Source organism: Rattus rattus, chromosome 2 (genome assembly GCF_011064425.1).
Source record: "Rattus rattus isolate New Zealand chromosome 2, Rrattus_CSIRO_v1, whole genome shotgun sequence".
Lineage (NCBI taxonomy): Eukaryota > Metazoa > Chordata > Mammalia > Rodentia > Muridae > Rattus > Rattus rattus.
This window is the reverse complement of record NC_046155.1, coordinates 218352672-218641029: the sequence shown is the minus strand read 5'-3', so window position 1 is coordinate 218641029 and position 288358 is coordinate 218352672. Positions and strand designations below refer to the sequence as shown.

Here is a 288358-nt window from a genome sequence, read left to right as displayed (position 1 = left end):
GTCACATCCTTTTCTACATATGGAGGACTTGGAGGTATAGCCCTTAAGTGACTGATGGCCACAAATCTAAGGGGAGCTGTGACTAGTGAGAGGGGCCTGTTGCCCGGGAGCAGGGGAAACTCCTACTGTCCCTTCACGGTCTCCGGGGCTTCTAGCCTGAGCTCAACTGGGAGCCTTTCAGGGTTCCACAGGAATGAGCATGTGTGAAATACTCACTGCTCTATGCCAGTGCTGTTTTGGCCATCGAGGATACATCAGTGACCAGAACAAAAATGTCTGCTCTAAGAGAGATGTATTTGTAGAAGTGTTAACATTTTTTGTTTCTTTTGAGACAGGGTTTCTCTATGTAGCCCTGACTGCCCTGGGTAGAAAAAAGATTTTTTTAACTAAGGAACATACGGTGTCTAAGACAGTGGTTCTCACCGTGGATTACAACCCCTTTGGGTAGTGGAACCAGGGTAGAATATCAGATATCCTGCATCCTTTGTATGAGGTATTATGACTCATTACATACATGAAGTAGCTACAGAAACAATGTTACGATTAGGAGCCAGCACAGCATTAGTATTCAATGGTGGTAGCATCAGGAAGGTTGAGAACCACTGGGCTGAGAGGAAATGTGGGGTAGCATAGATGAAACCCAGCAAAGGAGGACGACAGATGCAGCCTTTGGGGGGAATGAGACAAGCTGGGCAAGCCAGGCTAAGAGGAGAAGAGGAGACAACAAGCTGTGAAAATAAGAGGAGGAGAGAGCATTGGAGAGCAGGAGGAGAGAGGAGAGAGAGAGAGAGAGAGAGAGAGAGAGAGAGAGAGAGAGAGAGAGAAAGGAAGAATAGGGTGGTCCTGGTGTGGCTGAGAGCCATGAGGGCGTATGGGGGGGATGTCTACAGCTGGGTTGGCCTGAGCCTACTTTGAAGTCCGCCGAGGTCTAAGACTTCAGCCTTAGAGTGCTCAATAGCATAGGTACAAGGCATCACTGTAAACTAACTTCCCTCCTCCTGCCTCTCTTTTATAACCCAGGCTGGCCTTGAAACCCTGCTGGGATTATAGGTCTGAGCTGCCCCATCCTGCTTCATTATAAACTTTCTACATACATTTAGTCATTAATGTCCTCAGCTGTCTCACAGAGGCATTGATATCTAGACTCATAGATAAGAAAACTGAGTAACAGACAGGGTAACTTGCTCTAGAGCGATTAACTGTGTGTTGACTGAAACCTACAGAGTCCAGCCCACTCTTAGGGACTGGATTAACGACTCTTGCATTTGTTCTCTCAGGGGCGCTCCCCTAACGTCTGACATCTTCCCACCTCTGCGGGCTGGGCTATAGGTCACCTACTGTCTTAGGCTATTGTTATCACACAGAATTTGGAATCTGGGAGGAGCTCGGGATGGGAGGCGCCCCTGTTCCCAGGCTCCTCCGCTTCCCCTCCCCCACAGCGGTTTCACAGGGGCAGGTTGCGCAGGTCTATGCAAATTCCTCAGCTGAAGAGCTGGAACTATTTCATAAGGGTATTCGTTTTACTTTATCTCGCTGTATCACGTTTTACTTCATCTTGTCTCTCAAAAGAGAAGGAAGGCAAATGGGGTGGTAGACCCCGATGAGACAGTCCCATTGGAGCACTTTCTCCTGTCAAGAGGAGACTGGCTAGACGCCTCCGGAGCCAGCAAGATGACTCAGACGGTAAAGAACCCAGAACAGAAATGGCGGAAGAGAGACCTGACTCCCACATGCACACTGTGGTAAATGCACTTCCTCCTCGTTTGCTAAACACACACATACATACATACATACATACATGTAAATAATTCAAAGTGCCTTGATCATTCGCTTTCGAGGAAACTTTATTCTGAGTCTCCTAGTAGTCTCAGTGGAACTTCGAACCTAGGGCCTTTTAATCCGATAGTTTTCTTCTGGTAACTGTGGGGGTTCCCTGCCCCTTACTATGTAAATTACATTTCTATCATAAATTGTATGTATGTATGCTTGTTTCTTTGTTTTGTTTTGTTTTGTTTTTTTTAACCTGGTTGGTTCCTTATTGCTTTTTGAGAGGATCTCCTGTATCCCAGGCTTATCTAGAACTTGCTGTGTGGCCTAGGGTGACCTTGATCCTTCTACCACTGTCACCTTCATGCTGGGACTTTCAGGCCTGAACTACCGTGCTCCAGATATGCGGAGCTGAAGATTGAGCCCTGGGCTCCCTGCGTGTTAAAGAAGCGGCCCTCATGGGAGCTACATCCCAGCTTTCTGAGCTTCCAAATTAGACTCTCCTGACCATATCCACTCCATATGCATTTGTGGCTAAAGGAAGAATTTTAAATGGCCCTTTTAGATTTCTCGAAGAGCAAAGCCCTGCTTATATCCAAGTGCAGTTGAACAGCACAGCAGCTGGTTCAGACGTGCTCAGAGCTGAACGGTTAAAACAAGGAGCAGATCGTGTTCCTGGGGTGCGCTATTGCACATAACGGAGGCTTTGCTCCATTTCTCCTTCAAACACCCGAGAAACTTGGGCTCCGCAGAGGAGAGTAGGCGCTGTAGCTCGAGTAGAAGGACATTTGTTTGATTGTCTCGTTCATTTGATTTTTAGGTCAGATCTCACAGACACTAAGTAACTAAGTGAATATAAAAAATGTGCTTGTTTAATTAATTAATTAATTAACTAATTTATTAATTAATTAAAAGAGTATCTGGCTGACCTTGAACTCAGAGGTCGGTGTACTTCCGCTTCCAAAGTGCTGGGATTAAAGGCATGAACTGCTTTTGCCTGGCCTTGAGTATTTTTTTAACCATTGTACAAAATACATTTTCAAAGACACAGCATATGGGCACCAGGCAGTAGACTAGCTGCCCCTGGGAAGTGTGGCTTTCTATTTGACAACACTGGTTACCAAATGAAGGACTCCTGATCTGAGGGCGTGGCCCGTACATAGTGTTGCTCTTTACCATCTCGAGGTCACAGTGTAGAGGAGAAGAGCTCCTCCTTATAAGACATATTCTTGCATGTAATAACAGCTTTGAATGGAGATATTTAATATCTATAGTTTTTTCCAATAGAATAAAAATTTAAATGTTCCTATGTGTAGAAATGTTAAAAAATGGCAAAAAAAAAATAAAATAAAATTGTAGTTGCTTGCTGACTATTGGAAAGGGCATTTTTTTTTTTTTTTTTTTTTTTTTTTTTCGGAGCTGGGGACCGAACCCAGGGCCTTGCGCTTCCTAGGCAAGCGCTCTACCACCGAGCTAAATCCCCAACCCCTGGAAAGGACATTTTTTGACTGCATACTTTAACCTAGGCTTTTACTATCTCCCCTGATGCCTAACAATGTCTCGTCAAAACATTATTGGATTAAAAAGCTTGCAGTTCCTAATGGCCCCCGAGCTACATATGTTATTAAAGGGCTTTAGACATCATTTAGCTTTGGATCTGTTAGCCCTTCTCATTTGAGTTCATACTCCTGCCTCTTGCCTTTTTATGTAACCTTTTCTCAGCCAGAATAGTCTAGCCTTTCCCCATCCTTCCCACCTCATGTCCCACATCTTCCTCATCCCTCTCCTCACTCTACTCCCACGTAACTTACTAGGACTAGAATAATTCCACTCTTTCCTTGAAGCCTTCCCTGACATCCCCAACTGCAGTCACATCAAACTCCACTGAATTATCATGGACTATTCTTTAATAAAGTTCTTTTAAAAGATGAATTTTAAGTATATATTTGTATATATAAATGCCCATATAATTTCTTTATCTCACTGAACTTCTCAAAAAGTATGTGTGTTTGGTGTCTGAGCATGTATGTATGTATATACATGTGTTCATGTGGAGACCTGAGGAAAGAGCTGAAGTTACAGATGTTTGCTGTGGTGCTAGGATCTGAACTCTTGCCGTCACGGTTGCTCAGCAAGTGCTTTTAATCACTGAGGCATCTCTGTAGCTGTTCCTTAACTTCTACATGTAATATGCAATGTAAAGGCCCTGCCATGTGGTCCGTTTGGCTGCCCTAACAAAAACTCTACAGATAGCTAAACATTTCTCATGGCTCTGGAGGCTACGAAGTCCAAGATCAGGGCCCTGGGAGATTCATGTGTCATCGAGGTAAGAGCCCCCTCCTCCCCTCCCTCCAGAGTCATGAAAGTCATCACCAAGATGTTTCTTCATATGGACAAAGCCAGGGGACTCTCTGTGCTTTCTTTAACCTTAAAACCTCCCACAGACCCTTCCGTCAGATACCTTCAGAACATGAATGAATCTGGGAGAGATACATAAACATCCAGTTTCCGGGAGCCACTAGAGAAGTCCATTTCTATTTTTCCCGTTTTGTTTTGTTTCAAGACAGGGTTTCTCCGTGTAGCACTGGGCTGGCCTGGAACTCACTTTATGCACAAGGCTGTCCTCCAACTCGGAGATCTTCCTGCCTCTGCCTCCTGAGTGCTGGATTAAAGGTGAGAGCCACCAACCGGGTAACAAGAAGTCCATTTCTTGTTCTCCAAATTCTGTGAATAATTAGTTTACACGGTAAGTGGAAGTTTGCCGATCAAGTTAAAGTTGATCATCAGCTTGTGTTTGCTTTGTATTTGAATGACGTGGAGTCTTACCAGGCAGATCAGGATACCCTTCCACTAGGTAGCCAAGACTGACCTTGAATTCAGTGTGTAGTCAAGATTGCACTTAAATCTCTTTTGATCCTCTTGCCTCTGCCTCCTACAGGTGTGAACCTCAAACCCCAGCAGCTAAACAGATATTTTAATGGAGGAAGATAGGTCTGGGCATGATACTGCACGTCTGTAACAATGGCGTTTGGGAGGTAGAGGTATCAGGAAGACCGCCTGGGCTGTTGGCTGAGCTGTGGTGGGGGTTGGGGAGTCAGAGGACCAGACGTTTGCTACAAGGTTGTGTCTTCTATATACATCGTGAAGCAGCACCCACGAAATCTCGGCAGTGTCTTTGCTCAGGCAGACATGAAAACTGATACCACCAGTTAACATACCGTTGTGGACTCAGAAGGTTGTATTTATAAATAGTACATATGTAACAGCAGTAATTAAAGAATAAGAGGCCATGGATTTGAGAGGGAGTGGGGAGGAATTAGGGGGAGAAAAGGGAAGTGAGGAATAAGATATATGTACTCATCTGGAATTCTAAAAAGAATGTCACGGATGTGAGAGGTTTGCAGAAGAGAAGGCTTGCTGGTGCGTGGGTTAACAGATGAAGAATAATCAAATGGTTATATACATCTATGAAATCGTCAAAGAACAAAATTAATAAAAATAATAGACAAGATGAGAACAACTAGGGGCGGGAGAATGTAGGGAATGCTGCCTGATTCCTGTGGGCCCAGTAAAACATGGGTTCCTTAAAAGTATAGGGGACAAGGCTGAGCAGGATAGTACACACCTTTAATCCCAGCACTGGCAAGGCAGAGGCAGGCAGAGCTCTGTAAATGCAAGGCCAGGTTGATGTGCACAGTGGGTTCCAGGACAGCCAGAGCTACAGAGTGAGAAAAAAACAAAGCAGGGTGGGCAACAGAGCTGAAAAGATATAAAGATCCAGCAAGGAGAAGACTCAGTCTGACACTTGGTGAGCCTGTCCCTAGCATAGAGGATATGGGTGATTTCTCAGTCTTCAGATGGAAGGAAACACATCCTTTGCCTCAGACCTTGAGAAGGTATACATGCCTGCTGACACCTTGACTTTATTTAGCCCTTTGAGGTTCATTTAGACCCTTGTTTCCCCGAACAGTAATGGCATTGTGTAGACCACCAAACCTTCAGCTGCTGTTACGGCCTCAATAGCAAACTAATCTACTGTGACGATGTAGTTATCTTTAAGGTATCTTGACCCTGCTAAACATAAAACAAACAAAATAATCTGATTGGCAACTTTAATCTGCAAACTTAATTCCACTTATCATGTAACCTAACATAGTCACAGATTTCGAAGAACAAGAAATGGGCTGCATCCTGTATTCATATAGAGAAAGATTTTGACATTTTTGAGGTGGACACAGTGCTTCTAATAAACCTTTATAAGCCAATGTTGTAACAATGTGTCGAGCATAGAAAACGTATTTTACTTTAAAAAACTCGAGGAGAGGGAAGAGTTAACTCAGTAAAAAAGGTTGTGTATGGACATGCATATTGACTGCTAGATCCACCTGCCCCACTTCTTTCCAGAAGGCACTCTTAGCTTCAGCCGTTCTGATAGGAGCCAAATGTCTATAGCCCATCCTGTCATCTACTCGATACAAACTGATGACCAGGGTTTCAGGATGCTTTCTTGTTGTTTTTTCGTCGTCGTCGTTAGTGTAGTTTCATTGGGGCTCTGATATTTCAAACCAAGAGTTAGTGTAGTTTCATTGGGGCTCTGATATTTCAAACCAAGAGTTAGCATTGACAACACGCCTATTCAAGTATGTGAATGCTTTGTACATATTAGTCTTGCATACAACCCTACAATAGATCATAAAATTGTCTCAAGCCAGAAGAGCCTGGGACAGAGAAAGAAGGCTGCCTTTATGACCAGATGTCATAAAGCAATGGAATGGGACCCAACTTGTATCCCTTTATTCAAGGCAATCCCCAGAATGTCAGCCTTTGAGCTTATCATGTTTGATCCCGGGGTTTGTCACAGCTCATTCACACTGCAGGCCTGTGGTGTGTATTGAAAAGACGTTCGCCCTTCAGTCATTCTTTCTACCTCTTTGCAGCTTGTGTTTCCTGATCAGATTTTAGAAAATGTTTCTAAGGGCAGGAAGATCATTCCAAGCTCCGGGCCATGTAGGGCTGTGTAGCAAGACCTCGTCCCACAAAAGCACTCCCTCATGAAGATTTGGATTAGAACTTGAAACCGGCATTTGTATTCTCAAAGAACATGGACTGTTTCGGTGCATGCATGCGTGTGTGTGTGTGTGTGTGTGTGTGTGTATTCATGCATGTGTCTGTGTGTATTCATGCATGTGTAAGTGTATGTTCAGTGTTGCCGACTAAGCCAGGAACTTGCAACATGCTAGGGGGACACTCTGTCCTAAAGCTACATTCCTGGTCTTATTCTGCCTTTAAACATCAGGTTTTCGTCCATATAAAACACATTAAAGAATATACAGTGAGCGTGTCTGGTTGGTGGGTTTTTTGCATGATTTTTTAATACTTTGACTTTGTTTTCGAAGTTTTTTTTTAAGAATGTAATGCTTTTATTATTTAAAAAATGCTCTTTTTTTCCATGTTGAATCACAAAATGGCTTAGGGCCCGGCCCATACATCTTATTTGTGCTTTTCACCTTGCTAAATGTAAAATACGTCCGCAGACTTGTGCTGATTCTCCACTGACAGCACTCCATTATGGACGGTGAATGTTTTTTATTCGCTGTATCCAGTCACTCTCTCCTCTCCTCTTCACCTGCTGTCCATGGGACAGTAACCGTCCTTGGAGCTGAGCCTCCGTGTGCTCTCATGGCTTCCTTAAGGTGCACTTCTAGACAGGGCAAGGCTGCCAAGGACTCGCAGGTTCAGAGCACACGTCTTGTGGCATTCTGTGCACGTGCCAAATTCCCCTCGCAGAAACGTCTCCCTTACCACATCCCCCCCAAGCGGTATTGCTTGAGAAGTTAGACTTTTCCCTCCTTGAACAATATTGGCTGTTTACTCTGCAGTAACTGTGGGTTTAAACATTTCCTTCTTGCTTATTAGTGAAAAGAGTCAATGAAAGCCTTCTTTCACTGATTGGCTGCTTTAGAGTTTTGTCCATTTGACAATATTTGTTGTTTTCCTTATAAAATGGGAAACTTTGTATATTAAAATTTGTTAAGATTTTGCCTTATTTTTCCAAAAATTTTCTCCTTGAAATTTGGTTATTTGGGGGTTTTATTTGCTTGTTTGTTTGTTTACATGACCTTAAATCACATGGGTGAGCCATATTTCTTGGTGCGTCATAACTACTTTTTCATATTTCATTTTTGCATTATCCTTAGATTCCATATATGATATCATACATTCTTGAATATATATATACATGTATATGTATATATATAGTGGTATTTTATGTGTGCCAATGTTTTGAGTGCACAGTAATTATAGACAATGATCTTGCTTGCATTTATTTTTTTTTTATTCAGCGTTACAGTTTTAAGGTGAATTATATTTTAGTACATACACTCCATGATATAAAGTGTAGAGGGCCGCAATAACATTCGCCACCACTAGATGGCGCTGGCTTCCACTGCGCCCCACGTGGAAGGCCAGGTCAGTCAAGATGGCGCTGGCCTTTACCGCGCAAGCCGGCTCCCTATGGGGAGATTAACTGTGTGCGCATGTGCAAGAGTGCCTTCATGCCAGGTCTTTGCCCATTTCCGGGGCATACCTGATGAGGTCATGAGTAAGCAACCAATCAGGTGGGTGCGTACACAGGGGATAAATAGGGTGCGCCTGATTGGCAAGCGGGCTTCCACCATGAGAGAGGAATAGACAGGAATAAAGTCACTCATAGTAAGAATTTCTATGTCTCGCGTGCTTCTTGCCGGCGGGAAGTCGTGCGTGGGACAATAAAGCAGTAGCATTTATCTTTATCTATTCTTGTTTCTTTTCTTTTCTTTTCTTAAGACAGGATTTCTCTCTTTAGTCCTGGAACTCAGGCCGTGGACCAGATGGTTGCCCTCACATTCACAGAGTGAATGCCTCCTGGTGCTGAAATGAAAGGTGTGTGTCACCATATCAGGCTGTTAAAAACAAAACAAACACAAGAAAACTGGAGCAGCGAGGGGTTTTCCCTGACTCTGTTGCCTGCCTGTGGATAATGTTTCCCTAACTGAGCCTTCTTGTCTGCCCTCAGTGAGAGAGGATGTACCTAGACCTGCAGTGCCAGGGGGTGGAGGAGGAGTGGGAGTGATATGGGAAGGGTGTTCCCTTTTCAGAGGAGAAGGGGAGGGAGAATGTGGGGAGGAGCTGTGTTGAAGGGCGGACTGGGAGGAGGGGAGCTGATATTGGGATGTAAAGTGAATAAATTAATTTTTAAAAAGCAACAAAACAAACAAACCAGGACGTTACTATGTAACTCATTGCAGCATAGAACTGTCTATCCTTGGCTCAGAACCAGGACGTTACTGTGTAACTCTTCATAGCATGGAACTATCTGTCCTCCCACTCTCCTTTATGTTGCTGGCATTGGAGGTATGTGCCATCATACTGGCTTTAACCATGGATCTGTATAGGTCAAAGCTCTCTGACTGCCATCCCAGTGAGTCATATTTAGATTACTCAGAATGATGCCACCTTCTGATGTCTAATAGTTCAGAATCCTACCATGTCTGCTGATAGTCAGTGTCCAGTCAAGGTACCGTCTCTCCACTACATAGAGGAGATGTGTCACTGGCTTTCTCGGTGCCACTTTATTGTTTTAAAGACATCATCCCCCACTCCATTGAGTTTGAGGCCAGCCTGGGCTTACCAGAGTCCCTGTCTCAGTGTTTTTTCTTCTTCAGCAAGAACAAAAGGACTGCTGTTGTTGACAAAAGATCCCTAAACATTGTTAGAGTCCAAAACACAGAGTTGAATGACCCCCCACACACACACCAGATGCCAGGATAACCCTTGTCACAGAAAGACAGGGTGGTTTTTTTTTTTAAGATTTTTTTTTTCTTTTCTTTTTTCAGAGCTGGGGACCGAACCCAGGGCCTTGCACTTGCTAGGCAAGTGCTCTACCACTGAGCTAAATCCCCAACCCCTTTTTTTTTTAAGATTTAAGACTCTGTGTTCCATTCCCTTTGCAGGTTTGCTAGACTTCAGATTACTGAAAATCTGCTTTTATTTTTCCAGCATGTTTGACTCAATAGCTAGAAATTTAAGGGTAGTTTTATAATCATTTCCCATCTTTTTCCTCATTTTTTTTTTTTTTTTTTTTTTTTTTTTGGTTTTTTTTTTTTCGGAGCTGGGGACCGAACCCAGGGCCTTGCGCTTCCTAGGTAAGCGCTCTACCGCTGAGCTAAATCCCCAGCCCCTCCTCATTTTTTTCAATCAATATATAATTTATGTACACAAAGTTAACATCAAAAATATAGAGCTGAAGCTGGGTGTCCAGTGTGTGTGTGTGTGTGTGTGTGTGTGCGTGTACATATATACCCTTGTATTTATGTATATATAACTATGGTCTTATATTGTAACATTTCTGGCAATCCAGAAGGCTTTTCATGCCTCCTAGTAAACCTCTCCCACCACCATAGCACAGTTGTTAGGATACACATATGTAAAGTCATTATCCCCCTTAGTGATCTATAGTTCTTGTTTGCTTGTTTTTTGTTTCATTTTGTTTTGCTTTTTTAGGACAGGATCTATAGCCCAGGCTTGTTTTGAATTTGTAGTCATCCTCCTATTTCAACCATCCCTGCCTTAGACTTCCGAGCGCCTGTCGTACAGGTGAAGACCACCATACCAGGCCCCAATTATAGTTGTAATATGCACATCTGTGATCAGTGTGTTGTTTAATTTTGACCATCAACTTTATTGGATGTGAGACATCTAGTAGATTAGTAATGTACAATTCTGGGCATTTCCAGAGATGACTGGCATGTGAGACGGCATCTGAGGCGTAGGAAAAGTTGAGGACCTGGCCTACTATGTAGAGTGCCCTCCAGCTTGTTGGAGGGTAGATAGAAAACACTAGAGGAAGGAGATCAGTCATCCTGAGCATGCTGCCTTCTTCCTAATGAGTTTGTCCATTGCCACATGACCTTCCGTGGACATCAGATCCCAGCTTCTTAGACTTGTCAACAAGGACTGAGACCAGCAATGCTCCAGAGCCCTTCTAGGCCTTGTGCCTTGATGGTAAGTGGCTCTCCTTGTTCAGTATCCAGCTCAACTACAGAGGCACAGTGAAGGAGGAGGCTGAAAACCGGAGCACTGGGGGGGGGGGCAGTAAAAGTGTTAGCAGGTTTGAGTCACTTTCGGGAGTGAAAGACATAGGAAACAGTAGGTGGGGGAGCTCAGGAAAAGTAAGGGAGCTTTGAAAAAGCAAAAGACGTAAACAAAAGAAGAAAATAGAGAAGAAACAAGAAAAAGGGGACAGGGAAATAGGCGCTTGCTTTTTGTGCGCATGCTCAGAGATAGCATAGAGTACAGGGAGGTAAGAATAGCCAGCAGCAGTTGCTTAAGTTTTTAGATTTTGTAGAGAAGTTTGTCTTTGGTTTCCTGAGGAAGGTACAGTAAATTTAGCAACCTGGAAAAAGATTGGGGAAAGACCTCAAGATTATTATGATGTGCATGGACCAGGTAAAGTGCCTGTAGGTACTTTTAATCTTTGAACCTTGCTTAGGGATAGGCGAGAAGTCGGTTTTTTGGAGAAGCAGCACTCCCCCTATCTGGGTAAGCTTCCCAAAAGGGAGAGAAAGTGACAGTCATTCAGGAGCCATTCACAGTGCACCCCTGAGGTAGAGGGGACCACTTCCTGGCACTGGATGATCACCAGTCAGGGAGTGGTTCCCTGCTGGCCCCATTCCTGCCCCACACTTGCTGCTAGGATGCCTGCTGACCCCCCCAACCGCCCCCCAGGGGCAGGGACAGCCAGTGGGATGCGAGGTATGAGGCTTGGATGGAGGAACTGGTACTGAGCAGAACAGTGTGTACAGAGCTGAACGCTGCCTCTGGAGCAGCAGGCAGCCCAAGTTTGCTCCCGCCCCTCCCTCCTCCCTCCTCGGACAGCTACCCAGAGGCGGCCCCACACCACAGACTCTTGAGCTTGGCACAGGCAAATGGTTAGGATTCCTTGCTTCCGTGCAGGCAGTCCCAAATTTAAATTATATAAACTGACATATATCGTTCAAGTTTGAAATTATATACATTGAAACACACACACACATATGTATGTATATATATATATATATAAAATAGCTACATGCATTCACACATGCATATATATATTATGCACATTAACTATAAATTATACATTAAATATAAATTATACAAGTTAAATATAAATTATATTCATCATATATGATTTATAGACATTTATATTACATACAGTAAATTGAAATGATACATTAAATATTAATTGTACACTTTAAAACTATGTGTTAAAATATAAATTATATAAAAATATAAATTAAATATGAGTTAAATCTATAAAATATAAGTTATACATATAAAATACATAATTTTGCATGTCCTCAAGGACAAGGAATTATGGAACAAGCCTATGGGACTCTGAAAAAATCAGTTACAAAGAATAAAGAGGGAGTCGTATACTCCTTCACTGCAAAATTTTATTTTAGATTTTTTTTGACCTTCAATGCCAATGGACTCTCTGCTGCTGCACATGTACCTCACCCTATGACCCGGTGTACTTATGCCCAGGTGAAATGGAAGGATCTGCTCATGGTATATGGCATAGTCCCAATCTGGTATTAGTAGGGGGAAGAGGGCATGCTTGGTTTTTTTCACAGGATGTTGATGCTGGGGCAGAAAGTGATGCTGCCTATGATCTTCATCTTTTTTTTTTTTTTTTTTACTTTTTTTCGGACCTGGGGACCAAACCCAGGGCCTTGCGCTTGCTAGGCAAGCGCTCTACCACTGAGCTAAATCCCCAACCCCGCTGCCTATGATCTTATTGAATGCCCTGATGAGGTCGACAAGTAAGCTGTATTGGGCATAAGTTCTTGACTTATCTTTGTGACATCCTTCTGTATGGTCAAGGCCAGAAGGACTTGTGACCTCTAATAATATTGAGTTGTTTGGATTTCCTTGGTCCGTTCCAAATTGGTGAATTACACCAATAGCATCAGGGCCTACCCATTTGTTTTACTAGAAATAGCCCAAGTGCTAGATGTGTTTCTGTGCACCCTCAGACTTGGAAGAAGAATTTGACTAATCCTGTAGTGCAAAGCATTAAAACAGGAAAGCCCATGTCTAGGACTGGATGAGCTGCCCTGCCTCAGGCTTTTAGACCTTGTGGGGCAGAGAACACAGAGATTGTGGAACTTGCCTTTGGAAAAAAAAATCAATCAAATGGAGAAGCTGTTACAATGACCCTCCTCAATCCTTCAATGTGACTGGTTATTCCAGCTCAATCATGGACTGGTCTGGAAATCAACCCAATGCTGGCCAAAAGGAAATGAGAGTGGGCCTTTGGAGGGCTGGTTCCGGACATTTTCAGAGACATACTTGGAAATTGGCAGCTGCTGGTATGATATGTTTGCTGTGGATAAAAATGGAACAGGTTCTTTGGTTAAGGTAAATGTGACATCCTGCGTTACCCTACCTAATCTTTTACTAATTGGCAATGTTGCCTTTGTTGTTGGCTCTGATAATAAGGTCAATGTTTCTTGTTTTAATTGTCTTTTGTCCAGTTGTGTTTCTGCATTTTGTGATGGTCAGTCTTGTAGGTTAGTACATCAACCAGCTTTTCTTGTGATTCCTGCAAATTGATCTGAACCCTGGTATTTGTTGGAAGGATTAGATCTTGCTCTACCAAGGAGTAAACTCATGGTCGGGCTTGTCATTACCAGCATTGTTGCTCTCATAACACTCACAGCCAGTGCTACTACTTCTGTATCAGCTTTAGCACAAGAGGTACAGACAGCCACTTTTGTTAGTCATCCTGCAGAAAATGTAACCAATGCCCTGAGCACGCAAGAGGATTTGGATAGATGGCTAAAACCAAGAACTGAGGCATTATATGATATATTGCATGGGAGACGAGGTACAAGGAATGGAAGTCAGAAGCCATTTGGAATTGTCATGCTAGATATCTGTGGGTTTGTATAACTCCAAAAATGTATAGTGAGAGTCAGCATAATTGGACCAGAGTGTAAAAACACCTTCAAGGTATATGGCATATTAACACTTCTTTAGATTTATTAGCCCTGTGTAAGGAGGTTATAAGTTTAAGAAATACAAAGCTTTTGTCTTTTGATGCTGCTGGCATTGCAGATCATATTCTGAAAAAGTTACAGGCCATTTTCCCTTCATGGTCCTCATTTACTTCTCTCTTATTGGGCACAGCAGGGCTTGGCTTTATGAACCTTTTTATGGCATGTCTCTTACCTGCTGTTTTGAGAGGAACCATCAGAGCTTTTACAGAAGTCAAAGCAAAGTTACATAAATTTAAGCTCCAGTGTCTTCCCTGGCAGAAGTCGGTAGTCAATGACGGGTAAGATTGTCTTGAAAACCTTCTCAACCTAAGACAGGCCATGAATACAAGATTATTTGTGTGCCAATGACGGGTAAGAACTGTGTTTTCCTATGACAGGCACAACTTTCTGCTCCATGACTGATAAAGTGCTGGACTCTTATAGATAAAAAAGACGGGTAAGATTCTCTCAGAGGTGGATCAACCTAAGACAGGGCATGAATGCTAGGATTCATGTACCAATGACGGGTAAGGTTCATATTTCTTAAGGGGATGCCTAAGACAGGCGCCATCTCTGCACCAATAGCTGAGACAGCCTTGGCTTGTATAGATTTTTTTAAAAAAAAGGGGGGGGGAGATGTGTGGAGCACATCTGGAGCTAACTTTGACTGACTTCTTGCTTGTGATTAATCGTGAATGAGTCTGCTGACATCTTTGTTTTCAGTTAAGACATGTGTTATATCCTGCCAAGTTCCTCTGCATACACGTGTGTCCTTGAGAGACTGTCCAAGCCTGAAGGAGATGGGCTTAGTCAAATATAGATAATGGGGTCAAATATAGATACTGGCCCCAGGCCCCTGGAATAAAGACTCTAGGACTCAAACATGCGAGAGACTGTTTTCCTGAAGCAGACACATGAAAGGATGCTTGAAGGAGTGTACTATGACCACACAGGCAGTGAGAGATGAGCACTGAGCATTGGTTTGTCTTGCTCTGTTTCTCTATCCTTCTCTAACAGCATGAATGTATTGGTTCCTCTTACATAGCATCATTGAGCTCCACTTGTGGTAATGCTGTTGAAACTCCCCCCAAGAACTGCTTGTGAGGTTTCTGTGGCAGGTTGCTGCTTCTGCGGCTTTGACTTAGGCCAGTGGTGTCTGCTTGCTGAAAGGACTGGACTGTAGTTGCTGGTTTGTGCCTGGTGTCTGCCTGCCTAGAGGACTGGTCTGTGGCTGCTGAGTCGTATTTGGTGTTTGCTACGGGACTGAACCACTGCCAAAGAAGATCAAGCTCATGCCCCAAGAACTATTGCTGAACAGGTCCACTTCCCCCCTATTCTAATAACTTTTCTCTTCTGCTACCTCTACTGGGTGGTGGCTAGAGGAGAGGTTGAACCCTTATTAAAAGTAGGTTGCAAAAAACTTATGCCTACAGGGCAGTTTACAGAAACAAGGGATTTACATGTGAAATAGTCTAAAAATAGTCTTATTTCATCCTAGCCCATCCCACGTTTAGCGATACCTAGGAACCAAGAGTCTCCAGTTAGAGATGCTGTCGATACACCTCAGGTTAGAAGTAAGGATGACCTGGAAGCTTTATAGGAAAGGGACAGAGACAAAATGTAGCAAGGCAGTGGGGCATCTGGGCGGTCTCAGAATCTTCCCCAAATACAATAAAATAAACCCCAAGCCATGAATGAGACCTTTTATGACCTAACACAGCAAATAAAAGCTTCAGTGCCCGGGGAAGGCCCACAAAACCTCCTCATGTCAGCTGCTTAGCATAATAAATGCCTTGTGGCTTTAAGCTTGGACTAAAGAGCAATTGCCAGCATTCCAACTCTGCTTAGCCTATTAAGATCATTAATAATCTCGTGGGGTGCTGCCCTTACAGTTTTTAAAATACACTTATTGTGGGTTGACGGCGAAGGCATATCTGTTCTGTGGTGGGCAAGTACAGGTTAGAGAACTACAACAGGAGTTGGTTTCACCATATGCACTCTTGAGCTTGAACTCAGGTCATCAAACTTGGCAGTGAGCACCCTCACCTGCTGAGCTGTCATGGACCCCTATGGTTGCACCTTTAAGAGACAGATGAAAGCCATGACATCAGCTTACGCATTCTAACCACTTTCCAACATCCCAGGAGAGATTTTTACCTGTTAGCCAGGGGATGCAGAGGCTGTACTGCTGAGAAACATTCTTTATTCACTAAGGTACGTGTTGAAAAAACAGTGTGCTGTACGCTGATAGATCCGATTTAGCATTGGAAAATGTTGTGGTTTGCCCTGAAGTTATCTGTATTTTGATGCTAATTCCACTGCCCCAAGGACAGCTGCCTAATCAGGAACTGAGGAATCATGTGACTTCACCGAACCACCTCCCCATTGAATTTGTAAAGTATAGGTGAGGGGCAGGTACAGGATAGAAGGAGGCCTGTCATTGGAGGAGAAGGAAGGATGGGCGGGAGAGAAGTTTGAAGGAAGAGGAGGAGACTGGAACAGAGAGGAGAAGAGACAGGAAGAGGAGAGAGTGAGAAGCCATGGCAGGTGGCGTTAAGATTCTGCTCTGTGCCCCAGCTCCGAAAAAAAAAAAAAAAGAAAAAAAAAAAAAAAAAAGATTCTGCTCTGTGTATTTACAGGTTGTTATTAATGTTCCTAAGGGATGGATGGTACCGGGCTTTGTATGTTTGAGTGGGCAATTATATCTTATCAATTGGGTCAAAGATTATTGTGTTGTGTGTTCTTTAATGTGTAGATTTAAGTTATGTAATGGTGTGTGGGGTGACTGGTCTGGGCCGCTGCAGAGTTGGGATGTGTTTCCGCCAAGATATCTAGCAGATATCTTGGGACACCGCGGTGCAGACCTAGTGGGTAAAAGACAATATACTTTTTTGTTTTTATATTTTTACAACAACAGGAAAATACAATAGGAAACCCTAAAAGGGCCATTATTTAGAATCATAAAAGAAAACCCAAAAAGCTTCTATGTAGACTACTATAAAGACTTCACTTTTTTTTTTTTTTTGATAATTTTTTAAAAAACACAGCAAAAGAGGCACTTCTCATATATACCCAACCTACAGGATGCAGTAGAGTCTGGGAGTCCAAGGAAACTTCCAGAAAAGAACTTAACATCTGTCCCAGTCTGCCAAGACCCCAAGAGCATTGAGACCACAGAGACCAATAGCTCCTACTTGGTATCCTGTGCCCAGGACTATTGGAACCTGTAGAGCCAGAGAAGTCTGAGAACATCACCTTTCAACTCAGTACAGTGGTGTCAGAGTTAGTGCTGCTCTCAACATTAGCCAGAGGGGCTTCTTCTGCAGTGGGCAACAGTTCGTGCAGACAACTCTTAATTAGTTCTGAGCATAAGTGGCATCTGGGTGCCCATCCCTAATTAATTAATTCACCCAAGGCTCAGGGGTGTATCATAGAAGATGTGAAAGACTGCGGTGGCCCTGAGGATGGGAAAGAGTGCTAAGAAATTCTGTCTACTGAATGGGACAATGACCACTGCATTCATGAATGTATGGTCATTATAGAGACCTGCACAAGATCAAACTAACGAGATTTGTCACTAGTCCACCAGCAGATATCACTAACAGGTTCAAGAAAAAAATGAAGGTGAGAAGGAGACATGTTGGGAGTGTCAGGAGGAAGTGTGAAGAGAGATGTATACAGCTTCCATTGTGTATACGTGTGAAACTGTCAAAGGAGAAATAAATGATTTAAAAATAATTTAAGGGGGTTGGGGACTTAGCTCAGTGGTAGAACGCTTGCCTAGCAAGCGCAAGGCCCTGGGTTCGGTCCCCAGCTCTGAAAAAAAGGAAAAAAAAACAGGCCTAAAAATAATTTAAAATTATACGTCATTGTTACAATGTATAAAAATAAGCACTTTAGCATAGCTGTTGGGTTTGTTTTAATTTTTCAAAAGCCTCTGAAGACAGTGATCTTGTCTTTAGGTCATAACAGTCCCGAGGTCGAAATAAGGCCATGGATTGCAGAAGTAGGAGCTTAAAAAGTCGAAATGAAAACATGCAGTCCTTTCAGAATGTCTTTAAAATTTATTTCCTTTAAAACCTGTTGGAAAGGAAATGCTTCTTGTTTATGTAGCTTACGACATCTACCATTGCTTTAACATTTCGCCACTGGCGGTAATTTCACACATGTGATGTTTTGGTTCAGTTGGTAAGTGGTGTGCATACGGGAAGTCATTTTGATCCTGTGACATTGGTCACAAGGCCTGATGGCAGGAATCGCTGCTGCCTTCCTTAACAATGTCTTGTTTCTTCGTATGCTTGAACATTTTACATTAAAGATTGTGCGTCCATCCAACAGGGAGCCACAGTATTTAAACTGACCAGCCAAATATTACAACTACTTTGATTGAGGTAGCCAAAATGTGAACTAAAAGACGTAATTAAAACAGTGCAATTTTGTATACCTTAGCATCTGTAGTTTGGTAAATTTACATTAACATGGGGGGGGATCTTAAATAAATCTTAAATAAAAACCCCTTAGGACTAGGGATGTAGATCATTTTGCAGTGTTTGCCTGGCATTTATACAAGCTCTAAGCTCAGGTCCCATCCCCCATACTGCATACCCCAAGCTCATGCCTCTTGAACCACCCTTTGTGAGATAGAAGCAGGAGGAATAGAAGTTCAGGGTCATCTTCAGCACTATAGAGTGAGCTTGAGGCTGGCACAGGTCAAGAACCTCTCAAAACAAAAACCCAAACAACTTAGATTCTAACGCAACTGTGGAGTGAGTTCAAATCAAAAAATAACACAGTAGCAGATGCTTCATTTACTGAAATCAAATTTTTTTTGCTCCCAGTATGGACACAGCTGACCTGCTGCAGGTCCTTTGGGAGTTATGCCTGATTTTGTGTCCTTCATGTGCAGTATGTACTGTCTAATGAATCATTACCTCATCTCTGGAGCCTGTTACAAAACCTCTAGCCCATAGAGTTCCTTGTGACATTTAGTCTGCTCTAAAACAAAGAATATAGTTGTGCTTGTCATTCAAATTATGCTGATAGCAGATTAAGGTCCTCTTGTATTAAATGACTCAAGCCCAAGTCTTTGGTCTATGAGGATGTATTCAACTATAAGTAGAAAAAGAGGCTTTGTGCTTGTAAGGAAAAAAAAAGAATTCTATAGTGATGACTATCAATTTGCTGTCAGGACATGCCAACTCTCAGTAGTGTGATAAACAACGCTCTGATGTGCTAGACAGTGTTCAACGGCAGCCTGTTTCTCTGCTTTCCGTTATTCGGCCCTTGTCTCATCATTCTGCAACAGTGTGGTTAATTACACCTATTTTGTGTGTTACTTATACATGAGTGTGCAAATGCATGAGCCTACGTATGTACATTCAGAGTCCAAAGCAAGTCAGGTATCTTCCTCTATAACTTTATGCTTTATTGTCTTGAGACAAGATCTCTTACAGAACTGAGGGCTCCCATTTTTGTCTAGGCTGGTCAGCCAGAGAATCCTTAGGATCCACCCAACTGTATTTCCCTAGGATTACTAGCATGCATATTTATGCATAGCCTTTTAGATGGTTGTTAGGGATTCAGTTTCTGGTTTGGCACTAGTATTGCAGACCAAGCATTCTCAATGCCACTCGCTCAAGACTTCTGTTGGAAATTTTAAACAAGCCAGGCAGAGCTGGTCCTCGGGAGGCAGAAGCAGGCAGCTCTCTGAGTTTGAGGCCAGCCTGGTCTACAGAGAGAGTTTCAGAACAGCCAGGGCTATGCAGAGAAACGGTGCTTCATACCCCACCCCCAGCCCCAATAGCAAAACAACAAAAAACTCAAAAATTTTAAACTAAACTTGACATAGTGGTTCAGGCCTGGAACCCTGGATAACATGGAGAGTGAGGCGGGAATATAAAACCTCAAGGTCCGTCTAGGTTGTAGAGCTAATTCAATGTCAGCTTGTGTACCCTGGTCAACACTGAGCCTCAAAACTAAAGAAAGAAAAAAGGGAAAGGAGTGAGGATGTAGCTTGACACACACAGTTCTTAGGTTGACTCCTTAACACTTAAGTGGGTAGGTAGTAAGTGCATAGAGATGGACGGATGGATAGATGGATGGATGGACAGACAGATACATAGGTGATTGATAAATATGCAGAACTTTTTGGAATCACTGTGTACAATTATATAAAATCCTTGAAATTACTGTGTGGTATATCACAAACTAGACCTGCTAGTGTGAGCAACTGATATTTAGATTAATAATTAAGCTAATTATTGATCCATTCAAATCATGCTTACAGTTCCCCAAACACTGAGTACCTTGCAGCATGAGTCACTCATTGTTTTGCACCCAGGACTACAGTCATCTGGGTCAGCTCTTCGTCTTGTGATATGTCGTCTCGGCTTGGCTTTAATCTTTGGTCAGATGTCTCTGTGCATCTCATGTGGGCCCAGCTGAAGAGATGGCTGCTAATTGGCACACGCCTTCTTTGGGGTAATGCCTGAGGTTGAACCAAAGACAAGAGGACCTTGAAATCCGTTTCGAGTATCATAATGTCCTGTGAGTCAACATCATCAGAGTGGGAAACGTACCACACTGCCCTAGTGTGTTCGATTTATGTGGCTGAAGGAGGAAGAGAATAATTGTGCACACTAATTCAGTCTAGTCCACATGGTCACTTTATAGGAACTCTGTCTCTGCACCTGCAGCCCTCTTGTATTGCTAATGTACCCTGAGGGAGGGAGAGTGCCTTCTATAACCACTAAGATTCTCAGAGGAACACAACAGCTGCCATGTAGCTTGACAACCATAAATCTAGAAGCCGGTGTGGCTGGTTTTCCACTTTGGCACAGCTCTGGCTTCTTTATTGGTTTACTTTTAGTATAAAATTATTATTTTATGTATTAGGACCCTCCCATAATGCTAGAGGCCCAACGTAGGGTTTTTGGATTCTGAACAAGCGCTCTACTGTGAGTTACAGCGTCAGCGCTAAGTGAGCTTAAATGAGTTTTGCTTTGGTGTTTTTTGTTTTTGTTTTTGTTTTTGTTTTTTTGTGGTGCTGGGATCAAACTCAGGACGTATACATGCTAGGCAAGTTCTCTACATCTGATTGATGGTTCCAGTCCAATTTTGTTTTGAAATAGTGCATAGACATAATTCTACTACTTGATACTTACACAAATCTATAGCATAAGTGATAATAGATAAAGGCTTCTATTTTTGATACATTTACTTGGCTTACAACATTGCTGAGATATAATAATATGGTCAAGAAATAATTATTAATTAAAGCATATTGTATGTCCTTATTTTCTAATAATTATAACTGATGGAGATGAATAGATTTTTTTTGTAAATATGAAGGCATAATGTTTTGTTTTCATTCCTTTTCTTTTTCTTTTTTGGGTTTTTTTAAAGATTTATTTTATTTATTATATGTGAGCACACTGTAGCTGTCTTCAGACACACCAGAGGGAAGGCATCAGATCCCATTACAGATGGTTGTGAGCCACCATGTGGTTGGGAATTGAACTCAGGACCTCTGGAAGAGCAGTCAGTGCTCTTAACCACTGAGCCATCTCTCCAGCCCCTTTTTGGGTTTTCAAGACAAAGTTTTACTGTGTAGCCTTGATTGTCCTAGAACTCCCTCTGTAGACCACGATGGCCTCAAACTCAGACATATCCATCTGCCTCTGACTTCCACGTGCTGTAGTTAAATGCATGTGCCACCACTTTCGTACTAGTTTAATTTCTTTTGCTTTGATAAAATTACCCTGGCCAAAAACAGCTTAGGAGAGGAAAGGGTTTATTTGGCTTAAAGTTCCAGGTTACAGTTTATCATTGAGGGAAGTCAAGGCCGGAACTGAAAGGAAGAATCTGAAGACAGGTCTGATGGTTATCTCATACGGCATTATTTCTGACCAAGGGATTCACTTCATAGCCAAAGAAGTACCGTAGAACCCATGGAGAATGCTGCTTACCTGCTGGATCCCATCCCAGCTCATACTCAGTTCAGGGCTACCTGCCTAGGAATTGTGCCCTCCACAGTGAGCTAGGCCCTTCTGTATCAATTAACAGTCAAGACAACCCCCTTCCTCCCCCCCACATCTGGCCCCCACAGGCTAGATCTGATCCAGGCAGCTCTTTAACTGAGACCTTCCTCTCAGATTACTCTAGGCTGTGTTAAGTAGACAGTTAAAGCTAGTCAGGGTGTGTGTGCGTGTGTGTGTGTGTGTGTGTGTGTGTGTGTGTGTGTGTGTGTGTGTGCGCACATATGCATATATAGGTTTTTTCCATTAGTATCTTAGTTACACCATTTGTTAGTATTTTACTGTCATGCATCAAACCGTTTTGGAATTTTTGTCCTTTTCAGAGGATAGCTTCTCAAGTTGCCCAGGCTGGCCTCCAAATTGCCGTGTAGCTAAGACAGATAATGAGAGTGTACCACCCTACCTGTCCTGTTTGGTGTGGGTGATAAACAAACTCATCCTTTATATCAGAGTGGAACAATAGTTTGTTGAGTACTCTTTAGAATGCAGTGGGCTACAGTAACTAGAGTAGCTTTTTTTTTTCTTTTGAGACTGGCTTACTTTGTAGCCCAGGCTTGACTCAAACTTGCCAAGTAGCTAAGGCTGGCCTTGAACCCCTGATCCTCCTCAAGTGGATTACTGGCATTTACCATCTCTCCTGGTTTTATGTGGTCTATGAATCAAACACAAGACTTGGCTTGTGCTAGGAAGGCATTCTACCAACTCGGCTACGTCCCCAGCCCTCCCCTTCTCCTTTCCCCTTCCCTTCCCTTTCCTTTCCCTTTCTCCCTTCCCACTTCCTCCCTTCTCCCTCCCTCTTTCCCTCCCTCCCTCCCTTCCCTTCTCTCTAAAATGAGTCTCATTATGAAGCTCTGGCCAGCCTGAAACTCACCACCTTCTAACTGCAGTGGTGTTGCCACCATGCTCTGCTGTGGGAAGTTTGAAGCTTCCCACAGTTTAAATGGAGGGCTGAAGGATGAAATGGGTCTGCTAGACAGCCTGGCAGGGCCCAGGAGATCCATTCATACTTAGTTGTAATGGCTAATCTTTGTGTTATGGTTAATTTTAAAAATGCTACGTGTATGAATATTCTGCCTGCAAGCATACATGCGTACCACAGGCACCCTGTGTTGGTGGACGTTAGAAGACGTAAGCGGATCTCCCTCTTGGAACTGGCACTGCAGACAGTCGTGAGTTGTCCTGTTGTCGCTGGGAACCTAACCCAGGTCCTCTGCGAAGGCAGCACGTGCTTTTAACTGTGGAGGCATTTGTTTCTCCAGCCTGTAGTGGCTAATCTGAATTATCAACTTGACAGAGCTACAATCATCTGGGTGACAAACCTTTGGGAATGTCTCAAGTGCGGCTCTAGATGCTAATTGAAGAGAGAAGACCCACTCTGAATGTGGACAGCCCCATTCCATGGGCCGGTATCTCAGACTCAGTAACAAAGTAGCAGTAAAGAACACCAGCTTTCTTCTAGAACTCTCTGCTTCCTGATGCACTGTGACCAGCCCTGCTTCCTCACCATCATGCACTGTAAGCCCAGGTAATCCCCTCCTCCTCCAAGTTGATTTTTCAAGTATATTTTTACAGCAACCAGAACAGTCCCTCATGCTTCGGTTAAAAGAGAATGTATAAAATGTGCATAATTGCATTATATATGCTATATAATTGGGGGTTTCCCAATAAATGTATGGATTTTTGAATACTGCCTACTCTTCATTCTCATCAACTTTTACATGTTAAAATTCTTTAAAATTGTGATTTAAAAAAAAAAAAGGGTTTGTTTTTTTAAACATGGTCCCACTGTGTATCCTTGGCTGGGCTGGAACTCACTATGTAGTGACCAGAGACTATGTAGAAGACTAGGTTGGGCCTTGATCCTCTTGCGTTTGCTTCCCAAGGGCTGGGCTTGCGGGCATGCTCAAAACTGTAATGTTTTAAGGCTGCATTTACACTTTGTTTTCTCTTCAGACTGGAAGAGTCTTTGTGGGGGTTGGGGGTCAGGGTCTCAAGCAGGCCAGGCTGGCTGGCTTAGTGTTCTAATATTGTGCAGCTAAAAATGAATGACCTTGAATCCCTGACCTCTCTTGTCTCCATCTCTCAACTTCTGAGACCATAGGCGTGTGCCACCACACCCATCCCTTCAATGCTTTTATAGAGGAAATGTTTATTATAACTTAGACACTCACTAATGCCTCATGTGGCAATCATTTTGCCAGAATAACTGAAGACATAAAGAAGAGGACACAAATATCCATGAAATGTCTACCGCATGCACTGAAGATGCTAAAATAAAAGGCTCGTTAAGGCGAGAAAGATTACCATCTCAGAAAAAGAGAAAAGCAGGATCAGAAAACCTAAGCAACGGTTTCTCTTTACTGTAGAGTTAGTTACATTCTTCGAAATGAGCCCAAACCAGAGAAGAGAAGAAAACAAAAGCTGTCCGCTATGGTTGCGGATCAGTAATTGCAGTGTGGTAAAACCATGCTTTATTTAGAGATAAACAAACAACTGTGTGCGTAGGTTTTGCAATGGACGAATCCCGTAGTCTAAAGCCCTGCAGAGGGAATGCCCCAGGTCACAGTAAGACGCCTCAGACCACGGGTTCAGGTTCACAGCCACTGCTAATCCGCATTCAGGCTCGAGGGGAGTTGACAGAGGTCTCTTCCTGTCTGGAATTTGTCCTTGTGGTTGTTCCCAGAGTCTGTGTCACTGACCTTACTCTTGGCCTCTGAAGTCACTTCCCTTATTGATGTCTTTCCTCCTTGGATTACTCCTCCGTGAAGCTGCGAGACTTCGAAATTTCTTGACTTAGAAGAAGCCCCCCAAAACCAGGCACATATGATCTCTTCCATTAAATACATTTCTCAAACAAGAAGTTCTTCTCTGGGTGACAAACAGGATCACAAAGCAAGTGTTTGCTGCTTTTACACCCTACTCCCCCGTGTCCCCACTCGTCCCTGAAACCATCCTCCAAGACATACTTTCTCTGTGTAGCCCCGGCTGTCCTGGAACTTAGACCTGGCTGGCTTCAAACTCATTCACCTGCTTGTGCCTCCCAAGTAAGTGCTGGGATCCAAGGCTTGTGCCCCCACACCCAGCTTACACCCAACTACCAAGCAGCTCACCTTACCCTTAAGGATGTTTTCTGTGGAGAAAACCCAGAGCCACAGATAGGAATAGTCAAGTATTCAAATGCTTTCTAGGGAGAAGGCTAAAGTCCTCAGGCTCTGGGGGAAATAGCAGTAGCTCAGACTTAGGAAATGTGTTGGCCACTGGTCAGTCTAACCTCACTTTCTGGTCAGGGTTAAAGCACACATCAAAGACAGAAGAAACACTTGGGGCCATCCTGGAGGCTCAAGGGCATCGCTGCTCCTTTGAGCTGAGCGATCTTCCCTCTTTGCACAGAACTAGTGCTTGTTTTCTTGGACTGTGACTTCCCCTCACTGGCCTGAGACTATGTGAAAAAACACCCTTGCCTTGCTCTAGGCCCAACAGAAAGGCATTCTTGTGACTTTTACCATGCCTGTCTGCTGTCTAGCATGGTTTCAGGACAAACCTGACTGGGACAGCAATGAGGGGATGAAGGAAAGACAAACATACAAACACACAGAAAAGCTCGGATCTGGTGGAATGGTTTTCTGATGGAGAAAGCATCAAGGAGCTCAGTGTGTTGATTATGCATCATTGAACAGAGAGGTGGGTTTATGCATGCAGCTAAATAATTAGGTGTTGTTATACACAGATAAACAAGAAGTCTGGGTTCATGGTATTCAGCTGGATCAAGAAACTGGGTTTAGCTCATCTCAGTAGGATTAGTCTGTAAGCCATCAGTCTTCAGGATATAAAACGTCTAGGAAAGGAAAGCTATGGTGGACATTTTCCGTATACACTGTCGGCATTGGCAGGTGAGCCAGAGGAAGGCTTGACCATTCCTCTGAGTCTTGGGTGGATGGATGGAGAAGGCTACCATTTTCCCGTGGGTCTGAGGCAATGGCTATGCCTGTGTCAACAGACACTGTGGTAGTTTGAAGAAAAATGGCTCCTATGGATCCATAGGGAGTGGCCCTATGAGGAGGTGTAGCCTTGTTGGAGTAGGCTGACCTTGTTGAAGGAAGTGTGCCTCGTTCTCTTTCTGCTGCCTACAGAAATCAAGATGTAGAGCGCTCAGCTCCTTCTCCAGCACCGTGTCTGCCTGTACACCACCATGCTTCGAGCCATGAGAGTAATAGGCTGAACCTCTGAAACATAAGCAGTTAAATGTTTTCCTTCACAAGAGTTGCCGAGGTCATGGTGTGTCTGCACAGCAATAAAACACTCACTAAGATAGACACGTTCATTTAGGACTTCAGTCCCTCAGGGCTCCCTCTACTACCTCCCCTTGGCTGGAAGAATGAATATCTGGCTCAAACTCTGGTAGGAGAATAACAGATACTCATGTTTTAGCAAAGGTTCTAGGCATACAATGGAGTCAGCTAAGGCTTTAAAAATAAACGGATCCGTGAAGTGTCCCCAGGATGGTTTCTCTAAGTATATCGGGCTTCAGCAAAGCTAACTAAGAGTGGACTTCAGGAAATATCTGATCGTTGTTCTGTTGCCTGGTGAGTAGCTTTCCTTGCTATTTTCCACGCATATGTGTTCACAGGGACAACTGCCTGGAGAGGTTATAGACAACTCCATCTTTAGGAACTCTACGAGTACTCCTGTGAGTGCAGAGGATTGAACTTGGGATATCAAGTTTGGTTAGGCAGGCTTTTATCTGTTGTCTTGAGGGTGTGTGTGTGTGTGTGTGTGTGTGTGTGTGTTTACATAGTCACTTCTTTTTACTTCCTCAGAATAGTGTGAAGTTGCCTCAACTGAAACATTATGGGGTAGTTTCACAGTGGTGTGGAATGGGGCAGGAAATGTGAGGGTATCTCAAGTCTTCTTCTATTTAAATCTTTTCTCCCGAGAGCCTTTGCATGACTCTTGAGGGACCCCGTACCCTAAACTGTACCAATGATGGGCAGCCATGAACCTAGTCCTTAGATGGTAAGCACTCCAGGCAGGCAGGTTCCAAAGCCCTACACTCAACAGGTGGCATCACAGATGGTTGGGAGCCACCATGTAGTTGCCGGGAATTGAACTCAGAACCTCCAGGAAGAACAACCAGTGCTCTTAACCGCTGAGCCATCTCTCCAGGCCTAGATGCTAAGTTTTTAAATCCCAGGTAAGTTTTCATGGTAGCTACAAGCTCTGTTTCCTTTCGAGCAAGTTAATTTAGGTAGCAGGACGTTCCCCTCCAGTTTAAGGTCCAATCTCATGTCACTTTGATTGTAATAATTAGAAAAACCAAGATCTCTCTCAAAGATCAGCATCATCTCAGGGTTGAAGGAAGGAGGAAGCTGCTGACCAAGCCAAGCGATTTTGTATATTTGTTTCTAAGATGTGCTCACATTGTCTCCATCTTTTCCACTCGACCCATGTGCTACTGTCTCACTGCTAATCCTCTTGAGAATATATTTACTTTCTATTTAAAAAAAAAAAAAAAGAAAAGGAATGTCAGATTTGTTTTTTCACAAGGATTAAAATCTGGTCATAAATACAACAAAATATACTTCTCACTGTACATTTGTAAATCGGATTTCTTAGGCAGTCCTCATTGAATTTGACAAAAGAAAAAAAATCTTTTCTTGAACACTTTAGAGTTTCTAGAGAATAAATTACTATTGTCAAAGAACGGTCTGCTTCCCTTTGGTTGCAAATGTGTTTGCCTATAAGCTGCAAGGCAGAAAAGCTACACAAATAAAGAGTTTATTTGACTCAAGCAATATGGTATTGGGGACAAGTTTCCAGAGCTGAGTGGTCACCTAAACCGTATTTTCATGTAGATCCCATGGTTTAAATAGTTGAAAGGTAGCTTTATGCTACCATTATGTTATTGAACCAAAATAAGGGAAAGGAAATACAATGTGCAAACAAAGTTTAGTGCAGTCTGTTTTTCTGTCTGTCTCTCCCATTCCCTTTCTTCCTCCTTCCCTGTCTCTCTCCTTTTCTCTCCCCCTCCTCCTCTCTCCCTCCCCCTCCTGTGTGTTTTGCGGGGGGGGGGGGGGATGCATGCCTAGAGGTCAGGTGTCTGTCTTGGTCACTTTCTACCTTATTTTTTCTTTAATTTTTATTTTTTTAAATGTGTATGGGTGTTTTGTTCACATACATGTCTGCATATCATATGTGTACCCGGTATCTAAGAGACCAGAGGAGAGCATTGGATCCTCTGAAAGGTTGTAATCTGCGTGTAGGTGTTGGGAATCGAAGCCCTAGTCTGCTAAAAGAGTAACGAGTGCCCTTAACCTCTAAGCCCGTGGTTCTAACCTTCCTAATGCTGCGACCCTTAATACAGTTCCTCATGTTCTATTGACCCTTCAACCATAAAATCTTTTTGTTGCTACTTTATGAATTGCGGTGTAAATTTATGATACACAGGGTAATCTGATATGTGAATTTCAGAGGGGTCAAGACCCACAGGTTGAGAACCTCTGCTCTAAAATCTCTTCGTCCCCACCGCCCTATTTTTTGTATAAGACAGGGTTTCATGGAACCTGAACCACATCAATTTGGCTAGATTGGTTGAACTAATTGATTGGCCAGAATCCACCTGTCTTAGCATCCTGAAGCACTAAGGTTTGGACCGCACACTACACCTTGCTTTTATGTGGGTGCTGGGATTTCAATCTCAGGTCGCCATGCATAAGCGACACACTCTTCACTGGCAGAGCCATTGGTCCAGCTCCACCAGAAGAGTATTTTTAGAAGGCTTTCTGGAATCCCTCAGGAGACATTCTGTTTAGGCTTCATTGGCCAGGATAGGTCACATGGGCATCCTCCTTGGTCACATGGGCATCCCTCTTCCGTTCCAGAGTGCATCCCAGACAGCGTCGCTCTCTGGTCTGTCTGCGTACAAAAGAACGCTGATTAGAAAGGTAGGCAAACCCATGCTGACTGAGCTGGCTTTTCATACCTGCCACCACTGACGCGGGCTGCCTCCCGAGGCCTTGTCATGTGCAATTGCTTTAAACAAACACAAAGTTCCAGTTTAAGAATGCAATGTCCCCGCCACTTATTTCCTCTTTTAAATGATAGATTTGGGCTGTCTTGTCTCTAAATAGCCGCATTTATAGCTTATGTTTTGAGAGTTGCACATCTCCAATCAAATGACAAAATGAAGGAAAACAGCTTGTGACCTCTGGGTTTCGGTCATTTGGGATTTTTTTTTTTTTAAACCAAGACAGACAGTTGAGTATTTTGGAACATTCTGGTGTTTATTTATTCAAGACTAAAACAGAACCATTAAGAATGAACATATGACCAAAAAAAAAAAAAAAAAAGAACAAAAAAGTTAAAACATACATTTCTGAAATTCCCTTGAGTTTATCGAACAAGGGCAGTTTCAACTGAAGAACTTTATTTCTTTGGAGGCAAGCATTTTATCGATTTATGTGGGCAGACTTTCATGAGATTTTTTTTTTTAATGAGGACATCTGAGCATTGCTGATCACAGAACTTTGACAGCATATCCTTTAAATTTAGCTACAGGGCAAACTCCAGCCTTAAATTTTTTTCTTTGTTATGTATTTTTTATTGATTCTTTGAGAATTTTATACATGCGTTTAATGTCTTTTTGATAATTTCTCCGCTTAACGTTTCCCAGATCTACATTAAGATCCCCTTACCTCCTAACCCCCACCCAACTTCATCTCCCTTTTTTAAATAACCCACTGGGTCCAATTTGCACTGCCTGTGTGTACTCACGGGTATGCAGCCGTCCATTGGTGTATGGTTGACCCATCAGGGACCACACCCTTAAACAAAACTGACTCTCCATCTCAGAGAGGCTATCCGCTATCAGTAGTAGCTCTTTTGCTAGGGGTGGAGGTTGGTGAGCCCTCTCACCTCCCTCCTCCACTGTCAGCCGGCTTAATCTTGTACAGATCTTGCGAAGGTGGGCACAGCGGCTGTGAGTCCATGAGTGGTCTTATCATACCCAAAAGAGACTATTTCCCTTAGGTTCTCCCTGACCTCTGGTTCTTCGTATCTTTCTGCCTTAGCTCTCACAGTAGATCGTCCCTGAGCCCTGGGGATGGGGCATGACGTAGATGTCCTATTTGTTGGTGGAATACTCCACAGATATAGTCTCTGCACTTGGGCCAGCTGTGGGCTTCTTTGTGAATCACGGTCCACTGAACAGAAAAAAACTCAGATGAAGTGTGGGGGCTTTACCAGTCTATGGGCACGGAGATGTGAATTTAGAGTCAATCTGATACTGTATCCATTTAGCAAAGTAATAATTGTGGGCTCACCCATAGAACCTGTGAGCTCCCCCTCTGCGGGTTATTTACACTACCTGGCGTGTGTTACCTCCTGTGGAGTGGGCTTAAGCTGTATCAACAACTGGTTGCCCCCATAGCATTTGGGAGACTTTTATGCCCTTGGGCATATTTTGCCATTCTGGTTGTGGCACCTAATCTTGTTGTAATTTGTTATGCCATGTTTGGTTGATATCCCTGGGAGGCCTGCTCTTTCTTTGGTAGGCAGTGGGAGGAATGGGGGAGGAGTGTATCTAAGGTGTTTGTGGGTGGTTGAGGAGGTGGGACTGGGAGAAGTGGATGTAGGGGAAACTGCACTCAGGATGTAATGTCTCTCTCTCTCTTTTTTTTTTCTTAAAAAAAAAAAAAGCATAAATAAAAAAAAAAATCAGGGGCTGGAGAGATGGCTCAGGGGTTAAGAGCACTGACTGCTCTTCCAGAGGTCCTGAGTTCAATTCCCAACAACCACATGGTGGCTCACAACCATCTGTCATGGGATCCGACGCCCTCTTCTGGTGTGTCTGAGAACAGCTACAATGTAATTAGACACATGAAATAAATAAATCTTGGAAAAAAAAAGTTTAAAAAAAAATCAGGTTGTAGATAGCTCTGTAAGGCATTTTCTTAACTAGTGATTGATGGTGGAGGGTCCAGCCTGGTCTCTATAAGAAAGCAGGCTGTGCAAGCCATGGGGAGCAAGCCAGTGAGCAGCACCCCTCCATGCCTCCTGTAATATCAGTTCCTGCCTCCGGGTTCCTGCCATGCTTGGGCTCTGTCTGGAGTTCCTTTAATGCTAAACAGGGATGTGGGAGTGTAGGTCAAATAAACACTTTCCACCAACCCCACCATCACCACCACCACCACCTCAACCAACCAAAGAAACACACTCCCCAATTCAGACAAGCTCAAAACTCAAAGCAAGGGCATAGTGGTACACACTATGGAAGTGTTAGTTCTAGCACTTGGGAGACAGACACAGGAAGAGCTCCATAAGAGTGAGTTCCATAAGCGCCCTTGCTACACAGAAAAACCCTATAAAACCAAAAACCAAAAGGAAGGAAACAAAAACAAAAAAAGAAAGAGCTAAAACAAACAAAAAACATGCAGAAAAAAAATACTCATACACATAAGACAAAATAAATCTTTAAGATCTCGTCTGAAAAAAAGATTCAACTTTGATACAAATAATAGAAAACTTACTTGAGCCAGCATAGACAAATAAATTGTAATGTGTTGTGCCTGTAACCACACTGTGGTGAAGGGCCTCAGCCAGCCACGTCTCAAGATACCAGCACATATGGTCAGAACTCTGACAGGCCTCACTGCTGTTCTGTTGTGCTCTTCCCCTGCAGGGCAACTTCTTTAAGAGGCCAACATCTTCTGGTTTAAGTCTTTTATTGAACATATAGTATGCAAATATCTTTATTAAGTCTATAACTTTAGGGGTTCTTTTCTTTTTAACCCTTGTAAACCTTGACTCAGCGTAGAGCACGGGTAGCTCAGCTTATTCTGAGGACTGTACTTCCACTGAGGGAACCACAAGGGAGACAGCCGCGGACCAGGAAAGTGGGTGAGGGTAAGGAACAGTATGGTTCCAGGGCTGAGCTCTCTGGTCTACCCCACTGGTCTGCAAATGGATCATAGCAATGAGACATTCACTGGAACAGGCTGTGTCCAGAACAAGGGTCACACTGCTTTAACATAAAGCACTCCCAGCTCCCAGGGTAGTGCACACAGGCCTAAACGTTCTCATAGCTCACAGCCATATGCTCTGCACAGCTGACGACTGGGTCTTGCTACTCAGTATCCCCACATCAGTTAATGCCATACCATCCAAAGAAGGGACAGCAGACCTCCAGGCAACTTCACATGTCTGTCCTGAGGAAGAGACAGACATCCTCAAGATGTGCTTCCCTAGAGATGGCAGTGTTTCTGGTCCAACCCATCCCGTTTCCCACACCGCGCCGGGAATACTTTTTTCTCTCTTTCCACTCCTCCTCCCTCACTTCCTCATCTTTCACTACCCCTTCTTCCTCTTCCTTTTCCTCCTCTTCCTCTTCTCTTTTCTTCCTTTTCCTGGTTGGTTGGTTTTTGTTTTGACACGATGTTTTAATATAGCCCAGGTCGGCCTCAAATTTGTGATCCTTAGCCTTCACCTCCCGAGTGCTGAGAATTTGAGGCCTCAGCCTCCATGTTTAGCACTAAGCAATGGTTTCTTAAACACAATTCTGCTGCCGCCATGATGCACGAAAAACCAGGCTAAAATAATATTTTAGACTTAATCAGAATTAAACACTCCTTGAGTGGGTTTGGTGTGGCACCTGCGTGTATCTTCATTGTTTGAAAGGCTCAGAAAGTGAGATTAAGGTCACCGTGGGCTGCATAGAGAGAATGTTTGCCTCAAAACAAAAAGACTGAGGAATGTGGCCCCAAGGCCGCGTGCTTGAGTATCATGCCCTAGGATATTTGTAGTGAGAATTTTTGGAATTTTGTGTTTAATAAAAAAAAACAAACAAACCAGAAATATTGTAAAGTATGCTTTCGTTTTAATCCCTGGTGTGGGATATGGGGCTGCTTCAGGTTGTCCACAGCAGCTGACTGTGATTTGCCTCATGCTCTAGCGGGGGTGCAGTTTTGCCAGCTGCAGGTAGTTTCTGCGATATTTGGAATTGTGGGGACTTATCAGAGGTTGTATAAATGCTAGGACCCTGAGAAGGTCGGTCGTTTGTTGGCTGGTTGTTGGTCGTTGCTGGTTGCCGTTGGTCACAGTGTGTTAAGTAGTCATGCACCAAGAAGAAACAAGAGGAAGAAATTAGATACCCTGATGGTGAAGATCAAACTTTCCCAAGGAAGTTGATGACTCTAATCAGCTCAGTCTAATGATAGTGTCACCCCTTTCTGACACCCGACTTTTTCAGGGGTCTCTTTCCTTTGCTCTCTATCGTTTTTTCTCTCTTATCTAGTGTTAGGGAGTTAAAAGGGTAGCAGAAATAGGGTAGAGAAGGGTGAAAGAAATAACCCACCAAGTAGCAAAAGACAGGCCACAGCTCTTTCAAAGCCCAACTCTGCTCTCAAAGATTGTTACCATGAGAAACTTTACAGTTATAATCAATCAATTCCAAGATAACTTTTGTAAACTGTACGTTTTAGTTCTTTCTCTTTGGCTATAACAGAATTTCCCACCAGAGTAATTTCTAAAGACGAACGTCTAAAACTATGAACTAAATAAGTCTATCATCTTTAGAAGGATTGTGGTCTTGACATTTGCTTGGTTTCTGGTAAGAGGCCCATTTAGCTTCAGCTCATGGTAGAAAGAAAAAGGACAGGCTGCAGCGTAGGGAAGAGAATTTCAGGTACAAGAGTGTGAGGGTACAAGAATGCTGGCCTTGCTTGATAACCAGCTCCCTCAAGAGCCATCCTGCCATGAGGGCACAACCTCCATGACCTAATTACCACCCAAAGGGCCAACCTCCCAAGATCTCTTCATTAGCATAAAATCTAAACATGATTCGTCAAGGGGACCAAGCATTTCTGAACCACAGAACAGTGTAGGATGTGCGTGGAAGTTTAAACACTATTATGTGCATATGAATATGCAGTTATTCTAGTACTACCTGTTGGAGAGATGGTTCTTTTTCCATGACTACCTCTACACTTTTGTCAAAGGCTAGTTGTTCATAGATACATGAATCAATTTCTTGTTGCTCTGTTTATTGGTATTCATCAATAACACAGAGACTCGAGTCCCACAGTTACTTGCTAAGTGGTAATTAGGCAGAATTAGCCTTCCAATTTGTTGTATTTTGTTTTTCAAAGTCGTTTTTAGCTGTTAAGGACCTTGGCATCTTCATAACAACTTGTCAGTTACTACCAAAATGACAGCTGAGTTGTTTTTTAATCTTTATTTATTTATTTGCTATGAACAGGGTCTCACTGTGTACCCCAGGCTGATTTTAAAGTTGGGTTTCCGTTACCTTACCCTACCAAGTGCTAAGTTATAGGCACGCACTGACCATATGTCCTGTTTAGAGGGTTTTTTTTTTGTTTGGTTGGTTTTTTGTTTTTGTTTTAATTTAGGTAAAGTAGTTCAGGGGTAGCACAGACCTATGTATAGTCTCTGCACCAAGTACATGAAGAAAGGAGGATTGAGAGATCAAGATCATGATCAACTAGATAATTGAGACCTGTCTCATATGTGTGTGTGTGTGTGTGTGTGTGTGTGTGTGTGTGTGTGTGTATGTGTGTATTAGATAAAGTTAACAGGACAACTAGGTTCAGTGGCATGTACCTATAATCCCATCCACTCAGGAGGCTGAGATGAAACATTATGAAGTTATGATCATCTCAAAAGATTTTCACGGTGTTGGGGATTTAGCTCAGTGGTAGAGCGCTTGCCTAGCAAACGCAAGGCCCTGGGTTCGGTCCCAGCTCCGAAAAAAAGAAAAAAAAAAAGATTTTCACATGATGTATAACTTAACAATTTAATCTTCCTTCCTTCCTTCCTTTTTTCTTTCTTTCTTCTGTTGCATTTAGCTTTTGCTACCCTGCCTTGCTCCAGGAAGAGGCTGTGCTACTAATCCCCACCCAGTTTCCCTTGAGTCCATGGATAAATGACATAGACACACAGTTGTTCAATTTCAACTTGCCTTTGGATACAATTGCTGGGTGCTACTATCTCTCGCTTGGAAAAGTGTGCCCTTAACAATATTCTTATTTCCGCACCTCCCACCTGCCCTAAACTTTAGTTGCTAAGATGCATCTAGTCCCTGCTAAACACCCCTGACTACCCACCAATAGGAGCAGTCACAGACCACCCCTCCTCCCCAGGCCTCACATGCTGCTTGCCTTTTCTCTCTCTCGTCTGTTGAATTCCTCCTTCCTCCCTTGCATCTGTCTCTTTTCCTCCAGGGACCCAGAAGTCTCACCTATTCCTTCTGCCCAGCAATTGGCCCATGGCTTCTTTACTGACAGATCAAGAACCAATTGGGGAACAGGACCTTATCATCAGATCCACTCACCTTTTCTGTCCAATTAAAAAAACTAAAACCTCTTCTCCCAGACATAAATTGAACAAAAGCATAACAATCATGTAAATTACACGGTATGATATACAAATGACACCCATAATATTTGTCAATTAGTAAAGTATTCTACCACCATTTGTAACTTAAAGAATTATGATACTATATCTAGATTATGTTTAGATTTAACCTGTAATGCTATCTGAAAACCATGTCTTCCACTCTATAACCTCTTTCAAAAATGTTAAACAACTTGAGTTTGATTATGAGACTAAAACTAGTCTTCAACCCTTCTGAAATCTGAGAAAAACTTAAACATTACATGGGTATAGAGGAAACACCAAACATAGCTTCTCAAATGTAAACAACTACAGAGACAGCTGACTACTTGGACAACCCCCTAATTCCTTAAAAGGTTGGAGTATTAGCTTTCTGGCCTAGACCTTTGCAAAGCAGAATTATTAATGACTCCTTACCCTGTCTTGGCAGAGACAACAGTTAACTATCCTGCAAAATGTGTCCTTTTCCTGGAAAGTATTTTGTCAGCATATGAAATAGGCAATTTCTGACAAGAAATTTCTGTCAATTTCTTGACATAATAAGCAACCTCATCCTGAGGGGATGATGCCCAATTTCTTCTATGAACCAAGAAGAGGGTGCTGTCAGGAGCAGATATGTCTCTTTGTCAAATGATTAAATAACATTAAATGTCACATTCTGTGGATTTCTGATGTTTTTCAAGACTTTCTCTCTCTCTCTCTCTCTCTCTCTCTCTCTCTCTCTCTATCTATCTATCTATCTATCTATCTATCTATCTATCTCCAAGAGTTTGCTATCTGGCCCTTAACTCATATTGCTTAATCATCTAAAAACAGTTAGTAATAGTAGTTATTAGAAGGACTGGGTCTAAGCTTTGTTTTCTTAAATGAATTGCATAGGCGCAATACCTAATTAAGAGTAACAACATTAATTAATTTCAAAATTTGTATCAACATAAGAAATTCATACCAACGAAAACCTTAAATCTGTGTCAAAATAAATCCCATACCAATGTAAAAAATTATAACTTCAATTTTGCATCAATTAAAAAGATTTCTACCATTTAAGATTATGGCCACACAATCAATTCCACCCATTTCCTCCCTGTTCAAAAATATGAGCATTCCCAAGTTGTCCCTTAAAATGGCAACTTCTATAATTTATAAAATAACCATTACCAGACCTCCAAACCCAGGGAATTGGGCCGATGACTCTCCATAACTTCTTCTTGCTGAACAGGGACAATGAAAAATTCTTTAAAGGTGTGGGGATGGATAGGAGAATTAGAAAATTTGGTTAGACTTGAGAAAGCTAGCTTTAGCATCTGTAATCCAGTTTCTGTATGCTTAGGAAGCCCAGAACTTAACTGAAGTTCTGACTAGATTCATCTGAAAGGTTGAATGAGGCACAATGACCTGGAATCTGTGACAGTCCCCGAAGCTGAAGCTGTTTTGGGCAGCAACCAGAAGCAGGGATCCAAGCAGGTCAGTTCAGCTTGTCTGAGGATGAATCTCACCAAAGCTGTTCACTCTGCAGTATACAAATATCACAATCAAAATTTTAGTACCATTAAGATATCCATATAGAGTGTGCAGGGTGCAGAGATCAGTTAAGGATAAAATTCTGCTTCTTGTTTGAGCAGGTGAAAGACAGCTGTCGTTTTTATAGTTTAATTTTGCTAATAATCAATTATAATAACTCTTCATTCTTGTCATGTGAAAGATAGTACAAAGAATCTCTACCTGTCCTGTTTGATTCTCTTGAATTTTTCTAGTTCTTTACTGGGTCTCCCCTGTCATATCTGATCAATATCACTCTGGAAGGGCTCCAGAGCCTATTTTCCTTTCCTGTCACACAGATGTAGAGTCCTTCTCCCAAAATGGCATGACCTTGGTCCAATAACTGGAAATCATTAAATGTTTAGCTTGACCTTTCTCCCAGATGAATTTCAATATAACTACCAAACTCAAAATCATACTCATTTTGATAATTAAAACAATTCAAAGCAAATAAAGCAATCTAAACAAATAACATCTGTTGAAAAAGTGCTTCTACTGTCCCCTGCCCCAACCTTCATGAGATCAAGTCCTAAATTATTCATTTATATCTGTCTATTTACTGTATGAGCCCATTTCCAGGTTCTCTCTCTATATAATTCTCAAGGTCTAAGTTTCTACTGTATGAGATAGGCTAGGCACCCTATCCCCTGCCTTTGATCTAATTTTTTAAGATTGATTAATATTTTAATATCTATTCTTCTTCTGCTTACTATATAAGCCTATTCTTAAGCTTCTAATCTGTCATACCAGAGTAATCAACCCAGAATTCCTGTGGAGTCCACGTTCAAAGAATTTGAGTATCACCCTGGCATAGACCTTTTTAGATTTGCTTTAAAGCATTATTTCATTCAATATCACTAACTTCTCCTGTCTGAGAGCTTAATATCTCTATATACGTAAGACCATTGAAACTATGACCATTATACTCCTTTCTATCCTTAAAAAGAATTAAAACTTTTAGAATTCTATCCTTTGACTACCTGCTTGCAGGAAGCACACAGCTTTAGCTTTTATTGTCTGGCTGTCTGCCTCAGAGCAGCCATCCTGTCTCTTTTCACAGCAGGAGATCTCAGCATCTGTGACCTGCTCTCCCTGTGTTCCTTTGCCCAAGTTTTCCCACATGCTGGAGCCCCCATGTGACTCACTCTGCTCTGCTCTCTGAGAAACAAATTTTTCCTCTTCCTGGACTTATATTGTATGTGATTTGTTGGAGAATTCCTAAATTAATAGTGGATTCTCACCTTCCACACCTGGCAGTCCTGGAACTCCGTTTACAGACCAAGCTGGCCACAAAAGTCACAATGCTGGAATTGAAAGTGTGTGCTACCATGCCTGGATAATTTAGCTTTTTCTTAAATTCAGTACATTTTACTCACAATGTTGTATTAGCATCAGTATTATTTAATTCAGAGCATTTTTACCCCCTTGCTCCAGAACGTCCATGTGTCCCATCAGCTGTCCCTTCCCAGTAGGCTCCCATCACACTGCATCTGTGAGTTTGTGCATTTGGACCTTTTGTGTAAATGAAATCATAGATCCTGGGAAACTGTCTCAGTGGTTAAGATGCTTGCTGCACAGGCACGACAAATAGAGTTTGTATCCCAACATCCATGCAACAAAACAAGAGTGCTTTATATGCCCTGCACCAAAGTAGGGCAGAGACAGATTGCTGGGGATTGCTCACTTCCACCACACTCAAAAAGTGTGAGCTTCGGGTTCATAGAGAGAGACTGCCTCAAGGATTAAGTGAAGAGTGGTAAAGGAGGCACCCAGTGTCCTCTGTGAGCATGCACCATTTGTACACATATAGCATGCACACACACACACACACACAGACACACACACGCACACAAAGACAGACAAACAGACACATACATATATAAAGACATAGACACAGACACACACAGACATGTACAAAGACATAGACACAGACATAGACATAGACATACACAGACACACACACACACACAAAGACAGACACACACAGACACATACAAAGACATAGACACAGACACACACAGACATAGACATAGACATACACACACACAATGACAGAGACACAGACACACACAGACATAGACATAGACATACACAGACACACACACACACAAAGACAGACAAACACAGACACATACGTACACAAAGACATAGACACATACAAAGACATAGACACATACAAAGACATAGACACAGACACACACAGATATAGACATAGACGTACACGGACACACACACACACACAAAGACAGACACACACAGAGATATACACAGACACACAGACACAGACACAAGACACACACACAATGTAAAGTCAGAATAAAAGAAATGATGTGCTATATGCCTTTAAACTTTTCTTCCAGTGCTTGAGATTAACCTGGGACTTTGTACATTCACAATCACCAAGCTATTCCCCAGGCCTTCTTCCATTTAGCCTAATGTTCTCATGCTTCATACACGTTGTAGCAGGTATCCCCTGGTTGACAACACATTGCTTACATACACCAGTTTGAGGAGAATTGACACTCATGCCCCCGCCACCTTGCTTCTTTGAGACAGCAGTTAGTTGGTGTCAATTCATGATTCTCCTGCCTCCAACCTCAGTGCTGAAATGGTACGTACCACCATGCCTGCTCGAAAATTGAGAACTTAATTACATCGAACGTTCCATCCCAGGGAAAATGTATTTCTTTGTAATTCTTCCTTAGTTTCCTTCAGTAACACTGTATTGTTTTGTTTTTACATATTTTATATTACATAATTATGATTTTACATTAAGCATTACATATTTATTATTCAGCGCATGTGTGCGGTGCATGTATGTGCATGTGTGCACAGGTATGTGGGGCATATGTGCTATGGCATATATTTCGAAATCAGGAGACGACTTGTAGGTATTGGCTTTCTCCTTCCATCAGTGATGAAATCAGGTCCTCAGCCCTGATGTGAAGGCAACTTTACTTGCAGAACCATAACGTGGATGTTTTGAAAATATTTATTCTTCTTTATTGCTAATATATGGAAAGATGTTTTTGTATGTTTATTCCACTGGGCTTTGAGTTTTTAAATTAATTTTTATTTTATATGTGTGGATATTTTGCCTGCATGCATACCTACTTGCAGGCAGTGCCTACAGAGATCAGGGGGATAGGATCTTCTGGAACTGGACGTACAGGCTGTTGTGAGCCACCATGACCCTGGGTGCTAGGATCAAACCTGGGTCCTCTAGAAGAGCAGCCAGTGCTCTTAACTCCAGAGCCATCAACCCAGCCGCTTGGCATTGTTTTGGTTTCTATTTCCTTTCTGATTTTAATTCCTTCCTCTGCTCACTTTGGCTTTAATTTGCTTTCCTTCTTCAAATCCCTTAGTGTAGAAGCTTTTTTTTTTCTCCATTAATTAACTTATATCACTTTACATCCCAACCACTGGCCCCTTCCTCCTAATCTCCCTCTTACACAGCCCTCCCCATCAAAATAGAAGCTTTAACCAAATTACAACATTTTTTTTTCTACTACAGGTCCATATTATTATAATTTCCCTTCCAAATCGTGATTTAGCTTTCATTCAGGTCAAAATACTTTCCAATTTCCCTTTTCGATTTGCCCCCGTCCTGCGTGAGAAGGAGGACTATTTTGTTTCCAAATAGTTGAGGGTTTTTCAGAGAGCTTTCCATTATTGATTTCTAATTTAATTCTACTGTGGTCTACAATTCTGTGTGATTTGAATCCCTTTTCATTTTATTAAGACACTTTGGCTGCCAAGAATAAGCTCTGCTTTCCTCAGTGTTCCACGTATAACTAGAACAAACGTGTATTTTGTAGCTGTTGGCTGAGTGAGGCGTTGTGTAAGCACCAGGCCAAGGTGGTAGTGCTGTTCAGATATTGAACATTTTCCTTGATTTCCTGTCATTATTTCTTGATTAGGGGTGTCGGTGAGGAAGAGTTTTTTTTTAAGACAGGGACTGATATACTGGCCTAGAGTTTTTTTTATATAGTTGAAAATAACCTTGAACTTCGAATCCTCTCCTGCCTATACTTTACGAATGCTAGAAATATAAACAGTATCCCCTCCCTGTCGTATGTAATGTTGCATATTGAATCCAGAGGTTTGTGCATCTTAGGTAAGCACCCTTCCAACTGAGCCACACCCCTATCCTGTAGTAACATCACTGAGAGTGGGACGTGAAAGATGAGGTTGGTGACGGAAGATACTTAAGGAGAGATGTATGTTGGCTTGCAGTTCTAAGGGATGCGTTACATTAGAAGGTGTAACCATACTTTCTGGCTACTCTATTGGTTTTTATATCTACCACCCTTCTCTACCCCAGTCCCTTCCAGCACCCCAACACTAGGTAGGAGAGAAAGAAGGTTAGCGGGAAAAGAGTGCATAGATCTCTTTAGACTACTTACTTCCTGCTGATTAGGTGTTGAATACCCTGGCAAGTCTAGTCTCTGTAGTCAGGATATCCCATTTCTTCTCATACCGTTGCTCATGACCACTTGACAGACTGCAGCAACAGGATCCAGCGGCAGCAGGGGGAGCAGCAGCCCCTGCAGCTCCTGGGGCTCTGGCATTTTTATACCCAGAATTCCAAACGTAAACTATCTTCAGCTAGCAGGATCACGCCCCTGCCAGAGCACGAGACAAATCATAGTCAGCTCCTGTGGGAAATCTGAAGCAGCCCCATGTTCGACCACTGGGATTAAAACCAAATCATGTTCACATAAATTAATTGGAGTTTGAACGAAACCAAATTTGTCATTAAAAGTAGAGATGGGATTCCATTGGAGGGGCATCTGGTCACATTGCATCTTCAGTAGAGAGACAGGGCGTGATGAATAGGACAGGAAGTGGGTTGCACTAAAAAACCTTGAGCCCTGCCTGCAGTGACTCACTGCCTCCAGCAAGGCCCCATAACCAGCACTTTCTATACAGTATATTAAATAAATACCACAAAATATTACACATCGGCTACACTTCTTAACTGAAAAGGATGAGTCCTGGCATGGCCCCCAAGAAAGGTGTTGCTTTAGCCTAACTAAGCCTTCATACTTAGTAGGAAAAGAGGATAGAAGGACATTCCACAGGATTACTTTCTTGGATTGTGGAATGTTACTCAGTGGCAAAATACTTGCCTAGCCTGCCGGAAGTCCCAGGGTTTGGCATCCGGAAGCCCCAGGGTTTGCCATCTCTGCACCACACACAAAAGAAATAAACGATGCTCTCATGCATGAGGCAGCATATACCAACTAGAATTTTAGAAACGGTCCTAATTTACTTTCTGTTGCTATGATAAACACTGTGACAGAAGCAACTTGGGGAGGAAAGAGTCTATTTGCCTTGACCTTGCCAATCAGTCGTTGAGGGAAGCCAAGGCAGATCTCGAGGCACGAACTCAAGCAGCGACCACAGGGGAAATGCCGGTTAGTGACTTGTTCCCCATGACTTGCTCAGCCTGTCTTATAGGGCCCAGGATTACATGCGGAAAGGTTGCCCTGCCCACAGTGGGACGAACCCTCCTACTTCAGTCATTAATCAAGAAAATGTTTCACAGATCTGCTCACACACCAGTTTGACGGAGGCAATTCCTCCACTGAGGCTCCTGTTCCCCAGGTGACCTAAGTCTGGGTCAAGTTGTCAAAAACTAAACAGCCCATTGGCATAATGTTTCCATATCCAGACTCCTGAGTCTGATGGACTACGCTGACACCTAGCCTGTCTGTCCATCACCCTTCCAAATTTGTTTCTTATCTGCACAATGGTGATATTGACAAACCCATAGTCCTGTTTGTAGATACTAAGATAAACCATGTGCAGCCCTTGGCATCTGGCCCAATAGGATGTGTGCCTTAAAAATGTCAGCCATTTTAGAAGAAGGAAGCCACTGACTTATTCCAGGAGGACACTTCCTGTTTTTCAGTTCCTGCCCTTCAGTTTGAGGCCCTTGATGTATATGGAGCCAGGAACACAATTCAAGTACAGACAAGTTTGCAGACAGAGTGTAGTATTTGGTCCCGTGGGCTTGTGGGCAAACTTATCCAGGGCATATGTCGTCTTTGCCGGCTTCCTATACGTGACATGGTATCGCCACCCACAGCTGTTAGGAGCTGGCAGCCATGACAGCTCTGGCAGCCACGTGCTGGATGGTTAAGCGAATCTGGAGCTGATGTCTTTACTCAAAGACATAATTTGGAACCTGCAGATCATGTAAACTAAACCACTACTGTAGAGAGCAGGAATCCAGGGGTAAAATTATAGCTTCTCAGAATTACGCTCCACATTTCTCTTCGGCTGCCTGGTTGGTTCCAAGTATAATTGAGATGTTGACTGTGGGCCACAAAAATGGAGGTGGCTTTGAGTACCAAGCTGTCTCATGAGTTTCTTTTCTCCCTTTGAGGCTTCCTAGCAGCCAAGATTAGCAAACATGGCTGGGTTTCGAATTCCTGGGTTCAAACTACAGAGAAAGTGTTTTTTGAGGATTATAAAATATGCTCTTATTTGACAACGGTCCAAACCTAAAAATTATACTGGACATGTACTTTTTATGGTGTTACCACATTGGTTACTTTTTAGTGTACTTTGTTGTGAAAAGGAAGATAATGGGGTATTAAAAATCCATTAGAGGCAAATCATTTTAAAGGTTGTGTTTTTGACATCTGAATTGTATATTATTACCAAGTTTCTGTAGCTCATCAGATAATATGAATTATGGCTAAATTATTAATGGCAGTTAGAACCTAATTTTTAAAATTGCGGTTGGGCTTATTTGATATTAAAATTACTTTATTCACATTATATTGCCATATTATTTTGATACTAATATTACATTGAAGACTCAAATGAACACACTTTTCTTTTTTTCAGTATTATGCAATTAAAGCAGAGAGTGGGAAGCTGGGGAGGTGGGGCATTCAGTAAAGTACTTGTTGCACAAGCATGAGGACTTGAGTTAGATCCCTAAAGCCCATGGAAAACAGCCTCCTGTGGTGTTAAATTCCTCTAATCCAGGGTTTTCCTCACCCTTCCTAATGCTGTGAACCTTTAATGCAGTTCCTCACGTTTTTTGATGACCCCCAACCAAAAGTTATTTGTTGCTACTTCTTAACTAATTTTTCAACTGTTACGAATCACAAAGTAAATATCCAATATGCAGAATATCTAATATGCATACAGGTTGATAATACTGCTCTAAGCCCAGAGATGGGAAGAAGATCCCTGGAACTTGCTGGCCAGCCAGTATGGTTGAATTGTGGAGCTCCAAATTCAGTGGCCCAAAAAGTAAGGTGGACAATGACAGAGGAACACACCTAACATTTCTTTCTGGCCTCCACATGCATGTGTGCAAACACACACACACACACACACACACACACACACACACACACACACACGTGTATGCACACGCATGGCCACAAAGCAGAGACGGAGTAATAGAAGAACAAGGGAGAGCTGTTTTGTTGATGTTGTAGCATTGTGTTGCTAAATTGCTCTTCAGGTAGATGAGGCCCAGGTCCAGGTTTTATGTAAACAAAAACCTAAGTCAACTTTAGAGCATCTCTTGGGGGAGTACTCCCCAATTCCTTTTTTTTTTTTTTGCAAATTTTGAAAAAAAATGCACAACCTTTTAAAAATATTAGTAAAGGCTTCCTTGCTGGGGCTGAGAAAAAGCAAAGGAGGGGCCCCAAGCCTTCACTTTTATTCACAGTAAGGTCCTGTCCTGATTAATATCACATGGGAATTGGTGATCACTCTCCAATCCCCCAAATTAATGGAAAAAACTCTGGATCTGATACTTGGGGATCGGCAATCATCAACCACCTGCATGAAATTACGAATCATTTTGTTCCTGACAGGGTTCCCTTATCAGGTTTTATTTACATGAGTATGATAATTTAAAGCATTAACATTTTTATAATTTCCCAAAAGAAATAGCCAAAATTATAACTAGCTACTTTCACGTGTTGTGAGAAATGCATTAAAAAGGATCATATGTTTCCCAAAGTCTTTCTCAGTGGAAATTTTTCTCTGAAGACTTAATAAGTGTGAAAATGAGTCCCTCTCTTCATATTTACTATGCTCTTGAAGAATGTTATATGCAAACAGTAGGTTTCACTAGCAGATGAATAAAAACAGAAAAGCAAGGATTCTAAATTTAAAATAAATCCGGTTCACCTGATATACACATTTGAAAGAGGAAGAAGAAGAGGAGGAGGAGGAGGAGGAGGAAAGGAGGAGGAGGAAGGGGAGGAAAAGAGGAGGGGAGGAGGAGGAGGAACAAGAGGGGGGGGAGGGGGAGGAGGAGGGGAGGAAGAGGGGAGGAAAAGAGGAGGGGGAAGAAAAGGAGGGAGGGGGTTGGGGATTTAGCTCAGTGGTAGAGGCTTGCCTAGGAAGCGCAAGGCCCTGGGTTGGTCCCCAGCTCGAAAAAAAAGAACCAAAAAAAAAAAAAAAAAAAAAAAAAAAGGAGGGGAGGAGGAGGGGAGGAGGAGAAGGAGGAAAGGGGAGGAAGGAGGAAGGAAGGGGGGAGGAGGAGGGGAAGGGAGGAAAAGGAGGGGAGGAGGAGGAGGAAAAAGGAGGGGAGGAAAAGGAGGGAGGAGCACACTAAAAAGCATGGTGATGAAAAGGAGGCACTAATAGAGCACACGGCCCACCCAATGCTGTTCTATAAGGAATTTTCTCAGAAACCAACTTTGCCTGGGCTTGGGATGAAACTCAACTCATCTGGTAGAACATTTGTCTTGTATGCAGAAAGCCCTGGGTTCAGTCTCAGAACTGCACACACACACACACACACACACACACACACACACACACACACACACAGCTGACATATAAAGACCACTAGAATTTAATAAAAAAAATTACAATAATTACTTATGAGAGAAAAACCACTTGCTTCTTTTGGACAGCAGCGGTTCTAAAAAAGAACCTCAGTTTAAAAAAGGAATTCCTCTAGCGAAGCCGGAGCGAACAGTGCCTGTACCAAGTAGAGCAATGGCGCTAAGCCTTTTCTCACACTGTCTATTGATAAGCACTGATTTTTCTGGTGATAACTGGGAGACACCTCGGAATGAACTGGATACATTTGGCTAGCAGCTAATTAAAACACAGGCATGAAAATGACGGACAGAAGTCCATGACTCAGCAGCTCCTGGTCCTTCTGACATAGGGAGATGTTTCTGCCCCAGTGCTAGTTCAGAGCTTCGTCCTCTTTCTTTGCAAACTTCATGGTCAGGGGGAACTTTTTGGTCACTCTGTTTGAGATTTTTGTTGTCTTCATTCTTTTTACTTTTTTTTTTTTTAAATAAACAGGTTTATTTAATATATGTGAGTACACTGTAGCTGTCTGATACACAAGAACAGGGCATTGGATCCCATTACAGATGATTGTGAGCCACCATGTAGTTGCTGGGAATTGAACTCAGGACCTCTGGAAGAGCAGTCGGTGCTCTTAACCGCTGAGCCATCTCTCCAGCCCTCTTTTTACTTTATAATCAGCACCCAGAGGTGTAGATATTATTATTTTGGTTCTGTTTTAAAACAGGGCCTTGTTAATATAGCCCACACTGGCACCAATCTTACAATCCCCCTGTTTCAGTGTTTTGAGTGATCCTGGAGTAGATGTACTTTAAGGCCATGTGTGGGGGTTTGGTGAAGGATTGGGGGTTGCGGTTTTCGTGTGTGTGTGTGTGTGTGTGTGTGTGTGTGTGTGTGTGGTGTAGTTTTCATATTGAAATGTCTTTATCAATTGAATATATGGTATGGACTTAAAGAGGGAGGGGAAGATGGAGTGAGTAACAGTTCCTATGAGTGTCCCTTTCTGATGTGTTTATAGCATCTAATTTCTGAAGTTAGGAAAGCAGTACGAGGTAGAGAGGAACACGGCCGAATTCTGGGGACAAAGGACGGAGTGCATGCGACTTGTCAGAACGTTAGAGCCAAGGGTCAGAGCAGATGACAGGTACCAGAGCCACCAGCACAGCCATTTCATAGGAATGTGTGGGGCACCAGGCTGTGAAAGGTACCCTGATTCCTGGTCAAGATAGGTCAAATCCCCGGGGACCCTAAGGGACAGCAGGAGCGTTCCCAGTCTCCTAGGAAATCAGGGTTCCTCTCCTAAGGGCTAAGCCAGCCACACCCCCTGTAGAGAGGTTTAAGACAGAGCGGTCACGGTCACGTAGGGCAACGCCCCAAGCCTCTCTTCCATAGGTGAGGACATGACCACAAGTCTAGTAGGCTCAGGACAGATCGGTCCTGTAGAAGCAGGACCACGCCCCCAAATATGTAGATGAGGTCTTCCCAAACTCCCAGGTCAAACCAATGGGAAGTTCCTGCTGTCAGACCCGACCCATCCCAAAACTGTATTTAAGAATCCTATCCAGAGGTGTGGAAGAATTATTCCATTGTCTGAGAGCTTCTGTCCTAAGAGCTGTAACACCGCCGCTTGGGGAAGAGATCTTCTCTCCTGAAACCACCACCAGAAGCCGCCCTGCACCCCTCGCTCAGCAACAAGCAGCCGCAACAGAAACAGAGGCGGAGGGGTGGAAGCAGTTCCCCCTCCCTGCCTACGTTTTCTCTCCTTTGTCTGAACGGAACTCCTAGTTGGACCAGGGGTCTCCATGGAAGGTCTCCAGCATGTAGGCCAACAGGATGATGGTTGAGAAGGCAGATTGTGGATGGTTTGTGTACTCAAAGGCCTAATGCAGATTGTTCTTGAACAGTAGTTTTCAACCCATGGTTTGTGACATCTTGGTGGGGGGTTGGGGGGGATGGGGGGGTGGGGAGTGGAGGGGTTGGAGGGTAAAATGGCCCTGAGATGGTCAGAAATGTTGGCTATCTACCTTACGGATTCATAACGGTGGAAAAATTGCAGTTATGAAGTAGCAGCAAAATATTTTATGGTTGGGGGTCACCATACCGTGAGAAGATGTATTAAAGGGTCGCAGCATTAGGAAGGCTGAGAAGCACTGCTCTAGAAACTTGAATATAAAGGAAGAGTGGAGAAATGATTATAACTAATTAGGCAACCAAGGACAAAGAAATATTTTAATAGTCTAATGAGGGAGACTTGAATCTAATATATAAAATATATAATACATATATTATATAATATATAATACATATATTATATATATTATATAATATAATACATATATAATATAATATATAATACATATATTATATAATATATTATATAATATACAATACATATATTATATAATATATAATACATATATTATATAATATATTATATAATACATATATTATATATACATATAATATATAACACATATATTATACATACATAATATGCAATACATATATTATATACATATAATATATAATACATATTATATATATATATATAATTTCTGTGTCGTTATAGCCCAGGTTTTTTTTTTTTTTTTTTTTTCTTTTTTTTTTTTTTTTTTCGGAGCTGGGGACCGGGCAGGGCCTTGCGTTTGCTAGGCAAGCGCTCTACCACTGAGCTAAATCCCCAACCCCTAGCCCAGGTTTTCCTTGAATACAAAGTTCTCTTAGCCTCTTGAGGTCTGGGACTACAAGTGTGAGGTACGTCACTCGAGTATATTACTATTTTTAGAAGGCAGGTCCTCATGTGTTGAACCCTCCGTGTCAGTGAGAATGACATTCAACTTCTTATCCTCCTTTCCGTACCTGAGTTCTAGGTATACTCAACCATGTGCCATGTCTGGTTCTGTGTGGTTGTGGAGATTTAATCCGGGTCTTCACACATACTAGGCAGGCACTCCACCAACTGAGCTGGACTCCCAGTCATTGAGTACTCGGTAAGCGTCAACACAGAGACGCTTTGGCTGGGGACATGGCTTAGTGGTTAAGAGTACTTACTGTTCCTTCAGGAGATCTTCTGACTTCTGCGTGCACCACTCATGTGGTACGCGTACGTATATACATACATACATACATACATACATACATACATACATGCGAGCCAAATACTCATGAACATAAAATTATAAAATAGATAAATCTAAAGATTAAGACAAAACAAAAGCCCCTAAAAGCAGCCCCCCAAAAAAACAGACATGGTATGCGGTTGTAAATATTTACAATCCCAGCACCTGAGAGGTAGAGGTAGAAGGATAAAGATGACGTCATCTTTAGCTAACATATCCAGTTTGATGCCATCCTGGGCTACATGGGACTCTGTCTCAAAGAAACAACACAAAAGTATTGGAGACCATTGTCCCTGCTGCATAGCATAGCTGTCAAGCTGAAAGTCACTGTGAGGAAGTCCCCAGGGTCTAGCTAGTGGATCTCTGTTGATTCTGAATCTGCTTCCTGAACTCCACCTGCCCCCCTGCCAGTCTTCCTCCCGCATGGATTCTTCCATTCTTCCCTTACACCTTTCATATCCAAGAGCTCTAACCCTCCTGGGCTTGCTAGTCCCTTGGTGTCGGACATCTGTGTGTGAGTTCTTCGTTAAAGTCTCAGAGTTGAACGAGGTAGTTTGTTTCCTTTCATAATTCAAATACAAATTATTAACCCCCAAATCAGATTTCAAATTCAAGCTCTCCTGTGTTGGTATGATCAGTGTCCTACTGAACACTGCGGTGGCTGGGGACCTCAGGGCTCCTTTTTTCTGATGACTATTTAGTCATCACAGTTAGAGATTCACAGTGTCTGTCATAAGGCAGAAGTTAACCATGTGACCGCATTAAATCAAGGCCTGCCTGGGAGGTTGAGGGCATGTTTTGTCAAGGAAGTGACATGTGGGTTTAAATCCAAAGCGCCAACTGAACAAAGAAGATAAAGGGAAGGGAGGGTGGTCAGAGTAGGAAAAAGAGAGGCTGGGGCTTGTGTCACTCGGTGGAGGAGGTGGGAGAGGAGAAGGAAATGAAGCAGGAAACAGGGCTGACTGCATGGCAGGGGCTTACACCCCTGGGCTCATTGTGGTCCTTAGAGAGAATCCTAAAGATAGTTTTTGAAGAGCCTTGGGGCTTTGAGCTGGGGAGGGTTGCAATTAGATTTACGCCTTAAGCAGATCTCTGGCTAATTGAAGACTGGACCTGATTTCAATCTGCAGGAAAATGGCCCCATCTGTGTGTGGGCAGAAAAGGGTCAGGTTTTCTGGAGTCTCCAGATGGACAAAGGTTACTGTCCTTAGCTGATTCCATTCCTAGGTTACAGTGTCTCGTGAACTGTATCCCAAAGGGCCTTCTGAAGCGTTCTTAACACCAAGATAATTTGTTTCTTTCCCCTCAGTGGATGATGCTTAAAACACACTTGCCGATTAGACTTTTGACACAGAACCAGGATTTTTTTTTTCTTTTTTTTTTTTCTTTTCTTTTTTTCGGAGCTGGGGACCGAACCCAGGCCTTGTGCTTGCTAGGCAAGTGCACTACCACTGAGCTAAATACCCAACCCCCAGTATTTTCTATATATTAAAGAGCTGGAAAATGTATAGCCTATCTGTATTGTGCGCTCACTTTCAGAATGGGTGTTACTCAAGGGTGTACCACATTCACACTTAACGAGTGTGCATGCGCACGTACAGACACACGCACACTCACACACCTACAACTTCCGGGTAGTAATCAGCATCATGGAATTTCCCTTTCTCCTCAGAAGAGTGAGAGAGAGACAGTGAACAGTAGTCTCCATCTGCACATGCGGCGGCTGAGGACCTCAGAGCTCCTTCCTTCAGATGACTGTTCAGTTGAGATCCACAGTGTCATAGGGCAGGACCCAACCACGGCACCACTAGTGACATGTGACATGTGACTAGTGACTAGTGACTAGTGACACTAGTGACAGGGCTGCACAATCGCTTCTCGGCCTTTTGGCTAAGATCAAGTGTAGACAGGGCTGCACATATGGGTACATGGGTGTGGCACACCAGAAGTTGACATCTGATGTCTTCGTTGGTTGCTTTCTTATTTTTATTTATTTATTATTTTAAGACAGGGACTCTCACTGAACCTGGAGTTCATGGCTAAGCTGGCTAGCCAACAAACTGCAGGGGTCCTCCTGTCACCACCTCTCCTGTACTGTGATTTACAGGCTAGGGGATTGAACTCAGGTCCTCATACTTTTTTTTTTTTTAGATTTATTTATTTTAAGTATATGAGTACACTGTAGCTGTCTTCAGACACACCAGAAGAGGGCATCGGATCCCATTATAGATCGTCGTGAGCCACCGTGTGGTTGCTGGGAATTGAACTCAGAACTCAGGATCTGGAAGAGCAGTCAGTGCTCTTAACTGCAGAGTCATCTCTCCAGCTAAGGTCCTCCTCATACTAGTATAGCAAGCACGTGGCTAGCTGAGTCATCTCCTCAGCCCCAAAAAGTTTTGTTTTGTTTTCCAGTGCTGGGGATTGAACCTAGGCCTTAAGTATGCCAGGCAAGTGCTGCCCCACTAAGCTATAGACCTAACCCAACCTGTCAAGTAGAGTTTTTGAGGATTTGTTTAGACAGAGCTGCACCAAAGTACAGCTCTTACCCAACAGAGGGTAAGGGCACTGCCATCTAGTGCTACGTGGAGTGAGAAGGAATACCAAACTGTCCATTCCTTTATTACCATAGCAGAATATCTGAGGCAAGTTAAGTTTATAAAGAAGTACAATTGGGCTTACGGTTTGGAGGGGCAGGCTGAAAGCTGCATCGGAAACCTTTTGGTGTATGCTAGGGATAGAATCTGGGCCTTCGAATTCTAAGCGTGTGCTAAGCCACTGCGTTATAGCCCCATCCCTGGTGAAGACCTTTAAGCTGGTAATATTTAGAGATGCCTGTGGGTATTGCATGGCAAGAGCCAGGAAGGTAGGTGCGTGCGTGCGCATGCGCGCGTGCGTGCGTGCGTGCGTGCGTGCGTGCGTAACACAGTGAATAAAGGCCTGAGGAAAACCGAGGAAGAAGACTTAATTTGGCTCACGGTCCTAGGCCGCTCTGCTGCTTCTAGGCTGTGGCAAGGCACAGACACTGTGGAGGGGGGATGGTGGAGGAGTGGAATCTAGGAAGGAGACAGGAGTGCTAATGCTGAGACATCCCTTTCAAAGCCATGCCCCCCAGGGACCTTTCTCCTGTTGGCCTTTTCTCTTATGCAGTATTCAGTCTTGGGGGCTGTATCCTAGTCCCTATCAACTCTCAGAGGCCTCCCCGTGGTCATATGAATTTGCCGCATCTCCACATCTCAGAATGGGGGACTAAATTTCAACCCTGTGATGCCATGGGGACGCATGAGCCACAGCCAAAAGATTTTCCCATGTCTTTTTTTTTTTTTTCTTAAGATTTATTTATTATATATGAGTACACTGTATCTGTCTTCAGACACACCAGAGAGGGCATCAGGTCTCATTACAGATGGTTGTGAGTCACCATGTGGTTGCTGGGATTTGAACTCAGGACCTCTGGAAGAGCAGTTGGTGCTCTTAACCACTGAGCCATCTCTCCAGCCCTTTCCATGTCTTTTAAGGGCTTTTAGTATATTCTTCCACCAAGCGTGGTTCAGCGTGACTCCCACGTGAGGAAAGTCTAACACACTGTGAAGGCAGGGGAGTATTTTGCTGCGAGGAAATTTCCTCTTTCCACCATGAACTTGTTTTTTTATTATTATTATTATTATTATTATTATTATTATTATTATTATTGCTGCTGCTGCTGCTGATACTACTACTACTACTACTACTACTACTACTACTACTACTACTGCTACTACTACTGCTACTACTACTGCTACTACTACTACTGGATCTTTTGAGTTGGAGGCCAGCCTGCTCTACAGAGCTAGTTCCAGGACAGCCAAGGCTACACAGAGAAACCCTGTCTTGAAAAACAACAGAAGAAAACAAAGTCAATAAAAGAGCACATTTGGAACGTACTGCAGGAAGGGGTAACCTGAGAACATTTAAAACCAGATCCTGAAAAGAAAGTCTCTGTGAGGGTGGAAAAGACTTGAACAGTAAGAGCCTTTGCAGAGTAGAAGAAAGGGAAACCAAGGTTTGGGGTAGAAGAAGCCATTAGAATCGATCCATTGCTTGTGCCAGGTAGTATGACCGGGCACTGCCAGTGAGGGCCCAGAAGTGTTCAGCAAAGTGCACGCCTAAGCAGGTGTGATGTGATTGTAGCAGAGTTAGGTCCCAGCTTTCACTGCTCTCTGACACTCTCCCTACCCTACAGTGTGGCTTGGCTGCCAGCTGGCAGGATTGGGGGGTTGGGGTAAGTGAGGGGGATGGGGGTTGGGGTGGGACTATAGCCCCTGTAATTCTGCTCACAAAGGGCTCCTGCTGGGAATTGGGAAAGGGTCTCATCACAGAAAGCAAGTCTTTCACTCCCTCAGTTTCCTCCAGCTCTTTCTTCGGCAGGGTTCCCCCATGTAGTCTAGGCTGGCCTTGAACTCAAGGACACCTCACTTTCCTGAGTGCAGGGATTTCATTACCGCATCTAGCATCTGAATTAAATTTTTGGATAAAATGACCTCACTGGTTGAGGAGCTGAATTTAAATTCTATACATTTAAATGTTCCCCCTCATGGTCCATTTAAAAAAGCTGCTTAAAGGTCGGGCATAGTGGCCCACATCTTTAATACTAGCCTTTGGGAGGCAGAGGCAGGTGGATCTCTGAGTTCGATGCAAGTGTGGTCTACAAAGAGTTCTAGGACAGCCAGAGCTACACAGAGAAACCCTGTCTCAACACGCACACGTGCAGATGTGCACACGCACTGGCAAGCATGCCAAAAATCTGCTTAGGCTGGGCATGGTGGGTTCATACATGTAATCCTGGCACTTAGGAAGCTAAGGCAGAAGGATTTCTGTGAGTTCAAGGCCTGTATGGACTATAGTCCGAGACCTGTCTCAAAAAACAAACAAACAAACCCCAAACCAAACAACAACAACAAGCAAACCAAAAAGAATGCTGGAGAGATAAGATTGTCCTCTGACCTCCACAGTTACACATTGAAACACCCATGCCTAAGTACTTAGTCAACTCATTAAAATAATTAAAATACAAAAAGAGGGGGTGTAGCTCAGTGGCATGTCTGAGATCCTGAGTTCAAGTCCCTTCATTGATACAAGCTGCTGGGGCTGGATTCTAGCTCAGTGACAGGAAATCGGTTTAGCATGCTGGATGCCCTGGGTTTGACGCTCAGCGTGGAAAAAAAAAAAAAAAAAAAAAGAAGCTGAGATTGCTCCAGGATTACAAGATAGCACAAAAAGTGTCTTTGCTCTATTAATTTATGTGGAAATACAGTTGAACTGTATTTTCAAATCACGGTACAAGACAGTATGTTTAATTAAACTAAATAGCAAGGACTAATTTAGTTTCAGTGGAATTTAGAAAGTAAGTGTTGTATAGAAGGGATTTGAAAAAAAATAAAGACCTGTTACAACTTAATGACGAGGGATAGTCTTCCAATTAAGAAAGGGGTGGAGGCTAGAGATTTGGGTCAGTGATAGAGTACTGGAAAATACTGGGTTCAGTCCCAAGTACCACAGAAACAAAAGGCAAAAACCAGAGCAAAAACCTAACCAGACTTTTCTCCAGCATTACCTTTCTGAAGAGATAAACAAGTGGCCCCATAAGCACAGGAAAAGATGTTGACAGCTCTCAGGGAAATGCAAATCAAGACACATCCAAAAGAATGGCTGTAATTAATAATAATGAGGGGTAATTACAAGTGTTAGTGAACAGGTGGAACTTTCCCGGTCAGTGCAGGTGGGAAGGCCAAATGGTGCCACCACCTGGGAACGCAGCTGATCTCTCCTAAGACTAAACAGAGTTCCTGTATGACCCTCAATTCTATACCTGACAGAAAGGAAAATGTATGTCCACACCAAAGCCTGGATGGGAGTCTTTCTAACATCGCTCATAACAGTCAATAAGCAGAAACCAAATGTAAAGACCACAGGACTAAGTTGCATGTGGCTAGTATGGGGTTGGGGTATAAAGAAAACTGAGGAGTGACTAAATGCTTCAAACAGACCGTGGTGGTGTTTGCATGACCTTCAAAATACTAGAAAGCATGGAATGGTTCACCATAAGCAGAGCGATTATGCTGTACAGATATTTCAATCTGTTTTGGGGCAGTCTCTCAGCGGCAGCTGGCCTCGAATTCCTGATGCCTTTGTCAGATTACAGGTGTTGCCACGGGGCAGGCTGGTTTATGTGGCAGTTTAAAGCGTTATTCATGGTCTCATGAAGTCAGGGAGGAATCTGTGGGAACATCACCTTTTCACTTCAGGACATTTCTTGAGGAAACACAACACCTTTTTGCTGTTTATATGGTGTTTCACAAACGCCAAAGTTTAGAAAAACAGCAACCGTTTCCTTTGCTTACAACCCTGTAGGTGGCCCTACTAGGTGATCTGAGATCATTAATGTCATAGATTGTAAAACAACACCATCAATAACAAAACGGGGGAAGATGGGAAAAAGTCTGTCAACTAAGTTTTCTTTTCTTTTTTTTTTTTTTGGTTCTTTTTTTCTGGAACTGGGGACCTAACCCAGGGCCTTGCGCTTCCTAGGTAAGCGCTCTACCACTGAGCTAAATCCCCAGCCCCTAAGTTTTCTTTTTTTTTTTTTCTTTCTTTCTTTTTTTTTTTTTTTAAAGACAGGGTTGCTTTGTAGCTCTGGCTGTCTTGGAACTCATTCTGTAGACCAGGCTGCCCCCACCTCAGCCTGTCTCTGCTGGGACTAAAGCCTGAGTCTCACTCCTTCCACACTGTGCGTTTACTACTTTTAAGCCTGCTCTGTTCCTGTCCGGCAGAGAGGCAAACTAGCACCACTTTGGAGACTGATTCCAAGGTCAAGAAGCAGTGCTGCAATGTGGGTCAACTCCATGATAGAAACCAAAGAAGATCCTTTCTGAGCAAACACAGCAATGAGGCCAATGAGATTTTTAGCTCCGGGATATTGGACTCAGTCTCCTTAAATTCTTCCTAGCAGAAGGTTTGAGTTAGCTGGGTGTCTCGTGACTATGATCTCAAGGGCGTTTAGTTAAAACATTTTCCAGGCCCTGGACTGGGGTTCTAGGCTCTAGTAACCTAACTCAGCGCTTGAGGGATGGATGGAACAGGATACTATCTCTGAACTGTTCGCACCCGAAGAGCAGGAAATCACTAAGGAGACACTAAGAAAACTCTTCAAGCACTACGATCACTGTGGTCTTCGGAGGTTTTTGTTTTTGTTTCCTCTGGACTCCCAGTTGACTACACAACTCCTGGCCACTGGGTGACTTATTGAGGTCTTCTTCGAGGTCCACAAAAAACGTCCCAGAAGTCTTGGGAGCCTTCCAGGGGGCGAGACCAGGGGCCTCAGACCAGCCGCACGGCGTTCCCTGGGGAGGCAGGACCGAGACTCAGCCGCCACGGCGGCAGCGCAGGTGAGCTGCCGGATTCACCGTTGGCCCCGCAGTCCGGCGCCTCCGCGGCGGCGCCCGCGTAGCGCCCCACTCGGGCCTGGGGTGCGGGCGGGGACTGGGCCCTGGCGCCCGGGGGCTCGGCTGGGGGCGTGGGCGGCGACCCGGGCTTGGGGACTGCGCGGCCGCCCCAGCAGGGTGCGCTGGGGCGCCGGGCGGCCACCGGCCTGGGCGCAGGGCGCGGCGGGCGCGGGAGCCGCAGGTGGTTCCCAGCCGGCCTTTCTCCTCCCCCTTCCCTTTCTCCCGCCGCCCTCCCTCGCGCCCGTGTCGGCGGCACTTCCCCCGCTTCCTCCTCCCTCTCCAATCCGGAGGGAGGGAAGGAGCCGCGGCGCTTTCCTGCCTGCAAACTTCAGCGGGACCCGCCGCGGCCGCCCGGGAGCTGCTCCGGGAACTTCCTCGGCCGCGCTGCCCGGGAGCCCGGGAGGAGGCGCGTAGCCGCGCGGCACCCGGCTAGTGTCTCGGAGCCATCCTCGCACCTCCTCGCCGCCCGGCCTCGTCCCCGCGGCAACTGCCCCGGGACTCTCCTTTGTGTTGAATGCGGACCCGCGCCCATCGTCCTCGGGGCCCGGCGTGAACCCCGTGATCGCCGGTCCGCCAACACCCCGCGTGCCCAGCCATGCCCTTCCACCAGCGGAGCGTGGAGCCCGCACGGCTGCGCCGGCCCGAGGAGGCGGCGGGGGCTCTGGCTGGGGACCCGCCGCTCTTCCGCTCGCTGGAGCAGGTCAGCTCGCACACCCTGGTCTGCTTGCTCGCCCAGCTGGCCGACCTGTCGCGCTGCGCTGGGGACATTTTCGGGGAGCTCGAGGGCCAGGCGGCCGCGCTGGGTCACCGCACCGCCGAGTTGCACCGTCGCCTGGACGCCCTGCACGCCGCCACCGCGCGCCTGGACCACCGGCGAGTGAAAATCCGTGAGTGGCTGGTGGCCCCGGGGAGGGCACCGCGGCACCGAGGCGCTCGGCCAGCTGCTGCCTCCCGCCCCCTGGCGGCTCAGGCTCAGCTTTCTGACCTCCTCCGGAGCCCACGGGCGTCGGAGGCTCGGGTGGGGAGGCAGCCCAGGTAGCAGGGACGTGTGGTGAGCCCCAATTCTGGCTTCCAAGAGCCCCAATTCTGGCTTCCAAGAGATTGCCCTAGAGTGGGAGCGGAGTGTGGCTTTTTGGATGACCCATTCTACTGCTCTGTCTGTGGGAAACTGACAGTAGCCACAGCTATGGCAAAAAGTGATGGTGTCCTGTCGAAGTCATATAGAATGGTTATAGCGCTTCACACTTGAGGATCAGTTTGTGAACAATCTCTGGGGACCGCAGCGAGGATTGCAGCGGCTTGTCACAGCCGCGCATCCCCCTCCCTCCACAAGTATTGTACCTGTGGTATTACCTACCAAAGAAAGCACACTAACTTGAGGTTTTTACTTTTTGCCTTGAGTTTTGTTTCCTCTCCCAGACTGACCATTGGCTGTTATTCAGAGGACCTTGACCTTGAACTGGGGCTCTGTCTTTGTCTGGCCCTCTTCAACTCCCCAAATTAAGACTACATCTTGACATAGTAATCTCCAAGAGCCCATTTCATTTCAGCAGCTTTAACTGGCTCTGATGAATGAAGCGACCGGAATTTCCTGCTGGCCCAAACTAAGAAACCTTCAGTGTGATGCCTGGGTGGTTTCTCCCTTTCCAGTAGGTGAACTTGGTCATAATACTTAGCTCGAAGAGTAAATTGGGGATGGTTGATGGATTGCTGGGTGGGAGGGGAGATACTGGCATGACAGCCCACGCCTAGGTTTCAGCAGCTCTGTATGAAAGATGGCCTCACTTAGAATCACTTCATAAGTGCGTGCGTAATCCGGAGTAGCTTGTTTTCCAGCTGAGAAAACCCAAGTCACATTTAACCATCTCGCAGCTTAGGAGTTCGAATTTTCACAAATCTAAATCGACTACTTATATATGCCTCTGTAACGTGTCTCTCTGGGTTGTGCATTTATCATACTATGGCTTTATAGTTTTTGGACGGCTTGATTAAGAGGCCAACAACACCTCCTTATAAACTGCTTTTAACCCAGGAGAGTGGGCGGGGATGAGAAGGGGCATGGAGTGAGAATGATGTAATAGTTTGTTAGGGACATAGTAAGAACATATTTAGTTCATATGACTGATGACTTCACGAATAGGATATGTTGTCCTAGGGGACCTTCCCTGTAAGCCTGGCAATCCTGTTTGTTTCTGTGCCCTTTTGTGTTGTTGGGGTGTGTGTGTACCTAGGCGAAATGAGAATTTCATCCGTGACATGCAGTGTGGTGACGCAGATCTAACTGCTGGGTGAAGAACTCTAAGGGAAGTAAACAAAACAAAGAGAACACATTCTAGTTACGTGGAGTGGAATGTTGCCCCATTCTGTAATTGCAAAACAAGGCCAGTTACCATTTTTAAACCAACATGTAGAAAAGAAAACAATATTCCTTGATGGTAAAGCTCTTTGGTTTGCCGACTTGAGGGATGGCTCAGAGGTTAAGAGCATTGGCTGTTCTTCCGGAGGACCCTGGTGTTGGGAACAGTACCAACATTGCAGATCATGGCTACCTATAAGTCCAGTTACGGGGGATCCAACACCCCATACAGACATACACTCAGGCAGAACACCAATGCACACAAAATAAAAATAAATCGAAGAAAAAGACCTCTGTTCTTGCTAGTTTTGTTTTGCATTTGAATATATTTCCTCTCCTACCTCCTTCTTTTCCTGCTTCCTCTCCTTTTAGGCGGAGACTCATTGCGGTCCAGACTGGTTTTGAACTTGCTACACAGCTAAGATGGTCCTTGAACCCATATTGTCTTGCCTCCAACTTCCGAGTGCTATTACATGCGCATGATATCACCTCCTGCCCACTCTCCTTTCTTTGAACATGTATATTCCGATAAGCTATACTGTCCAGCAGTCCCGAGTTCTCTCTAACGTTGTTTCTGAAGTGACTGGAATAATTCTCGTCCAAGCCTTCACAGGCATGTCATTTCAAGTAGCTTTACTTTCACACCAGTAATCCTGGTTGATCATTTTCATGCTGCCACGAAAGCTTTTTTTTTTTTTTTTGGTTCTTTTTTTTTGGAGCTGGGGACCGAACCCAGGGCCTTGCGCTTCCTAGGCAAGCGCACTGAGCTAAATCCCCAGCCCCTCACGAAAGTTTTTATCAAAAAGTAATTATTCCTAGACCAGAGGCGTGCATACAGAGGAAAAGATGAGTTATTAAGGACATCATTAGGTTTGGCCCCATCTTTGCACACAACTTTTTTGTGTGTGTGCTAAGAACCTATATGTTCACAATAATAAACTCCCTATTCATGTGTCCTATTTAGCATCTGCGGGATTCTTTGAGAGCAATGCCTTGTCTAACATAGTGGCTCACACCCACAATTCCAGCATGGAGAGGACTCACAGTACTAGGATTAAAGGTACCACTATGCCTGACGTGTTGGTCCTTTATAAGCAGGTCTGCAAAGTTACATCCTTCATGTGTGAACCTTTGTATGGAGAATTGACTGTAAACTGACTGATTTCATGAATGAACTCGTAACCAGGGAAGTAGTCAAGGCCAAAAGACGTAAAGTGATTTGTCCGGGCTGAGGGCTGGAGCACAAACCTTCGATTGACTTCCTTGCTGTCCGCTGCACGTGGAGCGTCCCTTTTACCAGTGTTTGGAAATGAGACGTTCCTCGCACTGTCTCAGGGCTGCCTCTGAACCTTAATTTCGTCCCTCTGGTCAGATACATCTGTTAATGAGTCTCTCACAGAGCAAGTTACAGACAGCAGCAGCACATGCTAGAGGGCCAGGGTCCAGCGCCTTCATGGCTGCCCATGTCTACCACATGTAAGATGTCAGTGGTGCAATCTGAAAAGAAAACAAAACCATTAGATCAGTACTTAGTCCTGTGGGCCAGTCCTATGGGTTTCAAGCCTTGTGAGGAATATTTCTTCAGGTTTGCCGTCTTTCAAACAGCATAGGTAGGAAGGTCCTACAAAACTGGTCTTTTTTTTTTTGTTGTTGTTCTTTTTTTTTTTTTTTTTTTTTTTTCCCGGAGCTGGGGACCGAACCCAGGGCCTTGCGCTTCCTAGGCAAGCGCTCTACCACTGAGCTAAATCCCCAACCCCTACAAAACTGGTCTTAAGTGAGGAAGAGCACACTCTTTTCACCCATGTCCTGTGAGAACTCCTCTGATGCTACATCTGATCCTCCCATGGTGTGGACCGTCGTCCAGGATGGACTTTGTGATGGTTATTCTTGGTTCTCACTTTGTGACATCTGGAATTAAGTTAAACCCAAGCTTCTGGGTACACCTGCAAGAGGATTTTTTTTCTTAAATCATTTGAAGTTGGAAGACCCATTTTTAATCCATATATATGGATTTTTTTTTTTTTTTTGAGGTGGGAAGCTCCACCTTTAATCTGGGCCACACTTTCTGGTGGCAGCTTATGTGAAGGATGAGGATAAAGGAAGCTTGTTCCCTGTGCCTGCTTGCCCTCACTCTCACTGACATTAGAGACGACTCCTTTGAGATTCCAGTGTATCCTGAAGACCAGGTGAGACGGACGGCCTTGTGCACTGAGCAACTGCTGCCTTCCTGGACTTCGTTGGTTCACAGCTGTTGGTGGACCAGCTAGGACACAGCCTATAAGCCATTCTGAGAGATTCCCATACTTCATATATGTGCGTGTGGTGTGTGTGCATATATGAATGGATATGAATATATGTATATATGAATATAAGTATGAAGATGTGTATATGTATATATATGTATAGCTGTATATGAATATATGGATATGTATGTCCGTATATATGTGTATATATGTATACGTGTATATATATGTGTGTGTGTGTTTATATGTATGTATGTATATACATTCATTCTGTCAGTTCTGTTTCTCTAGAGAACCCTGACTAATCTGAACCTTAACACTGCATTTACAGGGACTGAAATTGAATCTTTTACACGTGCTTCCTCCAGCCAGCTACTTGAGGTCAATAACGGCAGCAAATTTGTTTTTATAGAGCTCAGCACGGTGACTGGAATGGGATATTATCACATGTATACCTAAAGATTTTAAAGTAACAGTGCGTGCATGTGTGTGTGTGTGTGTGTGTGCGCGCGTGCGCGCGCGTGTATGTACGCGTGCATGCGCGCTCTCGGGTGGCACATACCATGACACATATGTGGAAGGCAGAGGACTGGAGTGTTTTCTCCTTCCCCCTTGTGGGACCCAGGGATCAAACCCAAGCCGTCAGGGTTGGTAGCAAGTGCCTTTATCCACTGAACCATCCCGCTGGCCCTGTTTCTGGGAAGGTAGAACTTGATTAATTTTGCTGCCGACTAAATAAGGCTACACTGAAAACAGTAACAACAGGCAGGAATGTGAGGTTATGTCTGGGCTCTGTTAACCACCAAGAGACTTCGTTGTGCAGAAATCAACAGTCTCACTGGCGTGGCTGTGTTTTGCTTTTAAGGGCTGTGGAAGTGTGCTCTCTCCCGCTCAGCACTTGGGATTTGACTTAGGGCAGGTTAGGAAGTGCTCTACCACCCATATGTGTCCCCAGACTCCTTTTACTTACTCTTTAAGTCCGAGAGACAGCATTTCTAAAGGTCGCCTATGGCCTTGACCCACGTGATGGCCCAGGCCGCCTTTGAACTCAGCATTCTGCTCTCACCTCCAAGTAGCTAGAATTACAGACCTGTGGCTTGGCCTTAAAATTAATTTTACTGAGACACAATTCCTAGACACAATTCACCCATTTACAGTGTATGGGCCAGTGGCTTCTAGTGTATTCAGACATGTGAAACATGACCACAGTCTAATTAGTGCATGGGCACGGTCCTGAAAGAACCCCACATCCCTGGGAGGCATTCACCCTTTCTTCTTGACTTTCCTGCCTCCGGGCCACTACAAGTATACTTTCTGTCTCTAGATTTCAGTGCTCTGAACATTCCCGACAAGTGGGCTCATGATATCTGTGGGTTTTGTACTTCCTTTACCAAGCAAAAAGTTTCCCGGGTTCACCATTTGCTGCTTTTCATAACTAACAATCACATGTTCCTGTGATGTATGACTGTGTATTGAAAACCTATCGTTCAGATTCATTTAGAATTTCTGATCACTGGTGTTTTGCTTGTATGTATGTCTGTGTGAGGGTGTCAGATCCCCGGGGAACTGGAGTTACAGATAAGTGTGAGCTGCCATGTGGGTCCTGGGAATTGAACTGGGGTTCTCTGGAAGAGGAGCCAATGCTCTTAACCTCTGAGTCAACCCCTCTCCCTTCTTATTTAATTCCCAAACCAGGTGAAATAGAAAGGCTAGGCTGTATTTTTTTTAAGCCCAATTTATAGGTCAAGAAATGAAAGTTCTAGGGCTAGTAAAAGATGTTAATTAATACGATAGATAGACTAAGTCTTTTGATTTCTGCTCTAAACTCTTTTTTTCTTACTTTGTGTATATGATTATTACTGTAGCTGTCTTCAGACACACCAGGAGAAGGCATGGGATCCCATTACAGATGGTTGTGAGCCACCCAAGTGATTGCTGGGAATTGAACTCATGACCTCTGGAAGAACAGTCAGTGCTCCTAACCGCTGAGCCATCTCTCCAGCCCCCACTTTAGACTCTTTTCAGTTTGTTTTAAAAGCACTTATTAGGACTGAGGTTGTAGCTCAGTGGTAGATTGCTTGCCTAGCAGGCATGAGGAAAGAACTGGGTTTAATTCCTCAAACTGAATGCAGTGGATCGTGCCTGAAATCCAGTCCTCGTGGGATAAGAGAGATCATCCCAGGCTACATAGTGATTTGAGGCTAGCCTGGGCTACCTGAGACCTGTCCCGACAACAACAGAGAACTTTCTGAATACATTTGAAACCCTGTTGCCAACAGAGCACAGGAAAAGACAATTTACTAGCACTTTAAAAAATAGTGGTAGAAAGACAGATATCTCCACCCCTTTGGATTCCAGGTCGGTCGGGAGGGCTTTGCTGTGCTAATCTCAGGGACACCTTTTATACTATGGTGTGTGCCCCGCCCATGCACCCATACACCTTGGACCTGGTAAGCTTCATGTAATGTTTAAGGTCAAGGTGAATGCTGTTGTAGGTCGATGGCTGGGTGGGGCAGATCGTGCTTTGGGCACGCACCAGGTTCTTTCTGCCTTTAGCAGTTGACTTCCCTTTGAAAAGGGTGGCTGGTTGGCAGGAAGATTGTATGGGCATTGTCTTCGCGTAAACAGGTCTTGAGAAACTCGGTAGACAGTGTGGGCTAACACTCGGCAGCAGTGTTTTGGGCGGTAGATGCTTACTCTTGAGAGACCGTCATCCTCCGGCCCAATTTGGACTTAAGCAGCCTGTGTGAGATGGACCAGTCTTTTTCTATGCGCCTGACCTTAAGTGTTGCCTGCCTATGCCTGGTATGGTGATGCACACCTTTAATCCCAACATTTGGGAGGCAGAGGCTGGTGGATCCCTGAGTTCAAGGCCAGCCTGGCCTACATAGTGAGGTCCACGGCAGCCAGGACTATTTAGAAAGATCCTGCTTCCCTGCTTCAGAAAGAATGGAAGGAAGGAAGGAAGAGGAGGAAGAGAGAGAGAGAGAGAGAGAGAGAGAGAGAGAGAGAGAGAGAGAGAGGGGAAGGAAGAAAGAATTGCCTGATTAGTGTAGTAATAGACACCTGGTTGGCGGAGTGGGGCATGTAGAAGCTGGAGGATAAGGAATTCAGGGCTGATTGGGCTATATAAGAAGAGAAGGAAGAGGAGGAAGAAGAAGGAAGAAAAAGAACAAGTTGTCCTCTGGATTTTTATGCTAAAGAATTAAGTATTCATGACTAAAAAGACCCCTTTTCTATCAATATTTTATTGCTTAGTCTTTATTTGCATCTTGAGGAAGAAATCGAGGGCCTTCTGAATCACCTTCCTGTGTGTTTACCGGTTACCTTGTGGATGTGTGGACGTCCACATACTGAGAAGTTAGTCACGCCCCAACAGATGAGGCAGCACCTGTTTCATGCTGCGTGTATTCTGCCCACGGTACACGCATGCGTCCTTTCTCCTGTGTAGAACGGGCTGGTGTCGTCATGGAAAGAGACCTGTGTTTGGATGCACTCGCCACACGCTCAGATTCGTAAAACGGGACTTTGTGATTTTTGAACTAGGAGGGTGCATCCTTTGACTGCAGCCTATTCCTGGGACACAATGGCTGGGAAGTATCTAAGGCCTCCCACATGGAGGGAACGAGATAATACGGAGGAAGAAAATCTCACATTGGTTTCATCTGTATGGATGGGGAGTAGTAAATGAAGACATGGTGAGCATTAAGTTTTAAGCGTGTGTGTGTGTGTGTGTGTGTGTGTGTGTGTGTGTGTGTGTGTAGGTGCAAGCGCTCGTGATTGCATCAGCCATAGAGAATGAAGGCGTCAGATACTCAAGCCCAGGCTGTGGCAGCTGTGAGCCACCTGATGGGAAAGCTAAGAACTGAACCTTCTCTTTGCTCCTTGATAAAAATTTGATAAAATGGAAGTGCTGGAGTTCCTTGATATTTTGGAAGATAATTGTAAAGCAGAAAAGTAAGGCACTATATTCGGTTTGCTTTATTTGAGATTCTTTTAGGAAAAAAGGCTTTGTTTTAATTTTTACTCATGTGTATGATGTGTGTGGGTACCTGCAGAGTCCAGAAGAAGGCCTTAGATGCCCTGGAAGAGTTACCTTGTCCTGGCTGGTTTTCTGTGTCAACTTGACACAAGCTGGAGCTGTCACAGAAAGGAGCCTCCCTTGAGGAAATGTCTCCATGAGATCCGGCTGTAAGGCATTTTCTCAATTAGTGGTCAAGAGGGGAGGACCCAGCCCCTTGTGGGTGGTGCCCTCCCTGGGCTGGTGGTCCTGGGTTCTATAAGAAAGCAAACTGAGCAAGGCAGGGGAAGCAAGTCAGTAAGCAGCATCCCTCCATGGCCTCTGCATCAGCTGACTTGCTCGAGTTCCAGTCCTGACTTCCTCTTGTGATGAACAGCAACGTGGAAGTGTAAGCTGAATAAACCCTTTCCTCCCCAACTTGCTACTTGGTCATGATGTTTGTGCAGGAATAGAAGCCCTGACTAAGACATACATGGCTGTGAGCTTCCTTGACATGAGCGTTGGGATTGGAACCTCAGTACTGTGGAAGAACAGCCATTTCTCCAGACTTTAAAGTCCTCAGAGAAAAAAATAAATAAATAAAAAGATCAAACTTTGCTGGATGTGGTGGTGTGCACTCGCAGCCCCAGCACCACAGAGGCTGAGTCCGGGATCTCTGACTAATTCGAGCCAGCCTTGTTACATAATAAAGCTACCTTCCGAATACCGGGGTTCTAGGCCTGTGTTATACGCTGCTTTATTGATACTGGGATTGAACCCAAGGCTTTGTGCGTGCCAGACTAATACTATACCAACTCAGCTACCTTATGACATGCAAAGAAAAAAAAAAAGGTCACATTTTAAGGATGCGTTAAATGGCTTTTCTCTAATTTAGAGGCCCGAGAACTTACTTAATTTTGTTTCTGCTCAAATTGGTTTGTTCCCTGACACGGAGGAATTCTGCAGACACTGAAATTCAAAACGAACAGAGGTGTGCTACTGGCCGTGCCACTTCTGTGTATTGTTTTCAACGGTCGTCCCCCCCCCCCCGCCCCCGCTGTTATTTTCTTGTCAGGGTCCAGAAGTTTAGGCTGGCTTAGACTGTATCATCCTGCCTCCGCTCCCCTCCCCCCATGAGCTGGGATCCCACGCATGCGCCGACCATGCCTGGCTCTTGGCTGTCCGTATTTCTCAGCGTTCACTTCAGCAATGCTTTGGGGGAATGTGGAGCTGGAACCTCTCTTCCCGTGGACTCCAGGGAAAGGGCACGGAGGTCCCAGTCTTTATTCCCTTTCCTTCTGAAATAGTGACATATTCCCACAATAGGAGGAAACAGAGGCCAAAGGGCTTGTGAAAGAAAGAGGACAGCCACATGAAGGTCCCCAGAGAAGGGCTGCTGGGCAGCCTAAGCCCCAGGCTGACCCCATGTGAGACAGAGGAAACCCAGCCCCTGGATGCAGGGTGCATCTCAGGTCGGCCTGCTCCAATATTGCGTGCTACGGTTTCGATACTACCTGAGCCAGTCAGCTGCAATGATGACCTCCTTCCTTCAGAGGAGGAAATGAGAGAGAGAGAGAGAGAGAGGGAGGGAGGGAGGGAGGGAGGGAGGAGGGGAGGGAGGGGAGGAGGGGAGGGAGGGGGGAGAGCCTGAGACCGCATCAGTAGAATGCTTGCACACCCCACACTGCGCACGCGCACGCCCGTCGCTGAGTCATGGTGGGAGGTTATAATTCTAGCACCTGAGAGGTAGAGGCAGAAAGATTTGGAATTCAAGGTTATCTTGGCTACATAAAAGGTTAAAGGCCAGCATGGACTAACCCAGCCTAAAAGAGAGAAGGGCAGAAGTCTGTCATATACCTTGAAGTTTAAAATCACAAAAGTCTGAATAGCTATGGTGGCATAGTCTGAGCAACATGGGAAGAACCTGTCTTTTAAAAAGGCTTTTGGGCTCTTAAAAAAAAGTGTGTGTGTGTGTGTGCAGGTTTGGGTGACAATTACTTTTACTGCTGAGCCATCAGCTCCAGTCAAGTGCTAGCAGATGGGCAGATGTGAGACCAGTAGGCATGGTTCTTAGTGAGAGCTCCGGCACACAGTTGACCCTTATCCCACACTCGCTGCTTTTGCCTCGATGACAGGAACAGCTGAGGTAGCTAGTGCCCACGTGCACATTTTACGTCCCTGTCACCGCCGCCGCCCATGGTTGGTCCAGGAGGCTGGAAGATGAGAGCTGACTAAGTCCAGAGGAGAACTGGTGGGAGAGATAAATGTGAAAACATTAGCGATTGGAAATCAAAACATCCTGCGCAGATTCTGGAAGCGTCTGTAGTCCCTGACAGGAATGGGGGTAGGGCCTTCCTTCTCTGTCCTACACACGGTTGAGCTTGGGGGCCGGGACTGCCAGCCCTTCTCCTGGGACTCTCATGTCGATGTCATTTCTTTTCTTTCTCAGGCCCTTTCTCCTCTTACTTCCTCCTATTGTGGGAACTGGGAAGAACCTCCCCACTCAGAGCCTCGCTGCCTCGGCTCCCCTGGACCTCAGTCCACAGCCTCTGTTCAAACACCGTTCCCTGGATCCACTCAGCACTGACTGCTCAGCGCTCAGCTCTTGTGGGCCTCTTGGAGCCCCAGGACCATTTCATTCATCTCCTTGTTTCCCACACATTCTGAGTCATGAACAATCACCCGGGCTGGGTGAAGGAACGGATTCTCAGACCCCGCCCCTGGAGATTCTGAATCAGAGACTGGGCCGAGGCCAGGAAGAGCCTGGGCCAACGAGGCCCCCAGGTGATTGTGATAAACCAAGTTTTGGAAAGAGCGGGGCTATTGTCCAGGTGGTGGAACGGTTCCCCATTCACCGAGGGCATTGCTTGGCTGGCACTTCTGCTGCCTTCTGGACTCCAAAGAGAATCGCACAGGGAACCTTTTGTTGTTGTTTTCTGTTTTTTTTTTTTTGAGCTGGGATCTGGCTAAGTGATCCAGTCTTTCCCTCCTAGTACCGGTCGGGTGCTGTTTCTTGAAGATCTGTTCTGAATTAGAAATGGCCATTTTTAGGCGACATCTACCTTAAAACAAACGAACAAACAAACAAAAAAACCATCCGTAGGTTCGCGGGATGGTGGCACTCCCCCGAGTACGAAGTTACGGCTTTAATATTTATAGTATATCTTCTAGCAACTATGTTTTTAGAACAATTAGGAGCCGCCTGTGTTCGCACACACCTGTAATGGTTGAATCTGGGAGTTAGAGCCGTAGGATTGGGAGTTCGGGGACATTGGACACCTTTTCTGAAACGAAACAAACCCATCCATGCCGTTTCTCCTAAGACAAATAGGAACTCTCTGGCATGAGACCCCCACCCCCGCCCCTGGGAGTGGTGATTTTTGTTATCATGGCTTTTTGTCATTTACTCTTAATTTCTTTCATAGACATAGAAAGCATTTTTTTTTTTTTTTTTTTTTTTTTTTACTTCCCAAAGGACAGACAACTGTTTTAGATCATTCCCACCCGGAAATCCTTTATTGTACCTCCCCTGGTGGTTATTATACCTCCTGTCAGTGTGTTATCAGTGATAGGTTATTTCTCTGCTGGTGAAATGAGTCAAGTCAAGCCAGATTAGATTATATTAAATGCAGGTTTATTAGGAAGATCCTCTTGGGCAGGTGAGTTCAATGGTCCCAAGGACTGAGGGCCAGGGAAGTCATCATGGGGAGAGAGAAGGGGGGTGGGAAGAGAAAGAGAGAAAAGGGGACACTAGCTAAGGGGGCGGGGGAGAGGCGGAGGGGAGAGAGAGAAGGAGAGAGGGAGATATCAAGCAGATAAAATATCTGGATTATATGAGGAAGAGCCTTTGGGGGAAGGGCAGCCCAGCCCCTGGGCTGGAAAGTTCAGGGTTGGGGGTAGGGTATGTCAGGAAGGGACTGGGGGATGCTGGGAGAACCAGAAGGCTAGGTCTGCTTTGATATGTAAAATATGCACCCCAGTCCCTTGTCCCTAGGGTCCAAAACCAAATAGCAGCACACAAAGGCTTGTGAAGTGATGGGTTTAGGACTTTCTATCTGACCAAGTTGGGTATCTGACAAAAATGCTCCTTGAGCAGAGGCTGAGAAGCTGAGAAAATTGAATTAAGTAGGCTCTGGTATGCGTAACCGGATTACGCCCGATTACACTGAGAATCTCAGTTGAGGTGTTCTCGGCCTCGGCTGATGCTCCCGGCAGGTGAGCTGGCTGCTGGGGCTATGCACAGATGAGGAAACCAGCCAGCATTTCTCAGGAGACCCACTCCAGTTGTACTAATAGTTCAGCTGGTGGACTCTCAGGGCACCGGGCTGCACTCATTACCTCTACGTGAGGGTTGAGGTCAGTGGAGCTCCTGTGCCCTCAGTCATAGCATGAATGTCATTGAGTTTGCTGTGTAGCAGACATATTTACAGTGCCCAGCCAGTATACTTCAGAGGGCATTTGGTGAAAAGTATCTCTTCTGATCATCTGCCTCGTCCTTCCAGCCCTCTGTCGGATCTTCACTTTCATGGCCGTTTCTGAGTCCTGCCAAGGTTTCTTCACACAAACAGAAAAGTGCGAGTGTGTTTTCCCCTCCATTTTCCATGCACAGAATTTCAGGATCCGCCTTCTTGCTTTTCTTCCTCCTCTCTATAGGAGCAAAGTGTCATATTCGTTGTTCTGTAAAGTTTTACGTTGGTTTCTAAAAATGAACTCCATGCGGACCGTATCTGTGAATTCCAGATCAATTGTATTGTTGTTAGAGTAGGAAGTTAAATTGGGGAAAATGAGGAAAAGATTCAGATAAGTCTATTAAATCCTCTGTTCAATCTTTAAAAATCGTTAATATGGTGGGTTTTAGGTATATATTCTAACGTGAACTTAGCCATTGAGTCTTTTCTGCATTAAGGAAAGAAGTGTGTGTGTGTGTGTGTGTGTGTGTGTGTGTGTGTGTGTGAGTGTGTGTGTGTGTGTGTGTGTGTGAGTGTGTGTGTGTGTGTGTGTGTGTGTGTGTGTGTGGTGTGTGTGTGTGTGTGTGTGTGTGTGTATGTGTGTGAATGTGTGTGTGTATGTGTGTGTGTGTGTGTGTGTGTGTGTGTGTGTGTGTGTGTGTGTGTGTGTGTGTCTGTGTGTGTGTATGTGTGTGTGTGTGTGTGTGTGAATGTGTGTGTATGTGTGTGTAAGAGAGAGAGAGAAAGTGTGTGTATGTGAGTGTGAGAGAATGAGTGTGAGTGTGTGTATATGTGTGAATGTGTGTGTAAGAGAGAGTGAGTGTGTGAGCATGTGTGTATGTGAGTGTGAGAAAGTGAGTGTGTGTGTATATGTGTGAATGTGTGTTGTAAGTGTGTGTAGTGTGTGTATGTGTATGTGTGTGTATGTGATGTGTGTGTGTGTATGTGTGTGAATGTGTGTGAGTGTGTGTGTATGTGTGTATGTGTATGTGTATGTGTGTGTGTGTGATGTGTGTGTGTGTATGTGTGTGTATGTATGTATGTGTGTGTATGTGTGTATGTGTGTGTATGTGTGAGTATGTGTGTATGTGTGAGTATGTGTGTATGTGTGAGTGTGTGTGTGTGTGTGTGTGTGTGTGTGTATAACTCTGTTGGTAGAGCTTGCCTAGCGTACCCCTCTGTCTGGATATCCCAATATTGAGTGTGAATTTCTCATGTTGGATGGAGGACAATGCTCTAGGAATACATTTGAGTTAGTTGTGGAGTGTTTGCTCTGACAGAGTGCCCTATAGTTTGGAACATGAATTCAGTGGCTCATGAGGTCCGGTCCGCCCGGTCTATGTAATTTTGCCTGTTGCTTTTTTTAACCACTGGACCGTAGTGTCTTAGGTGGTACTGCAAGGGCGAACAGTGGGAGGCGTCTGAAGGAAGCAACTGTGGTCAGTTGGGATTACTTTTCCCTAGTTGTGAACCTGAGATCAAAGGTTTGCGATGATTTCATGTGAAAGTGGCCAGTTAAGACCTAGGCGTGGAGTGCGGACTCAGAAGCAACCTTGCGTTACATGGTCTACTTTGTATAGTTAAATAGTTCTTTGTGAACCTCTGAATTGGACTCATGAAACAGTACCAGGAGGGAATGTACTGGAAATCTATCAGTAGATGCGTTGCTAAGACGTAGAATTTATGACTGTCTTCTGGGAAAATCAGCCATATTTTATACATAGGGTCATCTACTGAGAACGGTTCTCTGTCTTTACAGCAGATCACCTGGTGGAGACGGTCCCTTCCTTATGGGTCTAGCAGAAGAATGTGTCAATCGGACTAACTGGTTATGATGTCAATTCTTCTGTCTGTTTTTCCTTGCAAAGGAGATTAAATTAAGCCAGGGCTCTCATCGAGTGGGAGGGCGCTGCTGGCTAAACTCCCATAAGGCACTGGGGCAAAACCAAACCAAACAACAACAAAAGGGCTGAAGCAACAGAAGCAAACACCACTCCTCTTCTCCTGTCGCTGAGAACGAGGGGTACAGAGGGACCCGGCGACTGCGAGCCGATGGTAAAGGACGGAGCTGTGTAGATGGGCTGCGAGAGATGACTGTGCATCTCATTAGTACCTCTTACATAATCCGAACGCGCTGCTTATGGACCACAAAGCCCGGCTCTCATAAACTACTGTGTTTAATAATCAATATTTGTAAGGCACCATCTATAACTAATATTGATGGCCTCGCTGTTGTCAATGCTTGTTTTGTTTAGCTTTCGTAACATTTCCTGAGAAGGCCCAATAGTCTCCCTGCCTTTAGTGATGGGGTAATGGTGCCACAGAAATGTGAATTTGTTCCAGGTTACTTGCTTTGTCTGGAGAACCTCCTCCTGTTCCCCCTCCCTCCTCCCTCCCTCCCTCCCTCCCTCCTCCCTCCCTCCCTCCCTCTTGTATGCATGTGCCCATTGGTATCTGTGGGACACTGACTCCCGGCTCCCAACATGTTCCATTCTTATGCACAGAATCGAACATTTCCCTCCAAAACAACTCTCAGTGACTGAACTTTTGATCCTCCTGCCCCTGCCGCCCAAGTACTGGGATCCCAAACCTACCACGCCTGGCATTTTTTTGGTTTGTTTAAACGGGGTCTTACTCTATAGCCTTGAATTTAGTGTGTATCTCTGGCTGGCTTTGAATTCCTGGCAGTCCTCCTGTCTCAGATTCCCAAATGCTGGGGTCCCAGGCACACGCCACCGTGCCCAACTTCTGTTTATTTTACCCACTTTTCAGTTCACCATGATACTACTGAAGAGCATCTGAGTTTAGCCAGGGCCTAGGAAGTGTTCCCTATTCTTCAGTGAGTCTTTAAAATCATTTTGCCGTATAGCATATGGCCCCCAGGGAGAAATCAGTAGCCCACCGACCATGCTGTTTTGAATCTACAGAGAGTGAACCAAGTTCGCCTGGTTCTCTGCTCTGCTCTGGAAGACAGACAGTCTAGCCCCCAAACACAGACTCTTTGTTGGCACTTTCCGTCCTTCTGTCCTCTTTTCTTCTGCCAGACATTCATGGTCAGGGTCAGAAGACAGGAGTCACACGAACAAACTCAATTTCAGACTTGTTTTCGGTGAAGTGATACGCTGAGGTTAGGAATCTCTCCCCACTTCCTCTCTCTCTCCAGATGCACTGCGTTCAAATGCCGTGACCCCGAGGCTGCTTAGTTTTGCTTGGTGGTGAGCTGAGGACCAGAGACATTAATAAAGCTAGCTCTCTAGTGTCCCCACTCCCTCTCCTCTCCTCTCTCCTCTGTTTTGTTTTGTTTTGAGATAGTGTCACCTGTAACCCAGGCTAACCTCAAACTCGCCCTGTAGCCACAACACGCCTGAACTTCTGATCATGACTCTACCTCTGAGGTGCTGGCTTACTGGTTTACTCCACCATACCCAGTGCAGGGGACCAAACCCAGGGCCTCTTGAATGCTTAGGCTAGCACTCTACTAACTGAGCGATATTCTTAACTCTTTCTGTTAGGGATAAAGAAGGCTTAACCACTTGTTGGTTGGTGGTGGCACCAATTAAGAGACTTGTGACCCGTAACCACTCCCTTGAATCAGCTGTTCCCAAGTGTGGCCCTAGAACCAGTGATGTCAGTATCTGCTGGTGGTCTCCTAGACCCCCACCCACCCCCGATACCCTGAGTCTGATCTCGCTGGACTGGACCCTGCGGGCTTACTCTCTGCCCACAGTCATACAAAGGAGATGTGTAAGCATACCCTGGCGTCTGACGACCACTGCCTGTGGATGTAGACTATGGCTGGCCCAAGGCCAGAGGCTGGAATCTGCTTCAGATCTTAGCATCCAGACTGACTGTGCTTGGGACAGGCTGGAGCTACCAATGCTCAATCCCTAGCCATTTCCTTATGGAGCTGCTCCTCGGTGAGCAGGACACAGGCTTGGGAAGGAACAGGGGAGTCATGCTGGACGGTAAGAGGTGCAGCTGGTGTGCCTGTCTGTTTGGGCGTTAGTAACCTGGGCCCTAGGCTCTTTAGTCTGGGAGCTGGGATAATTTCTCTTTTCCCAGGAACTTCAAACAGTGTCTAGGGAACAGGGAGGTGATTCAGCACAACCACAGGGCAGGGATGAGCTTTTGGTCCAAAATCCAGGGAGAGGGAGGGTTACTCTTTTTGAATACTGATTATATGAGGTTGCGTTTTGAGCTGTTAGGCAGAGATGGCTCATTCGAGTATAACTGGGAAAAAGTAAGAGAGACACGGGGGGTTTTCACGTATGGATGAGCCAAACGTGGACAAAGGTGAGACAGCCTGTGAGGGTGAATTAGTGTGGTACTTTATTGCTTATAGTTTCACTTTAACCCGTTATAACTCAACTTTTTAGTTTATTCTATATATTTATATATTATATATTATTATGATATAAAGATATATTATATATATCTTTAATATATTACCTGTAAGTTTTCTTAGTATGGCATAGGTCACTGCAATTTGGGGATCTTAGGGAGAAATACAATAGTCTGGTAAAAGGCAGAAACGACAAACCATTAGCTGGTGATCCTGAGACGATGATTCAGTCTCTGTGTGCCGGGTTTTTCTCCTCTGGAAAACAGCGTCCCGATACTGTAGACCACTGTTTTGGGTACACTATAGCCTTGTAGGGGGTGCCTGGCCTAAATAATAAGAATGTCAATGAATAATATTCACCGATTATTATTTCTGGCTTTACTCTTGTTCCTGTAGTTTTCTTTTTCTCCATTTTCCGAGTGGATTCAGCTGGACATGGTGGGAATGCACGCCTTTAAACCCAACAACGGGGAGGCAGAGGCAGGTGGATCTCTGTGAGTTCTAGGGAAGCCAGGAGAACAGAGAGGGAAACAGACAGACCAACCAACCAACCAAATCTAACTTTAAAGCTAAGGTGTTAGGATGAAGGGAGCGGGCTTAAATTGCTTGACTGTATTTTAATGATAAAGGATTGGTGTTCTGGCTACTGGAATTTTCTAGAGATCTGATGGAGAGGATTGATATTATTTCTGGGTTTGCGGGCTTTTTTTAATTAATTAATTTATTTATTTTGTATATGAGTACACTGTAGCTGTCTTCAGACAAACCAGAAGAGGGCATCGGATCCCATTACAGATGGTTGTGAGCCACCCTGTGGTTGCTGGGATTTGAACTCAGGACCTCTGGAAGAGCAGTCTGTGCTCTTAACCACTGAGCCATTTCTCCAGGCCCCCCCCCTTTTTTTTAAGGTAACATGACAGTTTAGTGACAAGGCATAGGACCTTAGCTTAAGATACTCAGCGTGATCACCACATGGTGCTTTGATGACGTCTCTCACAGGAGTTCGGTTTTATGTTACCTATCCCCTCGTGTTAGGCCGAGATGAGCTAAAAAAAAAAAACAAGTCTGAGGAGGTTTTGTTTGTAGAGGTCCAGCATGTTGAGTTTATTGTATGCAGAAAATGTCTAATTTGGAAACCTGTTAAGTGACAGCATTACATTGTAAGCTGCTTCGGGCTTCTGTGTCCTCCTATAAACCATGAGTATTAGTTTGCCGTCAGTATGACAAAATTCCTGGGGAGGAAGGTTTATTTTGGTCTCGAATTTCAGAGGTCTCAGCCCAGTATCGCACAACCCCACCTCTTTGACCCTGTGGTGACCCCAAGAGTGAGAGCACATGGCAGTGTAAAGCCGCTTACCTCACAGTGGCTGGTTGTAGATGAGAGAGAGGAAGCATCTGGGATCAACTATGCTCTTCCCAAGGTGTCTCGCCATGGCTGGGGAGATCACTCAGTCAGTGAAGTGCGTGCTCTGTGGGCATGAAGGCCTGAGATTGGATCCTAGCACCCACGTGAGAGCTAGATGAGGTGACACATCTGTAATCATAGATCCCTGGAACTCTCTGGCCAGCTGGCCAAACCAATGAGGCCAGCTTCAGCTGGAGACCCTGTCTGTAAAAAATAAGACTGAGAGAAACTTGAAGAAGATACCTGATGTAGATCTCTGGTTTCCACTTGAGTGTATACACACACACACACACACACACACACACACACACACACACACTCACATAAACATACACACACATACACAAACACACACAAACATACATATACATACACATACACACACATACACACACACACACATACACACACACACATACACATACACACACATACACTCACATAAACATACACACACATACACACACACACACACACACACACACACACAGAGTACACACTTGAGTAACTCCAACCTCTGTTGACTCCACCGCCTTTCAGAAAGCACCAGGAGGGTGGACTGAGCTTTCCACAGAGATATCTTTGCAGAGACAGTCTAGATCCAAACTATGGCTGGGGGATGGCACATATCTTTAATCCTAGGCAGTGGCAGGCCAAGTCTCTTAAGTTTGAGGCCAGCTTGGTCAACAGAGTGAGTTCCAGGACAGCCAGGGCTTCACAGAGAAACTATCCTCCCTCCCTCCACCCCCCGACCCTCACAAAAAGAAGAAGCAAACTATGATATCACATTCCGAAACATGCCCAGACCCAGGACAGCCCTGTCCTCACACTCTCCACCCAAGCCTGTTCAACCTTGAGTACAAGTTTGCACTAGGGAGGTTTCAGGATGGCTCAGCAGTAGAGAGCCCTGGCTATTCTTAGAGGACCCTGGTCAGATTCTCAGCACCCACGCTGTGATTCTCGTACCAGGGCATCCCTATGCCCTGTTCTGGTCTCTGTAGTCACTTCACAAACAGGGTGCAAAGGCAGCATCCTCCCCTCCCCGCCCCGCCCTGCCCCGCCCTGCCCCGCCCCCAAGGGGTGTGATCAGGGTCTCATCTATAATACTGTTCATTTGGATCAGACTTCCAGGTTCAACATTAGAGGGTGGTAGGGGATGTATCTGGGTGTTTGCGTGTGGAGGAGGGAGTGCCTTTATGATAGGATAATTATGTGGGGGTACCATCAGCCTTTGGAAGCAGGGATAGGATCCTATCCAGGGTGCTTGAGTGCACGAGACTGAGAACGTAAGCCTTGGGCTCAGGCCAGTCCCATGCTATGTGACAGTGCCAGGGCTGGGTGGAAGGTGTGCGGGCCATAGCAGCTACAGTGTTAGAGCTTCAGTGTGGTACTGGGCAGCTCAACGCAGAACACAGAGAAAGTCTGAATGCTCGCAAGCTAACAGTGGCTGCAGTGACTCCATGGTTTCCGAGAGCTGGGAGATGGCTCAGTGGATGATGGCTCAGTGGGTAAAGGTGTCTGTCACCAGGCCTGACGGCCCGAGTTCGATCCCCAGGACCCACATGGTTGAGGGGAGAACTGACTCCTGAGAGAGTCGTCCTCTGACCCCTACATGAACACCATGGCATTCATGGGCCAGCCCACAGTCAGACACAGTGTGTGTAGACACACTCTGTGTGTGTGTGTGTGTGTGTGTGTGTGTGTGTGTGTGCGCGCGCGCAAACATATATAAATAAATGCAATATAGCCTTAAATAAAACGTCTTTCTTGGGGACTTGAAACAGATGAGAGACTACTATTGCAAAAGCTCACTGAAGCCAGTCATAGTGCATTCCTATGATCTCAGCATTATGGGAGGCTGAGACAGGAGAGTGTCAGTTTTAAGTAATGAGTGTTCCACTTGGGAAAGGAAAAGGGCCTATTTAAATTTTTTGTTGTTGTTGTTGAAAATGGTTATTTCTGTGTTTTTATAGTTTATCTTTACCTCGAGGACCATACCTGATTTATGGTTTACTATCCATACGTTCTAACATCTGTTCGTTTCATATGGGTGTGCCTTTACACTGGATTTTTGTGCCGAGAGTGTGGGGTGCAAAGCATTGAAGAACCCCTCGGCTCCCACTGTGCATTCTTTGTAGAAGGAGCTGAACTGTTTATAGAGTCCGAGGAGCTCTGGTGAAGAACATGTTTTTAAATCATGTCGAGCTTGTTTAAAAGGATCCCTGTCAAGTCTCATGTAGCTTTGCGTGTCAAACAGGACTTGGAAATGTTTTCCCCCCAGTGACTGTCTTAGCAATTTATGTCCGCGAGGGGTTCACTGGGAATGAGTTAAATTTGGGGAGGTCACAGTTTACTTCCAACTTGGCTTCCAAAGTGAAAATGGACTTCTGGTTTTTAAGTCGAAGTTGGAGAAAGTTCTAACAAAGAGCTTTCGAACTGTGCGGCCAACTGCAGGACAGGGAGCGGGGCTTCCCCATCTCTTTGAACTGCGTGGCAGTTGTGTTGAAGGGGCAGGGCTTTCCCATCTCTGCAGCCAGAAATGGAACTTGATAATTCTTACACTTTTCTTTTTCTTGTCGAGAGAGAAAGGGAAGAGAAGGTAAAACGTGCTGAGTTTGGGAAACTGCTCCAGTCACGTAAATCTTAGCTACATAAATGGTCTTTTTATGTTAAAAGGAGGAACGAGGTAAGAGAGTGTTTTGTTTTGTAGTTAAATATTCCCCCACTCGGGATATTACATTGTAAACTTTTCAGATTTACTCATTGAGAACCTACGTTACTAAGAATTAACTTTTTTTTTTGTTGTTCTTTTTTTTTTAGGAGCTGGGGACTGAACCCAGGGCCTTGCGCTTGCTAGGCAAGCGCTCTACCACTGAGCTAAATCCCCAACCCCAAGAATTAACTTTTAAGATAATTTCTGCAGTGCTGTTCAGGTTGGGCAGTTGGATCCTGGGTCTGGAATGCTAAGGGGTCACTCACATCTTCTTGATGATTGAGCTGTGGAGAACAGGGATAGGGATAATCTAAAATTATTTTTTACTATGTTGTCCCTACAGAGGAGTGTAGTTCACTTTGGAGACTCACTCTTTATTTTTATTCTTGTGAGATAGAGTCTCACCGTGAAGTCTAAGACGTCACGGAAGTCACTATGTAGCTTAGGCTGGCCTTGAACTTGTAGTTCTTTTCACCTCAGCTTCATAAGTGCTGGGATTACAGGTGAGAACCAGTGAACTTGGCGGTGTTCTGGGGGCACCGAGATGGAACCCAGAAACTTGTGTCTGCGAGGTAAGCACTCCATCACTGGGCTACGCCCCAGCTCCAGAGCACTTACATTTGAGCCATGGGGTGTAGTCCTTGGACTGTCCTGGATTTCCTATCAATCAGTTTCTCTTTGTTCAGGTGTCTCTGATGTACTTTTAGCAAGTACTAGAACTTTGCTCTGGCACCTGACCACCACCCCCACCGGCCCCCGCCCCCAGAGGTGTTTAGCCAAAATGTCTGAGTCTGTTGTTTTGGGCCTGAGGTAAGGGTGAAGCCTTGTCGTATAAGAACATTGTTCATGTCTTGGCATCTGGTAAAGAGAAGGGAGGAAGCGGGAGGGGGAAAGGATGAGAGGGAGGGGGAGGGGGAGAGGGAGGGGGAGGGGGAGAGGGAGAGGGAGGAGGAGACACCAGAGGCTCTCCTCCCAAATCCCACTTCTTCCAAGTCAGGCCCTGCCCTGCCTCTCTTCAAGTAAGAATCCATCAACGGATTAATCTATTGACTGGGGGACCCATAGCCAACTGTTATCACTGTTTTGGGGACCAGGCTTTTTGAGGGATCCCTGCCCCTGGAAGCTTCCTGGGAAAAGTTAGTCAAAACCGGTTCGCTTGTCTCCCCCTCCTTTAATTAGTGATTTTGCTAAGCTACCCCCCACCCCCCTTGTATTTTGGAGATGTCCTCTGCCAAGCTCTTTAATCTCCTCCTTCCCAGCATTGCTGTTGAGAGCTGCAGACCTTGGCATCTGATCCTTTGAGTAGCTCTCTTTTCTCCTCTAAAAGCTTTTGTGGTCAGCTCTGTGATCCCGGCGTTTTGAAAGATTTCACACTCTTCATCCGTTGGAATGCGTGTGTATTTTAATTGATATTTGCTGGCTACTTGACGGGCTGGGTCTTTTTTAATTCTGAAGAAAGTTACTAAGTTAGTTTTTGAATCCCTTCGTATTTTCCCCACGTCTCCGTCTGCTTGAGAGTGGGGACGTGGGGGGGCTGTTTGGGATGGATGCTGGCCCGCTGGCCCTCTGGATGGGCAGACTGGTGAGGAAGCCTCTTGTTAGTGATGAGCTCATCCAAGGCTGCAGGGATTCTCCAGAAATGACCTCCCTGATCTCTTGGCTATGACAGAGGCCTCGCTGTCAGCTCCCGAGGGGCTCTGAGGAAGGCGGGCTGGAGCCTTGGCATGCCCTGTCCATTCGATCCCCGTATCTCAACTGTGTCCTCACCAGAAGGCCTGTTTTAACATTTTCAGAGGATCAACGTCCACACTTCTGCCAGGATGGGAATTTAGAGTTCAGCGTTTAGTAGAGGCCAAGCTAGCCTCGTGCTTGCTGTGTGCCGATGCTGGCTTGAATTCCTCATCCTCTCACCCTGACTCCAACGGTTATGATGACAGCCCTATGCCACCATGGCTTTGTTGCAGGGTTTTAACCAAGTCTTACTCTGGCTGTTTCCCCTCCACCAGTCCGCTCACTTCTAGCTGCAAACCTTCTCACCAGCACCGATCACCTGACCCCTGCGAATCAGCAGAGTAAATATATGGGTTCACAGTGCCCCCAAGCTGGCCGAGATCGGCCTCATTGAGGGAGTATTCAGTTGGCTACTCAACCTTCGGCTTTCCAGCTTTTAAAAGCATTCTTTCCTTCTCTCCCTCCCTCCCTATCTTCAGAAGACAGCCTCTGCTTCAGTGCTGGCGGGGACTGAATCTAGGCTTGATGCGTGCACGCAGTTTGGCCCCTTGCTAGAACTCTGCAATACTCTTCACTCATGCTTTCTGTCTGCCCCCTCGGGGCTGCGGACGTTCTGCCCACCATCTTAAGGGCCACCATTGAGCCATCTGAAACACGAACATCTCCTTCTTTTCTTTTCCAGGATGTCTGAGTTCGTCTCCTATCTCCCCACCCCCATTTTTTTCTTTTCCTTAAAAAAAAATATTTTGTCTCAACTAAGCCTTGGGACACATACTTATAATCCCGCAACTCCGGAGGCAGGAGGATGACCAGGAGTTTGAGGCCATCACTGGCCTACAGGATGGGTTGTAAGACAACAGGCTACAAGGCAGGGTTTTACTTCAAATGCCCTCACCCTGTTTTTTTTTTTTTCCCCCTTTAATTTAAATCGACAGATGGCGATGAAGTATAATCTGGAGCACGGTGTGATATTTTGATACATGTGGATATTGTGGAAGCATCAGATCAGATTATAAAAATCATTCATTCATTCATTCATTCACTGACTCAGTTCTTCCGTGCACTGCTCTTTTAGCATTCATCCGACCCCTTTAGAATTTTACCTCGAAGGTGACAGTGATCAGTCAGCACTTAATAGGTGTTAGCTTTTCTCAGTTTGGATTAGGAGTTTTTGGACATCCTATTTTGAAACTTCATATTTACTCTTTATAAAAACTTATGCTTCTGCAGAGCTCACTGTTTATCCCGGTGGCGACCAGGCAGGGTCTGCAGCTTCCTTTGCCTTCGTTCATTCGATGCCTAAACATGACTGATTGATTGATTGATTGATTGATATTGATTTGTGTTGTACTGGAGATTTCATCCCAGTGCCTCTTGAATTCTACCACCCTTTAAAAACGCCTTATCTTGTTGGGGCTGGAGAGATGACTCAGTGGTTAAGAGCACTGCCCGTTCTTTCAGAGTCCCTGGGTCCCAGCACCCATAGGGCAGCTCACAAGTAGTGGTAGCTGTCTGAGGAAACTCCTGCCCTTTTCCTGATCTCTGAAGACACTTCAAGGAAGCACTAGAGAGACGTGCATGCCGGCAGAACACCCAAACACACAGAACTACAATAACAAGAAAATAAATCTTTTTTTTAAAGAATTTTTTTAAAGATTTTTTAAACAATGTTTTTTTTAAAGGTTTATTTATTTTATGATTACACTGTAGCTATCTTCATGCACACCAGAAGAGGGCGTCAGATCCCATTACAGATGGTTGTGAGCCACCATGTGGTTGCTGGGAATTGAACTCAGGACCTCTGGAAGAGCAGTCAGTGCTCTTAACTGCTGAGCCATCTCTCCAGCCTCCATAAAACGAATCTTAAAAAATTCCTATTGCAACAGAGTCTTTCTAGGCTTCCTAGGCTACACTGGAGCTGTCAGATGCCTCCTTAGTAGTTGGGATGATAGCCGTGTGCCGGGATGCCTGGCATTTCTTTGTTTTTGAGGCAGTGTCATGCTGTATACCCCAGGTTATTCTCATACTCAGTATATAGCCTAGGCTGTGTTAGCTGACTGAGTACTAAGATTTTAACTATGTGTCACCAAGTCTGGCAAAAAAGTTCTCTTGTTCTCACTTTTTGTCTCTCTCTTCGTTTTCTTTTCTTTCCTTTCTTCCTTCTTTTCTTCCTTCCTTCTCTCTCTCTCTTTTTTTTCTTCTTTTTTGAGACAGGGTTTTTCTGTATAGCCTTGGCTGTTCTGGAACTCACTTTGTAGACCGTGCTGGCCCCTAACTCAGAGATTGCCTGCCTCTGCCTCCTGAGTGCTAGGATTAAAGGAATGTGGCAGCACTGCCCAGATTTCTCTTCTTTATCCATCCATCCATCCATCCACCCACCCACCCACCCACCTACCTACCTACCTACCTATCTATCATCTGTCTAATGTCTATCTTTCTTTTTTTATTTTTACGATTTATTTTTATATGTATGGGTGTTCTGTTTGCATGGATGTTTAATCTTGTACATGCAGTGTCTGCAGAGGCCAGAACAGGTTGTCAGATGTCCTGGAACTGGAGTTACAGACGGTCGTTATCTGCTATGTGGCTACTAGGAACTAAATCCAATCCCTTGGAAAGAGCGGTCAGTGCTTTTGACTGCTGAACCATTTCTGGCCCCTCCTCTGCTCTTAATTTGAAACAGAGTCTCACTGTGTAGCCCAGGCTGGCCTCAAATTACCAGAAACTCTGGTACCTCAGCTCTTGAGAGCTAGGACTAAAGGCCCAGGCTGTCAGATCAGATATAACAGTTTCTTAGTTAGGTTACTATGGTTTATCTTGTCACTCTCAGGACCCCTATGCTCACTCCTCAGTGGCCAGGCAAGCAGGACAAAGTGTGAATAATGACTGGGTTTAGCAGTCCTGTCCTGGTAAGACTAGGCCATACTTACATTAGACACTTGACTTGGTCCAGGTGGAGGGGAAGGAAGCTGGACCTCAGGTTCTCTGATTTATTCTCTCTAGATTATAGGATGTCTTCTGGCTGGAATGCCTGCTCTGCCCTGGGGATGGAGGGAGAGAGCACCCTGAAGGGTCATGGGCATATCCTGAAGTTACCACCATGACTGTATCTTCCAAAGCCTTTTATTTAGTAGTCACATTGCATCAGAAATCTTTGAAGTCTCGCCTTGATCATCCAGTTATCTCAGACTTTGACGCTTCATGAATGATCCCGAGTCTGTCTGTACTGAGAATTTTGGTTTCTTTAAACACAGAAATGTTATAGGAATATGTTTCTGTTTTAATCCCTGGTGTGGGAGATGAGCTGCTTCGTGTTGTTTGCAGCAACTGACTGTGATTTGCCTCGAACTCTGGTAGGGATGTGATTTTATCAGCTGCAGTTATGTGTCTGCAAGCATATGATGTCTGAGAATCTGGTGACTCTCAGGAATTATAAAAATGCTAGAGCCAGAGAGGGGCGGTGGCTGCTGTTTTCCTTGCTGCAGCTCCTGTTTCTGCTGCTGCTGGCTGCTGGCTGCTGGCTGCTGGCTGCTGGCTGCTGGCTGGTGGTTGCTTGCTCTGGTGGCTGGTGGCTGGTGGCTGGCGGCTGGTTGAAGATAACCTGACTACCAAGATCAGCATTGCCTCAAGGAACTAACTAGATGTCCTTAATCAGCAAGAAGTAGTTTAAGGAGATTGAATCCCCCTTTCCCTCTAATCTTTTTCTCCTACCTCGTATTGGAAGGGGTAAGGCTAGAGAAGGGTGGTAGAAAAGGGGAAACTGTAAAGTAGCCAAAAGGCTGGCTACAACCCTCTTGCTGTAAGACCCACACAGTTGGAGAAGCACTTTGTCTGTGAGGTCTGTAGATACAATGTGCAAAGCAGTTTCCAGTCTGATACCTGGGCAGAGGTGAATAGGAGGTTGGTATCTCTCCTTTCTGACAGTCTCTGGGCCTTGTCTCTATCTCACCAGGGTTGTTTGTTCTACTGCAGCATTCAGGACTGGATGGTCAAGTGAGATAAATGCTGTGAAAAATTGTCTCTGCTGAAAGGTGTTTTTTTTATTTTTATTTTTTGTTTGGTTGTTGTTTTTGTTTGTTGTTGTTGTTGAGTCAGGTCTCCTGTAGCCCAGGCTTGCCTCAATCTTGAATAGACAATCGAAGGAAGGGTCTGGAATTCCTTCTTCCAGCAGTTCTCTACTTTGACTACTGGGAATTGGGTGAGTGAATGGAATTGAAGGAGGGCGCTGAGAGCGCTGGTAGAACAGGCACTGACATTGTATCCTTTGTCTCTTTGACTAAAGTCTCAAGCGAGTGAGTTTCCACTCAGCCCCTCCTGAGAGTTATGTCTGCTGATGCTCATGCCAGGCCTCTTAGTTTTTCAAATTACAACTGAACAGAAGTCTCGCTTGTTTAGTATCGACTTAGATTAATGATATAACTTGAAAACCCAGAGTTTTGGTGTAGACTACAAAGCAATTGTTGCTGACAAAACTTGGTTATTTCATGCTTTAAACAGAGTTGCTTCACTAATTTTTTGGGGGGTAGGGCTGGATATGTAGCTCATTTTGTAGAGTGCTTGCCTGGCATGGAATAAGCTTGTTTCAACCTCTAACACGGTGTAAGCCAGGCTTGGATCCACACAGTCTATGCTTTCTGTATCCTGAGGGGAGGGATAGGCGGAGACAGGAGGATCAGAAGTTCAAGGTCATTCTTAACTATGTCAAAGGTTTGAGCCTGGGCTGGACTACATGAGACCTTGCTAAAAATAAAAATAAAAAGTAATTTATCTCCCTTTTCTTTTGCGTTGACCAATTATAGAAGGAATTCGTCTTTAATGTCTTTAAGGTCTTATATGAGGATATGCCATTTCCCAGTTTTCAGGGTTCCCCTCCCACGTTTCCTTTCAGGACTGCCGGTTTCTCACGAGTCTTACAGTCGGCTGTGTTATTCTCCAGCCGGCAGACACGCAGGTCGCTTTGCAATTCTGAGCATTTTCTACTGCAGGGAGCATCCTTGCATGTGCACTCTGTGATACCCACCACTGAGAAGAGAGCTATAAAGATGTCCTTTGGAGTGGGCAGGGTTAATTAATTATGGAGCCTAGAAGATTTCGTGACAGCAAATATGGTGGCTAGCTTTGGCCTACATGTTGAGTTTCTTTTTTATTTTATTTAATGTGTATGAGTATTTTGCCTGCCTGTATGTATTCGTCCAGTGATCATGGACGCCAGAAGAGGGCATCAGCTCCCTTGTCACTGATTGTGAGCCACTATGTGTGTGCTGGGAATCAAACCCAGGTCCTTTGGAAGAATGGCAAGTGCTCTCAACCACTGAGCCACTCCACCCTACAGGATGGGTTTCTAGATTGCTACAGTGAATATCTTCAAACTGCTGTTTTTCTTATTTCCTAAATGAAAAATTTATTTATTTTTCTCTTTTGGTTTTTGTTAGTCTATGTTAATTAGTAATGAATAATGGCCTCATGACATTGTCACACATGTACATAATACAGCTTGACTCTAATTACCCCTTCCCCCATCCTCACTGTCTCCTTCCAGTTCCCACTGGTCCCCTCCCCTTCCTCACCTCAGTGAATCCCTTCTGTTTTCATGCCTTCCCTCCCCTTAATGACCTAGTGAGCTTCAAGAGGGTTGCATACAGGGACAAGAGTAAAGGATGCTTTACAGGGTGTGAGCATCTTACCGGTGGCTACATCGATGAAGAAAATGTCTCTTCTTATCCAGAGGAATGCTCTTTTCCATTTTCCTATGTTATTTTCTGATTCTACATTTGTGTACCTCAGGCTGGCTTCAAATTCTTGATGCACTCCTGTTTTACTTTGAAGTCCTGATTCTCCTGTCTTACGGGCTGGATTACTGATGTGTCCCATCCTACGCACTGTTGATTTGAATGACCTTTGTCTCCATGTATCTGACCCTAGTGTGCACGTGAGATTAGTTTTCTCGATACTTTATAATCAGAGATATATTCTAGAAGTTACATCTTTTGGTGATGTTGGGAGTGGAGTTAAAAGACCTTGTGCGTAGTAAATACGTTCTCTGCTTCCGTGCCGCATTCTCAACTCTCAGATTGGCTTTGGCATCCTGCTTAGAGTTAGAAGATTATTTCTGAACCTATAGTTAGATACCCATGTTTTGATTTGTCTTGATTGATTCTCCTCTGGGTTTCAACCCGGTGAGTGCTACCTCCTCTGTCAGAAGGGTAGCATCTGAGGCAAGACATGAACTATTTTCTGATTCCTTGGTCTTCTCCTTGCTTTCTCATGGCGCTCTTAGAGCGTGTCTGCTGCTCTTAGAGCATCTGTGGGCTTTGCTCTGTTCTTCTCTGTTGTAGGAGCCGTTGTCTTACCTACCCTTTCCTTCCCACCCAGACACTATCATCTGTTGTGGTTTGCCCTGAAGTTATCTGTATTTTGATGCTAATTCCACTGCCCCAAGTACAGCTGCCTAGTCCGGTACTCAGGAATCAGGTGACTTCACCAGAACCTCCCCATTGAATTTGTAAAATACAGGTGAGGGGCTTGTACAAGATAAAAGAAGGCCTGTCATTGGAGGAGAAGGAAGGATGGGTGGGAGAGAAGTTTGGAGGAAGAGGAGACTGGAATGAAAAGGAGGAGAGACCGGAAGGAGAGAGAGAAGCCAGTGCAAGACAGTGGAGGCTAACGTAAAGATCTCGCTCTGTGTATTTACAGGTTGTTATCAATGTTCCTAAGGGATGGATGGTACCGGGCTTTGTATGTTTAAGCGGGCAATTATATCTTACCAATTGGATCTAAGATTATTGTGTTGTGTGATCTTTTATGTGAGGGTTTGAGTGTAAGAACGGTGGCTGGAGACACTGGGCCACCGCGGCAGAGTTGGGATGTGTTTCCGCAGAAATATCTAGCAGATATCTTGTGACACCGTGGTGTGGACCCAGCGAGGTAAAAGACAACAATACATTTTTTTATTTTTATATTTTTACAACAACAGGCATCTGTTAAATACATGGTCAACCACTGTAGTGGGGAGAACTGCAGGGAAGTCTGGGGTTTTTGCCTGGGGAGAAAGAAACAGCACTAGGGAGAAAAATCTAGGCTAAGTTCTACAGAGCAGGGGTTGGGGGTGTGTAACACAGTAGTAGAACACTTGACAAGGATGGCAAGGCCCTGGATTCCATCTTCATCGTGGCCAAAACAAAACGAGTCAGCCAAGAAGTAAAATGTACTGTTAAACGGGGATATCAGTTTTACGTCACAGTCACAAAACACCTGAGATGAGAGATTGTTCAGTGGTAGAGGAATTTACCACACAAGCGTGAGAACCAGAGTTAGGATGCCCCAGAACACATATAAATACCAGGTGGGGCTGCAATTGTAATCCTCATGCTTAGAACAGGAAGACAGAGGATATTTGGAGCATCTGTTATGGTGTGGTCCAGAAGGCAAGGGTTCCTGGAAGCCCTGTTCTCAGAGTATGATCTGGAGTTAGGACATCAGCTATTTGGTCAAAGAAAGGGAGGGTGGAAAAGAGACCAATGAAAATGAAGACTTCGGTAACTCCTAATCTTACTAGGTTTGCTTCTTTTTGGGATGCTAAATACATGGTCCTCAGTTAGTGCAACCGTTTGGGAAGGATTAGTTAGTTGGCGTGGCCTTAGAGGAAGTGTGGCTATATTGGAGGAGGTGTGTCACTTGGGAGTGGTTTTGAATTTTGCTCACCCTTGCCTGCAACTTGTGGATCAGATGTGAACTCTGGAGTACTGCGTATCTGCTTACCTGCCACCATGTTCCTTACCGTGATGCCCACCGACTAACCTGAAACTGTAAGCAAGCTCCCAAGGGAATGTATCCTCCTCTAAGTTGCCTTGGTTATGGTGTTTCATCACAGCCATAGAATAGCAGCTAAGACACATTATCTATCTGTCTGTCTGTCTGTCTGTCTATCTATCATCTGTCTTTATCATCTACCATCTATTATCTCTGTTTAATTCCTTGTCTGTCTGTCATCATGTATCTATGTATTCATCTCTCTTCTATCTGCCCACCAGTCGTTTGTCTGTTCGTTTGTCTGTCTGTGTGACTCCAGCTATATGACGATATACATAGCCTATTGTTTCTCTTACTCTGATGGATCCCACTGTAAACCTTGCCTTTTCTGTTTGCTGAACTTGTTCTTTAGCGTCCAGTTCCATCCTGATTCTCTGAGTTGACAGACTATGTTCTCCCTGTCTAGGAAGTCATCGATTCTGCTCTCTCTCAGCAAGTCTCTGTGCGTTCTGTAATCGTTCCCTCGTGTACTTACTCCCTCCAACCAAGTAGCACTTGTTCCTACTTTCTTTACAGTGAGGTTCCCAGCTTTCTTGGTGTGGGCGGATTTGTCTCTGAGTTTATATTGGCCTGGCTGCCAAGTACGATCTGAGCAGGGAAAGCGAATGGGGAAGCCCTAGAAGAGTTAGGGCTGCAGAGTATGTGTGACCCAAAGCTAGGGAGGACAATCTCAGTGTCTTCTGGTTTAGACCTTGCACTGGATGGCAGATGTGACGTGTCCTAGGATTCAGAACACCTCCAGGAAGCTACAGTTTAAGCCACCGTGAGTCCTTTTTTTTTTTTTTAAACCTTTCAAATATTTATGATTTAATTTCATCCATACAAAGCCAAACTGGGAAATAATTCATAGAGACATTTAAAACCAAACAATGCAAAAGGAAATGCCTGTGAGCTCATCACTTAACACTTTGTTGTGGGTGTTATTTGTGTGGATGTAAACCTTGGTCACAGTATCACTTGTGTAGTTAGCTGTGTATTACACTGTGTGGAGGTATACCTTCGTCACAGTATCACTTCTGTAGTTAGCTGTGTATTACATTGTTTGTGTGGACGTATACCTTGGTCACAGTATCACTTCTGTAGTTAGCTGTGTATCACACTGTGTGGATGTATTCCTTCGTCACAGTATCACTTCTGTAGTTAGCTGTGTATTACATTGTAAAGCAGATTGACTTAGTTTTATTTTATGTATTTATTTTGCCTGCATGGATATAGACACAGCACGTCTACCTAGTGCCTCTTTGAGTCCAGAAGAGGGTTTTTGGGTCCCTTAGAGCTATAGTTACAGAAGGTTATGAGCCACTGTGTGGTTTTGGGGACTTGAACCCAGGTCCTCTGTGGAAGCAGCAAGCACTCTTAACTGCTGAGCCGTCCCCAGCTCCATGTGTGTTATTTTTAACACTCGAGTAGGATTCTACTGGAGAGAAATGACTGGCTTTTGCCTCCTCTCCTTTCCTCCACCCTTCCTTCTTGCTTTCCTTGCTTAATTGCTCTGTCCCTGCATCAGTCCATGTCTTCACAGGACCTTAAACACGCTGGGCAAGCACTCTACCTCCGAGCTACATCCCTAGCCCAGTTTGCTTTTTCTCAGCTCTTGACTGTTCTGCATAAAATCTTGTTCAACCTGTTTAGCTATTAGTGATTCTACCAGGATAAGCTAATAGTCATCATAGACCCATGCTTGTTTGGACAAAAAGCTTAAGCATCTAACATCTGAGTAGCCAGTTTTGCAGCATTTGAGAGTGACTCACTTATTTGCCTGAAATGAGAATATATGGGAGGAGACAAGTCAATCAACTGAGTTTTCTTTAAAGGAGCCATACTGTTGCACATGGAAGTAAGACTGCCCCCGGTCCCGCCTTTCTGCAGATACAGACGGGAGAGCGCAAATTACACCCCATTTATTGTCCTAAGATTCTGAACTATGACAGCTGGCAGAACTGCCTACTGAAACAGTGAATTCCTGAATGGCCAAGTCACAGCCTTTCCTTTTGTAGTTTAGTGTGTCTTCAAGAGGAAATGATTCGATTTTTTTTATTCTCATAGTGATTGTAACTCAGCTGTAGCTGTAATGTCATGTGGTGACGATTCAGGAATTCTTCAAAAGGAAAGAGAGCTGGTGAGAGTCACGGTGTTTATTTCTCCCTTTTCTCTGGAAATCGTTGTTTGTTTTTCCTTTCTCCCCGTTTATACTGTGGATTTCTGGTGTGTGTATATGCCTGTGTGTCACAGTGCACAGAGACACCACTTGCAGGACTCGAGTCTCTCTGTCTAGCCAGTGTATCTTAGGGACTAAGCTTGGCTCCTCAGGTTTTCCCCAAGGAGCCCTCTCTTCAACCCAGGAAGGCCCTTTGTTCCTAAGAGTCACCACTTGACTCTTCAGGTCAACATAGCTTAAGAGTTAACTTAAGGTTTTCTCTTTCTTCTTTTTTTGAAAACTAGGGTTATTCTAGGAATGAATTTGTGTCGTTTTATTTATAGAAGGCACTCTTTTGCCTCTGATTTCCTCCACTTCCCCTGTAGCTCAAGGGACATTTGTAAAATGTAAGATCCGCTGTGACACAGTTAGTGTTAGTGTTTCTTATTTCTGTCTCCTGCTACAAATAAATGGTATGAAAGCACATCCACAAGAAAGAAATGAAGTTCCAATGTTTTCCTGCTCAGCATTTTTTTTTTGTTTTGTCTTGTTTAAATATCACTGCACAGTTTTTGTGATTTTTGAAGATGTGTGGGTCATTTGAAGTAGTTCCTCCATATCAATAAACCAAGGGGTCTTGGGGAACATAAATACTTTGTTTTCTGTGTTGTCATTCAACTTCTTTACTTTTCTCTCCAAGATTCCAGGGGACGACCACTTTTATTATACCCTTTCCCCCAATGTAGTGAAGTTTATAAGGTACCTTGAACATTCAAAAGTGAGAAGAAATGTTAACCTGGAATTTTTGTGCTCCAGATGAGAGATCATTGAAATTGTAGCCATCACAGCCTGGCTTGAGTGATGCTAGAAGAAATGGAAAGAAAGGACTCGCTCATTGGAGGGAGGGCTTCGGCTGCGTTTTGCATTCAGAGAAGTAATCGGAGTATGAGGTGTTACAGGAGGAGAAGGCTGTTTTAGAGAGGGTGTGGTGGAGAAAGTTACTCTCCCTCTTAATTGCTTGACTTGCATTATGGTCAATTAATGTAATAAGTAAAATGTCATAATGTATCTGTTATTGCATGTTTCTAGCTCATGTTTAAATTCCCGTGTTTTCAGTCCTTAGGATCCAGTTGTTACATGCTCTTAATTAATCCTGGCTTTCCTTTCATCCTAGGGAAATATTAATTCTTATTTACAGCTAAGACATTCCAAAATGTCTTAAATTTATTTATCTTTTTGCTAGTAGCTAGACGTCTTAGTTACTTTTTTATTACGGTGATAAAATACTTTGGCAAGCAGCTAAAGGGAATACGAGGTTTATTTTGGTTTGCAGTTCCAAAGGGATGTGGTGGAAGAGAGGACATGGTGGCAGGCAGGGAGGCATGGTGGCAGGGTCAGGTGGCCAGCTGGTCACATTGTATCCATACTCAGGAAGCAGGGAAGTGTAGCTGGGCTACAAAGCCTCAAAGCCCAGGCCCAGTAATTTGCTCCTCTTGCAAGACTCTAGGACCTTAAGATTTTTACAGTGTTTCTGAACAGTATCGCCAGATGTGGACCAAGTAAGTCTCTGGGGGTGCTTTTCACATTTAAACCCCACACCAAGAGAAGTATGAGGGTGTTTTTTCACAAGCTAAGCGTCAGGGCCATCTTCTCAGCATACTCTGCATTTGATGGTCCCTCCACCCTTTGCCAGTCCTTGGGCACATGTTCTGGTCTTCTCTCGTGGGGTGCAGATCAGCTTAGCTGTAGATATAAGAGGCATGGGAAGACAAGGATGGTTAAAACCCAGAGTCCTCCTCTGGAAGGACTTCCTTTAGATTCGATTTTGTCAAATGATTTAAAACTCAAAGTGCTCAGCAGTCTTAGGTGTGGAACCAGATGGTGAGAGGTTAAACCACTCTGTTATCTGCATGCCTGTATTCATTGCAGTGTTTATTTATAGCATGCTCGCGTGCGCGCGCGCACACACACACACACACACACACACACACACACACACACACACACACACACACGAATGAACTTGAAATACCTTATATTAGGTGAAGTCAGCTACCGCGCTAAGTGAAAGGGAGCTACTGCATGGTTATCATATACATATATGGTATGTGGAATTTAAAAAGTCAGCTCTTGAAACCGAGTAGCGTAGTTGTTCCTGGGGACTAGAGGGTGTCAGAAGGTACAGAGTTTCGCGTGTGGAGAGTAGGCGAGGCAGAGGTAATGCTTATGGTGACCATGTGTAATAATGTGTGAAGGGAAGCACTCTGAAGGAGCCAAGTGGTAGACGTGGTGTGTGAATCGGGGTGCTTGCCGTAGTTATTTATCTGTATACGTGCAGTCAGCCATCCTGTTATATATACACCTGTTACGGTTTGGATCTAGAATGTGTTAGAAAGGTTTGGCCGTGCTTAGGGCCCCTTTTCACAGGAGAGGCTTCATGAAAGGACTTCAGTTCTCTGGAGGTTTGCCTTTGAAGGGTGAAAGTGGGACCCTAGCTTCTTCTACCTTTCTCTTTGTTTAGTTTACATGTGCTTGTGCACATTTGTGTGTGTAAGGGTACACATATACATGCACGCATGCACGCGCAGAGGCCAGAGGTCAACATTAGGTGCCCTTTTTCAAGCACCCTCTACCTTATTTCTTGAGACTGGCTCTCTCACTGGATCTGGAGCTCACTGATGAGCCGGGCAGGCTGACTGGTGTGCTCTGACATGTTCCTGCCTCTGCTTCCTTAGAGCTTGGGTTCAGAGGTGCACAGCACCACACCTGCTTTTTACCCGGGTGCTGGTGATCTGAACTCAGGTCTTGCGTTTGCACGGCTCACACTTTTACTAACTGAGCCATCTCCTCAGCTCCCTCCTGGTTTCGGTTCCCTGGTCATGTGATGAGTGGCTTGGCTGTACCCTGCAAACATGTCTTTCTACTCCAGGCCTCAGAGCGACAGGACCAACTGATCCGCATGGAAACCGCTAAAATGCTGAGATAAAACCTTATCTCTTTATAAGTTGACTTGTCTTTGGCGTTTTCTTGTTGCTGTTATGCTAATGGTCAGCTGAAATAGGACTTTTGCCTGTCAGTTACACCTCAGTAAAGGCAGGGGTGGGGTGGGGGTTAGAAGGACTCAGACCGTCTGGCTCTAAGCAGAGTCTTCACCCCCCCACCCCCGAGCTGGGGACCAAACCCAGGGCCTTGCGCTTGCTAGGCAAGTGCTCTACCACTGAGCTAAATCCCCAACCCCTCACTTTTTTATAACTGCAGATTGTATGCTTCTCCCAGGGCAGTTTTCCTGCCTTAAATCAGGAACATGTGTTTAGGAATGTTTTTAAAAGTGTTTTCAGATATTGAATCATTTGTTTCCTCCCCACAATCATTTTCTCATTTTTAGGTTCCTCTTCCTTTTGTTTAGATGATTAGATGATATAGGGATATTCTAGTAGCATCACGTATCCCAGAGATTGAAGATGTGCTTTCACAGAAGTGGGTAGCTTAGCTCTGGTGTTTGTCTGTTTGGTTAACACTTGAGTTGTTCATCTGTGACTGATCGTTCAGTATTCAGAAAGAATTGCCATTGGCTTCAGGGCTGACAGGCAGCTAGGAGACGTGTACCCTCGATGACCGCCCATCAGCCCCTGTGAGATGGGGTAACTCCTCCCATCCCACGTCCCCTTCTTTCCTTTTTTTTTTTCTTTTTATTTATTGATTTATTTTAGAACGGGTCTCAAACTCATGATCTTCCTGCCGCAGCCGCCTGAGTGCTGGGATTGCAGGCCTGAAGCCCCATGCATGGCTGCAAATGAGTCCCTTGGGTATCTTCACTAAAAAAGCATTCTCTGGTCTCCAGTTTCTAATGTCACCCAGGACCGCTATGTGTTTGCTTATAAAACCTTTCAGAACATGTTTTTATTTTCTCTGTCAGGTTCTAGATAATTATAAACATACATTACAAATAATTAAAGCACAAATAAAAGCGCCATTAACGCCAAGAACTCTCTGCCATCTGACTGAACAAACACTGTACTGAGTTCTGTTTCTTGGAGCAGCAGCTCTCCAGTCGAGGCCCTTGCTCTGCCTGTAAGCCATGCAGCCTTCTCAGAGGGGCTCATCTGTGTACGACTGCCTTGGTGTGCATGAGCTTGGTCAGCAGGGAAACCCCGTGTGTTTTCTAGGTGGGAGGACACATTAGAGCAGTACTGAGCCAGTTTTCTTTTTTTTTTTTTTTTTTTTTATTAACTTGAGTATTTCTTATATACATTTGAGTGTGTTATTCCTTTCCCGGTTTCGGCAAACATCCCCCCCCTCCCCTTCCTTATGGGTGTTCCTCCCCACCTCCCCATTGCCGGCCTCTCCCGACAGTCTAGTTCACTGGGGTTCAGTCTTAGCAGGACCCAGGGCTTCCCCTTCCACTGGTGCTCTTACTAGGATATTCATTTACCTATGAGGTCAGAGTCCAGGGTCAGTCCATGTATAGTCTTTGGGTAGTGGCTTAGTCCCTGAAGCTCTGGTTGCTTGGCATTCTGAGCCAGTTTTCAATCTTCTGTAAGTGACCATTGATTGTTACACCTGATTAAAGGAGAAGTACGACATTTCAAACATGGCACGGGAGGAAGCTTGCTTTCCCCACGGTTATCGTCTTAGGAAAAATGGTGGCACTGAGAACCCGCGTGTCTGAGGTTTCTTCATGTTTCCTTAGCTGGCGAATTAGCATGTGCTACTGTTATGATCCAAAGAGTGTTCATTTCCACTAGAGTTGCCGAAGGCAGGGAACCCAAGGTATGTATATTAAAGCCGGGAGCTGGAACACTGTTTTGCTTTAGGAGTGAACGCCAACATCTGTGTGGCGTGGACGTGGATGAATTGTGCGTTCACAGCTTGTGTCTCTTCTCGCTCCTAATGGTTCTATCTCCTTGTCCTTCTCTTTCCTGCGTTGTTCTAGATCCTCTTAGCTCCAAGTCAGTGCTGAGGGTAGCTCACTGTTGGCATCATAGGGAGACCCCTTCTCCTTCCTACTCTGCATTGGGGTAGACAGACAGATGGACAGACAGATGGTGTTCTTTGTTCCTTTCCTTCTTGACATAGAAGTGTGGGTATTTGTGGTCACTAAGCTGGTCATTGCCATCGGTCACCAGGCCAATGTGTGTGTGTGTGTGTGTTGAATTCATGGGCATACATTCAGGTATCACTCCGCAAGCGCCATTTCCCTCTTATTTTCTTGAGTTAGGACCTCGCACTTTCTGGAACTCACCTGGTAGGCTAGAGTGGCTGGCGGGAAGCCTCAGCCATCCTGTGTCCTGTCTTCTCAGCACTGGGATCACAAGTACGGGTAAGTGTGCCTAGCTTTCCTTCCTATAGGCTTTGGGGATTGGGATCCAGTCCTCATGTTAGTTTTCCATCGAACTCTCTCCCCAGATCAACGTCTCCAAGATTTACTCGAGCTGGCCAGAGCAGAGAAGGGAGGGCTTTCTTCTCCTCCCAAGCTTGTCTTTCAAGTGAAATGAGCTCTCTCTGTGACTGCACCATCAGACAGCCACACGACTGCCTCCATCAGATTGGCCAGACCTGTGTATGTTCTTGTGTTTTAACAGCACATGGTGACTATTAAACACAGTTGGTGTTCCGTTAGTGAGAGAGCGAGTGAGCGAGCGGCGTGATCCTGGGGTTGAAAACACAGAGTACGCCTCGGAATGCTATTCTTCTGGTTTTATTTGGTTACAATCCTTCTGAAATAATTGGTCACATAAAACTATAGTGCCTCATCTGGCTTTACTTAATTCTTTTCAGTTTCAGTTATTAAAATGATAAAGAAGGGTATTTATTGTATTAGAGAGGAGAGGCTGGTTGTAATTTCATTTCCAGTGATCGCCGTTGAGTATGTCCCGCTATCTGATGCTTCATCTCAGTGTTACAAGTTAGGTAAAAGCCGTGTTAAGTCAGTTTCACACATGCTTAAAAAATAAAACTAAAAAGCAAAAAGCTAAAACAAAGCCCCGTTGTTCCGCAGAGTCTTCTAGTCAGTGGAGCACGGTCAGTGAGGGCTTCCTGTCTGACCAGATCAGAAGCTGTGAGAGGGACCCCTGAAGTACAAGTTAGATGTGCAACACGGGGCTTTTATTAGGGGATGGTGGCAGAGAGGGAGGTGACAGCGGAGAGGTACACGTGTATCATTATTGTTTAACCTCCATGTTTGTTATTGTGTGTATCAGTTTCAAGATTATGTGTTTGTGTATGATTTATGTTTTTGGTGTTTTTGAGATAGGGTTTCTCTGTGTGACAGCTCTGGCTGTTGTGGAAGCCGCTCTGCAGATTAAACTGGCCTCCAACTCACAGAGACCCACTTGCCTCTGCCTCTCAAGTACCAGTCAAGATTGACTTTTACTTAAGTGTTTATGTCTGTGTGGGTATGGGCAGGTGCCTGCAGAAAGTGCATTACACCTTCTGCTCTGAGCCTCTTGACGTGGGTGCGTGAATCCAGTGGACCCTCACCCTGGGAGTGACCTCCCTCGACCCTTGTTTTTGTTTCTTTAAGACAGGGTCTCCTAAACTCGATGAGTACCTGAAGATGTCCTTGAACTCTTGATCTTCCTGTCTCTACCTCCCAAAAGCTGGGGTGGGAATTATGTGCCGCCATACCCAGTCTTGAACAACATTTTATGAAGTTTAATTAGTACATTCAGGAAAGATCTTGTCACTTTAATGAGGAAGGAAAAAGACGCTTTACTATCCAAGTCACTTAGAAACGTGTCAATGCCTGCATTTCTTTCCCTCTGGATTTGCTTTCTGTGTTTTTAGCGTGGAGACATTTGTGCATGCTAATCCCACACTTCGACACTGATCTGAACCTCCAGACTGTTCCTGCTTTTTAAAAATACCCGTGCCACAGGTACCCCAAAATCCCAGTTCTCAAAATAGCCACTTAGGCTTTGTGAACCCATTCTGGGTTTTGGTTGTCCTAACATAAAATACCAATAATTTAACATAGTTAAATTATTAATACAGGGGCCAGAGAGATGGCTCAGCAGTTAAGAGCACTGACTGCTCTTCCAGAGGTCCTGAGTTCAAATTCCAGCAACCACATGGTGGCTCACAACCATCTGTAATGGGATCCGATGCCCTCTTCCGGTGTGTCTGAAGACAGCTACAGTGTACTCACATACATGAAGTAAATAAATAAAATAAAAAAAATGTATTAATACAGAAAGAACATCTTTAAGAAGTTCATGAAATAGGGTGGGAGTGAAGCTCAATGGTCGAGTACAGCACGTGTGCAGCGCTGGGCTCAGTGCCTACCGCCATTGACCAAAACGCCCAAGCTTTGGATCACGTCAGAGTGACTGATGAGCTCTTATGCTCCTCAGCTCAGTCAGCCCCCGGCACACATGCCCGGAGTGGGGTTGCTTTCTTCTCACATAATTAGAATCATATCATTTGTATTGTTCTGCAGCTGGGATTCCATCCCCAGCCCCACCCCCCAACCTCACCGCCTCAGCACACGGAAATGGTGTTCTGTTTTAGTATAGGGTGGTGCTGCCCTCCTCTGAGGATTTTAATTTTACTTTTACATTGGTCCACTTTGTGTGTGTGTGTGTCTGTGTGCCCGTGTGTCACAGTATACACGTGGAGGTCAGAAGACAGTTATGGGAGCTCCTTTCTTCCACCACGTGAGTCCCAGAGATTGGACTTGGAGGCAAGGGCTAACCACTGGGCGATCCTACTGGCTTTCTTCCAGACTAAATATTGTGTGCGTGCATGTGTGCGTGCGTGCGTGCGTGCGTGGCATATGAAGACATAGCCTTCTAAGTGTCTTTTCACATCTGTTCCAGCAACAGTGAATGCATTAGATCTTTTAAAAAGATTCCTTTTATAGCTATGAAATGTGATTGGGCCACAACTGCTTCCTCTCCTGTGGTCACTTGTGTATGTCCGAGCGTGTTCGTGAACAGAGCGTATATAAATTGGCGGTGAATTGCTGGTGGTTTGTGTGTTTTTTGTTTTGAATCTGTGTGTTTATAAGTTTGCATGTGCCTACTGCATCGTGATGACACACTTGTCTCTGGGCTCCAGTGTGTGTGTGTGTGTGTGTGTGTGTGTGTGTGTGTGTGTGTGTGTTGTATGTAGTATGTGGTGTGTGTGGTATGTGGTGTGCGTGTGTGTGGTGTATGTGTGGTGTATGTGTGGTGTGTGGGTAGGTGTTTGTGTGTGTGTGAGTGCGTGTGTATGTATGTGTGTGTAGGTGTGTGTGTGTGGTGTGTAGTATGTGTGTGGTATATGGTGTGTGTGTAGGTATGTGTGTGTGAGTGTGTATGTGTGTGTGTAAGTGTGTGTGTGTGTGTGTGTGTGAGTGTGTGTGTGTGTGTGTGTGTGTGTGTGTGTGTGTGTGTGTGTGTAGGTGTGAGTGTGTGTGTGTGTGTGTGTACGTGTGTGTGTGGTATGTGTGGTATATGGTGTGTGTGTAGGTGTGTGTGTGTGAGCATGTATGTGTGTGTGGTATATGGTGTGTGTGTAGGTGTGTGTGTGTGAGTGTGTATGTGTGTGTGTGGTATATGGTGTGTGTGTAGGTGTGTGTGTGTGAGTGTGTATGTGTGTGTGGCATGTTGTGTGTGTGAGTGTGTGTGTGTGCACATGAGTGTGAGTATCTGTGTGTGTGTGTGCTCTCACAGAGAATCTTTAACAACTTCTCTACAGCAGTTCATTTCTGCCCTAACAGAAGCAGCATTTAATAATAGCATCTGAAAGCTAAATTGACAGTAGTTTTCAATACTTTGCAAAAGATTAAGGACTAAAGGGCCTTTTAAAAAATTACATTTTATTTACATGTTTATTATCTGTGTACGAATATGGAAGTGTGTGGTACACGGGCCATGGCGTGCGTGTGGAAGTCAGAGGACCATGTCTAAGAGTCCATTCTTCCCTTCTTCATGTGGGTCTCTCTGATCAAACTCAACTCTTCAGGCTTGGTGGCAAGCGCCTTTAACCACTGAGCTATCTCTCCGAACTAAGACCAGTGATCCCGAAGAGATCGTTAAATGCCATGTGACAGATGCCACCCGTTGGACTTGGGGCTGTAACAGGTCAGGAAAGCCCTGTCGTTTTAGCCTTAGAGTGTAAGGTTGGAGGCGTTCTACCCTCTAGAACAGAATTTCACTGAGCAGTCTAATGGTTCTGTGTGCAGAGTTGGGAAAGCAGATGTGGTGGGAACCCTTGAACCTCAGATGTTCCTCCTCAGGGCCGGGCCATGATCATCTGGCAGCAGATGCTGGGAAATCTTAGCTCACCACCATTGTAATGCTGTTCTCCCTTTGCTTAGGAAATTACCTGCTGGTGATTATTATAAATGGTGGTAATTAGACATTTCGGAAAGTGGAACATTCAGTATGTGGGTGTGTAATGATCTGGCGGGGGTTCACGTTTCTAGAATGTGAAGCCTACGGATGAACAATGGCCTTTTTGTTAGGAATCCCCCACCCCTTCCCCACCTATGTCTGTTCCTTTAGAGGTGGGTGTGTGTTCCATCACTTACAGAGTCAGGGCAATGGGATGAATCTCATTTATGATTATTACTGTGTGTACCGTCATACATGTGCAGCGTGTGTGTGCGGCGTGCGTGTGGACATTGGAGGAACGGTTTCAGGAGTTGGTTGTGTCCTTCCACGTCTGTCTGTCTGCCAGCCACATAAAGTGCTGTTCCTAGCTTAATAATGTGCAGCAGGCCTCTGCATTGAGACGTTCCCGTAGTTACATGGAAGGTGCCACAATCCGGATGGAGAGGTCACGTGGACGTAGGGAGACCTTAGTACTGCATAGTGTGAGGAAGCTTGTGCGTCCCGGTCTCCTGGCTGACTTGAGTCAGGGGAAGGCAACCTCCTGTGAATGAAGATACTCCTGTACCAGTGTTCATTTTAATAGCTCCTTGGCAACAGGTGGTAGAAGAGTGCTGGGCAAGGGTGGCCTGAGCTGTTGCTAATCCGACATTAAGTAAACCTGTCGATATATTATATGCAGTTGCATCACGAGGCAAGGAAGGCAGTGCTGTGGCCGTCAGAGACTTGGGTATCACTGGATCTTAGAGTGAACAGTTTTCCACTGTAACTCTGAGGATGTCTTTGGAAGCGTTGTTTGTGTCCCCACACAGAGTGACAACGGTTTAAATCGAAGCTGAAAGAGAAGCGCATGCAAGAAGCACACTGCCTTTGAAATCGGCTGAATGTTTATCCCTTCCTCCCGGAGGGGTCTGTTCCTTTGGTTGTTCCAAGCAGAAAGCCTTGGGAAGTCTCCTTATCCAAATGTTTTCCCTCAAGCACACCGGTTCCCAAATTTGCCTGTAAGCCGCTTTCTTTAAAGAGTGAATGAGCTTAGGAAATGATTATTCCTCAAAGTACACGAAACTCCCGAACAAGCCTTTGTTCTGTAGACAGATCTGATTCATTAAGAGGCATCAAGATAATTGTCACGATTTAAAAATCTAAAAGACTCCGGAGCCTCTGGCTCTAGTGTAAAACTTTCTGCTGCTTTCCTGGCAGAATGCCTCTGGTTGAATATTTTGTGCTGTACGTTTGCTCCATTTTTGGGTTTTGTTTTGTATTTTTCGTCCCCAGGACAGGAAACGGCAGAACAAAATATATTCACTCTGGTAACCAGTGCTGTCCCCGTGGTGACCCCCTCTTTTTAAAGTGATTATTGATGAAAAGAACCCCGACACTTGGAGACCAAGCTCTGATGGGTGCCAGTGACCGGCCAGGGTTTTATTCTCCTGTCTCAAAGACATTGTAAAACCAGGGATCAGTGTTTTGTCACAAGGAGGGCAACATTCACATGACCAGTTGCATACTTTATTTCCTTCAGGAAATACTGAGCTTGGTTTTAATTAAAATTCTCGAAGAGTGCAGTCTTCACTGGGACCCACCCGCCTGCACTCCCTCTTGGGATTAATTCATGACTGTGTAAGAGTAGTTTTATAGAGAAATGTCTTCCCACCAGAGTGTGAGGCAGGCTTCTGCCTCAGAGCGCTGGATTAAAGTTGTGTGGCATCCGCGGTTTTCATTTCTTACCACTGTTTCTTCGCCTCATAGTCCCAGCTCCTTTATATCAAAACTGACTTTGCGATGATATACATTTTTAAACATTCCCTCCCTCCCTCCCTAGGATCTTTCTATTGCTCTACAACTTTGTCTCTCCACCATATAAAGATGTGCGTGTGTGCGTGTGCGTGTGCGCGTGTGCCTCTTTCTCTTGCCCACCTGAATCGTCGTGAATGGAAAACACCAGACAATCTTAATATTCTAAAATCAGCCAGACACCACAATCGCTGGGCTCAGAGTCTATTGTCCTAAACTCATTAGCTATTCTATGTTGGAATTCTTCCGGTGGTGGTGGAGGCTGCCACCGGGTCTAACCTGAGCTAGCTGAGCTACCTGTTGCCTGTGCTCCTTTCTCCTCCGCCTGGCTGAAAAGGCCTTTGTGTATATTGTGCCCTCTCCTTCTCTGGGACCCAGAGAACCAGCCTTCATACCTTTGCCCAAAGATTGGCTTCTGTCGTCTTTATTTAGCCAATCAGACGGTTAAGGAACTAGATTTTAGTCATCAGCTCCTCCCCCTACACTTATATTTCCTTTTTGTCATTTTCCTTGGGCAGCCCATGGCCTTTATCTCCTTGTGCCTAGGTGCTGTCTTAGCCTCCCTCTGAGTCCGTCCACTCACTATGTCCTCTTCTCCCACAGTTCCCTTCTATGCTAGCCAGTCTCAGCCTCTAAGGCACCTTTTAGGTTTTGTTCTGAGAACAGGCTTGATGTATCCCAGGCTAGCCTCAAACATAGACTACCTGTGTGACTAAGAATGACTTGGAAGGTTTGATTCTCCTTTTTCCACTTGCCAAGTCCCAAGGTTATGAGTGTGTACCACCATGCTCAGTGTATCCCATGCAAGGGATTGAACCCAGGGCTTTGGGCAAAGTAGACGAGCACTCTCCCAACTGAGTGTGAAATTTGTTTATATTGCCTCGTTGATGAGAAGTCTGAACCTTTTGCCTACACTTCACATTTCACTGTAATGCAGATACCTTATTTGTTTTCATTTTATTTGCTCACAGTTGCTAAAACATGAAGTGTTTGATGGAGGCAGGAAGGGGAGGGACGGAGGGAGGGAGGAGATGGGAGGAGGAGGAGCAGTGAGAATAGGTTAATATAGATTCTCTCTAGCCTCCTGCACTCTACCTTCCTCTCAGAGGGCCAGGGTGTAACTGAGTTGATAGAGTGCTTGCCTAGCATACTCAAAGCCCTGGGTTCCATTCCTACAGTCACTTAACCTGGACATTGGTGCAAGCCTATAATCCAAGAACTCAGGAGGCAGGGGAAGAAGGGTGAAACGTTCAGGGACATCTTTAGCTACACAGAGAGTCTAAGGTCAACAACCTGGGTGACAGGAAACTCTGATCTATCTATCTATCTATCTATCTATCTATCTATCTATCTATCTATCTATCTATCTATCATCTCTGATATATATATATATATACATATGTACACACACATATATACATATATACACATACATACATATATACATATACATACATACATATATATATACACACACACACATCTATCTATCTATCTATCTATCTATCTATCTATCTATCTATCTATCTATATCTCCTCGTCCAGGCAGCCACTAGTGCCAAGAAATAGTCAGCTGAGGCGGAAGACTGTGCTGCAGCTCATCTGATATGGTCTCTTTGCACTTATGTTTATAGCCACCGTGGGTTGGTGACCGTCCAGCATTTTACAGACCATTTTGCTTGCTCTTGTGTTCCGTTTGTAGAAGGTACTTTTACTAAAAAATAACCTACAGTAACTGAAAATTATATAGTACAAATTAATTAGGTTTTAGAAATATGTTCTCTTTCTCCACCCACCCCCCCTTCAGAGCTAAGGACTAAACGAGCTAAGGGGTTTTGTGCTTGCTGGGCTAAACCATTGAGCTAAGTCCCCAACCCCCAAATACGTTATTTTCAAACAACAAATTGTACACTGTCCTGAGTGAAAAGCCTCATGCCACTCCTTTCTTGTGAATATTTGTGATGCGTGCTATCTTCCTACTAGTCATATTCCTGCCTGGACCATTGGACGGCGTGCTAAGACCTCACTGTTCTTAGGTTAAAGTAACCCTGATAGAGGAGCCTTACTGCTGTGAGTCACCGAGGCCCATTTCACCTTGCCAGTCCTGTATCATCTTACGTCATCCCAAGAACAAGGGCGAGGACAGTGTAATGGGTGTCTGGAAAGCTGGGTGCAGTGCTGTGCACCTGTAGTTCCAGTTACGTGGGAGGCTGAGTGAAGAGGGGACACATCTGGGCCTGGACTGAGCAACGGTGAGAATCCATTCCATTAGGATATTTTTTGAGGTAGTGGAGAGACGGCTCAGTGGTTAGGAGCACTTGTTGGTCTTGTAGAGGACCCAGATTCAGTTCCCAGCGTCCACATGGCAGCTGTAACTTCAGTTCTGGGGGAATCTGATGTCCTGAGGACCTCTGAGGACAGTGTATGCACAGGGTACACATACATACATACATACATACATACATACATACATACATATAAAATTAAAAGTAAATATAAGAAGGTATTTCTGATCTATATAGAGAAGGTACATTCATATACTTTCTACGGGAAGATATTGTTATAATTGCTTTGGTTCCTTAGCTGCTGTTGTACTAGTAGATAAGTCACACCTGATCACAGGTATGTGTATATGGGAAAAACATAGTGTATGTATGATCTGGTGCCTACCATGATTTTAGGTATCCACTGGGGCTACTGGAATCCATCCCTTCTCTTTTCCCTTACTTTTTTTTTCTTTTTTTTCTTTTTTGGTTCTTTTTTTTCGGAGCTGGGGACCAAACCCAGGGCCTTGCGCGGTTCCTAGGCAAGCGCTCTACCACTGAGCTAAATCCCCAACCCCTTCCCTTACTTTTTGCTTCCCCCCTCCATATTTCCCCCTCTGCATCGCACCTCTTCTTAAACATTTTCCATGCTGGTCTTTATCTCACAACCTGCCTGCCCGTCTCTCCAATATTACAGGTGAGTGCCGCCACATGGGCAGAAGGGACAGGGTCTTTAAGCTTAGGTAATTCAGTCTAGTAATACAAGAGCCCATGTGCGCAGAAGGGGCGGGTATCGAGGATGACTTAGTCTTATAAGCCAGTGTTGACTGATGCCTCCCATGTGCTAGGGATGTTGACAGTCGTCGAGCAGATTGAGAAGCACTCAATCATCATGGAAGTTCAGCTGCCCTAGCTTAGCTAAAGACTTCCACGGACCAGCCCCGCCACTTTGTAAAGCCCCTGAGCTTACTCAGCAATGGTGTAACAGGGGGTACCCCGAGCCAGGTGCTGTGAGACAGAAAAAAACTAGTAGGCAACAATGTTACAGGAATGGTAGGACCGGGCTATTCAGAATGGGGGAATGGTCATAAAATTGTGTGGTGTTGCACCAGTTGGCGTGGTAGCACAGAAAGCTCAAAGATGGGGCTGTTGGCACTTCTTCCTGGGACCCTGATCTGTGCACCGCTGTGAGGCTGGCTGGTAAGAAATCAGGAAGGGCTGATGGAAATCTACAGGTATTCAGATGTGATGCAACATTTCAGACACAATGCTGAGTGGCTTAATTTAAAAGTTTGTATGTAAAGTTGTTTATAAGGCTGTAAATCTCTGTCCTCAAGGTTGTCTGCGCTTGTCTTTTAATGGGCTAACGAGTAAAAGTTCTTATGTGAGAGATACATATTCTGTGGTGAGTGAAATACATTGTATTCCCTGCTCTCATTTAGATAGCATATTTTATCTTTCAATAGTTCCTGAGATATTAATAATTGCTCCCAGGTGGAGAAAGGCAATCTGATGTTTTGCAGATGGCCACTAAAGAATAAATACACAGATTTCCTTAGGTTCTTGACTCCCACCCTGAGTTTCGCCGCAGCTCCAGGCGGACCAACCATCCCAAAATGAGTGTTGACTGTGCTTTCATTTAACTTCCCGAAAACGGATGGCACAAAGAGGAAAGGAAGTGTCTCGCCATCCCCTCGAGCAGGACGCAAGCCTGTTTGTCCTCTTGCGGGGCAGTTTGTCTCTGTTTTGGCCTGACTTCTGGGAGCCCAGAACTCTCCAAAAGATGTTTTCTTGAAAATAGTGAGCTCTTTTCTTGACTGTCCTTGTATTCTTGGCCGAGTTTCTTAGACTCTGGCCGCTTTGACTGATTAAAATTCAGCTGTATCCACCGCCGTTGAGAAGGCAGCAAAGGGAAGAAGACGGTGTTGTGGAAGGCCAGCCCAGGCTTCTGAGGAAAGATGCCAGTCGCCTGAGGAAAGGTTGAACCCAGTTCCCTTTGTCCAGTCCGTTGGCTACTTTAAGCTCTCAGCTGACTTATGTAGGTTTTCTGGATCTCCCTTTGTTTTAAAATGTAAATTGGGTGGGACCTTAACTTTTTTTTGCCTCCCTGACAGTCCACGTGCTTTCCTCATGGAAAAGAGAACGGTTGATCAAGGTCAGCATTGCATTTTCTTTTTCTAGCTTAAGCACGTTTATGCAGTTGGTCAGATATTAAACTGTTTTTAAGGATCGCTGTCAGCAATGTGGCCAAAGTAAAATCGGTTATAAAAACGGCACTGGTTACACTGTCAAATGAGTTATTTCCCTTTTTGAGTATCGAAAACACACATCGAGACACTCATCCAAAGAGATAATTATGCCTTTGAAAGATGGCTTTGAAAAGAGTCATCAACATATGCAGTTTAGAATCTCGTGAGAGAAACTTGTTTATTTTGGGAGGAAGAAATCGAGTTCCACTAAAGAGAACTGGGAAAATGCACAATTGAAGAGTGTTCGTTCTTTCCTGCTGTGGTATGTTGTGAAGCCTGGTTTCACACGAGTCATTCTCTTAGTGTCTGTTTGCCCAACCTAAGGCCTTTTAGATTGTTAGAAGGAGATCTCTTCATCACAATAGCTTTTGCAACAGTTGATACCATGGGTAAGTACACAGAGATAGATCTGTCAGGGGCTGGAGAGATGGCCCAGTGAGTCAAGTGCTTTCTGTGCATGGGTGAGGGTCTGAGCTCCAATCCTCAGCCCTCACAGAAAAGCCAGTGTGGGGAGGCAGAGGCAGGTGGACCCAGGGCATGACTCGCTGTCCAGTCTGAGTGAAATGATAAACTCCTAGTTCAGTGAGAGACTCTGTCTCAAACAAACAAATTACTAATGCTGCGTCAAACCAACAAGTAAAGAAGAGATTTGGGAAGATGTCTCATTGTCAACCATTAATGCATGTGCAGGGCACACACACACACACACACACACACACACACACAGACACACACGGGGGGGGTGAGCACAGGACACTCAAGAAATTGCTTCTTTTGGGGCAGTGTTGGGGAGCAAAAAATGATTTTTATATTCTCAAGTCATAATTGTAATTTCCCTTTCTCTAAAACCTGATGTTTTAAAGGTGATCGTTAACAGGGGAAAATCAATTTTTACAAACTTTCTTCGATTACATAAGCAATATGAATGAATGTTGGAAATTCGGAAGATTATAGTTTCTTAGCGCACAGAATTGGACCATCAGTCCCAATGGGCAGGGAAAGGTGTTTTAAAAATCTTAACACTTCGTTTAATCCTTTCCTGTACGCGGATATGTGAATGTGCCTGGTCTCTTAGCAAAATTTATAGCCCACAGAGTCAGCAGATCTACCAATACCAAGTGTGAGAAAATGACTGAGCATACATTAACTTGTAGACTTAGAAGTCAAGTGAAATAATTTGGACACTTCAGTGCCAGCAATCCTGTGAGCAGTCGACACCTGAGAGGACAGTCTTCAGCCTGTTCTTCCTTGCAGCAAAGGCTTGGCTGCTGTGCAGGGAGAAAAGCCTGGGCAGAGGCTAGAGGCAGGGGGGAGCCGGGCCTCAGCAGGGCTCTTCCCTTAAGGAACCGCAGTCTGACGCGGTAGTGTCTCCACAGAATGACCGTGGCTCCAGTCATTCTGCAGGTGCCACCGAGCCAGGCCACATTTGCGGTGCTAACCTGTTCTGAACGAACTGAACGGGAAGAAGAGAACGTTATGACTTTGAGGGGGTTCCCTTGCTAGCGAGAAGACTGAGGAGTTACAAGGTGTAGGGCCTGAGTAAGTTCTAGACCAGAAGTGTATAAAAGCCCTAATCATAGGAACACTGCCCAGAGAGACCTCCTCTGGTGGCAGACTCCATGTTTACCTGACAGAACGCCGGGAAAGTCTGAAGAGATGGGTACAGCTGTGTCAGAAATTCAGCTCTGATAGAGAATCCTCCCAGGGGCCTGCCACTGTTTTTGTAGACCCTGCCTCTGTAGGGGGTAGTAATAAATGGGATTCCCCACCTCACGCTACTGCCAGCTACTCTCAAACCTCAACAGTGACCACCCATCTCGCTAAGTTCCCATGGCGGGTCACTGTCCTGTCAGCCCCGTGCAATGGCTGCCCATCTCACGGTTAGCTCTCACAAATCCTGTAACCCGGTAAAATCAAAACTCTTGAGGCTTGTAATTTATCAGTCAGATTTATGTCAGTAAATTCTCACCCCACAAAACACCCACACAATGAACTCAGAGCCAATTGATACTGATATAAACTGCCACCTAGATCAGACAAATCGTCCTGTAATTATCCATCCCTTGTAAGATATTCACAGCTACATGTGGCTATTTAAAGACATGCAGATCTGGGTCCTTCTTTTCTTCCTCTCCTCTTTTCTCCTCCTCTCTTCCCCTCTCCGACCTGGAAGTCCTGCCTACTCCTCACCCAGTGATTGGTCCCCTGGAATCTGTATTCGTTAGGGAAGGGTCCTTGCCACATACCTCTGTTGCAGTGTAGGGCCCTCAGAAATGACATAGGAGAGAAATGCTATTCAGGGTTCTGACTGTATTGAGTCCAGGCATGAGAAATGGAAAGACGAGGTTATTCCTGAGCAGGGCAAAGGCTTAGTGAGCTCTTAGCACAGGATCCTATGATATATTAACTTAGGAGAAAGAGGAGACCCATCATTACCCGCTGATATGACATGACTTCCTTAGGAATCTGTTTTATTCGGTCTGTCTCCTTACCCCTACAGTGTATATGCACATCATTCAATTCATTGGCACCAGGAAGAGATCCCTGACTTCCCATCCAGCTTGTGTGATCCAGGGTCATTTGAGCCTTAAACGCTAACCATTGCTCCTTCTGCTTCCCTGCGGTGCTATACGTATATACATCAGTCAGTTACAATGAGGCAGGACTTGGGATGTAGCTAAGTGGTAGACACATGTATGTGCAAGGCCCTGGGTTCAGTTCGTAACAGAGCAAATGTGAATGAATGTGCATGAAAGAAAGACGGAACAACAAACACAAGCCAGGCAGACACTTGAGAAGAACAAAGAATTAGTAACCCCGTTGCAAAGGCAGGCCCTGACACCTCGATGCCCTCCATATTTGGTCACATGACCTCTGGTCATAGTCTGTTCACCTGCCCTCCACACTTGATCTTAGCCAAAAGGCCGAGAAGCGATCACCTGCCCTCCACTACACCAATTTAGGCTGTCACTAATTAGGTTAAGCATCTTTCAGGGCCTTTGAACTGCATTCTCATGGCTCTGCTCCTAGTTCCCGCTAAATCCAGACCTCAGTCTTAGATGGCTTCTTCTGGCTAACTTCATCTGACTTTGCCACTAGTTACAGGCTTTCCATTTCCATCTCATTCTGTAGACTTCACCTACAGACTGCCTCCTCCTCCTCCCTTGAGCCTTGCGGTCCACAGTTGTGGCAGCACCGGTGAGGAATGTGTACTAGCTTTGCGAGTCCTCAGGGAGCATGCAAGGTGGCTCAGCGGTTAAGAACATTGGTTGTTCTTCAAGAGGTCCTGAGTTCAATTCCCAGCAGCCACACGGTGGCTCACAACCATCAGTCATGAGATCTGATGCCTCCTTCTAGCGTGCCTGAGGACCGCCACCCCATACTCATAAAAATAAATAAATCTTTAAAAACAAACAAACAAACAAACAAACAAACAAGCAAACCAACCTTAGCTTCTTCCAGTGTGCTGCACGCAGGTCTGCTTCTACGGAATAGTCAGCGTGCATGGTTCACCTCGGATTGCTCACACCGACCACACTTCCCATTTGCTTTCTTGGAATCTGAGGCCCCTGTCCTGTTCCTCCTGCTTGCCATTGGTACATTCTGGCTCTGCTTTGTTTCATTTATTTGAGAATAAAGTAGACACTCATGAGTCCCCCTCGGCAGAGCAGCAGTAGATCCCGTCGTCCTTACCTTTGCTTTCCTTCTCCTCTGTGTCATCACCGACATTTCCTCATGCCCGATGCCATGTGTGAGACTTGACAAGGAGTGCGCTCGCTCCTTAGGAACCCACTCCGTCCCTCTAACCCCATAAAGTAAGAAACACAATAAAGCCCTTCCTTTTCTTGCCATGGGTAATGGCTACTGTTGTCTTTGGAGTGTTGGTTCAGAGTATCGTGACTTCATTTTTTTCCCGTTTCCCCTTTCCCCTTTCCGTGCATGCGTGCGTACGTGTGTTTGTGTGTGTGTGTGTGTCTGTCTGTCTGTGCGTGCGCGTGAGTCACGGTTCACATGCAGGGGTTTTAGGACGACTTTTGGGGAGTTGGCTAAAACTCCCCAAAACTCAGTTCCTCAAGTTTGACAGCACCTTTACCCACTAAGCTACCTTGCCAGGCCAGAAACAATTTCATTTCGGGAAGGCAGAGACCTGGTTTCTAGACATTTCTACTTACCCCTTCTGTTCCGGCCGCCTATGTTGGTCTTGCTCATCTGATGCTCTTCATATCATTTGGGTCATGAGTTTCTTTCCTTCCGTCCTCAATAGAACGATAGTTTGCCCGATGACACTTTCCTTCGAGTGGATTTGCTTTCAGACCCTGCTATCCCTTACGTGAGCGTGAAGGGCCCTTTTGTTTGTAGCGTAAGTGTTATCTCCCTCTCTTCTTTTTTTTAATGACACATGCTAAAAATCTTGATCTCAGTGCTCCATCAACCCCACCCCCTCTCTCACCAGCGTAGATGGGAGATGGGCTGGAAAAGCTCTGGCAGTTGGAGAAGGTAGCTTTTCACTGCTTTTGACTGTCGGGAGGACGTTGGAGGAGTTTTTCCAAGTCTGCGTGTTGGAGCAGTGCTCCTGCTGCACTGAGTCAGGACGTCTTCTGTCCTGGCCTGGGGCTGAGTGTGTCACTCTTAGGAACATTTCCTTGGGTGGCCGATGTACAGTGAGGGGGGACCTGACTCAGCGGGAGTTCTTCCTACAACAGGCAGATGTCTACCGAGGCTTCTCAGCAGCTCAGGTAGTTGTTAGATAGTGGCACGGTAAAGTCAGCATCAATACAGACCTAAGCATGCAGTTTGCTAGTTCCCTCCCGCCCCCTTCTCTCCTTTCTCCTAGCTTTTTTCTCTCTCACTTCCTGAGATGGCTTTGCCCTGTGTAGACCAAGCCGGCCTCAGATGTGCGATACTCCTGCCTCTGTCTCTCGTGTACTGGGATTCACAGACATTCAACAGGGTGGCTGAGTCTCTGTTCTGTTTTTTTTGTTTTTAAAGAAGCAGTGTTTAATTATGTTGTCTAGACTGACCCTGGACTCCAGCCATCCATCTGCGTCGGCTCTCCTCGTAGCTAGAACAATAATCTTGTACCAGCATCTTTTCTAGTTCTGTCTAGCTCTGTACCACTACAGTTTTAGTCAGAGATCTCCGGTGGGTGGAAGGCTTCATAAGAAATTAGATGCCGGTGGTCGGGCTCAGGACTTGAGTAGCGGTGACAGCCATAGATGTGGGAGTGCCACCATCACCTCCTAGACGTTGTTCATTGTGCCCCATGGGCACAGGTCAGCTGCCGAGAGCTGATAAGAGGGCGTATGCTTTCCTGGGTCACTAGTCTGGAACAAAGGAAGCCAGACCCCACAGCTCCGCCATATTGCTTACAAATTCATTGATGTCAACCTTAGCTCCTCATTCTCTATCTTATTTCTTCGTGGCAGTTCCCACAGTCTGTTTGCTTCACAAACATGGCTTCCTCCCCTCCCCTGTTCTCGACCCAGAGAACTTGTGTTCTAGAAAACAATATTTGTTCTGTAAACAAATGTGGAAGGGAGAGGCTAATAATAGGTAGATAGATAAGCCAGAGAGAGGTGTGCTTGCTGCCTGTGTGTGTGTGTGTGTGTGTGTGTGTGTGTGTGTGTGTGTGTGTGTGTACGCACGCCTGTGTGTCCTTCCAGTGAGTGTGGGAAGGACAGTGAGCTTCAGGAAGCAGTTGAAGAATGCAGGTTGCCTAGTGCCCTGTGCGGCTAGCAAGAACACAAAGTGACTTCTCGTACCTGTTTCCCTTGACCTTTCCCCTGCTAGAGTCATCCTTTTTCTGTCTGATTCGCCAACCTTCCCCAGGACACGTAGGCCTTGTTCACCTCTCTGTGGCCCCGTCCTCCCTTCCCAGCCTCCAGGCTTCCCCACCCGCCCCCAGGTACTGCAATGCTCAGCTCGCCCCGCCTACTTTTCTATTTAACTACGATTTGCGTATTGATTTATTTGTGCTAAAGGTCAAGTGTCCTCCTAAAGTGTGGCTACACACCAGCCACCGTGCTTTTCTGCCCCTGCTCTTCCCAGGAGAGCTGCCCTGGGGTCTGTGGCCCTGCTGAAGCTGCGTGCTGCCCCAGGAAAGAGCCCTGCTTTTCTTCCCTTCCCTGGACTCCCAGCTGGCTGGCAGGTTAACCTTTGCCCCTGACTGACTCACAGTTCTCAGAACAGAGACCAGAGGCTTGTCTCTGGGACCTGCTTCTACCAGACCAGGCTGTTTGCCTAGACTTTTCTCATAGTCGTGGTGGGAGGGGGTGTTTGTGCAGAATGCTTTCGGGCATTCCAGAGATCTAGTGAGACCTGTTTGGGGCCTCTCCCCTCTGGTTCTCCTGTTGTCTGTGGACCTCATAGGCTGCTTCACCACCCAGACCGGCTGGAGTGCCCTGCACTGCTAAATGCTTACCTGAATACTTTGGGAGGGAGGATGAACTGAGTGAACTTTCCTCCTTACCCTCTCCCTCACCCTGATGATGCTCTCTCATGAGCCTGTACTCTCCGTGCTGTGGATTTCTCTTCTCAGCAGAATGGATGGATATTCTTCCTGACCTCACTGTGTTTCACTGACTTTTCAGTGCTGAAGAAGCCCATGTTGTTAGGCTGGGGCTGTAGCGCCATAGAATGATGCTTGCCTAGTGTATATGGAGTTTTGATGCTGTAAACATAAACATTTTAATCGTACAAGAGGGCCTCAGACGATGCACCGTGTGTGTGTGTGTGTGTGTGTGTGTGTGTGTGTGTGTGTGTGTGTGTGTGTGTGTGAAGGGCTGTGAAGCTCCCTTGGCTATCAAGAGAGTGTAACCATCCTGCCAAAGCCTAGGGACTTATGGGTCCCTTTGCGATCCTAGCTGAGAGCTGAGGAGGGCTGGGCTGGCCCCTCTCTCAGAGCTGGAAGTCATGTGAGTGACTTCACATCCTAGTTTGGTGGTCCAGGGCATAATCTTTGAGTTTCCCGTGCCTCATTTTCTCTGGTGGGCAGCAGCTACCTGGTGGGGCAACTTAGGTTTCAGAGGATGAGTTCTCAAGAACAAGACTTGGCCACCCAACCCACTCTCGTTTCATTTAGTCACTCCCTGGCGACATAGATCCTAAACACTACTGATTCAGATTCTAGTGTTTTCTCTGACGACATCACTAGTGTATTCTTGTCACCCACAGTTACAGGAGGACTCTCCACCTTCAGCAGCACCCCAGGGGTCTAGGCAGGAAGAGGGAAGTCAGAAGAGGGTAGCAGCTGATCCTCAGAAAGATGTGTAAGAATGCCCTTCCGTTGCCACTGATGTCTCGTTGGCCAATGCCTGTCACATGGTCTTATTTATGAGGGAGGAAAGGGAATGTGGTTCTTAGAGTGGGTATATTATCATTTCCCGCAACACCAAGGAAGGCTCAGGAGAGGAACACTGGACAGGCACACCTGCCCTCAGCATTGTAACTGTTTTGTTGACCTTGAATGTAGCAGTTTGGGATCATAGTTAGCGTTCATTTGAAGGGAAGCCCTGCTAGGAACTCTTTTGCTTTTCTCTGCTATCCTTGAAATAGACCTTCTATCTATCCCTTTCTGCTCTCCCCCTGCCTGTCTGCTCAGTTTTATCCTCTCTCACTACAGAGCCATTTAGGGGAGCCCCTGGGACACTGGTAGCCAGGGCCCCATCAACCCTGAAGATTGGATATAGGACAGCCTGTGGTGCATGCTGGGAAGGCAGATATCCCTGGCTTGTGGTGAATCTGTAGTTTCCAGGCCTCCCCTTGCTGTGCCCTCCTCCTCCTAAAGCAATTCTCAGGCCCACAAGCCTCCACTGCTTTCCTGGCATCCCATTCCCGTTCCAAGTCAATGACACAGGAGAGCATTTGCCTGGATTTGTCAGCAGGGAAACCTGGCGCACCATCCAGTACCCAGGCACTGTATTTCCTATCAGTGGTGACCATCACAGGAGTGACGTCCTCACAGTTTACAGCAGTCAGTGATTCTGACTGTGGGGAGAGCCAGGAGGCTAGATGATGTCATCTCAAACTCCACCTCAACCAGAAACAAGGAAAACTTTCTCAGGATGGGAAACAGACGCTGGGTCCTGGGGGCTATGCACCAACAGAAACTAGTGTTTTGGTCTGTGTGGAGTTCAACAGGAAGTGACAGTCTCACCAATGTAGCTTACTACACTTTCTGATAACAGGCTCCATTTAAAGGGGGGCTGGTATGTGATGTCTCCAGAATCACTGTGAATGTATTTCTGACTGCATTGGTTACCAGTTTTAATGAATGAAGGTATAACCCTGGCTACTTCTTATGAGGGCGTGAGTGCCTTTTGGCCTGGTAAACACTGCAAGTAGGAATCCCCTTTCAACCGAGTGACTTCTAAATACAACTAATTAGCGAGGAGGATTTATTTTTTTTTTTTTTTTTTTTTTTTTGGTTCTTTTTTTTGGAGCTGGGGACCGAACCCAGGGCCTTGCGCTTCCTAGGTGGCGCTCTACCGCTGAGCTAAATCCCAGCCCGAGGAGGATTTATTTTAAACGATTTCTATTGAGCTCTGTTTAAATGCCGCAAACCAGCTCCTTTATATGTAGCTCTTTATTTTTGAGAGTCCCAGTGTAGTCAGGTTGATCTTAAACTCATGATTGCCTCGCTTCACCTTCCTAATTGCTGTGATTACAGGCATGTCCGGCCTTGCCTGGCTGGCGGCCCTGAGAGATGCACTTTTGAAGTTCACAAATGAAAGGTGAATGCTACTGTGTGAGGCTGGTTAAAAGGGACAGTGATTGGCGGGTAAATACCATCCATCTACCCGTCCACCCATTTGTCCATCTGCCCGTCTATCCATCTATCCATTCATCCATCCACCCACCCACCATCCACCCACCCATCCATCCATCCATCCACCCACCCATCCACCCCCATCCATCCACCATCCACCCATCCATCCATCCACCCATCCATCCATCCATCCACCCATCCATCCATCCATCCATCCATCCATCCATCCATCCATCCATCCATCCATCCATCCATCCATCCATCCATCCATCCATCCATCCATCCATCCATCCATCCATCCCTCCATCCCTCCATCCCTCCATCCATCCATCCATCCACCCATTCACCCATCCATTCACCCATTCCACCCACCCACCCATCCACCCATCCATCCATCCATCCCCATCCATCCATCCACCCACCCCCACCCATCCATCCACCCATCTACCCACCCATCCACCCACCCATCCACCCATCCATCCAGCCATTCACACATTCACCCACCCATCCACCCACCCATCCACCCATCCATTCACCCATTCACCCACCCACCCATCCACCCATCTATCCATCCACCCATCTACCCACCCATCCACCCATCCACCCATCCACCCACCCATCCACCCATCCACCCACCCATCCACCCATCCATCCACCCACCCATTCACCCACCCATCCATCCACACATCCATCCACCCATTCACCCACACATCCATCCACACATCCATCCACACATCCAGTCTGTGTGTATGTGTGTGAAAATGTTCAAAATCTTCTGCTGGGGATGTAGCTCCGAGGTGCTCATGTGTGAGGGTCAAGTCCCTTCATAGTCAGTCCCCTTTGCAAAGGTAACATCTTTTTACTTTGTCACCCATCTTTCTAGATTTTTTCCCTCTGTGTTTGTATTTATCCATGGAAACTATCTGTAGAACAGCATATAGTATGGTCCTTTATGCGCCATATACTGTTCTGCTTTTACTAGAACAGTTTACCTTGAAGACTATTGTATGCCTATGCTTATTTTAAAAACATTTCTCTTTAATGTTAAAGTCTAATCACAGCACTCTCCTTTCTCTTCTAACAATTCTCATATTCTCTGCACTTTGTTCTCTCTCTCGTTCATGACCTTTACTTCTTTAACTTTTGCCACATATACACTGTTATACTTATTCCTTAGTTATCCTGTACTATTCTAGCTCATGAATATACTTACGTTTTGTCCCCTTTTGCAAAGCATTCAGTTGATGCCACTGCTGCTGTTCATGTACACAGTTTACATACAATTTCATGGAACCGGCATCTGCTTGTGCACGCCTAATATCTTCCAGTGTCTGTCAGAGTTCCCGTAGGAGGCTGTGGTGTGGAAGGAAAGTTATCATGTGAATGTCTTTCCCATGTTTCTTTTCTTCAACAAAGGAAATTTCACTTCGTCTGTTTTGTGTCTTGTTTATTTTTTAACTTTGTTTTTATTACATTTATGTAGTTGTGTGTGTGTGCGCGCGCGCGCGTGTGTGTGTGTGTGCATAGAGTGGCCTATGCGTGGAGGTCAGAGGACAAGTTATGCACGTGGCTTTTTCCTCCTACCGTGTGAGTTCTGGGGATCAAACACATCTCCTTGAAAGGTGGCAAGCCCCCTTTTCTGCTGAGCCATTTTGCTTGCCCTGTATTACATATTTGATGGAATAAGTTCTGGGCTATCCATTCATTCATTTCTTCATTTTATTTTATTTGTACAATTTGGACTACAGTGGCATTTGAAAGAAGATTCTGCTTGGGTTTTGGCCCAGTCACCCTTTTTCACGTAATAACTGCAGTTTCTTGGGCATAAAGGCAGATTAGGAGTTTTCTAATGAAATGTTAACTAGACAAAGTACAAACGAGACTTTCAGTATAGAGAATGCCTGTTTCAGAGAGAAGGCCAAGTCTTTTGAGTTTGTTTCATTGTAGCACACATGAAAATTCCAAGTGTCTAACAATATATGGAACTTGAAAATGAGCTATTTTTTAAGGCCAGAATTTTTTACATCTGTTCATTAATAGGGTTTTGTTGTTGTTGTTTTGTTTTGTTTTTTTGTTTGTTTAGGTTTTTGGGGCTAAGATTGAAAGTCCTCAGATTGTTTTGTTGTTGAAAACTGGCTTCCTTTATCTCAGACATTGCTTGGTCGGAAAAACATGTCATTCAAAGCAGTTTTCATGACTTTTTGATGGACAGACATGTTAGTGCCTTTCAAACAATCTAAAGCCCCATTTAAGAAGCTTTCTTTTCTCCTGAGTTAAAATATGTGCTTACACAAAGCAGTTTCTCAGTCTGGCCTTCCTTTGTTGGTATTCAGTGTTGCAGAACCGTGTGCCCCACTGGGCGGTCATGCTGCGTTCTGTGGCTAGACAGTGAAGGAGGCTCCGGGGTCGAAGATCAACTTCTCACTGCCTTTGGAAAGCAGAGGCCCTTCCGTTAGGATGCTTGAGAATTGCCAGGGCAGCTCCCAGAAGGACCTCCCGGGAGGCTGAACCTCCTAGGTCCGGAGGAGGCATCCTACATCCTCTTGCCAGATATTGCTGGCATCTGCTTCGATGCTGGAACTGGTTTCATAGGATTAGGAAAGGCATTGCAAACTTTCCGTCTGGCCTCCTAAACACGAAACAGCTCAGCCTTTAACTCTAACGTTGACGGGCGGGGCGGGGCCAGCCAGAGCCTCCACCTGGGTCACACACGTGACACAGCAGCAGGTGTTGCACACGGCTCCCTCTAGCTTTTGTTCTAATGTTTGCCCTTGCTTTCTTGCATGCCAGCCAACTTGTTCCCCAAGCTTTAATGTGCTGAGGGAGGGGGGAGGGAGGGGAGGGGAGTAGGGAAAGTGGGGAGGGAGGGGAGAGGGGAGGAGGGGAGGAGGAGGAGGAGGAGGAGGAGGAGGAGGAGGGGAGGAGGAGGAGGAGGAGGAGGAGGGAGGAGGAGGAGGAGGAGGAGGAGGAGGAGGAGGAGGCGGCGGCGGCGGCGGCGGCGGCGGCGGCGCTGGTAGCAGCTCAGAGCATCAGGATTTGAATACTTTGCCATACCATTTTTCACACAGAGGAGGATGCTGAGCATTAAGCTGTACCTTGCAGACCCAGAAGTTGTGCCCTGGGGCTTGCATGCACTCTTTGTTTATGGACTAGGGAAAGGGATCACCATCAAATTTGTTCCGCCGATCTGAATATATACTTCTGTTTTCCTTCTTTCTTATATATTTATTTACGTTTAAAAATACATTCATATTTAAATCATACTTAGACATATTTAGGTCTATTTAGAAATAATTTAGGTCTGTTTAGAAATAGTCTTCAGAGCAGTGGAGTCCAGCCACCTGCGAGAGGGAACGCTGGCTGATGACCTTTGCACTTAATGACTGAATCAATGACTGTATTACTTGAGCACTTATGAGTGTCAAGCGTGCCAGCTTCTAGAGGTACAAAGCAGAAGAAGACAAGACGGGAAAGAGATGAAGAAGAGGGAATCCCTCCCACAGTGCATCCATCGTATAAAGAGGCATTCAGTGGAGAGCCTGGGGCGCTCGATCCTGGAGGAGATCCTCTCTTGGCTCATGAAAGGAGTGGGAAAGCTAAGCCAAGTGCAAGTGGGGCAGGATCCTGCCAGTCACAAAAGTTGCAGGGCAATAAGTGGCATGGTGTGAGCAGGGGATATGGAGGCTGGGGACACTGGCCTAAGTGGTTGGTGTCCTGTGACACCAAGTGGTTGGTGATCTGTGGAATGGCTTGAGCTCTTACCATGGAGGGCCATGGAGGGCCCTGTAGAGCATATGAGAGACATGGTTCTCGCTACAATCGTTCTCTCTCTCTCTCTCTCTCTCTCTCTCTCTCTCTCTCTCTCTCTTTCTCTCTCTCTCTCATATATATATATACACATATATACACATATATGTATATATATGAATATATATGTATATATGGAATTTATTGGAACGAATGTTACAGGCTGCAGTCCAACTAATTCAACAATGTCTAACAATGAATGGAAAGTCCAAGAATCTAGTCGTAGCTTGGTCCCTCAAGGCTGAGTGTCTCAGCTGGTCTTCTGTGCGTGCTGGAATTCTGAAGTAGTCTCCAATTCCAATGCCAGTGAAGAAGGCTGGGGCAAGCAGACAAAAAGCAAAACCTTCCCCCTCCCACGCCCTTCTATAGGCTTCCCACAGAAGGCGTGGTCCAACCCCAGGACCTGGATTAAAAGTGTGTTTTGTACACACTCAAGATCCAGATCAAAAGCCTGCTGTCTTCCTGGCTCAAGATCTAAATCAGAGATGCGTGTGTCTCCCTATCTCAAAGGTCCAGACTAGAAGTGGATTCACTCACTTCAAACTAGGCAGAAAATCTTTCACAGGTGTACGTCTCATTTGTGCCCTGCAGCTCATTCCAGATATTATGAGGCTGACAACCAAGAATAGCTATCACATGCCTGTGTGGGTCTGCGCTAGATGGGGTCCTAGAGCTGACAGGGGGAGTGGACATATGCCCCCGTCCCTGACACGGAAGCTACCTCCTACTGTAAGCCACTTGCAACTGAAGAATTATTTTTCTCCAAGGGAGTCTCTATGGGAAAACCAACCACCCTTAAGGGCAGGTTTCATGCCCAGCAGAGGAGGGCGATTACAAGATGAACTCAATGTCATCTTTAGAGTTGTCTTCTAACGTTGAGTCAAGGAGGTTTTGTTTTTTTCTGTCTTTGGTCGTTGTTGTTGTTGTTGTTAGTGTTGTTGTTTTAAACCTCACTGGTTCTTTGTGTATATATTATGGCTTCAGGTTTTGGATATTTTTCTAGTCTTCCTGTGTGTGAGCATGTGTGTCTCAACGTCTATTTTGTGTTTTTTGTGATTTTTTTTCTTCCCTTGTTTCTTTTCCTTGTTTGGTTGTTTTGTCATATTCTGATTTTTTCCTTTCTTTTCTACTACCACTACCACCACCACCTCTTTTTCTACCTCCTCCTCCTCTTCCTCCTCCTCCTCTTCTTCCTCCTCCTCCTCCTCCTCCTCCTCCTCCTCCTTTTCCTCCTTCTCCTCCTGACAACAAGATCTCTCTCTGTACTCCTATCTATCCTAGAACTGAGGAGATCAGGCAGGCCTGGAACTCCCAGAGGTCTGTCTGCCTCTGCCTCCGCTGGGATTAAAGGTGTGCACCACCACAGCTGCCCCGGTTTGTTTGCTTTTGATTTACCTTATTATATTTTGTTATTATTTCTCAGGTGCCTATTCGTTCTCTAGGAGGGGACAGAAAGTGTGGATCTGGATGGGAAGAGCATTGAGGGGACCTAGGAGTAGAGGGAAAACTGTAATCAGAATATACTGTATGGAAAAATATTTACAATAAAAAACAGTGTGTTGGAGCTGAGGCTAGCCCTCAGTGCTAGGAGCTTTCCCAGTGTGTGCAAGGTTCTGGGTTTAGCCCCAGGACTGGAACTAAAGAGGAGGAAGGCGCAGGGCATTCTGGTATTTCTGTGGCAGCCTCTCTTGGTGTCAGTTTGTAGGTGCCTGTTCTGTGGGAAGCGGACCTAGTGCAGGGCTATGGGAGCACGGTAATAACTTGGATTCATGAAATTCTTTGCTGTCTTTTGAAGCCCTTACATTTGTGTTCTGTATTTTGAGCTCATAGAAATCCCAGTTTTGAAAAGAAGCACAGATAACTCTCCAAGTAGTTTACAGTGGGGATTTAGAGATGTGAGGAGGGAGGCGGAACGGTGTGCAGTTATGGAATGAAGGCTATGGCTCAAGTCTGTGAGTCCAGAACGCTTGAACCTTCTGTCTTCCCATGTTTGACCTGCTTGACTGGCAGCACAAGGGGCCTGACCTTCTCCTCCCTATGTGGCACGTGACTTCCCTCAGTAGACAAACTTACCTTAGAGGAAATGCAGTGGTCTGCTCTCTGGGAGGAAAGTTAATTTAGACCTGGTGCCTCATTTCTGATGGAGTTTTGCCTTTATATTTGTGCCTATATCTGTGTCTTTGAAATATCCTTCAAACCACACAGTAGAGGTCAATAATCGCTGGTCTGGAGGACCACAGTGCAGTATACACCTGTAATTCTAAAATCTAGGGGGCCAGCCTGGGCTATACCGGGCAAAACACAGACTCCAAAGGAAGAACAACAACAAAACCCCCACCTTTATCTTTATTATTATTGTTTTTGGTGTGTGTATAGTATTAATTGGCCATATACTTAGAGCCGATGAAAATGTGATTTTTCCCGTTATAAAATATTTTATTAATTATGTCTATGTGCACGTGGGTGGCCTAAGAGGTCAGAAGAGGGCATTGAATCTCGTAGAGATGGAATTCTAGGCAAGCGTGAGCAATCTGATGTGGTGTTAGGAGGCAAACACCAGAGTTCTCAAGAACATCTTGCGCTTTTAACCTCTGGGCCGTCACTCCGGCCTCATGCTCTTCGGGTTTTACTCCTGCAAGGTTTAAATTTTAGTAAGTCTCCTTTTTGAGGCTTTCGAGTTTCTTTTTTGTTTGATTACACAAAAGGGAAGAGCAAATGAGCTTTGGATGAGCTGTGACGATCAATTGGGTTAGGTCACCTGTCTTCTTAATCTGTATAGTGCCAGTTGGTTTCGTGCTTGTGCGAAAGCATCAGAGACCATGTGGAGATGCTGAGTGAAGGGCTTCCTGTGAAGTCGTAATTTCCCAAACAAGAGGTAAAAGGAAGTAGTTAGAAAGTCAGGGCTGAGGAGATGGTTCTGTGGGGAAAAGTGCTTGTTGCACAAGTATGGCAGCCTGAGTTCAGTTCCCGGAAGCCATGTAAAAAGCCAGATTCAGTAGTGTGCATCAGTAATGTTGGAGTTGGTCTGATGAGGTGGTGAATCGAGAAGTGGCAGTGGGCCACTTCATAGCTACAGAAAGAACAAGACAGACTGCCTCAAAACAAGGTGGACAGACACAAGAACCGAGTCTTTCCGGCAATAAACAAAGCAACCACACTCTGGGAAAAGAATGGCACTAGAATCGATGTTGAAATTGGTATTTGCATTTGTATATGTGTTTGTATATGTGTATATGTATGGTCATGTGTGTAAGTATGAATACACATGTGTTTGTGTGTGTGTGTGTATGTGTGCGTGTGTGTATGCGTGTGTGTACATGTGCAGGCTCAATGTTGATGTCAGGTTATCCTGCTAGATCGATGTCCACTTTATGTACTGAAGACTGGTCTCTTGCTGACCTGAACCTCACTGATTCAGTTAATCTAGCTGACCAGATTACCTGGGGCTCCCCTGTCTCCACCTCCAGAGAGGCAGGTGTGGCTTTCAGGTGGGTGCTTGGGATCTGAACTCTGGTCTTCGTGTGTATGCTAAGTACGTTATCTACCGAGCTTTCTCTCCAGTTTTGAACACATTTGTATTCTTCATTCTATCTTCATTCTGATAGGCCAGCCTGGTCTATTTTTTCAAAGCTCTGTGATTTCTTTTAAAATGAGTTGTGTTAATACTCTCTCTTCTGTATGTGTTCTCTCTCTCCACAACCTGCTTCTTTGTGATGCTGCTGATCCAAACCACAACCTGGGCACACTAGGCAAACACTCTACCCTGGGACTCCGATGCCAGACCAACTCTTTCATTTTAAAAGTCTAACACTAGTAATTACATTTTGGCCACTTTTGACTTGGCACATTTCAGGAGTAGGTGATGCTGTTTTTTTGTTTTTGTTTTTTTTTTTTTCCATAAAAGGAAACGGGAGTCCAGCAAACAACAGTGTGTGCTAAACTAGTGGATTCGTGTGGTCATTTCTGCTGGTCGATTTAGAAAACTTTCTTTGAGGGTGTCTCTCATTTATTCATGACATGCCCGTTTCAGATTTTATGGACTTTCTCCTGGAAGGAATTCTGTTTTAATTTCTCAGCAGTATCTTGACTGTGTACATGCAAAATGCATGTCATGATGACAGTTGTGATTCTAAACATTTATGGACTGTGAAGATTTAGGAAACAAACCAACCAGAACGTCTTGCCCTGTGCACTTCCAAGGGGGAAATCTCTGCCAAATTATCTGTGGAGGATGGTAAATGCCTTCGATCTTTGTTTCAAATAAAAAAGTAAAATGAGGTGAAATAAAGGTTACGGTTAACCTCAGGATTTGGTAGGTGTAGGCAGAAAGGTCAGGAGTCCAAGGTCACCCTCCTCAGCTACACAGTGAGTTGAGGGCTTTGAGAGCTGTCTCAAAGAAAAACAATCGTAGGCCGGGGAAAGGTGATTAGTAGGTAAGAGTGCTTGCCATGATGTGGACCTGCGCTCGCCCTCCAGCACCCACAGAAAAGCTGGACCTGCTGCATATGCCTGTAAACCAAGGTTGGAGCGCTGACAGAGACAAGCAGCCTGTGAGAGCTGGCTGACCAGCTGCTCTCACTGATAAAGTGAGCATCTGTTTCAATAAAAGACTCTGCCCCTAAGTAAGAGGAAGGGTTTGGAGAGATGGCTCAGTAGCTCGAGACACTCCTGCAGAAGACTTCCTACTCTTGCAGAAGGGTTCGGTGTCTAGCATCTACATGGTCTAGCACAACTGCCTGTAATTCCAATTCCAAGGTCCAACCGTTCTTGAAGCCTCCACGTGCTACTGTATGCCTGGGGTGGGCGTAAACCCATGCACTCCATCCATCCACAAATAACAAACAAACAAACAAACAGTTTAAAGGGTAAAATGAAGAATACTAGAGGAAGGCATCTGACATACTCTTCAGGCCTCCATACATGTGTACATTGGAATGTGCATACGTGCGCACCCAACACACATGCCCTATAGACATGTAAGAATCATTTGCATGTCTATGGAAACTAAAATTAAAGAATTGCAGCACCCTTATTTACTTTAATGACAATGAAGTAGTCGTAGATCTAATGGAGCATGTATTGGATCTGTGTGCCTAATATTAGCAGTGTAAATAGAAGAAACTCCAAGATCTACATACTACATGAAGAGTTGTACCATGCTCATCAGACTTGGGCTGTTACTTCTACCCACAGCTCAGCAGTTTTCTTGAGGATGTTATTCAAAGACGAAGAACAGACATTTCATACGATGCTCATATGATTAGGGTTATCTCTAGCTAGAAAATGAATGGGTCCTCACCTAAGTCTGTGCCTTATGTAAGGACTACAGTTGTTAAGTGCAAACTAGGAGAGCATCTAGCCAGACATGTTTAGAATGTTATAGAATTATCGTGAGAATATAGTTTGATTGCAAAGCATGTAAAAGACAGGCAGAACTGTTTTGCTGGGGAAGATATTCCCATGAAGTGAGTGAAGATAGTTTATTTTTTTCTTTGTTGTCATGAGACTGGAAGTTACAGTGTACCACAGCATCTTGTGGATGGTGCGACTCTAAAGGAAGTTACAATGTACCTTAGCATCTCAGGGATGAATGGTGGGCCTCCAAAGGTATGGAGAGGCCAGGTCTTCCCTACTTTTTGGTATAACATTCTGGAAAATAGTTCAACACTTTTACTTAAAATTGACAATGAACTTGAAAGGTGACCTAGAAGTTGTTCTCTGTCTGTCTATCTGTCTTTCTGTCTTTGTCTCTGTAGCTGAGATGAAAACTTACATATGCCATTCATAGTAGCATTATGTGTAATTTCTCCTAATTGCAAGAATCTGGAAAGCACTCAAAAGTTCTTCTGTGTTTGAAGAAATTATGGGTCATTCACATCCACAATAATTAACCCTCCTTAACAAAAAGGTACAAACTGAGGTGCATACAACACCTTGGAGGAATCCTAAGGAAAGAATGGTAGATGAAGGGAAAAGCCAGTCTCCAACGAAAGTGCACCTTGTAATTCCATTTGTATGACATTCTTGGAGTAATGGAATTACAGAGGTAGAGGTGAGGTTAGTGTCTGTGGGGAACTAGGGATGGGCTCTAAAGGAAGAACACAAAGGAGTCTTGCTGCAAGATTGTGTTGATTTTGGGGGTGGCTCTAAAAGTGATGCGATGAAATTGCATACACACACACACCAATTTATGTATTATTCGTAAACTGAATAAAAAGCATGAATTGCTTCCTTGCCAGTTTCTTGACCTTTGCTTTATACTTTGGTTCAGAATGAAAGTCATGCATAGTACTGCCTGTATATTTCTTTTAAGTCAATGAATTCTTTAAAACTTTTATATATTTTAATTATCTTTTGGGGTGTGTGTGTGTGTGCCCATCTGTTTGTGTGTGTGTCTGTGTCTGTGTCTGTGTGCATCTCTCTCTGTGTGTGTGTGTCTGTGTCTGTGTGCATCTCTGTGTGTGTGTGTCTGTGTCTGTGTGCATCTGTGTGCGTGCTTTGTGTGTGCATCTGTGTGTGTATGTGTGTGTGTGTGCATCTGTGTATATGTGTGTGCATCTGTGTATATGTGTATGCATCTGTGTCTGTGTCTGCATGTCTGTGTGCAACTCTGTGTGTGTCTGTGTGTGTGTGTGTCTGTGTGCATCTGTGTATATGTGTATGCATCTGTGTCTGTGTGTCTGTATGTCTTTGTGCATCTATGTGTGCACGTGTGTGAGTATGAGAGAGTGAACACACATCACATGTGGAGGTCGGAGGACAACTTTCAGGAGTTGGTTCTCCCTTTCCACTCTGGGTTCTGGTGAACTCAGATCAGGTTTCAAGGCAAGTTTCTTTACCAACTAAGCCATCTTGCTGGCCCTTATCAGTGTTTTCAAAGCAACAAGATTTAAAAAAAAAACAAAAACCAAACTTGATATTTCTTTATTGGATTTTTAAAATACTTAATTCTTGCATACCAAAATACTTAATTCTTGCCTACCGTCTTTCAATATGTATAGATGCGTTTCTTTATTCCTAAGAAATCATGATCTCCTCCTTGTGCTTTGTGGGGCTCACCATCTAATAGTTACGCATCTACGGTTCCTTTCTTAACCCTCATTTCTGTTTTCGTCTTTACAAAACAATGAGTTCCCAAGTTTCTGTGATAGCCTCTTGATTTAAGAAGAAAGCGCCTGCCCTTGACTTTAGTCTTGATCTCTGATTTGCCTAGGGGTAGTTTTGTGCCAGCGCTCTTCCCCTCGCAGGCTCCTGCCTGCCTGCCAGGGGCAGCAGAGCAGTAGCAGTCCAGTTTGCTCACGGTGCTGAAAGGACTACAGCAGGTTAAAGGGCTTCCAGTGGACTGCCAAGAATGTTTCCCATATCCTGAGGGATCTAGCGGTTTAGCTTGGGATTTGGTAAACCAGAGAACATAACTGAACAGATCCCTTAAAATAACATCCATGGTTGCTGTGCAGCGCAAGTCCCTTCCAGGAGTGCAGCTCATGCAAAGGTGCCCAGCAGGGCTGGGCTAGGAGAGGCCCTGAATCCATGCTCAGCTCCAGGAAGAGAGGATGCCCTGCAGTCCTGGGGAGCATCGCTTAACCTTTGGGTTAATGTGATTGAAAATGGCTTATCCTGTATTTGCTCCTTACAATTAACTTGAATTCTTTTTTGTACAGTTATTCTTGAAGAGTAATCAGGGTGTACAACCAAAACCAACCAACCAACCAGCAAAAAACCAAACCAAACTGGATGAAAACAAACCAAAGATATGACCAACAAACCCCTTTGTCTTCTAATGTGTCACGTGAACATAGAAAATGGTGATTATCAATGACTGAGAGATGCAGGTGGCCCTTTCCAAGTGGATTTACCCCGATGTTCAGTGACACTCCCAGACACACCACAAATTACATTTTTGAGTGACAGATTTTCAGAATAATTTGAGATATCAGAAGCTAAGTTCTTTTAAAACAGAATTTCCCTTTCTACGGATTAAAGCTTCCGATCCTTATAATTACCAAACATTAAGTTTTAATGAGGATATTAGGGAGCGAAGTGTCTACACTCCTGTTTGCTAAGTCCAAGATAAGAAAAATTTAAGTGAAATTTTTCCAAATGATTTTTTTTCTATGTATTTCACAGTAATACGGTATACCTCTGTTTTATGCCCAGTGAAGTAAGAGTAGTAGTTGAGTTTACTTAGCAATATTTATTTATACATAATACCTATTTATGTACCTGCTTACCCAGGGAGTCTGGTTATACAGCCCAGGTTGGTCCTTAAACTTGTGATCTCTTCCGTTTTAGACTGCTGAATTCTGGGATTTCAGGCACTTGCCTCCCCTCAGAGCTGGAGCCCGCCCTCCCTCCTCCTCCCTCCCTCCCTCCCTCCCTCCCTCCCTCCCTCCCCCTCCCTCCCTCCCTTTCTCCCTCTCTCCCTCTCTCCTTCCTTCCCCTCTCTCCAGAAATGTGAATGTGGGACTGGAGAGATAGCTCGGTGGCTAAGAACCCTGTGTGTTTCTATAGAGAACCTGGGTTCAATTCTCAGCACTCACATGGTCTTTCACAAATGCCCATCACTTCAGTTCGGAGTGATCTTTTGGCCTCTGAGAGAGAGGCACCTATGCATAGACACCTATGCAAGCAACCCCTCCCCCCACGCACACATAAAATAAAAATAGGGGCAGTTAAGACGGACATTTGGGGAAGGACATTTGTTTCCAAGCTCGGTGACTTGTGCTCAATCCCCTAGGGCCTGCTCGTGGTTGAGCGAGAGGAGTGGCTTTCTTGAGCTGTCCTCTGACCTCTACATGTGCACTTCAACGTGCACACACATGCCCATAATAAATAAGTGTGAGTTAAAATAAATAGTAAAAAGAGCAGTGTCAATGTTTAAAAGCAGTTGGAAAGTTTTGTTTTTGTTCCCCTGCCACCAAGAGCCTGTCAAGCCTGCATAGCACTGGTAGATCCTGAATCTCTTGCCGTAGGCATCCTAGGCATCGCTGACTTGAATAGAAGGGAATCATGCTCAGCCCCAGCCTCTCTGTTGCTTCATTGTACTTTACTCCCCTGGGTATCCTGGATTCTCTTAGCACCTACTGATGAGAAAGGCTTGCGGATGGTGCTGGAAATTTACTTTCTGGTCCCTTCTACAGATACTAACCTGAGCCAACCAGAGGCCTTCCCTTGAGATCAGATTGGACCCAGCTGACCGTTTGTCATTCGATAATCTCAAGGCGTTCAGGAAGAGCCTAGAGGTTTCTCAAGTATCTGGGTTACACAGTCGAGGAGATAAACCAATTCTAATTTTCCTACGACCATGATTTCGGACTGTGTTATAGAAGGAAAAATAGACTCCAGGTATTGCTTAACATAAAATAAGATATGTTTAGAATATGTCTGAACAAAAAGCGTAAGATTCGTACTATTCCACATCTGAGGCCATGCTGTATGCCGATATGAAATAGTGACAGATGTGTCTTACTGCTGCGGCTGAAGTTGGCCACAGACTACAGGTGACTTCCCGATGGTCCAGGAAGGAACTAGAGGGATAGCCAGGCCATGAGCTCAGCTCTTAGACTCCTCCTTCACAGGCACATGGTTGAGAGCAAAGGAGTGACCTGAATTAAAAAGAAACGTGTATCCAGTCATTGACTGTAATTTCATCTTCACTATGGTGCACGGAGCGCAGGCACCATTCAGCCAGTGCACCACAGAGAGGGAAGAGAAAGCAGGCGTCCTTTTTCTATGGTTGGAAGATCATTCCTGCGAGCATGGTGGAGAGAGGGGCCCTGTTCTTTTCTTCTTTCTTTCCTTGACGCACTTAGGAGAAGTTTTAGGAACACTGAATATACTTTCATATGCATCAGCCATTGGACATTTTCAGCAAAATTTGCACTAATGAGGGCAGGCCGATCACACCACGGAACCCTTAGGTTAGTGCAGCTCAACCATAATCTTATTTTTTTCTGTCTGGAACTGGGGCTTTAGTAAGTGGTTAAAAAGAGAAATGGAAATGTTTCGGTGCTGGGGATCAAACCCAGGGCTGCGTGCTTGCTAGGCAAGTGTTACCTCAGAGCCACACAGCAGCCCTCTGAAAAGGAGTTTGCTGGCTGCCGTAGCACACCCGTGCCTACAGTTCAGAACCCTCTCTCGCACCGCCCTAACTGTAATGTAAGAGAAACTGAAAGGAGAGTCCCATTTATAGCTTTTCATAGTCATCGTTCAGACAGAACCGTACTAATTTGGAGAGAGTAATCAGTTCTTTAGGGACACACATGGATGTGTAATTAGCACAGTGAAAAAGCTGCAAGCCGTGCTTGTCTGTGATGCACTTTTCACAGGTCATGAAAGAGCCTGATAAAATCCTAAACTTGGCCACCAAAATTATTTTTCTAGTCAGTGTATTCCAGGAAGTTTTGATGTTCACTACGGCAAACATAAATGTTATGTTTTTTTTTCTTTTAAATTAAAAAGTAGGAATATGAAAACTATTGAAACTCTGTGTGTGTGTGTGTGTGCGTGTCTCTGTGTGTGTGTCTGTGTGTGTATAGGTGTGAGTGTGTGTGCGTGTAGGTGTGTGTGTGTCTGTGTGTGTAGGTGTCTGTGTGTGTAGGTGTCTGTGTGTGTGTATGTGTGTGTCTGTGTGTGTATGTGTGTGTGTCTGTGTGTATGTATGTGTGTGTGTGTGTGTGTGTGTGTATGTGTGTGTGTGTGTGTGTGTGTGTGTGTGTGTGTGTGTGTGTGTGTGTGTGGGGGTGTGTGTGTCTGTCTGTGTATGTGTAGGTGTCTGTGTGTGTCTGTGTGTGTAGGTGTGTGTGTGTGTATAGGTGTGTGTATGTGTGTGTGTGTGGGTATGGGGGACAACCTTGGGTGTTGTTCCCAGGTGGTGTCTGATAGGTTATTTCTCTGCTGGTGAAATGAGCCAGTTCAAGCCACATTAGATTATGTTACATGCAGGTCTATTGGGAAGCTGCTCTTGGGTGGGTTTACTGGCCTCAAAGACAGAGGCCAGGGAAGTCACCATGGGGAGAGAAGTGGGGAGGAGATGGAGAAAGAGAGAAAGAGTGCATACACAAGCATTTACAGAGAGGAGAGGGAGGGAGGGAGGGAGGGGAGAGAGAGAGAGAGAGAGAGAGAGAGAGAGAGAGAGAGAGAGAGAGAGAGAGAGAGAGAGCACAAAATGTTCAGATTATATAGAGAAGGGCAGCTGGCAAGTTCAGGGTTCAGGCAGGGTGTGCTATGTAGGGACTGAGGGATGCTGGGAGAACCTGGAAGCCAGATCTGCTTTAATATGATGTAAAACATGCACCTCAGTTCCTTGTCTCAGGGTCTGAAAGCAAATGCTGTCCACTTTGGTTTTTAAGACAGGGTCTCCTGCTGGCCCGGAGTTCTCCATGTAGGTTTGAGTTGGCTGGCTCATGGGCCCCAGAGAGCTGCGTGTTTCTGCCTCTCCGGTGCTGGGATTACAAGGCTGCAACAAGACCTCAGTTCTCACCCAGCCCTAATTATACAAAACCAACAGAACAGCAGTCTACATTACAAGACGACCAGCAGCCCTGCTGCCTGGCTACCAGTTGTCACCTGATAATTGTACCGACCCCAAATAACTCACACTTTTCTAGGACGCCCACCAAGGAGGCACATCACTCCTGGGAGCTTCTGCTCGTCACGCACGTCTTACTGCATCGTGGCGACTCGCTTCGCAGAAGTGAGAGTTTTGCCTTCTGGTTTCTCTGAGCTCATAGGGTGTGGTAAATGAGGAGAAGGTGGTGATGGGACAGATTGTACTCTGGGAATTTGGGCAAAAACTCTAGTGTTTTGAAGATGACTTTTACATGAATTCATGAAGACAAAGACACCGATGCCAGGTAGCTTCAGATCGTTTGTGGGACCCTGTTTTTCCCATAGTCTGGGGATCACGGTCAATGCTTTTGTAAAGGATCATGATTGGGATTTCTAACCATTCAATGTTATTGACAGTGCAGCTTGGCAACCACCAAGTTTTGACCATCACAACGGAATCCATCACTGAGAGCTGGTGACTGACCCAGTGACTTATCTGCATGTTAGTGACCAACGTGTGCCAGCAGTCAAGGCGGAACAGAAGTGGCCTTTGACTAATCCAGCAACAGTGGTTGGTGTTAATTTTATCCCAGACAATATTAATCGTGTCACACTTCGAAGGGTGTAAGTCTGGATGCACTCCCGAGGATTTAATTCTCCACACGGCCTGTCCCTAACCCTGTTTGCTCAGGTAACCTGTCTCTTGGCTTCATTTGTCTGAACCAGGTTAAACACCAATCCTCAGTGGCAGAGTGACCTCATAGGAGCCTAGAGTTGAGGGGCAAGGTGAAGGGAAAGAGAAAGACGAGGAGCAAAACAATGTCAGGACACCCGACTTTTCTACATTGCTTTTGGAGATTAGACTCAGGTCCCTATGCAAGGCAAGTAGTTCATTCACCCAGCTGTCTCCCAGCCTTAGCAACAGTCTTATTTAAATTTGACTACCTTTATACAGAGTCTGTCTCTAAACAATCTACCACATTCTGCCACATTCTTCTCCTTCTCTTTGGGGAATCTAGTTGAACTCCTAAGAATTCTAGAAACCCCACCCTGCAGCTCTGTGGAGGATGCTCTGCACAGAGAGGAAGGGACACGTTTGATAGAGACATTCTTGGCTTGTCACTTCCAGTGTTTCCTGAAGGTCAGTAGAGGTCGGTTGTGTGCCAAATCTTGAAGCCTGTGAGCTACTAGGTGACCTTCTAGTGTGTTTCCTTTGTCTAAACTTGTTGAAGCTGACGCTGATGTTTCTGGCCTACGAATGCTGGAGAATCACATCGGGACAGATATTACCGCTAACGCTGCCACTCACCAGAAAAACCAACTCTACCATTTTGGGTCAAATTTAAAGCAAGCGTTAATTAAATATTAAACACTGATCAAGAGAATGGGACTTTGGCCAGGGCCATTCCCTGCAATTTCCCAGCCAGAATGGCCTCAAGCCATGTTGTTGCAGGGGTTTCTAAGGACAAGCCTGTAGGCCACCACACTTTCCCATGAGGCTTTGTCATTCCTGAAGAAGTACAGTTCCCAGTATTTCAGGCAGTTAGCTGGTTCCCGACAGGTTAGTTTTTGGACACTCCATTTTGCCTCTTTTTCCTCCTGTAGTTTGATGTTGACCTTGGTTAAATGGCCTGGAGGAGAGAAGCCCACTGTAATTATATCACAAGGAGATTCAGGGAAAGGTGGGTAGAACCCATGGAGTTTTGGTCCCTCACAAAATACCTTTTACTACCGAAGTCCCTTCCTTTAGTTAGTTACCGTGGATGACATAGATTAAAGACATTCAAAGAAAATTCGAGAATGAGGTGCCCATGTTGCCTCTAAGCTTTCTCTTCAGAAACAGCACTAGATGTGTTTATCCAGTAGGTGCCCATACTTTTGTACTCGACTCAGTATATTCCTGCAGAATCTGTCTGTCCGTTGCAGAGTGCTTGCCTAACATGTGAAGTCCTGGGTGTGATCGCCAGCACCACATAAACTGGGTGTGGCCCTATAGCACTCTGGAGGTAGAGACAGGAGGATCAGACATTCAAAGGAAGGTCGATGATGAGATCATCCAGTGGACAGAGGCGCTTAGTGCCAAACATGATGGAGTATAAATAAATGGCCTTTCTCAAAAAATGCAAAGCCAAAAACATTAAATGTTTTTAAAACGTAAATGTTTAAAAAGCCATTAAAAGCTTCAAGGTTATCTTTGACTTACTAACAAGTCCAGACCGTCCAGAAATACTTGAGACCTTGTCTCCAAACAATTAAAAAGTGACCGCAGTAGATGTCTTATTTTACGATCGCAAGGTGCTAATTCCGAGCGCTTTACTTTGGCCTTAAGACAGATTTCCTTTGGAGCCCAGGCAAGGCAGGGTGAATTTGCTGCTGCTCCCGCCTCTAGCGCCCGTCCTAAAGGATTGCAGTCACGGAAGCTTGCAGCTCTGAGTGGGGAGCGCCCCGCCCACCCAGGCCTCGGTCCGAATGTGGGTGAGAAATGGATGTGAATTTCAAACTTAACACAGCTTTGTTAACTTCTCAGGTCTGCTGTTAATTGTGGCAAACAGCCTGGGATGTCTTTGTGGATTCTTTCAATGTCTTTGGTGATCTTGCCAAGTGGGGTCGCCCCTTCACCATTGTAAGCATCTTACTAAATGAAACACTTAGTTCCTTTATGTAGTTTTAACTATGTCACGACAGCTCGGCTCTCCATTTGGTCCATCAAAATCGTGTTTTGTTTAGTTCACATGATCTTTCAGCCTATTTTTAGATTTTAGAAGTGCTTTTTATGTACTGGATGAAAAAGCCTTAATTTAAAAAATTACTCCCCACCACCCTGGGGGCCTCCCATTGTACTTTAACAATAGAGGAGAGGTTACATTGTTTATTCTGACTGTCTTGTGCTGGTGGTCAGGGAACCTTAGCGGCACAGCTGGGAGAGCCTTAAGGGTGGCTGGCAGTTTAAGTCCTTCATTATTGAGGTTGCTGGCCCAAAGAGCTGCGGGCTTTTCCCACTGGCCAGACGGGTGGGCAGAACAATCCAGACCTCCAGCCTTCTCCTTAAGCCTTCAAGGACTGTCCGTCCTTTGAAGATGGGTTTATGCTCCCTGCCCCCTCTCCTTCTCCTCCTTAGATGCGAAGGGAAAGGATAGTGTTCAAAGGTTAGGAATCCAGAAGAGCCTAACTTCCTCCTCTTTGCTGTTAGCATGGTGGCGTTTCTGGCTGCCCATCATAGTCCTCTTCCTGCATCCGGAGGGATTCATTTCCACAATGGCAGTTTTATGACGTCCACTGGAGTCTGAAAAATGACTAACGGAAAACTTCGAGAATAAGGTTTTCATGGCCCGCTGCTGGGTAGTGTGATATAACCTCGCACTACTTTCTGGTTTCAGCACAGTGATCTGTTTGTCCAGTATATTTCCCATGCAGTCAACCACTCAGGAGCCACTAGTTAGCAGTCTAATCGCTGAATACTGCTCGCGTTTAAACCAGTTTTATTTTACTTAAGAATGGCTCCAAAGGGCAAGAATACTGATGCCGATATACAATAATGAAACTATAGAGAGATCCTCTTAAATGAGGTGATAAAACACAGTATTTCTCGAGGACAGAGGAGAAAAAGAGAGATCCCCTCATATATAACCTTCACTGCGATATATTGTTTCATTTCTTCGTTTAGTATCCTTTACAGTTGCCCTTTTACCACTTTTGATCTATTACTAGACATTGTTTATAAATTAAATTTTGTCATAGGTATATATGTATATATATGTATATATGTATATATATGTATATGTGTATATGTGTATATATGTGTGTGTCTGTGTGTGTATGTAGAGGATTACATGGGCTCAGTACCCGCTATGGTTTCAGATAGCCACGTGCCATCGTGGGGGCTCTCTGCCAAGGTGCTGACGGTGACTACGGCAACTACCGTGCATAGATCTGTAACACCCACACGCAAAGGTGGAACCGGGAGCAGCCAAGAGCTTTATCACACTCCAGGGCCTCTCACTTTCTACTTTCTAATCAGGACAGCTCCTCCTCCCCTCAATGGTCCCTCAGCTCCGCCTTCTCTTTGTGTGGGACCATCTCTACCCTATTTCTACGTGTAGCTGTGCCTCGTGAAAATCAAAACATCATCACAGGAGAAAGTTCCTTCTATAATCTAGCCTAGTGCTTTCTAGTAGGCCGAGGTAGGTTCTTAAGGCTTTTAGTATTTCTAAAATTTTAACTATTCCACTTGTTTTGTGTGACAATCCACTTTTGTTTTCCTGTTTTGTTTTTGACAAAAAAACATGCACACATAATGACTTAAGTTAATTGTTTAGCAAGCAACTGGTTTCCAACCACAGATAACCGACTGACTTACAAGACCAGCAGTGGTGTCCGGGCTGCGTCCCATAATGCACGACGACGTTGGTGTTGGCACAGTGGCAACTTTTGACTTTGTGGCCTTATAACTTTCTGAGTTTACCTCCCAAGACCCAAGAAATGTTGAATTGGTAGGTGGGCCTTGGGTAGGGCACACAGGGACCTCGCTCTATTGAAAGTAGCAGCCACCTAGTAGCAGCTGCCTGTACCTGACTGCCGGGGTCCTGGACTGACTTCTCCTTTCTTAGAGGTTTTGTCTGACAGCTTGGGGTCTCATCAGAGCATTTCCATGTAGTCTTTTCTCTGTGAATGTGTGGGCTCGATTGCTGTGCTATCCCTAACAATGATATGTCTCTTGTCTTGGTCTTCCGGGGAGAAGTGGTCTCAGCTCTGGCTGCTGCTCCTTAGTCCTGAGCCCTTGACACTGTGCCAACACTTCTGTAGCATTGAAGCTCCTGAGGTAACTCCTGTACCGGGCCATGGTTTACAAATACCGACTCGGACTAGCACACTGGGATCAAAGCGCACAGGGAAAATGCAGCAGGGCCCCACCGGGCTCCTCAGAAGAGGTGAGAAGGGATTCTTTTTTTCCCTCAGAGCCAGGGAGATTGAGAAGTCCAGGGGGTTGGCATCCGAGTTGGCCACAGAAAGTACAGCTGTCAAGGACTTGGCACTGTTTAGCTCCATTCTCCCAAATGCTTTCATGGACTCCCAGCTCGCTCTGAAATAGCTGTGAGTAGAAATCTGAGTGCGCTGTGCCCTGAAAGACCAAACTGGCGATTTGGAGAAGTCTTTTTGTCACCCCTCCCCTTGCGGTGCCCACTTTCTCCACCCACCCCCACCCCCCAATAAATAATGTGATCAAATAATCCCCCCCCCCCATCTTTAGAAGTCCATGGTGGTCCGCATATCAAAGGGTGGAAGGGCTCACAAAACTTTGAGGTAAACAAGACCGATTTGCATAGGAAGAGACTTGGCTCTTTTTGCCTACAGCTGAGGAGTTTTGGGAGAAAACTGGCCAATTCGCTTTGTCCTGAAGGTGATTCCCAAGAGCTGAAGCCCAGCTCCCCTTTGAGGTCAGACTAAGTTAACAAGTGGAAGCCTTGGCAGTTTACTAATTCATAACTGTATCCCCTCCTCCCTTTGTGTTGCCAAATACTATAATCTGTGACCTGAAAGGAAGAACACTGCCAACGAGTAAATATTTAAAAGGTCCCCTGAAGTGTAACGTGTGTGAATTGTGCCTGGGAAGCCCGTCCGTCTGCCGGGTGAAAAGGAGTGACTCATTTCTCATCTGCTAACGAAAGCAAGGTGGTTGTTTTACGGTAGGTTGAAAGGAAACACTTTTAAAGTGCCAAGGGGTGGGAGTTCTCTTTACTTTCAGGTTAAAAGATTTGAGAAGGCCGTAATTCCCAAGTGTGGGAGCATTCAGTGTGACTGAGTTTGCACTGTTGTGAATGAATGAACTCTGTGCCACTGAAGACTACTAGGAACCCCGAGAGGAAGTGGAAGCATGACTCACAGATGTGCTTGAACTGTGTATCAAGGCATGTGTGTGTGTGTGTGTGTGCTTGTGTGTTAGTGTGTGTAAGTGTGTTTGTGAGTGTGTAAGTGTGTTTGTGAGTGTGTAAGTGTGCGTGGGTGTGAGTGTGCACATGTGTGTGAGTGTGAGTTTGTAAGTGTGTGTGGGTGTGAGTGTGCACATGTGTGAGTGTGTGTAAGTGTGCGTGTGTGAATGTAAGTGTGTGAGTGTGTAAATGTGAGTGTGTAAGTGTGCGTGTGCGTGCGTGCGTGGGTGTGTATGTGTGTGTGCATGTGTGAGTGTGCATGTGTGTGCGTATGGGTATGAGTGTGTATGTGTAAGTGTGCGTGTGTGAGTGTGTGTGTGTTGTACTAACTTCAGAGCCAGACCTGAAGCCTGGTTGGAGGAAAGAGCGTAGGTTGTAGAAAGGAGAGGGCTCCTGGGCTCACAGCGCTACCGACCACATCTGAGGGCAATGGCTCAGTCTCTTCTGTGCACGGTATCAAGCGTGCATCTCCTGTCCGAAGGATTTGCATCGTCTTCAGGACTCAGCCAGTCTGGCTGGCACTCACCGTTGGCTTGTGTAAAAGTGGGCGTCTTTGTTCTAAAGGCCTTCAGGCGAGATTCATCTAGACATCTGGTGCATGAAACCTAGGTTTGAACCGAGATGCTAACATAGAGGGATTTGGCTAGGGGAGCCCATGAGAGGAGGCAAGGAAGCGGTGCACGTCCATCGATAGCAAAGGCGTGGGCGACTGGGGACCTGCAGCTGTGGCACTTGGCTATGTGCATGCTGGTGCTTCTAGAGAAAGGTTCCTTACTGTCCATGGGCAAAAGCTTTGCCCCAAAACTCTCGGAAAGTGGAGACAGCTCCTTGCGATCTTGCTTAATTAATCCGCTACAGGGTATTTAGAAAATGTTCAGACCGGCCTATTAAAACGTATCCATGTCTGCCTTAAAAGCAGTTATCTGCCGCTTGCCACCTTCCAGTGCTTAGCTCTGCCCACGTAGCTCTTACAGCGTTAGTGCATTGAGTCCTGCGGATCGTCATTCAGTTATTTTCCTTCTCTCATGATAGATTGACAGGCACTTTGAAACATGACCACCAGGCCTCTCTCTAAATCACCTTTGTCATTTTGAAAAAGGTGGTAATCTGGTTTAGTCTTGAGACAGTGTCTTATGAATCACGGGCCTCATCAAGCTTGCCCAGTAGCCAGTGGTGGTCTCCGATCTGTGTCTTCCTGCAAAGTGTCGGGATTACAGGCACGTCCCGCCATGCCCAGTTTTCGGTCCTGGTTACGCGGTACTGGGGACTGAACCCCAGGTCCTCATGTGTATGCCGCACGGAACCCTATCAACCACATTACGTCTCCAACTTACTTTGTTTTATGTTTGAACGGAGGGATTTACTGTTTTCTTAAAGGTTATATGTAATTATGATCATCATACGCCGAAAATGCTATTTGGATATAAGTCTCAATTAAATACTGTTTCTTGGTCTTAGGGTCACGTTCAGTTAAATGGTATTTGAAGATTTACATGCTTTGATTTCTTATCCGTTCACCTCGAGCCAACAGCGTGGTATTAACTACCGTGCTTTTACTCCTTGGAGATCTGGTACCAATAGTCCAGAGTTGGTTATAGTTGGTTATAATTGGTTATAGTTTACAAGTTCTCAGAAAGATGCGACTAAAAATGGCAGTGATTTTTCTGGGTAGGAACGGCCTCTTAAGAGTTTGGTATAGTCACGGCTGCTGTCCCACAAGGTGGCGCTATTGCTGTGCTTCAAAGAAGCTGTCATCAGTGAGTCTTACATTGAAATCAAGGTCCTACTCTGCCGAATTTAAGTATTTGTGATGCCTGCCACTCTGTGTTGTCCCCGTTTGTTTCTAAAAGGCGAAAGGAAAGCACTAAAACCTTTCTCCTCACATTATCCAATGGATTTTCATTGTGAACTCATAGAGTTAAAATTTGTTCATCATCATTGGAATCAGGAAAAGGGCTGATGCTGGAACCTCAGAAATCAGGCGAACTCGGGAACTTCTCCGTGCTCGATTTCCGAGAATTGGGAGAATAGACACTTGGGAGGACCAGAAGTTATGCTTTTAGGAGACAATAGGAGGAGAGACTAGGCACCATCGTGGGGCCAAATTTATAATATGGGTGTTGGCCATGGAAGGCCTGGAAGCAAGGTTTGGCGGGGTCAGAGCTGAGGGCTGAATTGCTGTTATGAGAGCCAGCAGATGGAGAGCAAAAGTGGAGGGGGATGGAGGGGGGATAGAGGGGCCCAGCACTCTCCTCAGGAGAGGGAGGGGGAACAGAGTCAAGATGCTCACCCTGTTGGAGCTATGGCTGTCCTCCAGCAGCAAGCATGGCGAGCCTCATCTTACTCCTTCAAGGTAACTGGAGACTGAAAAGGAACTGGAGACTGCTGGGAGAAGGAAGCACAGTAATAGAAAAGTAACTATGCTAAAACACCATGATATTGTGGTGGCAGAGACTGTAGTGATGACAGACAGATGCCCACCCATGACAGCTGGGTGGGAGAGCTGGGGCAGGAGGGGGTCGGGGTGGGGGGACTGAGCAGGAGGGATCTGGGAAATGGGATTGCAATTGCAAAGTGGTCCAGTAGGTGGCGGGCTGACGGAGGGGGAAGTGGGGTTAGTGAGGTGTTTTCTTCCTTCCTTCCTTCCTTCCTTCCTTCCTTCCTTCCTTCCTTCCTTTCTTTTTTCTTCCTTCCTTCCTTTCTCTCTTTCTTTCTTTCTTTTCCTCCTCCCTCCTCTCTCTCTCTCTCTCTCTCTCTCTCTCTCTCTCTCTCTCTCTCTCTTTCTTTCTTTCTGGAGCGTGTCAGTGGAGAGATTACCACAAGTCATTTGGCTTAACCTGAGGCCTCTTGTGACTAGCAGGGAGTGGTTTCAATATGCTGGGCTCAGGGAGTGGCACTTTGAGGAGGTGTGGCCTTGTTGAAGGAAGTGTGATATTGTTGGGGGGGTGGGGTTGGGCTTTGAGACGGCCCTACTTAGCTGCCCGTGAGACATCTTCTCTGAACCTCTGAACCTGTAAGTCAGGCCCAATTAAATATAGTCTTTATAAGAGTTGCCTTGGTCATGGTGTCTCTTCCCTGTAATGGAAAACCCTCACTAAGACAGAGGGGTTGGTTAGTTAGTCCCTGCTGAACTACATACTCGTTCCTCACCCTGAGTGTGTCCCAGAAGGCAAGGCAACTCCTTATCCAACACTGACCACATACAGACCGCATGAGTCAGCCGTCCCCATGTGTGTCTGACTCGACCTCTCAGGAGCCTCTCACATCCTTCTGCAGCTGCTCTGAGCATCTGGGGTGGAGTCTAGGGGTCTGTAATTAAGTCCTCGGACAGGTCCCTTGGGGCCAGGCTGATTTGGACTCTTTAAATGAAGCAATGCTTGGAACGCTGCCCTTTATTCTGCCCAACTCCCCGCCCCCCTCTGTGTTTGTGTGTGTGTGTGTGTATGAGTGTGTGTGTGTTTCCTTCCTCAGGAGCCGTTCATTTTGTGATCCCCACCACCCCAGGCAGGGTCTTCTGCCCTAGAACTTACCTAAGCTAAGCTGACTGGCTAGTAAACCCCGGGGATGGATCCTCCTGTCTCAAGCACATGCACGGCTCCCCCTCCCTCCCTCCTCCCCTCCCTCCCTCCTCCCTCCCTCCCTCCCCTTCTCCTCCTATTCTTCTTCTTCCTCCTCCTCCTTCTTCTTCCTCTCTCCTCTTTCGTCCCCTTTGTTTTTAATTTCATGTTATTTTGGTTTTTAATCTTATGCATATGGATATTTTGCCTGTTTGCATGTCTATGCACCATGTAGTATGGGTGGTGTCTACAGAGGCCAGAAGAGGGCATCAGAACCCCCTGGAACTGGAGTGACTGTCCTGAGCCACCTTATGCACGTGGGGAATCAAACCTGGGTCCTCTGGAGGAGCCGTTGTGCTCTTGACCACCGAGCCATCTTTTAGCTTCTCTTCTGCCCTTTATCCTTCATCCGTGCTGTGCCCAGAGTGCGGTAGGAACACTGCTGACCTTTATCCCTCGGCCTATGGACGTGGATGGGTACTCGACTTCTGTTCTGTGAAGCACACACAGGTTTGAAGTTGAAGCCAGGTTTCTCAGTCTGGGGCAGTATTTGAATCTGAATACTCCTTTCTTGTGAACCCACCCACCATTCTCTTTTACTGGTGGCGGCTTTGCTGCAAGCAGGGTGTGTGTTCTGCCACCTGCTGGTCATCTCCAGCAAGACAAATCATGTTTGGAGGCATTCTCCACAGGTAAGACGTGATGTCAGACACGGCTGTTGAATAGACGTAGATGAGACACAATGGCTGTTCTAGTAGAGCCATCTACTCTGAGTCGAGTGGTTTACACGTCATGCCACGAATCTGACAAAGCCAATTTCCCCTCCTTTGGAACTTTTCTTTCAGCCCAGGTGTTAAAATTTAATAAGAACAGCATGTTTTAAGGGATCGGTTTTCTCTGTTAATCTCAGAAAGGATGATTTATTCTATATGCCACGTGTCTATTCTAGGGTCAGATGATTTTGGTGGCTCAAGGCATTTGCGAGGTTCAGATTTCTCTCTGTCGGAGAGGCGTGATCTTGGAAAATGGCTATATTTCCTTGTTATTGGTGTTACTCTGATCATGCCGGTGTGGGTCTCAGTTTTGCCAGGAAGTAACACTTTCTAAAGTCTCAACGGAGCACCAGCTTGCCGCAGGGCCAACAGGATAAACTTCGTAGATGGGGGTATGAGTGTAATGGGTGACTCGGTGGGGATTATCTCAGAGATCCTGTGTTCTCAAGCTTCTGTGATTGGAACACACTGTGAAATACATGGTTTCATTTTCATGGTGACAGCCAGAGGCACCATCTGATTCCTTCTGGGTGATTCTAAGTGGTCAGACTCAGGGACATACTGACCTTGGTGAGGTGTTCTGGAAGCTTCTTTGGAGGTAGAGTTTGTGCTTTGCATTGGATGCACCTTTCCCCCTTCCTACTTTTTTTTTTTTTTTTTTTTTTTTTGGTCTTTTTTTTTTTTTCGGAGCTGGGAACCGAACCCAGGGCCTTGCGCTTCCTGGGCAAGCGCTCTACCACTGAGCTAAATCCCAACCTCCCCTTCCTACTTTTTGTTTAGTTTTTTTTTTTTTTTTTTTTTTAATCATCTATAGGGGTGGAACTTGCAGGAGCTAGGCGAGCCCACTACCTCTGAACTGCTTTGCCATCCTCAGCCCCTGCGTTTGATGCATCCGAGACAGGTTACATAGTAGTTAAGATTAGAAACAACGTAGCCATTTTCGCTCTTTGCCTCCTGCCTGTAACTGTAACACAGCTGGAGTTATAAAGGGAAAGGAACTGTTTTATACAGGGACGGGGAATGTGTGCCGCACTTTAAAAATACAAGTGTGGAGCAAGAACTCTAAACACATGGTCTACTGAACAAGAGTCCTTCCTAAAACATGGCTCCAACATCCCACTGAGAATCTAGGCACCAAGACATTTCAGCCAGGTCTGACCCTGATGTGTCTGTACTCTTTGAGCAGCCAGACCATCAAACACAGGGCCTTGTGATGGATGCCCCAGGCACTCACAAAGGGACACCATCCTGTCTGCCTGCATCCCCCTCCCCCATCTTTATTAGACTACTGGATAAACACTGGATTAGACTATTGATATCTTTAGGCTAAAGCCTCGTTAAGAAAGTCAGATTTTGATCTTTTCTGAGCTTTTGATGTAATCTCATTTTGTAGAGGAAGTCTCATCTGGCTTTGACCAAATAATATACTTACATATTAATTTTTAAGTGACAGTTAGTTGGTTCTTGGAGTAATGTCATTTCCTTAAGTGACATCTGGCCTGACACATGCTTCTCTTGACTCTAACTGCCCCTGTGACGAAACAGTATTTCAGTCATGAGCAAAAGATATGAAACCTACCTTTAGCCAGATGTATCCTTCCTATCAACTGTAACCAGTCCTGCTATGTATCTCGCTTGTAGAGGACGGGAGATTGGTACCTTTTCTTCGGTGTTCCGTTAAAAAATCATCAGTATAGCAAACTTTATCACATGCTCAAAACATGCTTTGGAATGGAGAGGGGGCAGTTTGACTTTGGAGTATCTTGCTGTCACCATCACTGACAGCATTGTCAGTGTCTGTTACATCTGTTTGCTTTTGGAGACTTGCTCTCTCATCCTGGCTAAGTAGCCCACACTGGCCTCTAACTTAGAGCGGTCCCCTTGCTTTAGCCTCTTGAGTTTTGGACTCACAGGGAGGTACCCATCTGCCTGCCTGCCTATCTATCTATCTATCTATCTATCTATCTATCTATCTATCTATCATCTATCTATCTATCATCAATCTACCATCTATCTACCTTCTATCATCTATCTACTATCTATCATCTATCTATATCAATCATCTATCAATCTATCATCTATCAATCAATCATCTATCTATCTATCATCTATCAATCTTATCTATCAATCTATCATCTATCTATGTATCTATCACCTATCTATCACCTATCTCTCTATCTCTCTATCTCTTTATCTATCTATCTATTTATCTATCTATCTATCTATCTATATCATCTGTCATCTATCATCTATCTACCATCTATCATCTATATCATCTATCATCTATCTATCATCTATCCTCTATCATCTATCTATCTATCTATCTATCTATCTATCTATCTATCTATCTATCTATCTATCTATCTATCCATCCTTTAAGCTAAACTGCTGATAACTCAGTTGAGGTGAGGCGAAGTGGCCATTCCTTTACAGTTCTTCTTCTTCTTATTTCTTGTAGTAATTTCTCTTCTCTTGTCAGGATTTCACACTTCTTGGTAAACCACTTCTTGCTTCTCATCATGTTAGGGAAGAACCATGTCTCCTAACAGACAGGTGAGATGACAGGTACAGCAGCTTTGGAGTTCAGAGTTTGCCGTGAAAGCTGGGTGCTCATAGTGAGAAGCCTTTCCCTGATAGGCCTTATAGGCCTCTAGTGCCCATGCAAGTCTGCATCCTCTGACGACCTGATGTGATTGGTCCAATCGCTCCTGGCTCCTGGCTTTTGCTTTTGTTTGTACTAGCCACATCTACTTCAGGTACCAAGAGATCCTCTGCGGTCTGCTTTCCTCCGCTGCTGAAATATCTTGCCAGCAGTTGGGTACATTGTATTTGCTTTGTAGACATTCATTGTCAGCCTCCCCTGAAGCTCCTTTTTGGATACATACGTTCTCTTTGCTAGCATGTCTTGGAGCAGCACAACAGCAGGTGTTCTCTCCACGGAGCATCTCCATGTGTCTGACGTGGGGAGACCATGCTGTGAGTGTGTTAACTGCTATCTCGGCACTCTTGTTCTCTGCTCAGGAGACAGGTTTACCACTTTAAGGCTCTGACAAGTATGGCTGCACAGGACAATTGACGTAGTCATCAGTTTTTGGAGTCCCATCTCCAAATAGTCTTTTTTATTTAGAGAGTTTTGTAACCAGCTGGGCAAGTTATCAGTGTATGTGACTGCAAATTGTCCTGGCAAAGAGAAAAAACAACCACCTAAACAAACAAACAAACAAACACAAACAAACACAAAATCAAAACCAACAAAGTTCCATAGCCAGAAAGCTCTTTTTATGTTCTTCATGTTATGGGTGTTGGGAGGAGGAAAAGGGGCCTCCTTTCATTCTCCTAGGTTCTTTGGCCTGGCTACTACTTGAGTTGATCAGCCACAGCTCAGCAGCAGAGAAGACATTGGATTGTGCACAGACAGGGATTCTATAAGATCTGGGACTCACAGGCTTGTCAGTTAAGCGGGGCAACATCCGCATTGCAGAAAGGAAGCATTCGGGCATTTGGAGGGGAGGAGTGGTTCTCCTTATGGGAGGAGCAGTAGGGGCTGTGGGTGAGTACAGTGTTGTATAGATGGATACATCTTGTCGGAAATGAATGCTGTCTGGAGTAGCTAGCTCTTGTTTATATGCCGAGATACAGAGTTCTTTTTTAGATATAAATGGCTTTGCCCAAAGGGCTCCTTTGCAGAACTACTCCTGTGTCAGCTCACGCATGCCAAGGTTTGGAAGTAGCATATTCCAGTCTCCCACGTTTATATTTTAGGGTGGTGTGTCCTAATCCTCAGCTTTTCCATGTGCCCCCAGAAAACCAAGTGTGTTAAATTAAAAGGAAATTCTTATAAAACGTGTGTGATTTTTATAGGCATAGCGTGAGAGAAAAGCACAAACACCATGCCCCGTGGCAAAGGTCTTAGGTTCAAATGAAGTTGTAGGAAGAGGATCAGGTGCATTGGTTCATGAGAAGAATCAAGTTCGTGAGCCCTTTCATCCCAGAGTGGAAAGTTTAAAAAAACTACTTTGAAAAATAGCCTAAAAGCTGTCTGGGCAGTAAAATTCTGCTTATGAGCCATAAACAAATTAGTCAATACGATGTCTCAGGAAACACAGAGGTAAAGCATGAACAAATGTGTTTGGGAATGATACACACTGATTGGGAAATCACTTCCCCAGGATAGGAAGGGAAAGGCAGGGTGCTCGTGTGTAGTGTCTTATTTTATTTATTTATTTATTTTAATAAAAAAAAGCTGAACTAGGGGCTGGAAAAGTAGCTCAGTGTGCAAGCAAGAGGGCCCCAGAACACTTGAGAAATTGACACGTGCTGTATCCCTCGTGCTGGGGAGGCTCTAGGGGACTCTTTCATGAGGCTCCCTGGCCAGCGAGCCTAGCCTACTCTGCAAACCTCAGGCCAGTGACTGACTGTTTCTTTTTTTCTTTTTTCTTTTTGTTTTTTTTCGGAGCTGGGGACCGAACCCAGGGCCTTGCGCTTCCTAGGCAAGCGCTCTACCACTGAGCTAAATCCCCAACCCCGACTGTTTCTTAAAAGAATGAAGGTGGACAGCTCCTGAAGAATGACAGACTGAACCCTGGCTCCACATGCACTGGTGTGTCTACGCACCCGCGAAAACACGTACCTGGGCACACCTGCCCACAAACAGACATAGGAAAGCAAACAAATGAACTGTTAAGTATTGTAGCTATATATATTTTTTAATGGTTAGGAAAAATCTGAAAGAAAATTAAAAACAAAACAAAACAAAAAACAAACCTAGGCCAGCTTGGTGGCTTATGTATGCCTTTAATCCTAGCAGAAGCAAGAGGATCTCTGAGATCTCTGATCTCTTAGGTCAGCCTGGTTACAGAGTACTGGAGTGCTAGGACAGCATGGGCTTCACAGAGAAGCCCAGTATTGAAAACAAACAAACAAACGAATGAATGAACGAATAGAAAATTAAAAATTAAATGATTGGAATAGTTATAGTTCATGTTTATTTTTTTAGTTTATTTTCTGAATTGCCATTGTTGAAAACTTCAGCTTCAGCTAAGCTCCTAGGCCACATTCTCCAAGGTTTTTGCATCTTACAGATATCCTGAGATAGACTGTTGAAAAGAAGTTAGAAAATTTGGAATGTGTCAGAGTGAACACACACACACATACACACACACACACACACACACACACACACACACACACGCAGATTCTCAGATATCTGTGTACACAGAGCTTGGTAAAGATACCAACAGTTGTAGATCCTCTCAGTGCTTCCTTGCATTGCTTTCTATGGAGCTGTAGGAACACCCCCCCAAACTGTCCTAAATGCAGCCAGACTTCAGGGGGTGGCACATGCTTTGGGTGGTAGAGGCAGGTGGATTCCTGAGTTCGAGGCCAGTGTGGTGTGCAAAGCAAGTTCCAGGACAGCCAGCAATACACAGAGAAAACCCTGTCTTGAAAAACTAAAGAACAAACACAAAACTTCCCTCAATCCTGATGGCTACTCTCGGCCAGCCCTGGAGATGAGAGGGCTGTCCTTTCTATGGAGCACCCTGCGAGCTCCAGCTCCATGGCTCTTCCCGAATCCGGAGCCAGCATCCAGGGGGATCCCTTCCTGTCAGCCTTTATGCTTCCCTTCTGTTTCCTCTGCTGTCTTTATGTCCCTCTTACATAGTGTGGAGAGGATGCACGAGCCTTCATTAAGGGCTCACCCAAGAGAGCCCAGGAAAAATAGCCTCATCTAAAATGTTTTTTATTAAAGATTTATTTGTTTAATTTATTTCCTGCGTATATAGGTGTAGCATTGTGTGCAGGTGCCTACAGAGGCCAGAGGAAGGTGTTGTATTCTTGGAACTGGTGCGTTACATAATCCAGTCAGAGGTATATACACCCTCCTCATATAAGGTTGTGTAGGCATTGCCCTCCTGCCTGCACTATGAAAAACAAGTAATTGTACTGTGGTTTATGTTCTACCAAGTCATTGTTTTTTGTTTTTTGTTTTTTTGGCTGAAGTATCTGCTGGCCAAATTCCATGGTATGGTAGCCAGTTCTTTTCAGGATTTTAGCAGCTGGTTGCAAATTATTGCCAGCTTGAAATTGACCTTGGTGGGAGTCTTTACACCATGGAAACTGGCAAATACTGCAAATCAAGGCTTCCTCTATCCCCCTAACTCCCACGCCAGAGAGCTGCTTTACCAGATCAACATCCACGGATCGAATTTCTCTGACTACCAGAAACTCCAGCCTGGAGTATTTCTCCTCCCAATAACTAAACTCCCAGGGCCTTGAACTCAAGGCTTTGCTTGTCTTTCCATTCCCCTGTGAATATTTGTATGCTGTCATGAACATTCTTTCCCTCTGAGCTAGCACTATCATTTGAATATCACAGCCTGGCTCTTTTCCTAGCAGGGGAATCAGTACTTGCTTAAACTGATTCCTTTATCTCTTCTCTTCCCCCTCCCCCACCCCTGGAGATGACAAACTGATAAAAACAGAGGCCTAGGCAGTCGCACCCCACCCCAGCCGTACACATTTGTATTTCTCTATATTTACTTATTTGGAGAGGAGTATGAATTTAGGTTCTTTTTGTTTGTGCGTTTTGAGAGAAATCTTTTTTTTTCTTTTCTTTTTTTTTTTTTTTTTCGGAGCTGGGGACCGAACCCAGGGCCTTGCACTTCCTAGGCAAGCACTCTACCACTGAGCTAAATCCCCAACCCCGAGAAATCTTAACAGTATAGCTTGGGCTGGCCTTGCGTTCTGCCTCAGTCTACGGAGTGCTGCGCTAGTCAAGGTGCATAAACACACCAGACAGGAGTTTGGGTTATGAGCGACAGCATTGTTGGAAAGTCTATCTGGCTCTCTTGAGTCACTGCTAGTGCTGCACCGTGTTTCTGACTTGGAACAAAAGTACCAAAAGCTGTCTGAGTTGAAAACAAGTCTGTGACAAACCAAGTTGACACAGGGGGCTGGGTGAGCCAAGGTGAGTGTAGTTCGAATGCTAGAAAGAAGTAGAACAAATGCTGTGAGGTCGATTGGGCCGACTGAAAACCTTTTGTCAAAAACACCTAGCAGGGGGAAAAAAGCAAAAAACAAACAACCCCCCCCCCAAGTCTCTTTAGAGAACCAAGGAAAATGTGAGGAAAATTACTTTTTTAAAAGATTTTTTAAAAAATGTATTTTATGTGAGTACACTGTTGCTGTCTTCAGACACACCAGAAGAGGCATCAGATCCCATTACAGATGGTTGTGAGACACCATGTGGTTGCTGGGAACTGAACTCAGGACCTCTGGAAGAGCAGCCGGTGCTCTTAACCGCTGAGCCATCTCCCCAGCCCCTGATTATATCTTTATCTTGAAACATAAGCTCAAAAGTATGGCACATGAAAATGAGTGGATGATCCGTCCTTCCCAGGAAGTCCCTCTGCTCCGGGATTTGTTGACTCCACAATGACCTGGGTCACTGTTACTGATGTGTTTATAAAAAGATAAAAAGAGGGGGATATGTTCTATGGAGGTGTCGGGGAAGGGGTGCCTCTGTGGGGCCCATGCTGAGACATTCCTTCTCCCTGAGGGACCAGCCACATGACAGACCTGACCATATAGTATAGAATAGTTTATTCAGGGCATGGGGAGGGGAGTTATGAGGGTAGTAGGGGCAGAGAAAGGCAGAGAGAGAGAGAGATGGCAGGAGGTAGAGAAGTAGAGGCCATGTGGAGAGAAGGGGAAGGGGGATGGGGAGAGAAGAGACAAAGGGGAAGAGGGTAGGAGAGTAAGAGAGTGAGGAGGGGTCAAGCAGCCCCTTTTATAGTGAGTCAGGCACACCTGGCTGTTGCCAAGCAACTGTGGGGGCGGAGCTTAGAATGCTAACAGTTAAGATCTAGCTGTGGTATTTTTGGACTTAACAAATTTCAGGCCCTTCCTCAGATCTGAATGTGACCGTAGTTTAATAAGATCCCCCGTGATCTATGTGTTTAATAAGCCTTATAAGAATCTGGCCGACTAGGAGGGAACATTAGAAACTATAGCTGTCACTGCGGAGACCGCTGGAAAGGTATCAGGACAATGAAGTCAAGACTTTGAAAGATCGGAGTTTCATTTCAAGAGTTTTACCCTTGATCTTTGTGTCTGAAAACTCTCAATGCTGATGCTAGTCTTTGGGGAATTTTCTCACCCGAACCCCTCAGATTGGGTGTAAACTGAGTACACAGTTCGCCTTTTGGGCTGTTGACTGCCTCACAACCTCCGATGGTCCCCATGAGTTCTGTGTCCCATGGCTGATGTTATTCCTCACAGTGCGCTTCACCTCAGGGGACCCAGGGTGCTGACACGGCCATATTGCCCCTGTATCAAGTGATCCCATGGGGACAGAGGGATAAGGCTAGGGATGTCTGATCTTCGAGCCTTTTCTGACTCACGGGTGTGGAGCGGTAGACAAATGTGCACATTTGGTCTCTTCCTGTGGAAACAACATTACTCACTGATAAAAAACAACAGACAAATGGCCTCTGAAGCCTTTTAGCCCAAGGTGGCACAGAAGCCCTCATTTTCCCACCCTGGCAAGAGTGTGGGATTGCAGACTCCAGTTCCATTTTGCATTCTTTCCTTTAAGATGGGGACAAGGCTGGTCTTGTTAGTTTTCCTTTTAGGCTCCACCCCCCAGATACCTGGCAACAGCCTGACTCACTGTAAAGGGGGCTGCTTGCCCCTCCTCTCTTACCCTCTCTGTCCCTTCTGTTCCCCCTCCCCCACCAGGTGTTCCTGGCCAGCCTCCCCTCTGTCTCTGTCTCTCTCTGCCTCTCTGTCTCTACTCCCTCCTCAACTCCACTCCCCTCCCCCTGAATAAACTCTATTCTATACTACATTCTGTCTTATGGCTGGTACCCCAGGGGGAAGAGATGCCCCAGCATGGGCCCACAGAGGCCCTTTCACCTCACCACACCTTGAGCCTCTACCAAGCTTATCCTGCTTCTTGAGTTTTTATAAAACACAACAGGTCTGAAGCTCCCTGTACAGCCAAGGACAACCTTGAGCTTCCAATCCTCCTTGCCTATGTCTTCCGAGTGTTGGGACTACAGTCATGCAGTACCCCCTCCCAACTCCCTGGGCTTATGTTTGTTCCTTTTCAACATGGATGCTGTGGTAGGTGAGTATAGGTAAAGGAAGAAGTGTCTGCCGTGAGCTTGGGTGGGGCCTTGGGAGTAATATGACCTTGCCTTTGTGTTTTTGTTTTGTTTCTTAGATACAAGTAACTGGGGCCATCCCAGAACTTGGGAGGTACAGTAGGTGGATAAGTTCAAAGGCAAATTTGGCCAAGTAGGGAGTCTGAGCCCAACCTGGACTCCTTAAAACCCTACTTCAGCCAAACGAACACTGTACTAACCAAGCAAAAACCAAACACCCACTCCTCAAATCAGACCAACAGTAACTCTCACAGTTCATCCATGGAGGTAGACTTGAATTATTAGTGTGTACAAATTACTGCCTAGAAAGATTTCCACTTAACTCCGCCCTTAAATTATTCATAAGAAGCGACAGTTGGGAAACCTACTGTACCCTGTCCCAGAAGTAAAAGGTCTCTGAGGGTCGTCTGGGAGATTTGGGTGGTAATGTGATATAAGGGACACTTTGCACTGCTCTCTCCCTCCCCCAGTTCAAGCTGTCGACTGACTGCTGTGTACGCCTCCTGCCCCCTTTGTCTCTGTCCTAAAGCCTTCCGATTGGCTCCCGATTGCCATCCAATGGTGACCAAGCACACCCACCCAGTCAGCAACCCAGCCCTGTTCTCTGTTGGCCTCTCCTCCCCTCGCTCCCCTTCTTGCCGCAACAGAGCAGATGAGGTACACATGGAAATTAGAAGTCACTTAGAAGCCAAAAGAACTCATGGCACTTGAAATGAGTTCCTACTCTTGGCTGGCATTTCCCACAGATGGCAAGTAAAGTAATTTCATGCCTGATTAGTGGAGGGGTTTGTTTCATAGTATATCCTGCCATGTTTAACAATTTTTGTTACATGGAGAGCTTGAAATTGACTCCCTTTCAGTTTAAGGATGCTAGTATATATTGATACAAGAAAAGCAAAAGGCTTCTAAATGTATCCACTCTACCCCATTGACTGTTGCTAAAAAAATAGATGTTTTTAAGTTCGTCAGCCTTGACTCAGGAAGGTGGTTGTAAACTTCCCCTAATAATATATTTTGGTGCCTCTTAGTTTGTATAGATAACTTTAATTATCGATTTTTTAAAAAAAATTATTGCTGAAATAATACATCTTCTTCTAGTATTGTTAGTAGTGATTGGCAAGTGGCCCAAAAAGGGCAAGACTTAATCTAAAAAGAGGCAATCAGTCATCGGCTTGATACAGATCCATCCTGGTGTCATTATCCAGACATCTGACCTTTGGGCTTAAGTCACATCAGTAAAGGACAAGGGGGCTCCAGGGAAGCAGCTGTGACAAAAGCCCTTGTATCAAAGCAGTTCATTTCACCCCACGAGGCCTCAGACTCCCCTAGACATATAATTTCAGCGAGCTTCTTTATCTGCTTTCCTGGTGCCTGAAGCACAGCCGAGGCAGAGTGGTAGGGAGCAGTACACACACACACACACACACACACACACACACACACACACACACACACACACACACACACACACACACACACACACACACACACACACATACACACACACACACACACACACACACACACACACATACACACATACATACACACACACACACATATACTCACACACATACACACACATACACACACATACACACACACACACACACACACACACACACACACACACACACACACACACACACACACACACACACACACACACACATAAACACACACACACACACACATAAACACACACACACACACACACACACACACACACACACACACACACACACACGATGGTGGCAGACCTTGCAGTGTGGCAGCTTGCTGGCAGGAGGGTGCATGGGACCACCCAGCACAGTGAGGAGCAGAATCAAATCTGTTCAGCCGGTCTGTTTAAAAGGTCTGAGAGGGGTACGTTCTCGTAGCCTTTCACTGAGTGGGGAAATGGTTAAATCATAATGTTTTCCAACGTTGAAGATTCTGACTGAAGTTATTTGAGAAGACCAATGACACTCTAAAGGTCCCCTGCTTCTCAACAGCACTGTTATGAAGATGACCGCACTGCGTGTGAGGTGGGAGGCAGGCACACAGTACCCATGGCCCTGGGAGATATCCCATGACTAAGGTGTGTTCTCTGTAGTTGCCAGATGAATATGATTTGAGTGAGTGTAGTAGCTTCTAAGGCAGCCCACATAGGCTCTTCTAAGATAACTGCAACCCACATGGAGCATGGATAAAGCCAACCGTGACCTCCAGGGCTGACTAGAACCCTTGTATTTGCTGTTGACTGGTAGCAAGGTTGATCCAGTTGTTAAATGAATGTTTGTGATTTTCTTTGTGTTAGCAAGTATTCAATCATTTAGGCCAGTGGTTCTCAATCTTTGTAATGCTGTGACCCTTTAGTACAGTTCCTTGCATTGTGGTGACCCCCCCCAACCATAAAATTATTTCCTTGCTGCTTCATAACTGTAATTTTGCTACTGTTATGAATCATAATGTAAATATACGATATGCAGTATGTCTGATAGGTGACCCCCAAAGAAGTCAAGATCCACGGGTTGAGAAAGACCTGTGATCTAGACCATAGACTAGTCAGTACGTGGAGGATTGGTTAATCAATTCTGTTTCGTGGTTTGAAGGAACAGTTTCTAGAAATCCAGTTTGTTAGTGTGCCTACATTTGGGGTAAAATTGGTATTTCAAATAACTTCAGCTGTCTGTATAAATACAAGCAACTTTGAGGGACAGTCTTGAGACTTGGCTCTCATAGACCAGTTGTTTCCCTTGGTTGTTTGTAGTGAGTTTTCCCCTTGCCCCTCCATTAGGTTTTTGCTAGATGTGTACAGGACTGGGGCTACTATACAAGTTACCGGACCGGGTGCACTAAGACTGTGCACGTAGTCCAAGAGGCTTGTGGAGGGCTCAGCTGTATAAAGTGCATCAGGGACAGCAAGGGATTCATCATGAAGCCTAGATACCTTAAAGTTACAAACGCAGCTGTAAATGTGGACAGCAAGTTGAAGAGGCTTGTGCACGTTTGGGGCTCATGCATTTCTTAGAGGGCAGAAGTCTGTACTGGGGAATGGTCCCGCAGAAACTCTGTCACACTAAACAGCACCGAGGGCTCTGACACATTTTTTTGAGGTGCTTTTTAAAAAAATTCTTTATTTGTGTATTTTTAATTCCCTTTATGTCTCGTTTTCTGGAGACTCGATGTGGCATAGCCCAGGCTGGCTGCTTAACATAGAGTGGCATGGACCTCTGTCTTCACCTCCAGTACCAGGAGGGTGGGTGTGCCCCTGCTGTGCCTGAGAGCTCTATCATCTCAGAACTTGTAATAATGGTCAGCGTAGACACATCATTGAAATAAGAGCCGAGGTAGGTAGGACCTGCACACCTAGTAGACGTGAACTTTGGACTCAGTGGGGTCTGATATATAATCCACTCCCCGTCCCTGACCACTGCTCTGGCATGGGGTGTGTGTGGGCTTGAGTTTCTCTGTCTGTAGCTTGAGGGATTTAAGCAACATGGTCTCTTGAGAACCCTTTAGCTTTTCTGACCTCATCTGTACTAACGTCTGTTTTCTCAGTTGACTCTTCAGTCCCAGTGTCGTCTTGTGTAGCACGAGAATCCACTGTCCTAGGGACACTTTGCTCTGTATCTTCTGTATTTTCTTCAGTGAACACCCCAGCCCCGGCATGCTTGAAGAACCCTCTCTTTCAGTATCAGAGAGTTGGAACAGACTCCTTTAGAACTTTTTGTTTTCTGGAACAGGGTTTCCCTGCATAACCCTGGCTGTCCTGGAGCTCACTGGAGCTCATCATGTAGACCAGGCTGGCCTAGAACTAGGAGATCCTTCTGCCTCTAACTCCCGGGAGCTGAGATCAAAGGCATTTGCCTCTACCCAGCTGCTTTTAGAACCTGTAATCAGTTTATTTTGCAGTAAACTGGTTAGTGTTTATGTGACTGATTATTTACTTGTTGTCTGCCTCACTCTGAGTGAGTGTAATTCACTCTGGGGTCAGGGGAGGCTGCAGTTTGGGACTAGGGCACCCCAAGAAACTAGGGGAGGTGTTATACCCCAATGAAAGGTAGGGTTTCTAGGTGCTTTGCTTTAACTAGCAGCTGATTGCATTGTGTTTTTGTTGTTGATGTTTTCCCCAGATTGGATTCTCTCTGGTTGGGTTGCCTTTGTAAGGCAGAGGAGGATGGCCTCCTGGGGCCAGCCTGACCGGGTGTGCTTGGCCCGTATTCTGCTTGCTGGTGGCAGGAGGGGAGGCAGGAACAGGTGCAAACCTGGCTGCATTTCACCTTTGCAGAAAGCAGGATGTGAAGCGAAACTGCTTACCTTATCTTGGATCGATTGTGGCATTCCTTAACCCATGTCCCCCCCACCTCCGGAATGCTGGACTAGAAACCGAGTTAAAAGAGCTTCTGTCGATCATACGTTTTCAGAAGTGGGTCCAATAATCGGCAATCATATTCCTTTTGTGATCTGCAGAGAGACCTCTACATTCTACACAGGCTTGCTTTTCCATTGCTTTGCAGGAGTTCAGAAGTTTGAGCTACCACCGGAGTGTGGTCTGTGGAGGGGCGGGGCTCTCTGTCTCCAATGAGGTGCCTTCAGTGTCGGGCAAGCCTATCATCTTTCGCAGGAGTGCTTACTCTGTAATCCAAGCGATAGCCACACAGCCTGTTTTATTGTTTGTGGAGTCCTGCGGCTAGGAGCTCTTCCCAGACGGGAAGGAGGGCAAGTGGGCGGTTTATGATTCTGCCCTGTGTCGGGACAACAGAGCCGAACCCTTTGATTTCTCCTGAGTAACCTGTGTGGGTGAACTTTAAACTGGGGGGCCTGCTTGACGCTGGATCTTTTTCTGCAGCTCCAGAAGCCTGGCTTTCTGCCTTCAGAAGGAAAGATGCCCTGGAGAGGCGTAGGATTACATTTAGGGATGCTAGCCACACAGCCAAGAGTCGGGGTACCTTGGCTTTTCTTCGCAAAGTCTTGGCAAGTGTTTCTGAAATGACTATATTATTTTTCTAAAGCTTGTACTTGCATTTATTTTTATTATTTTTATTTTGCCTGTGGACCTCACGCCAGAAATTGGTGCTACAATGTGGCTAGAGTAAACCTTTTTTTTTTTTTTTAAATTATCTTTAATCCGTCATTTTCCTTTTAATCGGGCACGCAGAAGCACAAAAGCCTGCCTGACTCTGAGCGTTGTCTGGATAAGTGGGAAGGGGCAGGCCCCTTTCAAGGATCCGGGCCAATTCTAAAAAGCTAGCGTTTTGTTTGTTGGGCCGCCCTTTGTCTCTAGAGGATTTTGATGTGAAAGACGATGAAAAAGGAAGGCTCTGCAGGTTCCTTCAGAATCAAGGCAAACCCAGGCTCCCTCTCACGTGCCGTGAGTTGGATAAATTTCTCCTCCCTGTCCAGGCAGACAAAGAGGCTGTTTCGCAGCGATGGAGAGCTGTCCGTTTGTGGGCAGCAGGTGGAAGCTGATGATGAGAATTGGATATACAGGACCCAGCCCAGAAAAGGTGACTTTATCTTACTCGTAATTTAAACATCTTTTAAAAAGTTTGCTCTATATTGTTCCTTGTTGCTGTCAGTGCTTTTCTGTCATGTTCCTCTCCTGCTCCATGAGGAGTCTCTGTTGGAACTAAGCACCGTTCATTTGTTTACACGTCTAAAAACTGTTCCGCCAAGATTCAGCTTGAGACAGTAACCTTCCCAGAAGGTTAAACAGCTCTCGTTTGCTGCAGGTGCTCTCCCTGCCTTCCCCAGCCCATGTTCTCCTGTAATTTGGGTAAGTCAGGAAGAAGGTATCACCCCAGATGGGGTCATCTGGTCTGGGGCAAGTCATGAGCTCTTTCCTGCATGGTCCGAGAAAGCTTGGAGGTTTGTGGATGGTCTTTTTGCAGCTTTCTTCTGAGACGATGAATGAGTTTGGTGAATGTATGACTTAGACAGGTGTTGAGTGTCACACGGAGGAAAACGGACACAAGAGTTTTTACCTTGGCCAAAAGAGTTTTGGATTTCTGTCAAGTTCCTTGTCAGACCAGCGTTGGTGTGTTGGTGTCTGTTCTCAGGATTAGCATGTTAGACCCCCCTAGAAGGTAAGGAAAAACTGTAGTCCTGCTGGAGGACAGGGGTGCATTCTAGTATTTTATATCACCCCCTACTTTCTATATAGAACTTCTGACGTCTGCCTGTAGGGACTGAATTGTTTAAGCTCTGAAATGGTTTCTTTGCTGGATGTTGTCCAGAGTCTAGCAGGGAAGCACTCCTGTGTGTTATGAAGGAGCCTAGCGCAGACACTGCCAGGACTGTGTGTGACTTGTTTACTGTGTTCTCTCTCTGCCAAGAGAAACCTTGCTAGAACATCTTGGGGACCTATTCTTCCCTCTCTTTTGGGAACCCAAACTGCAGAAATGTGAGAATTAAGTAACCTGCATGCTTCTGGGTACATAGTCCCACTGTGCACTCTTGAGAATTAAAGCACAGCTCTTTTTACAAGGACAATGGATGTTAACTCGATTGTGTTTGCCTGTTGAACTGGCAGAGGAAGGGCTGGTTAATATTTTTTTGAAGATGTCAGTTATTTATTACATCAGGGAGTTGACCACCAGGGGTCCGCCCATACTGAGCTTTGAAACCTGGCATTTGAGCTCGCACTGTGTAATTGCCAGCATTGAAACGGGCATTTGCTTCCCAGATGAAGAAGCTATGTAGTTTACATCTGTGAACTACTTTTCTAAATCAGGGATAGGCTGTGGTTTTGGTAAGTGACTGGGCTGTAACGTTTGAACCGAACCAGTTTGTAGGGTGGACACCATAGTGCTGTGGTTACAAGGGGTACACTTTTGACTCCCTTTAGTCTTTGCCAGAAGTTGCTTCTCAGAACTTAACTTTGCTTCAACCCGGCTGCTCTCAGGTTTCCGTTGAAGAGTGTATATGTGTGAGCATGCAGCTTTCTTTAGGACTTCCACTGTCTACAGCTCACGCATGCTAGCCTTAAAGGGAGAGAGACTGAATTTGTATGCCTTAGGTTTATGTGGAAAGCGAAGCAGGTAGTGTACACTTGACTTGTAGAAAATAGAGAAGTCATTGTGAAGGGGAAAGGCAAGTTCTGAAGGAAGCCGGACTTGTTTATTTATAATACAAAACACCGTGCCTTTTATCCCTTCGTGTAACAGGGGCACTGTTGGCCCAGGGTAAATGTTATCATCCTGACATACGGGGTTAGAGGTGGGGGATGCGTTAAATGCTGCCTCTGTGCATTACAAATCTCAGAACTATATTGTTTCTCTGTTTAGCTTACAAAGAAGAACGGGTTCTCATCCTTGACAGACTCCCTTAGGGGCAGGTTCTAACAGTCTTCATTCGTCATAATTCTGTCCTTTGGAGAAACGTAGAGGTGACATTTGTTTATACTAGTAGATCAAAAGAGGAACCATCTTTTGAGTTAAGTCGTGCAAGGTTTTGGGTTTTATTCTGATGACTGACGTAGAAGCTGAACCTGTGTAACTTGGAGTAGCGGTCACTACAGTGGGTGACCGTCTAGATAGGGTCACAGTAGCGGTCACTACAGTGGGTGACCACCGAGATAGGGTCAGAGTAGCGGTCACTGCAGTGGGTGACCATCGAGATAGGGTCACAGTAGCGGTCACTGCAGTGGGTGACCATCGAGATAGGGTCACAGTAGCGGTCACTGCAGTGGGTGACCATCGAGATAGGGTCAGAGTAGCGGTCACTGCAGTGGGTGACCATCGAGATAGGGTCAGAGTAGCGGTCACTGCAGTGGGTGACCATCGAGATAGGGTCAGAGTAGCGGTCACTGCAGTGGGTGACCATCGAGATAGGGTCACAGTAGCGGCCACTGCAGTGGGTGACCATCGAGATAGGGTCACAGATCAGAAAGCACCAAGACTTACTGGTGTGATGGGAGTATGAGATGACTTCCATACCTAACGCCCGGAACATGAGCAGACTTTTGACTGATAATGTTCTTGAAAAACTGATGTCCTTCAGGTCTGACAGATGGAGGTGGGGCAGTGGTCACTGGGAAAGTCACTGCTTGTGCCCTGTGGGGTCTGGGGAGGCAGGCTCTGCAGTCCTTCTGCTTGCTCCCAGCTGCTTCAAGGACACACTGTTGTTCCCGCCTGCTGTCACCAGGTAACACTTCTTAGCACAGCCAAGCCACCGACCGGATCCCTGGTGAATGAATAGTAAGTTATATGACACAACCATTCATTTTGCAAAAGTAGAAGGCCTTTTTACGCGAGTGTCTAGGCTGGCCGGTAACAGTCACGACACAGGTTTTTACATGGTTACTTTACATGTTTACGAAGGTAAAACAATAGCTTAGGACTTCTTGGCAGATTCTATTTGTGTGACTAGAAGCGACCAGTAGGTTTCTTTCTACCATGTGACCTTCAAAAAGTTGCCTGAAGTGGAGCTGAAGAAAGGGCCCAGAGGTTAAGCATCCCCACTGCTCTTGCAGAGGGCCTGAATTCCATTCATGACCTAGGTCAGGTGGCTTACAGCTGCCTCTAGCTACAGCTCTAGGGGGTCTGACACTGTCTTGGGACCTTGGGGCCATCCGCACTTAAGTGCACATCTCTCCTTTCCCTATATATACATAATTGAAAGAAGGGAGGGTACCGATGATTTATATAAACAGGTTCAAAGCAATCAGCACTAAGCACTTATTTTGCCACAGTACCTGGGAATTGCAAGTCTCTTGTCCTGACATTTGCGCTTGGGGAAGTAAGAGCGTGTGGTAACACGGTCGTCAGTTCTCTCGTTCTTGCTGGGATGTGACCCACTTCTGCACTCCATGCTTCTTCTTAATTATAAAAACCAGGCTGTGAAAGCGCTCGTCAGTGAATCAGGAGCGGTATCGTTAGATGCCCGTGTAAGAGAGAGGGAGAATGTAGTCGCACAGCAGGCTTCCGGTGTCCCTTTGCTGTGACAGGAAGGAAGGAAGGAAGACTCACGGGAGGATCCTTGCTTACTGTGTTCTGGGTGGAGGACATGAAGGTGCACAGGCCCTGCACTGCTGCTTGGTGTTTCTGGTTCCACAGAAGGCGTCTGAGGGGCAGTTACACACACTGACTGTGGAAAAGCACAGCGTGAATTGCTTAGACTTCTCGTGTTCCCCGTGGTCTTCTTGCTGTAAGCATGGAGTTAACCAGTGTTTAGTGCGTGGTTCTTCACCAGAACCATGGAAGGCTCTCAGGGAAGACTAATGACCCGTCTCCATCCCACGCTTCCCCCTTCCTTCTGAAAGAAAATCCAATGAGGTGAGGTAGGGGTGGGTTGTCTGCTCATTGCCCAGAGTACGTCTTGTTTCACCCCAGCTCTCCTTTGGATGGGGGGGAGGCATGATTGATGATTCTGGAGTTGACAGGTCTACAAATAGAGAGGTTAACTGATGTACAAAGCCTTGTTCCAAAGAGCATTTTTGTTCTCTCTGTGCACATTTTACCATCATCTGAAGAACTTAGTAACGTTACCAAATCTGACTTCTCTGTTATTTCAGTGCTTGTAATTTCAAATATGGGGTTAGAGATGCAGCTTCTTAGGAGCGAGGCCCTGGATTAAATCTTTGACACCTCTTGCCCTACCTCCCACCCCCCCACTCCCCACCCCCTACCTCCCAACCCCCAAAAAATCAGAGGACAGCCTTTATAGGCATCAGGGATAATGAACGATCTGTACACTAGAAAATACTTTTTTTGTATGGAGGAACTACATGTAAATTGTATGTGGGAGCTATGTTTCATTTTATCCCGGTATCCCTCCTCATAAGCGCGTAGCAGAAAACAGGCTCACTGTGCACAGTTGAATTATTAATGACCAGCTGTTGTAATGGAGAAAAAATGGATTACCAAGACCTAATGCAGCAAGTTCAAATCCTTGCTCGTATTAGCAACAGGGTTCTATTATTTTTGATAGTAAAGCACATTTAAAATTGTGAGGCCCAGGAACAGCACTGACATTAAGAAAGGCAAAAAAGGCGTTGATAAATATTGTTAAAGTAACTTTCCGAAGTGGTGCTTCAGACCAAACAGGCTTTGTTTATTCTGAAGGTTGCTCTGTCAGGAAAGTGGTTAAATGGATTTTTATCTTAACAAACGCACTAAGACAAATGTTCTCGGTGAATGCCGGCTTGTTTTCCTTCTTAAACTCCGTGGAAGTTGACATCTGTGAAAGGGACAAAGTGCTACTTAATATTTTACCCGTTCCGCTGAGACCACCCTTTATTGGCCTTCGCTTATTTCTTTCTCCTTTCAGGTTGGCAGTCCCAGTTGCCTCTGTACCTTGTTTTATTGTAAAAATGACCCTTCTTTTGGTAATTAAGTTGTGGAGTTTTTATTAAAATGATGTTTGACTCCGTATTCCCCCCCTTTTAACTTTAAAAAGTCTGTGGACTAGTTTGAAGATTAGACACTTCCTTAAATGACTTGAAGGGTCTTACTAGTGAAATTAGGGGCTTCCTGCTAGGGCTTCAGCTTGGAAGTAATTTTTGCTTTTTTCCATTGTTGGAATATCTTTACTAGATGATGAAAGACTTTTGAAACTGTGTTTTCTGGCCAGTCAGTCTGTTCGTCCGTCCGTCCTCCTTCCTCCCTCCCTCCTCCCTCCCTCCTTCCCCTCCCTCCCCTCCCTCCTCCTCCCTCCCTCCTCCCTCCCTCCCTCCCTCCTTCCTTCCTTCCTTCCTTCCTTCCTTCCTCCTTCCTTCCTTCCTTCCTTCCTTCCTTCCTTCCTTCCTTCCTTCCTTCCTTCCTTCCTTCCTTCCGACTCATTCTCATCATGTAGCCTTGGTTGGCTTGGACCTTGCTATGTAGAGCAAACTGGCCCTGAATTCAGAGATTCACCTTCCTCCCAAGCGCTGGCATTAATGATGTGTGCTACCAAACCCAGCTTTTGATTTCGTGTATTTATTTTTTTTATAATTTTGAGAATACTATTCATTTACAAGTATTCAATATTGTTTCTCTAATTTTAAGGGTTTTCTTAAACTCTAATGTTTTTCCTCTAATTAAAGGTTTGTTGTTGTTGTTACTGTTGTCGTTTTGAGGGGGGACCTCACTAGGAAGCTCTGGCAGTCCTGAAATGCACTGTGTAGGTCAGGCTACACAGATGCTCTTCCCCGAGCTTCTCTCCTCATCTGCTGTCTCTATTCTTGCTCCATTTTGAGTCACTCTTGAGTCCACACTCCTTCCAGAGTGATTTTTCTAAGATGCATATTTATTCAGGGTTAGTCTTTGGGGCTCACCACTGCCTACGGGGAAGAGGTTCCATCCCTCAACATAGCACAGAAGTTATGTGCTCTGGCCTGTCCGTGCCCTAACTCTAACATTGTGGTGTGTGTGTGTGTGTGTGTGTGTGTGTGTGTGTGTGTGTGTGTGTGTGTGTGTGACAAGTCCAGGATTCATACTGCTTTTCTTCCCCTTCCTGTTCCCAGAATGCTGCAGGCACCTTCTGCTGGGCCTACTAATTTCCTATGTAACCTTCCGAACGCACTGTCAAAGGCCGCACTGCTCACTTCCTTCTCTGTTACTTCTCTGCCTTGCTCATCCCCTGTAATTGCCTTTTTCATGCTTGCTTGCTTGCTTTAGTCTGACTCTTGGACTTGACAGCCAAGTCTTTTAGGACAGACACTTATCCCTCCTCCTTCCAGGGCTGGGTGCTTAGTAAACTACAGCGGAGTAGGGGACCATAACCCATTTGGAGTCTTCAATAGTGCTTCTTGCACAGGCCAGGCAACTACCCGCTTGTGAGTTTGACTGAAGAAACAGTAGGTTAGAGTAGCTGCGTGCTTGGTCTGAACTCGGGGTGCAGCAGAAGACAAGGATCCGTTTGTGGGAACATCATGGCGGGAGCCTGCCGTTGGCTGTTGCTGCTCTCAGGGTGAGCGTCCATCAGGCGCGTTGTAGAAGCATCTGATTATTTGACTGTTGAGTGAAGTTTAGCGAGCAGCGATGAGTTACAAGAGGAGTGATGGCCATCTGGTGAGGAGGGGCTGCGGTGTGGCATTATCATGGTCTCCTCTCAGCCATGTCCCTTGCTTTCACTCATGAGAAGGCCAGGCTCATTCTAACACAGGCAGCATCCGTAATCCTGAGCGACACAAATGGGAGCCTCTACTTAACACCCCCTCACCCCCAACCCCAGTAGGCTTCCTTCTCAGACACTTTAATGGCCATGTCTTTGACAGTGTTCCCTAAGACTGACACCACGTGTCCCCTCTCAGGGCACTAAGCTGCTTGTAGTGACACTTGGCCTCTCCTTTCCTAGAGCAGCTTTGCACCTGGTTCTCTCTGTCACCTCTGCAGTCTCCAGTCCACAGTCGCACAGTGACTGTGTGTTAGATGGTCACAGTGGGCTCTCCTAACCTCTGCATCACCCACTCCCCTCCTCCCTCTGAAATATTCACCACCATCTAATACGTTGTACATTCTATGCATTTGTGTTCAATGTTATCTATCTCCTCCAAGTAGAATTTAGCTTCCCAGCCATTTCCCTAGTCTGATGATATTTTTAAGTGAAGCATGGTGTATTTTAAGTGAAGGAGTGAATGATGTTGATATCTATTCGGAACGTGGACATTTTGCTTCTATTACCTGCTAATTCTGTGATTGGGGACAATCACTAAACTCTTTTAGGATGAATGGTATACTGTCTATTCATAGATCACTAGCGGAGTTTTTTTTGAGTGAAAATGTGTACTTTTTAGATACTGCGTTACCTTAAAGCAGTGACACTCAACCTTCCTAATGTTTCAACTCCTTAGTACAAGTCCTCATGTTGCAGTGATTCCCAACCATGAAATTGTTATGTTGATACTTTATAACTAACTTTGCTACTATTATGTATTGTAATCTAAACATTCGGTATGCGGGATGAATGGATTTCCCTGTTGCATCCTGCAGGTGGAGGACCACTGCCTTAGAGATTGGATGTGGCCGGATGAATGATACTGGCCATTGGGCTGTAATCTCTTTACTGTCAACAGTCAAGTGAGTCAGAAAATATTTGTTTTTTAAACTAAGGTAGCCTATTATACAAAGTTTCAGTGTAGAAGCAAGTCTCTTTGGAGTGGTCGTATAATCAGGTATAAGCTATGACTGTATTTATGTAATCCTCCTAAGATCCTATCCGTTAGTACGTTTGTCAGATCCTGAGATAATCAAAGGTTAGCATTGAAAGCCATGTCCGAATCACTCAGCTCAACCCCAGTCATTAGCATTAGCTGCTATTTGGGGAATGCTTATCAGGGCTAAACACTACTAACAACACTGTACATGAATTAACTTAATTTATAGATATTGCCTAGGAATCATAAACGGCCAATAACAGTAGCAATTGATTTGATAATCAGGACAGGGCAAGATCATCAGAATGGAACTAGTCTCAGAATTTCCCTGTGTTAGGACAGGAACCCCCATATAATTTTTCAGTCAGAGAAGTGACACTGGCAATACCTTGGTCATTTTGGGGTCATGGACTCAGTACTTTTAGTTTCAGGGGAACTCCTATTTCTCCTGGATTTGCAGCTCTCTGAAGTCCCCTCTGTGCCTCACCCTTACTCTGTAGGTCAGCGCACAGGTGTTGTGGGAATATGGGGTCAGTAGAGCACGGGGACACGGCATGCTAAATGGAGCAGAACACAGAGACCTAGAACCAGGTCATCCAGGGACTGCAGTCATGAGAAGAGATGACGAAGGACTTATCGAAGTTATTATATAGTCCCACAAGGAAGGCATTTCTGGAGCTGCAGACTAGCCGACCTCATGGGTTTATAGTGACATGCCCCGACACCTGAGTTTTTAAGAAGCACTGTTCCGTTTGCTTTAGCTGTATGAAGGACAGGTGGCAGTTGCATTAGAGTTTGACTGACTCTCTCTCACGGACAGTGTCATTTGTGGTGATCACCGCCTTAATGCGTGTGATTGGAAAATGTTTTGATAGCCAACTCCCCTACTGCTCGTGTACAAGCATACGCCTTGTGTGAGGCGAGAGGAGCCTGGAGCTAGCTATGGCATGATGCCTCTGATCAGACCTTGACACACCACACCACACATGTCTGTGCCATCGAATCCAGCATCGTCAGGGCAGCCCTGGTCCTTTCATGGCTATCTGACGACTGATGAGCTCTACTTGAGATTAAGCCGACAGTTGTCTGGATCTCACTAAAACCCATTGCTCTTACCTCATTACCTCACTTTTAGTGTTCAAACATGGCTGCCAAGTGACGAGGTGAGGGTGTTCTTGTCCATTTGAGCAGTGAGATCCAGTTGAAGGCTGTCTTCCCCAGAAGGAGTTTGTTAATTTGGTTTCCCAGTCGGCACCTCTTATGTCAGTGTTCTATTCTCTAGAATAATCCCTCCAGTTCCCGGGAACATTTTCTTCCATCATCCATGAATACACATAGTGGGAACTTTAAAAGCTTCTGTTGCTCACTAGATACAGTAAATCAGCTTTCTGGGAAAGCCATACCCAGTAGCAAGCCTCATCCAGGTCCAGTGTGGGAATGGCTTAAGTTAGAGGTCATGTGGAATGGCGCATGTCTTGGACTTTTCCTTAGCAGTCACACAGTAGGGTGGCATTCAACTGTGCCATTTTCCTGCACTCTTATTTTGACAAAGTCCACACCGAGAGCCATAATGAGTGGAAGAAGATGGGAGAAGGATGGTGATAAAGTTGAAGCTGTAGGCTATCAGGGAGTAGAGGTCAAGAGTCCACTTCCGGCGTTGTCTCCCCTTTGCTGAGCGTTTTCCCCTGTGAAGGAGCGCCCATCTCTGACGACTTAGTCGGATTTCTGAATATGCCTCCAGTGTGACAGGTTGCATGTCTCAGGTGTCTAAGACCTCGACGTTTCTCTATGTGGTTAAAAAGAATGGAGAGATTGCTCAGTGGTTAAGAGCACGGACTGCTCTTCCTGAGGTCCTGAGTTCAAATCCCCACAACCACATGGTGACTCACAACCATCTGTAATGAGATCTGATGCCGTCTTCGTGTGTCTGAAGACAGCTACAGTGTACTCATATATAATAAATAAAATCTTAAAAAAAAAAAAAAAGAATGTGGACCAAGGATGAGAGTTCAGCTGGTCACCCGTTAAAGAAGTCTAGTTGTAGGAGGAAGCCAGCAAGTTTGAATTCCATGTCCTCTCGTCCTTCCTGGGTACAGCTTAAGGCAACAACCACGGGCACCTGAGGTTCCAGTAAACTCTATCGTTTGATTTTTGTCCTCTGTCCCCTGGGGCTTGCTGTCATTTTGTAACCAGAAACCCATCAGCTCCAGCAGAAACTGGGTTTCCAGTGTTCCTGGGGTGCATTTTGAGATAAGCCGCAAGTCTCCCTTGCACCCAGGCGAGTCTTGCTTTAGTCTTGATTGGTCCGAGATTCTTTTACAAAGCATTTCAGTTACAGTTGAGGAGGTTACCTTCATGGCTGGTGGTAGCCTGCTCTTGGGCCGCTGTGATCACCTCACCTGTTGGGTTCTTATTTAAATAATTTTTCCCCCTCCTCAAAAGCAAGTACAGGGAGAGAAAGCACAGAGAGATTTCCCGGAGAAAGAAATTTGATGTCTACTTTACGGTCATTTTTTCCCCCCTTCCTTTATTAGCTTCCTTAGTGTGTTTGCCTGAATGTCGCCTGACGGGAGAATTCTGTCTGCCTGGCTTATACGAGGGTTTTGAGATGGTGCGTGCTGTTTCGTGTACGGCTTCTTTCCTTGTGAGGCTGGAGCAAGGGTGCATCTCCCCGCGTGTGTTGCTTTGGCTCGCGAGACCGTGGTCACACCCCAGTGTCTGAGGCATGAATTGGTTTAAATTACTGTAACCGGGGCCTCTCACACCACCCACTTGAGACACTTTGATGCTCTGATTCTTCCTTCAAACCACAAATAAACTCCGGACAAAAATAATGATCTAGAAATCAGTTTTACTCCTAGTTTCTGAAAATTGAGTTGGGTCCCCTCCCACCGCCCCAGAAATAGAGGCTCACCTTAGAAGAGGGAAGGATCTTCTACGGTGGAACCATGGCGTGAGAGTATTTGGCTCTCTAGTCACCAAAATGTTGGTTGTAGTTCTTTGCCCATCAGAGGTGTCCACAACTTCAGCTTGGATCTGCATCGTATGCCTCTCCTTGTTTCCTTGCTCGCATGTGGTCGACCTGTGTGCACACACGAAGACGCTGAACCTAGCCGCCTACCCTGCCTGCCTGCCTGCCTGCCTGCCTGCCTGCCTGCCTGCCTGCCTGGGGGACCCCTAGTTTTCCTTTATCCACCCTGTCTGAGACTGTTGGTCCTGACCCAGTTAGCTGCATTGTTCCCTGTTAGATCACAGCCTCGAGTCGGTAAATTGATACTTCCAGCCAGTATCACTTCTTACCACAGCACAGAAAGGTCTGGAAAACCCCAGGCACTTTGAGATTCGGCGTGGCTTAGGGCTGCACCAGAGAAAACGAGTGTGACACTGAGACATCCCCTCCTCCCCCCGCCCACGCTGAAATTCCTTTTCTGGGCTTTCCTCCGTGCCACTAGCTCAGGACCAAGTGTAAGAAGCAGCCCTTGAAAAAAATGGCAGCACGGCTGAGCGATTTCCAGTGTGAGCCTCATCTCCTGCCTCAGGATGACATCCCGTGACATCCTGCCAATCACGTGGGCTGATTGCTTGCACCTGCTGGCTGACCCCAGGGGAAATCCGTGACTAGCGATGTCTAGCTGGTGTCTGCCTATCTTATTCATTACACTGATTGTCCATCCCTCCAGAAGGGGAAAATTAGTAGAAGACATTTTATTCTCTTGAATTTATTTAGTGTTTGTGTTTGTATATGTGTGTGTAGATGTACTTTATGTTCATGTGTGATCATGTATATGTGCGTGCATGTAGAAGCCAGAGGTCAATGTCGAATGCTTCCTGTGTTTCACCCCACCTTACTGTTCGAGACCAGGTCTGTCACCAAATCTGGATCTTATCAATTAAAATAGAATGGCTGGCCAGGGAGTTCCAGAGATCTTCTGGTCTCCGTACAAGTGCCCCACGCCCCGCCCAATTCAGTGCTGTGGTTATAGAACTAGCTTTTTACATGTGTTTACCTAGTTCCCCATGATTGTATGGTAGCCACGTTACTCACTGAGCCATCTCCCTAGCACTTAAACTTACCCCTGAATTGTTAGACTCTAGCCTGTCTGTAGTGAAGAGCGCATTAACTAGAGGAGAAGCTGTTTTCTTAGCAACCTCAAGTATTGTAAACTGGTGATTGGTCAGAGATAAAGAATCCTGTTACACTGGGCCAGCCTCCATCAGAGGGGAAATGCTTTTGTTGGGATTTCTATGAGCCTTATTTCAAACCAGGAAGGAATTTTACTTTGTGGAAAGCTAAAATGGTTTGAAATGTTTGGCTCCGCACTGTACTGTGTCTAGATCCTGTTTGCAGATCAGAGTTTACACAGTGTCCACACACCTAAGCTCTCATTTCATGGTGATGACCGTCCTGTAATATGGGTAGGACTGGTGGCTTTATCTCCTCCTGTGGTGAGAAGGCAGGTCCTGGAAGATTAAATGTCCGATTTGCAGCCAACAGGCAGGTCCTGGAAGATTAAATGACTGCTTCGCAGCCAGCAGGGGAGAAATGATATAGAAGGGATTTTGCACCCACTTCTTGTGGTTTAGTTCCACCTTCTTTCTGAAGCAACTCCACACAGTCCAGGGATGCAATTTATTTATTTTTGGGTTCATTGGTTTGTCTGTGAATAGATGATGAGTCGTCATCTGGCACAGTCCCTATGAGCACCACGGTTTGTGTCTTTGCTTTGGCAGAAACTGAATCCCCACCGCTGTGCGCGCCCCCCTCCCCCAATAATAAAATCTGTATTTGGATCACCATGCTGTGTGCTTTGGTGTTTCTAATTTGTATCTTGCGGGCAGGGTCTGGGCAGTCTATTTGATCCCGACTCTTGACCTAGAGACTAATCAGATTGTGTGCCCCATCCTGCTCACCCTGGTCGGCGTCCAGTGTAATTCTGGCATTTTGCTGTCCTTTCCCAGGGAGTGAGCATGTTGGCATCACCGTACACTCCTATCGCTGGATGTGGCCATCCAGCTCTTTTTGTAGAACATCGAAGTGTAAACACCTCTGTAACCCCTCAGTGCTACTGGGTTGGATCACCATCCTCAGCATAATTTAGCTTCTTAAGGTTTGGCTCAACTTTACCTAACAAACACCGAATTTTCCTTCCCTCTTTTCACCCACCCCCTTCTTTCTCTTCTCTCCAGCTGCTACTGAGTCAACTCTGTAAGTCTATTCACTCACTTAAAATTTCTCTCCCAAATTCCCCTCCCCTTCTTCTCCCTTCCAGCTTCTTCCTAATGTTTTCAGACCAGGGCTCAGTATGTAGTCTGTGGTGTATTTAAACTTGTGATCTTCCTGTCTCTACTTCCCAAGGGCTGGGATTGCAAGGGGCTGTCACTATGGCTAGCCAAAATTACTATTTCTTAATAAACATCATTAATATGTTTATCTTAATGAATATCATTCGATTTTTTTTTTAAAGAGAAATGATGAAGAAAGAGAACTTTCTGTTATTGACAGGTACACTTCTGTCTTAGGGTTTTACTGCTGTGAATAGATATCATGACCAAGACAATGCCTAGAAGGACAACATTTAATTGGGGCTGACTTACAGGTTCAGAGGTTCAGCCCATTATCATCAAGGCGGGAGCATGGCAACAACCAGGCAGGCATGGTGCAGGAGGAACTGAGAGTTCTGCATCTTCATCTGAAGGCTGCTAGCAGAAGACTGACTTCCAGGCAGCTAGGATAAGGTTCTTAAAGCCCACGCCCACAGTGACACACCTACTCCAGCAGGGTCACACCTTCTAATAGTGCCTCTCACTGGGCCAAGCATATGCAAACCATTACAATGTCCAATGAATCTTTTTGATTCTAAACCTCAAATAACAGTTGACCTTCATTTATACAAATGGGACTAAGACTTGAGAAAGTTGATTTTCATTATTTTTCTTATGTGCACTGCTAATAATATCAATATGCAGTACTTTCATAATCTTTTAGTAATCTATTGAGATGATGTAAGACCCATCCTGGATCCTTCCATTTCTGCATAAGAGACTTACGAAAAAAATGTTTAAATACAATTTTAATGTGTACTCTGGTTTATTATAGGAAAGATACAAAAGTGTTTAAGTGCGATTTAGATTCGTTGACAACAGAACTTAAATTGAGGCTCTGAGAAAGTGAGTTTTCCTGTTTTCTAAATATTGGAGAATTCATTAGGAAGTCTCACTCCTGGTAAGAAAATCTCCCATCCCCAACATATTTACTCTGTTTTGGTTATAATTCTTAGACAAAATGACATGTTTAAAGTCTCTTTTCTGACGAAATGAAAATTCAAAGACTCCATCCATCCATTCATCCGTTCATTCGTTCAATGAATGTGAGTACACTGTCGCTGTCCTCAGACTCACCAGAGGAGGGCATCGGATCCCATTACAGATGGTTGTGAGCCACCATGTGGTTGCTGGGAATTGAACTCAGGACCTCTGGATGAGCAGTCAGTGCTCTTAACCGCTCAGCCACCTCTCCAGGCCCTAAAGACTTCTTTCTAATGTGAGAAACAGTAAGTAATTTGTGAAGTGGAATTATTACAGCAACAGCCATGTCAGTTTCCTCTCTTAGTTCTGAGTTTTAGTAGACATTGTGTGTAATAACTGAGTCCCGCATGTGAAGGGCCCCTATCAGAGATACCTTGCCAGCAGGCTTAGAGCTGAGACTCTTACAGCCCTGTGCTATCCCTTGTGTGACAGAAGAATGGAGGAGGAAGAGACAGGTGAGTCAGACTAGCAGGGGGTCCTGGCCTTTTGTTCCTTTTCCCCTTTTGAATGCTGTTTGAGAAAGTGTTCTTTTATTCGTCTCTGTGGCTTTGATATTCCTGACGGCTGTGGAGGTCAACGATGAATTCCTCTGCTGACCTCACTGGGCAAGCTTTGGAAGTTTGCCTTTACTCTGTGTCACCCAGAAGAAGGTTTTCTAAGCAGATGTGGCAGGGACAAAGACACTTAGCATTGCAAAGACAGAGGGGGAGAAGCCTCAGCCTTGAGGGTCTCAAGTGTCAATTTCATCTCACTCAAAGACAAAAACTGCATTCATTCTGTTGCAAAGAGGGAAAGGGTGGGGGAGCAAACCCATGCACCCCAAGCTGCAGCCTTAGTCTACACCACAGCTCCTGGAGACAGAAACCTTAGTAGATCTGTCAGAGTCACAGAAACTCCAAAGAAGCAAACACATTTTCCAACTTTCAACGTGGCATTCTGTGTTTGACAGATACCCTTTTCTCTACTTGACTGGTTGTAGGTGTATCTAGCAATCGAATTTGTAGATACATGGAAAAAAAAAATAGAACAAAAGTAAATCTCAGCCCTTTACCCATAACTGAATTGTAAGCCACTTGGATTGGGATTTAACTTTATTGATGTTAAGCCAGAGAGAGGGGGCGAGGGAGAGAACAGTAGAAATGCAAAATGAGGAAGCCCTGGCCATGCTCTGCCTAATCAAAGAGGAGGGCTGTGTTGTGGGACGTACCGCTCCCTGCAGACCTGAGGACTCTGTGATCATCATGGGTTTCAACATGAACTCCACCCCTAAAATTGCCCTACCAATTTGAGGAATCGTTTTCCTGCCTATTTTTAAACTCCTAAGGACAGAGGAAAAGACTCGAGGAGGCCAACTTCGGTGGTTTCCTCAAACCGTTCTCGTTTCCAAATCCTATGGGTCCCGAAATAACTCTACCATTTCAAACTGCCCAGCTCCTTAGGAGACTTGGCAGCTGAGAGGGAAATGGTGAGTTTCTTCCTTAAAGGGTGGTCACCGGGGTTAAAGTAGGTTAAAAGTTGGCGAGAGCGTGGGGCTTTCAGAACTAAGCTGCCCTTTAATAGAAATTCCGTAGGTTTTGTTTCTTAGTTATTTGTTTTTGAGACTGTGTCTCCCTTCTCTGCAGATCTCATTACAGATGGTTGTGAGCCATCATGTGGTTGCTGGGATTTGAACTCAGGACCTCAGGAAGAGCAGCCGGTGCTCTTAACCACTGAGCCATCTCTCCAGCCCCCTTCTCTGCAGAAAAGAACCCTCCTGTTTCTGTCTCCTCCTGACTGTTGGGATTACAGGAGCAAGCAACCAGGTTCCGCTGAAATTCTGTATAGAGCTTTGAGCTTTCCAAATACGTAACTTTTTTTTCTTAAAAATCTGTTAAATTTTCAAGTCTTAAGGAAGTTAAGTATTAGAACAGTATACTTAGTTCTCTAGACAAAAAAAATGTCAGGAATCTGTACTTTTTTTGTTTGTTTACTTTGTAACAAGCATTGGTTCTCCTGGATTTGCCTTGTAGATTAGGCTGGCCTTGCACTCAAAGAGATCTGCTTGCCTCTGCCTGCGGAGTGCTGGGGCTAAAGGTGTGTACCATCACGCCCAGCTTGAATCCGGACAGTCTATTAGTTTATTCTACCCTGCTAACCAATATCTTAGTGTATCTTCATTTTTTAAATCTCTCTGCTTGGTTGTAAGTGGTGGCAGCTGGATACGCTCGCTGGTTTTGAGTTTGTACGTTGGGGCAGAACTCGGGGCTCTCGTGGTTGGCTGCCGTATGAACCTGAATTATTCTGACTTAGCTTGGTTTTCTAACAGTTTAGGGTGGTCACCGCTCAGGTGGAAGACCAGGCTCTATTTCTGCTCTCGGAGCGTTGAACCCCTTGGATTATTTGGTGCTGAGGAAAATCATGATGATGCACACGGCCTTGGTGATTTATTTTTTGGGGTCCATTTTTCTGTGATTGATAGATGTATTTTGGAAGCCAGTCTCCCAAGGATCGCACCGATGACAAGTAGAGCCTGAGAGTCCAGGATGCTGTGTCTGTTCTGTGCGGTCGTTTTTATGTCTTTTTAACCTGGACTCTTCAGAGTATGATTTGCATGTCATGGGCACAGTGACAAGGGCAGAACTTTGAGAGAGAGAGAGAGAAAAAAAAAATAGACTCTGACAGTTTTGTTTGTCTCTCTGACTACATATTTCCTTGTAACTTTCCTAAGGAGTGGGGTTTGAATGTGTCATTATTGTGACATCTTTTGGTATCCGCCCTCCAGCTGGACATACCAACCTTAATAGTCTTAGAATACATGCTTCCAGAAGAATGATCTTCCTCCTATCCCTCCACCGTCATCCTCCAAATATGTAGTTACTGCAGAATGACCAATGGTTCGTAAAAATTCTGTAGTTAAATCAAATTATTAGCAGTCATCAACAGAGTCCTCAAGGGTGTTTTTTTGATTGCACAGATTGATGGCTTATGGTGTGACAATGTAGCTCATAGCATCAGTGACTTACTTAATAATGAGTTTTGCCTTGTTTTTGAGACAAGATCTCACTATGTAGATCAGGCTGACCCGAGACTCACACACTCCTTCCTCTGCCTCTCAAGTGCTGGGATGAAAGGTATGAGCCACCAAGCCCCACCCACACAGAGTTTTAATACAGGTATATATAGGGGAAATCATACCCATTTATTTAACTTTTAAGGAATATGTTAAATATGATTTTTTTTAAAGCAGAAATCTACATACCGTTGGGCATATATGTCTCAGCTGGGATTTGTATCTTTGCGTTAACCCTTCCTTTTTGGATGCACTAGACGAGTCATAATGGCTCGGATTTTTATGTGTTTATGTTACAAGTAATTGCTAACCTGACCTGTCATGTTCTATTTACCATGCGAGTGTGGAAAGTTTACTGCTCGAGCAGGCCCTTGCTTTGAGGAACGCTCATTCCAGGTGAACAGCGGTGACGCAGAGAGTTGGGTGAGCAAAGTGTTGTTGGGAGATTAGAGGGGATTCGTTCCTTCTAGAGGGGGAACTGCTCAGGTAAGGCTTTAGTGAGGTGAGAAGCCAGAGTGGGAGCCTGGCTACCTTCCAGACAAAGGAAATGACAGAGTTCTCAAAGATAGCCAGGGTAGGAGACTGACTGTATGGTCTGTGACACAAGCCTGCTGAAGGGGCCACTTACGGGTAGGTGTGTCCAAAAGAGTTTGCAAAGTGAACCAAGTCTAATTCTAGAGGAGCTTTTATTACTAGATGAAGGAATGTGAGATTTGGGGCCTTCATGTATGTATGCATGTGTATGTGTGTATGTATATATGTACATGTGTGTATATGTATATATGTGGTATGTATATGTGTGTGTATTACATAAATGGAGAAATAGAATGATTAAAGTCCTTTTAGAAATGTGTAGTAGGAATGAAAGCAGATGGAGGTCAGATTTAGTAAGAAGAGAGAAATGACTAGAAAGGTATCTGGGATGGCCTCGCTTCAGTCAAAGGAGCTGTAAAGTGGGATTGATTTGGGTCTCTTGATTACAGCGGTTACCAGCTGGTTCCAGAGTTGGTTGTCAGGGCAGAACCACGGCAGAAGGGTGTCACAGGGGAAAGTCACTTGCCTCACGGCAGCCAGGAATTAGAGAAGAATGGTGTACACTTCATCCTTCTGCAGTGACTTGCTTCTCCCAGCTCGGCCTTTCTCCCTAGAGTACCTTCAGCTGTGAACTCATCGTTGGGTTAATCCTTTGATGAAGTTAGCGTTCTCATGATCTAATCTCTCTTCAGTAGCCCCGCCAGCTGGGAGACAGGCATTTTGCACACAGCCTTTTGCTGGGGAATACTGTATCCAAGCCATCACAAATCCTGCCCCCGCCCTTATGCCCGTCTCCTCATGCAAAGTGCAGGCCCCACCAAACTCTTAACACTCCCAACATTATTCAAGATTTCTAATCTAAAATCTCTTCTGAGGGTCAAGCTATGAATCTGTTTGTTTGTTTGTTTTAGTTATATACTTTGGACATACAATGGCCCAGACTAGGCCATTTCAAGCAGCATAAATGGGGACCGTGGTGATTTGAATATGCTTCGCCCAGGGAAATGGCATTGTTAGGAGGTGTGGCCTTGTTGGAGTAGGTGTGTCACTGTGGGCATGGGCTTGAAGGGCCTCATCCTAGTTTCCTGGAAGCCAGTATTCTGCTAGGGCCTTCAGATAAAGATGTGGAACTCTCAGCTCCTCCTGTACCACATTCCTGCCTGGATGCTGCCATGCTCCCGCCTTGATGATAATGGACTGAACTTCTAAACCTGTAACCCAGCCCCAATTAAATGTTGTCCTTATAATAGTTGCCTTATCATGGTGTCTGTTTGCAGCAGTAAAACCCTAAGTTAGACAGGGACATAGAAAGAGTGGACAGAACCCAGAAAGAGCAGAATCTAGCAGGGTAAGTGTCCTGCAGCCCAAGCTTGGCAGGTGGGGAGAGTGGGAGTTACGGCTTCCTGGCTGGCTACAGCCCACATGACTTCCACCTAGAACTGTGTCCACTTGTGCCCTGTAGCTTTTCTCCTCAGACGTTCCACCTTTCTAGAGTCTCCCTTGCAGCCCTGGCTTCAGTCTCACAGCTTTTGCAACCAGGTGAAGCAGGGGTACTTCTCAAGCAAGTCTTTGAAAGGTCTTTCCTGGCTAGTCTTGAGCCTGCAATGGGTAGGGCTTTCCTGACTTCAGAGTTCCTCAGGCATCTTTCTTGTCCTTGTTCTTGACTTCCCTTGAAAAGCACAGGTCTCTTTAGCACCAGTGCTCTTCTGACCTGTCACTTTAACATGCTCTTTTCTGCCGGCCTACTTGCCTGCTTTCCGAATCTTTCTAATCTGCTTTAGGTTCATATTTTCACTGTAATTCTGGCTAAAAGTAGCCAGCAGTGCTCATGCCACAACCTGAAGTTTGTCCTATCTGGAGACTTCATTGGATTAAGTAGTCCACCAATTTAAATTCAGCCTGATGTCAATACAAAATAGAAATAGAAAAAAGTGTGGCCAAGTTTTTTTTTTTTTGTCAGAATGTGACATGCATGGCTTCTAGTTCAATTCTTAGGAGAGTACTTGTTCACATCCAAAACGCTATGAATGTGATCTACTGTTGTTTGCTTTTTATTGTTATTTAAGTCTTCAGGGCTCTCTACCACAACCACCTGTGTAGCATTCTAGGCATTCTCGGTCCTCTGTCTCCAAACTTTTCCAAATTGCTCTCCCAGATCAGTTCTAAAGGCCTGAACCCCATGGTCAGGTATATTGTCACGATAAGGACCCTTCTTGCTGGCGCTGATTTTCTGTTTTTAAGTTTTGTTTTGTTTTTAAATCACTGTAATGTACGTTGTATTGGCAAATTGTCATGTGTTGCTTGAGTTCACCGAGAAGCTGTACCTAGAAACGGGGTTAGTCCCCCTCCCACGTACATTTCAGACCCAAGCATGTTTGTCTCAAATTGTCTTCCAAGGCCCCTTGTCTGAAGACTATTACACAGGAGGAAGGGGAGGGGGAGGGGCAGGGGAGGGGCGACGGGGAGGAGGAAGATTTCAGGACAAACAGAGTGTTCTGGGTTGCCCTGTTTATGAGGTGGCCAGATTGAGATGATCATAATGGTGGACTAGTTTAAACTATGCAGGAGGAGCTAGGAGTCTACTTAGCAGTGCACGAGGACCTAGGTTCAATTCTAGCACTTTGGTGATGGAGCGTATCAGTTACTATGCAGAAGGATCTAGTTTCAGTTCTCAGCAGGAGTGAAAGAAGTGGACGAATGGACGAAGAAATGAATGAACCGACTAGGGGAAAAGTGAGACTGACCAATTTAAAGTTATAATGTTGTGACTCCAGTCCCATTTCTCTGTGTCCCAGGGTGTGGGCAAGGCCTGACTGAGTTTCTCTCTGAGTCATTTTGAGCACTGATGAAGTCAGGTGAACAGAGGTGGGGGTGCTCCAACTAGGGCCCTCGTGCATGTGCTGTGCAACAAGTGTTTTATCCCTTACCTAGTTTCTGAGGCAAGGTTCCCCTTTACCCCCTTCCCCCCTTTATTTTGCTGTTGTGCATATCAGCTCCAGGTTGATCCTGACTCCAGTTTTACCCCGGAAGAGCTGGAGTTACAGATGCAGGCTGATATCTGGCTTTTTATGTAGTTCCTAGTATTTAACTAGGCTCATTAGGCCTCTTTGGCATTTTTGATTAAGAGGAAGAGTCAGCATTTTTCGTGTGTGCTTTCCCTATTTTCTTCTGTAGTTTTATTATATCTTGAAATAGTTTCTTTTTTTTTTTAATTTTTTAATGTATTTTATGTATGGGTACACTGTAGCTGTCAGACATACCAGAAGAGGGCGTCAGACCCCATTACAGATGGCTGCGAGCTACCATGTTGTTGCTGGAAATCGAACTCAGGACCTCTGGAAGAGCAGTCAGTGCTCTTAACCACCTCTCCAGTCCCCCTGAAATGAAATAGTTTTGAGTCAATCTTGACCCATTAATTTTGTTGTTGTTGGTGGTGGTGGTGGCGGTGGTGGTGGTGGTGGTGTTGATGGTGGTGGTTTTGAGACAGGGTTTCACTGTGTAACAGCCCTGACTGTCCTGGAACTCACTCTGTAGACCAGGCTGGCCTCGAACTCACAGATCTGCCTGCCTCTGCCTCCCAGGTGCTGGGATTTAAAGGTGTAGCCACCACTGCCTGGCTTTGACTCAAAAAAAAAAAAAAGAGAGTATATATTATATAAAATCATTCCTTATCACTGCTGTTGAAACAAACATTCTTTTATACAAGTGAACTAACCATCACTCGAGTGCTTGGGAAGAAACCTTTGAAAAGGATTGTTTATGTGTATGGCTGCTGCTCCCCCCCCTCCTGCAGAGATAACGTTAAACTCGAACATGATGCTGGATGCTGTAATGCCACGCGGGAGTAAAGAAGTTGCCGCCCTGGCTTGTTGGCAGGGAAGATCTTTGTTTTGTCCAAATGGCTGTGTCTTGTGTGCTTGTGCATCCTCCCAACGGCTTCTCTGTATAGGAGTCTGTATAGTCCGGCTCCTTTTCACCCCACGGCTATGTTCAGTAGCGACGGAAAATATAATTTTAATGCACGGTCCTTAATTAATGTTTTTGCAAAGTTTGAACATTGTGTTCCCTCATGTTTTATTCTTAGGTGTGTTCACAATCGGATAGTCAGACATAAGGGATCCTTTCTTCTCATTTCTGAGACAGGGTTTCTCTGCGTAGCCCCGGAACTCACTCTGTAGATCAGGCTGGCCTCGGACTCACAGATCTGCCTGCCTCTGCCTCCTGAGTGCTGGGATTAAAGGCACGCACATTTTCAAACCCGCTAATCTACCGGGCGTTGTCCGAAGGTCAATCATGGCTCCAGATAAATGCTGTGAACTTTGCAGGTGGTGACATCTATGGTTCCACTGATTTATTAAGAGATGGTGTTTGTGTTGCTTGGGAATATTTCAGGAACCCCTCTTTAATCTAAGTAAAAATGTAGCCCCAGAAATAAAGGGGTATGAAAGGGAGAGATTTTAGCCTTTCCGTAATCATACATTGAAGATAACTTAAAAAAGTTATCGTGCCCTTTTCTCCACGGTTTTTTTGCCTTGTCAAATGCATGGGCTCTCTGTTAAGTTACCTCAGATGTAGTAGCTTATCATGGCAGGAAGTAGCAATGTCACAGATCAGTGGGACGTGGGCCGACGGTGGGGAGCAGACTACTTTAGTTTTGAAGGTTCTGGGGGCTCAGGTGGCTATACGTGTTCCTGGCCCCTGGATGTATCGTGCTCTATCTGTCCAGTTTTCACAGGCCCTTCTCCATCTGCACGTTTTCTTCTCTCTGACTAGGATCTTCTCATTGGCTACCGGGGCCAATCCCGCTCCGCTCTGGTTTAAGGCCAGGTCTGGTGTATCCTAGTCTGGTTTCAGATTAACTGTGTAGCTGAAGATGACTTTGAAGGTCTTGTCCTCCTGTCGGCTCTGCCATGCCCAGTTCCTGTGATATGGGAGATAGAGCCTGGCGCTTTGCGTGTGCCCAGTAGTACAATCATTCTGTGACTCGGACCCCAAGTTATGCATGCTTTCTTATGAGTGGCCAATCCGAACGACTTGATTAAATGTTGATAGGCAGGAACCCGTCATTGATCAGTATTAGTTTGTGCTTCTGTTGCCTAGTTTTACTTACAGAACCAAATCCTAATTATTTATTCTAGTAATTCCCTTCTTTCCACCACCCCCCCAACCTTTGCAAGTGTTTGGATCCCTCCCAGGGTATGTTAGGCATGTGCTCCACCACTGAAATCCAGTCCCCTTCCTCCTCCACTCATCTATGCTACTCAACCATGACTTGGTTCCCAGCACCTCCATGACCCCCAGTCCTGGGTCTGTAGTCTAATTCCTTTGGATACAATGCCCTCTTCTGGCCTCTGGGCATAGCGTGTGTATAGTACACAGGCACAACATGCAGGCAAAACACCCACCCATTAAAAAAAAAAGTAAAAAAAATACATAAATATATAGATTTAAAATGTTGAATCTCACTTGCAAGGACATTTTAAGAGTGCATCTGCAATTCATATATAGCACATGGACGATCACTGCAGATAGGAGCCGCGTGGAGTGACCCCAGCTCATCAAGTAAGGGTCACAAGGTGACAAGGAAGAGCACACTGTGGTTTTGAACTTGATCTCGCTGGCTACTCAGTTAACGGATGGCCTTGTGACTTACTGAACTAGCTGAGCCATGGTAGCTCTGTCCTAACAGTTACTGACTGTCCTAGTGTCTCGTTTCACGTCGAGGCTCTTTTGTGTCCTAACGTCTTCTGGCCAGAGACCTCATTTTCTATTTCCTTCGGGTCGTAGGAAGTAGCGAATTGATACAGAACAATGAGGGTCAATTCAACTTGGTTATGCTGAGCCAGGTGCTGGGCGCAAAGGAGCCCGGAACATCCACGCCGTGCAGCGAGGGCTGCAGCTGGCACCCGGCACACAGACAGACAGACAAATTGGGTTTGTGAGTCAGTTTCCTGCATCCTGTGGTGTCCAGAGGAAGGCCCCCCAGCAGCAGCTGGGCCTGCGAACAATGCTCACTTCCTGTAGCCAGTGTATGTGGGGAAGGACCCCAAGGGCCACTCAGGGTTCAGATGGTGCTCTCAGAGTACCCCGGAGTCAGCATCTATAGAACCCACGATGGAGACTCTGCCAGGGTAAGTTTACTTTCCATTGTAAGCGAGGAGATTAAACAACCCAGTTGTGCCACAGGAATTAGAAGCTGGCACTAGTGCTGACATCATTCTGTCATCTGAGAAAGGGGTGATGCCATAGAAGTGTGACATAGGTCACATTTCTACACCAGTGCACTTATTCACAGCATTCGTGGGCTGATAAGGGTAGTGAGCTGTACGTGGGGTTTGCTATCGGCTCCATGAATGTTTCCTACGGATTCATGGTATTCAGCTATGTGGAGGGTTTGTTATTCTAATGTTTAATGTTAATTACAAGTTAGTATATGATTGGTCCACATCAGAGAAGAAGGGGGAGAGCATGTCACCAAAAGGGACCAGGGAAGACAAGGTTGGTGGTAATCAGTGGCAGACAGGAAAGCTGAATCCAGTGATTTCTGGGCTGTTGATCACATGAAGAGTCACATCTGCTTCGATGGAAAACACCGGGAAACACGGACAAACACACGGGCTCTCTGTGTTCCCGGGGCTGCCGCACCGGACACGATGAACGGAGACTGCTGACCCCGGGCTTCCCTCTCTTTCTAGAGGATCCTGGGCTGGTTCCTGGTGTGAAATAAAGGACAGATAGGGAGGTGTCAGCAGCCCGGCCAGAAAGCTGGGATTGGGTAGTGGCTTCCTGTAGTAACAGGCGCTGGCTGGCTGCCCCGAGCTCTCTGGCCGTGGCTGTTGAGGAGGTGGGTGGGAGACAGCTGTGCCTAGCACTGCAGGCCACATCGGCTCCCAGAGCACCAGCCCCTCCATGGAACTGCTGAAGAATGTTCTGCCTGAAAGGTGAGGGGGCCTTGGGGAAACTGTCATTCGAGCCACAGGGTTGAATCCACTGCAGTTAGAATATGAGGGAGATCAGTAAGTATGAAAGTAAAAGTCATTGTTCTGTTTTTTGGTTGCAAGCGGGAAGAAAGCCCTCCTGCTGGAAAGATGGGATTCTTTTAGACAGAAAGATTCTACAGTGTGTTTTGTGTGCATTATTCTGTCATGGACGGAAGTGGTTAAAAGTTGAAGATAAAGAGCTGTTTTGTTTTTTAAATAAGTTCTATAATGTAAGAACTGTTTAGTGCTGTACTATGAGCCCTAGAGGAGGCATTTTTTTTTTCATGTTAGGACTCACTAAATTACAGTAGAGCAGAGTGGGGTGGGGAGAATTCCACTGCTCCCAGTCTTAGTGCATAGATTTGGAAATTAAACCAATTCTACTGCAGAGGGAAGGCACGTCCATCCTGGCCCCATGTGAGCTGCGACTTCCTAAGTGTTCTAACAGGACGAGTCACTGAGTCTTTGTGGTGATCGTCTTTGTTAGACAATTGTTTTATCCTTGAAGGTTATGTTTCTTCCAGCGCTAACGCGCTTCCTCTATGAGACGGTCGATGTGAGGGAGTTGTGAGGAGTTTCCTTGGAACTGAAGTGGCCTGTGATGCTCATACCTTTCTGGGTATGTCATTCTGGTGATGTCGAACTCGACAGCCTTTCAGCTCTGTGAAAGGTGTTCCTGCCCTGTTTGCTGTGTAGGCCACTCCTTTGTCCTCAGTCTGTTAATGGGGTATAAACGTGGGTTGTGGGGTTCCTTAAAACAGGCTGGAGCCTCTGACGTTCTACTCTAAGTTGGAGGTGTTTGTTGGTATTACCAGGTACAGAGTTGACCAAACTGAGGGGACAAGGATGAAAAGAACATTTTTTTTTCTTCTCTAACATTTATTTATTTATTTATTTATTTATTTATTTATTTATTTATTTATTTATTTATTTATTTATTTCTAAATGAACATGGTGTCTCTATGGCTGTCTTGATACTCTGTAGACCAGGCTGACCTCGTACTCCAAGATAATGCCTATCTCTGTCTCCTGAGTGCTGGGATGAGAGGCGTGTGCCACCACTGCCCAGCCTTGATTAATTCCTACAATAAAGAGTTGTAATGGGGTTCCATGGGACTTAGTCTGAATGAATTTGAATATTTGTAAAACGTAATCTTTTAATGAAGAGGATTATGAGCTCTGGTGAAATTGCTTCCTTTAAACTTACTTTTCTGGGTGGGGGGGAAACGGTGTAGGAAGTCAACAATACTATTGGATAAAAGAACACGCTCTCTTGGTGTGATTTCCACAGGGCAGCTGATGTAATTACGTCATTACGATAGCTTAGAGATAAGAATTTGCAATTGACTGCAGGTGTGAAATTGTCACTGAGTATGACTTAAGAGCTCAGTGTAAATTTTATCTCCTCCCATAACAGCAAATTAACTTTATTAGAGAATTGATCAATATACCATGGAATCAACGTAGGACAGGTTTAATACTTGAGTATGTCATACAGTGACAACTAAGTACTTTGATGGTGTGTGTGTGTGTGTGTGTGTGTGTGTGTGTGTGGTGTGTTGTGTTGTGTATGTAATTTGCCGGAGCAGAGTGAATAAAGCCTCCTTTTTGGATCTCTAAGCATCAAACACTGATAATCCACACTCCTCCAGTAAGTTACAGCCCGCTGGTGCACAGTTATGCGTTGTAGATAGTCATTTGTGTTCTTAGCCATGACAAAGTAGGATTAAACACAGGAATATTAAGGTTCACTTGTTGACGGCTGGTGTTCTCACTTTGGAAAGGGCAGTGCTTTCAATAATTGGTTTATTTCTATTGCTAGCTCTTGCCCTGGAGTCATTGAGTATGTGATTGTGATTAACACCAGCCTTAAAGGACACATGATTCCCGCCGCCCCTTTGGTTTAAGTCATGTTCCTGTGTATTTCTTGTAATTGCTAAAAGAAAGCATTCTAATCAGATAGCCTCTCTCCCACGTTGACGCAATTTTCTTTTTCTTGTGGCTGTTTTTTTTTTTTTTTTTTTCCTCTTTTTGAAGTCATGTTTTCTTGGCTTTCTCTCAGTTTTGTGCTAGTAAATGTCTGTATAGAAGAAGTTATGGTCGCCATTACTATCGCTAGAATAGCATACAGTTCTATGTCAACGAAACTGATCGATTCTTTGATAAAGTGAGTCACTGTTTGCTATCAACCCTGCAGTATCTCAGTATAGCCACCCCACCCAAATTAATTTGTTTGAGCAACATCTGAGCTCCTAGTCTCTTGGGGAAATTCTGCCAAGGCCCCTGTGGTTAACAAATGCACGGCATAACTAACGTTCCTGCACTATCTAGTCAGTGATCCATCAAGGTCCAAGAGAGAAGTTTCCAGCTGACCGAACAAAGAACGAATGACAAGCTACCGTGTGTTTATCGTGTAAGTGTGTAGTCACAGATGACTGCCGTCAAAAACTAGAATTAATATTTACTATAAAATCACAAGGGATACCAGTTATCTCTAAGGTGGTTAAAACAGAAATTTATTCAATACAGCACACTAACTTTCAACTTTATAAATATTATCTTTAAGTGTTTTTTTCCTGTGTGGGGCAGATATTTTAATAATATTCTAGTCCATCACAGACTGATGTCTCGTAAACATTAAATCACGTGTTATGTGATGTCACTGCAATGTCACATACTTGCTTCTGGGACTTCAGCAAAGTATTGTCCTTATGGTGCTGGTAGCAGAAAAACCTGTCTTAATTTATTAATACACATTATAAGCCAGACACACATACACACACACATGCGCATTCTAAGCCAGAACTGTGAAATCAAGGTGTATTGTCTTGGCATGTAAGCACTTCTACCCAACTGAAACGTTCTCTGTGGGAAAGAAGAACTCAAGAAGCTAGGGGAGCTTCCAGGGCTGAGGGAGCTCAGACAGTGGTGAGATTTGGGCAGGGGAGATGGCTTAGTTGGTAAAGTTCTTGCTTTGCAAATGTGAGGTCCAGGGTTTGGATCCCCAGAATCTGGATACCATACTGCAAGTCTGTAATCCCAGTCCTCCTAAGGCATGATATGGGGTGAAAACAGGAGGATCCCTGGAAGTTTACAGGTAAGTTAGTCTGTCCCGTGTAGTACAATAATAAGAGAAGCTCTTCTCAAAAAGAGGTGAAAAGCATAGACTAGCAACTCAGATTGTCCTTCGACCTCCACATAAGCTCTGTACATACCTACACACACATATGCACTTTCATCATGGACACACATACACACAATTACAAGGTTCAGAAGACCTCTCCTCAATGTTGTGTGTGTATGTATGTGCCTGTGCATGAAGTACCCCTGCATGGTTTATGTGTACACGTGTGTGTATGTGTGTGTATGTGTGTGCGTATGTGCACATGTCTATGTGTGTGTCTGTGTGCATATGTGTACGCGCACATGTGTGTACATGTGTGTGCGCGTGTGCACGCGTGTATGTATGTGTGTCTATGTGTGTGCACATGTGTGTGTGCATATGTGTATGTGTATGTCTGTGTTCACATGTGTGCACACATGTGTGTATGCGTGTATATGTGCGTGTATGTGTGTGTATCTCTGTGTGCATGTGTGCACATGTGTGTGCACGTGTGTGTGTGTGTGTGTGTGTGTGTGTGTGTGTGTGTGTGTGTGTGTGTAGCTATTATTGGGGAAGAGGAGACTCCCTGGTGGAGTTGCCTACAAGGCAAGCTGGGCAGAAAGCTCTAACTAAGGATGTAGCTTTTGTGAACAACCACCCATGCTGGAATGGACTTTCCAGTGATACAGCTGGTTTAGAGAGAGTCACCATGCTCTTATAAGCAGTCCCAGTAACCTCACCCGTCCACCAAGGTAGGCTTAGGTAGAATTACTTCTTTGGTTTGTCACCAGAGCCCTTTCTGGATTGTATAGACAGTTGTGAACATCTTCCCAAAATAAAATATATAACATGGTTCTAGGAGAGAATCTTTTCTTGACTCTTCATTTCTGGCAGACCTTGAATCTTCCATTTATTGTAACAGCATCCCACTGGATTCTGCCTGTTTTCAGAGACCTTTTCTGTGTGGTGCTCTGTTGTTTGCGTTGGGTGGATGCCAGTTAATTAGGGCCTACTCTAATCTCATGTCTAGCCTCATTTTCTCTGAATATGCCAGCAAGAACCTGTGTCCAGATAAAGTCCTGTTTTGAAGTTCTGGTGGATTCTGAGAGGGCACCATAGATGCCACTAGAGCAGAACGTGCCTAAACTCTGTAAGCTGTGGTTGTTTTCTGAGAGAGATGCTAGTGCTTTGCTGCCATGGCCCACCATGGCTGCTTTGAGGATGCTTTTGAAACCCTACAATGCATGTTTCAGGCCAGTTTGTACATTGATGGATTGGAAATCTACTCAAGTCCAGCCATGCAAAATAAAAAAGTTGGGCTCTTTAGTTCCGTTGCACGATTCTGCTTCCTTCGTGAACTTTTATCCTGTCGGGAAGGGGGAAAACAGAACAACAAAACTGAGCTCAAGTTCACTGCAGTCAGCTCAGCGTGAGCCAAACTTTAAACAATTGCATTAGACGGCTCAGGCGCTGGATGGTTCGCCTCTCACAGTCCTCTCGTCTGTGTTATTCTGGAGTTACAAAAGGAAGACAGCAAAATGAGGCTGATTTGGGAAGGATAAATGCAGACTGGCCTAAAAATCAATTCAGTTATTTAAGGTGTACTGTGGGCCTTAAGTAGTTGAACTTTGTATTTGCTATTCCCTGGTTCTTCTCTCTCTCTCTCTCTCTCTCTCTCTCTCTCTCTCTCTCTCTCTCTCTCTCTCTCTCTCGTGTGTGTGTATGTGTGTGGTGTGTGTGTGCATGTATGTGTATGTGTTGTATGTATGTGGTGTGTGTGTGTATGTGTGTTGTGTGTGTATGTGTGTGTGGTGTGTGTGCATGTGTATGTGTTGTATGTATGTGTTGTGTGTGTACGTGTGTGTGTGGTGCGTGTGCATGTGTATGTGTTGTATGTGTTGTGTGTGTATGTGTGTTGTGTGTGTGTGTGTGTGTGTGTGTGTGTGCGTGTGTGTGTGGTGTGTGTGTGTGTCGTGTGTGTGTGTGTTGTGTGTGTACATGTGTGTGTGTGTGGTGTGTGTGCATGTGTATGTGTATGTATGTGTTGTGTGTGTATGTGTGTTGTGTGTGTATGTGTGTGTGGTGTGTGTGCATGTGTATGTGTTGTATGTATGTGTTGTGTGTGTGTGTGTGTGTGTGTGTGTGTGTATGTGTTGTATGTGTGTTGTGTGTGTGTTGTGTGTTTGTACGTGTGTGTGTGTGCATGTGTATGTGTTGTATGTATGTGTTGTGTGTGTGTATGTGTGTCGTGTGTGTGTGTTGTGTGTGTACATGTGTGTGTGTGTGGTGTGTGTGTATGTGTTGTGTTGTGTGTGTGTGTTGTCGTGTGTGTGTGTTGTGTGTGTATGTGTGTGGTGTGTGTGCATGTGTATGTGTTGTATGTATGTGTTGTGTTGTGTGTGTGTGTGTGTGTCGTGTGTGTGTGTTGTGTGTGTGCGTGTGTGTGTGTGTGGTGTGTGTGCGTGTGTGCGTGTGTATGGGTTGTATGTATGTGTTGTGTGTGTGTGTGTGTGTGTGTGTGTGTGTGTGTGTGTGTACATGTGTGTGTGTGGTGTGTGTGCATGTGTTGTATGTATGTATGTGTTGTGTGTGTACGTGTGTGTGTGCATGTGTGTATGTGTGTTGTGTGTGTGTTGTGTGTGTGTGTTGTGTGTGTTGTGTATGTATGTGTGTTGTGTGTGTGTGTTGTGTGTGTGTGCGTGTGTGTGTGTGTACATTTTTTTTTTTAATAGGGACTTGAAAGCAGAGATTGATGTGGGCCTGGGTTCTTTTTCTTCTCAGCATTAGTGTCTTCCAGAATCTAGAAAACTAGTGTGGTGGAGTGGGAGAGTTGTGAGCTCTGTGCAGTTGGGTGTGTCCCCCAGCTGCCTGCATGCCCCACATGACAGTCTTGCCTGTACTCTTTTCTACTTCACAAGTTATGGATTTAGGGAAGCCTCTGGTTGTCTAATAATAGTCGAGAGCTATGCTAGAGAGCAAGAGGATGGCCGAGAACCATTTCAGGCATGCGCTGCTGCTCCTTCCTGGGTAGTTCTTGTTGGAAACAGTTCCTAGTCCTTCCTAGACGTGCTCCCTGGGGTGAAGCACAGGCCTCTTACCAGTTGTCTTGTGTGTGTTGTGTATGCAGAGGAATTCCTCAGATTCTTTCCTTGGCAGCATTTAGAAACCAATGTCAGGAATCAGAAACAGATTTGTTTTTTCTGTGCTGGAACAAGTGCATTCTTCAAGTGTGCTAACAAGCAGCCATTTGCTTTGGAAGGTCCCTCGCCACCCCCATCCCTTTGTTTGAGACAGCCTCACCGTGATGGCCTGAAGCTCACATTCCTCCTGCCCTGCCTCCTGAGTGTTGGATTTTAGGTGTATGCATATCCAGTCCTTCCTTCATCCCATAACGAGACATCAGCAGACAGGAAGCAAAGTGCCTGTTGTTTTCTTCATTGATTCTTAGCATCATCTGAAGGCAAGAAAAGCAAAGCAACACTGGGACTATCGCTTCTGTGGAATTCTGGGTATTTTCCTGTCACACATTCAGAGTTTGGGTGTCGTGTAAATCAGCAGTGTCTTTGGATGCTTTAGACCATCTCTCTTTAAAGTGTCTCTCATCCCTTCACTCGTTTAAAAACTGCCCGTGATTGACAGCCAGCAATCTGTGGCTACCAAGGGGAATTCTTCCCGCCTGCAATTTAAATTAGCACTTTCGATAAATACTCTCGTATGATCTCACATTTCTAAAACCGGAGAGAAGAAGGTAATTCGGGAAGAGCCATATCTGTTCATGTCAATGTGACTGTTACAGGGCAAGCCTGGTCCCCTCACTAAGGAGGATGTGCAGTGGGAGCATGCAGGAGGTGCGACCCCACGACCCGTGGGGCTGAAAGAGCAGTTGCTGGTTTTGCTGCACCAAGTGCACAGGCCTTCAGATCTGTCCATTTGTGGTTCCTGCTGTGTGCAAAGATAAAGCTGTGGTCCTTTTGGGGGGGAACCAAAGCAAGTGACTTTAGTTACTGAAAGCCTTGGTAAAGACATGCTGTGCCTTCCTCAGTGTGTAGAGTAAGACCCTGAATCAGCTCCTAGTTCCACGTCCCATGCGATGGGATTATAGATGTGTGCCGTCACACCCATTCAGTGTTTGCCACGCTGGGTATAGAACCTAGGGCCTTGTGAATGCTAGGCAGACATCTGATCAAGGGAGCCGTATCCGTATCTCTGTTTTAACCTGTGCTTGCCCCATTTCTCTGCTGATTTTCATGTCTCTCTGATGGTTTCTGAATTCCTTTCTTAGCTGTCTTTCTCTCTTACAGTCTGTGTTAATTTTCTTATTGCTTTGACAAAAAATACCCAAGAAAAGCCACCCTTTGGCTTATGGTTTGAAAAAGGATATGGAAAAGGCACAGAGGAAGGAGCCTGAGGTAATTAGTTACATAGTTTCCAGTGTCAGGAATCACGGAGTGGACCAGAAAGTGGGACCTTGATATAAAAACCTTAAGATCTGCCTCCAAATGACCCACATCAGTAAGATTCTCCCGCCTACAGGTTCCACAGCCTTCCAAAACAGTTCCATCAGCTGGGGACTTAAGTGTTCAGACATACGAGCCTACACACATTTCATATCCATCCATATGACCACACAGACAGAGGTGCCTAGTTATGTCCTGCCAGATCTGGCCTAGTCCAAATACATGATTAGTGGTCTAAGGATGCCTCAGCAAAGGTGACAGGAGAGGGGCTGAGGTGATCAGAGCAGCGTGATCAACACCGTCATGCTGTGGCCGTGGGCTGGGCACAAGGGTATTCAGGGATTTGTAGTGTAGCCTTCTGAACAGCGTTAACTAAACAGAATGAATGCCCGCAACAGTGTAGAAGTCTTTAAGCAATAGCTTTGGCGTAGTTAGACGGTTTGGCTAGATGTGGTCTTGAGGGTGTAAGGAATAGGTGTAAACTGAAAGACGTAAACTTTGTAAGATTATATACAGCGATTAAAATTAAACTTTATTCATTGTTAAGTTGACCGCACCCAACAAGCAACTGTCTGGTGTGCTGTCACCCATGCTCACCTTCTGTCTGGCGACCGCCTGTCATTAGCGGTTTTTGTTAGCCTAGATTGAGCTTAGACTTTTTCCTCGATGCCTCTTCCTACTGAAATATTGGAAGACAAATATTGGAAGAGAGCAGTCAAGACAAAAGGGTGAGTGATTTAGCATTGGGGGCGAATGGGAGGAGGATAGGTGGGTGCAGGATGGGAGAAATGGGAATGTTCAGGCCACTTTTTCTTTTGAGTACTTTCTATGGGGATACCTGAACAGGCCACAGTGAGCTGCTAGGAATTGCGAGTTGTAACATCACGGGCCTGAATTTATATCTACGCAGACAGTCATTTTCCCAAAGACTCCCATACTTGTTCCAGTGAAGGACTACAAGGCAGAGCTTTGGAAAACAAGAGGAAAGCGATCTTCTTCTGTGATGGAAAGAGGCTGCGTGGCCCCCTTACCGTTTCATTCCACCGAGCAAGTCTGGTGCCAGCTTCATTGGTTACCACTCAAAACCTTTAAACCAAAGTTGTAACAAACAAATCTTGGTGTGGCCGCTCAAACCCGTGATCTTGGCCCTGGGGAGTTGAGCCAGGAAGGTTCTAGATCCCGAGAGGGCGCTGAGTCACATAGTGAGTCCCAGGCCAGCCTGAAGGATCTGGGCCCAGGCAGTAAAGTCATGGCAGGCAGGTATTTGGAGGACACGTGGAAGCAGGAGAAATTGGCACCTTGAAGGGGTCGTTTTGAGAGAGAGGTGTAGGGTGCAGGGGGGCCACCCAGGAGCCAGCCTGGCACCGCTCAGGAAGGGAGGAGATGATGAGGGAAGCTGGATTACATTAGAAGAATAGCGGCTTTTCTGTCATCCTGTCACTTTTGGAAAATTAAAAAAGGGACCCAGCAGGTGCCGGTGATAGGTGAAGTCTTAGTAGAAGAAAATGGAATGTGTGGAAACACAAACCTAGTACCCAGGGACAATGACACCTCATCCCGCCTTCCACAGTCATGTCCTCCTAGGTTACATTTTTTTCCCCCTTTGAGCAGACTCTTGTCCAGTTTTAACTGGACAGAAGATGTCCTGGTCCATCCTCTCTGGATATGTAGGAGAGTAGCAGAATATCCTACATACTATGCAAAAAGCCGAATAATATTCCAGGAGAGCACATTTCTATATCTAGGTTTATTATCCGGAATGTATTATCATTCTGAAACACGTGAAATTCATCACGTTTAACCCAAACGTTCTGATAAAAACGTTGGGTATGAGTGCTAATTTGCCGATATTGATGGACCATCGCCATGTACTGAGCACCATCTCTCCCTTCCTCAGGACAGCCTTCTGACTTATCCCTGATGTGCTGCTCCACCCCCTGGCCGATATCTCCTTAGGCCCTGACTTCTGACTGCTTCCTGGTCCCCCCCTAGAGGTGCTTTTGCTCACATCAGCACTTGGGGACTCTTCCATCACCAAGACTGACTTTGGAGCAAAGTAAGAAAGAGTCTTTTAAAAAGAGCCCCTTGCTAATCATGACTCAGATATCTTTAAACGATCAACATCCACTAATGCAGAATCGTCAAGAAATCCCGAGTGCGGCCTTTATCAGAGGAGTTTAGCATTTTTTGAGGGTAAACCTCCTAAGCCCCAGTCTGTCTAGTATAACACTGAAGAGTCAATGATAGCTTATATAGAAATTGGGTGTTTTTGTATACAGTATACAATAGTCTTCTCTAAGCTTGACCCAGACAGTCTAAAGAGTTGTTGGTTAGACCCACTTTGGACGTGTGAAAAATGAAAAAATGATTATGTTTTGTGGCGTGATGTGCAAATCTGGTGTTTCCACATAGGCACAACAGGCAGATGTATTTCCCACTTCCCATGGTAGCATATTTAGGCCGGCCTTTACGAAGTTTTCTGGACTCTGAGTCGTATAAATACATCCAGATGAAGAAAAAGTCCCGCACGTTGGATGTCTTGGCAGAGGAGTGTTAAAGTGGAACAATGCTCAGAAATTCATGTAAGCTGGAAGGTCTCCTGCTGGCTCTCACCGCTCCACAGGAAGTGTTTGCTGCCACAGCAACTGAAACAAAACCTTTCGTTTTTGGAAATGTTTCCTGGCAGAACAAATACTTGATAAAAATTTAAAGCGAGATTTGGAATGCTCAGATGGTGCCTTTCTGTAGAGAGTGTTTTATTTTATTTTTTTACAAAAATCTCTCCACAGCCAGATGAGAGGAGCGTGCGGGCGGATAGTTTAATTCTCACCTATGTAGGCTGAGTGCTGTGCTGAGGGGCTGCTAATGAGCTCCTTTTGACCTGGGGGTTATGTTCCGTGTTCTGGTTGGTAACTGCCAGCCTGCCTTGCATTGGGGACAAATGGCCCGTGAGCTTTAATGTTAGCCAACCACAGTGAATGTTTAAAACAGTAGGTTGAACATCCTCAACAGAGAACCACAGCCTGACATGTGTGTAGATCCAAAACAGGGGTCTAAATGGAAAACTCCACACATGTCATCATTAGTTTGGCTACAGTCGAAAACACCGGTGGCACCCAAAATCCTATACTGTTCCTTTTAGGCTCCATATGTACAGGTATACATCAACAGATGAGTTCTTTGCTTAGACTTGGGGCGTACCCCAGGATGTCTCATTTCTTACTAAAGTTAAAACTAAAAGTAAGATAAAAATCTGAGCTGCTTTTGATCCCGAGCATCTTGGGACCACAAACCTGTCACATACCCGAAGAGGTGACATGACGTGTGTGTCTCTCTCCAAAATCACAGCATTTATAAATTCTGTTAAGGGTTGGATCCCAGTGGCTAACTTTTGATAACTTCCAGCAAGCCACATATAAAGCATCAGCTTGACATTTGTCCCTCTTGTGACAGTTTTGTCCCATGCCTGTGATGCTAAACATTGCCTTTTCTGCCACCCGAGATAGTGGTGTTGCTGTGGGCAAATATTACTGGTCTTTTTCTCCTTTTCTGACTTAGGATAACGATCTTCCTGAGGATAAGGTGTCATAGTTGTTCCCTGGAGCTTACTTATCTCCATGAAACTGTAGAATGGATCCAGTGTTGGAATGTTATTTGAAGAAAGATAAGGTTTCTATTAGCCGGGAGGCGGCTGGAGCCCCTAAAACAGATGGGGACACTTTGGTATATAATGTGCCCAAGAATTCTCCCGCCCGCTCATTTGATGAGATCCTTTTCTTTCATTTTTTGCCCCTTTCAGTTTTGGAAAGTGGCTTTCAAGTTCCGCGCCTCACGTGAACAGCCAGCTGCCTTGACGTTTGCACCTCAAGTCAAGGACCTCGAGTGGTCAAGAATTAGGGCAGACCGCATAGATGCTCTGCAGAGAAGAGGCGAACTGTCACTGTGGCAGGGGAGTGGCTCTTAGTGTGCCAAGTTAAGGATTGTCTAGTCAGAGTGGAGAATCCTGTGGTTAGATAGCCAATATTTCGTGTCACTCCGAAGTTTGTATCTGCAGCCTGTACTCCTCTGTGAAGCTTCCAGTGCAGTCAGCCCCTCCATGTAGCTACTGCTTCTCTGTCGTGGCAAAGCCTTCTGTCGGCCAGTTCTCTGTTTGACAGTGCCAGTCACAGACCAGAGCTAAGCCATAGGTGGAAGGCAGTGCTTTCTACTTAAGAACTTGTCCTCATCTGATTCTATAGTGTGGACGAAAGGAAAAAGGGTTCCCTGCCAGAGCTGCAGTCCCAAGTGAGCCGTGTTCTTACCCGGTGCTTGTGGAAGGTATGTCTTTAACGTGACTTCATATTTTCCTAAAATGTGAGAGGACAAAAAAGAAAAAAAAAATCATTCCTCCACTCCATCCCGTTTTATCGTTGAGAGCGGTAGTCTAAATGCTAAATGCATCTCCAGAGACTTCCCTTTGGGCTTTGTTAACTTAGTTTAAGAGAATTCCTGTTAGAACCTTGAAAATTTAATTCTAGTGAATTTATCTATGGTGATCCGGTTAGGACAAACAATAGGGTTGTGCGTGTGCGTGTGCGTGTGCGTGTGCGTGTGCGTGTGTGTGTGTGTGTGTGTCTGTCTGTCTGTCGTCTGTCTGTCTGTCTGTCTGTCTGTGTATCTAAACTGAAAAGCAAACTTTTGAATGCTTAACAGCTCAGATAGGTTTATGCATGGCCATTGGGTTCAGGTTGGTTTGTGTGTTCCAATGACAAAAGTTCCCTCATGGGCAGGACAGGACAGGCTGATATTATCACTTTTTCTTCACTAGCAGCAGTTAGAGGGCAGGCTCCACGCTGGCTCCCGGAGTACGATTCATATGTTCTTTGGGACAGAAACTACTTTATGCTGTGTGGAAGTGCTGAGGAACTTGGGTTTCCCTAGCAGGGTTTGGGTGGGTCCCTACAGGGCTTAGCTCATTAACTGAGCCAAGAAGGGCCTCTGTGGATACTTGCCCTTTAAAGTGATGGCGTATTTTTTTTTCTTTTTTTCGGAGCAGGGGACCTAACCCAGGGCCTTGAGCTTACTAGGCAAGCGCTCTACCACTGAGCTAAATCCCCAACCCTGGGATGGCGTATTTAAAAGGATATTAACCATTGCTTTCTGTGAACGTAACTTTTTTGACGATAGCGTAAGATATAAAAGTAAGGGCTTACTATTCCAGACAGGACTAAAAGTACGTAAAGCGTTAGGGAAAACAAGGAGCTCTGTCATTTTCCCAAATCTTTTGTTGTTATCGTTTGCTTTGTCTTATTTTCTAGAACAACCCAGTAGAAAAGCCTAAGAAGGCTGGGTAGTGACCCAAATGTAATCCCAGGGCTGGGGGGTGGGGTAGAGCATAAAGAGTTTTGTCACCCTTGGCCGTGTAGGGAGTTTAAGGCCAGCTTTGGCGCAGGAGAACCTGGAGGGAAGGAGGGAGGGAGGGAGGGACAGAAACCGATTAATCACTAAGTCCTGGAATCGTAGTTACAGGAAGAAGAGCTGGTAGGAGAGTCGAGGAAACAGAGTAATGTGTCACTAGGAATTCTGGGGTTTGAGCAAAGGAGCCTAGGCTTTGTGGTGATGAAGGAGCCATGACCCACCCAGGTTTGCCCTTGGTCTTTGAAGTGCCTGTTTAGTGACTAGGCAATTGATCGGAGTGGGGGAAATGATTTAAAGAAATATGGGGTTATTTTCTCAGAAATAATCACTTAAATAGGAAATATTTTCACATAATTTCTATTTGACATGTTATTATAGCCTTATTTCACTCAGTGCTCTGTCCCTTGTTCTGTGTTTTTAGATCTACTGGATACTTTGTATGTTTTTGGATCTCCTGGATACTTTGTATGTTTTTAGATCTCCTGGATACTTCTGTAGGGCTCCACTCTAGGCACATCCTTTTGTTTTTCTCATTGTAACATTTGTTCTCCGTTTTCCTCTATAAAAGCATCTACAACCTGGCAGTGGCCATTTCTGTCTGCATCTGGTACCAAGCAGATGGGCCGCTTATTTTGCAGGACCCGTCTCAAAGAGCACCTAGAGGTACTCTTTTTATACATTGTAACTGGGTGCTCAGGTGTAATAGGCGCCTTATTTTTCTTCTTTCCCCTTTCCTGTGGACATTAAGAAGCATAGGGACAGGCTGGAGAGATGGCTCAGCGGTTAAGAGCACTGACTGCTCTTCCAGAGGTCCTGAGTTCAATTCCCAGCAACCACATGGTGGCTCACAACCATCTGTCATGGGATCTGATGCCCTCTTCTGGTGTGTCTGAAGATAGCCACAGCATGCTCATATACATTAAATAATTTTTTTTTTTAAAAGTCTAAGGACATTGAGTCTCTGATGTAGGTTCTGTTTATAGCTTTTGTCTTAAAACTAGATGTATTATTTTATTTTGTCATGAAAGGCTTTTCATTTGTCATGGTGGTGTACTTCTATAATCCTAGTACTCAGAGATAGAGTTCAAGGCCACTGTCTTTCACTGTCTGTCTCTCTGTCTCTGTCTCTGTCTCTGTCTCTCTCTCTCTCTCTCTCTCTCTCTCTCTCTCTCTCTCTGTGGTGTGTGTGTGTGTGTGTGTGTGTGTGTGTGTGTGTGTGTGTGTGTGTGCGTGCCTCCTCAAACATTAAAGGTAAACCTAAGAGCATCTCTGATATTTTACACTATAAGGGTTTTTCATGTGATGCAGAAGACCTTCACCTAAGAAACAGAGGTCTTCATGCTTCAGATCATTTACTTGATGGTTTAGCTTCCCATTTACTGATGTCAAAGAAGCTACTTAGCCCCTCATAGCTGTTTCTCTCTTCTACTAAACAGAGATAACTGTCATGTCTACCTGATGGAATGATTTTTATGGGATATTAAAAAGAGATAAGGTGCCTAGAATGTGACTGGAGACTAGGGATCTTCTCTTCTGTTCCCTGCTAATGCTACCTCATTTATAGACAGAGTCCGTGTCTCCCCTCATTCCGCAAGTCACCACTGCCTTAGCTTGTGATTATCAGCTAGTGTCTTTGTTGCTGATTGCTCATTCACAGTCTGGATTCATTGTCTAGGTCCTGCAGAGTCCTTCTAACAGGAATACCAGAATACAGTGTCTTTCTTTTCTGGTTGAAAGTCTTCAGTTCTTAACCACTACCACCCTGTACTCTTCAGGATAAAGTACAAGCTTATCCAGAACATGGAGAGGCTTCCGTGGGAACGTGCTTGCTTGGTTTCCTCCAGTCCCAAATCTGCTAACCTCTCTCCTTGTCCCTCTTCCCTTTTCTTCACCTTTCTTTTCATGTCTCATGACCCTCTGCCTAGAAGGGCCTTGGCATTTTGATGGGGCTTAGAGGGCTTGTTTCAGATGGTTCCTCTTTATGGAGGCGTTCTATAACATTAATTATCCCTTTCTGTCCTACTCTTTCCTTGTGATAGTCCCCAAGAACTTAGAGTACAGGGTCTCTGAGCTTTTCACTAGGCTCAATGTCAAGATCCATATGAATATTGACCGAATCAATTCATTATCAATTGAAAAATCATTAAAAATATAGAGGAGAATGTTGGCGTTTCATCTGGCTTCGTATTCCAAGCAGAATAGGAAGCATTAGCCTACGCCTTTTCACACAGGCAAAGCCATCATTCCTTACTTTCTCTGTTCTCTGTAAGTAATTTCTTGCGAAGGAGAGATTAACAAAGGTTTCAAGTCAGATTATGTATTTGGGAAAGGAAATTCGGGGCCCGAAAGGAAACAAAAATCCTAAACTTATTGGAATCCCAACCCCCACCCCCCCTTGAAAAATTTTGTTTGGGATGTAGCCATAAAATTCCGTAAGTAAATCAGTATAGGTACTGTCATCCAAGTCAAGGTGTTCAAGACTAAGTGTGTAAGATTTATTACCCAGATGTAGATAAATCATCGAATGGTTGACTAATATCCTGGGTCGGTCACGTGTAAGAAACTTTCATAGACTGACTGGTTTACAAACAACTATTGCTTGTGGTTCTGTTGTGAGGATGTCTGAAATCAGGGTGCCAGTGTGGGGGTCTCCAGAGATTCTTTTTCAGGGGTTCGGGCTGCAGCCTCTTTACTTCCACATACGTGAGAGAACTCTTTGAGGCCCTGTTTATACGGTCTCCACCCTCTTACCCAACCACCTCCCAATCTGGTCACTTTGGGGATTAAAGTTTCAACATGAGAATTTGGGAGGAGACAAACTTTGATTCCGTTTCCATCTGTAATTGATTCGTTAAATCAAATGATCTGGATGTGTTCTTTTGAATCACTGAGCGTAACAGAATCTTTTTTATCCCGCTGTGTCCGTTGCGATGGGTAACATTTTTGGCCACCATGATCTTTCTCTTGGCCTCATGCCTTGTCAGTGTGTTATAGTACGTTATGGAAGAGACTTTGCAGATGCAAGAACAACTTTACAAGCGAGTGACGAGCCCAGATTATCCAGGCCCACCTGACGTAGTCCGGGGAACATTTAAAACAGAGAGCTACTTCCAGAATGCCCTTTCTGACACCATGTGAGGCCCTTATTTCTGGCTGATTGACCCAAGATCTTTCTATAACTTTTGAAGCACCAAGGCCCACTCCCGAGCGTGTCTCAGACCTCTGAGGGTTTCCATGAGAAAGAATCAAAGACCCTCTTTGCTATTATTTGCCAATTTGTTCAAGAAAGTTTAACAGTGATAAATCAAAGGAGTGGGGATTGGTTTTGGCGGTGGACTATCAAAGGTTCACTCTCAATACCTCCAAAGGCTGTGTTGAGGCATGTTGAGGTGTTTACTGTTTTGCGGTATAGTTTTTCTTAGGTTGCTCTCTGAGAGCCAGACTTTTTTTTTGTCAGCAGGCCGCCTTTCAAACCTCAGATGCTTCAAGCATACTGACCTTTTGTCAATCGGGCACATGCCTGATTTTTACCTCCCTTCAGAGACATTAGCAGAACTTTCTTACTGCAGCATTAAAAGCCATTCATTTAAATCGGTATAAACAGGATAGGCCGAGTCTTTGGCAGTTGGTGAAACAATTGGCTTAGAATCAAAGCAAAGAACAGTTATGTCTATGTCAGATGGCGACAGCAGTTAGACATAAATATAGTTCATAAGTCCCACTTACATCCTCATCTTTGTAGAAATCAGGTGACTTCTGCGTGCATTTTTAAAGGGAGCAATCAGGAACGATTCCCTTTAAAATACCAGATAACATGGTCACGATTGTAGAAAGCCATGTGAATGACGAGTCCGTGAATAGACGTTTAGGACAGGCTGCTGACCACACCAAAGTTATAAAAATGGTTTTTTTTTTTCCCCCTCTTGCCTGTTGTTTTACACGTGTAATGGATTAGAAAACTAATCCTTATTTTTGAAATGAGCTTATTATAGAGGGTCTCTCTCTCTCTCTCTGTGTGTGTGTGTGTGTGTGTGTGTGTGTGTGTGTGTGTGTGTGTGTGCATGTGCACGCATGTGAGCACATGGCTGAGATTGAACCCAGGACCTTGTATGGGCCAAGCATGTGTCCCACCACTTAGCTTCAGCCCCACTCTGAAATGCTACTGCACGTAAGTTTGTCCTTTAGGTTAACTATGGGTCTTCCTGCCTTCCAACACCATCTCTGTCTTAGCAGAATTATCCCCACCCCCACCCCTATGTCCCCAATGAAGCCTGATTTAGAGTAAAGCACACCTGCTCCACATTTAGATTGGAAGGCCACACTGGCCGGTATTTGTCATTCACGGTCCTTTCTTCCTCAGCACTCAGCACACTGGATAACACAGACCTGCTTTGAGTTTCTCCCCCATTCTGAAGACCATTTCGTCTCGTCCTTCTGAATAAAAACCCGCATATGATTTCTTCTAGTCCGCCGCCCTCCTTTATCTCTGTGTTACTAGAATGACTCTAGGAGTATCGGGGATATATTTAAAAAGTAATGTAAGACATAGAGTCTTGGTACTTAGGGCTTATCATGTAATCATCTGGAATTACATTTACTTATACAGCCTTATAATTATGTCAGAACAGCTTGTTTTCGCTGCATAATTATCACATCGGAGTCTTCTGTGTGTAATTCACTAGTTTCTACTGGATTTGAAAATACCCGCTGGAGTGATCGCAGCCCGAGCGCTTCAGAGGTCTGTAGAGAGGTACGGATGGAGGGTGGGAGGGGAATTTCTAGTCACCAATGACTTGGGCTCCATCAGTAGACGTACATGACAGTGGGACAAGTCATTTGACTTCCTGGGGTCCGGCTCTTTCCATCTCTGCAACGGGTGACCCCTCACCCCTAAGAGCTTAGGAGCTTTCAATGGGGGTGATGCATTCACAGCTTGTCCGCAGCTTGGTTACACCCCGTCACTGCTAACCACTAGTTTTCTTGCTTTCGTATGTGTGTTAAACGCAGCATGGCCCCTGACCATCTATCTGATGGTATTTGTCACAGTGCGGTGCCAAAGAGGCTCTTCCACCTTGGGTTTTCAGTCTCCTAAGTGGATTGGCACGGGCCAGAGTGTGCACCCCTTTCTCTCCGCTGTTCATATGTAAATGCGCCCACAAACGCCAGCACAAGGTAATCCTGCCTCTCCGACTCGGCCATTTATCTTCAGCCGTGGATTCAGCCCCTATTCAGAGATGTAAATGAGGTTAGTGCCCACCTCAGAAGCCTTAATAAAAAGAACCTCTCCTCCTTCACTTTGGCCTTCCCTGGGTTAGATACCCAGAACCCAGTCCTGAGCGTACTCAAACGACCAATGATCTGCCTTCTGAGCTCTGGTGTCTTCTGGTTTCTTTCTTCTGTGTCTACATGCAGTTTCCAAAACACAGAGCTCCAAAAGATGCTCTGATTGGTACAGCCCCCAGCTCCGCTCTGTGTCAACAGGTTAAGGAGGGGAGGCCGAAGAGCCTCCCCAGGGATTCCCACGTTGCTTACACAGCTGGCTTAACTCGCTTTCTTGTTTAAACACTACAAAGCGAGGACAAAGAAGCTGATGTCAGACACATGACAGGGTGTAGTCCCTTTAAAGCCTATCTTCAAGTATCAAACAGCAGGAGAGATGCCGGCCGAATTCTAAAAGCTAACAAGAATAGCAGAGATGTGTCCCTGCTCTCCCCCAGGCTGGGGTTTTGCTTGACATTCAACCATGTGTTGGTTTATTTTAAAATTTGATATTCTGCGAGTTAAAAATAGAAGGAAGAGGACTTAGAGATGATGATGGAAAGTTTAATTTCAAAACTAATGACAGGTGGCTCAAAGTGTAGCTTCAAACAGTAACAAAGGGCTAAAGACAAAAGCTCTCATCTTGGGGAAAATATAAAGGAACCAGCTATTGTGGGGGGTGGAGTTTATGGTAAAAATAGAGGAGAAGGGTCAAACTCACTGATACTTGGTGTATTTATTTGAAGGGTTTCTTGGTAGAAGAGAGGATAGGGGAATGACACTAGCGAAAGAGAAGAAGACTGGATGTGTATATGTGGAAAAATAGGTCTTAATAAATAACTTTAGAATGTATTTACATCTTGATTTCCACTATTATAATCATAGCCAGATATTTTCAACCCCTCCCCCTTAAAGGTTCCTTTATGTGGTGTATCTGGCCAGCTAGCTAACTTTTTTTTTCTTTTGTAACTATTGTTTTTGTAGTTTGCACCAAAGTTCTTGCATTTTTAGCTTTGGGTGAATTATATAGTGAACTTGTTGGAGAGAGTCCTTTCTGTCTCTCAGAGGCCAGAAATATTCTCTTATCTGCACCACACGGTATAGTGCCTAAAATAGAACTCGGAGCTTCCTAGTCCAACCTTGTCATCGCCAAGGTGATTGTAGAGGTGAAAAGCCCAAGGCCCAGAGGGTTTTACCTTGGTCTCACAGAGCAATGTGAAGACTAGAAGTTTCTATGCTCTTCCAAAGTTCACCAGAGCTTGTCGGCAGCCCGGTCGCTACTTTATACAAACTCTTTTTGAGAACCTTTCCTCCAGTTTTTTTTTTCCCCCTTAGCCTTGATCATATGAGGCTTTGAAAACATTCAGATGATCGTTAAGCCTTTTAAAGTCTATTCCTGACATCTGTGGGTGGATTTCTGATACTTTTTATTATCCATTTAATGAAGAGATCATGGGTATGTGTCTTCGTGAGCAGATGCCTCGCAGTGCAATTATCCATGGAGGACAGAGACGGTGCTGGATTTCTGGAGCTGGAGTTATAGGTGGCTCTGAGCTGCCCGGTGTGGCTGCCAGGGACTGAACTTGTGTTGTCTGGAAGACCTAGAAGCACTTTTAACTGCCAGCCATCTCCCAGCCCCATGATATATTTAATTTAAATTTATTTTTTCCTCTGTGTCCATCTGATAAGGACAAAAGCTTTTTAAATCACTCTAGTGGTTCTTCCTCTTTGGAAAATCGCATGGTAGCCTCTGAAAAGCCTGCTGTGTGCTCACCTTCTGACCCAGCAAATTCCTCTGTCAGGTGCGAGGCCCAGCAGAGGGCAAACCTGTGCTTGACAAATACTGGGTATGAGAATGTTCTGAGTGGCACTCTTCCCCCAAACGCCTTGGACAAAACAAACATCCGTTAATAATAAAACCGGAAGTTATGTACCATTCCACTCCATACTATATTCATATGTATCGTACGATGGTAAGAATAAATGTCGTACTATCTCATACAATTGCCTAGTCGAATTTCACAGACGAAGGAGAGTGTGATTCCAGTTACAAAGCCCTAAAACCAGAAAGGACAACATTACTGGTTCAGTCTGGGTGATGGTTCAGTTCCGGCATGGATTAGTAAATACAACGGTGTGAGCCCCATGGTTGTCTGTGAACCCCCACTACACGGTGATTATTGAGATGTGGACTTAGCTCGTGCCCTTCTCTGTACCCAGTCAAACGTGTGCTTAGCGAGCGGCTAGGTTTGATCTAAGATTTCTGTTGCTTCTGCTTTGTCTGAGTGGGGCTCTGTTTTCTTAGGTAAGTAAGTATCTTTTCTGTCTAAAGAGCAGGAAAGAACAGCCTCCAGAAGCTTGGTCTCTTTCAAGTTGGTTAGCTTGAAAGAAAAAAAATGGCTTAGCTTCTTGTAGTCTCCATTTCCCAATCTTAAAGCTTGGGGGCTAAGGGGAGCTGACACACACACAGCTCAGGGATGGGTGGGGTCTCAGCGAGGTAATGCGCACACAGTGCTTTCTTAGCTCAGAGGGAAGGCTCTTCACGTCTACCTATTATTTTTGTTTGGTTTCTCTAAAGAGTACTCTTCTTCTTACCTCGAGAAGCAATCTTGCCTCCCGACCTCAGGCTAGACCTACACAGCACAGACCCATTGCCTAGGGTTTGGACTTTCCTAACCTCAAATCCTTAGATAATCATCATTGCACACCCAACCATTTCCCATCAGCATAGCCAGTGAGGAATCCCCATGTCTTCCATTAGTTCAGCCTTTTGCTGCTGCTGCTGCTGCTGCTGCTGCTGCTGCTCCTCCTCCTCCTCCTCCTCCTCCTCCTCCTCCTCCTTCTCCTCTACTCCTCTCTCTGTCTCTCTCTATGTCTGTCTGTCTCTGTCTGTCTCTCTGTCTCTCTCTCTGTGTCTCTCTCTGTCTGTCTGTCTGTCTGTCTGTCTCTGTCTGTCTTTCTCTCTGTCTCTCTCTGTCTTTCTCTCTGTCTCTCTCTCTCTCTCTGTCTCTCTCTCTGTCTGTCTCTCTCTCTCTCTCTCTCTGTCTCTCTCTCTCTCTGTCTGTCTCTCTCTCTCTCTCTCTCTCTCTCTCTCTCTCTCTCTCTCTCTCTCTCTCGTGTCTTTAAGCCTTTACCTCCTGACCTTGCTGGTTCCCCCCTGCCATTATTTAAAAAAAAAAACAAACCTACCAGGTGAGTTATAATTCGCCACTTCGGTGGGCACCCTCTGTCCAAATAAGTAAGCCGAACCCAGCCACTTTGTTGGTAGGAAGATAGAGATGCCTGAAGTTGTACAGAAAAATCATAATAGGATGGACTGGGGGCCGTGGAGACACCAACACACACACACACACACATACATACACACACACACTCTTTCGTGTCTTTCTCATGTGTGTGTGTGTGTGTGTGTGTGTGTGTGTGTGTGTGTGTGTGTGTGCATTAATGAGACTCATTATTTCAGACAATAGTTGCCAGGCTTTCTGCTTGAAGATTATTGTCGTTCATCAACCGTTGCATTTAAATCTTGTGTGAATCCAAAATTTATTCATAAAGTGGTCTATGAAACAAATTCAGAAAGCTTGAGCTAAACACACCCAAAGTTCTGTGAAATTACTCTGCACTTTCCGTTGTGACCTAGGGTATCTATCAGCCCCTGATTGTCTCCCTCCTTATCTTTGGGGCAGAATATCTTACTCAGAAAGTCACTTGGATGGCTATGGTGCTGTACACCCGGCATCCTAGTTCTCAGGACGGCAAAGCAGACAGGAAGTGCCAACGCCAGGGAAGCCTAGGCTGCATCCGACTTCCCTCTCCCAGAGTACAGAAAGGCGGGCAGGCGTGAGCATCTGGTCTGTAATCTCGACTTCTCGAGGCTAGTCTGAACTACACAGCAAGTTCTCAGCCAGTGTGGTCTACATAAAGCAAGAGTTGACTCGTTCCCCTGACAGTAAAAGAGGCCTACAATCTGGTCTCCCTAATTCTTGCCTGTTCTTTTTAGCGTGCCCAAGCCTGGGTTTAGGGTTTTTCTGTCACACCCGATTCTCCTCTGGGATACTCATGGCAGGTATCAGTTTTCTGTGCCCTCTGTGGCTGTCTTTTGAGTGCAGACTCCTGTGCCCACGGGAGTGTTCTCCTCACCTGTCTAGCTTTTTTGATTTCTTCCCCCTCCAGCCAATCTTTCTTCTGTCTCAACCACATGGCGACAACAGTCTCCCACCTAATCCCTTCCCTCACAGAATTCTGCTCCTAGGAGTTTTCCTTCTTATGCTTTTAGTGGACAGTTAAATCTTCCTCTTCATCTACCTGAGATCCTCCCATTTGTTTCATTCCCAGCAGGCCATCTCTTTTTGGCTTGTGGCAATAGCTTCTTATTCTGCCCCTATGTCAACTTCTTCATGCATAGTGGTCAAGAGAAAGTTCATGCGATTGCTTCAGAAAAAGAAGTTCCAGTGGCCTCTGCTTACCAGACCTAAGACAGGGACAGGGCAGATAAAATGCGACCTTGGAAAGCAGGTTTCAGAATCCTCACTGCCCCGTGTCCCAGCTCAGAGAGATCAGATGACTTACACCAGGTCTCTGAATGCAGTCCTAGGATTAAACCTGTCTGTAGCCCTGGCTTTGGGAAAGCGATCTCTAACTGTAAGTTTATCGATCAGTTCTTTAGGTTTTTGCTTGTTTACTCAGTGTTCTTCGTGTGCCAAGATTCTAGAGGCTAACATTTTATTTATTTTCTTCTCTTAAAATAAGCCATCGAGCCTCGTTATGTGCTTGTCTTTTTGCTTTATCATTAGACCTCAGGTAGGAGAAAACTGCTTTTGAGGCAATACTGGATGACCATGCTTATGATAAAACACTTAGGGTGGGGACTGGAGAGATGGCTCAGTGGTTAAGAGCACTGACTACTCTTCCAGAGGTCCTGAGTTCAATTCCCAGCAACCACATGGTGGCTCACAACCATCTGTAATGAGATCTGATGCCCTCTTCTGGTGTGTCTGAAGACAGCTACAGCTACTCACATACATTAAATAAATAATTTAAAAAAAAAAAAAACTTAGGGTGCCCCCCTTGTTCCAGAAAACATTTAAGGACCTGGAAAATAACGAAGTGTGAAAAAATTAAAAGGTTGCTAGGAAAAATTTGGATTGACTGGTTTTCCTGCTGACTTTTAAAAGGATGGCTCTGGGAATTCTTGTTGTTGTTTTGTTTCAGGGTCGAGTGTAGCTCAGTGGGAGAACACGTGCCTCACATCCAAAAACTCTGGGTTCGATTTCCAGCGTTTCAAATAATTAATAATAATCATTAATGGATAATAGGGTAGTGAGGCGAATATTTGGTAATCCTCTCCACTTTAGTGTGAAAACAGAAGGAATTCAAAGCACCACCATCGCAAATGCCCTGGTTCTCTTAACTCCTTGCTAGAGCCCCTGACTGGTGTAAAGGGCCTTAGAGCACCACTGACTTGGTGCAGCCCGCAGACTGTGTTTGTCTGTCTCCGCAGCTGACTCCCCATCCCTCACCCCTGCGCTCCCCTGCAGAGCTCCGGGCGAGCCTGTGTTGTGCAGATGTCTCTTTCTAGCCTTAAGGAAGTGGGATGGCTGCAAATCACTCTCTTCACCCAAGACGATATTTCTCTGATTTAAAAGAAAAATTCATGCTCATAGGAGCATGAATATTTAATGTTCATTATGATAGTTGGATGTTTATGAGGAAATCAGTATTCCTGAGTAATGACACATGTGAAAGTTACATTTGTTTTGTCATTTTGTTGCTTTTCTTTTGTGATGCTGAGTATCTAACAGGGCCACGCTAGGGGAGCACTCTGCCAGGATCAACCTCCAGCCCTAACCTGGGCTTTGGCTTGGTTTTTGAGATGGAAGTGGTGGGGCTGAAGGGGGTGGGTGTTGTTTAGGCTGGCCGGAAGTTCTGATCCTCCTGCCTTCTGAGTGTTGGGGTGACAGGGATGGCACTATGGCTGACTTTCTAATGAAACTCAAACCAACAACCGAGTCTTTACCTTATCCAATGAAAAGCTGTACTGCAGATTTTTCCTTTACAAGATTCACTTTGTATTAAGTTGCCAGTAAATTATGGTACTCTGAAAAAGAAATGTACTCACATAATAGATACTTAGCCATGGAGTGTTTTTTTTTCCTTAGTACTTTTGGACCTGTGACTATTTCAAGCTGCTGTACCAGTGAAGGGTCTCCTTACGAGGTCCCACCCCTCTTAGAGGAGCTATGGAGAGTAGAAGGTTGCATGTGAGGGGGCTTCCTTAGTGAGGAGGCTACTCGGTCAAATAACCATCAGTCCCTGCCGATGCAGGCAACCCCAGGGATGGCCGGAGCAACTAACACAGACAGACTAGGGAAGACTAGGGAAGGATTTTTTGGAAGGGATTAAAGATGATGTCGGGAAGGGGCCTTGAACAAAGAATTGTCTGTCTGTCTGTCTGTTTGTCTCTCTCTCTCTCTACCTCTCTCTCTCTCCCCCCCCCCTCTCTCTCTCTGTGTGTGTGTGTGTGTGTGTGTGTGTGTAAGTACACATTTTAAGAAAATGGCTGGGGCTGGAGAGATGGCTCAGGGGTTAAGAGCACTGACTGTTCTTCCAGAGGTCGCGAGTTCAATTCCCAGCAACCACATGGTGGCTCACAACCATCTGCAATGGGATCTGATCCCCTCTTCTGGTGAGTCTGCAGACAGTGACAGTGTATTCATATAAATAACAAATAAATAAATCTAAAAAAAAAAAGAAAGAAAATGGCAGTGCCAGTGCTTGGTTGCCCTACCCCTTTCCAGAAGAACACGCAGAGGAGTAGAGTCAAGAGCAAACACTTGTAGTTGGACCTCAGTTACCTTCAGCCGTTAGGTAGGTAGGGTGGCTACAGACACCAACGGTACAGAAGTCCACCGAGAACTCTGCCTTTCTGAGTGCCGTCTCTGTGAAATTCGTATCTTTTATTATTATATCGCCTTTTAAAAATGTTGGTGAGTTTGGGACACGTCTTAAAGTTGACTTTGCGGTTGGCTCTTCAGTTCTCTTGAAAGGCCATCCCTGCGAAGATGCCGGACTGTGTTGACTTGATGCACTTAGTGTCTGGGGTGGCGAGCACAGCTGGGTGAACACTTGTTGGGCCGTTGATGGGGTTTGAGCAGAAGTTTGCTCTAACTCGCTTAGCTTCTGATTAGGAAGTCGTGTGAATAGTTACTACTGGGTTTAGATCAAACTCGATGGGTGGGGCACCTCCAAGTCCAAGCTGATTTTGGAGCACGTGGCTTGCGGTGGGGACTGTCACACACACATTCCTGCAATCACATGAAGGTTTGCAAGCAAGGCTCTTCCAGCAGGCTCACGTTCTGATTTTGGTTGCCGTTCTGAGGAGTGTTAGGCAGTAACAGAGCAGGTTGTTTACTGGCAACTGGAACAGCCCCGGTCTGCCGTGTGCCATCAGCCCTGACCAGCAGGTGGCAGCAGCTGCATTTTTGCCGTAACCGTCCTGGTTAGGTAGAAGGTGAATTTACTGTCTGGAGATTTTGCAAGACATTGAATATGCTGTATATTGTATGCATGCGTGTGCGCACGCGTGTGCATTTTCTGTTTTTTTTCCCCCTAAATATTACTGGAGTGGATTCTGTTGTTTGCCTCTGTGCGCTCTGGCGTTGCCTTCATAACTACCTTTAAAAGGCTCTGTCTGTTTTGGTTACGATCTGACATTTCTCCCCAGAATAAAGATACTGTTTTGCTTTGAGGTGTGTTCTTTATTGGGAATTATTTTAATACTCCAGAGTTGTATATGAATAAGGTTGGCGGGAGATCAGTATTTTCAAAACGATCGCAGAGAAACCTTTTATGGCGGCAACTTTGGTCTCACGACTGTAGTTTCGGCAACCCACTTCTACTCCACTTCTTTTTCGTCGACATTTAGTTTCCTGTGGATGTACACGTTTGCTCTGTTTTTCCAAGTTATCTTTACCCATATCTGAAACCTTTTTTTAAAAAAAGTGTGCATGTGTGCATTGGGGAAGCGGGGTTGGGGTTCATGAAGCCAGAGGACAACTCTGGGGACTCGGTTTCTGAGGACTGAACTTAGGTTGTAAGACTTGCCTGGCTAGTGCCTCTAACCACCGAGTCATCTCGCCAGCTCTCAAACCCTCTTTTGAGATAGGATATCTGTGTAGCCCAGGCTGGCTTTGAACTTCTTTTTGAACTATCTTTATCCCTGAAGGGCTGGGACCACAGGCAGGCAGTGACTCTCGGTTTATGCAGTCCTCAGGATCTAGCCTGGGCTCCATGCATGCCAGGTAAAAGCATTTTGCCAATGGAGCTATGTCCATTTTTTTAAATTTTTTTCAATACATAGGTCTCTATCTTTTACTAAATAAATAAGTAAATACCCTAATGTTCAACCATTTCCAGCTGAGTGAAACCTGGTGGGCAGAGTACCTCACCCCTCTCTGATCATGATCCAACTCTAGCAGCCAGATTTCTCTCAGGACATCTCTGTAAGGCCCGCCCTCTGGACAGATGGACGGGTGGGGTTCAGATGCAGACCCAAGTATAAGCAGAAAGGTGTGTATATATACGGTACTGGGTGTGTGGTACTTAGAGGATGAACAGAACAGTCTGAGGAGGCGGGCCCAAGCCTGACTCTCTCAGAACGGGCTGACCCAGGGAGCTGGCCCTCACTCCTGGCAAAGCCAGTTTTTGAACCCATGGCCATACTGCTTCGGCAGAATGCCCTACCAGCCAGCTAAGTGCCATGTGTTTCCAGCCTCCATGAAGGTAGAGGCTCGACACAGACGCTTCAGCTGGTCTAGGGTTGTCAGTAGAAGTCACCCAGTTCACAGTAGGCACCTACTTTGCGAAAACGAGACTCGGCACTGATTCCTAGTGCAAGAGCGTCTGTGAAAAGCAATGTGAGGAGCGTCTGTGAAGGCGGCGGGCTCGGGACTGGGAGAGGTGTTGTGAGAGGGACTGTGCACCTTTGTGTACCTCCATATTCCCAGCTCTCCAGCCACACCATGCTGTCTTTATGCATGTGCTCCTCTCCTTGCTACCTAGAATGCATAGCTCGCTCCTCCTAGCAAACTCTCCCTCAGCACAGTCTCGCTCGTGGGCCAACCGTTCCATCAAGTTTGCCCCCATGTTACTTCTGTACGAACTCACTAATGTGTGCCTGTTTACCATTTTATTTTACTTGTCTCCTCCTAGCCAAGGGGACTCTTCCGGGCTAAGGAGGAGATTGCTCACTGCTTGTACAAGCTAAGGAGAATTTCCAAAGCCAGCATAGGTGTCGTTCCTGTCTCCCGGAAACACAGTCTCAGTATCGGGTCAGGAGAGCATCGTGATAGCATAACTAGCGCTAGAGGAATGGATCCTCCACCTCAGGAGTAGCCATGAAATAGGCGGTGAAGAAAGGCTTCATCTTAGTATCCACAGAGCCTGGGGCAGCATCAGCATGATGGGTAGAAGCTTGAATTAATTGCAGGTCTGCAAATGAATTGAATGATTTCCTTGTAGTGACTTTCAGGTTAAAAGCTTTTTATCGATTCGAGAACCCACAGGTACTTTAATGTTAATTTTTTTTTAATGCCCGATGAATGAATCCTGTAGAGCCGTTATGTTTATGTTGTCTTTTTTTTTTTTCTTTTTAAAGACTTGTTCATTTCTTATTTTATCTGTACGGGTGCCTTGCCCACACGTACATAAACACACTGTGTGTGCAAAGTGCCGATGGGTGCTAGACAAGAGTGAGGAGCCCGCTAGAACTGAGCTCACAGCAGGAGGTAGCGGGCTGCCATGTGATGCTGAGAATCAAATCCAGGTCCTCGGTAAGAGGTCTTAACTCGCTTGTTTCTTTTCGTGTAGGAATTTATTAATTTAATAGAATGATATTACTTGCATGCCTAGGTTTGACGTTATTCCTCTAGACCCCGAGGATTCAGTGAACTGCAATGGTCAAGGTTATCTGTACCTGGGAGATTCCATCCCTGAACAGACCACTAGACAAAGATGAGGCATAGTTGCATGAAAGAGAAGTGCAGATATCACCGAGAGGGAATGACCAGTCTGAACAGGGTTCAAGAGTCAGAGGTTTATTGTCTGAAGAAATGGCAAGCCAGTCAGGTCCCCGAAGGCTAACAGAAAGGAAGCCCGTGGAAAGGTACTCCATGGTTTCTCCCACCAGCGTCTTCCCATAGCAACCCTCAAAGCACATTCTCATGACGTCCTCTGCCTTCGCTCAGCGTCTTCTGGGCTCATGTAATTGCCAGCGAAGAAATGCTTCTATTAGGGGTGAGCAAGTGGCACAGACACGAACAGCAAGCATGTAGAAAAGGCATTCTGGGACGCACAAGGGTGTCTCGGGCATCAGAAGCCAGGTCTCTCCTTGACGGCTGGGTTTTTTTTGTTTGTTTGTTTGTTTTTGTTTTTGTTTTTGTTTTCCGGAGCTGGGGACCGAACCCAGGGCCTTGCGCTTGCTAGGCAAGCACTCTACCGCTGAGCTAAATCCCCAACCCAACGGCTGGGGTTTTAAGGGGTTCTTCCTAATCCCGTTTATGTTTGGTCCGTTTGAACAAAGACAAGTTTTGGGCTAAACACATCCCGGTCCGATCTTGTTTGTCAGACCAGTTCACAGTCTAGCTAAGCTTCCAGGTTTTTGCTTCAGGTCAGGAAAGTGAGGGAGAAGCCAATCATGTAGAAAATTAAGCATTTTCATTTTCTGGCTGTGATCCTTCTGTCTATTGCACGATATTTAAGGGGCCACTCATACAGGTTCGGAAATCATGGCGTAATACACACGTATTCCTTTTAAATCCTCTTGGTTCCTTCTGACCCCGCACATCCCTGATCCAGTTCTGAGTCTTCACGTTCTATCCGTTTGGCCCGTCACCAAGGTTGGCACTGTGCAAAGTGAATGGTGCGGACTTTTGACTCTGGCCCTCTAGGAAGTGCAAACAGCAGGTCTGCCCTGTGTAGAGCAGCTTTGGGAATAAAGAAAGCTGCTTAAAAATGTTTTGAGTTTAGGGATGGGTAATTGATTTGCAATGTGAACAGGTTCAGGGCAAGAGAGTTTTCTTAGGAATACACTTTTGTTGTAGAGATTGGAGGTCGTGGTCAAGGGAATTTTCTAGTCTCCCCTTGATCACTGTGGGAATCTTCTGAAACCTCTCCCTCCCCCCCCCCTCTCTGCTCCAAGACTTCCTAATGATCCCCTTCACCACTGTGATGTTTTCAGCACATTCTACATGTTCGAGTTCTCTGTGAATGAGGCATTCAGGTTGCCATTCAACGTGTCTGGTTTGGGGAGCATCCTAAGTCCAGTTATACAAGAAGCTATTTGTAGTGTCCGGCAGCTGCAACATGAAGGGGCTCTTTTCTGTGTGTGTGTGTGTGTGTGTGTGTGTGTGTGTGTGTGTGTGTGTGTGAGTGAGAGAGAGAGAGAGAGAGAGAGAGAGAGAGAGAGAGAGGCAATCTCAGTGAAGCTGAACGTTCAGAATGCAGAGGTATCCTGTTAAGGACTTGTGTTTGTAGCTGATCCAGGCTTACCCAGGGAGAGCCTTTCACATGGTCTTGGCGTGGAGCGTCCTGATGCACTGTGCCTTGCATAAAACCCCTGGGAATTTATTCTAATGATGAACGTAATATACCGTCTGGAGTCCGTGGCCGATTCCGCCATCCAGTGGGGTGAGTAAGTCTCTCCCCTGCTGAAATAATTAAATGTCAGTCAGGTTACAGGTGACTGTGTATAAACACGCAGCGAGGGCGGGAAAGTGTGAGCATTTCGAAGCACACAGATAGCTGGAAAATATGATTAAATAGACCCTGCACTTTTGAAAATTGACTGTGGCAGTTTTTAAAAAAAAAAAAAATTTCAATTTAGTGCTGAGGATCAAACCCAGGACTTTGTATTTTTATCGTGTAGTAATTTCTGCGGCTTGCCGCAGTCTCTAAGAGGTAGCTATTTCAGACCTGCTGATAAAATGGAGTTCATCTGACAGTTTTAGGTGGCTTTATGTAGAATCGGAGTGGTTTTATTTCATTTTCCTTGTAGATATCTTTGGATTGTTTGTTTGAGACAGGCTCTCACTATTAGCCCAGCTGACCTGGAGCTCCCTGTATAGATCAGGCCTCCTGCGTCTCCCTACCAAGTGCTGGGATGACTGGTGAATACCACCAGGCCTAGCTCACTCTCTCTTATTTTTCTTAACTGTTAACTAAGTTCTTTTTAAGTTTTTCTAATTGTGTGTGTGTGTGTGGGGTGTGTGTGTGTGTGTGTGTGTGTGTGTGTGTGTGTGTGTGTAGGACAGAGTACCCCACCTGATCATTTTTTTAAATTACTATTTTTTACGTGTATAGGTGTTTTGCCCACATATATGTCTGCGCACCTTGTATAGGCCTAAAACCCACAGAGGTCTAGAATAGGGCACCGTGCCCCTTGGCACTGGAGTTACAGATAGTTGTGTGCTGCAATGAGGGTGCCAGGAATAAAGACGCAGTCCTCCGGAAGAGCACCCATTGTGCTCAATTGCTGAGCCCTCCCATCAGTTCCAGACCCCATCTCGTGATGGTTTGAGATAGCAAGGTCAGGGATCCCTTTCTCTCTGCCTTTTTGAGAGCTAGGATTTTGGGAGTCCATAGATTCACCCAGCCTTTAGACAGATAAAGGTGAGTTAGTTCTGTAACCTTGCACTTGGGAGCCTGAATCAGGAAGCCCTTGAACCACAGGCCAGGTTAGGCTGCCCACCGAGACTGTCTCTCAGGAGAGGAAAAAGGGGGGAAGAAGAGATAAATGACACAATGGTCCAAATTGTGATCTAGACACGTTTTTTTTCCGTCTAAGGTTCAGATTCCACCATGGGTTAAACACGTCATTAGACTCATCTAGAAGATGGCTCATCTTAAGCTCGACTTTTCTTGTCTGGTTCCTATGTTGAGCTGCTGTGATGCTGATGGGGGAGGGGCCACTCATAGCATTCTCACGATCATGAGAGTTACCTAGCAGAAGCATCGGTTTTTTTTTTTTTTTTTGGGATCGTCATTTTGACTTTTGCACACTGATTATTAGGGTCCTGCAGTCACCACGTCCCCCTTCCCTCCCAGCTAGTCCCTGATTGTCTCTCCCTCTACAAATGGAAAATGCCAACAGGCATGGCCATTGCAAAACTGGGATTGTGTGTGTGTGTGGGGGGGGGGTTATATACTCAGTCTTTGGCTGGATGAGTAATGTTCTCTGAGGCCCAGATGAATTCCAAATGTCCATTTCTGCTGGGCTGCTGCTCTCTGCCCTGCCCCTCACCGCCAGCCGCTTCACGCAGCCCGCGCAGCCTTTAACGTGGAGTAAGACTCGATGGTCTGTGTTTGAAGGATGTGCTGCTGTCTCTCCCCTACTTTTGGAAGACACAAACAAAAAAACGAAGCCGTGAGACGATCGGATGAACATTATCTTTGCCTAGATGAATGCTTTTCATCACCAGGAACTCAACTATGGTGGGACGTTTACCTCTATAAAGTGCCGTCAGTTCATAGGCAATGGCTCGTTTTAACTCCTCCAGGGTCAGTTAGCCTGTGAACCACCAGGCCTCTTCCCAAGAGCAGTTGTGCACGGCAGCTTATTAATTGCAACATTCATCAGAACCATATGTGTGATGACATGAGAAATCACAAGAAAAAGGGAAAAGGGAACTTTGATGCAACTCAGTAGAATACAAATCCGTACGCGGTTCGTCCACCACCTGCTAAATGCTAGCTGAGGGGCAGAGCCCCGGCTGTGAATGCTTGAGGAAATGAGTACCATAACCAGCATCACAGAAACCAACATTCTAGGTATCCTTTAAGCGTTAGTTCTTACTGATAGTTGATTGTGAAGAAATCGGGCAGTGATAAATCTGATTTTCCAGTGGTCACTTTTACTGCGTTTCCTATTTCTTGCACAGTGTTTCAGAACCATCTTTATATGAAAACTCTTAAAACCCCATTGTTTAAAAGCTGCACAGTGGGACATGTCATTGTTCCTAGTACTCTGGAGGCAGAGGCAGAGGCAGGGGCAGGCAGATTTGGCTAGCCTAGTCTACAAAGCAAGCTCCAGGATTGCTAGGGCTACACAGAGGAATACTGTCTTGAAAAACAGAGCAAAACAAGATCCCGTTTTGGGGAATGGGAGGGTGGCTAAGTGGGTAGAGTACTTGGTGCACAAGAATAAGGACTTCAGTTTGTGTTCCTAGCACCAACCTTAAGTGGTTACAGTAAAACATGTCTGTAACCCCAGTGCTTCCACAGGGAGATGGAAGTTGGGGACTGGAGAACCTTCGGGAGCTCATGGGTCAGCATCTAACGTAGTGACACACACACACACACACACACACACACACACACACACCCCCACCTCTCGCGGGCTATATTGAGATGTGTTTATACACACACACACCACACACCACACACACCATACACCACACACACCACACACACCACACCCACACACACACCCACACACACACACCACACACACACCACACACACCACACACCACACACACACACACACACACATACACACACAAACACACACACACACACACCACACACACCACACACACACACACACACACACACACACACACATGCACACACACACATGCACACACACACCACACACACACACATGCACACACACACACACACACATGCACACACACACACCATACACACACACACACACACACACACACACACACACACACACACACACACACACACACCTGCCCCAACATGGACCTCCTTTTCATGCAGTAATGTAAGTACTAAGAGCTTCTTTAGCTGGGCTTATCACCGATGACACGTAGTTTATGAGTATCCGTGTCTTTCTGGAAGTAATATCAACCTTAATCAATTCCAAGCTTAGAGGGCACAGAAATGATAGAAGACCTTCCCTGTGGAGGAAGACAAGGAATTCTCCTGAGCACATTCTGTGCTTCCGTGGGTGTCTTGGTATCCCCTGTAGGTGGCAACTTCCCACCTCCTTCATTTTGTCCCTTCCTCTGCGGCAGATTTTCCCCCCTTTTCTCTTTCTAAGTCTTTTTTTTTCTCTTCTCCCCCCAATAAATTCTTCTAAAGTATAAATTCCTTGTAGGCTTCATAAGGGTCAATCCAGCAGGTCCTTACTATTACCCAGTATTGGCTAATCACCCGCCTCTTTTCAATTACATATCTAGGCTCATCCCGTTATGCTCTGGACTTTTATTCCAGGTTGAGATTTTCTTTTTGCTCCCCATAGATGTTACCAAGAAAGGTGACATAATTTTTTTCTTCTTCCAGATTTTAAAACTTAACTTCCCTTAAATTAATTTTTAATATAAGTACGTTAAATTTAAACAGTACGAAAAAGTTTATTTTAATTTTCTTTCTTTTTTTAAAAAAAGATTTATTTATTTTATTTATGTGAGTACACTGTCACTATCTTCAGACACACCAGAAGAGGACATCGGATCCCATTACAGATGGTTGTGAGCCACCATGTGGTTGCTGGGAATTGAACTCAGGACCTCTGGCAGAGCAGTCAGTGCTCTTAACCGCTGAGCCATATCTCCAGCCCCTATTTTAATTTTCAAGTCCTGGAAAATTGCACTTTTCTCCGAGGTCCTGTAGAGCAGTCAGATCTTTACTGTGTGTTCAGACAGCAAAACCAATTAGCTTAGCAGTTCAGTGTGTTTGTGTGCAGCGCTCCTCACATACGCTGGGTCTCTCTTTTTACCAAACCTATGTGCACCCCATATAGGCTTTGTGGAATGACTTGGGGTCTCAGTGCTGCTCGGAAACAAGGATGTGAGCTACCCAGCAGGATGAAGAGCATTGGCTGAGGCCTAGAAGCTCTAGTTAATGAAATGGTCTGTTTTCCTTCCCTGGGGCACACCTTGCCTTTTTAAACATTAAATTTCTTTTAGGTTTATTTATTTTCTACGTATGAGTGTTCTGCCTGTACGTCTGCATGGCTGGTGCCCTCAGGGATCAGAAGATGGCATTGGACCCCGTGGATCTGAGCTGTTAGATAGTTACGAGCTACCACGTGGGTGCTGGGAACCAAACTCAGGTCTTCTACAAGAACGGCAAGCATTCTAAACCAACGTGAGCCAACTCTCCAGCCCACACGACTGCTTTTAAGGATGCTGTCCTTGAAGTAAGATGGTACATTTTAAAAACAAAGTTCTTGAGGCTGAGTCAAGGAGCGCTTCAGGAAAGTTCACGTTCGGCTGTTACTTGAACAGGGAGTAGATCCATGCCAGCTATAGGGCAGGGATCGGGTATCTAGGGAGATTAGTGTAATAGCCTATGCAAAGATGTTGAAGGGAAAAATCAAGACTAGATTCCCCAGCCACATGACCCCTTCTCAACACAGGTAACGTGTAGGATGCTGCAAACGAGAGACAAGATACTGCGTTCGGCCAGGAGTAGCACACTGCCGCACTGCTAGCTGCTTATTACAGAAGCCAGGCGATCTGATGCTCTGTGTGGCTCTCTCCCATCCTACCTCTCGGTGCCTCTGAAAGCTCTGCTTTGGATTCCCATGCGATGTTTTTACCCTCCATTACCAAGGCTTGCTCCTTACAAAGCTTGCCTCATGTGGGCCGAGAGTCCCTTCTACTATCTCAGGGTAGCCCTGGATGGCCCTACCCTGTCTGGGAAGACTTTGCACCCATCCACCTGCCCATCAGGCCAGCTGAACTTTGAATGTTCGGTGTGAGTGGGGCTCCTTTTTATGGTTTCTGTTTTGCACTTGACTGGGGAGGGAGAGCGGGCAGGGGTTCTTTTTCTCTTCTCATGGCGTGTTTTCTGCCTGCCCTGCTCCTTGTTTGTCATATGAACTGCGGCTCGCCTCGACTAGCCACCGAGACAGCAGACGTTTTGAAATGGACTGAGCAGATGGGAATGGCGGGACTGGGTTAAATTATTAACCAGGCTCCACGTGCAGAGTGGAGGGGGTTTCTCAGCACCAAAATTAACGGGCAGAATGGATACCAGATCAAGTTCCCTCTAAAGAACAGATACAGCATCATCTCTGAAGGTCCCCCTTTCTGCCTTTCTCCACCCCCGCCACATACTGGTGGAAGGGGGTTTCTAGACACCCTTTGCTGTATATCGTGGCCACATCGTTAAACATTAATTTGGAAACAGAAGATCGTACACCATTGTGTCTGCGAACTCACATGTGCTCAGTGGAATAGCATTAATGAGACAGTTAAAATGATTCTGCGTGAAATTTCATCGCATGGTTTCTTCCAGGGAATGGTGGTATCTCTGAGATATTATATACGTATGTGTACAAAGTAAACTAGGTTAACTTTTAGTATTTTCCGCAACCCCTTGTCAAGTGTGCACATTTAATTTAATTTAGTCTGCCTGGTAGGCTTATGTTATGTGATGTTTTTAGTTTGTTCAGTGAGCCTCAAAAACATAATAGGTGAAATTTTCTAGGTATTTTATATTATATACTATAATATAATATAGTTGTGTATACTATATATGCAATTATAGATACTATATATAGTTGTATATATGTTATAATATATAATATAGTTGTGTATCTTATATGCACAATTATAGACACTATATAGTTGTATATATTATAATATATAATATAATATAGTTGTGCATATTATATGCCCAATTATAGACACTATATATAGTTGTATATATATTATAATATATGATGTAATATAGTTGTGTATATTCTTCCCATTTTTTTCTTTTTTAAAGATTTATTTATTATATATAAGTACACTGTAGCTGTCTTCAGACACACCAGAAGAGGGCATCAGATGCTATTACAGATGATTGTGAGCCACCATGTGGGTGCTGGGATTTGAACTCAGGAGGAGCAGTCGGTGCTCTTAACCGCTGAGCCATCTCTCCAGCCCCCCCATTTTTTTAAATGTTTATTTCTATGTGTTTGAGTGATTTGCCTACATATACATATGTGCACTATGTGCCTGCAGTGCCCGAGGAGGCCAGAAGGCGGCGGCAGATCCCCTGGACGGGAGTTATGGACAGTTGTGGACTGCCCGTGGCTGGGCTGCTTCGAATCAAATCCAGCTCTCCTAACTGCTGAGCTATCTCTCCAGCCCTCTGTCTTTCTAATGTAGATGTTAAACTCGGTTTTTAAAAATAGCCTTAAGGTCAGCAACCAGTAAATACACTACTTACAGACGAGGTTTGGGCCGAGGAATTTTCTATTTGAGGAGTTGAAGTTCCCTGAGTTATGTTATATTTACTGTGTACCACAGAGCACTAACCTTAAATGTATGTTAAGTATGATCTTTTTGTTTTGTTTTGTTTTTTAGTCTTCTGTTCTATTTCCAACCTAGTCAAACACAGTACTCTTCGGTAATTATGTATTTTATTTTGAACTGATGAAGATTTTAATGTGTATATATAATAAATGTGTGTATATAATATACATATAAGATATTGATACAATATATTACACATAGCATATATATGTATAAAATATATATACAGGAGGAGGCAGGAATGGAAGGCAGGAGGAGTAGCCATGGCGGGGACAACAATGGAGCATTCCACACTGTACCTTTACAGGTTGTTGTGAATGTTCTTAAGGGATGGATGTGTACAGGGCTTTGCATCTGTAGGTGGGCAATTATATCCTATCAATTGGATCCAAATATATATATATATGTATATATATATATGTATATATAATATTTTATAGCCTTACCCGATGTTGTTGTGTAACTCTTGTGTCTAATGTTTGAAAACGGTCCCTTTTTAAAATCAGTATTGTTTAACAGTATGACAGTTCAGAGACTGAAAAGGCTTCTGATGCTCCACTTAACGTACTTAGCACTTGATGTACCGAGGAGCCTGACAGTTTCTTGAAAATGGGGATGGGAAGGTAAGAGGTGGAGGCTCTGGTGCCAGAGTTCTTTAGAAACTTTTAGTTTCAACAGATAGGTGTTGTTTGTTTATTTGTTTTTTGTTTCTTTTTATTTAGTTGTTGTTGGTTGTTTTGTTTTGTTTTGTTTTTTGTCCCTCAAAATGATCCGGCTATGCTAAGGGTGGAAGGACGGATGGCAACTTAGACAACTAGTGATGGAGGTCTCCGTCTCCTTCCCTCAAACACCGTGACGCTTGAGGTCGAGCCTAGACAGCCTGGCTTACTCTAAAAGCCAACCCTGACGTGATAAATACCCCCCAACCACTGTTTGTCTGTCCATACTTTAGGTGCCTGTGATTCTTAAAGCTTAGTGCGGTGTTCTCAACGCTTTGGAGCGTTAAGAGTTCAAACACGCTCATGTGCTGTGAGATGTCTGGGTGTCCAACTCTAAGAGTTCAGCTGATGCTTTTCACCCACCCTGTGTACCACCCGAAGGGGGTTCTGGAGAATACTCTTGCTGCACCTCTGTTTTCACTGTGCCCCCTCTCATGCTCATGGCAGATGTGGCGCTTTCTACTGATGAGGCCCTGTAGGTTGACATCTTTATGCAGGAAAATGGGTACAGGATAGAACGAGGCCTGCCATTGGTCGAGAAGGAAGGATGGGTGGGAGAAAAGTTTTAGAAATAGGAGAGGAGACTGGAAGGAGGAAGAGGAGCTGGGAGAACATGGCGGCAGATGTTGAGATTCTTCTCTGTGCATAGATACAGGTTGTTAGGACTATTTTTAAGGGATGGGTATGTACAGGATGTGCCGTCTAGATGGGCAAATTATATCTTATCAATTGGATCAGAGGTTATGGTGTTGTGTGTTCTTTCATGTGGCGACTTAATTGAGTCCACAGTAAGAGAGCCTCGAGATAGGCCGTCTCTGTTTGAAAGTGGCGTGGCCTTGGGAACTAGATGGATGGAGAGACTGCTGCCGGGCTCAGAGAGTAGCGGGCAGCAGTGTGAGATGGGATGGAGCTTAGCGGGTGAGACCCTTTGCTGACTGAGATACAAATATCCCGCAGATGCCCTGTGGCTCTACAGTAGCTCAGGCAGCTTCAGATTTGGGACCACTGTGTGTTTGATATGTTCACATGTTTACAGTGTGTCTGCTGTTGAGCCTAGGCTGAGTGAAGCACTGTGAGGAAAGTTAGCTGTGAATGAGTTATGGATCCCCTCGCCTTATAGCATGGACGATGACACACACAGGCTTCCTAGTGTCTTTCTTTAACCACTGCCTGCCTCCTGGTGACAAGCAATATGGGTATGCTCTTGTCCTGCCCTCTTCTGTCTTTCCCTTATCGTTGTCCCAAGGAGTCTTCATACAGTGTGGTGTGCAGGCCTGAGTCTAATCAGAGTCCTTCTCTTCTTCACTGAGCCCCACTGCTGTAGCATCTCAGCTGTTTGTTCCTCTTCTAAATAAATTAGGGGTCCTCTATCATTTCCACTAGAAATTCCCTGTTCACTTCTCTGCCCATACTCATTTTACTACCATTTTTATCTCTTAGGGTGTGGCTTCCCTACTGGACTGTGAACTTCCTAAGAAGGCCTGTTGCTATTTTTTTTTTTTTTTAAGGAGGCGATCTAACCCAGGGCCTTGTAAGCAGTTAATATCTTTTCTTAACTGACACGTTGGCTATGCCTACCAGCGGAAGTGATAGCATGATGTCCCAAGGAAAATTTGTTGTCAATGACAACACTCTTCCTATTTTGCCCAGGCAGCCCTGAACTTGAACTCGTAGGCTCAAGCAAATGTTCTGACCTCCTACACCGTTGAATATAGAGGCGTATAGCACCCTGTCTGGCCTGGAAAAAAAAAAAAAAAAAAAAAAAGCTTTATTTATTTATTTTTTTCATCTTTATTAACTTGGGTATTTCTTATTTACATTTCGATTGTTATTCCCTCTCCCGGTTTCTGGGCAACATCCCCCATCCCCCTCCCCTTCTCGATGGGTGTTCCCCTCCATATCCTCCCCCTATTACCACCCTCCCCCCAACAATCATGTTCACTGGGGGTTCAGTCTTGGCAGGACCAAGGGCTTCCCCTTCCACTGGTGCTCTTACTAGGCTATTCATTGCTACCTGTGAGGTTGGAGCCCAGGGTCAGTCCATGTATAGTCTTTGGGGTAGTGGCTTAGTCCTGGAAGCTCTGGGAAAGCTTTACTTTTATTTATTTATTTTGTTTTATGAAGACAGGAGTTCTCTGTGTAGCCCTGGCTATCCTGTACTCCAGCTTAGACCACCAGGCTGGCCTGGCACTCTCAGAGATCTACCTGACTCTGCCTCCAGACTGCTGGGTTCCAAGATGTGTGGTACTACTCCTGGCTAAGAAAAAAAAAAAACTTTAAATATAACACTTATTACTAAGAAGATTTTTATTAATGTAAAGAGCATAAGCAGAAAAGTCGAAACTTAACTTATAGATAAGAATACAAATTTCATAGCACAGTATGAGTTCCAAAAGCAGAATTCCGAAGTTCTGTATCAGAATAAGTCAGTAGGGTTATTGGAATGCAGGGCTTTAAGCACTGGGTCATCACAGTGCTACCAGGATTATTTAGCCAATATCAAGGCATAGGTTTTTTGTTTTTGTTTTGTTTTTTTTTAATTTAATTCATTTACTTATCTTTCGTTTTGCGTGTATGTGTTCCTATGTGTGGAGGCCACAGGCTAACGTTGTGTATGTCCTCCAAACACTTTTCGCCTTAACGTTTTCTGAAATAGGATCTCCCACTGAACGCGGGAGCTAGCCTGGGCTCTGCAGGCCTCAAGGTTCCTCCTGTCTCTGTTCCCTCAGGGTCGAGGTGTCCGCTGCCACACCTGCCTTTCCCCAGGGGTCCTAGGGGATTGAACTCAGGTCTTCCTGCTTGTGCAGCAAACATGTTACTAAGCCAGCTCTCTGACCTGAGAAGCTTTGGAAAAGTCCCATGTGAAGATGATAGAAAAGAAGGCTCTACGGACAGTTTGGTAGAGCAGTCATTTGAGGAGCTGACGGTTTAACAATGAGGTTTGTGGACAGATAATTATGGCGTCAGCCAAGCTGACTCTTCTTCACCGGAGTATTCCTCTCGGACTGGCAAGATCACTCGGCAGGTAAAGGTGCCTGTCACCAAGCCTGATGATCTGAGTTCGATCCCTGGCACCCTGTGGCGGAAGGAGAGAACCCACTGCCACAAGTTGTCCTCTTATCTTCATCCATGCGTGCACATGCACACATAGGCACAAACACACTACACACTCACACATACCACATACACAGGAAATTTAAAAAGTAAGTGTAATTCTTTATTGAGCACAAGGTAAGACTGTTCTGTGTATTTAATCAACACAAATGCTTACCAATAATATTCTGTGCAATTTGCCATTCGTAATGTCTTAAGCTCTGATAATAACCCTAGATGAAAATACCATCCTTCCCTCCGCTGTCCAGCCGATCAAATCGTGGTGTGGACGTCTCCCCTTGTGAGCAGCTTTTGCCTAGGGACAGGAGGTTGGCAGTTGCAGAGTTGAGGGTCTCCGTTGTCGTGCTATTCTGTCGGGTTTCCAGAGTCTAGGATTTTACAGATGTTTTGCTTCCACTGCTGTTAGTGGTTGTCTACAACTGGAGTGGGAAGTGCTATAGAAGCACGTTGTTATTTCCTGTTGAAGGTGTAAGCTAAGCAACTCCAAAATACTAGACCTTCGCTTAAATAAATCACGTCAGGAAGGTATCCAAATTGTACGTCTCAGCTCTTTGGACCGATCCATAAGATGTAAAGTGCGAGATGGCGCTATCACTGGGGGAGACTTTACAACGAATAAAAGCTGACGGTTAATGAAATGTATAGTGCCGAGATAGAACAGTGTGTAGCAGTTAGTAAACATGATGATGTATCTGGTTTGTGGCCTGAGGACACGGACTTAGGGCGTACATGAGTACCGTAAGTACAGATATAGAAGATGAAGTGCCCCTGGATCTGGGGCTAGAAGCCTGTCTCCCGTCCCAGAGTTTACCATTGGCTGGTGTGTAACAAACAGGGGCTTACGTTCCTCAACTGTGGCTACGTATCACCAGATAGTCTGGGGAGAGAAGGAAGAATTTTGCTTCATGCTTGACTCTCGTTACAATTCATTTTCTTTCTTTTTTTTTTTTTTAAGATTTATTCATTTATTATATACATAAGTACACTGTAGCTGTCTTCAGACACACCAGAAGAGGGCATCGGATCTCTTTACAGATGGTTGTGAGCCACCATGTGGTTGCTGGGAACTGAACTCAGGACCTCTGGAAGAGTAGTCGGGTTCTCTTAACCGCTGAGCCATCTCTCCAGCCCCACAATTCATTTTCTAAGAAGGGAAAGAACATTCCCTTAATTCCTCGGGGGACAGGGGTACACTGCAGACATGTGAGGAACGGCCCTCTGTTTTGAAAACGAGAGTCAGTGGGATTTATTGCCGAGTTCTGTTTTATACCATCTTCTCCTTTAAGTCTGTACTCAAGCCTCAGTATTTCAGCGAAGACCACCCTGGCTTGTTTAAAATCCATCAAGACCCGCCCACCTCTCTTCCCATCCTCTTCTGCTTTTGCCAAGCTCTTCTTTTACCCACTCTCCGATCTGCCACGCAATTAGAGTTTCTCACCACATAGTGTAAGCCTGAGGCAGCATTTAGTGGGTGCTCCATACCTACCTGTTTAATGAATACATCCGTGTTTGCGGTCCACTACTGAGTACACAGAATGCTGTGGGTTGTACAGGATTGATTGTATTCGAGGCCTGCCCGCTTGAACCGTCTCTACTTTCATTTGGAAAGTTGTGGTGGTGACATTGAATTTCAAAAACTTGTAGATGGTGAACAGGATCGCCTCTTTCCCGAACTCTACCTGTCTCTAAAGTAACACACAGAGCAAGGTCACAGTCACCTATACATCTGAGGGCGGACTTTGTTCTCCATTTAAGAGAGCAATATAATTGGTATTACAGCCCTGGTTGTTACTCATTTGTCCTGTAACACTTTGATGACTTTGAAGTGAAGCCATGTAGAAGACTAAAGAGCGCAGAGCAGAATTCCTGTGTTAGATAATGATACTTAGTTTCTCTGGTTTTTGTTTGTCTGCTGTTGTTGCTCAAAAAGTATGGTTAAAAGGATCAGAAAGTTTGAGGGGCCCCCATCACCAAGCTTTCCCTGAGGGGAGCCTCAAATATAAACTGCTATCCTTTGACTAAGATCCTTTGTTATAAAGTACATGTTTTGAATTAGAGGATTATTACATTTTTCCATCCAGTTACAAGTCTGGCCCCAAGCTATGAACTAAGAGGTCCTTTAACTTGCTTCACAGACTGTTCTGTGTGGAATGGGGTGAGGTGTGGGGCACTTTGGCTCCTGATCTGTTTTCTTCAGTTTTTCACACGTATGTATCTCTTTTCCTCCGGGATTATATTTCCCTTAATTTCCCTTCAGTTACATTGAGCTAAGGAGTAATCCAGATAATGCTTATTTAAAACTACTACCCAGTAAAGCCGGGGTGGGACTGTTAGAACCAGGCTGTTAAGTAATTACTGCATTTAAAAGAGATTAAAGTAATTCCAGTAATGTATCTAATTTCTCCTTTGGAGTGAGGAAGTTAAAGGGTTTTGTTTGTTTTTTAAGAGTTGTGTCAGCTAGATGCAAATGAGATCCCACTTCCCTAGACCCGAAGCTGAGCTTGGTAACTAGCGAAGGGTGAGAAGACAGGGCACCCTCATTTGCATAAAAATGCTACAAAGTCATCTCTCAAAGCTCCCTGGTGATTCTGTTCTAAAGCTCTGCTGCCTTCGGGAGAGTTCCCTTGGTGAAGAAGGCCGAGCCTGGGGGCGTGGCTGGGAAACAAAGGTTGGTTCATTTCCCCTGTATCAGTTCACATCCCTCACACCCAGAGTGGGATTACACTCAGACTAACTGGCTCCTGTTTAAAAGGAGGGGGGAAAAATTAATCTGGACGTACACAGTGGCCTCGGGAAAACGGGGCATACATTTGTTTCATCATGATATGACTTCCAGGAAGCCAAATTATGTGTCTAGCTGTGGACTCCAGACAGGAGAAACTTCTAGTGTGTGAGGAGGAAATGAAATGAATGGGCACCGGCCCGAGGCAGAGCGCTTGGCGCAGGGCTCATGCAAATGAGGACCGTGATTGGCTTTCTCTTTCCGCCCGTTGTCGCTGGCTTCTCCCAGCCTTTCAGATTAGGTTTCCGTGGGAGTTTTTCTGGTTCAAGGATTGCTAATGGTTTGTAACCACCTGACTATAAACTTGACCTCAGAGTTACAGCCGCTTTGGCAGTCAGATGTCGGAGGACTGCCACCTGAGGAAGAAAGGTGGACTCTGGAGCCGTGGGGACAGTTAGCCACCGACCCACCGGACCCAGCTTTTGTTTAAAAGTGACTTCTAATTCTGAAACCTATGTAGATGCTGCAGAGAGGAAATGGTGGTCTTCATTAATGCAAAGATTAAATCTTTCTTTAAACTTTTTAAGAAGAAAAGTAAGTAGTTCTGGGACGTGTGTGTGTGTGTGTGTGTGTGTGTGTGTGTCTGCCTGTCTGTCTGTCTGTCTGTCTGAGTGCTGAAATCACAGTAAAAGAGCTTAATAGCCTTAAATTAATCTCTCCAGTATACCAGGTCATTGAAACGCCTTGGACAGTATTATGTGCCCTTGGTCTGTCTTATTTATTTATGTTTGGGGTTTTACGTGGCTTTATTTTTTTTTTATATACTTCTCAAAAGAAGTCCTTTAAGGAAGGGGAAAGTCTTTGTGTGTTGGCTCTTTGCCTTGATAGACAGTGTGTGATTTCCGAGTGTTCGGCTGGATGGGTGGTTGAGGTACCAGCCGGCGTGTACTGGGTCACATATTTCTGATGGGGATGATCTTCTAAACCCCCCTGGCATTCTGTGTTATGGATTTCAGAGCTCGAGGACAAACTGTCTAGACGGATGACTGTCATAAAGCAGTGGGCTTTTGTGTTTCGGCTTCGTTGTGTACCTCCTGTCAGTTTAGATTACATTAATCTAGTCCCTTCTTCGTGCCCGTGAAAATTTAATTTTACAGTGACACGGATTTTTCTTTTTCCTATGAACTTATTTCTGTGTGGCTTTGTGTTGCCTTCTGATCAGTGACACGACCTTGATAAACGTGCAGGGAGGGTCTCTGTTGTACACAGGGATCGGAGACTGCAACAAAGGACAGCTCTCTCCTTCCGTTCTTCCGACTGACTGATACTAATCTGCCCTGGCAGGAGGCAGGTACAGCGGGAAGAGGCTCTTTCAGAGGAACCAGTTTGTACCTGTGCCCTGGGGCTGATGGTACAATTACTGGGGCTCAGACCGCCAGCACTTGGATTTGATTTGTAATGAGCAAAGAGGGAAGCGTCCCTTTTCCATCTAAGGCAATTAAAATTCTAGAAACATCGCAATGAATTCTGTGTGTACTTTGAGGGGCCTCTGGCCCCTTGGAGCTATGTTGCTCTCTGAACCGGAGAGCAGAGGGAAGACCACGCTTTAGGGGTTTGTACATTAAGGCCAGCGGTGTTAGGAACCGTGCGGAACGCGTGTGCAGTGTGTAAAATAGTAGGGGCCTAGTTTACAGACCAATCTTTGTCAACCATTACGAACAGAAAACAGCGTTTCTGTTTCTTAACTCTATGTCCGGCTCTCAATGTTGATTACCACTTAGCGGATTATGGAGAAGGTAGCTTCTGTAAGTCTTTAGCTCCATAGGCCTTTAGCACGTGGTAACTGCGGGAAAAATGGTTAGTCGGGTGGGTTTTAGGTGTGTGGGAGCCAGGCTAAGGAAGGCGCTGCTCTTCCGTGGAAATAGCTCTGGGAGCTCCTTCAGAGTTCACTGTCTGCGTCACAGCCTTGCTTTGAGCAAGTTACTTCATGAGCACCCTTAGTCCATTCGGGCTCCACGGTTGTAGTCTGAGCTACTTGTAGGGTATGTTTAGTCAATTTTTAGTATGTTCAAACAGAATCACTAGTTCATTGTTCATTTATTTTCGTTTCCATGTTCTTCTGAGATCGTGTTTTGTCATCTAGTTCCGGGTGTGCACTGTCCTTCTGGACAACTGTCCGTTGCAGGGCACCGTCAGGGCAGACCTACCTCTGACTCATAACATTTCCCGGCCGAACATGAGTTAGATTTGCCTCCCAGGTAAATGCCCAGTTCAGAGGCTTGCTTCTACCTACATCTGGTGTCCTCTGCCTAAGCGTGTGCAGATACACGGCAAGTATTAGAACGTTGCCGACGGGCGTGTTTGGGTGCCGCCAGCTTCTAGACAGCCACCCCTGCTCTAGAGGAGTCAGTGTTGATGGGAAATACAGAACAAAGAGATCCCGAGCCCTAGCAGAGTGTAAGGAAATTATCTCAGAAGTTCATCTTAGACTCCCTGCCTCTGCTCGTTTCCCTCCTAAGCAAGGTTTTGGGCTGTTTTTGCATTGAAAGATTTCAAGCGGATTGGTTTGTGTTAGACAAAGTCAACGTCATTAGACATTTTAGAAACATTGACTACAGAAGTATCCCGTGCAAGCATAAGTGAAAGGGTTTTATAGCCCAGAGGGCGTTCACACCGCACATACCAGGTTTTAGAGTTTTTTGTGTGCACTTGTAACAGTGGTGTTTTTTAGTTATTCGATAGAGAAATATTTGATGCCAACCTCACGGTGGGGGGATCTGTTCCGACCTTGTACAGTCGGTCAGTTTGAGTTCGTTGTGTACAAAGAGGAGTGAGAGGTCGCTGTCAAGTTTGCCCATCACTCTTCTCAAACAGGAGCGGAGGAAGAGCTATGATTCGGGAACACAGGAAGCTGAGCAAACATGGTTATGAACGGTGTCGTGGGGTAGATGGACAGTTTTCATCTTGTCTCTACTGATGTAGCTCAGTGGATGAAACAACCCCCCCCCCCGCAGCCTGAGATGGAGTCTCCCCAGAGGTCGTTCCTTTGTGTTCCTGTCAGATTCTTGCCTGTGGGTGTGTCAAACACCACAGTCTCATCTTCCTCTTGTTTATGAGGCAGGGTCTCACTCAGAGTATTCCAGGCTGGCCTGGAACCCAGAATGTAAGTCAGGCTGCCATCAAACTTGTAGCAGTCCCCATGCCTCAGCCTCTCGATGGTCGGGATTAAAGGCGTGAGCCGCCATGCCTGGTGGCCACCTCACCTTAACGTCACAAATTCAGAGCCAACAACTCACGTGTGAATCTCTTCTCTTCCTCCGCAGCGGTTTCCAACTTAGACGAGGAGAGCCGATGGACCGTCCACTATACGGCGCCGTGGCACCAGCAGGAGAATGTGTTCCTCCCCTCCACAAGGCCCCCCTGTGTTGAGGACCTGCACCGCCAAGCGAAGCTCAACCTCAAATCAGTGCTGAGGGGTAAGACAGTGCTCTGGGCTCGCTGGGCTGGGTCGGCTAGTGGTTAGGAACTGACAGCATCAACTTAATCTGTAAAAGATGAGGTGTAGACACTGAGCGTCTCCATGAATACAACCGTACGTATGCCAAGAAGCTTCCGGTCCTTATAAGACCCTGTCTTTTTACTGGCTTGCGCATCTGCCTTCAAAGCACCCAGTGATGCTTAGAATCCCTCCCGTGCGCTCCGACCGCCCGTGTTAATCTTATCCAAATAAACCTGCCGACATGGGATTTTGCCACTGCCTTTTAAAGCTGTTGTAGGTATTGAAAGCAAATTTGCTAAAGCTGGTGCTTTTAAATGGAATGTTCTGTTTGGTTAATGTTAGATGGCGGCGGGGGGGGGGCGGGGGGCGGGGCGGGGCGTTCCTATATGTAAACTTTGACATGATGCTAAGTAATTAAGGTATCAGAATTGGGTAATGCCTAGCAGGGGTCTTTTGACCATAGGTTATGTTGGCAGTGGCTGCCAGGAAGTACAAAAGGCAGGCATCTCTACGGAGATCAGAGATCGTAAGACTCCTAACAGATGAGTAGTGGGAAGGGCCTTACGAAGACGATAAAGTGGGAGGCCGGGGGATTCTTCTGAGGGAAAGGGTTCACTTGGAGAGACTTGGAGAGACTGTAATAAAGCAACACAGCAAAGATCTCACCCTCCAGCGCACCATTCCTCGAAGGTCTCTCATCACGTGACATTTGGGTCGTAAATAAACCAAAGAAGTATTTGCGGTTTACTTGACTTTCGATGAATCTGAACACCGTTTTTATTACCCAGCTGTAGTAAATTTGAAAATTGGATAGTTCTGTCACTGACCCAAGGAGAAAGCAATGTGAGGAACCTCTGGCTTTGTAAGAACTGTTGCTCATAAATCATTTGTTAAGTGGTTTGCTTGTTAATGTTTTAGCACAGCGGTACCAATGCATGCCTATTAAATAGTTTATTGCGATGGTTTTCAACCTGTGGGTCACGACCGTCAGGAAACACGTGTTTTTGATGTTCTCAGGAACCCTCAACTGCAACTTTATTCTCATTGCTACTTCATAACAGTAATTTTGCTACTGAGCCCCGTCTCAATTCCTGCGACCATCAGAAACGTGTTTTCCTATGGTCGTGGTGCACAGGTTGAAAACCGCTGGTTTATTACGATGCCAAGAACTAGTTTAAGCCCACTGAATGTCTCGTCTCACTTAACTCCATAGTTATTCTAGTGTTCCCTCTGCACCTGGATGAAGCCGTAATTCACAAAGGTAAACCTGTCTGTCTCCCCAACGTGAGTTGTAACCACCAGGACTTAGACTTGGATCCCCTTAGGCTGTGGAACTCATCTCTCTCTCTGAAACTGACTTCAACAGCTGTTGACTGGGAATCATTGTTCTGAAACAAGTGTAGAATATGAAGGCCGAATCCTGACTATCCTGGAATTTGCACTTTGTAGTACAAATCAACTGGAAAAATTCTCAGGAGATAATGCCCAAAACTGTTCTTTGGGAATGAAAAAAAAGTCAGATAATTTTTACTGAGAGACCCACAGACAAGCAGTAGATTTACCATAAAATTACTGCTAATTTTTTTCTTCCTTGAATTGTTTTTACATCTGTATGATAGATCATCTGACTATCACCTGTCTGTCTGTCTGTCTGTCTGTCTGTCTGTGTACATACATATGCCACAGCAGATGTGTGTAGGTCAGAGGGCAACCTGCTAACTTATGGAAGCGGTTCTTCCCTTTCACCATACGGGTCCTGGGGAATCAAACTCAGGTCCTTAGGTTTAGTGGCAAGCCCCTTTTTCTGCCGAACCCTATTACCCACTTTCTTTTCCCCTTAATTTTCCTAATGCATAGCTTATCTCATGGGTCTTGGAGTATCTTGTTTTAGACTCTAAAACTTGGTGCATTATCAGGTTCTTTTTTTTTTTTCATTGAGCCAGAGTAACTCATATGTTTAGTGACTGCAAGCTTGAATGAGAACAGCCTTAGTTTTGCTCATTTGCACGGCCTTGGAGTTCTACTCTGAGCTGAATCACCTTCACAATACTGATCGCATAGTGTACTTAAATCCAACTGTAGCGGAGAACCGTTCGGTCGCCAGCGGTTCATCACCACTCAGTTTCAGCAGGAGCATCTCTACTTTATCCTCCGCCAGGTAATTAATGGGACCGTGGCGGGTTTCCCAGGACAAATCCTAGAGGCAGCGCCTCTCTCAGATCTCTCTGCCCAGCGCCTGAGCAGCCAAGCACTGGCTTGCAGAGAGCTTTCCCGTGAGGTATGCTCGAGTCTGAATATCCAGGCCCACCCATTTTGTTGACTACTCTCCAGGAAACTATGCCTCACTCTCACGTTCATGTATTTTCAAGTCCCGCATCAGGGCTTTCCTTCCCTTAGAGGACTGAGCATCCGTCTATCTATGGATTCTGCAGAACCACACACGAGATACCATCACCCCAGGGTTTTGCCAAGACTTGAAATTTTATTTTGAAAAGATAATTCCGGTTAGTTGGGTGTTTTGTTTTGTTTTAAAGCCTGCAACAGTTTCGAGAGATGTCCTTTTTTTTTTTTTTTTTTTTTTTTAAAGATTTATTTATTTTATTTATAGGTGGTTGTGAGCCACCATGTGGTTGCTGGGAGTTGAACTCAGGACCTCTGGAAGAGCAGTCAGTGCTCTTAACCGCTGAGCCAACTCTCCAGCCCCAGAGAGATGTTCTGTTCATAAAATTAATAACCTTGGAAAATTCTTGGACTACACCTTTTAAAGGCTGGATTTTTAAGCCTCCTTCTTGAGGTTTTAAATATGACTTTGCAAATCACGGCTGGATAGGATGAAGTGACAAAGACAGTTCATATATACATACATATATATATACATACATATATATATATATATTATATATGAATACACTGTAACTGCCTTCAGACACACCAGAAGAGGGCATCAGATCTCATTACAGATGGTTGCGAGCCACCATGTGGTTGCTGGGAATTGGACTCAGGACCTCTGAAAGAGCAGTCAGTGCTCTTAACCGCTGAGCCATCTCTCCAGCCCCCAACAGTTCTTTTCTGTTCTGTATTTACTTGTGATCACTTTTGATTCACTTAGAACCTCTTCTCTCCACCCTCCCACCCCCACCCCCACCCCATCATCTTAGCAAACTGAAACAAAAGCACGGTGTTCATGCAGGCCAGTGAAGGTTCAGAGTAGCAGGGAAACACTGGTGAGGACATCACAGCACGGACACACCGAGTATCTCCAGGTTTGCATAGAGGGCAAACTTGGCCTTGTGAGTTTAAGTTAATTCTCCCAGAACATTTTTTTTTTTGCTCAAAAATATAGAAAAGTGTATAATTCTCTGTAGCAAACAATCCTATTTTGTTCCCCTCTAATCTCTCTGCAACCTCGTCTTTAATTTTAAAGACGGTGTAGTGTTTCTTTCTTGCTAAGAGTGCTGTCTTCTTATCGCTTAAGTACTCATGAATTATTTTGTCCCTTTCTGTAGGAGAGGAAGCTAGGCTGGCCTAGTGATAAGGACAACAAAGTGCCAATGGCCGAGGTACAGTGAGCACTAAAAGATCAACAAATAAACCCCAAACGTATACTTCTCAATGTAAACTGGAAGGGTTTGGTGGTGGGTCCAGTGGCCACCGAGGAAGACACACGCTTATGGGAAATTGTGCTGAGCAAAAGTTAGGTTTAAGTTAATGTCCAAAGCAGGTGATTGCTGCAGTTGCTGTGTGAGCATCCGCTTTGTGCTGGCTTGTTTGCCTGCCTGTGTGTTCAGTTCTTTATTTAGACAGCGTCTCCTTCTGTTATCCAGCCTGTCCCTAGACTTCTCCTGCCGAAGCCTCTCCCATGCTGGGATCATTATCCTCTGCCTCTATGCCCATCTTCATGTGAGGAGTTTTGAGTGAACCGCTCTCCAGTTTTAGGGGCTCAGTTTGGTGTCCCAATGACTCAGGCAGCTTTGAGGTGAGGGGTAGCAGGTGCGCAGGGAATCTTGAAAATGGAAGTACCAGGAGGCCCGCTCTCCAGTTCTCCACCAGCCTCCTAGTTCGTCTTTCACTTCCCCACTCCAGACAGACAGGTCTTTCCAGATGTCTAATGCTGTGCATGACACATCTGGAGGCAGGGGATCCCTTGGGCACTTTTTTGTTTAAAGATTTATTTATTTTATTTATATGTGAGTACACTGTACTTCTCTTCAGACACTTCACAAGAGAGCATCCCATTACAGATGGTTATGAGCCACCATGTGGTTGCTGGGATTTGAACTCAGGACCTCTGGAAGAGCAGTCTGTGCTCTTAACAGCTGAGCCGTCTCTCCAGCCCCCTTGTGCACTTTCAATGCTCAAAATGTAGCAAAGACGATTTGTACTCATTGTCAGTCTCTGGGCAGCGTGATAAAACATAGTATCCATGTTTTTAGATCAAATGCTGGTTTTCTCCACCTGCTACTCATGATCTAGGTTATGAATCACTACCCTTGAAGATACATGTTACCTAGATCTGAAAACAGTATTTCGATGTTTGTTTGGTTTGTTTCTTGGACTCCTGGATTTCTTTTTTTTTTTCCTTAAAATTTTCTTATTTTTATGTGTATCAGTGTTTTGTGTACATGTATATCTGTGGATCACATGCAAGCTTGGTGCCTATGGAGGCTAAGAGAGGGCATTAAATTCCCTGGAGCTGGACTTATGGATGGCTACGGGGCCACCTTTCCAGCCCCTCGTTTTATTTAATAAGACATCTGACGCACAGAGAATAGGGAGGCTTGCAGATGGATTCCATCGTCCATGAAGAATTAATTCTCTTAGCACTGTGCTGAACTCCCAGATTTTACCCCTTTTTTCTCCCAGGGCCCAGGGTGTGGCACTATTAGAAGGTGTGGCCTTGTTGGAGGGAGTGTGTTACTGTGGGAGTGGGCTTTGAGACCCTTCTCTTGGCTTCCTGGAAGCCAGTCTTCTCCTGACCCCAGATGAAGATGTAGAACTCTTAGCTCCCCTCCAGCACCATGTCTACTTGGACACTGCCATGCTTCCTGCTAAAATGGTGATGGACTGAAGCTCAGAACCATTAAATCATTGCCTTTATGCAAGTCGCCTTGGTTATAGTGCCTCTACACAACAATAGAAACCCTACCTAAGTCAACTCCATAGGTACATGCGCCTTTATGACCTTTACTGGAGACAGCTTTGATGAAAGATGCCCTCTCGATAACAATGTTTTATCTACACGGCCTTTAGTGTTTCCGGAAGAGTCCCAGTTGAGCGGGAAGAGGGCACTGGAAGCTAGGGAGGGATTGGCTCCGAGAGAGCAGGGTCCTTGTTTGTTTCTCTACAGTTCTCAGGCTTCATTTGACAATAATGAGCATATTAGAGACTGAAATAAAGGCATCATGTTCAAGTCTCCAAAAAGCTCAACCCGGGAGATATAAATACAGTTTCTCACAGTATGTTTAACAGACAGTTTAGTCACTGTATCTGTGTACACTGCTGCCTGAATTAGTTCACAGAGCATCTGCTGTTGGTGTCGAGAATGTTCTTGTAGTCAAGAGTTCCTTGCTGAGAAATGCATTTTAGCAGGTTTGCTTGCTCTGTGGCTCTAGACACAGGAGCGCAAGCACCCGGAAGAGCATTCGACTTGGCCTGTGATCTTTTAAAGTCAGAGTCACATTCATTACGTCTGAAAGGACAGAGCTGTGGATTTCTGATGCTATAAAGAAACTGCTTTTCTCAGACGCTTAGCGAGAAGTGTATGCATTCACACGTCAGCCTGTTTAAAGCTCAGCTTTCTTCAAATTGTGGACCAGGTTTCTAAGTAGATTCGGCCAGGTTTCTGAGTCCAGTTTTTCTGATGCAATAGACCGACAGTTGTATCCCTCTTACTGTGGGCAGTCGGGTCCCTGAGACCTCACAGATAATATTTTGTGTCTTGGGCAGTAGATTCTTGTCTTGGAGATCCTGTAACAGGAATCTCAAAATACCTGCTCCACGTCGTAGAAGAGGTGTCTGTGGGACGAGGGGTGCATTTTAATTTAGTATGGTGACACACAGATGTGAGTAGAACATAGGCCCTTTTCTGAAATGGCTGCCATGTTTTAGTGCTATCCCATCATGCACTGTGGGAAGAGGGGTGGGAGCGGGAAGAGGAGGAAGAGGAGGAAGAGGAGAGATGTAAGTTGACCTTGAAAGCTATAGTCATGATGCTATGGGTCACGTCATCCCCATTTCCCAGCAGTCTCTTAACAACACTTACAGTAGAGATCTGGCAGGCGCCCGTCTGTCTGATGGTCAGCCCTCTCTCATTCTGTAGACAGACACACCAAAGCCCTGAGAAGCTGAGGGATGTCCCCACTCTGCAGACCTGTTGTGATCTCAGCCCCCTGGGCATCGTGAGGAGACTTGTATGGCTGCCGTCGACTTCCTGAGAGCTCACAGGGACGGGGCTCACCCTGGAGTTCAGTGTCCAAGGCAGGTTTGGTTACTTGAGGCAGTTCCTTTAGGAGATTCCCATGAGCTCATCGTTGCCTCAGGTAGCTTTCACAGTTGTTCCTGGAATCTCCTTTCCACTCACCCAGATTTCATTAGCATTCGAACTGGTGCAGGAGGCACAGAGAAGGACTGTGTGGTATCAGGTGTGACTGGTGCGTCTTGATGTTGTTTGGGGCTGTTTCTAAGGTTATATTCGGCTCTGGTAGCTTGATAGACTTAAAATGTGTGAAGTACAGATTACAGGGGAAATTCTGAAGGCTTGGAAATTGTAGGTAAAAGATTTATCACTTGTACTTGGTACTCTGCCTAGCTTCTGACTTCCTGAAGAGCATTGAGATATCAACAAAAAAGAAAAGAAAAGAAAAGAAAAAAGCAGAGTATTGCTAGCTAAAGAAAAAACATGCTAAGTTCTGTGAGCAAGTAATTTATTTACAGATTGTTCAAAATCATGTTCTAGGGTGGTTTTCTGGTTCGTTTTTGTTCGTTCGTTTCTGTTTTTGTTTTTAGATCGGGTCTCTACAGCCTAGCCCGGTTGTGAACTCGCGTCACAGTGAACAGCCTGTCTGTCTCAGCTTCCTGAGTGCTGGGATTCTAAGCACACAACGCCAGGCCTGGTTTCCACCTTTCTAGTTTAAACAAAAATGGGCATAAAATCAGGGCAGAGGTGGCCATAAAATACTCGTCACGGAAACCCCACAGAACGCAGGCGTGAGATACGGCTCTCCTATTTGCTTCAAGCCCAGCAGAGATGGATTAGAGTCTTGCTCTGTGGTCTCTGATTTGGGAGACCGAGGTTCGGATCTGAGAGTTGTTAGAACACAGCAAGGCCATCTCGGGAGTCATCTCTCATTTTTGTTCTTGGCTTCTGGAAAACAGCTTATGGTTTTATCTCTCTGTTTTTTTTTTTTTCCCCCTAGCTCCAAAATTCTAATTGGCTCGACTCCGTGAGTGTGATAAATGTGCAGATTATTGTCGGAGGCACATACCAACTGCTGCGCCTAAGCCCTGACAAACTGTCTAAAATCAAGTTTCTGTTCTCATAAATTTTTTTTTTTTTCTGGGCCAAGTATTGCAAGTGAGTCACTGGGCTGGATATTGCAATACAGCCAAAGATGAGTAACTGTTGTTTTCTTCCAGCAGCTTAAACCAGGCGGAGAGATAAGACCGTATGAATAACTGGTACGCCATGTCGATGGCAGTATTACTGAGCCTCTCCCCACCCTTGGGTGTAGGCTTTAAGACATGAACTTAATCATTCCTCTGCTTTGTTTGAAAGTCTTTTCCAGCTCCTGTTCAGATCTCTAATACCACAACCCGTGTGAAGTGACCCCTGCTGTCTGTGTCCCTGTACCAAATCACCTGTTCTCTTTCATGTGCCTCTCAGACCCTCTTGTCTGGTCTTTATCGTTTTTTTTCAAACAGGGAAGTTTGATAAAGTTCTTTAACTAGCATGCTAGTTTGCCCCCACTCCACCCGCCACTGTGCATTCCAGTCCAATCTTTGCCCTTTTGAACCATGACCTCCTGGCCACCTCCCACTGTGCCTCTTTGATAGTCCCATGAGTATCTGAATCTCCACAGAGCTCTCCCGGACTTCCCAGTGGCCCCTCTTTGTCCTTCCACAGGTTCCCACAGAACCTTATAACTCTCGATACAAACAACTTTAAAGCATGGAGTAACTATGTTTCCACATGTTTTCACCCGCTAAAGCAGGAACTTTAGTAACAGGACTTTGTTACTGTGTGTCCTGTGTGTCCTCAGCCCACAGTCCAGCATATTAGACTAGAAATGCTACTCCATTTGTGGAAGCCCGGTCATCTAGAACTTCAGGGAGCAGAGTCAAAGCCACCAACTGTAAGGTCATGGTAGCAGGAGTGTGAATGAAGAAGGCTGGGGGAGTGGATTTCAGTTAACCCTGCGAGCCTACATTGTTTTATATTTCTAGAGGGCTGCAGCTGGAAAAGGTGCAAGAGAGCAACTGTGGAAGGAGAAAGTCTCGGGGATGGGGTGGCCTCCCTGGTGCTTATAACTGGAAGAGTTTGAGGCTGTTGGATGGGTTACTTGGAAGCCACCTTTGAAAGAGCTGCTGAAAGGCTGTGAATCTGGGAACAGTGTATAGCGCCAGAGGTGTGACCTGTGTTTTCTTAGACAGTTGGAGAATGGTGTTTGAGTTGGAACAAGAGACCATGCGGTTCCCTTAAGAGAGGTGCCGGGGGCTTGGTGGAAATACAGCTCTACTGTATTAATTAGCCGGCCAGTGAGAAAGGTGACTTCAGTAGCTAATCTGTGCCCAGTGCTTGTAAACTGAGTTAAAGTGACCTTTTAAAGGACATGATAATGTAATTGAAGCCACTCCTCTCTTTTTTTTTTTTTTTATGCCTTTGGCGTGCGTTAAATGTGGAGTTTTTGTCTCTAGGAAAAAATGTTTGACATGAAACAAGGCCTTAAATCCCTTATTGAGAAACAGGAGCAAAAGACAGAAACATGGGGCTAACAGAACGGAAACTGTGGAAAGTGTGCTGATTAATGTATCCCCTTGGACTCATGTCCTCTAGTAACTACTTCATATACAGTGACCCTGAGGAGTGCCTTCCTTGGTGTAACCTGTGAGAGAGAAGTCAGGCGCTGGGAAAAGTAAGCTTTTCAGTAGGTGAAGAGGACTCCCTTCCCCCATTTTTAATGGCGACTAGCCTGCGAAAGATTGAGCCCACAAGTACCTTCAGACACTCTGGGCCTGAACAAAGCAGCATGGAATGTTTCAACAAAGGCTTTTTGTTTCGTTTTCGCCCACAGTCAGTCCGGTGTCTCAGCGATTCTGTGCTCACTCCTGATAAAGTAACTTGAGTGGCTTCTGTGCTTCAGTCAGTGTGGAAGGAAAATGCTATATTGAAGGACCCTAGATAAGGTCTGCCCTGGCTCCCCCCACGGCCCCAGTGTCTGGTGTTGGCAGAGAATCCCCACCGGCCACTTGATATTGGGTCCTCTGCAGCTGCCTGCGATAGCAGTCGGGATTCTAACGCGAAGCGAGATGGCCTTCACCATGGCTTTTCTGGCTGTGCTTGACTGGGACCTCCTGACTTTTCCACCCTCATTTCAATCAGATCCCGCTCTGGAAGCCTTCTTAATTAATTTGGGGATGCGAAGAGAAGAGGCTGTAAAAATTGGCCTTCTGCGATGGTCAATGACATCTTAATAGTGATGCTCTTGATGGCGTGTTTAAAAAAAAAGTGCTGAGAATTAATCCAGTGGCTTAAGTATTGGTATTTTCTTACTAAAGTCCCTTTCCTGCCTCATTAACTATGAAGGGGGATATTAATAAAAATGGCTTTAAAGCCTTTGAAAGCTTTACTGCCAAATATTTTCTCATATGTCTGAATTTAAAATTGCATATGGATATATGTGTATGAATACATACATACATACATAAGCATACATATGTATGAAATTATTTGTATGTCTGAAGTTGCCTGTGGTGATTAATGTCGGGAGGGTGATACTGGTCCCAGCACAGATAGACAGTGCGTGTTAACAGCTAAGTCCGCACTTTCCTTTGACTGTTGGGCTGATGGCCAGCAAGCAGTGTGTTCTACGTCTGGGACCTCTGCCCTCCCCATCTTAGTCTGTGTCTTGTTGAGTCCACTGAATGAATCGACATGAGAACTTGAGTAGAATTGGGTAGAAATATGTTTTGGCTTGTCTCCTCAGCAGAGAGAGCCAACTGTTTGTCTGGTGGCAGTCTGTCATTGTCTCTTCTCCTGCCTTACTCTTCTCTTAAACCTGACTGATGGTTTCTCTGGAAGTGCGGTTTTCCCTTGGACATCTGTGTGATCCGGCTGGCCAGAAAGCTTCTGGGGATTACCAGTGATTCAGTCAGCTGTTTGGTTTTAGCGTCTGGATGGTTGGTGCGTTGGTTTTTTTGTGTTTTTTTTCTTTTATCACTGACAAATTGCATGAAGTAAAGGACTTAGGAAGGAGATTTATTTTAGCCCAGCATTTCAGACGGCTCAGAACTGCATTTTCCTCCCTAAGCCAGGAGTAGTAGTAGTAGTGAGGCAGAACATTTTGGTGACAGGGCACTTGGAGCAGGCTGCTCACCTCACAGTTGAGAGAAATGGAGAAAGAAAGAGGCTAGGAAACAAACTGTGCTCTTCCAAAGGTCAGGCCCCGTATTTCACCATTTCTACTACCTAAATGGTCCATTCAATTCAGAACCAATCAATTAACCAATCAATGGATTATCCTCCTATTGGTCAAGGCAGAGCCCCCACTATTGGGACCAATGTTGGGGTTTAAATCTCTGCTCTCGCCTGGACAAAACACACCAAGCCAACATGGTTCCATGTGGAAAGGTTTAATGGGGGGTGGAGAGGAGAGGAGAGGAGAGGAGAGGAGAGGAGGAGAGGAAAGAACAAAGAGAAGCAGCCCCTTATATAGTATCTGGCACAGCTAGCTGTTGCCAGGCAACTGTGTGGTGGAGCACACCTGGCTGTCCCAGGTAGCTGTGGGGGTAGAGCTTAGACAGAATGCCAACACCCACAATCCTGTCACCTCCCTAAAGCTTCAGGTGGAGCCCTGTCTGGGGACTAGTCCTTTCACATATACATCTTTGGGGACATCTCATTTCCAAACCCTAACAGTCTTCCTGAAGTTCTGAGACTAGATTTCTTTTGGTAGATAACCTGACCAGGCACTGAGCGTCATTACCCCATCCCATCTAATCTCGCTCTGTTCTAATACTATAAGCTTTGAAAGGGCCAACTTCCTGGGAGGTTCTTACATTCCATATTGATCCTCATCCCAACCCGTGCCCTCACCACCCTGAAATGTGTAGTGTCCTGAGACACTGACTACCAAGTAACCAGACAGGCCATACGCCTTGGGTAGACTAGGGTAGACAGTCTGACCAAGGCCGAGTGATGGGATGAGTGCCTCTCTTGTGGTCCCATTAAGGGTACACTACCAAATGAGTATAGGAAGTCTTTTGTTCATAACTTGCTCAGCACCTGCTATGTATCTACAACTGAATGAGTTCACTTAGGGCTTAGAGATCTTAGGAAGACTTGGACATTTCCACTTAGAACATGGAAAGCCATTGGCGAAATTAGAACCCAAGAGTTAAATAATCTGACTCATTGTTAAATGGCTCCATTTAGCTCTGTATTGAAAGTTTGTAGATAGGGGAACAGGGATGAACAGTTCTCAGCTAAGGCATGCTAACAGCCTTCAGGAAGCTGCCCCTGTGTTTGGAGTTGATATTCAAATACAAGTTAAGACTGCCACGCGCTTGAAGGACATCTTGACATGTAAAACACCCCTATAAGTAACAGAATTAAAGCCTTTATTTGAAACAAAACAGGAGATAAAAGTAGATGTCAGATGCAATGTTATTCTTCCTTACTGATCTGTAGCTTGTCAGCCAAATTCATCTTTGTCCTCCTGTCCTCTTGCTAAGTTATTAAATGAAGTAAGCTCATCTCTCTCCTTTTGGGACTTTAAAAATTCTGCGCGCATGCGTTGTGTGTGTGTGTGTGTGTGTGTGTGTGTGTGTGTGTGTGTGTGTGTTTTATGCATGGGCAATCTTGCTACCCTTCCCCCTTGAAATAATTCCCTGGAGACACAGGATGTCTCCAGCTATAATAATTCTACTGTCCTCTTTGCGGGAAGGGGGTCCCTGCTTGATACCTCCTCCAAATAGAGAAGGCCTCTGTTTTGTCCTCACCTAAGTGTCACCGCACTAGCCACCTTTCATTTTGTAGACAGTTACCTGCCTCTGAACCATGTTCTCAAATGGTGGTCATGGGCTAGTAGCCTGAACATCACCTGGGGGCTTGTTAAGAAATGAAAATTGTTGGACTCTGACCTAGACCTACAGAGCCATGGAGCAGGGCTGCCAATGCCTTAATGAGCCCTCCTGGAGATACAGAGGCACCTCAGTCTGGAGAAGATTGTCCAAGTTAGGTGACCTTACTTAATTAATCAGCTGAGTTGCAAGTGCTATGAAGGTTAGAATAAAGCCCACCGCCCAGCAGGAGTGACTTGAGAAACTGGACTTTCCTGTCTCTCTGACTTGTGTCTAAGCCTGCTTACTCTGTTTCCCCGTCAGTTAGCTGGCCTCAGGAGCAGAAGAGTACTCAGAGGTTTACTAAGAAATGGATGGAGGGGTGGTAGAGATGGCCTGTCATACAAAAATGATGTGCACAGGTGAAAGGTTGGACTTAGATGCATGGCTGTAATCCCAGTGTTGGGGGGGCAGAGATAGAAGGACCCTGGCCCTTGTCAGTTAGCCGCTCGCCCAGATTGGTTTAGTGGGAGCTTTTATACCTCAAAATTATAAGGTGAAGAAAGTGATTGAAGAGGAGAGAGAGAGAGAGAGAGAGAGAGAGAGAGAGAGAGAGAGAGAGAAAGAGAGAGAGAGAACCCCTGTCAGCAGAATCATAGACTTGCCTTCCCCTACTTTTCTCCAGAGGCAAAGCTCTGGCAAACTTTCCACTCTCAGACTGTGTCAGATTTGGCCTTCTTAGGAATCTCCTCCTCCCTCGACGCTGAGTATCCTTCTCTCTGATTGGTCTGGCTTTCTTCACCCCAAATGAAGCAGATCTTACTCTGTCTGTGTATGCGTCTGGATCAGACACTTAGTCCAAGTCCTTCTCCAAAGCCATACTTGTTTGTTTGTGTGTGTTTGTTTGTTTTGATCTTTTCTGTTTTCTGTTGCTTTGGATATTTATTGTCACTGAAGCGATGATTGATGAGGGTCTGATCTCTGCGTTCAAAATACGTATATTGCATGACAGCTCTGATTTGAATACTTAGAATACACAAATGTGCTTTGATGCCATCATTAAGTTACACAACATCTCTTTTTTTTAAAAATATTTTATTTGGGGTTGGGGATTTAGCTCAGTGGTAGAGCGCTTGCCTAGAAAGCGCAAGGCCCTGGGTTCGGTCCCCAGCTCCAAAAAAAAGAAAAAAGAAAAAAAATATTTATTTAATGTATATGAGTACACTGTAGCTGTCTTCAGACACACCAGAAGAGGGCATCAGATCTCATTACAGATGGTTGTGAGCAGCCATGTGTTTGCTGGGAATTGAACTCAGGACCTCTGGAAGAGCAGTCGGTGCTCTTAACCACTGAGCCATCTCTCCAGCCCGCACAACAACTCTTAATTGAAAGTGAGGGGAAGACTGACCATTAGTCCAGCAGTCAACCAGAAGGGTAGGTTTACTTGAGTTCTTAGCATTTAAAATTTTCGTCACATTATCTAGAAAAATACCTAAGGACAAGATTCATATTAAGTTCACTAAATGAGTCACTTGGAAAATGTTGGCACATCTATGGGCTTTTAATTATCTTCAAGTTTGTTGGTGCTTGAAGACAATTTATATAAATCGACATTAACTGCTTAAAGAAGTTTTAGAAAATTCAAATGGATTTTGGCAAATTCATTATCTGTAAGTGGCGGCGTATGAAATCAGTTAGATTTCTTTCTCTTTTCCAATCTTGTTAAACCCAAAAACCTAATGAAAGGAGAGGTCAAATTAGACGCTGTATCTTGGGTTGATTTTCATTAAAGAAACACTTTTGCGTACTTACGAAGCATAATGTTTAAGCACAGTCGGTTTTTCCTGTGGGCTTCCTTGCAAGAGCAAAACTAAATTCTACCAGCTACATCATACCTGGCACAGTATTGGGCTGGGACTGATTTTATTCTAAATGCCTGTTCTTAGATCCCCTGGACCGAGATGAAGATGTGCTAGTTCTGGCCCTAGAGCCTGCTGTTCTTATTCTTATGACAAACGACTGGGATGAAAGAAGTGTGGACTCTTGGAGATGTTGGCCTGAGTTTCCCGATAGAGGAAGCAGATAGAATACACGCTGTTCTTTAATTCAGACACAATTATTTTAAGCACAAATCAAGTAATGACAGCAAAGGGCCTTCTGATTTTCTTTTTGTTTTTAACGTCAGGAGTATTGGCTTTAAAAATCAGCGATCTGAAAACAATGTTTTAGCTGCCGGATCCCGGTAGGGCACCTTCACTGGAGCGGCACATTACGGCCATCATCCTTATAATTAATGCTGGAACTGGAGTCCTCCCAAAGTCTTATGACCTTGAGTTCTAGAAAAAGGATTCCAAGAGATTTAATACTGTTCAGGATAAACCATATTCAGACGTTACAATATGGCATGTCAGAGCCCCGTGCTGCTGTGAAATCCGGGATTCTACTCTGACCCCAGCGCCTCCCACCTTCCCAAGGAACACATGTGCCACCGACACCCTGCTGGCCTGAAAAATGACCAGGTAGAAAACGTACTGGATCCTTTTGGCTTTTTGGTCATAAACATCCAACTGTCTTCTCACATGGTTTTGTGAGCCAGTAAGTGCTTGTTTTTTTCTCCTTTTTTTTTTTTTTTTTTTTTTTGGTGTTGTTTTAGAAACAACTACCCATATTACTGTATCATCCTTTTGGAGAGTAGCAAAACAGTCCTATTTTATTCCAAATATCCATCCAGCTTCTGTTTCCTCTTTTCCTCTATAATGACCAGCAGTCGTGTGGGGGGGGAGGTTACAGTTATAAAGATCGAACCTATGCTCGGTGAATCCACAAGCGTTCTCCTACCCAGCTGCTCCTTCAGTTCGAAGTCCCAGGTCTTAGCTACCTATTGCTGTTAAAAATGTGTTCTCAGACCATTTCCAGATCATTGTAAGAACTTCCGGAAGCAGTGACATTTTACGAAGACATTTTGAGATAATTTTATTGCGTGCATATGGCTGCTGGGCCACATGCACATCTGTACACCATGTGCACACCTGGTACCCCATAGCCTGGAGCGGGCATCAGCTTCCCCAGAACTGGAGTTACAGATGGTCGTGAGTGAGCTGCCATATGGGTTCTGGGAATCAGATTTGCGTCTCTGGGGGAGTAGGCAACTTCTCTTAACTCTCTGGAGCCCTCTCTCCAGAATGCCTGGCTGGCCTTCTTCATGGGGTTTGTCAACACAGACAAGCACAGCTCTCACCTTAAAGGAGTAAGTGGCCTGGGCACAAATACCACACACGCCGAATTTCAGTGCGATAACAGCTTCATGAAGGCTTTTAAATTATGATTCCCATTGTGGGGCAAGGGCATGTGTCCTATAGAGAAGGCAAAGGACGATCTTGTAGGATGGTTTCCCTTGGCTACCTTTAAATGTGGTGTGAGGATCAAGACCCAGGTAGCCAGGCTTGTACTGTTTCGAGCTCTCGGTGAAATTGTTATAGGTAACAGATCAAAGACTTGTTTGTCTCTCCCCTTACCCCTTCCCCCCCCCCCACCCCCAAAAAAATGCATTGGTAGGTGAGTGAGACAAATTGGGGCTATCTCTTCTAGCCTCACATGCTATCTGGTGACATTCGTAGCCTTCGGGTTGGCAAAAGAGGATGCTTTATACACTCCAAAAAGACTTACTGAATTGTGACATTGGGCTGTAGGCTCCATGTAGAGGTGGGTGATACGGCTAATTAGAGTGCCAGAAATAGCCCAAGATAACACTGTAGCTCTCCCCAGTCAACTCTAGAGAATGTCGACACAGCTATGGCCCCCACCGCCACCTTGCAGTCTCAGCTCACAGATGAAACATGTGACAAAGAAAATCCTTTATGAGGGACAGACATTAGTGGTAAGTGCCAGGGGCTGCTCCTAGCCTCACTGGTGACTTTTTTTCACTCAGACTCTACCCCGGGTTTATTAAGACTTTGTGTATCTGCCCAGTCTGGCCAGAATCCCAGGCTGAAGCTGGGGGATGGCAAGTGTAGACAGACTACCTCTCTGTTCTGAGCTACTGAAGGCTACTCCTGTGTCTGCGGTTAGAGGATAACTCACAAGGCCCTGTGCTGACTGTCCGCTGTCCTGCCAAAGCTAACTTCCCTCCTCTCCCTCTTTGTCCCTATTCTTAACCACAGTCACCTGCAATTCTTTATTCAGGAAGTAGAAGCCAAACTTCCTTCCTTGGATGTCAAATTCCCTGAAGCCCCTACTTCCTGGGTATCATCAACCCATCACCCCCTCTTCCCTTTTTTACCTTATTGCTTTTCTACTTAGAGGACCTTATTATAATAATTTACAGTTTTTATTTGCTGTCTGTGCACATGTCATAACATAGGCTCTGGGGACTAGGGTCTTTTCCGTTTGCTGTGGGAATCTCCTTTCCGTGCGACAGTGCTTAAGAACTGTTTGCTGAATTAATAGGTACTCAGAGTAGGGATATTACGCCCTGATAATCATACCTGCTGCTACAATTTGCTTCTTTGGCAATAGTTTCTCTTACGTGTCTGTAAACTTTTATTTACTCTTCTTTCAGAGGGGCATAATTTGAGATTTTTTTCTTTTTTCTTTTTGTTCGGAGCTGAGGACCGAACCCAGGGCCTTGCGCTTTCTAGGCAAGTGCTCTACCACTGACCTAAATCCCCAACCCAATTTGAGATTTTTATACCATATGAGGGCACAATAGGACCTATGGGTGCGTAAGGTATGACTTCCTCATTTAAAGACCCTAAAGCCTAGAAGGGAAGGGGCAATGCATATTAATGAAGACAGAGCTGATTACGGTGACCTGGGAATAGAAGTCAACTGTCATGAGAAACAGGACCTGAGGGTACAGAGACACCACTGTAATACTGACAAATTCACCATGGCACAGGGCTGGTAGATGCATATGCCTGTGCGTGTAGCCAAGAGAGAAGGCTTTGTGCAACTGAGGATTGGAGGTCAACCTCAAAGGGGCAGATGACATTTTGTTTGTGGTCCCGAAGGCTGGGATATCCAAGATCTGATAAGAGGCTTCTAGCTAGAGTAAGTGATCCAAAGGCAGAGAGAAGGACAGGGGAAGTACCTGCTACCGTAATTCCTCTCCAGCACAGTGGTGTTAGTCTGTGAGAGTGAAGCACTCTCGAGTAAAGCACCCATGCATCTCTTAGCGTTCCCAGATCCAGCATCACCAGAGTGGCAGTTAGGTTGCAGCCTGAGTTTGGTGGGAGCATTTAGACCATAGCAGAGGTCCAGAGAGAAAGGAAGGTGATGTAATCTCACCTCCTAAGCAACACGGTTAAACATGATATTACTCCCAGGAGACAGAACGAGTTCTGAGGCCAGAACACCCGAGTTCCAATGTCGGGTCTATCACACGCGGCACACCATGCTACATTTTGCCTCTTTAAGTTTTCGTGCGTTAAATGTGAGTATTCTCCTCCGGATATCTTAGAGCAGTGACACAGGAAGTCCTCAAAGTAGGTATCACTGGTACATGGTCGCTACTGTTATGACTTCTGTGACCTATCCTGTCGAAAGGACCTGGAGAGGAAGTCTATGTTAATATTTCAGGGTTGTCATGGTGGTATATTATAAAACTGGGTGGCTTAAAATAACAGCAAAAAAAGTTTTATCTCATAGGTCCAAAGACAGAAAGTTCAAAACTAAATTGGTGGTAAAGATGTGTTCCCTCCATCTTCTCTGAGAAGATTCCTTTGCCTCTTCCAGCTTTTGGTGGCCCCTGCTAAGCTCCAAACTCTTGCCTGTAGCTTCATGTGGCTGTTTCCTCTCCAGCCTAAAAAGGGCCTTCCTGTTATCTCTTCCTATAGGGACATCAGCCCTATTCACTACACCCCACTCTTTACACCCTCATTGCAACCAGTGTCTACCTGGAAGGATTTCATTTCCACGGAAGCACATGGGCTGAAGGCATCTCTGGATTTTTTGAGAGGACACAGTTCAACACATAAATCATCCTTTGAGACCATCTTTTTTCTTGCCTCCATCTTCTTTATTTGCCGTGATAAGTTACAGTGTATTTGCTGAGTACCTGACAGTTACTTTTCTAGAGTAAAACCACTTTTAATTATGACACTTTGTGTCAAGTAAAATTAATTAGACATATCATCCTTGTTATAAATCTGAGAGTTAAATTAGTTTGACTGATTTTGTTTTGGCCTGAGGGGGTATCAGAAAGGTCCCAGCCACCGACAGTGGAAGGACCCCACTAGGAGTGTCTTGCATTCTTAAAGGGAAAGAAATGCACACAGCTTTGTGGTGTTTTGGTAAAAAAGTATCTAAAATGAGTTTTTTGTTTTTTTTTGTTTTTTTTTGTTTTTTTTAAAAAAACAAGTTCCTTCCCGACTTTTAGTAATGAATCCAACTGGTTATGGTTTATGTGTGAATTCTAACAGCGGTGGGTATGTGAGGGGGTATTGTTTTGCACACCCTCCTTATGGAGGCTCTGTGGAAGGTCTGCCCTAGCACAGTGCCCATGCAGACAGAGGACTGGAAAGTATTTGGCCAGATTGGAATTTGAATTCCTAAGAGATTCCTGTGCTGCTTTCTAGACATCGCAAATAGTAAGCTATGTGGAAAGTCTGTCTGGTCACCAGCAGCTGCTTGACCGCCCTAATGGGTACTCTCAATAACCATTAGTCACCGTTTATAGAAACAAAAGGGTTGGTCTTATGGAAGTTACAACTTGCCGGTCATAAGGCTCTGCTTCGTCTTAGAAGGACAGGAATAATAATGCACTGAGAGGGGAGGTAATCTGGAGACCAGACTTGGTGCCCTTCCTCTGGTCAGTAGAACCTTCCGATTCGTCCTGGAATATTACCAGTTTCCTCCCTTTGCCGGAGGTAAGACTACATTTCCGGTCTTCCTTGACGTTTTATCTCGTTATCTAGCTTGTTTCCTCCAACAACACTGGAGTGGATGGAGCTGCTGTAACTTCTGTGCAGAAGAGTCGGTGTGAGAAACTCTACATTCTCACTCCAAGTACCCGGTGAGGTGGACCCCTGTCTGCCTCGACTGTAAATGGGGACTCAGACCAGATCAGTAGCTCTCCTTGGCCGTGTAAGGGGAGTAGAATTACTCTCTGCCTCTGAGATTTCAAAAGTGTTAAGCCGCTGAGAATCTGGGACTACCTGTAGCTACTGTATGTATCCTAGTTCATGCTGACTGCTCAAGTAAATTTAGAAGCAGTAACCTCAGAAAGAAGAAGTTCCGCAAGAGCACCCAGAGAGAAATGAACTTTGAAAATAGCTCTTGAAAACTTACTGTAACGGATTATTTTCCATGACGTGGGGTGTGTGTGTGTGTGTGTGTGTGTGTGTGTGTGTGTGTGTGTGTGTTGTATGCACGCACTGCATATGTACATATGGAGGCCAGAGGAGAATGCCAGGTGTCTTTCTCTATCAATGTCAGAGAGAGGATCTCTGACTGAACTTGAAGCTAAGCACGCATACATGGTTGTATGTGCATGCATGTGTGTTCTCTCGTGTAGAATGTGCTCTTACCTACTGAGGCACCCTTCCCCCTTCCCTGTCCCTGATGTTTTGAGACAGTCTTCCTCTGAAGCCAGAGCTCACTGAGGGGGTGTACTAGCTGACCAGCGAGTGCTTAGGGACCCTTCTGTCTGCTTCCTTGTACTAGGATTACAGGTGTGTGTGTGTGTGTGTGTGTGTGTGTGTGTGTGTGTGTGTTTTTATATTTGTACCAGGGATCCAATCTCAGCTCATACCTCCTCCTTGCAGTAGATTCTGTTGCCATTTCTAAGTTAAATTTGAGAGATGGTTAGATGGAGGTCTTGTTTATGACCTCACTCTTTCCTTCTAAAAAATTGGTTTACTGGAAATATTTGTGCTTGTTCCTTACGCTAAAGAACTTCTTTTCCCTTGTGAAAGGAAAGAAGGGAAATTTCAAGGTTGGGCAAGCAGAGGCCTCAACAGTGATCCCTATCTAAGCAGCCCTTCAGGAACAGTAGCTCAGTTTTAACCTTCATTTCTATTTCAGGAGCCGGTGCTAAGTGCAGGCCTGCTGTTACATTTAGGATCTCGTTTCTGTCTTGTGGTTGCCGGTGTAACTGGACTGTAAATGATGTACCGTGTTGCAGTTAACTTGCTCTTGTCGTTGTGGTAGGAGAGCCTTTGTTTATCCACAGTGCTTTGATCTACTCTTGTCTCATTCTGCACTCAGTACATCCAGTTTTAATGAACAAAGCCATGGTTTTAGAAGCCAAGGGCTATTACAAACTGATAAAGGAAATTCTCCTAAATGTCCTCTAGAGTCGGAATAAGTGACAGTGGAATTTTGTCAGATTACTTCATTTCAGAAGCTGGATAAGAGATTAAAAAAAAAAAAGTCGTTGTGGTTAAAAATTTAAAAATGGCACTACCAGTTCCCGTACGTCACCGCTCCATGCTGGCCTCCTGGTACTATCCGACCTGGGCAGTCGCTCCCTGGCATTAGTTCTGGCACCGCAGGACTAACATTATATAGAACTAACATTAATTTATCTCAGTGGCGGCTGGTTCCAGTGTGGCACCACCCCACGTTAGCCTAGCTGTCTTCTGGCCCCAGCGATCTCTCTGCTTCCATCGATAGTCACCTTGGCCAGTTCTAGCCAGCTGGGAACTCTGGTCCCAGCTACCGGGTAAAACCAAGACTCGACAAACTGTAACCCAAGAATCAGATTGATGTGTTAAATTCTCAATCCACAATACATCCACAGAGTAAATTCACTGCCAATTAATATAGAAACCGCCCACCTAGACAAGATAAAATTGACCTAGGCCACCTGGATCAGAATCCTCCTCCTCCTCCTCCTCCTCCTCCTCCTCCTCCTCTTCCTCCTCCTCCTCCTCCTCCTCCTCCTCCTCTTCTTCTTCTTCCTCCTCCTCCTCCTCCTCCTCCTCCTCCTCCTCTTCCTCCTCCTCCTCCTCCTCCTCCCCTCCCCTCCTCCTCCCTCCTCCTCCTCCTCCTCCTCTGTCTCCCTCTTCCTCCCCTGGCGCCTCCTCCCTCCCTCCTACACTCCCTCTCCCCACCCCCCAGCTCCCCACCCCCTGCCTGCCTTCCTTCTCATCCAGTGATAGGCTTCGCCTTATCCTGGACCCGCCTTGCTGCCTAGTGACATCATCCTACAGAAGGTCACCTGCCAATTCCTAAACTTACGCCACTTCTTTAGTCTCAGGCACAATACCCCGTTGCATTTTATTTCTGTGAGCGTTCGTTGGACCTCAGTGCACACATTTCTCTGCCATGAGTGTCATGATAGGAAGAGCATGGCCTGTCTTTCACACTGGGGGGACTAAAGGTCTCACAGTCATTAACCTTTTGTCCTTTTCCATGAGTGGGTGGGCCGCTCTGGAAGTATTTTAAGATGTGACACGTGCCAATCATTTTGGCTGTGTTTAATATTACTGGCCATTTCTCCAAAGAATGAGAAGTAATATCGCTCTTAGAAATGGGCTAGTCCAAGAGTCCATACTTCCTCAAGAAAAAATGTTACGTTTCAAATATTATCAATACATAAAACAAAAATTAAAGTTTTCAATAAAGATGGAGAAAAGGAAAAAAGAAAAAATTTTAAAAATTAAAGTTTTCTTCCTTTCTTTTTCTTCCTCTCCTCCCTCTTTCTCTTCCTCCTCCTCCTTCCTTTTTTTTGTTTCTTTTCCCATGGCTTATCTGTGCGATCCCTGGCCTTGAAGGTTTGTTCTCACTTCCGCCCTCTGAATGCTGGGATTGCAGGTGTGTGTCACCATTCAGACTCTTCACAGGCTTAGTTAGTGTGTCTGGAAAAGAAGATTGTAAACAAGAGGGTCTGGTTGAAAGGCTTTGGCTTCTGTCTTAGTTTTCCCTTACTTGTTAGGTTCTCGAGACCGTAGGTTGGTAGCCGTGGGTAGGCGGTAATGGTTTACGGTGGTTTTATCTTGCAAGGTTTGTTCCAGCCCTTAGAAGGCTTGGCGTTACAGAGGTGGTTGGCACAGCTTATTTCCGGGGCGATGGGAGAGGGAATTTAGTAGCAAAGCTTACGTGCCCAACCCACTGGGCTGTGCTGAAGTATGGAATGTCAAACTATGGAATTGAGTCTTAATTGCTTTTAACCTTCCCAGAAGGTGGGCATTAAAAAGAAAGTCAAATCCGATGGTTGAGAATCCCATTTAGAAACTACCCTTCAGGTCTCTTGTAACACCCTCTCAGGGGAACAGGATCCAGACCATTCGTATTTACCTTAAGTCAGTGATAACCAATGGGGAGTTGTTAAAAACATTTCTGGCTATGGGGCTGGGTCGTACGAGTGAAGCTGCATTTATACATACGTGACGAATAAGTGTGGAAGTAAATGTGATTTTAAACACTGTTTGGCTCTTGGGAGTTTCAGGCATGTGAAGTCCGCTCTTCAGAACGTGTTACAGGCGGTTGCCAGCCTATAGCGGACTGACTGTTACTTAGCTCTCTCGTGCTCTTCATTTCCCCCTTACCTTGACACTTTCAGAGACCTTCAGGACTGTCATCATGACGTGTGTTTTGTTAATTCCGATGTACAGTTCTGAATTAGAAACTTCCTCCATCCATTCCACCGAGATGAGGAGTGAGGACTTTTATACTCTGTTTGAAAACTGGCACTGAGGAAAGCATTAGTTCGGTGTTATGCCTTTAGGTATATGGTTTTAAAAAGCTCCGCAAAGAGAAAACTTTTAGAACAGCACATTTGTTTTTTTCTGTTTTAGAAAGTTGAGTTTTAAGGGAACCATATCATGACTCCTTCTGCCTGGAAGTTGCTCCTTTCCTGAGTCTGGCCAGCAGCAGTAAAGGTCCTGGTGCTTTGAGAAGCCCCCACTGCCTTTCCCACCCGCTAGCCCAGATGCCGAGGGTCCTCCCTACAGCGGTTTCCCTTTGAGAGCACAGCCTGTGGCCCCAGCCTCCTGCTAATCAGAGCACATGGACCCTGCCGCTGCCACATATTCCTCTGTGGTCTGGCAGATGTCTCAGGCTAGCACGCAGCTTCTCCTGAATGATCCCACAACAAAATCGATATTAAAATTAAATTGCAGGCCGAGTGATACGGCACCTGCTTGGCATCTCCAGGTCTGTGTGCTTCATTTCCATCGTCCCGGGCTCTTCCCTTTTCTTCCCCTCCTGTCTCCTTCCCGTCCTCCAACCCCGTTTCCCTGTAAAGTAAGGGTGATCACAGTCATTATAGGATCTCCCATATCACTTCTCAGTCCTAGAAGCAAGCAGGGCTTGGCCATCACTTGTGTTTTGGGTTTGAAAGCTGTTACAATATAATCAGGAGTTCTCTGAGAACAATTATAGTTCAGTAACTAAGGCCCTGGGGTAAAATTCTGAGTTCACCCTTCCTTGCCTAGCATCCTGAACATGAGTTTTGGTTATGGTAGCCTTCAATTTCCATGAACAGCATTGCTGACAAGGGTTTGCCATATAGTATTGTGCACTCTGAAGATCTGTCTGAAGTTCATTAAAGTGATATTTAGTGCCTTACTAATCCTTACACATTTGTATCACCATTTTGAAATTCCGTTTTCCTTAGGATAGTATTGCTGGAAATGTTAACGTGAACTCAAGAAGTCCTGCCTTCTAATGACGTCTTACCCCCACTGCCTCTCTCCCCTGCAGAATGTGACAAGCTGAGGCGCGATGGCTGCCGAAGTTCTCAGTACTATTCTCAGGGACCCACCTTTGCAGCCAGCTCCAGCCCAGGCGATGAGTATCAAGAGGAAGATGCAGAAACAGACCGAAAGGTGAGGCCAAACTCAGCATCCACATCTGCATTGCACCCCGTCGCAGAGGAAAGCTGATAGACTCAGAATAAATCCTTCATTCTCGTTAAGTACTGTCTGTCTTGCCAGGGGTTAATTTTCTGGTTTTGACAAAAGTACCCTGACGCTATGATCTTATCCTGATGGGGAACTGGTTGGCAGAGCCCATCAGACACTCTCAGTACTGTCTCTTCAATTTCTCCTTCAATGTAAAATCATTCTTTTTATTAAAAAAAAGGGGGGTGAGTTCAGGATCTAAGGAATACACAATGACAATATGGCATATATGTGTATGTTTTGAGTAGCAGAGATGTCTTTCAAACGCATTTTGTTTTTCATTTGACCGGGGGCTCAGTCATCTCTTAAAGGGCTCTGCTGTAGTCAGACTTACCTCAGCAGTAGTGAGGTAGGCCAAAGTCGGCTGCTTCTGAGTGGGAGAGTTCTCCATAGAGGGTAGTCTGAGGGATTACAGACCTGGCACGGAGCTCTGGTGAGCATCCTCTTGACTGTCACATCTTGGTGGATGTATCGAGAGGAATAATGTGACAGAGAACAGTTCATATCACAGGATGCAAGGGAGTTGCTGGGTGAGTCCAACAAGAGCTACCTTAGTTCCTTTCAGAAGCACACCCTGAAATTGTCCTCTTAGGCCTGCTTGCAAACATGGGCCACAGAAGTGTAAACCATATATATTCAAACCCCCAGCAAAACAGTAAAAGCTACTATTATTTCAAAAGCGGTTTGTGATCCCAGCCAGCCCTGTACGTAACGCTTTTGCCTCGTTTTTCTCCTACTCGACAATTCACTTGGTGACTTCGTGTACCTTTGGGCTCCGTTTTCTCACGCTACCCCTTGTAATACGCACAGACAACATCGCAGTGAACACTTCCTCAGTTCTAAACACACACAGAAGGATAAAAGTGTGTGGAGATCTTATTCTCATTTTGTTAAGTGATGTGGTAGAATTAATTAAACAAAATAAGGTTTGGGAAATTGAGTTTGACTCAGAAAGCACATTTTTAAAGATCTATTTTTTTTTTTTATTGTTTTACTTTGTCTGCAGGTGTGGGGGGGGGTGGAGTGTGTGGTGTGTGTGTGTGTGTGTGTGTGTGTGTGTGTCTGGAGTGTGTGGAATGTGTGTGCTGGTCCATAACATGCCAGTGCCTCAGGCCAGACGAGCGAGTCAGATTTCCATGCTTCCTTCCTTACCTGGGTTTTTATCACAGAATAGTTTTGTGTTTCCTTAAGGATGCGTTTACACAGTAGGCTCGTCTTTTTGCTAAGTAAGATGGCTGTTATATACTGTTATATAATGACACAGCAGCTATTTCAAAATGGATCTGCTCTGGAATATCAAAAGCTGCGATCCTTTATCTGCATGAAAGAGGAGAATGGAGAAGCCGTGGTTAAGAATACATTGAGGTAGACCCCGGCCTTCCACTGATCACCACAGGAGGAAAAGCCAATCATGGGCCCAGAATAGCCTAGGAATGAGCCAGGAATGGTGTCTAAGGGTGGCATGTCAGGGTCAGGTGTGAGGATCCAAATGTGGGTCCTTGCCAACAGCTTGGCTTTATCATGGTGGTTCTCCAAGATCTTTAGTAGAACGGATCCTGCTTTCCAAATTCTCCTTGGCTGCCTACTCCCTCTGACAGTGCAGGAAGATTTGATTGCACTTTCGCCCCTAGACCAGGAACACAGACCTAAGCCCTCAACCCAACCTTTTCTTTCCTTTCCTTTCTAAAAATGTAATGCCTGTGTGTGTGTGTGTGCGCGCGCGCGTGTATTTGTGCGTGGGGGGTGAGTGTGTGCATGTGTACGTGTGTGTATTTGGGTGTGTGCGTGTATGGGGGGGTGTGTGGGTGTGTGTGTATTTGGGTGTGTGCGTGTATGGGTGTGTGTGTGCGTGTGTATTTGTGGGGGGGTGAGTGTGTGCATGTGTGCGTGTGTGTATTTGGGTGTGTGCGTGTATGGGGGTGTGTGTGGGTGGGTGTGTATTTGTGTGTTTGTGTGCGTGTATGGGTGTGTGTGTGCGTGTGTGTGTATTTGTGTGTGTGTATGTGTGCATGTGTGTGTATTTGTGTGTTTGTGTGCGTGTATGGGTGTGTGTGTGTGTGTGTGTGTCTATGGGTGTGTGTGTGTGTGTGTGTGTAGTTGGACACACACATGCAGAGGACAGAGGAAAGTTTGGGGAGTCCTCTCCTTCTACCATAGGTTCCACCTTCAGGTCATCAGGCCTGCGTGACAAGTGCTTTTACCCACGGAACCGTCTCGCCAGCCTCTTCACGTGTGCTTTCTTTTACACCAGACGGATCAGAAGCTGGCATGTGTGGAAGAGCTGTTCTCTAAGAACGTGTGTAGGCCCTCTCTGAGTCACAGATGGGACGACTGTCTGCACCACAGTCTTCCTATATTTGGGCTCTCCCGGGAAAGCACACAGCCATCTTAAGATCCGACTTCCTTGCTCACATAAAGTTTTGTTACTTTTGTGGTTTAAACAGGTCAATGCTCGTTCCGTGGCTTGATGTCCTTAGAACGCATCATTGATGATATTTAAAAGGAACTGTTCTTGTTTTGCAATACACACTAAGTATTACCACTTTCTTTTAAAAAAACAGTTGTTCGTCTAAATTTTATCTCAGAGCAATTTGTTACAAAGTTTCCTTTAGGTCTAAGGGAATAGTTTAGAGGTAGAATGCTTGTCAGTTGGGACCAAGTTATGTCCTCCAAAAGACAGGTCATAATAAATACGTTTCAGAATAAAAAATAGATATAAAGCTATCTTGTGTTATAAAATGTGTTAGTATTAGATACATAGTAATTTAATCACAACTAACAAAGCACGCCATCTGTTTCCTTTCTTGTTGCTGTGATAAAAGAAACCTGACAAAAGAAACAAGAGAAAGGTTTAATTTCAGGTTATGTCCATCATTGTGGGGAGGAGCTTCCATTCAATAACTAGTGACATCACATCCACAGCTGAGAGCAGAGTGAGGAATGAACACATGTATGCTAATGTTCAGCTTGCCTGCCCCACTTTTACTCAATCCCCTGGGCAGGGAATGGTGCCACCCACAGTGGGCTCGTCTTCCTCCTAATCAAGGTAGTCCTTCATAAACATGTCGGCAGGCTAACTTAATCTAGGCAATCCCTCATTGAGACGCCTTTCCCAGGTCATTCTAGCTTGTCAGGTCAACGACTAAAGCTAACCGTGCCACCACCACTTAAACCCCCTCCTTCTTCTTTTTTTCCACTTTTTAAAAACTAATTTTTTAATGTTTGGATATGAAGGAGTGGGTTGCATTTTGGCATCATCCTACATGCGTGTCGTTATTCTTTATTCCCATCGGTTCCAGTCTACGTCGCCTTACCCCGTATCCTGTCCCGTCTTGTGTTTGCTTTTCTTTTCCTCCATTAGAGCACCCTTTAGCTTTTATATTATCTTCCTTCCTCCCTTCTTTGCTTCCTTTCCTTCTTCCCTTAGCACCCTTTTATACACACATACACACACACACACACACACACACACACACACACACACACACACACACAACAATGAAGGACCTCAGACTGATTGCCTCCAGGTAAGATGGAGAGGTCACTGGGAAGTGAAGTGATGTGAATTGTTAATTAATGTGGTTTATGGAGACGAGGCCTAAGGGAGTTGATGACTGATGCAGAGACCAGACAGTAGGCCACTGCAGTAATCCAGGGAAGAAAACACATATGGGGACAGGGACAGGGGTGGCAGTGGTAGAGATTCTAGGTTTATTTCTCAAGTGTGGCCTATATGGGGTTTGCTGGAGTTAAAACAATCTGTTTGTTCATCTCAATCCTTCTAAGTGCTCAGTACAGGAATTATTTGCATCACGGTTTCGCGATGGATCAGTCTAGCGGAGGATCTGGCCCGTGGACCCCGTTCCTCTGTGACTGCACTCCTCTTGCTTTAGTTTCCATGATGTGGCTCATCGTCTCCATCTCTGTGAGCTCTCTCAGCTCTGCTGCGGTTCCTACTGTCAGTTTACCAGCAAAAATCCCACCCCTACTTTGGCCCGGGTTCCCTCTTGCTTTGCCTTGTAGCCTATTTAGCTCGTCGGGGCTGGCGGAAGGCACCAGGGCACGTTAGTTGCACTAATTACGGGTGACCTCAACCCAACCGCAGCATGCTAACTCATCTGCTCACTCCTCTCACGCCTCCAAACCCTGCCTCCCCGTGTCCGGAAGACCAAAGCAACCGCGAGGCATCTTTTTTACAAGCTGTGTGACTGCCCCGCTTGCCCCTGTTCCTGAATACTTCACTCAACGCTTTCCTTCCACCCCCAAGGGCAAACCGTCCCTAATCCTTTTCCCTCCCATTATATCCCAAGGGACCAGTTTAGGGCCTGGCATTCAGTAGGTACTCACTGTCTTCCCGGTGGAACAGATAAAGCCAATCCCTAGAGAAGATCAGAAGTGCAGTCCACCCCCCCACACCCACACCCAGCCTAATGGGTTCTTGATTGCATCATAACCATCATTTTTCATCTTGAAGGAACCTTCCCTTGGCCTTCATCTCCCTCCAATTCCACTGGAGTTCCATTTTCTTTTCTTTTCTCCAAAGAACTGTCTAGACTAACTGTCTCCATTGCCTCTGTTCACAGTCTCCTTTGAAGCCCCCCAAACCTCTGTCTTCAGCTCACTACTGAAACTACCCTCATGTCCAGTAGTCACTTCCCTGGTCCCAAACCAGTGGTTCTCAGAACTCGCCTCTTCCTCTCAGCAGCATTTGACATCGTTTGCGAATCTTCTTAGAGCATTTACTTAGCTTTTGTAGCACCACACTCCTTCCTGGTTCCCTTGTCCTTTACTTATGTGACCTCCCAGCCACAGATGCTCTTTTTTCTCCCCTGTGCCTAAATCTCCCATAGGTTCCCATAGGTTCATGCGCCTGTGCTCCTCTGAAACAGATCCGTGCCTCGAGTAATCTCAATGAATCCCCCTCATTCTAAATCCCATGGATCGAAATTTTCTACATTTCTTTCCTTTTCTTTTTAAGACATGATCTCACGTTGTAGTCGAAGTTCACCTGGAACTCACAGTTTAGCTCAGTTTGCCTTTGAATCCATGACAGTTCCCTGCTTTGTTCTCCGAGGACTGGTGACACAGGTGTGCACCTTACCTAGATTTAAACATACATTTATTTATTTATTTATTTATTTTTGCCTGAACTTAGTTTAGACATTCATCTGCTACCTGTCCCAATTTCCTTTACCACAGACTTATCCAAATCCAATTATGAGACTCCCAGAACCCTCTTAAAAACACTACAGAAAGAAACTACCACAGCTGTCTCCATCTCAGTGAACCCCCCCCCCACTCCACCGGATGTTTCGACAAAAAAAAACCCAGGGCACATTTGAATATTGCCTCCCACTGCCAGAAAATTTCGCCACCCCAGAGTGGGGATAGGAATAGTAGAGAGAAGGGATGGGGGGGAGGGAGGGAAGGAGGAAGGAAATGCCAATGAGTATTACTTGTTGCCTGATGTCTTGGTTAGGGTTGCCATTGCTGTGAACAGACACCATGACCAAGGCAAGTCTTATAAAGGACAACCTTTAATTGGGGCTGGCTTACAGGTTCAGAGGTTCACTCCGTTCATCATGGCAGAAAGCACGGCAGCATCCAGGCAGACATGGCGCAGGAGGAGCTGAGAGTTCTACATCTCGTTCTGAAGGAGGCTCTCAAAGCCCACTCCCACAGTGACACACTCCCTCCAACGAGGCCACGCCTACTCCAAATGCTGCCACTCCCCGGGTCAAGCATATACAAATCACCACACGTGTAGAATAGGAAATCGCTTACTTTGTTTTCTTTTTCTTTCTTTTCTAAAGCAGAGCTGGGGGTAGAGCCTAGAGCCTTTAACACACTAAGCAAATTGTCTTCTTCCGGCTGAATTCCCGGCCCCGCAACCACATATTTGTTAAAGGAAGAAAAGTGATTGCAAGTGCTATTTGAATAGGCACCTTTTGTTAGATGGGAAAGATGTGATATATCAAATCTGACTCCAGAAGAGAGGGAATGTTTTATAGACCTGTCTTATGGAAAAGGGGCGTGGCGGGGACGGGGGCGGGGGCGGGGGCGGGGGCAGGGTCCAGTGCATGCAACTGTTCCAGAACAAGGAAGAGATGTGATATATCAAATCTGACCCCAGAAGAGAGAAAGTTTTATACACCTGTCTTATGGAAAAGGGGCGGGGCGGGGGCGGGGCGTAGGCGGGGGCGGGGCGTAGGCGGGGGCGGGGATGGGGGCGGGGGCAGGGTCCCGTGCGTGCAACTGTTCCAGGGCAAAAGAAAAAGCTCAGTTATTTTTCTAAAGGTTTCTTCGTTTTTATTCCATATGTTGGGGTTTTCTGCCCACAAGTGTGTGCATAATGTGTACGCAGTACCACAGAGTCAGAGGAGGGTGCTGGATCCTCTCAGACTAGAGTTTCAGCCAACTGTGAGCTGCGGCATGGGCTTTGGTCTCCTGCAAAGAACTGTGAGGGCTCTTAATGGCTCCGTCATCTCTCCAGTTCCAAGTTCAGCTCTTTTTTAAAGAATTAGTTTAACACAAAGCCGACACTCGCTGGAGAGTGTAGGAAGCAGATTAACTGGCCGGACTGAGGAAGACCAGTTTAACCCATCATAAATCATTAGGAAGCTTGACTGGCAGCTCATTAAAACACAAGCTCTCCCCTGCCAACTGCAGGTTACTTTAATGGCAGTGGACGGACTTAGAGAAAGGATGGCAACTGACTATTAACATTAAATACGCTCTTAAATCTGGGGATAAAACAAGTAATCACAATGGTAGATATCGACAAGACGTTTAATACAATTCAATAGCCATTTCTGATAAAACAAGAAAACTGAGGAGGGCTCAGGAAATGGCTCAGAGGGCAAAATGCCTACTGTGCAAATCTGATGAGCTGCGTTCTATCTCTTGAACCCAAGATAAAAGGCGAGAACCCAGTTCTGAATGTTGTCCTCTGGCCTTGCTATGCGTTCTGATCCTGTTAGAACGGGACTTAAGAGGAGGGTAGTAACTGCCAGTATTACCACCTAACACTGAATGGGGAGAACCATCCAGCACAAAATCGTATCTCCAGCAGGAGCTGCTCCCCCACCCCCCAGTCATTGCATGCTTGTTTAGCACTCCTGTGAGATCATGTGTACAAAACAAACAGAATAAAAGTTGTATCCCATATAATAAGCACGATATTTGAAAAGTTTGTGGTCATATTACTTCTCTTGGCACATTTAAATATGTATAAATTGAGAGATTCAGAACCATACAAACTTTGAATTATTATAAATAATGCTATTCACTGATTGAGGAAGGTAAAGGGTTAATATGTAGAATCCAGCAGCTTTCATATTTATATTTGGGGTAAGAGATGGAATTTTAAAATTACTATAGCAGACAAAAGAACCAGATTTAGTCAGGAGCTAAATTTAGTAAGTTAAACAAGGAGCATACATGATTTGTACAAGGACTCTGTAGAGTAGCACGAGAGAACAGAAACATGACATGAAGGAATGTTTTCAGGCCAGACGACTCAGTGCACGAGTGCTGTCATTTCTTCCAAAGTAAACTTACTCAGCTCTATAGAGAAGTGGATTTGCTCCGTTCTGTCTTGGGACAATTGGAAGAGGCCCGTGGAGGTTGCTTCCAAACATTAGTAGCTAGGGTGACCAAAGAACAGAAGAACAACGGGGAAGGGAAGCCGTTTGTACCAATTTCCACAAGTCCGGAATCCTGCAGTGTGGACCCTGAATGCACGGGCCAGCAGAACCTGATACCACAACCACAGTATAGTTTAGAAATGGACCTCGTTATAGAATCATCGCCGTGATGTTTCACTTCAGATGGGATCCTGTAATCATTGGAGGCTCTCCACACACTGGCAGTCTGTGCTACTTCCACAATAGGGCTCAGCCGAAGTTCAGTTCTTACAGTGTTAAAAAAACAAAAACAAGGGTTGGGGATTTAGCTCAATGGTAGAGCGCTTGCCTAGCAAGCACAAGGCCCTAGGTTCGGTCCCCAGCTCAAAAAAAAAAAAAAAAAAAAAAAAAAAAGATGAAAAAAAAAAAAAAAACAAAAACAAAACTTTATTCTCAAAGCCATGCAAAAAAACTTTAGAGCTTGCAGAAGAAGCCACTCTTGAGGGCCAATTCTACTGCGGGAACCCCTTTTCTGTTTTCTAGGGAGGTTTGGGGCAGCATGGTGAGAAGGGCGAAGGATGTAGAAAGTTCCCCAGTTGACAAATGGCTTCGGCTGCACAAGGTCTAATGAAGAGTATCTGATTCCCATCCAACAAATATTACACTTCCAGAAGTGCTTAGGATGGGAGCTCTGCTGACCCAGCAGAGCGTGAGGGTGGTCCATTAGAAAAGAGAACCTGAGGGCTACGTGTCCTGCTTCTTTACTCTGGCTAATTGTGCTAGAATAATCAGCCTAATTACCCGTATGCAAGAACTTGTACCAAGTGTAAGCTTTATAACCAGTTTAAGGGATGAAGAAATGTAATTTGCCAATGAGAGCCACAGGTCCCCGATAGTGAAAGCAGTAATGTAGGGTGGCAAGGGGGAAAAAAAAGATGATTCCCAATGGCCCTGCTACGTACCCAAAAAAGCAAACAAGCATGCCTACCCTGAGGAAAGGTGCTGTCAGCAGAGGGGATTTTTGAAATTCTAGCAAAAGCCTTTATGGCTCAATTGCAAATCAAAGAACGAGTCACTCTTCTTTATTCTTGGGTGGGCCTTTTTCCTTTAGTGTCAGGTTTGAAGGGTGGGCCAGAACGCTTCCTGCAGGTAGATAGGGGCGGTTCTCCAGGTGCCTTCTGAGAGGCTGCATTTGATGCTGTGCTCATTGATTCTGGGAAGCGCGCACAGAGGCCCCATTGTCTCAGAGAAAGGGCACCCGGTGCCAGTTACTCAACCTCTTATATAAAATTGATCCTTGGAGTGATGCGTTGGATTGGAATTTTGGCAATAAATGGTTGGCCTTGGTGGTAGTAACAGAAACTGAAGTTGTCTTTTCTACTTCCTGTTATTTTTTTGAACTGGCACCCCGGGGGGGGGGGTGTTTTAGGCTTTGTTAAAGGAAATACTTAAATCAAAGGAAGACTTTGAAGAAAACAGCCGGAGCCTCCCCGGGTGCTGTAACTGAACAGGAGGCCCTTTTGCTCATTTGAACACAATGCAGAGAGCACAGGCTGGGGGCAGCTTCCCCACCTGTTCAGACTGGTTCCTTTGCTTCCTTATGTGAGCTTTGGTTTCTTTAACCGAGATGAAATCACATGTGGTTCACGGGGGACAACCCTGGCCCGCAGCTGCTCTCCTGTGTAATTATTAATAGCATCACTCTTGCTTTCAAAAGTATTGGAGTTGTGAGAGAGATGATATCACTGTGCTATCCCCCCCCCGACCCCCCAGCCCCAGAGTGTGAAAAGGTCAAGCATACAAATGTCTGTGCGGCCCTGTGTACAGTGCCTGGAACAACATACCTTGCACCTGAATAATGATGGTTACTTTTAGTAAACTTTTCAAGGCCAGACATCAAAGAAAAAGGGCCACAATAGACAATGTCTGCTTTATGAAAATTTGGCCGCCTGTCTCTGGTTCTGCCCACATGGAGTTTTCCGCCTGGAGCGATGGATTTGAGTGCTTTTGGCAGCTCCTTAAAAAACAAAACAAAACAAAACAAAAAAACCAAAAAACAAAAACGGTCTGATTGTCCTGACTTCACAGGTCATCTGTATGTACAACTCTGTTACGGGTCAGGCAGTTCCCGACGTTATAACCCTAGCAACAGAACATCTCCAGAACTTCTTGCCATGCCGCCTTCCATTTTCCATAAGAACCCCATGAAATAGGTGTTTTAATACTTGTTACTGATGTGTGGATGATTTGGAAGCTGAGGTTCAGAAACGAGGAAGACTTTCAAATAATCACATAATCCCTAGACAGCGCCAGGGAGGGGATGAGTCAAGAGCTTTTCAGATTCAAGTTCTTTTCATTGTGTCATGTTACTTACTAAAAGGGTGGCATTATTAACTGCACCCCTACCCCACCCCAATTTCTTCACGGCTGTAATGCCTGCTTCTGATGGCTCTTCATCTTCGGCTTACCTGATATTCACAGGAAGGATTCTGGAGGGTTTGGGGAGAGGAGTACCACGATGTGCCTTACAGCCTGTGAAGAGAATATATTGTTGCAAGGGGAGAAGTAGAAACAAAGCGGAGGGAGGAGACCAGTTACTGGGCTGGCACAGTAACCAGGGCGTTACAAGATTTCTATTAGTCATTGTACTGACCAGTTTTGTATGTCAACTTGACACAAAATAAAATCGTCACAGAGAAAGAAGTCTCAGTTGAGAAAAAAAAAATGCCTTCATAAGATCCAGCTGTAATATGTTTTCTCAATTAATGATCAGTGGGGGAGGGTCCAGCCCACTCTAGGAAGGGCCATCCCTGGGCTGGTGGTCCTGGGTTCTATAAGAGAGCAGGCTGAGCAAGCCAGGGGAAGTAAGCCAGTGAGCTGCACCCCTCCATGGCCTCTGCATCCTTGCTTCCAGACTCCTGCCCTGTTTGAGTTCTTGTCTGATTTCCTTCAGTGATGAACAGCAAAGTGGAGGTATGAGCTAAGTAAACCCTTTCCTCCCAACTTGCTCTTTAGTTATTGCAGCAATAAAACCTGGACTAAGCTTGTCCTCTTCCATTCCGTGTAACAAATACTAAATAACCTGTTGTAAAAAGGCCTGTGGGGGCCCATGGAGAGGCGACATTTTACAGCATCAACGAGGAATGAAACAAAACCATTCACCTGTGGCCAGAAGGCAAACATTCCAGAAAAGGAAGGAAACAGAGTTCCATTCTCTCTGAGGGTACCCTCACCACGACCTACCTCCTAGCAATCCAATACTGAAGCATGAAGCTGGGAAGGAGGCCTCTGGCACGTGAGGTGGCCATCATACAGAGCACGTCTTTCTCAGTAGAAACCATAGGAAAGACTGCCCCCGAGACTCAGCAGGGCTTTCCTGGTCCCTGTTGTATTTATAAACAGATTGGGCCTGGGAATTGGATCATTCTGAAAGTCACCCACCCCTGGCCTTTTCTTTAGTAGATGTGAAACAGCCACATTTGCATATTGATTTTGTGTTCTCCTTGCCTGGGAAATTTGCTCACCAGAGAAGAGAGCTCTTGAGAGCTTGGTAAAATGGATTTGCTTTGTGAGTGAGTTGTCACACTATAGCCTGCTCTGAGGTTCCTCCCATGACAACCAAAGCTGCAGGGAAGTTCTGCCTCACTGTGAAAGCTGTGGACTCTGACATCATCAGCCATCTGAAAGGAAAGTAGGTTAGTGGGCCTGCAGAGCCTCCTCAGGGTGCTAGGGAGGCAGATGAAGGCTGTTTGTCCCCAATCCTTGGCTGTGTCACATAATAAACGAGCTCCTCTGTTCTCCACCAGACCAGGACTTCACTTTTCCTCTGTTCACAGTATTTTTCCCAAATTTAATGCCATATTTCAAGCTGTTTGTTTTGCTTGAGTAAGCTTCTAACTCTCTTGAGATTCCAGACACATGACTTTTATACAAACTGCCATGAAAATTCTCAAATAAAATCAATTTTAATATGCATTTATGTGTGTATGCACCTTGCAGATAGAGAAATAATGTGGTATTAGTCACACTTAACAAGAGTGTCAAAACTGTAGAAAGATTGAACTAGTGGATTTACACCTGTGGTCTCAACTTCTGATACCTCAGAAATCTATTTGATGATTTTAATACTACTTTTATTTTTGTACATGTGTGAGAAATCACAGCCACAGTGTGCAGGTGGAGGTCAGAGGACAAGTTGCAAGACTCTGTATTTCCTTTCATGTGGGTTCCTGGGATTGAACTCGGGGCATCAGAGTTAGTGGCACGTGTTAGGGTTTAAATCTCGGCCTGCGCCTGGACAGAAAACACCAAGCCAACATGGTTCCATGTGGAAAGGTTTAATGAGAGAAGAAGAGAGGAGAGGAAAGGAGACTGGCCATGGGCAAGTGGTGGGAAGGGGGAAGGGGGCAAGAACAGAGAAGAACAAAGAGTAAGAGGGAGAGGAGGGGGTAAGCAGCCCCCTTTATAGTCAGGCACAGCTGGTCGTTGCTAGGCAACTGTGAGGCGGAGCATACCTGGCTGCTGCCTGGTAGCTGTGGGGTGGAGCTTAGACAGAATACCAAGAGCAAGTACTTTACCTGCTGAACCATTTTGCTGGGAATTTTGTAAGGGGATTTTGTAGAGACCTGTGTGAGGTCTCATCAGAACAATGCTGCCAAATAAGTTGTCAGGGACACACATGTGCTTAACACATTGAGTGTATTTTTCAAGTCACAAATATTAACCCACATTTTCCCTAGATGGAAAAGAAGCTAAATGGTCTTTTTGTGTTTTGTAAGGTAGCAACATTAAAAGTAGGTATTGAGATATTTAATGATATGATTTATATTTATTTCCGTGATGTTTTTATTATTGTTATTGTCCTTGCAACAAAAGAAAAATTGGTGCTTTTTTCAATCCATGGGTTTTACTTTTCTAAAGTCATATTTCTGTGTCTGCCATGCTCACTGGCATTCTACTTAACAGTCATGCACATTCATTACAACTTAAGAGTAAGCACCTTCAGGTGCAGAAAAAAGGCAATACACCTCTTCCTAGCAAAGTAAAAGAAGAAAAAGTTTCAGAGGAGTCTGGGACTTTGGAGTGTTGAGTATGTCCCTATGCTGTTTTTCAGATTTGTGTCACTCAAGTAGTAAAAGGGATGGGTATTTTGCAGGAAGTTTGTTTCATAGCACTAAACAGTGGCAGCAGTGATCTTGTGTCTGAGATAATGGAGTGACGTCTTTCTGTATTTTTATTTCATCTATGTGTCCCCTTAGAAGCTTTCCTTACATGCCAGAAGGCATCCAAACATACCATTTAAAGCTAGACAAATCTTCACAAATGCAAAGAAGTCATAAGAGAGCTGACGGTATGAGTTCCTTTATCAAATAACATGAAACAAAGCCATATAGCAGTTTTGGGGGGATTGGCTGAGAGAGGTTGATCTGGGAGCTGCTTACACAGGTGTCTACTTTAGGAAGGTTCACCACCCTTTTTTATTCTTCAATAGAATTCTTCTTAAACACCTTATTTCCACAGTGGTACTTCAGTTCAAATTGTATAAACTTGATTGGTCCTTTTCCTTTTATTGTATATCTTAAATGGCTATCTCCTCACAAGAGTCAGCTACTCTTTTGTTGTTCTTTAGGCTTTGCTCTTGTTCTCAAACATGGAACATTTATTTTGAGTTCTTGGGTCATCCTCATTACAGAACTGGCTTCCCATGAACTCTTGTAAAGTCTTGCATAAAATGCTTGCCAACACAGCTTACACATCTTCAGGTGTTGCAGGAGAGGGTCATTGAAGAAGGGCTCTTTACTGAGGATGCTAATTTGTATCAAAGAAGGCACAACTAAAATATTGTCATGGAATTCTGATAAGGCCTAGAGCACTACTTTAGTCAGAATCTTAAAACTTAAGAATTTCACAGTATTTTTTTTTTTAATCCGTATAGATGGTTTTAGAAGCACACAAATAGTTGAACAATGAAATACCTCCATCACTTCAAAGCGTTCCTTGAGGTCAGAGCTTAAAGAAAATAAGATTGAAGTTCAAAATTGCTTTGAGGAAAACTGCATTTTAATACAAATAGAAACTGGTGGTCTTGGCTATGACTTTTCTCCGGGCTTCTGACATTAAGCTAAGTCCATATATTTTCTAACCACGGCACCACTAAGAAAAACTGGAAGGCTGTAAAGGCTCTGTGGGTCTGCAGAACCTTCTGACATTTTCCAGACCACGGGCAGGATGGATCATATATATGGAAGGTCATCTGCAAGAAAAGATTGTTGCTCTGTTCTTAAAAGGAATCATTTTCAGACTTGTTATAAATTAGTCTAATTTTTAAAAATAAACTGTATTTGTAACTTTTCCTGTTAATTACTTACACCCTTTCCCCCCCCTCTCTCCGCAGTATTCTCTCTCTTCATCTGAAGAAGAAAGATTTATTGATATCAGGAGACCTAAAACGCCAACCTCAGGTGACTTCTCTGACCTTCATACTCAGACTAACTGGACCAAGTCCCTGCCGCTGCCAACACCAGAAGAGAAGACACGACAGCAAGCCCAGACAGTCCAGGCTGATGTGGTTCCCATTAACATAACTGGTATGCTTTGTGATGTGAACAGAGTCAGGATGTCCTTGGGAGGCCACAAAGGCTTTGTTCGCTCTATGTGTGAGCATTTTCTTTATGTATCTAGCCTCCTGTTCTTTGATTGATAGAGGAAACACTCCAGCTACATATGTGTGTGCATGAAAAACACGTTTGTTAGATAAGGAGACTGACAACAAATGTTCTGTCAGAGAACTCCCTGGTTCAGCCATTCATATAAAAGATGGCTTTTGAATTGCACTGTTCTTAGCTAAGATTTCAGTTGCGTAGGACTGTCAATATAAATGTGGTCCTTAGCAGCAAAAATTGTATACTCCCATAAGAAATATTTCTAGAAATGAAAAAAAATTACATCATGTTTCTGATTTTCTTACTCTTTGTCTGTTCAAATAGAAAAAGAAGGAAATTTTTGAGAGAAAAACATCTAGGAAATTAATAACCAAAGCATATCTTTAAAAAAAATCTTAGTAGAATGATAAAGTATGCCTTAGTTTCTCTAATTTGAGATTTAAACCTCAGGTAAAGATCCATTTCTGCCAAGGGAACAATTTTAAGAATTGGCATATTGGGTGTACTGTGGCCCCTTAACTGCCAGGTTGAATCATTAACCTTTTTTGATGATTTAAGGCAACAAAGTAACAAAACACAGAGAGCTGCAAGCTGAATTTCACAACTGTAGAACTGTTAAAAAGAATCAAATTTGTCATCTGTATCCCTTTTGCAACCTGCAAAGAGAATTGGTTAGCAGTAAGGGAAGGACACAAAGTGCAAAATGTTAAAGAGTTGGTAGCGGGGTTGGGGATTTAGCTCAGTGGTAGGCGCTTGCCTAGGAAGGCGCAAGGCCCTGGGTTCGGTCCCCAGCTCCGGAAAAAAAAAGAACCAAAAGGAAAAAAAAAAAAAAAAAAAAAAAAAAAGAGTTGGTAGCCACTGGACAAGGCCCTGAGTTTTTCATCCTCAAGGGATGGACACACACACACACTTTAGTGTAAACAAGTATGGTGTATTACATAGAAATAAATGACGAGAGTCATATAGACAAAATCCACACACAGCCTGGTCCCTATGTCCTTAAATCTGGCTGACCAAAAAGAAGCAGTTTCCATCAGCAATTAGGATGAACCCCATAGCATCCTCCTATCTTCTGAGGATATTGCTATTGGAAGACTTGTTGCCATGGACCCCATAGACTTGCAAGGGCTAATAACATTTAGATATGATGTATTTTTTTTTTAAAAAATACCTTAAAGTATATTTGGAAGTTATGTTTGGAATTTCCATGGAAACTTGATTAATAAGTACATGAACTATTTTCAACCCCATGTAAACTTCTTATATTTTTACAAACTTAAGCCTTAAAGAAACAGCATGACATTTTAATCCGTTTTCTTTGTAAATCGCGTTGCCGATCTCCTTGAGCACACCATGTATTTAGTACTATGTGTGATTTTTTTTTTTACTGCCTATTTCATTAGACATCAGAATGCTTACATTTTCTACAAGATGATTAAATGAGAAGACATTAATTATACAGGATTAAAAGCATCAATGTAGTATTATAAACTGTGCATATCATGCTGTGAAATATGACAACCGTTAAAGGAATTGGAGTCAAAGGTTCCGCCTTGAAATGGGGCTAGTGAAAATCAGGGTTTTCAAGCATAAAGAAGGGTAGTGAAATATATCCTTCCAGATGGATCACCGAGTTGTTTCTTTCTCTGAGCTTTCCTTCTTATCTGTTTGGTAGCCTAAGTAGATTTGGATTTCGTAGATATAAGAGGAGGCTTTTGAATGCCGTCCATGCAAGGTGATTGAATGCTAACAATGAAGCAACGGACTGCCTGAGTCCTAGAAAACACAATCTGTTTCTCATTGGGCTGTTAGCGTTTCCGCAGAAGGCCAACGTTAATTTAACAGTCATCTACACATCAGTCTGTTTTCTGGATCCGTGTGTTCATGTAGCCACACGGGCTTCTAAAGTATGCGTTTCTCGAGTCCGGTCCAAAGAAGCCATAAGTTTAAAGCTTTCTTTCCCTTTGGGTGGTTGGACTGGGACAGCTTCTTCAGTCCCCTGCTCTCTAAATTATATCTTTCTCAAATTCCAGATTTCTTCAGACAGGATGCCATTGCTTGTAGGAAGTAGTTACATGCTTATTATTGGGAGATTGTGACCCTCTAGTTTGACTTTTCAGTAAGGCATTTGGAAAAACAAATGCCAATGCACACAAGGCTTCAAATGGAGAGTAGAGCCTCCCAGGCCTAGGGCTGAAGAACACAAACACAGTAAGCCATGGGCCTGAAAGGGGGTTTAATCCCTTTAGTTACAGTCTTGTGGAGACTGGGTATGTCCTAAAGGTTCAGGAGGGGAAATGTTTTAAATAAAAAGAGCGTGCAACTGTATCCCATCGCCTGCCAGGTGTCAGTCAAGTCTTCTACCTAAAAGATAAGTGTGGGGGTCAACACACTCAGAGATCATTTTCAAACCGTTCTGTACTAATGTTTGAGCTGATGCCGTGTAAAAGAGAGAAAGGGAGCAATCCAATTTAACTGACAATTATCTCCTGACTACACGGCACTGCACATTAGGTGACTGCTGTTGAGGATACGAGGGTACGGAAGCCAGCCTTTATTTAATGAATTGTGACACGGCCTTTCATGGTCACAGTGTGAATGTTGTAGATGGGATTTTATCCTCATCTGATTTGCTTCATAATTTTCTTTCTTTTTTTTTTTTTTTTTTTCCCGGAGCTGGGGACTGAACCCAGGGCCTTGCGCTTGCTAGGCAAGCGCTCTACCACTGAGCCAAATCCCCAACCCCCATAATTTTCTTAGTACTTGGATTGTTTTTCCCCCTTCCCTGTAGTGGGGAAAATGCCCGGAGACTAGACACAACTTTCTTTCTAGTAATACTTTTGCCCGCTTTTAAGGCCTCCATGAAAGGAGTATCTTTTCTCTGCCTCAGGAAACTAGTAAAACACTGACGGACCCTCTGTTTTTAAGCACTGTTTAAGCTGTCGTATTTACGGGGGCCCATTTATCACAGAATGCTACCTACTGACATTTCAAGGCCTGCCCTGAATTCCCTCTGTTTTTCTCTATTCAGAGCAAAGTTGCAAGGATTTTCAAATTTACAAGCATTTATAGATTGTTCCTCAGTGGATGGCATGTGCTTAAAAATTAGCTTGTTTGAATGAGACCAGGTTCACATGTCACTCCTATGCATTTATCTACCACATATCCACTTTGAAGCTATGGTGGTATTAGTAAACAAGAGTGACAATTTTATACTTTTCTCACACTTAAGATGAGGATAGAAGTGTGTGAATATATGTTTTTTTAGTATCATTTTTAAGATAGTAACTATGTAAAAAGGCAACATACTGCAAAGCTTCCTTTAATCAAACGGTTCAGAACAGACCAGTCTATAACAGATTCCGTCAGGGACCTTATTGTTTTCTAGTTTCCCATAATGTGCTTACCTGCTTGAACTCTGAGGAAACTCTTTGGGTGTGGCACTGGGGTCCCGGTGTCTGAAATGGGATCAATTTTAAAGGATACTGAGAAGAAGTGGGGACGCAGCTCGTTGGTGGAACACTTGCCCACTGCGTGTAAGAACCCTGGGTTCCAGCCCCAGCACCTTAAAAACTTTGTGAAACAAGAAAGGAAGAGCTCAGCTTCGACAACAGCAGTGCTGCTGGGTCTCATTGTGATGAAAAGTACTTTATCATTATAAGACTTTTGGTTTCCATTAAAATTGCCACTCATACTACAGTGCGGTGGTTCTCAACCTTCCTAATGTTGCACTCCTTTAACACGGCGCCTCACGTCGTGCTAACCCCCAACCGTAAAATTATTTAACCGCTACTTCGTAACTGTAATTTTGCTCCCTTTGCGAGTCGTAGTGTAAGTATCTGAAATGCAGCCCCCTGGAAGGGTCGTTCACCCAACCCAAAGGGGTCACAGCCCACAGGTTGAGAACCACTGCTATTATGATTTCGCACCCCATCCAAATTGTTAGCCTTCTTGAACAACATTTGGTAATCTCGGACTTGGACTTGCCCTTGCATGATACGAGTCTCTGTGGGATGATTAGGTAAATTCAACCTTCCTGTTGCCGTTAATACACACCGATATAAAAATCGATCTTTGTGATCAGAGCGCTTTATGAAGCAGTCACTTGCCAGGTGATTTGCTCTCTAGTGACAAAGAATCGTCTTGCAGTGTGTGATTAACATTTGGAAGCGAGCAGAAGGTGCCTTCCTCTGACGGACACACAGCAGACACTGGAAACAGCCTTCTGATGATAATGTGCTTTTCTTCCTTTTTTTTTTTTTTTTTTTTTTTTGCCCTTCGGCCTCCATCATTCATGTGACTGGCTAACCTCATCATTAATACTTTCTTATCATTTTACAAGCTTCTCGGAAATCGCACGTGGTGTCAGCTTGCTTGACGATAACATTGCTCTGCTTGTTCTACTATTCCACATTAGGGGAGAATTTCGATCGTCAGGCCAGCCTTCGGCGGTCTCTAATTTACACTGACACTCTGGTAAGACGACCGAAGAAAGTCAAAAGGAGAAAGACTATTTCAGGAATCCCTGACATCATTCAGAAGGAGCTAGGTATGGCTCGCCAGCATTGCACTCTGTCGCCCTTCCTTGCTGCTCGAATTTACCACACTAACCCCACATGGTGCTGTCAAATCCACACAGCCTCTGGAAGAGGTCTTAGGTGAACACTGCACCCTGTGCAGAGGAGCTGCTTTGGAAAAGACGGATGGGGAAGAGGGTTCTGGAAACTTAGCACGGTAGGAATCGAGAACGTCCTTGTCATCTCCAGGGACCTGAAGCGTTGCTTATGTCTATGACTCAGCCTGTTCATCTAGCTCTTTTATTTGGACCTTGGGTTCTCACAGATGAGGACCACATTCTAATCCTGGCAGTGCTGGTAACGTGCTGTCTTCAGAGGTCGCAGTCTGAGGCGATTTAATGGTAAACGTCAGGGCTAGAGAAAGTGGCCGAGGCACACATGGAATAAGCACATCTAACGGACGTATAAAATATGATCATGTATGTCTGACAGTACCTCCATCGAAAGCAAACAGCTTCCCAGCTGCTTTTGTTTAACTTAGAAACAAATCTGGCTGGTGGAGTTGTTTAGCTCACTGTTCCCTTCCCTGTTATGTTCACACTTGTCTTTCCATATGCTGTGTAAGCCTTCTCGGGCCTCCGGCCATCATCTCCTCCCCGTGTATCAGTGGGGCTCAGCGGGAGAGTCTGAAGGGCCAGCTTAGCACAGCTCCAGCCGCAGGCTGCTGGGGTTTGAATCCTGACTCTCACTCCCTAGGGAGTAACCATACGCATAACTCCACCTCTCTGGACCCCCTTCTTCTTCGTTCTACAAATGGGATGGTAACAGAGTTCCTTGTTTGAGGACCAAATGAATTTATTTCCGGGATGCACCTGGTCCCTGGCTCACTGTAATTGCCACCGTTATTTTAGGGCATAATGTTGATGTCTTGAAATTCACTTCTTCCTCTTTTGGCTAGCCTGTGAACTTCCTTCATAATATTTAGCCTGATAGTCTTTTGTTTTGTTTTTTAATCATTTAATTTCATGTGCATTTGTGTTTTGCCCGCATGCATATCTATCTGTATGGGGGTGTCAGATCTTGGAGTTACAGACGATGGTGAGCTGCCATGGGGTTGCTGGGAATTGAACTCCAGTTTCCTGGAAGAACAGCCAGTGCTCTTAACCGCTGAGCCAGTTCTCCAGCCACCTAACCTGATGCTTTAATTTACTTTTATTTACTGTGGAAGGTTACACTGGAGAAATGCAAGAACCATTACGTCTGAAATTGCTTACAAGTCCTTTAGTCAAAATGAGCTTATCCTAGCAACACTGATATATTAATTCAGCACCCTGGGATTCTGTTTTAGCTTCCAAGGCTACAGAGATTGCATGCATTCATTTTCCTCCAGGGTCACAGTTTAAATACCTTGTAGGAGGAAAGGCAGACCCGCTCTTTCTTAACTGGCATTTTTTCCTTCACTGGCATCTAGTCCTAGAGTGCTTATCCTCTCCCTCCTGCAGAAACTCTCGGGTGTTTTGCCTCTACTACCTTCACTGACCGGGTTCCAATTCAAGGGTTTAAAACCAAAGGCAGGGTCTGGAGAAATGACTTGGAGGTGAAGGGAGCTTACCTCTAATATTTGATTTCACTCACACGGGGTGCCTATAGCTGCCTGGGATCCCACAGCTCTGACCTCCATGGGCACTTGCAGTCTCAGATACGTAGCCCCTGCATGCCTATACCCCCACACAATAAAAACAAAACAAACAAACAACAACAACAACAACAAGCAGAAATAGAACAAAGGCAGAACCAGCATGGGTAGTGATTTGCTCTTGGAAGGTTAATGCGGTGAAATTGCCATTGGCTACAGAGTGAGACCCAGAATTGCTGCTGCCATGGGCCACAAAATAAGACCCCGTCTCAAAAAACAACAACAACACAAACAAACAAACAAAACCCATAAGAGGACAACAACAAAACAAACAAGACTGAATTGCGCTAACGGGGTTTCTCAAGCCTGTCTTTGGTTCGGACACATGTCATCCGAGCTCTCCATGAACTGTCGGTGAATCTGTTCACTAGTGACGTGTGCACACTTTGTTCACGCTTCAGAACTTAGCAGCCGTAGCTCCTCATTCTTTCAAGCCTTTTCTCCCCTTGAGGTTACAGGTCGTGCGTGTGGGAAAATAGTCAGTATTTTGTGCGAGCAGCAGTTGTTCAGTGGGCGCTCGTCCCTTGCGGTGCTCAGGTAACATTTCTTTATGAACCGGCCTTTTCAGAAGACAAGCTTCAGGGGAGTCACTGGAAAACCAGGCGGTTGAGGTCTCTGCAAGCCAGTAAGGCTGCCTTTCCAACCAAAATTGCGGTCCCTAGATGCAGTATGTAGGGATGATTTGGCCACAATAAATACGCATATCCACACAAGTATTCTATACGAGTTGTGCTCTGAGGTCTGTTACATGAAATCTAAAACCTGAGAGTTAGGATATTTGGGGGGGATTGATTTATTTTATTGTTTTATGGATATTAATGTTTTGCCCGCATATATATGTACATGGACAGCATATATGCTGGGTGCCTGTGAAGGTCTATCCCTCGGGGCAAGAGTTCTTGTAGATGGTTCTGAGCTGCCATGTAGGTGATGGGAATTGAACCTGGGTCCTGTGTAGGCCCAGCAGGTGCCCTTAACTGCTGAGCCGACTCTGTGGCCTGAGAACTAAAACCTTTACTCATGTCCCTTCTTGGACCAATCAGGAAGAGCCAATAGCTCAGCCGTTCATTTGATCTTCTGAAAGGATCCATCCACCAAGGGCAGTCCCATGTTCTGCCATTATAACACCGTTTTTTAATGGATGAAGAGTTCCTTTCTCTTTTGCACGTGACACAGGATTACTGCTAGTGCCAGGGGGAACACCACCTTCCCCGTATTGTCTGGTCTGCAACCTTTCCCACGTGAATACACACTTATTCACACACACACACTCACATGTACTTGGAGGACAGCTGGTGGGGTACAGGGTGTCAAAGCCAGTGGCTCAGGCCTGTGATCCTGCTACTCAGAAGATCAAGGCAGGGAAGTAACAAGTTCGAGGTCTTCTGGGACTACAGGAGGATGTCAGGGCCAGTTTAGATAGCTCAGGGAGACTATCTCATAATTAAAAATACAAAATTAGGTGGGGGGGGGGCTCAGACTGTAGCTCCATGCTAGGAGATTCTACTTGCATGTCCAAGTTCAGGGTCACCTCACCAACACAGAAAGTGTGAGGCAAGTTGAGCTGCAGTGGAAGGAACCTGGTTAAGAAGAAGTCATCGGATAACAACTCTTTTTTAATTTTTAGTTCTTAACTTTTTTCACACAATATACTCTGATCCTATTCTAGTCTTCTAGAACCTCCCCTACTCCTTAGCCACCCATCATGTTCTTTCTCAACACAAAACAAAGCACACATTCATACACACACACACACACACACTCATACACGTATACACACACACTCATACACACACTCATACACTTATATACACACTCACACACTCATACACACACTCATACACTTATACACACATTCACACACACTCACACACATACACATACATTCACACACACTCACACACATACACACATACATTCTCACACTCACACACTCACACACACTCATACACATATACACACTCACACACACACTCACACACTCATACACTTATACACACACTCACACACATACACATACACACACTCACACACACACACTCACACACACATACACTCACACACACACACACACACACACACACACACACACTCACACACACACACACTCACACACACACACACACTCACACACACACACACACACACACACACATTCACACACACACACACACACACACACACACACTCTCACACTCACACACACACACATATACACACACACTCACACACATACACACTCACTCACACACACACACAACAACAACAACAACAATGACGACCACATGGAGTCCACTTTGTGTTGGCCGACTGCTCCTGAGCCCGAGTCTAGTGATCCATTGTCACTCCATTAGAGAAATCTGATTTTCCCTCTCCTAGCAAGTATCAATTGGACATAGCTTCTTGGTTCTGTGTGGGATCCTGGGTCCACTCCCCCTCTCCGTGCTGGGATCCTATCTGTCTTGGACCTGTGCAGGTCTCCTGTATGGTGCGCCAGTCTCAGTGAGCTCGAATGCACATCAGTCCTGTTGTGTCTAGAAGACATTGTTTCCCTAGAGGCATCTCTTACTTCTGGCCCTTACAACCTTTCTACCTTCTTCTCTGAATAGCTCCCAGGGTTATTTGGGGGAGGGGTGTGTGTGTGATAAAAACATTTCATTAAGGACTGAGCCTCCAAAGTCTCTCCCCTCTGCATATTGTTCAGTTGTGGGTCTCTGTGTGAATTCCCACGTACTTCAAGACACTTCTCTGACATGGGTTGAGCAAAGCGTTCATCTATGGGGACAGCAGTGTGTCGTGTCAGTAGGAGGCATTTACCTGCTGCATTCCTTTAGCTAGTAGTAGGTTTCCTTGGTCACTTTAGCAGTGTCATCTAGGGGCTTCCATATTCTGAAACTTATTCTCATATTCTGAAATCTATCAGCAACCGGTTGGTTACTCTCCTAACATGTACACCGATCGTCACTGTTGCCGCTCAGAGAGTTCAGAGCTGGCTGACACGGATGGTCCTCTGTCTTTGAGTGGCATGTTTGCACTGTAAACACTATTCAGTCAGGGTGAAGATTCTAGTTGGGTACCAGCTTGATTTCTCAAGGTTTAATGCCGTGTGTATGTAGTATCTTTAGCAGTAGGCTCTTATCTTCAAGGTGTAGAAAGCAACCGATAATATTGGCACTAGCCCGCGATGTTCAGTAGGGGTAGAGGGTCTGAAGGTCCCGTTTGGCTGATGACTCAAAAAGATAGAACCAATTTCTGGTACTGGGATTTTTAATTGGTAGTATATGATATCCTGTTGGGGCAGTTTCTTCTGTAGTATATAGTAACTACATTTAAATTCCTTTTATCTGTCTGTCTGTCTGTCTGTCTGAGCTTCTACAGTAGTTAAGCTACCATGTGGCTTTTCAAAATGCCTTTGCTACATTCTGTTTTTAAACATTGACTTAAAAACATTGGTGCATACAATGAGAAGTCACACTTGCTAAGGTTCTTCTTCGCAAAAAATCTATTTTTATATATTTTAAATTCAAATAAATTCCGTGACCTCTGGTAGCACCTGAATAGCTGACCCGTGTTTCTACTCCATTTACAGTTAGGTTTGGTATTTGTTTGTTTGTTTGTTTAATCACAGCGTTCACTTTTACGGCATCTTTAAAAACATTGTTATTTTAATAAGAAAGCTACAGATGGTGAAGCATCATCTCTAGCTCTTTTGTCAGAAGCCTAGGATGGCTTCGCACCTTAAGCTTTATCCTAAGGCATCAGGTTTGTGCGTGTGGTCTTTGAACAGTGTAATGGTGGTGGGAGAGAGTTGCATATTTTTATACTTGTCTTGAGCCCCCACTCCCATACTCACAGGAAACAAGCCCTGGGCTGCACACAGTAGGTATGAAGGAATTCTGTCAGCAAACTAAAACTATATCTACAGCTGACTTCTATGGTATTGAAAGAAAAGGTATTGAATTTTTTAAAGAAGCCAAGTTTAAAGTCTGTTGTTGAGTGTGCCAGAGAGGTGGTCACAGCAGTGTAGGGAGGCTTCTCTCTATGCCTTGCTTGCTGTCTTTATGATATCCTTAGCTTTGGACCTGGTAGGTAGGAAAATGAGATATCCTTAAATGTTCAGAATCGAGCTGATAGCTATATCTGGTCAGCCTCCTGCCTTCCACATTGCCACGTGCTAGAAATATTTTGTACCTTGTAATTTTCTATCCTCAAAGTAGATATTTTCCCTCTATTCCTGCCCACGTGCCCCTCCCTTCCTTCTTTCCAGGAATAAGAAATAGTTTATTTGAGATCCAAATTTACATGAACATGGCCCAGGATTTAGGTTACCCTAAATTTCATGTTCCAACATGGAAGCAGTTTCATGAAGTCTTACACTTTTGCAGAATAAAGAAGACTTTTTAAAGAAGCCAAGTTTAAAGTCTGTTGGTGAGTGTACCAGAGAGGTGGTCACAGCAGTGTAGGGAGGCTTCTCTCTACCCCTCACTTGCTGTCTTTATGATACCCTTAGCTTTGGGGTTGGTAGAAGTTAGTGGTCTGGTAACTTTAGAGATTCCAAGAGGTTTTATCCACTGCTCCCAGGGTGTTAGTTCCAACACAGGCAGGGAATGGCTGTTTATGGAGCTAAAGCTTACTTTGAATAAGGTAATTAGCTTCTGGACCTGTAGCGTTCCAAACCTTCCACATCCCTGCAGTCAATCGGTCTTTGCAGAAATGGCTTCTTTCCCGGCATTCTCATGGATAGCTCCTCTTCATCTAGGACTCGGGCCCTCTAAGATTTCTCCCCACCCACACTGGCACATCACCTGGTATTGTCACCTTGAGTTTTAGTTAGGCAGTCGTCTTACTGAGATTTCATGGATGACGTAATCCTGGAGCAGACTTCCTGGTCCTCTGGTCCTTACGCCCTCTGCACTCTCTCTTCTTAGATCTTCCTGAGCCCTAGGGGCGTGGACAGTGTTGTGTGTCTATCAGCTGTGTTCGTGTATCCCACCCTTAGTTGTTCTCTGCATTTTGACCAGTTGTGGCTTTCTTTAATAGTCTTCTGCTGATGGAAAAAGAGTCTTCTTGGTTATGAGCTACGGATGTCTGTGGGTATAAGGATAAGTAGAATGTAGTCAGTAATCATATCAGTTTAGGGAAGTGGAAATAGTAGGTTCTCCTTTAAAGTCCATGACCTTCACTAGTCCCAGATAATTGATTATGTTTACAGTACTGGTCCTCAGCTACTTCATGCTGAGTAGCCCTGTCTTAGTCAGGGTTTATATTCCTGCACAAAATGTCATCACTAAGAAGCAAGTTGGGGAAGAAAGAGTATATGTTTAGTTGGCACTTTCACATTGCTGTTCATCACCAAAGGAAGTCAGGACTGGAACTTGGAGGCAGGAGCTGATGCAGAGGCCATGGGGGGTGGCGGGAGTTCGGCTTACTGGCTTGCTTTCCCTGGCTTGCTCAGCTTGCTCTCTTATAGAACCCAGGACCACCAGCCCCAGGATGGCACCACCCACCATGGGCTGGGCCCTCCCTGTCTTGATAACTAATTGAGACATTGCCTTCAGCTGGGTGTCATGGAGTGGCTCCTATCTCGGTGATAACTCCAGCTTGTGTCACGTTGACACGCAAAACCGACCAGTGCAAGCCCCTAGGACCAATCGACGGCTGTTGGTTACCGCTAAGCTGCTAGCTCCACCCTTGCATCTTTAGGGATATTTGGCCATGCTGATTATTGCTGTAGTTAAGTACCACAGCTGGGTAGGGACCAGTGATTCCTTTTCTCCTTTGGCAGCTTGCATAGCACATTTCAGTCCTGTGAAGAGTGTTGTCAAAGGAGGCTGTCAGTTTAATTCCTCCAATTCCTATACTCAAAGCGTGTGATGTCTTCAACAACAAAAGCTTACCTTCGACTTGTGGGAGGCAACCAGAGGCAGTAGCAATATCTTACATTGTGGAGTCACTTGGACTCCCTGACCAACAGCTTGAAAGGAGGTTTCTTAGGTCTGGTACTGAGGACTTTGTTAGTCTATAGCTCACTGGGGGGGGGGAGCATCATTACCCCAAGTGCTATATATACAAAACCATGTGTAGTTTTAGGTAAGTGTAAAACATGATTCTCCGTGGCTATTTCAAACAATGTGGCCTTTCCCTTCTCCAGGTGACAGAGCAGAGCACTGCGTCTGAGTGTTAAGATGCAAACACCAATCTTAACCTTTCCCCTCTCCCCACTTAAAGCTCCTTCTGTCTTTCCCTGTTTCCCCTTCCATATGACCTGCAACCCTCAGTCCCAGGGACACAGTGATGTAGGTGAGCATCATGTTGAAAAACTTTTCATATTTTACACCCCGATAGAATTATTTTGTCGGTATATGATTATATTTGTCTGATCCCCCCATACGTGATCCCCCCCATACAGATTTGATTAAGGATCGATTGATTTCTCAGTGAGTTCTGGATAAGTTCCTGGCTTTGTGATTTTTTTTCCTGTTCTTTTCTGTATAGCTTGTCATCTGTTTATTTACAGTTAACAGTTTTTGTCTTCCACTTCTTGTTTTTACCCCTACTGGTCTTTCTTTCTCTTTCCAACATACTGCTCACTGGTTGGCTGTGAACGCCAAGACATAAATACCCCTAATTTGAGGAAATGTTCCCTGGCTCGGTTCCTCCAGCTCCCCCCACCCCCACCAGAGCACAGCAGATTGCTGTTGAATTTTGAATGTCACCAACAGACAGATGAGAGTGGCTTAAGTTGGATAATGAAATGCCTGAAGCACAGATGGGCTCATAAATCAATTTTCATGTTCTTAGGACTTCCTTCTGACACAAAGCATCCATGTAATTAACACTGGTCTCAGACCGTCATCATTGGAGTGGTATCTCTGTGGCCCTATTATCTATGCCTGCTGGATGCAGTACTTTGGTGGGGGAAAGGCCACTGAAGTCTTTACTAAATAGGTAGTTATTTGGGTGGTGGTGGTGGTGGTGGTGGTGGTAGTGTGGTGCGTGTGTATGCTTATGCATGTGTGCGGGTCTGTGATGTGTGTATGTGTGATGGGGGGATTGTGTGGAGATGTAGCGTGAAGATGGAGGCTACAGGATCCATCCACCTTGGTTATCAAGACACACGTGTGTCATTGGTCTGGAATTTACCAAGTAGGCTAGCTAGAGTGGTTGCCCAATGAGCCCCTCAGATCACCTGTCTTCCCCTCCCCAGCCAAGGTTGCTATGCCAAGCCCACCCACCATCCTGGGTTGTTTTGTGTGCTTTGAGGGATTGAAGTCAGATCCTCAAACTTGTGCAATAAGCACTTTACTGACCCTGGGTCCTGTTTGTAGAGCTGTGGCTGTCAGTGCATACATAGCTCGCACAGTCCTACCCCTCTAGATTGTCTGCCTCTTCCTTCCCAGGATCGAGACCATAGCTGTAGCTTCCACACACTGCAAGAATTACTTATTTCTTCCACAGTACCCTAACCATAGTCTCAAAGGGGACACCCGAGAATTCCATGTGTGTTATTCGCGTTGTGGGATTTGCAGTGCAAACTAAGGAGAAAAGAGCATGGAATCGAGGGCAGAGGTTTTAAGAGATAACCCGGAATAGTCGACCTCATCCGGGGACTGAATCGGATAGAGAAGAGTTGTAGGGTTTTGTTGCCGATGGTGTCTCTTGTTTTGTTTTATTACCACAGAGTCAGGGGGCGCTGAGGGTACAGGTGATGTTAACCCACGGGTTTTTATTTTCAGATAACAAGCCTCTTTCTGCTTTCTCCTGCAGCGTCAGCCACCGGCCAAGAGGATGACGGTAGCACCCATTCGCTGTACGCCCCAGACCACTACTCTACATTAGGAAGGCTCGATAGCTATCGGTCCACGGGGCAATGCTTGGAAACCAGGGACTCCGGCTGTCAGACGGAAGAAGTGAAAGTCATCCCACCGTCAGTGAGAAGGATCAGGGCTCACAAGGGGCTGGGCATTGCTGCCCAGATGAGCCACCTCTCGGGTTCCTCTGGCAACATGTCTGTGCTGAGCGACTCGGCCGGTATCGTGTTCCCATCTCGCCTCAATAACGATACTGGTTTCCACAGCCTTCCACGCGCTGGCGCGAGGGCAAGCACGTATTCCCTGGAGGCGAGGATGGGTGCTCTGGGCTCTGCTGAAGATACGGATGATACTTTTCCCTACCGGGCGGGTAGCTCCCAGGGGCCTGAAAACTTTGCACATTTAGGGGGTGCCTCGAGTACCGGGATGCTGTCGAGGCCCAAATCCCAGCAGCTGAGGCTCTCGGAGAGCCCAGCGTGTGTGGTCTCACCGCACGCGGCCTACTCTACCAGCGTCATCCCAAACGCCACACTGCTGTCCTCTTCGGAGGTTATTGTCATCCACACCGCACAGAGTGCGGGACAGCTGGACAGTAGAGTCCCCAGCTCATCCTCATACTCAAAGATAAAACCCAGAGACCACCCCACACCCAGGTGCTCTGCGAGAGATGAGCACCAGTCCCCACGGCATCACTGGAACGAGGGTCATGTCATTCACTCACAGGCTTTAGCCTCCGCTGCCCCCGGTGCCACCGCACTGTTATCCCTCCGCGACTCAGAGGTCTCTCTCAATGCCCCAGCTATCAATAGGGAGAACGGGTCCCAAGCCATACTTTATCACTGTAGAAGCAACCTGGCCTTTCCTGCCCACCCTCCGGATGTGGATGGCAAGAGCGAGTGCAGTTCTTCAGGGGACAGGGGATGTGGCAGTTCTGAGTCCTGGGAATACAAAGCCTCCAGCAACGGGCGGGCGTCCCCACTGAAGCCGCACCTGGCGACTCCCGGTTGCTCTACCCCCACAAGTAACATGAGCAGCTGCAGCTTGGACCAAGCATCCCTCAAGGAGGATGCCAGGTCCCTGTATTCAGAGGACCACGATGGCTACTATATGACCACCCAGGGTGATGCTAGACACGAGGCCGGGAGCGCGTACGGTATCAGTGATGGCTTTGGAAACCCCAGGCACAGCACGGTCAATGTTTTTGACGGAAGGGCTCAGAGAAGCCAAGGAGATCAGGCCACTCAGCAGGATAGAATCCTCTCCAGAAACATCTCTCTGAAGAAAGCAAAAAAACCGCCACCGCCACCGTCCCGGACAGATTCTCTGCGAAGGATTCCCAAGAAGAACAACCAGACAAATGGGCAGGTGCTCAACGAGAGCCTGATCGCCTCACTCCAGCATTCTCTGCAGCTAAGCCTCCCCGGCCAAGGCAGCGGCTCCCCTTCCCAGAGCCCCTGCAGTGACTGTGAGGAACCCTGGCTCCCCAGGTCCAGAAGCCAGAGCATTGTGAGCGAGGGTAGTAGCTTGACCTCCACCACCACTCCCAACGTGTATTCTCTGTGCGGGCTCACTCCATCTCAGAGCGACACAAGCAGTGTCAAGTCGGAATACGCAGACCCCTGGGGCTACTACATCGACTACACAAGCTTGCAGGGAGATCCAGGGAACCCCACAGGGGGCTGCCCAGCCAGTAGTGAGGCAGCAACTGGAAATGGGCCAGTGCGCCACATCCAGGAGGGGTCGAGAGCCCCAGTGCCCCAAGTGCCGGGCTGCTCCGTGAAACCAAAGATCACCTCACCCGAGAAGTCACAGAGAGTCACCTCTCCATCCAGTGGGTATTCTAGCCAGTCGAATACACCCACAGCACTCACCCCCGTGCCTGTGTTTTTAAAATCGATGTCACCAGCAAATGGGAAGGGGAAGGCCAAGCCCAAGGTACCAGAAAGAAAATCGTCTCTGATCTCTTCAGTGTCCATCTCCTCATCGTCCACTTCCCTCTCCTCTAATACCTCTACGGAAGGAAGTGGGACCGTGAAGAAACTGGATTCAGCCCTGGCCTCGGCCCTTGCTCCTCCCCCTCCTCCTCTTCCCGCGCTGCCTTCTCCGAGTCTGGCAGACAAGTCCCCCTTTCTTCCACCTCCTCCTCCTCTAGCAGATTGCTCGGAGGGCTCTCCCTTACCGCCCTCTCCTGTGTTCCCCCCTCCACCACCAGAAGCCCTTGTTCCCTTCTGCTCCCCCACTGACAGGTGCCTTTCTCCTTCCCCCACAGCATTTAGCCCCCCTCTTCCAAGATGCTCACCTCCCTTGCCAGCACCTCCACCTTTCTTGCCCCCATCAGAACCCCCACCTGCTCCGCCTCTGGACCCCAAATTCATGAAAGAAAACAGGCCCTTTATCAAAAACTCTAGCCAGTCCGAATCCTCTAGGGAGGCCCTCAGGCGGCCTGCCAACAAGGAGGAGGGCTGCCGACCCTCGATGCCCCTGATCACCACAGAAGCTTTGCAGATGGTGCAGTTGAGGCCCGTGAGGAAGAACTCAGGTGCCGAGACGGTCCTGTTTTCTGAACCATCAGCTCAGGAACCGCGAACCCCGACTGCTCCACAGTATCACTTAAAGCCATCTGCTTTCCTCAAATCCCGAAATAGCATAAATGAAATGGAGAGTGAAAGCCAGGCTGCCTCTGTGACGAGCTCGCTTCCGATGCCTGCCAAGAGCCAGAGTCAGGGTGACCATGACAGTGCAGTCGAGCGTGGCGGCCTTCAGAGCTGCAGCGATGGAGCTCCAGGCCCGGGTCCCAGCCTCAGGACCACTCTGCTCCCAGACTCTTCACCCAGCAGGAAGCCACCCCCCATCTCCAAGAAGCCCAAACTGTTCCTGGTGGTACCACCTCCGCAGAGAGATTTCACAGCGGAGCCCACAGAGAACGGGAGCGAAGCTTTCTCAGGCGTGCCCAGCCCTACCGGGGCAGAGGGGGAAGCTGGGCAGAGCCAAGAGGAGAAATCCAGCCCAGCATCCCGAGCTGGCTCTCATGCTACGGCCCCCACCTCCGGCAGTACGGTTCTAGAAAGAGGAGCTGCAGGGTCCTTGTCCCCTGGCATTGTGGAAGCTAATGCCCCCATGGTCCAACCTAGTACATCACCGGGCCCGGCACAGGAAGAGTCAGGAGAGAACCGCGTGGATGGTGAGAGAAATGAGAAGAGCTGCGCGTCTCCACAGGGCGGAGAAGGTAAGCCTGGCAGCTTTCTGCTGCACTCCTCCGATCCTCTGGAGATGAGCCAACTAGGGCTACTGAACCTTTGGAACCAGGAGAAGCAGCCTATGTACTTCAGCAAAAGCCGGCAGTGTGTGGGCTTCCTACACCTCATTACCCAAGCTGCTTTGTGAAAAATTTAAAAACTCTGGATCCAAGAGAAGAGAGGGAAAGCGAGAGGGGTGGGAGTGGAGGTGCGGGGAGGTCTGAAGCAGGCTGGGTATTCAGTAGCAGGCTACAGGGAAACGCTCCTAACCAAATTCAAGAGCAATTTAGTCCAAAGTCTGTAGCAGGAAATAGCCCCGTATCATTTCTACCTCTTTCTGTTAAAAACTCAAAACTGCAGAGCCGCAGGGCTTCCCCACGGTTCTCACACTGTCAGGAATGGCAGCAAAGTGGAGTGTTTCAGAGCTGGGCAAAGGACTGAAGTGCTAGTCACAGCGTCTAGTGTTTGCCTGCCTTTCTTCTCTCTAGCTGGGTTGCCGGAACCCAACACAGCTGGTCCATCTTCAGACACGGCAGACGTTTCTAAAGAAGGAGGGAACGATGAGGTGCTGACCCCCACCAGACCCAGGACAACGGAAGACCTGTTTGCAGCCATTCACAGGTATGCCAAACTCTTGTCATGTTTGAATGTGCTTTATAGTTTCTTCTTTCCAGACAGGCCCCTCTGCTTTCCTGAGGTTTTGTCTGTCAGCTAGCCATGGCTTATTGAACATTGCTCGATTTTAAGTGTCTTTCTTCTACTTTAATCACCTCTTAAGTCCGATTTCCGTCCTGCTTTGTTCCGTTGATTTCTGGGACTGTGTTGAGGACAGAATGTGATGCCTTCTGGGAGACGCAGCTGTGCCTGGCAAGACACCTAGTGTGTCAGTCACGTGGCTGAATGTTTACAAGATTTGGATCCAGTCAGGGGTGAGGAACGCTGCATTCTGTGGACATAGGGGTACATAGGCAAGCCGTGCAGAGCCACCTTCCTTCCTAAGAGTGCTTTAGTTGGTTTGTTACTTTTTGTTTGTCTGTTTAGAAAATCCATAATTTCATAGTGCTTTTTTTAACCTTTTATTTTATCAAGACTGATTCTTTTTTTGTTCCTTGTCCCTCAACTCCTCTCAGATCTACTCCTGTCTAACTTTATGTGCTCTCTCTCTCTCTCTCTCTCTCTCTCTCTCTCTCTCTCTCCTTCTCTCCCCCCTTTCTCTTTCTACCCCCACCCCCCAAAAATTAAAAGCCACTAAAAACCATGGAATCCAATTTCTCTTGGCCAACTCACCTAGCTAACGCCCAGGAATGTGATTTGAAACACCCAGTAGCGCTCCCTTGAAGGAAACTGACTTTTCCCCATCCAATAACAATCATTTGTGAATAGCTTCTTGATAAGGGGTGACTTTGCCCTCACTTCCTCTCCTTTGCGCTGGAATTTTTTTATCTAGCTTGAACTTATTCAGGTCTTTTACAGGTTGTGAGTTCATTCATATGTCTGTCCCGACATGTCCAGAAAAATGCTATTCTCCCTAAAGTTGTCCACCACCTCTGGCTCCAACAGTCTTTCCACCCACCACTTCTACGTCCCAGAGCTTTGCTGGTAAGGGTGCAGAGCTGAAGCCAAAACCTCCCAGGGAATAGGTCTTTAAATTTGTTACTGTATACCCCTAGCGCCATCTGCTGGCTTAAAAAAAAACAATTGCTTCTTCAGTAGAACTGCTTGTTACTGGTAACTACTGACGGTTACTTTTGATGTAACTGATTGAGTAATTCGGCTTTGCTTGTTACATCGCTTGGCTGTCTGCAGCCCAGCGTGCCCCCACCCGACAATGATAGCAAATGATGACGCAGATATGTACACGTTCTTTAAGAGCCAATCCTCTTGGTGCTTAGATTTCCTTACTGCCAGTTTTTCAGATAAGCCCTGTGAATATTTCTCTGTCGAGAAGACTTTGTTTTGACCTGAGGGACCATCCCTTATTTCCCTTCCGAGACAAAGCACCCTATAAGATCATTCGATTCCTCGTATAAATAACCCGTGCCAGCAAGCTCTCAAATTCCGGTGTTTCTGAGTTTAAGTGAAAAGACTGTTGCATGCAGTAGAAGAAAGCCCCCTTTCTTACCTGAACTCTGTGCGACAGAGGACCATCTAACGTGAGGGAATCCAAGCTGGAATGTGAGTTAGAGCACCAAGAATCGTACTCAGGTCGCCTTCCTCTTGGCTTTGTTTTCACCCATCAGCCGCAGTATTGGTCTTAAAGACCCTAAACCTGTACTATTGGCTCACTGGTTTCTTTGATCTCATTAGAAATAGAAAAAGAGTGGTGTTAGAGAGATGGCTCAGTGGTTGAGAGCACTGACTGCTCTTCCAGAGGTGCTGAGTTCAATTCCCAGCAACCACAGGGTGGCTCACAACAATGGGATCTGATGCCCTCTTCTGGTGTCTGAAGACAGCTACAGTCTATGCATATTAGATAAATAAATAAATAAATAAATAAATAAATATAACTTTAAAAAAGAAAAAGAGAGCTAGCTACCTGGCTCTTTCTTAAATGCGTCTTTTGAAAGCAAGCAAATGAAGTGGCATTTGTAGAAGTCTGTACCAATGTTCCTAACTGTAGCTGTGTTGGACACATAACAAATAATTATTTTCTGAATTAAATGAAACCAATTGGAATTTAACTGTCAGGAAATTCTTCTGAGACTTTAACGCCTTTCATTTAGTATGGAATGCACCAAGTCTCTAAATATACAGGAGTCTGTATTTATAATCACAAGCCGCAGAGTCGTGTGTTGCCAAGTTGCTGTGTGTACTAAAACGCTGTCTTAAGGAAACCCAACTGTTGCAGAACCTCGCTACTGCAGATTTTCTTTTTCTAAAAATATACCAAAGGGCTCGTCTATATTTTATTTTGGCAACCTTCGGAAGGCATTAAAGAATATGCGGTTTCTGCTACAGAGACAGTGCCATCTCTTACGGATACAGAAATCACCCAGATTCTGTTCCCTGTGCACATGGGAGAATTAAAGGCTGAGTGGCCTTAGAAATGGATCGAAAAGAGAAAGCTCAGATGCACGCCAGTTCCTGCTGTGGCATCAATACCAAGTTAGCAGATGTGAGCAGAGTCCGTCTGAATTCCAGGTCGTTTTAGAACTTTACTTTCATATTCCGCAGCACGGACAGCTTTCACGTTCTATAATCATGCAAATTAATTCTCTTCAGATTTAAAGCCAGATGGAAAGCAGAGAACACCAGTTGAGGTGTGAAATTTGTATATTTATTGAGGTAATTAGACTTTAAGCCGTTATTAACTATTTAAATGTCATCTTTAGAAACACACACAGAGAGAATATATATATACATATATATATGTGTGTGTATATATATATATATACATATATATATATATATGGAGAGATTTCAGAAGTTAAAATTTAGTTCATTTTGTAAGAGGCAGCTGCCCCCCTCCCAGAAGCACCAGTTTTGTTTTTTAAACCTGCCATCTCTTAGTTCTATATCTACAATTTATGCCCTCGATTTCATACAGTATCACTGTGCCTTTTTGTGGCTAAGCACAATCAGAACATTTCCCAGGCTTGTGGTCCTTGGCCAAGATACCTAAAAGATTGAGGAGAGCAGAGTTGCTCTGGTTAGTAGTCAGTGTTAGCAATATAGACGTGCAGTTGCGTAGACAGAAGATCTGTCAAGACAGAGTTGTGACAAGCATGTGTGTGTGTGCATGTGTGTGTGTATGTGTGTGTGCGCGCCTGCACGTGCCTGTGCGCAGGTATGCGTGTGCGTTCGCGCGTGTGTGTGTGCGTGTGCGTGCATGCCTGTGTGTGTGCATGCGCGTGTGTACACGCGCGTGTGTGCGCGCGTGTGTGTGCACGTGCGTGCCTGTGTGTGCGTGCATGTATGTGTGTGTGCATGTGTGCGTGCGTGTGTGTGTGTGCGCGTGTGTGTATGTGTGTATGCGCACGTGCGTGTGTGCGCGAGTGTGCGTACCTGTGTGTGCGTGTGTGCACGCGCGTGCATGCGTGTGTGTGCGTGTGTGTGCGTGTGTGTGTGTGTTCAGTAAGTGGTCACAGAAAGATGACAGGTGATTGCAGCAAGTGTTGCCAAGGATTTATATTTTAATTTAAATTTTTTTTTAATTTTCAGATCCAAAAGGAAAGTCCTTGGTCGGAAAGACTCCGAAGATGATCACACTCGAAATCATTCTCCCTCCCCGCCTGTGACACCCACGGGTGCTGCCCCCAGCCTGGCCTCTCCAAAGCAAGTAGGGTCCATCCAGCGAAGCCTAAAAAAGAGCACTACCAGCAGCGACAACTTCAAAGCTCTGCTGCTCAAGAAGGGGAGTCGCTCGGACACCAGCGCTCGCATGTCCGCGGCGGAGATGCTCAAGTCCACGGACCCTCGATTCCAGAGATCTAGGTCGGAGCCTTCGCCAGACGTCCCGGACAGCCCATCCAGCTGCTCCCCCAATAAGAACAGGAGAGCTCCGGAGGAGTGGGCCAAGAATGAAGGCCTGATGCCTCGGAGTCTGTCCTTTTCCGGCCCTCGGTACAGCCGCAGCAGGACGCCACCCTCTGCGGCCAGCAGCAGGTACAGCATGAGGAACCGCATCCAAAGCAGCCCCATGACAGTCATCTCTGAGGGAGAGGGAGAGCCTGCCGAGCCCGCAGACAACAAAGTACGCAGGGCCCTGGACACTACGAGGGGATGCTCTCTGGACAGACTGGCGGGGCAGGAGACGGACCGGGGCAGCCCGCTGTGTAGCGAGGAGCCTGCCTCTGTGGATGGGATAGGAAGGGCTACGGTCGACGGTCCCTCGGAGCAGTGTGGGGGTCCTGAACAGAAGAGTTAGTATCCAAACCTGCCTCTCATGAGTGAGGCAGGAAGGTGAGCCGTGCATCACACTAGGAAGTCTCTGTGGCCTTTTCCTGGCTTGTGGGGACCCCCACGCAGCATTAGTGTTGGGGAGGTCTCAGCCTTGCAAGTCTCCTAGGACTCACTCGCCATGTGGCTTAAAAAAAGCAAGTAGAAGCTTCAACTTCTGAAAGTGCTTCCTGGGGAAGATGGTTTCGTTTGGTTTTGTTTTTCCCAAAATGCTGGGTGTGTGCCTATGTGTGAATGTTGAATACTTCACGCTAGCAAATACACACACTAACGTTGTGTATAGGAAGAGGAGAAGAGGGCAGAGTTCAGGTAGCTAAGTAACGGAGTCCTCTGGACCAGGGTGGTAACTGCTTTCAACTGCATTATGGGTATGGGGATGTGTGAGTTCAACTAAGAAGAGATGGGAGGCCGTTACCTCTAACAGGCAGCGGGCTGGCTGGTTCTAAGTATAGAACATGACTGTGTGTACATTTACTATAGCTCAAGACACAAGCGGAAACCGTGAAGGGGCTGGGAAGTGGCTAAGCAACTCATTGGTTCAGGTACTTTTAGGGGGCGGGGGAAGCCTTGCTGCCACCGCTGCAGTGCCTCCTCCTCTTCCACCTTCCCCTTCCTCTCCTTCCCCTCCCTCCCCTCCTCCTCCCCCTCTTGTAAAAATTACACAAATGAATTGACAAGGCTGTGTCTTGTGCCTGTTGCATACGTTTCTAGCCCTGATGTCAGAAGCATGGTTGGGGTTTTTTGTTTGTTTGGTTTTTTTTAATGAATTCCCTCCTGGAGTTGTTCTAGAAGAATGAGGTAAGAGAGGTCTCCTGAGAGAAGGGTAGGGGACTGGGTGATTCTGCCGGATTTGTTTCCCGGTTAATTAAATAAAATATTTTCAGGCTTATTAAATCGGAAAACGTGCACTGTAGAATTTTTAGGTGGAGCTTTTTCCTTTAAAAAGAGTTGTTTTTGTTTTAAAATCATAGTTCAGACTTCCATGTGACAGTTTGTCACTTGAAATGTGACACTTGACATTCGCTCCTTTGGTCATAACCAAAGAAAAATAATACGGCAGTTTTTCACCCCTGAACTGCTCACAACATCGTGTTTTAATTTAGAAGGTTTACCAAAATCTCTATATTATCTCACTTTGAAGAAAAACGCTGACCCTTGTTAGTGGGAGAAATTGATGAAAATCTGTAGGGCATGGCTAGGACTTAGCCCTGGGAAATGAGTTTTTAGATTAAAAAGTTTTTTTTTTTTTTTTGGGTTTTGTTTTTTTGCACCGCCTGGTTTGTGTGATTTTGTATTTGTTGCTGACTCCCTTCCAGGTTCCTCCCGTCAGAATTCCGAACATGCTTTAATGGGGATCAAGGTGTGCAAATGTTATTTATTTTACTATAACGTCCTTGGGATCCTTACCCACTTCCGGGTGTATCCGGATAGAATGCACTCCACCTTACTCTCACGGTGGTGACACTGGGCTTCTGAAGCTGCTGTCTCTTGCCGTGAACCATGTGTGACGACATCTGGAAGTCAAACCTTGTGTGCTGGAGCCTCGTAAGGCTTCTTCCACAGAACCACTGATAGCCATTTTAGATACAGCTCTGGGGCAAGAACTTAGCAAACAGAGCACTTCTCACAGCCACAAATGACACCCTGACATGTGACCACAGAGGTATTTTTTTTTTTAAATCCCTTGTGTCATTTTTCAACTGCGCGGGGCACACAGATCATTTCTTCTAAATCTTAGGGAGGTCATGTCGACATTTGAATACCTAAAAAGGATTAGAATGTATGGCGTGGATATCAGAAATAATATATCGATATTTGTTTGAAGGTAAGACAAGCAGCATTAGAACTAATTATAAAATGATTTTAAATCCCCCATTTAAAAGGTATTTATTAGGTTTTAAGTTTGTTTTGAATAAAACAATTGTAAAGCCAGCATTTGAAACTTCTTTGTGTGTGTACTTCATTTCCTAAGCTTTCGTAGAAGTGCGTATTGCATATTATATGGAACGTATCCTTTCTCTCACACGCCCCTCTTTCCTCCTCTCGTCACCTCCCCTTAGTCGCTTTGATCCTTTGGACAGTTTAACTTCTACTTTTCATGTACACACGGTTTTGAATAACCGCACCATTCAACTACTATAGAATTGTTGAGTATGTCACTGGATAGGAAGAGACCAGCAAGTCAAACCCAGGCCACGTCTCGGGAGTTGGGAAAGAAAACTAACATCATAGGCCCTGACTGGTACCTCTAAAGACATAGGGAAAAACCTCCAAAGATCCCATCCTGCAGTGTGAGTGGTGATGGATGGGCCAGTCATCTGTTTGGGGCCATGTGTGAAGGGATAGGAGAACTTCTGGCAGAAGAAGACACAGGGAAGGAAGAGCCTAGGCTCATGGTAGAAGTTTGTGCTCTCAGCTATGCCGATGTTTCTTGTCTGAGAACCACTTCTGCTTGTGGGCCGGGTCATACTCACAGCTTCATGAGAACAAACGGGGCAGCCCTTCTCAGACCCAAAAGCTAGAGAAGCCCCGGGGTTAAACTTCCACTTCATTTTTCAAAGAATTAGAGAGAAATAAAAAGTATTTGGTGTGTCTGTCGGAAACAGTCTTCACTCTGGTTGGCTTGCCATCCTCTGAGAATTTCTGAAGAATTTTAATCCGTCACCTTTCATGTTGGGACAAGAATGAATAAATATACACTAAATCATATAAAATATATATTTGTATAATAAACTTTTTATT

The 288358-nt window shown here is 45.2% G+C and overlaps 1 protein-coding gene across 2 annotated transcripts; it reads left to right on the top strand.

Moving 5' to 3' along the window:
* The first annotated feature begins 153654 nt into the window (after positions 1 to 153654).
* On the top strand, positions 153655 to 286211 carry Nhsl1 (NHS like 1). Of its 2 annotated transcripts, XM_032894948.1 has the most exons (8): positions 221621 to 222143; positions 224873 to 225025; positions 248971 to 249095; positions 263190 to 263382; positions 267875 to 268006; positions 277438 to 280707; positions 281206 to 281338; positions 284879 to 286211. In XM_032894948.1, exons 1-8 carry the CDS (start codon positions 222086 to 222088, stop codon positions 285582 to 285584), a joined length of 4770 nt encoding a protein of 1589 aa, XP_032750839.1. In that variant the 5' UTR covers positions 221621 to 222085; the 3' UTR covers positions 285585 to 286211. The 2 variants fall into 2 exon arrangements, with proteins under 2 accessions (XP_032750838.1, XP_032750839.1); XM_032894947.1 differs by lacking the exons at positions 221621 to 222143; positions 267875 to 268006 and adding an exon at positions 153655 to 154061.
* Positions 286212 to 288358: the final 2147 nt, after the last annotated feature.

What these genes read in the sequence shown, in the direction of transcription:
- Nhsl1 (XM_032894947.1), top strand. Translation starts at nt 153,860, where the DNA reads ATGAAAAAGGAAGGCTCTGCAGGTTCCTTCAGAATCAAGGCAAACCCA. An exon ending in ATGCAGAAACAGACCGAAAG is followed by an intron (nt 249,096 to 263,189) that starts GTGAGGCCAAAC and finishes CTCTCTCCGCAG; the next exon opens with TATTCTCTCTCTTCATCTGA. An exon ending in GTCTCCACAGGGCGGAGAAG is followed by an intron (nt 280,708 to 281,205) that starts GTAAGCCTGGCA and finishes TCTTCTCTCTAG; the next exon opens with CTGGGTTGCCGGAACCCAAC.